Source organism: Rattus norvegicus, chromosome 4 (assembly GCF_021556685.1).
Source record: "Rattus norvegicus strain SHRSP/BbbUtx chromosome 4, alternate assembly SHRSP_T2T, whole genome shotgun sequence".
NCBI classification, from domain to species: domain Eukaryota; kingdom Metazoa; phylum Chordata; class Mammalia; order Rodentia; family Muridae; genus Rattus; species Rattus norvegicus.
This window is the reverse complement of record NC_141537.1, coordinates 150,784,367-151,066,706: the sequence shown is the minus strand read 5'-3', so window position 1 is coordinate 151,066,706 and position 282,340 is coordinate 150,784,367. Positions and strand designations below refer to the sequence as shown.

The 282,340-nt window shown below is 49.5% G+C and overlaps 9 protein-coding genes, 3 long non-coding RNA genes, 2 other non-coding genes and 1 pseudogene across 31 annotated transcripts; 9 read left to right on the top strand and 6 right to left on the bottom strand.

Annotated features, from left to right (window-relative positions):
- The first annotated feature begins 9,905 nt into the window (after positions 1–9,905).
- Positions 9,906–49,866, top strand: Plxnd1 (plexin D1). 2 transcript variants are annotated; one of them, XR_015685585.1, is made up of 36 exons: positions 9,906–11,379; positions 23,889–24,065; positions 26,118–26,249; positions 26,438–26,538; positions 26,622–26,751; positions 27,915–28,092; positions 28,184–28,292; positions 28,604–28,706; positions 32,132–32,236; positions 34,456–34,545; positions 34,744–34,837; positions 35,278–35,432; positions 35,943–36,094; positions 36,665–36,764; positions 36,846–36,985; positions 37,253–37,420; positions 37,502–37,592; positions 37,769–38,026; positions 38,100–38,269; positions 38,811–38,925; positions 40,563–40,670; positions 40,747–40,859; positions 41,429–41,533; positions 41,925–42,055; positions 42,263–42,461; positions 43,972–44,118; positions 44,246–44,402; positions 44,807–44,910; positions 44,987–45,050; positions 45,478–45,512; positions 45,730–45,834; positions 46,037–46,200; positions 47,057–47,204; positions 47,960–48,100; positions 48,593–48,667; positions 48,820–49,866. XR_015685585.1 is itself a non-coding variant. In NM_001395052.2 (36 exon segments), coding segments are annotated over 36 exon segments (5,778 nt in total). In that variant the 5' UTR covers positions 10,030–10,062; the 3' UTR covers positions 48,937–49,866.
- Positions 49,867–54,426: 4,560 nt separating this feature from the next.
- On the bottom strand, positions 54,427–59,532 carry H1f8 (H1.8 linker histone). Its single transcript, NM_001109351.1, is given in 5 exon segments — positions 54,427–54,787; positions 54,936–54,997; positions 55,776–56,100; positions 56,790–57,049; positions 59,392–59,532. Coding segments are annotated over 5 exon segments (999 nt in total). The 5' UTR covers positions 59,495–59,532; the 3' UTR covers positions 54,427–54,538.
- Positions 59,533–66,898: 7,366 nt separating this feature from the next.
- On the bottom strand, positions 66,899–71,991 carry Rho (rhodopsin). Its single transcript, NM_033441.1, has 5 exons — positions 71,548–71,991; positions 69,916–70,084; positions 68,662–68,827; positions 68,323–68,562; positions 66,899–67,372 (listed from the first exon to the last, which is right to left on the bottom strand). Exons 1-5 carry the CDS (start codon positions 71,906–71,908, stop codon positions 67,262–67,264), a joined length of 1,047 nt encoding a protein of 348 aa, NP_254276.1. The 5' UTR covers positions 71,909–71,991; the 3' UTR covers positions 66,899–67,261.
- Positions 71,992–77,141: 5,150 nt separating this feature from the next.
- On the bottom strand, positions 77,142–147,375 carry Ift122 (intraflagellar transport 122). 5 transcript variants are annotated; one of them, XM_087657605.1, is made up of 30 exons: positions 147,227–147,375; positions 137,385–137,451; positions 135,705–135,789; positions 128,717–128,795; positions 126,431–126,507; positions 123,085–123,151; positions 122,199–122,345; positions 120,975–121,151; positions 119,077–119,152; positions 115,655–115,846; positions 115,367–115,505; positions 113,844–114,046; positions 112,410–112,547; positions 110,729–110,893; positions 108,409–108,606; positions 102,845–102,985; positions 99,532–99,585; positions 96,436–96,597; positions 92,084–92,250; positions 89,920–90,091; positions 88,519–88,621; positions 86,456–86,596; positions 85,400–85,497; positions 82,411–82,511; positions 80,527–80,692; positions 79,975–80,086; positions 79,453–79,578; positions 78,404–78,483; positions 77,937–78,101; positions 77,146–77,600 (listed from the first exon to the last, which is right to left on the bottom strand). In XM_087657605.1, exons 1-30 carry the CDS (start codon positions 147,265–147,267, stop codon positions 77,511–77,513), a joined length of 3,729 nt encoding a protein of 1,242 aa, XP_087513731.1. In that variant the 5' UTR covers positions 147,268–147,375; the 3' UTR covers positions 77,146–77,510.
- On the top strand, positions 119,300–123,638 carry LOC147995029 (uncharacterized). Of its 3 annotated transcripts, none has more exons than XR_015686957.1 (3): positions 119,300–119,414; positions 121,137–121,265; positions 122,168–122,323. It is a non-coding gene; the product is annotated as an uncharacterized LOC147995029 (long non-coding RNA). The 3 variants fall into 3 exon arrangements; XR_015686958.1 differs by having other exon boundaries at positions 119,325–119,414; positions 122,077–123,638; XR_015686956.1 differs by having other exon boundaries at positions 119,333–119,414; positions 122,074–123,638.
- Positions 147,376–147,566: 191 nt separating the features above from the next.
- Positions 147,567–159,342, top strand: Mbd4 (methyl-CpG binding domain 4 DNA glycosylase). Of its 4 annotated transcripts, XM_087659212.1 has the most exons (9): positions 147,630–147,809; positions 148,157–148,256; positions 150,374–150,599; positions 151,255–152,102; positions 154,999–155,073; positions 155,152–155,286; positions 156,031–156,180; positions 156,575–156,678; positions 157,755–159,342. In XM_087659212.1, the coding sequence occupies exons 2-9, from the start codon at positions 148,247–148,249 to the stop codon at positions 157,830–157,832; spliced, it is 1,626 nt and encodes a 541-aa protein (XP_087515338.1). In that variant the 5' UTR covers positions 147,630–147,809; positions 148,157–148,246; the 3' UTR covers positions 157,833–159,342.
- A 2,468-nt stretch (positions 159,343–161,810) lies between these two features.
- Positions 161,811–182,976, top strand: Efcab12 (EF-hand calcium binding domain 12). Of its 3 annotated transcripts, none has more exons than NM_001431880.1 (9): positions 161,811–162,247; positions 170,122–170,576; positions 171,755–171,940; positions 173,769–173,925; positions 176,951–177,147; positions 177,981–178,194; positions 179,502–179,652; positions 181,463–181,519; positions 182,486–182,976. In NM_001431880.1, the coding sequence occupies exons 1-9, from the start codon at positions 161,896–161,898 to the stop codon at positions 182,742–182,744; spliced, it is 2,028 nt and encodes a 675-aa protein (NP_001418809.1). In that variant the 5' UTR covers positions 161,811–161,895; the 3' UTR covers positions 182,745–182,976. The 3 variants fall into 3 exon arrangements, with proteins under 3 accessions (NP_001418809.1, NP_001418810.1, XP_087515336.1); NM_001431881.1 differs by having other exon boundaries at positions 170,122–170,659; XM_087659210.1 differs by lacking the exons at positions 161,811–162,247; positions 170,122–170,576; positions 171,755–171,940; positions 173,769–173,925 and adding an exon at positions 176,559–176,673.
- LOC147995028 (uncharacterized) lies at positions 177,703–178,936 on the bottom strand. Its single transcript, XR_015686955.1, has 2 exons — positions 178,787–178,936; positions 177,703–178,029 (listed from the first exon to the last, which is right to left on the bottom strand). It is a non-coding gene; the product is annotated as an uncharacterized LOC147995028 (long non-coding RNA).
- An 866-nt stretch (positions 182,977–183,842) lies between the features above and the next one.
- On the bottom strand, positions 183,843–184,674 carry LOC147995027 (uncharacterized). The gene is made up of 2 exons (XR_015686954.1): positions 184,259–184,674; positions 183,843–184,099 (listed from the first exon to the last, which is right to left on the bottom strand). It is a non-coding gene; the product is annotated as an uncharacterized LOC147995027 (long non-coding RNA).
- Positions 184,675–184,743: 69 nt separating this feature from the next.
- On the top strand, positions 184,744–188,312 carry Rpl32 (ribosomal protein L32). Its single transcript, NM_013226.3, has 4 exons — positions 184,744–184,789; positions 185,610–185,710; positions 186,514–186,695; positions 188,136–188,312. The coding sequence occupies exons 2-4, from the start codon at positions 185,615–185,617 to the stop codon at positions 188,263–188,265; spliced, it is 408 nt and encodes a 135-aa protein (NP_037358.1). The 5' UTR covers positions 184,744–184,789; positions 185,610–185,614; the 3' UTR covers positions 188,266–188,312.
- On the top strand, positions 185,387–185,526 carry Snora7b (small nucleolar RNA, H/ACA box 7B). Its single transcript, XR_015687334.1, has one exon. It is a non-coding gene; the product is annotated as a small nucleolar RNA SNORA7 (small nucleolar RNA).
- On the bottom strand, positions 185,618–217,335 carry Cand2 (cullin-associated and neddylation-dissociated 2 (putative)). 2 transcript variants are annotated; one of them, XM_087655817.1, is made up of 17 exons: positions 217,213–217,317; positions 216,179–216,258; positions 214,730–214,763; positions 211,603–211,746; positions 210,895–211,049; positions 209,674–209,797; positions 207,146–207,411; positions 206,185–206,290; positions 205,943–206,082; positions 203,610–203,902; positions 202,252–202,393; positions 200,418–201,920; positions 197,986–198,081; positions 195,443–195,612; positions 193,297–193,461; positions 191,459–191,566; positions 185,618–189,989 (listed from the first exon to the last, which is right to left on the bottom strand). In XM_087655817.1, exons 1-17 carry the CDS (start codon positions 217,278–217,280, stop codon positions 189,762–189,764), a joined length of 3,822 nt encoding a protein of 1,273 aa, XP_087511943.1. In that variant the 5' UTR covers positions 217,281–217,317; the 3' UTR covers positions 185,618–189,761.
- Positions 209,503–265,094, top strand: Tmem40 (transmembrane protein 40). Of its 5 annotated transcripts, none has more exons than XM_087659209.1 (13): positions 209,503–209,820; positions 213,776–213,871; positions 228,389–228,556; positions 247,671–247,751; positions 252,905–252,979; positions 255,976–256,029; positions 257,572–257,607; positions 258,150–258,182; positions 258,468–258,515; positions 262,938–263,009; positions 263,108–263,182; positions 263,686–263,748; positions 264,538–265,094. In XM_087659209.1, exons 4-13 carry the CDS (start codon positions 247,679–247,681, stop codon positions 264,555–264,557), a joined length of 549 nt encoding a protein of 182 aa, XP_087515335.1. In that variant the 5' UTR covers positions 209,503–209,820; positions 213,776–213,871; positions 228,389–228,556; positions 247,671–247,678; the 3' UTR covers positions 264,558–265,094.
- On the top strand, positions 210,372–210,452 carry Trnaa-agc (transfer RNA alanine (anticodon AGC)). Its single transcript has one exon. It is a non-coding gene; the product is annotated as a tRNA-Ala (tRNA).
- Positions 265,095–269,097: 4,003 nt separating the features above from the next.
- Positions 269,098–269,202, top strand: LOC120102730 (small nucleolar RNA SNORA17; annotated as a pseudogene).
- The last annotated feature ends 13,138 nt before the right edge of the window (positions 269,203–282,340 follow it).

The following is a 282,340-nucleotide window of genomic DNA, read 5'->3' as shown; positions in this document are numbered from 1 at the left end:
AAAGTCATTCTGTCATTCTTAGGCTGCCACAGCTGACGCACACTGCCCACCATCTGGGCTGCGGGCCGTTAGCAACTCCCTTTACACCCAGCAAGATCTACCCTGGGTGTCCCAGGCTCGTACAGGAAGACAAGGTGGTCTTGACCTCCAAAGGCCACTATGTGTGGAGAGCAGGGGTGGGGAGGAAGGGGCTTTGCAGCTACAGCTCTCTGGACTTGGTCACAGACAAGGCAGCTAAGGCTTGAGAGGGAAGGGAGAAACTGAGGCTTGGCAGGGGAGCATTTGACTGGCTGTTTCCAGATGGTAGATGAGAGCTGAAGCAAAAACAGCCCTTGCCTGGCCCCACACCTTGCAGTGGCCCCTGGGGCCTGGAGGATGCGACCGCTCAGAGGATGCAGCTGCTTGGAGGATGCAGCTGTTTGTCCATGTCGCGTCGCAGGGACAAGTCTCCTCTTAGGTCTCTAACGCAGGGCCAGCAACGCATGCTGCAGTAAACCCAGCCTGCAGCAATTCCGGACACAGTGAATTGGGTTGGAGGAAGAGGCTGGCAATCACCCTTGTCCTCCCCATGGGCCCCAGGTGTGGGCAGATGTTAGAGCCAGTGTCACCTCTGGGGCCTGCGGGCCTCCTGTTTTGCTGGGGAGAGGGCCTCCTTCCTGTCTTCTGGATGGTGGCTGCCCTTCCGTCAAGGCACATCCATTGCACCTGGGGTGCCGGGCCTGCCGGCCTGCTCTGACTATGACTTATTTCCTGCTTCTGAGGGCTGAAAATAGCTCTTGTGCCGGGGAAATAGCCAGGCCCTGCCAGGGACTCCACATGGAACAGACACCCTACGTGTGTTCTAATACAGCCACTGCCCACTTCCAGACACTGGAACCCTCACAGCATCCCAGGTCTCGGGGTCTCTGCCCTATGATATCACCAATGGAATGATCCCCTAATCACATGCAGAAGTTTGTGGTCAGCAGCTAGCAGGTAGCACCCATGGGAGACCATCCTGTGGACTGGGCACCAGGGAGGCACTGGAAGGCGAGGTCCACAGCCAAGCCCAGAGTCAACTCCATGTCTGAAGTGGCACAAGAGCCTCTCCTCACACAACTGTTGGTGAGAGACCTGGACCCAGCTTCTCCCTAAACGCTTTCACAGGCCTCGAAGTTGAAGAAAAATAACAGGAACAGATCTGCAGATTGATCCCTCAAGAAGAGGGATGGGGTGGGGTGGGGGGTTGACAGTGATGGGCGGAGCCTGGGGAGGGTTTGAACAGTTGTTCTAGGGCGGGAGGTGGCAGACTGATAGGACTGACAAGAAGAGGACATTTGGGAGACATTCCAGAAGTCACGGGGGGGGGGGGGGATCCGGTGCCTCCCAGTTCTGCTTTGGGCAGCAGGATAGGTGGTGGGTGGTGAACGAGGCAGCTGGGAGTGGACCCTGATGTCAGGTCAGGACACCAGAGTTTAAGCTTCTGGCCTGGCCATGCTCACATCTCCCCGGGGGACACAGAACACAGAGCAGGAAGTGGTCAGGGGATCAGAGACAGTAAACCCCAGCGCACAGGTGGTACAGCACCCTGCCTCAGAAATAAAAAAAAAAAAGTGTTTAGGGACGACAGATCCAGGGAGTCTCCAGGGAGACTGATGCTCCAAACAGCCACTGCCACCAAGGCACGAAGACTGGGAGTTGCCCCTTACAGCCCTCCCGCCTACTGCTCCTCCCTCAGGGTTTTCCTGCTCCCACTTCTCTGCTCAGTGCCTCCCACAGCTCCTACCTCACTGTCCCAGTGATCATGAGGTCCTGAGAGATCTGCCTCTGCTACCCCTCAGGTCCCACCACCTCCCAACCACGTCTGGGCAGATGCCGAGTCCAGTGCCTCACAGATTTTGTATGTGCTGCTCCCAGGCTGAGACACTCTCCCCCATGTCAAGCTGGATCTCTCCTGCTTTCTGTCTTCTCACCTGCAGCCACATCCTTTTCCTCCCTCGCACAGCCCCACCCTCGAGGCTCCCAGTATATTCTATCTTCTGACTCCAAGAGTAGTGCGAGTGAGCCCCTTGGGATGGAGGTTTCTTTCGTTCTCTGCCGTATCCAGCTCCCTGGCTCTCAGTAGGAACTCAGTAAGTGCATCTGACTCCTGACAATGGAGGGTGAGGGAGTACAGGGTGGCACCAGGCAGGTGGGTACTAGACCTGCTCTCTTACCCATGCCCCCTGAACCCCATCTGTCCCAAGAGGGGGAAAGGGGTGACTGGCTCCCCTGAGTCCTAGAAGGGCAGCTTCACCCATGTGCAGCTGGGGAACTGGAGCCTTGGAGAGATGATCTTCCTTGGTTCCCATGACAGAGCTGAGCCCCGTGCCTCTGGCCTACACAGCTATGTCCCCATGGCCTTCAGTGCGTTCAGGAGCGACTGCCACATTGCCAATTCCTGCCTCGAGGATTGAACAGGAGGTGGGGCCAGTAGAGAAGGCTGAGGAGAGGGTCTAGGCTGCTTCCCCGAGTTAACCTTCCCTGGGGGCTCCCAGCAGCTGACCAGAGAACACACTTCTATCTTTTATTCCCTGTAAGCCTGCTGACGTCCAGCTTCATCCTGGTGTGAGGAACATGGGTATGCTTCGAAAGACCTTGTTCTTTAAATGCCTCAGGGTGGCAGAACGGCCAGCGACAGGCAGACACCTCTGATGAGGTGTGGAAGAAAAGGGCCACCCAGCTTAGGGGTCTAAGTACAGGGGACCCAAAGAACCAGGGGACGTGATGGGGACAGTTCAGAGCAAAGAGGACTAACAAACCCTTGGGATTGACATTTGGGGAAGGGATGGAAAAGTCTTGGGGGGAAGTACAAGTAAAAAAAAGATGTCTCATCCTGAGACAGCTAGCTGTGGTCAGACTTCTCTCAGTGAGAAGGGATGGTGTCATCCAAAAGTCCCTGAAGGCCTTCGGAGTTCCTTTGTAGAGGTGACTGGCATTCAAGGAACATGAAGGCTGAATTGCTTCAGCTTAAGTGCTGGGCCACTCAAGGTCCAACGCTAGACCACTCAAGACCAGTGGTTGGACTACATAAGATCAGAGACTATAGCAACTGAGGTCAGAGGCTGGCACATCCAAAGCCATGCTGAGCTCTGTAAAACAGAATTAACAAGCATGACTTGTCACAGGAACCCCTCCTTCCACCTCAGGGACAAGCAAGACCTGGGGTAATACAGTCTCCACAGACAAGGGTTCCATGTCCTCCAACTTCTCTCAGCAGCAGACACTGGGCCCCTTGCTGCCAAAGGTTCCCCTTCCCTCCTGCTAACCTGTTACACATACCTTTTTCCGGTTCCCCTGGAACTTCTGGGAAGTTCTTTCTCCAGCCCCTAACTTTGCAGAGCTTAGTTTAAGGGTGATGGATCAAACCCACTAATGAAAACCATTCAGAATCACCTAGCCCCTCCACCGTCCGCCCTCCACCCTGCCCCGGGTGCAGTAAGTAAGATGAAGACCAGCCAGTACTTATGGGTACTGTGACGGCTCAGAGCCTGGTATTCAAGTCTTGATCAGATGGGGCGAGGTGGGGGCCTGGCTCTGTCCTGGGCCCTGCCTGAGGTTTTGCTTAGGTATGGAGGTGAGTTAGGACAGGACACTTTGACAGGACCCTCCAGCAATCAGCCACGGAGGCCAGGGCTCCCAGGTTGAAGCAGACAGAGCAGGAGGCCTGCTATGTTTCGATAGTGTGACAATGGGCTGTCTGAGGGACACATGAAAAAAATGGAGTCAGGAGACATCTAGGCAGGGCTCCCACATGTGTCTCCCTGGGGACACATCCTGACCTACTGTGGAGCCGCATCCTTCTGTAACGTTAGCAGTCTTTGGCAGATGTTTGAAGAGGGTGGAAGTGGTCCTAACATTGCTCTAGGACACTAGAAACATCTCAGAAGGGTCATGTAGAGAAGACCCCGAGGGATGTCTAGGAGTTCACAAGGACTTTCCAGAGGATGTAACATTTTGGCTAGTTCCTAAAGGATAAAGTTCACCAAGAAAGAGAGGAAATATCTTTTCTTGGAACTGGGATTTCCTTAGGGACTCATGCAGGCCACCAGATAGAGATCAAGGCATTAGCCTGGGCCCGTGTCTTTCCTCTGCAGTGTAGGGTTAGGGGAGCACATACCTCAACTGTTGTCCTGACAGGGTGACTACAGCCCCGGTTGTATGAGCCATGAGATCTTGGTATCTGGCTGTTGAGTCTGACTCTGTGCCTTGCTGGAGGTTCCTTCTGAAGAGTCCCTGGTAAGCACCCCCATGATGCCTCTCCCCCTAGCTGGCAGCCCTTCTCTTGGCAGACTCAGCAGTTTCTGAAGATGTGGGGACCTACAGGTCCCCAATAGCTGCGACCAGGTGGTTGAAGTTTGGAGGCAGCTGGAAGCTGAGGATCCAATGACAAACAGCTGCTCACCTGCCTGGCCTATTGTCACAACCATGATGCTCCCAGGGACCGGTGGCAGTGCCCACCCTCCCCCACCCCTGTGGGAACATTATGGGGTACTAATGGATTTCAAACCAGGTGTGTGACTGAGGTTAGGAGAAGTCTCCGGGGCCTCAGGCGTGGGGGCCTTGGATATTCATGTTCATTAAGAACCGGGTTCCCCTAACCAGGCAGTGGTGGGGCATATGTTTAATCCAAACACTCAGAGGCAGGAGGATCTCTGTGAGTTCAAGGTCAGCCTAGTGTATAGAGTAAGTTTCAGGACAGCCAGGGCTACAAAGAAGAACTGTGGCAGGAGAGAGAGAGAGAGAGAGAGAGAGAGAGAGAGAGAGAGAGAGAGAGAGAGAGAGAGAGAGAGAGAAACAAGATTCCCCACATACCAGCTGGAGGACTCCCCCATACATACACACCAACTTCTCCACCCACAAATGGGCATAATGTCACCTTCTTTGTGCTCCCTCAAACCACTGAGATCACAGAGTATGCACCACCGTGTCTGGCTTGACTTATCATTTAAGTTTTTGAGACAGGGTCTCACTAGCTATGTAGCCCAGGCTGCCCAGGAACTTGAAGTGATCTGCTTGCCTCAGTAGCCCCGTGGCTGGCATGCCATGCTGTAGGGAGGCCGAGGCTCTGCCCTTGCAGAGTAAGGACACAGAACCCTGAGGAGTTAAGAGGAGTGGCTCCTTAGGGCCACATTTCAAGGTCAGCTGGGCAGGCCACCCACTGAGGATATACTAATGTCACTGAATGGTGTGTTTCCTCCCCAGTTCAGAGGCTAACTGTGCACTCTGTAACTTATTCTGTTCCCACAGCCCAGGAATGGGGGACTCTAACGCCCATTTCACAAGTGTGCCAACTGTGGCCAGGAGTAGTGGGGAATTCTGAGCTATACACACAGGAAGCTTGGGGTGATGGTCCTATGGTCTGATGGGAATTCATCCCCCAATCCCATCACCCTGGAAAAGGATTCATGATAGTTATGTGAGGTTCCAGCTCCACCTGGGACAGTCACATTGCCCCAGGCCGTGGCCACCTCCCCTTTGTACCTCAGTCTCCCCTTCTGTAAACAGGCTTCCTACCCCTGCCTGATGAGGGTAAAGTTCTGGCCCGGACTCCCCCAGTGAACTAGGCCCGGGAACCCTGTCCTGGGAGGCCTGCCTGAGGGCTCCCATTGGCTCAGCTGCCTGTCACCAACTGCTAAGCCTGCCCTCAGGGCGTGGTCACCACAGTGTCTCTGGTGTCCTTGTAGCAGTCCTGGAGCAAGCATAGTCAGACAGACCAGCCCCTCACCTGAGCCTTAGTTTACATAGAGACTATGATTGTCTAGGAGCCATCAGGCACACAGTGACTGTTTAACCTGCTGCTGTCTTGAGCTTGCCTGCCAGTCCAGCCTAGGCAACAGACACTTGGTAGTGGCCTCAAATGTGGGTGGGGACCCCCGGGGCAGCCCTGCCCTCATGGCTGCCACTGGACAGAGGCCTCAGTGTAAGCAGTCCGGGGCCTTTCACAAGCCCAGACCCATGACGGGGTGTCTGAGAATGCTGCCATTATCCGATTCATAGAACACAAAGGGGCCACGTGGGGGCTCATACAAGCCAGGCGCCTGCCATGAGCCCATAAGGGCTCGAGGTCTTCACCCTGCCTTGTAAGTCCCCTGACCACAGAGGTCAAGGACATGCCCAGAGTTAGAAGAGGGCACTGACACACAGGAACGAGAATCATTTCCTCCAACCCCACCGGACAACAAAGAAAGAATAGGCCTCAATCCGATCCCTAGGGAGTAGGGTGCCCAGGTAGTGGGGACGGGGTGACAAACCTGTAGGACACCAGGAGCAACTGTGAGGTATGCTTCCTGACAGCTTTATCACTCAGTCCCTTCTGGGAACCCTACGGGGTACAGTGGCAGTTGTGCTGTGAGACATCAGGTGGCCATCAGAGCCCTCTTGAGCCTTGGCGTCCATGAATGGTGACTGACATCGGGCCCTGGATGGCATCTGGCTCATATGTCTGCTGGGCCTAGAGGCTCCCCTGAGGGACCCAGAGGAGAAGGGAGAGATATCCCAGTTCCAGAGGTAGGCAGACACCAGGCTCACAGTAGGCCAGGTGCTCCAACACGTGGCTCTTTTTATTCCTCACAGCCATCCCGTGGTTTGGATTCCTCTTCAGATTTGAAACTAAAACTCCTGCCCCTGTGGCCAGGAAGTTAAGGGTAAGGCTGAGGCAGGAACTTAGGTGTATGAACTCCAAGGTGAGCGGCAGAGGACACGGTGGCTAAGAGCTGAGTTGAGACTCTGAGCAGGCTGTGCAGCTTTAGGCATATGACTGCACCTCTCTGACCCTTTGTGCCCCTACTCAGGCTCACTAGGAGGAATGACTGGAAGGGCAGAGTCCCAGATGGCCGCAGGGCCCATCCGGTACTTTCCCTCTATTCTGCCCCCAGCATTTTCCTGCCCTCCACTTGTGGTATGTTAGAAGCACTTCCTGCAGGGGGAACTGTTCCAGTCCCCAGGCAGAGCCAGGGCCCCCAGTGTTATTGTTTCCAATTGAAGAAGAAAAACATTTCCTCCCCTCTATCTCCCCTTCCCTCCGCTCCCCCTCTGCCCTGCATCGACAGAGATTTGCAGGAGGAGGGTGAGGGAGCTCTGACCTGGGGGAGGGGGCCCATGAGTCCCCAGCAGCCAGGGAAAGCACCCCCTTCCCGAACTCCAGCTTCTGCACAGCTAGGCAATGCCTAGGGGCCACTTTTCAAGGCCTTCCACAGGTGTTGACAGGGACAACTCCACACACCATCCTGGAAACCAGCTCCACAAGCTGGAAGCAGGCAGGAACCTAAATGCAAAGAATGGATGGAGAAAATTCAAGAAAGCGTGAACTCATGGTGTTGGCCAAGCTTGAAACCCTCTTTCTATTAGACAGGGACAGTGACAAATGCTAGATGCTAGAGAGTCATTAAAGACGCGTTAGCCCCAGACCGAGACTTCTCCTTGATGGAATCAGGAGCCAGAAGCAGGAGGGGAAGGGCCCAGTCATCAGTTGCTGGCAGCCAAATGGCTGTCTGTGGGTATAACTACCTCCGTCAGTGTGCTGGATGTCATCTGTCTGTCTCACAGTAGATCCTCAAACTTATCCTGGATGGACCCCCAGAATCTCAGCAATGACTTCCCTCCTCCATCTCTACCCACGTCTATGTCCTCCCAAGAGTGACCTTGGGAGTTCCAGTCCTACTGCTGATGCCTCAGTTTCCCCGTCTGTGAAATGGGCTCAGTGACCCCTGTTTTGTCTTCTGGTGCAAGAAAGGTGTGAGATGGCAGTGGCAGAAGTGTGTGTAGTGTTTACCCCCAAATAACCCATTAACTACTATGGGATGCAAGACATAAAACAGGTCAGGACCTCGATCTATTGCCTCCTCCTGCCCCTCCTCCCAGCTTTAGCCAGGGCTGTCGGGCCATGACTCAACCTTGCAGTACTGTGCTATTATATGGTCCACACCAGGAAACAGGCTCAGAGAGGGCCAGCAGCTTGCTGGAGGCCACACTATGCTTCCTACCTCAGTTTACGTGAACATATCCAAACCCTGGCGTTCAGGTGCCAAATGCTGAAGGTGGGGTGACTGCAGAGTTCTCCCAGCTTAGCAGGAAGTTTGTCCACAATACCCCAAAACAATCCATCTGGCCAGCTAAACCAAGATGCCATAAAGCATTATCCTCGAGGCTCAGTGGGGGGAGCTGCAGGATGCAGCAAGAAAGGGACAGGAAGGAAGCAAGGAGGGGGAGGGGAGAGGACGGACTGGGAGAGTGAGACAGAGACCAGAGATACTGGGAGGGGAGAGAGAGGGGACAAGAGACAGAGAGGGAGGGCAGAGGAAGACAAGGGATAGACAGGAGACTGAGGAAGACAAGCCCATGAACTGTGCTGGGGCTGTCCAGTGGAGCGGACATGTCCATAGCGTGATGTGGGCTTTCCCCAAACAGCGGTGGAGGCAGGTCCCCTGGGTGCTCAGCTGGGGGTGGAGGCGGACATAAGTCTCCAATTTCCTCACTCCTGACCATCAAAGTCAAGGCCATGAATGGGCTGGAACATGGCAGGCAGACAGGCGGGCAGGCAGGCAGGCAGGTGAGGAGAGACAGGAAGGCTGGGGTGGGGGCCAGGGAACTGGGGATGGCTGTATTCTGAGCCCTTGCTGCTGACCCTTCAGACGCAGGGAAAGCCCCTCCTCACCCCATTGGTGAGGAGCAAGGTCACCCTCTGAGAAAGGGCTATCAGGCCTCAAGTTGACAGCTGTAGCTGGTAGGGGCCCCTGACTGAGAACTGGGACTGTGGCTTCAAACACTGGATCTGTGTCTCACCTTCCCCATTAGCTTTACTTCTAGGGCCTCAGTTTCCATGTATGTAAAATGGGTTGAATATTTCTAAGGAAGCTGGCTTTTGGTGTGATCCCATGTGGGCACCCCCATGTTGTGGAGATGACCGCATGCATGGGTGTCTGTGACCTTAGGAAGAGGACTACTTGCCTTTATCCCAGTGCCTACCAGTTCCTTTGAAGTTGACATCAAAGGAGTCTGGTGCCCACTGCCAGCTCATATGTGGAAGGACTTTAGGTTTTCTCAGAACCTTGGACTAAGGGGCAAGGTCCTGGAGGGCCACAGGGTTTGCCTCTTTCCAGAAACCAAGGCCCTGTGGTGTCCTTGCTCAGCCCAGCCCGCCCTTCCAAGAGGGATATACTTTCTCTCAACAATTTTCTACTTGTCTTAGCTTGTCCTGGATGCCTGCTGCTTGTGAACTCCCTTTACAGGGCAGTTTTGGGAACAGACCATGGGGTCCCAGGGGCCTGATGTCCCAGGTCTGGCTGGCCTTTAAAAGGAGGCTTGGAGAACATGTGGAGGGGAGGAGGAGCAGAGGGGGAGGAGGGCGGGGGTGGGGGGTGGGTGCTGTGGCCAGAAGGGGTAGGTGGGCTGAGGGGAAATGGAGGTCTTTAGGGGCAAGGAGAGGAAAAGATAGAGAGGGAGAGCTGCGGGAACAGAAAGGAAAAAAAGAGAGAGAAACACAGATGAGGGAGAGGGTGTGACGCGGGAGAGGCACGGGGCGGAGTTGACTGGATCAGAGTAGAGGAGTCGGAGAGATTGAGAGAGCGAAACTCTGAGCTGCGGTGGAAGGCAAACCGGAGCCCAGAAACAGAAGAGGAAAAGGACTAGAACGAGGAGAAAGAGGAAGGATAACAAACAAGCGTGAGGAAGACATTCCATGTGGTGGCCAGGAACCAGGGAAGTGGCAGGCAACTTGGGACTGCCGGAGTAACGGCCAGCAGCGACCCCGGACCGCGGGGCGGGGCCCGGGGCGTGGCCCGGGGGCGTGGCCCAGGGCTAAAGGGCGTGGACCAAGCGGCTGGGACAGGGATGGACTGTGGGCGTGGCCTCCACGGAGCCGCCCCCGGGCTGAGCGCCGCGCCAGAGTCGGGCCGGGGCGCCGGGGCCGGGGGCGGCAGGCGCGGGCAGGAAGCGCCTCGCGGCCCGGGCCCGCCCCCCGCCTCTCGCCGCCTCCGAGCTCCCGGCTCCCGGCCGCGCCGCGCCCCATGCACTCGCCGCGCCGCGCAGCCCGCGCTCGCCTGGATGGCTCCTCGCGCCGCGGGCGGCGCACCCCCTAGCGCCCGGGCCGCTGCGGCGGTCCCCTTGCCTCCGCGCTCTCACTCGCGGTGCCCCGGTCTGCTGCCGCTGCCTCTGCTGCTGCTGCTTGGGGCGGCACGGGCGGGCGCCCTAGAGATACAGCGCCGCTTCCCCTCGCCCACGCCCACCAACAACTTCGCCCTGGACGGCACGGCGGGCACCGTATACCTGGCGGCGGTGAACCGCCTGTACCAGCTGTCCGGTGCCAACTTGAGCCTGGAGGCCGAGGCGACCGTGGGTCCGGTGCCGGACAGCCCGCTGTGTCACGCCCCGCAGCTCCCGCAGGCCTCGTGCGAGCACCCGCGGCGCCTCACGGACAACTACAACAAAATCTTGCAGTTGGACCCGGGCCAGGGTCTGGTGGTCGCGTGCGGCTCCATCTACCAGGGTCTGTGCCAACTGAGGCGCCGGGGCAACATCTCAGCCCTGGCTGTGAGCTTTCCGCCTGCCGCGCCGACCGCAGAACCGGTCACCGTGTTCCCCAGCATGCTCAACGTGGCCGCCAACCACCCCAACGCGTCCACCGTGGGACTAGTGCTGCCGCCGGCCTCCGGCACCGGGGGCAGCCGTCTGCTCGTGGGCGCCACGTACACCGGCTACGGAAGCGCTTTCTTCCCGCGCAACCGTAGCCTAGAAGACCACCGCTTCGAGAACACGCCCGAGATCTCTATCCGCTCCCTGGACGCGCGTGGAGACTTGGCTAAGCTCTTCACCTTCGACCTCAACCCGTCGGACGACAACATACTGAAGATCAAACAGGGAGCCAAGGAGCAGCACAAGCTGGGCTTCGTGCGTGCCTTCTTGCACCCGGCGGTGCCACCGCACAGCGCGCATCCCTACGCGTACCTGGCGCTCAACAGCGAGGCGCGTGCGGGCGATAAAGACAGCCAGGCGCGCAGCCTGCTGGCGCGCATCTGCCTGCCCCGCGGCGCGGGTGGCGACGCCAAGAAGCTCACCGAGTCCTACATCCAACTGGGCTTGCAGTGCGCGGGCGGCGCGGGCCGGGGTGACCTCTACAGCCGCCTCGTGTCGGTCTTCCCCGCGCGCGAGCAGTTCTTCGCTGTCTTCGAGCGGCCCCAGGGCACCCCAGGTGCCCGCAACGCCCCGGCCGCGCTCTGCGCCTTCCGCTTCGCCGACGTGCAGGCCGCCATTCGTGCAGCGCGCACCGCCTGCTTTGTGGAGCCGGCGCCGGACGTGGTGGCGGTGCTGGACAGCGTGGTTCAGGGCACCGGACCGGCCTGCGAGAGCAAACGCAACATACAGGTAAGCCATGGACCCGAAGAGTGAGTTGGGATACAGTATGCACGCAGATGTCCCAGAGGATTGATGCTGGCCCGGGAGCGTACTGGGTCACAGGTGCACACACCTAAGTGGGGAGGTCTAGGTTGTCAAGATACCCAGGTGTTCCCCCAAGACAGCGCACCTACAAATCAGCTCTGCAGGGGGCGGGGGCACAGGTGCGTGCTGAACCGAGAGAGGGAGTGACACCAAGAGTGTGTTTAGGGAGACTGCGGGTACCCTTAGGACATACCTCTGCACCCTGGCAGATGTGTGATGGGTGTGGCACCTGGTCCTGAAGATAAAGAGAGGGTGGGATGGAAGGGCTGAGTATGTGACAGGGACACTCATCGGAGACCCCAAGAGTGTAGACATGCAGGGATGTAGACTCCTGGTGGGAGTCTGTGCCAGGGGACTCTGGTATTTGGGAAGTGTGATTGGTTCCCTGGAGAGGCCACCTGGTTGGCAAACAGGTGTGTGCTCGAGGCCACTCAACACATAGCAGCTGAGCATCTAGCAGGTGGCATGGCAGACCTGTGAATACAAATGTTGTGGACCTAAGCCAACCATTCTCAACATGTGGGTTGTGACCTCTGTGGAGTCAAGCAACCCTTTCACAGGGGTTGCATTGTCCTGCATATCATCGTGATTCATAACGGTAGCAAAATTACAGTTATGAAGTAGTAGCAACGAAATAATTTTATAGTCGGAGATCACCACAACTGCATTAGAGGGTCACAGCGTTAGGAAGATTGAGAACCATAGACCAGTGTGTCATGTGTCAGATGTCTTCAACAAATGCCTGTCCTCGTCCCTTTGTACATACAGATGAAGAAATGGGTGTTAAGTTTTAGGGGATGCTCAGAGTCCAACAGTTGAAAAGTAGCAGAGGTGGGACTTGAACACAAGCTGTCCGGTCCCAGCGTGTGTCCATGGTGCTGGGGCTTTGCTGCCTTACAGATGTGGAGTGGGGGGCGTCCAGGCAGCCCAGGACAAATGGAGCCACTGAAGATGGAAAGGAGTCTTTGGCAGGGGTCTTTGGCGGAGAACTATAGGGCTGAGAGTGAGGTGGGGTCTCAGGATGGGCAAGAGAGCCAGGTTAGGGGATCACCAAGTGAATTGGCCTTGGGTACAGCCAGTCCCCTCAAATCATTTCACAGCAGAACTCTCTTTCCATTCCCCCAAAGATACTGAGTTTACAAAGGGCTAAGCCCAGCCTTCTGTGCTCACTGAGGCTCCCTGCCTTGTCTCTTTCTCTGTGGTCCTCAGGGGCAGCAAGACGATCCCGTGGGCGTGCCCAACACTGGGGCTTTGAGCAAGCCCAGATTCCTTCTCTTGGCAAAGACTCCCTCAGCCGCCTACCACCCTGCCGATTGACCCCTTACAAGAAAGGTCATAGCGGGTGAGAGGCAGACGGACTATCTGAAGCGTGTAGCTTGTAGCCCTACCACCCGGCGGGGTCAGACCCTGTGCAGACTGCAGGGTGAGGGCAGCCACCCTTCTTCTCTATGGAGCCACAACCTTGCCATGGCTGTGTCTGACTGGATCTGAGGACTGGGAGTGTAGGAAAAGGGAAGCTCTGTGGGCAAGGGAGGCAGCCCTTTGTGGGCCCCTAGCCGATGAAGGGTTCTGCGGGATTCCTCAGGCTGCTCTCCCCTCCCCCTCCAGTTAGTTGTGTCCTGATTCCCACGGTCCTTGGTGCCCCCCTGGGCCGGCACAGTGACTCACCCAGCTGAAGGCAGCTGGATTGTCAGTCTCCCTATGGGGGCAGGGCCTCTACAGGGAAAATAGCCCCAGGGCAATGTATTTAAGGTCTGCTCCTCACCCCAAGGACACAGTCTCTCTTCTAGGGCCCTTCTAGATTAGGCTGTTCCCTTCTCCCCACCAATTCCCAGCTGTGGACACAGGCTAGGCCTACCAGAAGGATCTGCAGCAGGACAGGGTGCTGCCAAGCTGTTGCCCTCTCCCCTGCGCTGGCTTGAAGTCCCTCAGTGCCTGGCTGTGTGGCCTTGATGGGGCAACAACAGAACCTTCTGACGCCTCAGTTTGCTCCCTAATGTTAGGGCAATGCACAGTCTTCCCACAGAGGCATTAGGACCATGAACACCATCTTCCCACAGAGGACCAAATGAGCAAGTTAACCGCAAAGTCAAGCACTTAGTGCCTAGCCCACAGCAGTCATTGGTCGGTTCTGCTGTTCTCACCCCTGGGGATGTAGTTAGCTCTCAGCTGGGTCCCAGGCTGTCCTGAGGAAATGTCCTAGTCAGGTCTGTTCTGTAGCTATGACTATCTACACCCGCAGCCCTGTGTAGGTCCCTGAACATTTACCAAACCCCCAATGTTACGAGACCCCTGTTTTCCTGTCCTAAGTGGAGTCATCGCCAGAGCACCTCAGGTCAATGTGGGCACTGGCACACACACACTACCCATTGCCAAGCACAGGAGTTGGTAATTGCGTGATCTAGAAAGCCCACGATGGCTGGCAGGGAGGAGGGACACAGAAGGAACAGCAGTCAAGATGCTCAGGGTAAGATACTCTCTGAAGTTTGCCCTGAGCTGGCCCTTCATCCTTTGCTCTCTACACAGGGCAACAGGCTGGACCTGTGCCTCCGCCATGGCCAGCCAGGACCCTGAAGGCTGGACGTGTCCAGCACCGGGTGGAAGGATAGAAGGTAGTTAGGTGCGATTTTCTTCCTCACACCACAGTGTGCTTGGAGGGAAAGCATGTTGGGCAGTTGTAGGCTATGGTAGAGACAGAGGCGGGGAATGACAAGGTGAAGTTGGCGGGGTACGACTCCCTTCTCTGAATCTGTTGCCTGTAAATGACCATGACATGTACTTAAGTTGCAGGACAGCACAGCAAATGCCAGGTCTGTTCCCCCCCTCCCCCCGCCATGGTGTCTTTTTATAGTAATAGCAGAGGAAAAAAAAGAAAACCCAGGCAGTTTTTAAAGCAGGCGTACAGTGGGTGGCACAGGCACGGCTCAGGAAGGTATTTTCTACACCAATTTCAGGGCTGAGATGGCAGGTGGTGGCGAAGGGAGAGAGCTTCTGAGACAGGCTTTAGGTTTGGGAAAGGGTTTGAAGTCAGCACCCTGGGTCAAGGAGGCAAGCAGAGACCCTTGTGGGATTTAGGAGAGGGCCTGGCTGTGATCACCACCCTGGAAAGACAGGTGGAGCATCTAAGAATGTCTGGCTCCCATGTACCTAGGGACAAAGTTGACAGAGCTTTGCCCTACCCTGCCCTTACGCTGTGTAATCCAGGGCCAGTCAGTTACCCTCTCTGTGCCTCATGCTTCCTCGTTCTAATGGAAAGTCTGTGTCTCCTTTCAAAGATGTGGGTCAAAAAAAAAAATTCCCATATGCTGCACCCAGGAAATGGCAGGTGCAGGTACCAGGGGGAGAAAATACATCTGAGCACAGAACGCTGGTGTGTGGAACAGACAGCAGGTGCTCAGGAGAGGGTGGGCTAGGCTCTTGCAGCTGATGAGCTCACACCAGGCTCTGAGGGAGCCAGGATAAAGCAGAGAACTATGGTGAGAGTGTAGGCAGGCCCTATCCCCAGAGGAGCTCAGTGGGGTGTGCAGACTGAAAGCTAGCCAGGCCAATGCCTGCTGTGCACCAACTCAGGAGGGTGGGGCAACCAAGGAAGCTGAGGCCTCTGTTGGTTGGTTGGTTGGTTTGTTTGTTTTGTGGGGTGTGTTGGGCAGACCCAAAACCTGATGCCTGCTAATGGGGAAAGTAGTCACTGCTTGTCACTGCCTCATTCTCACTACCCACACTCAGTCCCCACAGTGAGGTTTACAGTGGGGGAAACTGAGAGAAACCCAGAGAGGGCAAGGGACTTGCCCAAGGTCATGCAGCCTTCATTGAAGGATGGCTGGTCAGCTGAGAGCCCTGGGCTCAGGCTGCTTGGGTTCTCCCATGGCTGGAATGAGGTCATTTGGGCAAGTCCCTGGTGGGGGCTGGATACCACAGCTCCTGAGAGATAGATGGGTGGGGTGAAACCATTGAGCATGTGCAGAAGGGCACAGGCAGGGCACAGAGGAGGCCTGAGAGGAGCTGGCTGTACTTTTCTCTGAAAATGCAGCATCTTAGCCAGGTGCCACCTCAACACTTGGGAGGCCGGGAACAGGAGGGTTGTAAGTTAGACGCCAGCTTGAACTGTTGTAAGGACACCTTGTCCCAAACCAAAACCAAAACTAAAACCAAAAGTGAAGGAACAGGAACAGTGCCCCTTCTCTGGAAAGGGATGAGAGCCCCAGCCCCTGGGAGTGTGTAAATGTGTTTATAGACTGTAGGAACGCAGACTAGGCAAGTTCCTTTTGGTTTTTCCAGTGGGGTCCTGAGTCACTTGTGTTGGGGACAGACTGCAGAGACTACTCAGGGAAGTGTAGGTGGATCTCATGACCCAGGACACAGTCATGGCAGAGACCATCTCTACTTTGCAGTCTGGGTATCCTTGTTCATGAGTCTAGGGAGCTAGTGTGTGGCTCAAGTTCTGATGCTGCTGCAGGATCTGAGCTAGACCATGTCTTGACAGAGTCCCTCACTCAGCCACCAAAAATGCAAATGTCTCTTTGTAATTAGTGAGTTTGTCCTGTGCCAGGCATTTGCAAAGCACCTTAAAACCCAACTCTCCCTGCCTGAGGCAATAAGATGGCATTTATGTATGTCTACATTGATACACACGATGAAGAAGCCACAGGTCAGTGTCCTGCGTCTGCCTCTGTCACTCTAAGACAGGGTCTCTCATGGAACTAGGGGCGTATTTGCCTAGACTGCTGACTGAGCTCCGAGTGTTCTCCTGCCTCAGCTTCCCAGGGCTGAGATCATAGGTGCAAGTAGCCGTACCTACTGTTCATGTGGCGCAGGAGATCTGCACACAGAGCCTTGTTCTTATGCATTGAGCACTTTAAAAAAGGAAGACATTTTAAAGGTGGGAAATAGGAACCTAAGAATGACCTAAGGTGGCAGTGAGCACTCCCAGGAGGGCTGCAGAATTGCCCCAGTCTAGAGTCAGAACCTTTCAGCCACTCCCAGATGTGGGGCTTCTGCCCCTCCCTTGGGCTGCCATCTTTGGTGGCTTGTCACGTCCCAAATCTTAATTCCTAGAGGCATCCTTTAGGGAAGGCACTATGCTTGTTTCGTGGCCCAAAAAGAGGAGGCATAGACCCTATCCTGGTGTCCCAGAATCCCAGAAAACTCAGAACCACACTACCCTGTACTGAGCCTCATCCAAGAATAGGAGCGCTCCCTGGAGGTGGCAGCTCTGGACGGCACTTGGAGGATGGCTCGACAGGAAAGGAAGGAATCATGGCAGGGACAAGGTGGTGGTGTGGTGGCTGACTTAGCCAGCAGGGCTGAGACTGAGAACATAGGGTCTTGTCTGTGGACCAAGTTCTTAGATACCATTCTGCTGGCCCTGCAGAGCCTGTGGCTTTAGAGGGTGAGGACACATGGTTCACTTGGCTCTGGAAAGGTCCTAGCTGCTACCAGGTGCTGGCCCGTTTCCCCTGTGATGGCTGCCCCAGGTGATTCCCAGGGCCTTTCCAGCTCCTGACAATGGTGTGATCATTGCCATGGAAACCAGCTGTCCCTAAGTGGGGACAACCTCAAGAGTATCTCTGAGAGACAAAACAGGGACCAAGCTACTCCAGAACAGAGCTTCCTCTTGTTAAAATCCACATTGGGGCCACCCAGGTGGGCATCTGGTAGCCCCACTGAAGTGGCTTCTTCTGGTGCTGACGCGTGATGTCCCCAAGATCCCAGGCAGCCAGGCTTTTGCTCTCCCAATGCACTATCCTCAGCCCAAAACCCTATAAATCACATAAGATGGAGGATGGAGGAAGGAAGCCTGCCTGCGGCTCTAGTCCAAGGTCTAGGCAGCCCCAGAGGGCCGATCACAGAGGCACTTTAGGCCCAATCAGTAAATAACAGAGCTGCAGGTAGTAACCTTGAGTGGAGGCCTCAGGCTGGAGCCGTGCTGGGCGCTGGCTAACTGCCTGAATGGGTCATCTCAGCCTTGTTTGCAAGCCATGCTGCAGTGCCGTGGGCCTCAGTTTCTCCAGCTGGCACTCAAGGGCTTTCTAGCTCCAAGTAGCTGTGATGGCAGCAGCTGTGGGGAGCTGACCTGCCTGGAGCCGAGGAACCCCCCAAGTGTGTCAGTACCCAAGGGACAGCTATGGAAGGCCAGAGAGGAGGGAGGCTGTGCTGTAGAGGAGGTGTGAGACTCAGTCTGTTCCCTCAAGGGACCAGTAGTGCCCGGCCCAGGAGACACAGCTGGACCCCTGCAGTGAGGAGAAGCAGAAAGCCATCTAGCTGGAGGAGGCCTGCTTACTGGAGCTAGCTGGGGGCAGGGCATTGGGCTGGGGAGAGACACAGTGCTGCTTAGACCACACCACACTGTGTTCCTTGGGGACAAGTTGGAGGGGGGTTGCTGGGGACTGGGCCAGGCTAGGGAATGAGAAACAGCCTGGAGAAGGGGGGAGCTGGGTGACTGGCTGGCTGTGGTCACCATCTGAATAAGCCATGCAGGGTTCAGGCAGCAGCCACTCAGGCTTCCGAACCTGGACTGTGCAGGATGCTAGCCCAAGAACCCATGCAGACTTCTGACTGCTGTAGGTGCCCAGTGGTCATCGGCAGGGCTTCCCCATTCTTGGGCACCCCAACCCTATTGTTGCCCCCAAAGCCACCTGGGAACATTTACTGAGCAGCTGCGAGTAGCACTTCTAGTAGTCCTGTGTGGCAGGTGCTGTTACTGTCCCAGTTGAGGAAGCCAGCCAATGACTGGGCTGTATGTCTTAAGGAAGTCCCTGCCCACCTCTGTGCTGGGTATCTCTGGCAGCTGCTGGAGTATCTTGATGGCCTTGGGAGGTGCATGGGCTTCTGGACCAGAACAGTTTCCTCTAAGAGAACCTTCCAGAACAGTCTGTCATCTCCTCCCCTGGCCAGAGCTGATACATAGTAGGTTTAAGGAATCTTTGTGCCTCAGTTTGCCCTCAAGTGAAGCACTGCTTATGTGGATCCACCATCTTCCGAAGGACAGCATGGGCTGAAGCTGGGCAGGGGGGTGGGGTGGGGCTTAAGGGTGGATTTCTTGGAGGTGAAGTCTGCTTCTGATATCCGTGCAAGCTCCAGATAATTTCTTTTATTCCTGAGACAAATATTAACGCCAAGGGCAGAGGGTCCCAACTGCCTGGGCTCTGCAGGAAGCCGCTGCCTGCTGAGGTTGCCTTTCCTCCTGGGTCTGCCACCCCCACATCCCCATGAGAACCCTGCCCCATCCAGCCTGGATCCCTGTCCTTATCCTTCTACTGAGTTCACAGCTTGGGAGTCTAGGAGGTGTGGCCCCACATGGGGCAGAACACAGATCTCAGACCAGCCACAGGTCAGGGTCACTTTAGCAAGCCCTTGATGGTTTATGTTTATACTGACTGGAGGCTGTTGAACAGCAGAGAGGTCACGGCCTACTCTGCAGCTGTGTGTGTGTGTGTGTGTGTGTGTGTGTGTGTGTGTGTGTGTGTGTGTGTGTTTTAATAAGCATCATATTTGAACTAATTTTCAATTTAAAGGACTTAAGTTGTGAAGGCAGGAAGGGCAGCCCTCCCCCATGTCCCTCTCCCCTTTGCTGGCATCCCGCACTACCACAATACACACAGTATTGGGCCCCCTCTGACTCTCAGCTAAGCTGCAGAAGCTCCCAGTGGGATGGGGTGTGGCTCTCACAGATCCCCTGTCTTACAGACTCCACCCCAGAACAGCAGAGAAGAAACTCTCTCATTGGCTGCTGTCAGGGTGGTTGAGAGGGGAGCTCAGTAGCCTTTGTCACCCCACAGTCAGCTATGTGACACTTCTGAACAATTGCAAACCTTCCATTCTGGGCCTCAGATAGGAAGGTGTCCCTAGGCCAGGGCCAACTGCACAGTAGGAACCCAGTGACCATGGTTGCCGTGTCTCATCCTCCTCTGAGTGCCTACTGTGGAGGTGTGGAGGTCTGGCAGGGTCTGTGGGCAGGATATGACAGGCATACTGTAAGCCCTCCTGTAGCCGGCTTCCTGGGAGAGAAGAGCTGTATTCAGCTGCAATTACTGAAGGAGTGAAATCAATAGGGCAGCCCTTTAATGGAGAGTGGGCAGCACTGAGCTGGGCCCCAGGAGGCAGCTGGCTCGATAGGGAGGGGCTGTGTGCTCTCAAGGAAGAGCTAAAATCAGTGGCCATTACCTACCCCATTTCAGGGAGTGATAAACTGAGGCTCTTACAGGAAACAGAGCTAGCTGCTAGCTTTTGTCTTGCCCCAAACACCTGCCTGCCCTGTGCTACCCACACAATAGGTAGACCTTGAACTGTATTCTTTTCTTGCTCTTCCAGCACCCCTGTATTGCTGTGTTGCTGAATATTGCTTTCCATCGCTCTGCTTAGAAAAGAAGCAGCTGAATATAATCTTTACACCTTAGTCAAAATTAATTTCCCTTCTTTAGTAAGTATTCACCCATGAGCATTCCAAAGGGACCCATCATGCATATGATACACCCAAATAAATAGAAGTGCTGGCCGTGACAGTATTGTCTCTCTCTCTCTCTCTCTCTCTCTCTCTCTCTCTCTCTCTCTCTCTCTCTCTCTCTCTCTCTCACACACACACACACACACACACACACACACACACACACACACACACACAGAGACAGACAGAGAGACCGGGGGTGGGGAAGTGCATAGGGTATGTACACCTGCATGTGGCCAGAGGACAACCTTGGGTGTCTTCCTCACAGGCTTCTCAAAGTAGGCCAGGCTCGCTGGCCAGTGAAGTGCAAGGACCCCCAGGCCACAGCCACCTCCAGGAGTCCAAGCCAGTGCCACCAAACTCACTGGTTTTTGTTTGCTCTAATCATGGTTTCGGGGATTAACCTCAGGTCTTCATACCTTCAGAGCAAGCACTTGTCCAATGGAGCCATCTTCTCGTCCCTGGACTTATTTTTTTAAGAGTTGCATATTAATTGACCAGAGCCTTGAGAGCTGGGTTACCAGGAGAGGAAGCATAGTGGAGTTGTGGCCTGAGGGGCCAGGTGCTGGCTGCTAAGGGTAGGACCAAGAGAGTGGTGTGGGACATGGGTGGGATGTTTCAAGAACTGCAGAGAAACCGTGTGGTTGGCCTAAAGTAGGGGTAGCAGGCAGAATGGAGGGGACCTGAGCATTGGGCAGGGTGAAATCCCTCTGCACACAGGACAGTACAGCCGTGTCTCGGGATCGGGACAGTGGTGTGCTGTGTCCCAGTGAGCTAGGAATAGGCTGGGGCTGTGTGGGCCACTTCAGTGAATGAGGTGCTAGGGGAGAAATTCCAGGCTGTGGGGCCCATGCCCCTGATCACTAAATTCTGCAAGGCCACCCTCAGGGCCTCTGTGGGTGTCCCAGCCCTGCTCCTGCTTGAGCCACTTGTAGTCTGAGGGCTCCCAGCCCAGGCAGGCAGCCTCCCTTCCCTCCACATAGATCATTCCAGCCCCTGTTGCTCACTTCTCCTTTAAAAGAAAAAAAAAAAGCTTTTTTTTTTAGATTTTATTTTTAGGATAAGAGAAAAAAAAGGTTGGGGGAAAGGCTTTTTCGAAAATTCCTTCAGCACAGAATTAATGGCTTGTGAACGTCAGGGCGGGCTGCGGGAGTCAGTTCCCGGCCTTTCCATAGCCTCCCCTCTCATCGTGGCCCACAAATCACCCAGCCTACCACTGGCTTTGCCTTTCCCAGGACCCGCACGCTGACTGGACAGCCAGGCAGGGCTCAGCAGAGAACCCAGAGCCAACCCCAGGGGGTCTCCCAGAGCTCACATCCCACAGCAGGGGCTTACAATTTTAATTTAAAAACCAACTTATTTAATGATGCAACAAAGTAATCTGTATTCAGTGAAAGTTATGTAAGTGGTGGAAGACCAGGGTCTCAGTGGGATGGGACAGCTGTAGCCCTTGTATCCCAGGACAGCTGGGGAGGAGCCCAGCCTGGGGTCAGCTCAGAACCCACGGCTAAGGTCACCTCAGCTCACATCCAGGACAAAGCTCAGGTCAGGAATCAGAGTGTACAGTGACTCTGTTTGCACAGTCTCGCATACTCTCTCTCGGTCAGCCAAGGTCTAAGAATATTAAATGGAAAATTCCAGAAATAAACAATTCGTAATCTTGAAACGGCCTGCTGTGCTGAGTACCACGATGAAGTCTTGTGGCGTCCATCCCTACCCTGCATCTGAGTCTGGGCTCCGTCCACCGTTTCCACCCTGCCTAAGTTACCCACCTGGTAGCTGCCCAGTAGTCATGGTTACTGATCTCCTGTCCCCAAATGCCAGGGTTTTGTTTGCACGGCCCTTATTTTTCTTAAATTGCAAATACATGGTGGTGGCAATGTAATATATCACAAAAAGTCATGATGCGCCTACTTTGGGAGAAAGAGTGGAAATTCTTGACTTGAAGCTGCCAGGGTCTGTGGTCAGTGAGATTGTGAAGCAGAGCCCACACTTACTGCGCTCCGTTGTGGTATCTTGCGATTGTTCCATTACTGCGTCTCCTACAGAGACGACTGATAAACTTATAGGGAGATACATACCAAACTGTGTATATAGGAGTTGGTCCCTGTGTTTTCTGACATCCCCCAGAGGACTTGGGATATGTTCTGGTCAGGCACTGCTGTGCCACAACCTGATAGACAGCGACCGGAGCAGAGATGCTGGCCCTGAGACAGGACCAGCTTGTGAGGTAGATACACGTTAGATGGCTAGAATGGAAACCTAAGGGAGCTGAGAGCTGCCGTCAGAGAAGCCCCACTGAGGTGACCGAGGCCACAAGCTTAGGAGTAGGCAGCTTCTGTGTGTGGGGCAAATGTTCTGCCATTAACTCCATCACAGTACCTCAGACTCCACCCATGTAGGAGCATTGTGTCTGGAGGTCAGAGGACAACTTTCAGGAGACCATTCTCACCTTCCACTTGAGGCAGTGACTCTTTGCTTGCTTATGTGAAGTTGGGATGAGTCTCCTGTCTCTGCCTACCATCGCTCCAGAAGAGTGCTGGGGTCACAGATGTGCACTGGCCTTTTTGGAGTCCACAGACACACTCAGGTCATTAGTCCCCAGCACCCCCATCCCCATTTACCTTTCTTTTTATTTTAATTCATTTTTTAGTTTTTACTTTTAGTTTTTATTTACATTAATGCCATACAAAATATTTTGATCATACTCTTTCCCTTCCCCAATTCCTCCCAGATCTTCCCAATCTCTCTACCCACCCAGGTCTTCTCTCTCCTACTAGCTTGGAACTGACCAAGCAGCCATGATGGCTGGCTCGTAGTTCCCTGGGAACCCACCCGTCTGCCCCTGCTGCACCGGGATCCCGCCAGTGCAGCACTGTATCTGGCTTTCTAACTCTGGTCATCATGCTTGTATGACAAGTACTTTACCGACTGAGCCTTCAAATCCATTCTGTTACTGGATTAGCACCAGTCATAGCTGAGACCCGGTAGTGTCTGCTAAGTCTGTCCCAGCACCAGCTGAAGACCTTGACCTCTGCAAACTCAGTCTACCACTGAGCTTGTCTCAACTCACCAAGGAGAAGTATGTGCATATGTCCATTTTACAGCTAAGTAAACAGACTCAGAAAAGCAAAGTGACGTGCCGGGGTCACCCACAGCAATCCTCTAGGACACAATCTGCCCATTGGTTTTAGCTCAGGGCACCTCAGCTCCAACCTGTATCTGGGTGGGAGGTTTGCCCTACTCCAAAATGGTCCCAAGAAACTAGGGGACAGGAACAGATGCTAGAACTGGTGGGGAAACACAGTAGAGGTAGGTGGGACACCTCTTGGGTGTCACTTCAGTAGTGAACTAAGACAAGAATGACCTCAGTGACCAAATATGGGCTCTTCTGGCCTCTCTGCTGTGTCTGGCCAGGAGGAATGATGTGACCAGGTATGTGTCTGTGCTGTATTGCTCAGGCTGGGTTGAAATTCCCAGGGTCAGGTGACTCTCCTGTCTCAGCTTCCTCAGTGTCTGGGCCTAAAAGTGTGTACCCCTGTACGTTTAGTCTCTTAAAAGCCAAACTGGGGGCTGGGGATTTAGCTCAGTGGTAGAGCGCTTACCTAGGAAGCGCAAGGCCCTGGGTTCGATCCCCAGCTCCGAAAAAAAAAAAAAAAGAACCAAAAAAAAAAAAAAAAAAAAAAAAAAGCCAAACTGGCCAGACCCTTGGCCAGCATGTCTTGCCTTCCTTCCTCCCTTCATCCCTTTCTCCCTCCCTCCATCCCCCCCCCACACCCAGTCTTGTCCCCATACATCTTAAACACCAGCCATCTCCTAGGAGTAGCTGTGTCATCCAAGGTCAAGGCTTGACCCGAGTAGCATCTGGAGATCTATTTAGCCGGGCCTCCGCTGGGAGCAGGGGTGTTCAAGCAGGGTCTGAGAGCTGAGATCCGCCTGTGTGGACAGGCAGGGAGCCAGAGAAGGTTCTAGAGCTGCCTTGTCCCCACAGCTGCAGCCGGAGCAGCTGGACTGTGGAGCAGCCCACCTTCAGCACCCACTGACCATCCTGCAGCCACTGAGGGCATCGCCGGTGTTCCGTGCTCCAGGGCTCACGGCCGTGGCTGTGGCCAATGCTAACAACTACACAGCTGTCTTTCTGGGCACTGCCACGGGGAGGCTCCTCAAGGTAAGCATGCGGGACTGGAGCTCCCTGGGGTGGGCCACAGAGGGCCAGAGTCACTCTGCCTTCTTCAGTTTTCCCTCTAGGCCTCCCCAGTGGCTTGTGACGAGGGAAGGAAGTGGCCTGAGTGATGTCTGCCTCTGCTTTCGGCATCTCCCAGCCTGGGGCTCCGCAGACAGCGTCTTCACCTTTGCTGTGTACTTGCTCCCTCAGGGCCTCTGTTTCCCTTCTGGCTGCAGTTGTTGGGGGACTTCAATGAGGGACACAACAGCCCTGCTGGCTATCACCTCAGGGGTCCAGTGTTTGGATTAACCATGAGGTCTATCACCTTGCAAGTCCCAGAGCTAAGGGAGGGCAAGGAGCTTCTCCTCTTACCTCAGAGCAGACTGAACACCCCTGTCCACCACCTCTCCACTTCTCTGTGGGGAAAGTCAGTCTTCCAGCCAGGCCCAGCCTAATTGACTCAAGAGTCCATAATTTAATTCCCTTTGGCAGCTGCCTGGGTCGGGGTGGGGTGGGGCTTGGGCCCCACAGGTCTGGAACTACCTGTGGTGCCTAGGGAGAGCACAGGGCCCCACGCCTGCCTGCCGGTTACTCAGCTTCAGCTCACCAGGGTTCGGCTGTGTGGTCAGATGACTGGTTTCTGCCTTTAAGTGTTACTACTCGACGACGTGTGACCTGAGGACATAGCTTGTCTCCCTGTCCAGTGAGGGAATGAGCAGAGCAGCACTGTGGTCAGAGCCCTCTCCCCTTCTACCCATAAAGTTGCAGCCATTAGGCACCTACTGTTTACACAGTGTCTCAGGGTACTTCACAGGCTTCACCTAGTTCTTTAGCTCTCACATCAAGCCAAGGATTCTATTCCACAGAAGCAGGCCGCCGAGGTCCTCTGTGAGAGGCGACTACCCCCAGAGTGACCAGATAGCTAGAAATGGGGTCGTTGCTTTTCACCTTCAGTTGATTTCTGTGTGCCATGCTTGGGGTCGAATACAGGGCCTTAGCGATGAGCAGGTTGGTGTCTCTCCTGCCAGCCCTCTCTCTATTTGGAACGTCTATCTTAACCCTCAGCTGGGGCCCCAGGACTCAGTGGACACTGAGGAAGTGGATATGACTTGGCATCTGTTTGGCGTCTGGGGTAGGCGGGTGTAGTGTGAGCCCCTGCTAGCATCCCAAGAGGCTTCCTGGCAACATCTCAGAGGGCAAGCCTGAGCCAGGAAGGACTTGGGGAGGGCACAGCGTTGACCTGGTACACCCCAGAATAAAAAGGATAGTGGTACTGTCAGGAAGATGTGTATCAAACGTGAGGCAGGCCTGGATGGGCAAGGCGTGTAATGTATAGACAGTGGGAGTAAAGTGAGAGCGAGGTAGGGGTGTGGCTAGAGGTGTGGCTAGGGGTGTGGCTAGGTAGATCATCAAGGCATCGAATGCCACAGCCAGTTTCTTCTGGTAGGGAACCTCTGCAGGTTTTAGAAACCCAGAGGAAGGTGAGTGGGCGGCCTCAAAGGTGTTTAGACCGCCAACTTTTATCCCCTGATTAACATCTTGGATACTTGGACACCCAGCCTGCGGAGACAGAGGAGAACACAGACCTTGGAGAGCCACGCAGAGGGGCCTGGGCCCTTGCCCAGGACTGCTGCTTGCCATCTCTCTTATCCCCACAGTTCTGCGGGACTATGCTCATCCTGACTCTTATTTACTAGGGAAACTGAGGCTCAGGGTGGGAAACAACTCATTTGGATTGTACATGAGTGCATGTCAGAAACAGAATCCAAGCCTTGCTAGTAGCCATGACAACCAGCAGCCTCCCAGAGAATGAATGGCTTGGCTACAGCCCACACAGATACCTGGGGGAAATGTTGGAGTCAAGCAGGAACGGAGTTCCTGGTGGGGGCGCTGTTGAGTCAGTGAGAATGAGAGTAAGTCCACCTAGGAGCCCCGTTTTCCCTTTCACCCTGGACCATCTGAGCAGGATGGGAGAGGAGACCCCAATCCTGGAGCAGCCTGACCTTGTGGGTGGCAGTCCTGGGCACCAGTAGGTGATGGCCTTTCCTTCTACAGATCAGCCTGAATGAGAGCATGCAGGTAGTAAGCCGGCGGGTGCTGACTGTGGCCTACGGGGAGCCCGTGCACCATGTCATGCAGTTTGACCCCATGGATCCTGGTTACCTGTACCTGATGACATCCCACCAGGTAAGGAACTGTGGCCAGCCATCGTTTGCACATGCTGACCCTCCTTCCCCACCTCCGTCTTTGCTGACTCATGTCTGGGACGTGATGCTTCAAGGCTACGTTTTCCCCACATACCCTCCAGACCTAGCTACCCTAGCCTTACAAGAGAGGGTGGCACCCTTGCTCAGCTGGGCTCCCTCTGCCTGCAGATGGCCCGAGTGAAGGTGGCGGCGTGTGAGGTACACTCCACCTGCGGGGACTGTGTGGGCGCGGCCGATGCCTACTGTGGCTGGTGCACTCTGGAGACCCGGTGAGGCCCTAAGGTGATGGCAGGGCAGGGAGGGCCAGCGGGTAGTGGCCCTGGCCTAGGACCTAACCCCATGGTGCCTGCAGGTGCACATTCAAGCAGGATTGTGCCAACTCCAGCCTGCCACATTTCTGGACCAGTGCCAGTGAGGGCCCCAGCCGCTGCCCTGCCATGACAGTACTGCCGTCTGAGATTGATGTGCACCGGGACTACACGGTGAGTGCAGCCACACCAGCATAAAGCCTGGGGGCCACAGCAGAGGCCAGGCACCATCTCCATGGCTGGGCCACTTCTTCAACATTCTGCCATGGACTCTTGCGGGACTAGTCAACAGTTAGGACCATGCAACCTGAGTACTTAGCAGTGCACAGAGGACTGCTGGCATTTAAGGGGCAGTCTCTGAATGTACTGACTGGAGACACCCAGATAGAGAACACACCCTTCTTGTCTTCCTCCTGGGAGTGTTAGCGGCCATCACTTAGCCCTGATACGGGACAGACAGGGGTGGTGGCTAGTGTCAGGAGAACCATGCCTGCCCGCAGCATGGTGGGTGGCCCAGCAGCCTGGATCCCTCCCAGCTCCCTCCTCACTGACTCCTCTAAGGACAAGGCCCTCCTATGTCACCCCGAGGGGTTCCAGTGGTCCTGCCGGTCTACTCCAGCAGATCACATATCAGTCATGCTCTGGCCTCACCCCTGGGTAGCCTGGGGGTAGGCAGTCATTCATCTCCTTGTCCATTTGCATCGTACTGAGCACTTACTGTGAGCCATGCGTGTGCGTACTCTGGAGACCAACCCTTGGCCTGGGAGGAGCTGACGTGCTCTTGGAGGGGGAGAATAAGACAGGTAAAATGTAGAGGTGGCACTGCACACAGAATAGAGCAGGGCGGGGCACAAGGGTAGGCAGGGAAATGGCGCAGACCGGCCTTGTTCTGGGAGAGGGCATGGAGTGAGAATGAAGGAGAACAGCTTTATAGGAAACTCCAGTCCAAGGGCCCAAGGGTGGAAGGGAGGTCCATGTGTCTGGGGGTGGAGAATGAGGTCATAGCAACCACGTGCTGCAGAGACCTTCTGTTTTTGAGACACCATAACCCAGTCCAGCCTTGAACTTGTGGCAACCCCCCCCCCCCACCAGCTTCCCAAGCGCTGGAATTGCAGACTGTGTCTCAACACCTGGTTTGACAGAGACTTTGTGACCTCTGAGATGAGCTAAAATAGAAAAACTAAAGCCCCAGGGTGTCTTACGAGTAAACAGCCTTGAATTCCCTGAAGACAAACAGCTTTCTCAGAGACACTCAGGCAGGATCGACAGATGCTCTTTTGCAGTGGGATCTGTAAGGGGCCTGATCCGGGCCTCACCTGAGGGCATCTCTCCCCCAGGGTATGATCTTACAGATCTCAGGAAGCCTACCCAGCCTCAGCGGTATGGAGATGGCTTGTGACTACGGAAATGGCGTTCGAACAGTGGCCCGAGTACCCGGCCCTGCCTATGGTCATCAGATTGCCTATTGCAACCTCCTGCCCAGGGCCCAGTTCCCACCCTTTCCTGCTGGCCAGGGTGAGTGTCTGGCTACGGTGCCAGCCCAACGGTGGGACCCCGCCAGTGTCATGTGTAGATGAAGACTCTTGTACCTCTGGTTACTTTCCAGACCACGTGACTGTTGAGATGTCTGTCAGGGTCAAAGGACACAACATTGTCTCAGCCAATTTCACCATCTACGACTGCAGCCGGATTGGACAAGTCTACCCCCATACAGCGTGAGTGGGTGGCGGGAGGGGGAACAGGCCCCAGATTAGAGAACAGCTTCAGACTATGGAACACATAACAGACAGGATCCCACATCCTTCCTTTGCCCATAGCAAGCTTTGACCAGCCAGGCCCTTCAAACTGACACCTGACTGGCAGAGGCAGAGGGAACTAAGAGTTCACCTGTCTGTCCCTTGCATACCTCTCGTTAGTGGGGAGCTCACTACCATCTGTCCCCTTTCTCCAAGGCTCTAGGATCATCTTTCTGGGGCCCAACTAAGGGTGGGCAAGCAGAGATCTGAGGGGCTCCTTTGTCTTCCAGCTGTACCAGCTGCCTGTCGACACAGTGGCCTTGCTCCTGGTGCATCCAGCTGCACTCCTGTGTCTCCAACCAGTCTCGGTGCCAGGACTCACCAAACCCTACGGTAAGCCTTGTCTCGGGCATACCCCCCCACCCACAGCTTTTTTTTTTTTTTTTGGTTCTTTATTTCGGAGCTGGGGACCGAACCCAGGGCCTTGCGCTTCCTAGGCAAGCGCTCTACCACTGAGCTAAATCCCCAGCCCCCCACCCACAGCTTTAATACCCACTTCTCTTGTTTTTAAAGTTACTGTTGTCTCTGGCATTGTACTAACACCCCCCCACCCTCGGGCGGGGGCGGGGCCAGGGTGCTCATCACAGCATGTTCAACCAATCCCCTGTGGCTGGACAAGCGGGTTACCTCCTTCCCTCCCCTGCCTTGGAATCTCTCTGGGTTTCTCTCCAGTTCATGGAGGTGACACTTGAGGGTTACAGCTACTTCCAGAAAGCCTGAGCCAGACTGAGGCTGTGCGGTAGCTGCCTTCACCCACGGTGGATGCTAAGGGTGGAACATGTGTCTTGGACACTTGAGGCCTTTGTTCCGATGGCTTTGAGAGGAGGTGGCTTGTTCAAAGAAAGCCATCTACCTGGGAGGCAGTAGGCTTGGGCCTTGAACCCAAATCCCTCTGCCTTTCTTTGAAAGACAGAGTTGGGTACTAAGACCCCAGCCTCTGTTCCCATGATGTGTCACCTCGACCCTGAAAGGCTCCTCCCTCCCTGAAAGGGCCACACATGAAATTCCCAGACCCTGATAGGTCAGCACCTGAGGGTGCTGACCCTTAAGCCAGCCTGAGACAGCATGCAGAAACCACACCTGGCTTACAGAGTGCCCACAGAACAGGGGTTCTCACTGACAGGCCCAGAAGTGACCTAGGGCCATACTGAGAGAGGCTCTGGCTGTTGGGATATAGTGAGTCTAGGCTCACCATCCCTGTGGCTCAGGGGTTGGGGGTGTCTGGGTTATGTCATGTTCTTATCTACAACCCCAAGCTGCATACTCGGCAGGGACTTGGTGACTGCTGAAATCCAGAAGTGTCCATTGCATCTGCCTTGTACATGCCAACCACAAAGGACCAGGGGCCTCCTTACAGTTCACCAACACTCACCAAGTGCTTGTATACTTGAGTCTGTGCTAAACACTGGGGAAAGGCAGTCAGATGTAGTTCTGTCTTTCCTACCACAGGCCCAAGGTCTTAGCTTTGACCTGTGGCTGTGTGCTCCCAGGCAAGCTACTGTGTCTTTCTGTGTCTTTCTCCCTCTGTAAAGTGAAGCCCACAGCAAGGGCTAGAGTAGAGATCTGGAATTACTCCAGGAGGCACCAACCCTATACTTGGCACATAGATGATTTTAGAAGCTATGGCTACCGTGTATGGGTGACCAGGAGAGACCTCTCTTAAAAAGGATTTTGTGTGGGATCTTGACACCTGCACAGGAGCCCAAAAGCTGGGAGGTGTGTGTGGTGCTGGCTGTCAGCCTGCTCTCCCCAGGTCTGCAGCTCCTCTCCCTTAGGGCAGAAGTGGGCCGGGCCCCAGAGGGGCTGTCGTAGAGCATTACCATAATCTGGCAGGAGAAGAGGCAGCTTCACCAAGGCCTGAGTAAGACTCTGAACCAGTGCTCGACTTGGCATTTAATTAAGTGCCCGTTAGCTGTGGAGGCGCCAGGCCTCCCAGGCAGACGGCAGGCAAAGAGGGTCTGTATGTCCTCCGGGACCCCTGGCTCCTGGATGGGAGGTCCTGAAGGTTGTGCTTGCAGCCACGTGTGTGCGTAAGATCCCAGTGGCTCCCACAGGGAAGCTGCTAGGGCTGGCTTCAGGGTTGGGGTGAGAAGAGGCAGCAAGGTGCCAGGGGTTCCAGGGCCAGTGTTACCTCTGAGAGGAAAGTGTTCCTGGGCCAGCGTGATGTCAAGTTTTGGAAGCAGGATGGGAAGTGGTAACTGGATCAGAGCCTGGTGCGTTCCAAACCACCAGGAGGCACAGTGTTGGAGCCAGTGGCTGAGTGGTTTGATGGGTATTGACAGCCATCATGAACTGTGGGCTGGACCACAGCAAGTGGCAGCAGGCCAGGGGGCCCCGGTCACTGGGTCTATTGATACTTGTTGGCTTGGGGTGCCAGTGCTTGCCCTCTTGAGCTTGGTGACACTGTAGGAGTTCTGGGCACTCCCGAGGCTCCATTTTTTTTGAGAGCCTGTTTGGGTTCTAGCCACCTAGCTTTCTTCCTGGCAGTTCCAGCTAGCCAAGGAGAGGTCTGTGCCACCCATGTGAACTAGAGCAGGCTCTGCACACCTGCGTGATGGTGGCTCCTGACCTCTCCCCCTCCTGTCCACTCATCCCTGTCCTACATGTAACCTTATACACAGTTTCCCAAGCCTGCAGATCAGGTCAGCGAATGGGGAAAACCATGTGAGGCCCAGAAGCTGTCTGATGGCCTGGGTGGGAACAGGAAAGGGAAGCCCACAAGGGAAGAGCCCAGCCTGGCTTCTGGTCTTTGGAGTTAATCAGCTTGTGCTGCTGAACTCACCCTCAGGCTCCACTGGATCCAGGAGTTCAACAGTGGTTCGAGGAGCTTCTCGACAGGCTCTTCACTGGTCTAGCTTGTTTTGGGTCCCCCTTAAGGGGATTGTCCCCTGTGTGATTAGGAGCTAATAGTAATATGAAATGTCCCATGACTACTTATCTGTAATCTCAGCACCAGGGAGGCTGAAGCAGGAAAAGGCGAATTTGTGGCAAGCACATGGTGGGTGGAAGCTAGAGTGACCAATGGCAGTGGTGGTCCACATGTGTGAACCCAGTACTGAAGGCCAGCCTGTCTGAACAACATACTGAGACTGTCTCCAAAGAGAGAGGGCAAGGGGGAGAACAGAGGAAAACCAGTACCCTAGGAGAAGTGTCCTTGTCCCAGAGGGTGACCTCATGTAATACAGGTGTCCCTACCCTAATTCTTTCTTGCCCTGGCAGATGTGACCAGGAGACCCCTGGCTAGAGTGACCTTGGGGTGCATGGCTGCCCCTGGTTCCTGTGACCTCTTGACCCTGTAGGTCAGATATTGAGTCACCAATAGGTAGGACTTCAAAGCTCCAGCACAGATATGGTCCCCAGTGTCCTGCTGAGGAATGTGGAGGAAGCACAGCCACAGCCCTCACTGTCTCCTCACCTTCTCCGCCCCTGCCCCGTGTGGTTTCTTCTGTACAGTACGGTATAGTCTCTGAGAGCTACAGCGGTACTTTTTAGCCCAGATCGGGCTTAGTGTTGTGTCCTGAAAGGCCAAGTCCCAAAGATCCCAGCCATCAAGAGCTTCCCCACCCCACAATACCCAGGCACTCATGTAGCAGGAAAACTCCGCCTAGATGGAACATTTTACCTCTGCTTCCTCACCTAGAAAGTGGGGCCGTAGGCATTGCTATGGAGACTATGGCACCCTGGGGAGGCAGGACTGTCTGTCAGGGATGGTGGCTCTGAAACATCCTATTTGACCCCCTCCTGTGTTTGGTCTGCAGAGCCCCCAGGACTGTCCCCAGATCGTGCCCTCGCCCCTGGCACCTGTGCCCACGGGTGGCTCGCAAGACATCCTGGTGCCTCTGACTAAGGCCGCCTTCTTCCATGTAAGTAGAGACTGAGTGGGGTCTTTGTGAGTTTCAGACTATCCCAGAGTCCATAATGGTGGCCCAGTTTTTTTTTTCTCTGAGCCCCATTCCAGCTGTGTAAGACTTGGAGCAGGAACGCAAGGCTGATGGGGGACAGCAGGCAGCCAACAGCTGCCAAAGGAACCCTGGCCCAGGCCCCAGTCCTCCTGCCCCGGAGGCTCTCTGACATAGTGGCCCAGCCCCCTGCCTAGCCCCGAAGTCCATGGGTAGATGAGGTCCACGTGAGCTCTGCCTGCTCTGCCCAGGCCGAGCGAGACCCTGGGTGCTCCAAGCTCTGTGGAGCACACTGGCCCCAGTTCAAGGTGCCATGTCTTTCCCAGAAATGACCAGAAGAGGCCATGCCCCTAATTCCCATGGTCTAGAGGGGACAGACACTGAGGGAGGAAGTATGACCGGGGAAGGGGATGTGGCCATCCCTGCCACCCCCACCCCAGAGGAGTGTGGCAGAGAGGGGGTTGATGAGTTTTGGAAGGATGCCAGCTTTCCTAATTCCTGGGACATGCCATCTGTCACTGCCACACGGGAGTTGAGGCCCGTGACGGTTGTCACACGTGGGGGCCACGTGCCAGGCATCTGGGATGTGTCAGGGAGCCTCTATGGGGTAGGGGCTCTGGAGAGCCAGGGTGGAGCTGCCTTCCACCAAAAAGTCTATCCTCCAAGGCCTGCTGGGTCACAGGAGCAGGGCGGGGAGGCTGCAGCCCCAATGTGGCTGATTCTCTCCAGCTGTGTGGCACTCCTGGTTCATTCTCTGCTTTACCAGACACAGGACTACCCGCCCTCCATGCTACCCCACCTCCAGTGCTGTCCACCTGCTCACCTCACCCTGACCATGCTTCTAAGTCACCTGGGTCAGGACTGGGGCAGCCCCACTATAGGCTTCTCTGCCATGCGCTCGGGGACGGGACCCACCTCCAACTCTGCTCACTGGAAACAGAACCAGCATTTGGCTCTGTCAGCAGTTCTCTTTCCTGTGTTAGCTTCCGGCTAGGACCCCAGGAAGAAGAGGTTGACCTGCTTTTTTCTCAGGGTGTCACATCTGCCAACAGCAGGGGCATAAACAGGAAGTACTGGCGCATGGCCGCTGGGGCTCAGTTTGACACATGAAACCCAAGTTTATCACTCAGTAACTATTTATTGATATGACTCTTGAGGGAGCAAGATGCGACTGAAGAATTAGGCCTAGCTTAATGTGTTAACATTTATTGAGCACTTCCTGCAAGCACACATTAGACACCTGCGTGTGTAAGCCTCTAAAATAGAGCGTGTTTACTTTGTCCAGAAGACCTAGTCCCATATCCGCATGAGGTCACACAGTGAACAAGTAAAGGTGGGATTTAAAGCTGGCTTATGTGAGGTTGAACCCAAGCTTTCCGCCAACTTCTGCTGGTCTTAGGTATATAAAGGGCCCGCATCAGCTGGGATCTTGACGTGGGCAAAGGGATAGGTGCGAACCGTCTAAGCCAGCAAATAGGACATTTGACCAGCAGCACAGGGCAGGGCAGGACGGGCTTTGGGGGTAGAATAGGTCACTCAGCTCATCCCCTCACCTCTGGGGGCAGGAGCGGGTGTGAGGTATCCTGATCCAAGGAGGTCTTGGGAATCCAGGGGCTCTGCAGCTGGATTTTGGACCCTGTAGTGATTCTCATTGGTGGTAAAAAGGAGACCCACCAAGGCAGAGGCCTGGCACGTGCCACATGGAGATTGATGGGGTGCCTAGGGTTTACCACTGCAGGGCAGAGACCAGGGACTCAGCCCAAGGGTCTGGCAAAGTCTCCTGGAGCTGGGGCATCAGGAACTGGTTTAGGCCACTAGTAGTGGTTGGGAGGCTGTCAGACGCCTCTCAGAGCCATCATTCCAAACACAGAGGTCCTCACAGCCCAGGCACTGGGAACAGTCAGCGCTGCCCATAGCACAGCTATAGACCACAACTGTGGACACAGGACAGCACAGTGAGCCTGAGATGAGGCAACTCCAGGCTCAACATCCATGAGGTTCTTGGCCAGCTCTACCGAGGCTGCTAGGGTTCCTGGTATCTTTTTAGTCCCTGGCATGATGGCCAGGAAAGAGATCCTGGCAGCAAAAGCCTGGTGGAGTCCTAGCCCACCTGTCAGCCTAGAGGCTGCCGTGTTTTGATGGAGGTACGCTGTGAGTAAGGCTCCTCTGCCCTGTGTCTGCAGGGCACCTCCCTCCAGTGCAGCTTTGGGCTGGAAGAGAACTTTGAGGCTGTGTGGGCGAATGACTCGCTGGTCCGCTGCAACCAAGTGGTGGTAAGTGGCATGGCCCAGCAGGGCAGGAGAAACCCACTCGGCCTCCTTTCTCCTCTTCTTTCTCCTTCTCCTCCTCACCTTGTCTGCTTCTGCCTTTTGGTCCCCTCCCTCTGCTCTCATCCATCTTGGTGACACCCTTGCCCCCTCAAAAGACAGACCCCACCTGTCTCTCAGGTGTTGCCCTTCTTCATTTTGCAGCTGCATACAACCCAGAAGAGCCAGGTGTTTCCACTGAGCCTGAAGCTGAAGGGGCCACCTGACCGATTCCTAGATAGTCCTAACCCCATGACAGGTGAGTGTCCCATCTATCCCGTGGCCAGTGGGAGAGGCCCAGCCTTTGGGGGCTCACTGGCAGCCACAGACACTATACCCCATAGGTGGACAGCAATCACTGAGACATTCAGGCCAGCCCCTCTGCTGTGGTCAGCTCACACCAATGACTATTGTAACCTCCACAAGCTTACCTTCCTCTCTGAATCCTGTTGTCCCTGAGTCAAGTGAGGCCACAGGTCTTTACCACAAGATTGATCAGGACTAAGTGAACCTATAAATCATGTCCATAAAATGGGGGAGTCAGTAATTCCTCCACACAGAGTCCCCATGAGGAGAAGGAGTGTTGATGAAGCTGGGGGCTAGACACAGGCCAACATAGGTAGGAGCTGACAAGAACCTTATGGTGCTGACCCCAGAGTTGCCTCGCCTCGGGCTCACCTTGCTGTCCTGTGTCCACAGTTGTGGTCTACAATTGTGCTATGGGCAGCCCCGACTGTTCCCAGTGCCTGGGCCGTGAGGACCTGGGTCACCTCTGTGTTTGGAATGATGGCTGTCGTCTGAGAGGGCCCCTGCAGCCACTCTCTGGCACCTGCCCAGCTCCTGAAATCCGAGCGGTAAGCACACAACATGCCAGGCTCACACAGCATTCTTGGCTCGTAGGTTACCTCCCAGGACTATTGTCTTAATGGGGCACAGACATGTGGAGGTGGAGGTAGAGGAAGAGGAAGCTGGGGCTTCTACCCATTGATATTTCATAGCCACTCAGGAAACCTCTGACCTGGTGACAGTTGAGGATTCCCGCAACTCAGCAGCCTGATTTAGTTAGGGAGAAAAAAAAAAATCTCAGAGAAGGATTTTGATTGGTTTAGCCTGGGCCACACCTTGGCCCAATCAGCTTCTGGCTTAGATGCTGAATTCTGTGGTCAGGCGTGGCCACCAGGAACCACATGACATCATCAGCCTTGGGACCCGTGCAGCCCGGCCACCAGTTGCCCCAGGCCTCTGAACACTCTGAGCCTCCATGTCCAAGCAGAGGGTCTGTGTAACCCCACCTCCTTGGGCACATGTGACAGTGAGAGAGACACCCAGCTTCAGACCTTCACTTGCCTTGGTCCCCCTGGCAGATTGAGCCTCTGAGTGGCCCCTTGAACGGTGGGACCTTGCTGACCATCCGCGGCAAGAACCTGGGCCGTAGGCTCAGTGACGTGGCACATGGCGTGTGGATTGGCAATGTGGCCTGTGAACCCCTGGCTGACAGATACACGGTTTCAGAGGAGTGAGTGTCGTCGGGCATGGCCAACCTAATCCTTCCCCCAAACCCTGTCCCCCCACCCACCAGGCTGTGACTGGGCCTCCCCCAGTCTCTGCCTGGGCCACTCCTTTATCCTGCCAGCTCTCTGTTGCCTCCTCCAGGAAGCCCTCAGGGCTGTGCCTCCTGCCATATAAGCCTAGCTTTGATGAAAATCATTTGCTACTAGTAAAGTCTGGAGTGGGGGGTCGGGGGAGCTGATGTGGTATAAAGGTCAGGGTACAACAGCTGTACCCAAAAGGGGATGTCTGGAAGAAGGTAATTAGCTGGGTTTCCTGTTGGAAGGCTCCGGGCCAGGCTTGCAGATAAGGGCATCAGGTGGCCAGCCAGGCTAGCTGGGCAAACTGCCTGGTGGTCAGAGACCGTCTGATCTGGAGGAAGCAGCAGAGTGGCGTGCCCCTCTTGGCCAAACCCACAGTGACCGTCTACAGAGAACATTGTTGGTTTGGCATCCTGACCCCAGTGGTAATGGGAGGCAGAGGCCATGGGCAGATAGATACAGGCTCACCTTCTGCCCATGTGCCTGCCCGCCCTCAGGATCGTGTGTGCCACAGGGCCCGCCCCAGGGGCTTTCTCAGACGTGGTAACGGTGAATGTCTCCAAGGAAGGCAGGTCTCGGGAACAGTTCTCCTATGTGGTAAGTAGGCCATCACCACTCACCGTCCAGCACAGTCCCCACATGCCTGTAGCCAGAGCCTGATCCTTTCCTTCTCCACAGCTGCCCAGGGTCCACTCACTGGAGCCTTCCATGGGCCCAAAGGCAGGGGGCACAAGAATCACCATTCACGGCAGTGACCTCAACGTGGGCTCCATGCTCCAGGTCCTGGTGAACGACACGGACCCCTGCACGGATCTTACGTAAGCCGACCCCACAGCCTCTCAGCCGTGGAGTGGGTGACACCCCAGAGGTCTCAGCTGAGCATGCCTTGCTCTGTCCCTTCTTGTCTTGGGTGGGTGTGGGAAGGAAGGAGCTGGGCATGACCCAAGCCGGCACGGGGCAATGGGAAGGAGAACCCAAGCCGGCACGGGGCAACGGGAAGGAGAAATTGAACAGAATGGGAGAACACGAGACCAAGGCACCTGCCATGAAGGGTCACACTCATGTCACCTGCTCATCCCGAACAGGCGCACTGCCACCAGCATCACCTGCACTGTGCCAAGGGGTACCCTGCCCTCTCCAGTGCCTGTGTGTGTGCGCTTCGAGAGCCGGGGCTGCGTGCACGGAAACCTCACCTTCTGGTACATGCAGAACCCAGTCATCACAGCCATCAGCCCAGGCCGCAGCCCCGTCAGGTGAGATCCAGAGCCACCCAGGCCCGCTCTGTCTCACTGTCTAGGCTTCAGGGAGCCTGACAGGTTCTGCTGTCCCCTCAGTGGCGGCAGGACCATCACCGTGGCTGGCGAACGTTTCCACATGGTACAGAACGTATCAATGGCCGTACACCACATTGGCCGGGAGCCCACGGTAAGGGGATGGGGTAAGTGGGAGTGAAGAGAGGCTTTGGCGTGAGTGAGGTGGTCCTGTAAAGTCAGAATCCTGAAGTTCCTGTCTACTTCACTTGGCTTCTCCATCTCTCTCTCCTTTACCCTCTCCCTTCAACTTCTCCACTCCCATGGCTTCATCGTACCCGGTCCTTGCAGTTCTGCAAGGTTCTCAACTCCACACTCATCATCTGCCCATCCCCCGGAGCCCTGAGCAATGCTTCAGCACCCGTAGACTTCTTCATCAATGGCCGGGCCTATGCAGACGAAGCAGCTGAGGAGCTGCTGGACCCTGCAGAGGCACAGCGGGGCAGCCGGTTCCGCCTAGACTACCTCCCCAACCCCCAGTTCTCCACAGCCAAGAGGGAGAAGTGGATCAAGCATCACCCAGGAGAGCCGCTCACCCTCGTCATCCATGTGAGCACCTGACTGGGAGGACGGGCAGTGGGAGGAGGGGGCAGCTGACCTGGGAACCCCACCCCCATCCCAGCATCCCACGTACACCCACAGAAGGAGCAAGACAGCCTGGGGCTGGAGAGCCATGAGTATCACATCAAGATTGGCCAGGTGTCCTGTGACATTCAGATCATCTCAGACAGAGTCATCCACTGCTCAGTCAACGAGTCACTGGGCACGGCCGAAGGGCAGCTGCCCATCACAGTGAGTGGGTGGGGCTCCGGGGGGGTGGGCCCAGCACAGAAATCACTGGGTGTTTCGTTATTCACGAACTCTGGCCAACAGAGTAGAGCATTGTAGCCTTGACAGATGGAGTAACTGTGGCCCAAATCATCAGTTAGTGCCAGAAGCTATTAAAGAGTTGGCTCCCGTGTGTTTTGGTGTCACACCTATAGTGTGGCCCACTAGTCATCGTGTGGAATCGTGGAGTTGAGCAGAGACCCAGAGGATAGGGCCTTTCTGTGCTACCTCTGCCTTATACCTCTTGCCGAGTCCCCCCTTACCTGCTCCAGGACAGCATCTCTGAAACCCCTCCTAAACCCCTCCTAGGCTGTCATTATGACAGCCCTGTACTGAGTTGCCCTCTGTGTCAAACTCTGGATCACAGTAGGTCTGGCACTGCCTGTTGACCAGGAGTCACTGTGGTCTTCTGTTGTCCGTGAGGCTCAGAGCACTCACCAGTGAGAAGAGCTGAGGCACAGCTCTTTCAAAGCCTGATGTGCCGCCCCATCCCCACTGTGTGCAGATCCAGGTGGGGAACTTCAACCAGACCATCGCCACCCTGCAACTGGGGGGCAGCGAGACGGCCATCGTGGTTTCCATTGTCATTTGCAGTGTCCTGTTACTGCTGTCTGTGGTTGGTAGGTAGCCTGTGCTCTCTCGGGAGAGTCCCTCTGAGAACAGCAGTGGGTAAGGGGTGGGCACAGTTAGGTACCCTGGGGTAGGGCAGGATAGGGTAGGATCCTCTTGCTTGGGCCGTTGGCTTCGGATGCAAGGCAGAGGAATCTGGGGGCTACTGAGTAAGTTTGTCCAGGGGAAATGATCCGTGTGTTTAATGTAGTCAATGTGGCATAAATAGCAGTGCTCCCCTACAGTACGGGGTGGGGGAGACAAAGGTACACTTGCCTCGGGACATGGCCTGTCAGTTCCTAACAGCCCTTAGGTTAGGTGTAGATGGTCCAGCAAATCTACACCTGGGTATCTACTCAAGAGAAAGAAACGTGTCCACATAAAATCTCGTACACAGAGGTTTGTAGCAATATTACCTACATAGACCAAGAGGTCACGACAGCCCAAAGGCCATCAGATGACAAGTGGGTAATTTAGGGTGAGGTAGAGCCATGCAGTGATGTTTTCAGCCACAGAAAAGAGCGATTGCCAAAACATCCCACAGTCTAGATGGGCTTTGAAAACATGGGAGTGAGAGAGACAGACACGAAAGGCTGCCCACGTGTTTTTATTTGAAGTTTACAGAATAGGCAGAGCCATGGAGACGGGCCAATTAGTGTCTGTCTGGGAGAGGGAGGAGATGGGAGCAACTACCTTCCCAGTAAGGATCTCCCTTGGACAGTAGGAACAGTCTAAAGTTCTGAGATGCTGGCGGTCACGTGGTGTGTGAGTGAACTCAGACACTGGCCTGTAAATGGGTGGATTCCACAGCATGTGCATTTGGAGGCCAGAAGTGTCGTACCTCAGCGCCTGTCATCTGTTTTTTGAGGCAGGATCTCGCACTGGGACCTGGAGGTTGCCAATGTTACCTAGGCTTACGGGCTGCAAGCTCTAGGCGTCCACCTTTCTCTGTCTTCCCAGCACAAAGATCACAGGCTCATGCTGCCACACCCTGCTTCTTATGAGTCCTGGGGATCCAACCCAGGTCCTCACACATGCACAGATGCTGCCCTGCTCCCATGTCTTGTTTGAATTTAAATTACTGTGTTCAATATGAAAAGGCTATGAGAGAAAGCAGGAGGAAGAGGAAAATCCTAAATACAATAGTATTTTTGTTCCTAAAAATACAATTACATATATACCATCACACACACACACACACACACACACACACACACACACACACACACACACACACGGTACATATTATACACACAGACACATAGATACGCACACATCAATGGATACTACATCCCTCACAGGAAAGGCAGGTACTATAAATTGCTTTGAAAAGTTTAACCCAGAAGGTACATCAGGGCAGAAGGAGCAAACTGTCCACAATTCTCCTATCCAGAGAAAGCCTCCGATGAGTACTGTTTGATACATTTCTCTAAGAGACATCAAGGATTGTCCTGCTGGCTGGTCCCCAAGCCCTGTGTTGTCAGGGAGGGACAGACAGCAGAAAGGCTTAAGGACACCTGCTTGCCTCCTGCCCAGAGGCACTGAGGCCAGTGGGTAGAGCCTGTCCCTCCCATAACCTGAGGCAGCAGGCCCTCTAATGCCTTCTCGTGGGTCCTGGGGACCTGAGCCACCCCTCTGCTGCCCACAGCTCTGTTCGTCTTCTGCACCAAGAGCCGCCGTGCTGAGCGCTATTGGCAGAAGACCCTGCTGCAGATGGAAGAAATGGAGTCTCAGATCCGAGAGGAGATCCGCAAAGGTGAGTGCCAGGCCTGGGAGACGCCGCACACGGCTGGGCAGGATGACTCACAGTCTCTGATCTGTCTGTCCCACAGGCTTTGCGGAGCTGCAGACAGATATGACAGATCTCACCAAGGAGCTGAACCGCAGCCAGGGCATCCCCTTCTTGGAGTACAAGCACTTTGTGACTCGTACCTTCTTCCCCAAGGTACGCACCTTCCCACATGTGCTGCTTGCCACGGGGAATTTGGCTCAAAGCACCTTTCTGGAGCCTGCTCTTCTGTCCACAGCCATCCTGGTTCCCTTTCTCCCATTTCTCTCTCTGCTTTACCTGATGCTCAATTTTCTGTATGGAAAGCTCCTGTCATGGCCTCCATGTTGACCCGCCTCTCCCCTCACTGAGGGAGCTGAGCAGAGGGGCAAGGACTCTGCCAGACTTCTTGGTCTCCACATTCCATTTTCCTCTTGGTGGTCCAGGATCTGTGGACTGACTGTCCCCTGTGCAATAGCCAAGGAAACATGGCTCTGCTGTCTTAAGAGCAACCCCCCCCCCTCTAGCTTTTCCCAACCTCAGAACATAGCAGCTTACGTGCCTCAGTCTCCCCTGCCACATGTTCAGGGGCTCTTGTTCACCCGTGAGCATTGGGCCCCTGGCTATGCTACACTATGGTCTGTGCCCCTCTAGGGAATCCTGGGTCCCTGGCCACACTCCTTCATATGTGGCAACTCCAGGGGCCAGGCAGTCTGCAGTGCTAAAGCAGTGGTTTCTCTCTGCAGTGCTCTTCCCTCTATGAAGAGCGGTATGTGCTGCCCTCGAAGACCCTCAACTCCCAAGGTGGCTCCCCTCCACAGGAAACCCACCCACTGCTGGGAGAGTGGAATGTGAGTATCCTGGCCCCGAGGGCCTCTATGCATGCACGCTGTGATCTGAATCATTAGAAGGTAGTTACCTTCCCTTCTAGGAGACATTTACTCAGCTGTTCAGGGTGCTGCCCCCCTCCCCCACAGACCAAGCAGAGAGCACAGGCACATGATCTCATGCCAGCGCTGGTTATAGATAGGAAGTGGTGCAGATGGATGAGGGGTTCCCTGCCGCTGTCCTTGTGGCCTTTTGTCACCCTGCTGCTTCTCCGACTCTCCAACATGAGAGGTTAAGGGGCACACACCCTGGCAGGTAGTGAATGCCCTACCCTAGGAGGCATCTAAGCAGCCAGCCTGGGCACAGGGGCCTCCTGGGACACAAACCATCGGGTGTTGCCTTCCATTTCCACAGATCCCTGAACACTGTCGGCCCAGCATGGAGGAGGGAATCAGCCTGTTCTCCTCGCTGCTCAACAACAAGCACTTCCTTATTGTCTTTGTTCATGCTCTGGAGCAGCAGAAGGACTTCGCTGTGCGTGACAGGTCAGGCTGAGGGACACACAGGGACACAGGGGTCCCCAGCTGTCACCCACTGAAAGTCAAACTGCAGGCCCTGGGACCTCCAGACCTTCTTCATTGCCCCATGCAGGCTCCCAATATAGGCAGTCTTCTGGCCATCTGTAGGAGCTGCCCGGGAAGGCTGCTCTGACCCAGCGGGGGGCTTAGGCCTTACTGACACTGTGCCTACAGGTGCAGCCTGGCATCACTGTTGACCATTGCACTGCATGGCAAGCTGGAGTACTACACGAGCATCATGAAGGAGCTGCTGGTGGATCTCATCGACGCCTCAGCAGCCAAGAACCCCAAGCTCATGTTGCGGCGCACCGAGTCCGTGGTGGAGAAGATGCTTACCAACTGGATGTCCATCTGCATGTATGGCTGCCTGAGGGTGAGGCCCCTCTCTGCCCAGAAGCCCCAACCCTACCGGAGAACCTAATCCCCTTAAGGCCTGTGCTTTAGGGAGGGGTCACATCTTGCCAATGGGAGCGCTGTGGACAGGTGGGGAAACTGAAGCTTGGAGATGTGGCTAGCTGGCTGCAGGGGCGCACAGCACTCCCAGGGCAAACTGGAGGCTGGCAGGGTCTCATCCTATAGCCTTAGTCCTCAAGTCCTCTGGGGAGGGTGGGGGACAGGCAGGGTCTTTGGAGGAGCATCAGGTCCCTGCAGTCCTGAGCCTTCCTCTCATGGGAGGGGCGTAGAAGCAAAACTTCAACAGAGCAGAGCTTGGCCCAGTCTGACTGATGGTTGGTTGGAAAAAGCCAAGGGGTTTCCTGGAGCAGGTGACTCACCCTGAGCCCCCAGGGAGCAGTGGAAAGTAGACAGGGTTCAGGGCCAACAGTGCAGTCCGGATGTAGGGTACATTGTTGGCAAAGATCAGGACGAGGAGACATCACAGAGTTTCAGCAGCTGGGGCCTCTCTCTGGATTAGGCCAGTCAGGACATCATGAAGCACAACTCAAGGGCCTGTCCCCTAATGGCAGAGGGTCCAGCGGTCACCTAGGAATAGGACCCAGAACCAGAGCCTTAACTGTTCTGGACTTGTGACTGGTCTTTGCTGCAACCTGGCTGTGTGGTTCTGGGCAAGTTATTACCCTCTCTGGTCCTTAGTTTCATTTTGTCAAGTGAGGGACAATCAGAGAATAGGAAAGAATGGGGATCCTAGGAGAGAAGCCACGTCCTGAGCTATTGGGGACCACAGGGACCATTGTAGGCTCTGGAACCAGGTTTCTCAGCCACTGTGGGTGACCTCTGCCTGGCCTTCCCCTGCCAGACAATGGGGTGCTGGTGACTTCAGTCCAGAACACTACCGCAGGAAGCAGGGCGGGCAGCTGCCTGGACACTGCTGCCAAGGCAGCCTGATGTTATTACGAACTTGATTTTTCTTCTAAACCTATTCGCCATGGGTCATTCTGTCCCCATCCACAAAACAGCTGGACACTAGTCTAGAGTGTCGGGGAGGGCTCGCTTGGGGCTGCAGTGATCATAGTGGCCATGGCAGGAGGTAGCATGTGAAGCCTGCTTGGGTCAACATCCTAGAGACCTCCATCTTGGGTTTCCCAGAGGCTTCTTCTCACTCCTGCTGCTGCTCAGCTCTATCTGGGCAGACTCCAACTTTGTAGAAAGGCTCTGTCTCAGGCAGAGGAGTACATGGGTCAAGTTCCATTTTACTTGTTCCTTCTGTGCATTGCTGTGCAGGGTGCTTGCCCTCTCTGAGCTTCAGTGACAAGGGCTGGTCCCTGGCTGGGATGCAGTGGAGACACCCTGGAGTGGGTGCGGGTATCAGCATCTGTAGGAGGCAGTGTGCGGGGTGCCAGCAGCCCAGAGCTTGGAGGCTAGAACACAGAGAGGAGAGTGGTGAGATGAGGTCCTGACCCCTGACCCCTGATCCCTGCTCACAGGAAACAGTAGGTGAGCCGTTCTTCCTGCTGTTATGCGCCATCAAGCAGCAGATCAACAAAGGTTCCATCGACGCCATCACAGGCAAAGCCCGATACACACTTAATGAGGAGTGGCTGCTGAGAGAGAACATTGAGGCCAAGCCCCGGGTGAGCCAGGGGCAGGGCACTTGTCCAGGAGTGGGCGGGTGCTCTTAGCTGGGCCATCCTGGCCTCCAGTCTTGACTGAGCCTTGTGATGACTATGGCCCTCAGCTGACACCCCCTCTCTTGCGCAGAACCTGAACGTGTCCTTCCAGGGCTGTGGTATGGATTCACTGAGCGTGCGGGCCATGGACACTGACACGCTGACGCAGGTGAAAGAGAAGATCCTGGAAGCCTTCTGCAAGAATGTACCGTACTCGCAGTGGCCGCGGGCGGAGGACGTGGACCTCGGTGGGCAAGGGCGGGCACCATGCCTGGCAGCTGGCCGCTGCAGCCTCTTTCCCTGTGTTAGTCAAGGCCCCGGGGTTCCCCATGAGGAAGAAACCCTGCTTCTGCAGCTGTGGGCAACAGCAGAAAGCAATCAAGAAAATCGTCTCAAAGAGAGCTTGGTGGTTGGGTTTTGAAGGGTGTGTAGGAGTCCTGGTCAGACCCTGTACCAGAAATTGTTCCTAAAGTTCACTCGGAACCAGCCCTGCTCTGGACTCTGGACAGTTGGGGTGCACAGCCGGGCTCCCAGAGGGCTGTGGCCTGCTTCTGATTCTAGGAGAATGGGAAGTTTCTTTTGCTGTGGCCCAGACTAATGACTGCCCCTAGGGCCACCTCTTCGTAGTCCTGATGCCCCTTTTCTCCTCCAGAATGGTTTGCCTCAAGCACCCAGAGCTACGTCCTCCGGGACCTGGATGACACGTCAGTGGTGGAGGACGGCCGTAAGAAACTGAACACGCTAGCCCACTACAAGGTACCTAAACTGACCCAGCCGCCCTACCACCTCTCCTCTAGCCTCAGACCTCTAACCTCAGCCTCTCCTCTGTCAGATACCTGAGGGTGCCTCCCTAGCCATGAGCCTCACAGACAAGAAGGACAATACCCTGGGCCGAGGTAAGTAGGCTTGTAGCTGGGGAGGTGGTCCAGGCGTGGTGGAGGGCGCTCCCTTCTTGGGCCCTTTCTGAGCTGTGCTGGGGGCAGCTAAGATGTGGAGAGGGGGTCCCCACCTCCATGCTGGAGCAAAGTTGATTGCTTCCAGCAACTACAGCAAGGCCCCAGGAGGGCACATGCCCTTCCAAGAGGCCTGGGCCATGGCCTGATCAGAGCTGGTTGCATGACCCGTGGGCTCCAGGCCACATCCCTGCCTCCAACCCTAGTCCACGTCCTCACAGGCCCTAGGCCCAGATCCATGGGGGTCCCAGGGTCCAGCCTGAAGTAGAAAGCCACATCTTGGCTCTCCCCCTAGTCTTCCCCACCCACCCCAACTCGGGTTACCTTCCCCACCCCCCTCATTTGTTTATCCTGTATTTCCCTTTTGCAGTGAAAGACTTGGACACAGAAAAGTATTTCCATTTGGTGAGTGCCCAGCCTCAGGCCCTGGGGAGCAGGGCTTTGCTGGGCGGGGCTTTGGCTTTCTGCCTCCCTTAGCCTCCAGGAAAATGCTCCTAGGCCCTGGGAAAAGCCAGAGTGGGTGAAGGAACAGGGGTGGGCCTGGTGCGGGGCAGCACAGGGCAGGCTTCCATGGGAGGACTGAGGAGGATGCCCTTGGGTACCAACCTGGCCCACCTTGCAGGTGCTACCTACGGATGAGCTGGTAGAGCCTAAGAAGTCTCACCGGCAGAGCCACCGCAAGAAAGTGTTGCCAGAGATCTACCTGACCCGCCTGCTGTCCACCAAGGTGGGCCCAACCTCCATCTCCACCCCTGGAGGGGCTTAAAGGGGGCCCTGTGCTCCAAGGAGAAGTCTGTATTCTTCCTGCCACCCCACTCCCCAAGTACACCCCCACCCCTCCAAGAAAGCATCATTGGCAAACTCAGTCAAGAATCTTGAGGCTCAAGGATGTTCCGAGGCTGGGCCAGTGACGCACATCTTCCCTGCAGGGCACACTGCAGAAGTTCTTGGATGATTTGTTCAAGGCTATCCTGAGCATCCGAGAGGATAAGCCCCCGCTGGCCGTCAAGTATTTCTTTGACTTCCTAGAGGAACAGGCGGAGAAGAGAGGCATCTCTGACCCTGACACCTTGCACATCTGGAAGACCAACAGGTGGTGACCAGGGGTGGGGTAGGGTGGAGGTGTGGGGGGCACCATGAGGTTAGGGCGCCAGTGGTACGATGGCATCAGGGCAGCCAAGGCACCAGGGCAAATGATGGCCTCACTTAGCTAAGGCAGAGCCTGCCTGGCCTGAATGCTTCTTGTCTTCAATCAGCTCCTACTTGGCCATTTGTCCGGTGAGAGACTTAGCACTCAGTGCTGCAGTTTCCCCTCTGTGAAGCCAGAAGGCATCATATGGGCTTGCCTTTGCTCCCCCTCATGCCACATCATACAGAGGGAAATGAAGGCCTAGAAAGCAGCAGTCATCCGGGTCCAAGGGCACACACTGGGAAGTGGCAGTGCACATCGGCTGGGACTCCCACGCCTACTCTGTAGCTTCCTTTGAGGCCCATCTTATTTCTGGGGTCACACACTACCCCACCAAGAAAGTCCGAAAACTCTTTTAAGTCTGCCCCTCAGAAATGCCTGTGCAAATTCAGTTGCAGATTCTCTTGGCTCTGGGTAGGGGTGGGGGAGCAGGCACCCCAGGCTCTGCAGGGTTGAGCAGGGGGGGTTGTCCCCAACCCTCTCTGGCCTCCTGAGGACAGTCAGCCCTGCCTTCTTCGTGCAAGGCTGAGTGGGGGAGGAGCGTGGATGCAGGCAGCAGGGTGGGGGCTTCTAATGAGAACCAGGAGTCTAGATGCGTGCGTGCGAAGGGGAGGAAGGTTCTCTGGGGTGAGGGTTGGCCTCTAGCTGGCAGGGGAAGAGTGACATACCCAGAGGCTGCAGGGGCCGTGAGGACCAAGCATTGTCTACTTCCCGGCCCCTCCACTGAGCTCCTGCTCCCGCCTTGTTCCTGCCCCCACAGCCTTCCCCTCCGCTTCTGGGTGAACATCTTAAAAAATCCCCAGTTTGTCTTCGACATAGAGAAGACAGACCACATCGATGCCTGCCTGTCTGTCATCGCCCAGGCCTTCATAGATGCCTGCTCCATCTCTGACCTGCAGCTGGGCAAGGTTAGCCATTCCAGCAGCTCCTGAGTGGGAGGGGCGGTGCCTGAATTCAGCAAGAGTCATTCAAGGTGTGCAGAGAGCAGATGGCAGGCCAGAGGGAGCTCCACAGGCAATGGCAGAGGACATGCTGGTTCAGTGGCTAGAAGCCACAAAGGCCTCCTGAGAAGAGAGGTGACCTAGGTAGCCCCGAACTCCGAACTCCAAGGCCATGAGTGCCCATGGGTTCACAGAGCTAGGCAGGATCTGTAGGGTGAGGGCAGGGCTCAGGAGTCTCAGCCCACAAGGGAAATGAAATGTCACCACTTCACACATGCCTCCCGTGACAACAGAGAGCTGCCAGCATACGTCGTAGCACATGGTGCTTTTGGGGTGTTGGAAGTGCAGGGTGGGAACCATTCCCGCAGCCAGGAACCAGCTTCCAACCATCTCAGCCACCAAATCCTATCACCCTAATATGGGAGTAAACAAGACAGGCTGCAGGCTGCGTGCAGCGGGGGACTGCTGGCACCCGGCCTAGGAGCTGTTCCCATCAAATGAAAGTCCCCATGCGGGTCACCGTCCTGAGAGCCCCAGCATCGTGGGCCAGGGCCTCCATGCAAGAGGGAGGGCAGGCCAGAAGAGACAAAGGGACCCTGGTCCAAAGTCTGACTGAACAGAGGTTGTTTAGCCACCGTTGAGGATCCACCAAGGCCCTCTAGGTGGCAGTGGGGACAAGTCCCATCTTTCAGCCACCTAACTGCTGGAGTCTCCCTGCCCAGGACTCACCTACCAACAAGCTTCTGTACGCGAAGGAGATCCCCGAGTACCGGAAGATTGTACAGCGCTATTACAAACAGATCCAGGACATGACGCCACTCAGCGAGCAGGAAATGAACGCACACCTGGCTGAGGAGTCCCGGGTAGGTGGCCTTTGGGGCCTCGGCCCGGAGAGAATAACAGTATCCTTGGCCTTGGGGAGTGGCCCAGACCAGCACCCCTTAGGAGGGGGCAGGAGGACAGTAAAAATTCTGGTGCAGCCTGTTTCCCCCCTTTGCCTGCACCTTCATTGCAGTGTGTTTTCTAAAGTCCAAGGATGGGGTAGATTGTGCTCCTGAAGATGTGTGAGGTTAGAATCCTGGGTCCAGGAAGCCAGTGTGTCCCCATGTTAGAGGGGCCTAAGTGTAATCTTATCAACAGCCCTCATCTGTAGGTCAAACCTCCCCATTTGCTGGGTGGTGGTGGCACGCACCTTTAATCCCAACACTTGGGAGGTAGAAGCACGCAGATCTCTGAGTTTGGGGCCAGCTTGGTCTACAGAGCAAGTTTCAGGACTGCCAGAGCTATGCAGAGAAACCCCACATCAATCAAACAAACAAAGACACCTCCCCTTTCTTCTTGCGTCACTTTTATAGAAATACCAGAATGAGTTCAACACAAATGTGGCCATGGCTGAGATCTATAAATATGCTAAGAGGTATCGCCCACAGGTGAGTTCCCCCTCCCAAGATTTGCCCTCTTTAGCCAATAAAAACGAACCTCTAGATTTATCTGGGGGTGCTGGCACTTTGATGAGGTCTCTGGTGGGTGCCCTCCTAGGATCTCGGGCACGGCACAGCTGACTCACTGTAACTTCCCTCAGATCATGGCTGCCCTGGAGGCCAACCCCACTGCCCGCAGGACCCAGCTGCAGTACAAGTTTGAACAGGTGGTCGCTCTGATGGAAAATAATATCTATGAGTGTTACAGCGAGGCCTGATGCAGAAGAGTGACCCGAGCTGCCGCCAGGGAGACCGCACACAGGCCACTTGGGCCTCCACTTGGTTTCTTCCCCACACCCCTCACTTGGGCTGGGAACTGACAAAGAGGAGCCTGCTGGGCTAGGAGGGGACACTGGCCTCAGTGTCCGGCTGCAGAGCTCTCAGCCTTGTCCCCTCCACCTGCCCAAGACCCGACCGACTCTGGGATGAAGGCCTTGACTATCGATCGCTGCCAGTCCCTGATAAGACTTTCCCTGCCAACCAGGACAGCCCAGCCGTGCCTGCCCGCTCACTCTGTTTCAGGCGGCTTGGCACATGTTGGGAGAGGCGGCCATATCCCAGAACACTACCTCATCCACCTGGCAGAGGGATTTCTGCTTCAGCCACCAAGCAGTTGTCTATGTCCCTCATCCAGAGGGGGCCCTGGCCACCAACAGTTCCAAGCAGGGTCAGCTGTTTGCTGTCCCATCGGCCAGTGGCAGCATGGGCAGTGCCCATTGCCCACAGAATGGTGGAGAGGGGGTCAGGCTGGGAGCTCCTGGTCCCCACGAAAGGAGGAAGGTGAAGGTGCGAGCTGTAGCTGGACTACTTGATCTTCCTGCAAGTGTTTCTAAAGAGCACCACTTTTTTGTTTTTTGTTTGTTTTTTTTTTAAGAAAAAAAATCTTTTATATATTAAAAAAAAACAAAAACAAATCTTATGCACCAACTGTGAATAGCTGCTGCTTGTGCAGATCCCCAGGGGCTCCCGGTGACACACTGGAAATGACTGTTCCAGGGGACAGAAAACACTCATCTGTCCCCAGCACAGGCTCCCCCTTCCCCCCACAGCTACTAGGACTGGCTCACAGCCCAAGGGGGCTGGGCTGGAGGGAAAGGCTGGGATGCTCTGGAACATTCTTTACAATAAAAGCCTGCCGGGAAAACCTACCATGGGCTTCAGCCTTTGTCCTGAGATGGCGGGCGAGGGAAGATAGGGCGGTCTCTTCAGCCCGTTTGTGGCACAGAGGAAGTGCAGAGCCTGACCTCACACTCTGCCTTGGACACAGCCTAAGGGAAGACCTCTCCCTTATGCCTGCCAGGAGTTTGCGGCTGCACCCTGTGGACACACATCCTCAGGGACAGCCCTGACACCTGGGAGGATGTCAGCACCTCGAGTTCTTCCAAGTCAGTGCCCCTCACATTTGTGCTATGCAGGGCATGGGACTGAGAGCCCTGTGCTGTCTTAAGCACACACTCTTCCCTGAGCTGTACCCAGCCCTCACATCCTTGTCTTTATTCAAACCTAAGAGAAGCAGGTTATTTTGTCCTCATTTTGCAGATGTAAAAACAGTGTCAAGGGGACTGAAGGGGTTCAAGAGGTCACACAGCCAAGAAGGGCAAACTGGGTCCCCTTCTCTCAACCCAAGTTCCTCCAGGCAAGTTTCCACCTCCAAATTGGAAGGGGTTCCAAACTGACCATACTCACACCCCCAAATCTTTCATCTAATCTTGGGAAATACACCCCGTATTTCAGACAAAGAAACTCAGTCTCTCCAGGGTCAGCCATGGCCGGCACACTTCTCACAGCAGTCACCCTCAGCTCATCTGACCTGGGTTGATACCACTGTCCCGCCTGGGGCCCCAGTTTCTCAAGGCTGAGTCAGTGAGGTTCTCCCCAGAAGCAGGATGTGGCGGAGACAGCCGGAGTGATGGCCACTTGCATATGTCCCCTCAAGAAGGAAAGTCCCCATCTTGCTCTCCAAAAGTGAGCCGGTTCTAAAATTCCCAACAACAAAGTCCAAGACCCAACCTAGAATTCACCAGCTCAAAAAAAGTGAACAACCTCTCGCTCCAAAAATAGCTTCCTCCTGTGCGGGCTGCGGGCGGAGAAGCCTCTTTATCTCTCAGATTTCTGCTGCCGAGGATTCTTATTAAGGAGCAGATTTGCTAATTTCAATTATTGGCAGATTTGATGGTTTGGATTTTTTTCCCTGATGAGGTGTGACTCCAGAATGAATTCATAAAACCCTGGAAAATACAACTGCAAAAAAAAAAAAAAAAAAAAAAAAAAAAAAAAAAAGCCCGAGAGAATAAAAGTCTCGAGTGCTTATGGGGACATTGGCACAGGCACCGGCCACACACAAGGCCAGGGCACCTTTGCCTTAGGGGAGCCAGGATGAATCAGTCCACTCTCCATTCTAAAACCCGACTTTTCCCTTGCACAACAATATGTCAGGAACATCTTTCTAAGCCATTAAATATTCCCCAGTCTGGCTACACATCTCATTAACATACAGCTCCTCGCTGACATTCAAAAGGGCTCTATGCATAGATCTAGTTTCCAGGGCCACTGGCATTGCCAAATGGGCAACCTCCATGAACTGCAGTCCTTGCCTGGGACCCCAAAGACGTGCCTGGCAGCCATGGGGACCCAGGCAAGGACCCGGATGGAGCATCCTCAAGCCTAAGTGCAAAGTGGAGGAAACAACACAGCTGAGGGCTGACGTCCCAAGTCTCTAAGACAGTGCAAGGTCTATCCCCTCCCTGTCACGGGGCAGGGCTGATGGCTCCCTTGCTCCTGGAGGCAAGAGGCTGCAGACTGTCTTCCCCAGCCTCAGACCTCACCATGCAGGAGCAGAGGCAAAAGCCCAGCCTCTGCTTGAGAAATACCAGCCTGCCATCTGCCGGGTGCCCCTCGGGGCCTGCTGACAGGCACATTATAGACACCCCAGGGAACCAGCAGAACTAGACAGAGCTTTCTACGGGACTCCAGAGAGAAGCCGTGGACAGCATAGAAGCCTGAGCCCCATGCTGGGCACTTGGTTTCCCTGGTGCTGCCTGGTCCTTTCCCAAGCATCCCCCCTTATTGAAGATGCCCCCCAGATGTACCCATTCCTTTGAACCCACCCTCTTGGCTTTGGCAGAGTCCCCACCTCACCAAGCAGACCCAGAACTATGGACATATCTTTGACCCCTTCTGGCTACCACCAAGCCTCACCTACCATATTGAAGGCCACCTCTTCCCTCATCTGTGCTATAACAGGGGTGCTGTGGTGGGCTACATGCTTCTGCCATGCTCCTAGGGCCCCTCCCTCCTCCTGTTCTTTCTTTCCTTACAACCATGACAGTAAACCCACAGAGCCCATCCTTCATGGTGCAGTGCCTGCCAGCAGCCCATCCTGCGAGTCCTGTCACGTCATTCCAACGTTCAGATGCCAAGAGCAGCACCAGCCATTTGCTTAGGCATTTGTCATGGGGACATTGTCCTTTTCTACCAGGTGTCAGTAGGGCGAGTTGGAAGGCCATGCGTGCCTATGGCAGCCATGACCAGAAGCTCAGCAGGACTGAACTGGGTGCCTTGGCTCTCCACAGGTGGTGTGAGCTTCCCTACAGCATGAGGGGTGTCTATGAAAGTACAGGAACCTCCAAAAGTTAAACGTTGTGTGTGTGTGTGTGTGTGTGTGTGTGTGCGTGTGTGTGCGTGTGTGTGCGTGTGTGTGCGTGTGTGTGCACGTGCATGTGTCTGTAGGTACACAACCTGTTTGTCCATGTGTGGAGTTCAGAGGTTGACACAGGTGGCTTCCTCAATCACTTCACCTTGTTTGCATCCCAGTGGCAGTCATGTGGAACATACATGTGCAGGCCCAGGGTTGGTAGGAATCATCAATAACTTCCCCCTTATTCCCCAAGGCAGTCTTAGTCAAATGCAGAGCTTCCTGATAAGCGTAGTCTTTTTAACCAGCCTGCTCTGAGGGTCCCATCTAAGTTAAGGTTTCTATTACTGTGATGAAACACCGTGACTAAAGCAACTTGGGGGAAATGGGTGTGCGTCACCCTTTACACAGCTCACAGGTTACAGCCTATCGCTGAAGGCAGGCACTGAAGCAGAAGCTGCGGCGGAATGCTGCTTATTGCCTTGCTCAGTCATTTTCTTATACAACCAAGGACACCAGCCCACGAGGACTGTCCACAAAGATCGGGGCCCACCCTCCTATAGCAATCATTAATCAAGAAAATTCCCCACAGGCTAATCTGGTAGGGATGTTCTCTCAGTGGAGTTCTTCCCAGATGACTCTAGCTTGAGCTTATGTCAATGTGACCAAAACTAGAAACATAGTCCTACAAGCTAGGACACGGTCTCCACCCGCTGAAGCTGAAATTAATGGCATACACAATAACCACTTGGCACTTATGTGGTTCTGGGGAACAAACTCTGGTCTCATACACAGCAAGTGCTTTGCTGTAACCACTGAGCCACCTCTTCAGCCCTCCACCTTTTTGAGACCTTTGAGTCTTTCACATGTATGTAGCCTGCTGTTTTAGCTTAGGCTATTTGGGTAGTGAGTCCTGGGGATCCTCCTGTCTCTACCATGACACTGGGACACTGGGGTAATGCACATGCACCACTGTACCAGCTTTTTATGTGAGTGGTTGGGATTTGAATTCTAGTCTTCATGCTTATGTAGCCAACACTTTACCCACTGAGCCATCCTGCCTCCTCTGAAGCTGAAGTCTCAGATTTGTCCTGACACTGCCCTCTGATCAAGCAATGCAGAGCAGAGACTCAGGGTGAGGGAACTGACTATCCATGGGAAACGTTTCAGATGTTTTAAAGCATTGCAGACTTTATCCCCTCCACTCATCTCACCCTTTGACCACGTAAGGTGTGCACACATATCCCTGCCCTAGGGTCATTGGTGGATTGCCAACTTGACTAGATTCAGAGTCACCTAGGGACACCCAGAGATGTTTAAGTGGGAAGACCCACTCCACCTTGTGGGCTGGAGTCCCACACAGAAAGGAGGAGGAAAAGTTGAGCCAAGCACCACCACCCATTCATCTCTGTTCCCTGACTAAAGCCAGCACCTCACTTCTGCTGCTGGGCCTTTTCTGCCATGGTGGACTATGTCCCTTGAAGCCATGAGCTAAAATAAACCCTACTATGCTTACCTCTCTTCTGTCTGGTGAATTATAGCAACACGGACAGTAACCAGGACAGGGCCTTTGTGCCCTCCCCTTCTCTTACTAAATCCAGACTTAGGGTCCTGCTCAACTGCCCTCCTCCCATCTAAAACTGCACCAAGGGCAAGCAAGACGTCTTACTGGACAGAGGCACTTGCTACCAAACTCGATAACCCAAATTCCATCAGGACCCACAAAGTGGAAGAAGAGGACGTCTTCAAATTGTTGTCTGACCTCCACATGTACACCATGACATATGTACATGTGTACATACTAAATAAACTACAGTTGCAGCCAGCACTGTGCTCCTCAGCAGACAACATGGTGGACCCCCAAGCCGTAGTCTGCTGCCTCTCTGGGCTGAGGCTTGACAGTCAGGCTCAGGAAGCTTACGATGGTCTTTGGTCCTTCAAATCCTCCATCCCTCCTGAGACAGGAGACTCTTTGTCAAGACATCAGCCACACCACAGCCTGAACTGTCCCCTGGCTCCCAAGTGCTCAAAACCCACCTCTGCCTTCCTGCCCCACAGTCCAGTGTCCAGTGTCCCAGCGTGTGAATACAAAGAGAAGTCTTTATTGATAAATAAATTATGATTAGACATTATGACAGTTTGTTAGAGAATAAAAGCTTCGGAGTGCCATCTCCCCAACCCTGGCCCTAGCTACTAGCCTCAGCCTTCTTGCTGGGAGCCTTGGATGAGGTCTTGGGGGATAACTGAGGCCTTTTGGTGTCCTCGGGGGTCTTTGTCTTCCTGACCCTAGTTGTGGGCTGTGCCTTGTGTCTGACGTCCTGGGAAGGAGTGGGCGCTTTGGTCTTCTGCACCGTCTTAGCCCCCTGAACAACTGTCTCCGTGTGGGCTATGGCTGCCATCTCCTTTTTGATGAGGGAAGCAACACTATTCTGGACCTGTAAGAAAGCAAGCCCAGTGGTGGGGAGATGGCTCAGCCAGCAGGGAACCCAGCTCACAAGCACAGAGGCCCAAGCTTACTTCCCAGAGCCCACACATACGCCTGGAAGGACTTGAGACGCACCAGGCCAACAGGAACCTACCTACCTTGCTAGCCGAGGCCTTTGATTTCTCACACACATCTTTGGTCTTCCCATGGGCATCTGCTTCTGGAAGACCGGGGTGCGGGGAGGAATAGTGAGGAGCGAAGGTCATGTGACCTGGGCCAGCTGTCCCCGAGTCTCAGGCCCCAATTTGCAAATTGCTTTCCTTACAACAACATGGGAACATCAGCTTTGTTGCCTACCTACCAATGGTGGTACTTCGATGTCTATTTTATATGTATGTATGTATGTATGTATCTGTATGTATATATGTACATATATATATGTATATATATGCATGCATGTGTGTGTGTATATATATATATATATATATATATATATATTTGTTTTGTTTTGTTTTGTTTCAGGAGGGTACGGTTGTTTGAGACAGTCCCATGTGACCCAGGCTGACTTTAAGCTCCATACAAAGGTGAAGTTGCAGCCTCTCATGCCCAAATGCTTAAGATGATGGGTGTGCACCAGCTTCCTTGACGGTCTTAAAACTGTCACTTACAACTCCCTGCCAGAACGCTGTCATGGCTGCTCACTGCCCTAGGGTGAACCTAGACTCTGCAAAACCCCCTTGGATTTCTTCTGATGCACCCCCCCTTCCAGTGCAGACAGACACACCCACTGGCAGCTGTTCAACCTCTTTGCACAGAAGTATCTGAGATGCCTCCTCCAAGAGGCCTTCCCTGACCCCGACTCAAGGCTGCTACAGGCTCTCCACTCCTTTACCCAGGTCTAATACTCACCGCCCACTTCCTAGGGAGGGAAGCCCCTCCCACCCCACTGCGGGGGCTGCTGGGGACCCCCTATCCCTGCCACTCATTCACACACCTACCTTGCCCGGTCCCACTGTGTTTGACCTTCTGGCCTATGTTGGCAGTGAGAGGGGCCCCTGCAGCTTTGTCTCGTTTTAGGGGGGCCTCTCGGACCTCTCTTGGCACCGCCTTGGCATTCTTAGGCGCCTTCTCCAACGTGGCTGCTGAACAGGGATAAGCCTTCCGCTTCCGCCCTGGGTTTGGAGCCGCTTTCTCCGTCTTGGCCTTGCCAACTTGGTCTTTCTTCCGCAATCCGGATTCCTTGGAGCCTGTCTCCTTGGTACCTGTAGCTCCCCCACGGGCTTTCGGGGCACAGGTTCTCTTTTTCTTGGGCTTGGGAACTAGCTAAAGACAGATTCTGGGGTTGGGATGGGAACAGACGCTCTGGAGAGCCCTATACCCCGTGTAAGACATCCAAGGGGCCATGCTCCCAACAACGGGGTTAAGAGGAGCGCGGAAACACACCCAGCTCTGTGGCTCTCGCTGCATTTCACCTGGTGTTAGTCTGTGCCTCTCTGCAGTGCACCACTGCTCACTTCTAAGATCTGTGCCTGCCTTCTGCCTATCACCCATTTAGCCTCAAGCCTCACTCTGCCCTGCTCCCTGAAGTCCCACCTCTTAATGTCTCTAGGAATGCAGGCTGAGAGATGACCAACTTCCCAGCTTGCTACAGGTCTGTACGATCGAGCCACCTGCCCCCCCAGACTCCAACTAGGCCCCAGTAGAGCCCTCTAGGTCCCAGCAGAGCTCCCCAGTATTGGGACTTCCTGAAATGGACACTTCAGTAACCACAGGCACCACGTGAGGTTAGTAGAGGCTGCCCCATAGTGCCCCCCCAGAAGGTGGGGGTCAGTGGCTATGTGGTAGGAGCCACACACAGACCATGATACTGTGCGGGCTCCCCACACCGCACAATATGGGTCAGCAGAGGGCTGTGGAGATGTGGGCTGAGGTGAGGAGCAGCACGTGCTAGGTAAAGGTGTGATGTCTAAACCCTGCCCCAAGGCCTCCCTCTCTCCTTTTCTGTAACTCACCTTGAAGCTGCCAGTGGCACCCTTGGCCTTGGAGTTGGCAGGCCTGGTGAGGAGGCCTCGCCGCATGCCAGTTTCCAGGGCCTGCTTCAGCAGGTACTTGAAGCGGGTGGTGCCCACTGTGGGGTACTTATGCTGGATATAGACCTTGATGGCTACAACTGAGGTGCCCTGGCGCTTCTCCCTGGCCTTCAGAGCCTCTAGTACCATACGCAGCATTGTCGGGTTCCGCTGGCCTACTTGGATCCTGCTGCAACTTGGATCTGTGGGATAAACAGAAGGGCATCACCCAGACCACCCTCTGCCCCAGGCAAGGCCTGCTTTGGTGGGGCAGAGCACACACTGAGAACCAACTCCCTGTGAGCATCACTGGCTGTCAGTCTGCGAGCCTTGCACAGACCACTGTCCCTATGCTCATCAAGTCCCCTCCTTTGGAAGAAGACCTCTTGTAGAGGCAATCCTGCGTAGGTGAGCTGCCCAGGGGTATCTAGAACTGTAGCTCTACTGTACTCGCAGAAGTAAATCAGGAAGCTCAGCGAGGCCCATGTTGGCTTCTCTTACACACAGGTCACCTCGAGGAAGGCACCAAAGACCCTGGGGACAAAAACACTGAGAAAGCAACATCTGTCAAAGGCCACGGGGCCCTGTTCAGACTCAGAAGGACTCAAAACAATCACCCTGGAAATCCAGGCATGGTGGGACAAACCTGTTTACCCTGTCACTCCAGACACTGAGGTGGGAAGACTGTTATTACCAGACCAGCCTGGGGCTACAGAATGAGGTGGTACCTCAAAAAGAGGACAAACTCACTCAAAATCCAACTGGACAAAGAAATAAAGCAACCAAATATTGGTAGATGCGGGAGGAAAAGGCAGCACTGAAGGTTTTGTTTCCGTGCCGCTCATGACACAAGCCAAGGTTTTGTGCACCCATGCCAGGTAATTGGTGTCGTCCTGAGCTGCACCCCAGCCCTGACAGCACTTTCTCCAAGGTTCAGATCTTGGGAAATCAACCCTGGATTATTTCTAGCCGAAGTACTGGGCCTGGCATGTGTCTGGGATAAGCCGGTGGGTAAGCAAAACAGACACAGCTGAGGACGGCTGAGGTTGATGGGCACAGTGTCGGAAGTTTTCCTAACAAGATATCAGCATCGTCTGTGGCTCCTAGACTTTGTAGAGGGAAAGTCTGTGTCCACAGCTGGAAAGAAGGTAGAAGTGAAACTCTCTAGGGAGCAAAGAGGTGAGAAGGGGGAGGGGAGGAGGATTTGGAGGGATATGTTCACACTCAAAGCACGTTATATACTTTCTTGGGAAAGGCCTCGGGTGCAGAGTAATAAAAGTAAAAATAAAGGGAGCCTTGCTACATAGCTCTCACTGGCCTGGAGTTCGCTCTGTAGACCAGGTTGGCCTTGAACTCAGAGATCCATCTGTGTGAACTGTGGTGCCTCTCAAGTGTGACACATCATGCCCAGCCCACACAAGTAACATTTTGAAAATGTTTAAAAGAAAACTTATTTTGGGAAGAGGGAAAGTAAAAAACAGTCACAGTGCTAGCAACACGCCCCTCCCCCGACCCAGAAGTGAAAATGCAAGCAGAGGCATATATGAGGGTGCAGGAGCCTGATGTGCTGAGCGTTCGTGAGGCCCTCCCCCTCCCCCACCCCCACCCCCGGCCTGCCACGTGCATGAGCATTCTTCCACCCATGATACGCTCACACAATGGAATACTACTTGGCCATAAAGGACTGAAATGTAAGTGGCTACTACATGGAATGCTTCTAAATGTAAGCGAGCAAAAAGCCAGTCACAAAGCCGTGTGTAAAATGATGGGAGCTCACAGGCGGTGTGAGGCTGGGGAGTGATTGCTAATGGCACAAGTCAGCTTTTCTTCTCAGGAAATGACTCAATTCTGAAACAGACTGTGGCACTGGCCACGCATGATGACATACTTAAAGTTCACTGCACGCTGAACTTGGGGGAGTGGTGCCGTACGGGAATGGGCTGAAAAGCAGCAAGAAAAGGAGAATTTGGGGGAGAGGAATGGGAGAACCTGTCAGCCGCAGGTGAGTGATTTAAACTCCGAGTGATGCTATCAGAATTATTTGCAAAATTCAGGCTCAAAAGTAAGAGAAATTGTTAAGTAGAAAGAAACGGCCATAGGCTGGAGAGATGGCTCAGTGGTTAGGAGCACTGGGTGCTCTTCCAGAGGACTCAGGTTCAGTTCCCATCACCCACATAGCAGTTCACAACTGTCTGAACTCCAGTTCTTTGTAATTCCAGTTCCACTGGGTCCAGCACCCCCACACAGACCTACATGCAGGCAAAACACCAATGTATGTAAAAGAAAAAAGAAAAAGCCACATGAAACTACAAGCCAGGAGCCTGAGGGAGTCCTACAGCAGAACCATAGCATCCTGGACCTGAAGTTTTCATTGAGTCCCAAGCCAGGCAACGGGGTCATTCAGTTTCATCCCTCTCCAGGACTGGGTCTCCTCCTCCAAATGAGTGGTGAGGACCACCCTTTACAGCTGCATGCACTTTCTCAGCTGTTGTCATGGGGTTTCTGGGACCTTGGCCTAAACTCAGAATTCCACTCCCTTGCTTACCTGGACTGACAGCCCCAGGGAGCCCACATGATCCAGGAGGTGATGTGTCGCTGGAGGGAACAGAGGAGGAGGAAGAAACACTGGAGACACTCCCTGGAGCCATGGCACAGGCAGCGGCAGGCCAGGCCAGAGCTCTGTCAGGTGGCAGCCTCCAAAACTCCCGCCTTAAATACCTCCCAATGGTACTCGACCAATGGCCAAACGGGTCTACCACCTGAGCAGCTGGAAGCTGGCAATCAGGCCTGGGAGGGAAGACTCACTCTAAACACAGCTCCTGCCTCAACCCTGGAGACCTGAAGCCATGGGAAAGTAGAGAGGCAGAGTCACTGTGTCCTACCTAGCTAATGGAGTTGGCATGGAATGGGAGACACCTGAGTTGTGGGGGTGCTCAACAAGGGTCCCCTAATCCCACCAAGTGGGCAGGGGTCTGTCTACCCTGTTCCAGACGACTACTAGCCTCAGTTTTCCACAAAGCAGCAATTGTGCCCAAAGAAGGGGGTGTTTGGAGGCAGTGGCCTCTCGTGAGGTAAGATGGCTCTCCTCCTGAGGTAAGATGGCTCTCCGATCTCTTCCTTCTGTGTCATTTTGATGTTTTAGATAATACAGTTTGAGATGCAGGGGGAGGTGTGCCTGGGTTTTTATATGGCCTTGGCTGATGGCCACTGTCTTTAGTGTCCTTGGTGTTCAAACACACACTGGGACAGGTGTCAGTTACCGTTTCCCATCACACTACTCAACACTGGAACCCTGGCCTGGGTGAGAGAACCAGCCAGCTGCCCCGACAGGGCTATGACTTGGGAAGGGATCCCCCCCACCCCATCCCCCCACCCCCGAGCCTGGCCATTCCATCTCTTTCCTAGGAAGGGCTGAGTCATCGAGATGAAAGACAGAAGTGACTTCTCAGTGAAACCACATGGGCCTGAGTCAATTACTCCATTGCTGTAAAACACGCTGTAGTATATACGACAAGATCTGATAAAGGCTTGTGCTTGTTCCAGCACTGGGGAAACTGAGGCAGGAGGCTAGGGTGTTTGAGGCTAGCCTAGACTGCAAACCCCTGACTCAAAAAGAATCAAACCAAACAGAAACAAAACAGGGTGGATTAAAACAAGAGGAATCTCTCTCCTGGCTGAATGTCAATATTTCTCATGAAATATGAGACAAACATTTCTCATAGTTGACTGTCAAGGATGTATGAAAATCACACAAAGGCTGAGAGAGCTGACAGGTCAGCCACCTTAGAGGCAACTCAACATTTTAAGATTTATTTATTTCATTTATATGAGTACACTGTTGATCTCTTCAGACACACCAGAAGAGGGCATCAGATCCCATTACAGATGGTTGTGAGCCACCATGTGGTTGCTGGGAATTGAACTCAGGTCCTCTGAAAGAGCAGCCAGCACACTGAGCCATCTCTCCAGCTCGCAACTCAACATTTTATGGAGCAAAGATGAACTTGCTCCATGGCGTAGCCATCCCTCCCTGGGGAGAAACAGGGGAACAAGTAAACAGGAACTTTGCCCCAGTATCAGCAGAAATTTAAGGCAAACTAAAAACTTGTCAGGTAGAAACAGACTAAGCCAATTGTGGGATAGAACACAGCTGTGAGGCTGAGGAGGCCAGCACTGAAGCTGGTCTACCAGGACTCACACCAGTGTGGGAGCAGCCATTGCTTTGAGAAAGGTGGAGGTTGGGGATACCTGGCTAGACTTATAAGCTTCTCCTCTCTGTGTATCATCCCTTTATTTTCTGGAATTTTTCCAGAGAACTCACCCTCCATCATAGGTCTGGTTTGAGAAAGGCTGTGGCCTTCAAAGTTCTTTGCAGTGAAACAATCTCACTCCATTTCTAGAATCTTCCATGGCTCCCTACTTCCTTTGGGGAAAAGTTTGAGATCTTCCATCGGGTTCACAGTGCTTTCCTGACTCTTAAATCCCACAGTTCAATCACACCGCAGGTAGGACTCAGGTTGTGGTTCAGTGGTCCAATGAGAGCTTAGCATCTCTGAGATTCTGGGCTCAACATTCAATACTAGAATTTTACAAAGTCACACCGTGTGGCCTTCGAATGAACTCTAGCTAATACTAGGATGTCACATTTTGTGCTTCTATGTCAAATTAGTGCAGACGGTCCAGAGTTCCCATCTCTGCCCATAGCTATGTGCAGATATCAGTGAGGCTTTGTTGATCTCAGTCTTAGATCTGTGGTAGCCTTGGGCTGTGAGCTACCGAGGGTATGGTGCTTTCGTGATCCCATTGCCATGGGAGCAAGCCCTGCTAGTCTGTTGGATGCTGAAACCCATGGTCCAGTCACTTGTTACCCAGCCAACATCCAGGCAATCTACTGGTCATCAGCTAGTCCTTTACTTGACCATGGATGCTTGAAGCAGCCCAGCAGAGATGGTCCAAGCTGAATCCCAGTCAGCAGCAGCACCTAGCTAGTCCCTGGAGCTGGAAGAAATAACATGTGGTTTGTTGTTTTAAACCGTAAATTCTGGGACTATTTGTCACATAGCACAAGGTTGCTACTATACCAGGCCTAGAAAGCCTTCTATTCCCACCTACTTTCTCTGGAATATGTCTTCCTTTCTCATGTAGGTTAGGTTTGCTCAGGAATGCCACGGCACTGTCTCACAGGTCCCTGACTCTTGAGTTCTGTGGTGGATCAGGGTTGTCTCTGGCACCCAGCCCAACACTAGCACACAGTAGGCCCTCCAGACTTGTTGTGGCGCTATGGCTCCAAGGAGTGAACAGAGACCTGCAAATGCCCAGTGCTAGACGGGGAAGGAGCAATGAGAGGCAAAGAGGCAAACGGGAGCTGGCACGCATGGGGGCTGCAATTTTGATCCATTTGTGGGGCGTTTCCAAGAACTGAGAAATGCAGAGACTCTGTAGTGTAAACATTCCCACGAGCTTTGCTGAAACCCTGCTCCCAGGCTGTGCCAGGATCGAGTTTTGTGTTGGGAAGGGAGTTTGGGAAAAACTCAGAGATCTAAAAATTCTCAGAGGGGTTTGCCACTTGACAGGGAGATAACAGCAAGTTAGGGAGACTGCTGGCAGAAGTGTGCCCTCTGCCAGCCTCCTGACTTCTCTGCGGGGCCAGGCTGGGTGTGTGTGTGTGTGTGTGTGTGTGTGTGTGTGTGTGTGTGTGTGTGTGTGTGCTGACTTCCTTCTGGAACCTTCTCCTCCCGCCTTAGGACATGCTCCATTTTCAGAGACACATGTCCTAAACTCTGAGATGATGAGAGGGCCTCTGCTTTGTACCATGCCAGCTCCTGTGCCACCAGGACACTGAGACATTAATTTCTTAATCAGTGCATCAGGGTGGAGTGAAATTGCAGCCACTGGCAGTGCCTGCACAAACTATATAATTGATATTATACAGTTGTATAAATTGGCATCTTCATCATCTTACACATGAAGAGGCTGAAGTCCAGAAGTGTGGCTCACTGCACACTCAGACCCTAGGCTGCATCGTGGAAGCCCTCTACAAAGCCCATACAAAGATCAAGAAGTAATCCAAGAGGAGGCAAGATGGCTGATCTGGAAAGACATTTGCTGGCAAACTGGATGACCCAAGTTCCATCCCTGGGATCTATGTGGCAGAAGGGAGCTGACTTCCAAAAGCTGTCTTCTGATGTCCACACTCACAATGTGTCATGTATGTGTTCCCGCTCCTCTGATAGGTACAATAAACAAAATGTAATACATTTTTTTTACATTAATTCAAAGTCAAACAATGAACCTGAGGTGTTTTTGGGCAGTGCGCATGGTGTTGGATCATGTGACTTCACAAAGCCTTGGTTCTGTATGGACTTGGACACTTTGGACTGCACATGCTTTTGTACCACACAGTGCCAACAAACTGCCTGAATGGCAGCTCAGATTCCAGACTATTGGATGTTGTGAACTGTAGTGTTTGGTTTGGTTGGTTTTGTTGTACCAATACAAAGTTTTCTGTGTTATTGGAACAATAAGAGTTGAATTGTGGAAAACAAAGACTTACAATATTTTCTTACCATCACTCCTTAGCATGTAAGAATTAAATTAGTATATTTTGGGGTTGCATTGTGTTAGAATGTTTGATCTTTAACAAAATTGCTGTTTGAATGGCTGACTTGAGTTTCATATGTAAATCACTGGCTTGGGAGCTAGGGTGACATCTTAATTAGAAACACTTGCTGTGCAAGGATGGGGCCTAAGTCTGGAACCCCAGCACCTGTGGAAAAGCTGGGTGTGACCCCAACTGTAACCTCAGTTTCTCCACTTTCATATACACAGATGATAGCACCTCCACATGGACACACAGACATATGGGCATATGCATGCATACACACATACCACACACACTGCTCAGTGAATTTTAGATTACGATAATGAAACAATTTCTAACAATTTCTGAAATGGCCTAGACACACTTCTTCATGTTGTACTATGTATTTATGCGAAGAGGCATTCTTGGCATCGAGGATTATAAAACCAAAATATCAATCAACTCTAAAAAACGTTGTATATGCCGTGTCCTACATCATTAAGTATTCAGCTGAGATCTATTCCTTGTGAAAAAGCAAGCAGATCCATCTCATTAGTATGCAAATTTATTTTAATCTTTAATCAATCGTAAAATTGCATATATATCAAAGATTTATTTTACATTAGGTTTCTTTATGATTATCAGTAGGTGTTTGACTTGTGCTCCTATTTAATTCCCTATATATCTGGGGTCACACTCAATGTTCTCAAAGGTAAAGCGACCATGGGTGGAAACAATTTCAGAAATAAGCCCTCCACCAGCTAAGATGTCTCTCACTTTCAGCTAAGAGCCATGGCCTGTGTAGTTTAGGGACTTACCCTGGGACTGGCACTGCATTTCTCTGGAGCATCTCAGGCTACTTGGTACCCCAGGTGTCTCTTTATTGGGGTGACAGCCCTGTCTGACCTGTGATTGGATGAGTGTATTGTATGCTCCACAAATGATGCTTGCTTGGAGCCTAGCAGATGGCCCTGTGGGGACTCCAGAGCTCCATCTACTCTCATAGTGACTGCCAAGGGGAGGCTGACCAGAACATTCTGGTTCTAAAGGGGTATTTTTTCCGAATAGGAGAAGGCAGGAGTAAAGGGGACACTCCTCAGAACAAGTGAACTGGGCATGGAGGAGTGAGGTAGGACAAGGCCAGGCAGCTAAAGTAGCCTACCAACAGCCACTCCTGGCCCATAAAGCATGAGAAACAACCAGAGGTGTGGTAGCCATGGAGTCCCCTTCATCTATGACACCCAGGAGCCTTGACTAGCACATCTTAGTCCCCACCCCTCTGGGCTTGTCCTGATCCTGTTCCCCTGGTTTCTTTTGGGGAATATATCCTACAGACTCCTTAACTATGTGGAGTCAACTTTATCTTGTAGTATCAGAACACATGACAAATGAGGGAGCCCTATATCAGACAATCAGACATAGTTGTTGGCTTAGAGGTGATCAGGTGACCCAGGTCTAGCTAATCAGAAAAAGAATCTCCATCTCAGGCATGGTGATTGTCTTAGAGGTAATCAAGTGACTCAGCTCTGGCCAATCAAATGAATCTCTATCTTAGACATGATTGACTTAAGGATAATCAGGTGACCTAGATCTGCCCAATAAGAACCTAACCTGTTACCACAATTATAAAGGGAAGGAAAGCCCCTTTCTGGAGGGATTTCTGCCACCTCTGAGGATAGGCCTTTGAGTAAAGTCAACACAGAAGAGAGACACAAAGGGTCACAGGTCTGAGCTTCTACATCTAGCCGGCCTGAAGTGGAGGGAAGCGGGGTTTCATGTCTATAAGCCAATAGACAGTCTCTGTTTCAGCAATTGGGGTGAATTTCTTGTCACTTGTGACCAAATGAAACCTTATCACTTATGAAGCAAGCAAGCAAATAACCCCTTGCTGTCACCTGCCCTTGTCCAACATGGCATGAAGAGACTTTCATTCCAGGTCCTGGCACCCTTTCCTCCTTGGAAGATGGTATTATTCCACATCTGAGGCTCCAACCCATTCCTTTGATAAGTGGAGGTGTACTGGTAAGGACAGCTCTGAGCCAAGGTCTAGAATACAGAGTATGCCAATGTCTTCAGCATGCCAGGAAGTAGGCTGGCCACGTAAGCTCTTAAATCTCATACAATCCCCTCAAGGGCAGGTCTAAGCTCCTCTTTACAGATACAGAGGCTTAGAGAGGTCACCATGTCTCTATACTGCTCAAGCTGGGTTTCTAAAATTGATGGAGCTGCTCTATAACATTCCCCAGAGACTCTGGACTGCTTATCCCCACACAGTCTAGTCCTCCCTAGCCAGGGACCAGGGAAGCTTCCCAGTTTCCATCCATTTTGAAAGGGCTTGAGAGCAACAGACTACCACTGCCACCAAATGTAGGAGCTGAGCTTTTAATGCCTCTGTTTGTCTTTGTCCCCATGCAGAGCTGGGCCTGCTGAGGACCCGGCTGTGGTTCTATAGAGGAGGGATGCAGACTGAGGCTGCTCAATTCTGGCACCCCAGAGCTCCTGTTGGCCTCAAACCAAAACTCTGTGGGATAAAGAAAAGATCAAAGGCCAAGGAATACAGCACATCCAGCAAGGTAGCTGGGAACTAGATCCATGAGCATCCTAAGAATGAGGCCTGGTCAGGTCTTGCATTGTGTTTCTGAGCTCTTCAGAAAAGGGTGGCATCAAGGACTCAGCTTCTCCCTGAAGGTGGACATATTTGGCATGGCTTCCAAAACTCCATACTGGCCTGGAACTGTTGCCACTTGGTTGCTGATGTAGATGAGCAAATGTATCTGAAAGCCAAGAGGAAGGGCTGGGTCTCCACAGGACAAGTAGGTTGAGAGACAAGAGCCAAGGTTTTCATACTGAAGGGAGGACCTAGGCCTTGCCTGAGACTCCTGGTCTCAATGCTTTCTTAGTCCTAATGACTGCAGCCCACACTGCTGTCACTGTCATTCATCTCTGTGATCCAGCTCCATTTCTACACAGGCCTGAAGGTCTGGTTCATTTGTAAAAGCCTACTGAGGCTGGGGGAAATACCTTATCTGAGTGCTTAGGCCCTGCCCAACTCCCAAGCAGTCACTAATAAGCAGAGACCATTAAGATGGCTAATTAATTATATTAGTTGGTGTTACCTGTAACACAACTACCAGTTTTGCTCTTTATATACAAAGTGTTTGCACACACACATACACACACACTCACACACTCACACAATTTTCTCTGTGTGTCTCCCTTCCTTCCTCCTTCTTTCTCCTTCCCTTCATCTGTCTTTGAAGCAGCCACATTCTGTCAGGGCCCCGGATTTGGGAGATCCCATCTGGGGTGGGGGTGGGGTGCAGAGAAAACCAGGGCAGGTATGTAAAACAGTGTACAGATTCCAGTCAAACATGACTAGGTCTGCCAGGTTGGGCACCTGAGGACATCCATGTTCCCGTCTGTTAATCCCTTCACTCATATATCCACTCATTCAGTCACTCATTCCTCCCTTCATCCAGGTAGCATTTATTAATCAGCTACTATGTGTTCCATTCTGTCCTAGACACTTAGCCGTAAGCCGGGACACTTGTCATGTTCCTGAGACACAAGCTGAGGGGAGGGGTACAGATCCCGCTGGCCCCCGGGAATTGGGGACTCCAGGCTGGGGGTCTTGGTGGATGGATGTCCTTTGTCAGGCTGTCCCTGTTGAGTGGGGAGCCTCATTTTGCTTTCATGAATTCATTAAAAACAAAGAAAAGAACACTGAGGGAGCCTGCATGACCTCATTCCAACGGGTGCTGCTCCTGGTGGGGGCTGTGGCTGGGGTGAGTGGGGACAGGAGACTCCTACAGTCAGCCACAGTCTCTGGCCAGGCTTAGGCTGGAGCCACCTGGCTGGTCTCCGTCTTGGAGGCAGTGGCAGAGGCCTCATCATCTCCCAGTGGATTCTTGCCGCAGCAGAGCGTGGTGAGCATGCAGTTCCGGAACTGGAAGACAAGAGGCACCAGTCAGGACAGGGCCCTACCACTCCACTCCCTCAACCCCACCTCCAGCAAGTCCCCTCCCTAAGCCTGGCTCCCTGGGGGAGCGTGCTAAATGTATGTTGCCCTTCAACCAGAGATGCCAGGAACACAGCACGAGGGGGTTGTCAAATGACATCCCATGTGTCCTGTGGATGAGTAGGACCTTGTGATCTTATCTAATTTGAGAATTTGTGATTTGTGATTTATTTCCTATAAATAAACAGGGAAACTGAAGCCCAGATCTGACTTACCCAAGGTCACACAGCCTGCATGTGGCAAAACTAGAACTGGAACCCAGAGTCTAGGTCTAGAGACCACATCCTTTTCTGCAGGGAAACTGTGACTTTTAACAGCGGCTTAATCCCGTTCTTCCCAGAACTAGCAATTTCTACAGCTTTACAGTGAGACCATTCTATTCCCAGCCTTGGAACTACCTGACATTTCCTGGTTACTTCTTAAGACAGACTGTCATGTAGCCCAGGTTGGCCCCCAAATCACTGTATTGCCAAAGATAGCTTTGAATTTCTAATCTGCCCACTTCAGCATCCTGAGCACGGAGATACAGCAGTATGCTCACAGCCTGCTTTGGGCGAGGGGGACACACATCCACTATCTAGCCCAGGCTGACCTGGAGCTCAAGATCCTACTGCCTCAGGATTAAGATTACAAACATGGGCGATTGCACCTGGCTTCTAGCTGACTTCTAAAGCTGACTTCCAGAACCATCTGGTCAGGTGTATCTCACAGGACAGGATGGCAGGTCACCCAGAGGACTTACTCCATGAGACGGGGGGATCACCAGCCTGAGAGATCATGGCCTGACAGCAGTCTGAGTGGACCGCCTTCCCTGCCCTCCCCTCCCCTTCCATTCTCTCCCTCCCTCTCCACAAGCCCTGCCTCGACCCAGGCAGCACCTGCTTGTTCATCATGATGTAGATGATTGGGTTGTAGATGGAGGCGGTCTTAGCAAAGAAAGCGGGAAGGGTCATGAAGATGGGGCCGAAGTTGGAGCCCTGGTGGGTAAAGATGTACATGGCCACACTGGCATAGGGAAGCCAGCAGATCAGGAAGAAGATGACCATGATGATGACCATGCGCGTGACTTCCTTCTCTGCCTTCTGAGTGGTAGCCGACTCCTGTTGCTGGGCGGCGGCCTGCAGGGGGACAGACCTGTGTCTAGCCCGAGGGGTCCATGCAAACCCTGGCACCCACCCGGCTCTGGCCACCCAGCCCCAGGGTGGCCCCACTCATGCCTCCTTGACGGTGAAGACCAGCTGCCCGTAGCAGAAGAAGATGACGATCATGGGGATGGTGAAGTGGACCACGAACATGTAGATGACGAAGGACTCATTGTTGACCTCAGGCTTGAGTGTATAGTAGTCAATCCCACATGAACACTGCATGCCCTCGGGGATGTACCTAAGGGTGATAAAGCAGGGAGAAAACACATGCCCAGCCGGACATAAGTGTGGGGTTCCTGGAGGCTACAGTTTCTGTGGGCCTAGGGAAGCATGGTTATTACCTGCTGGCCCCATCGCCAGGTGAGACTTAGCTTCTCTGCCCTCAGACAACTCTCAAGCTCCCTGTCACTTAGTCACACAGCTCTCCTCTCCAGCCTGCTGCCCTTTGGTGGTTACATGAGTAGGCAGAGGATGCTGGGGAGGGGAGCTGAGGCCTTCCCTGTGAATGGGGCAGTGTGACGTGCGGGTCTCCTAGTAACAGCAATAATTTCTACAGTAAGGGTAGGCCTGCTGCGATTATCAGAACCTTGTGCAGCGTCTAGAAACGAGGATGTCGTGATGATATCTGAGGACAGAGACACTGGGCTGCACTCAGAAACCTGAGTGTCCATTGAGTGTGTCTGTAGAGGCCTGCCAAGCCAAGTGAGTGAAGGTAGGGGAAGAGGCCAGTGAGAGGTGAACGGTGAGGGGCTCTGACTCAATCAGGGCCACTGGGTGAGCTCCTGGGATGGGGAGGAGATGTGAGCAGAGAATGGAGATTCTCTGAGGCTTTGTGCATCACATAGCCTGTCCAAGTGCCCAAACCACGGACCCCACCCTCTCTTGTCTCATTTAGATATGGTGGCCTGGAAGCTAGATGAGAACCAGTTTCTGGGGCTACAATGTCACCAGGCATATTGGAAAGGTTCAGCTTCTCCAGGGGCCAAGGTCCAAGGTCAGAGAGAGAGAGAGCTGCCCATACCCAAACTCAACCAAAGAGGATTGTACTTCGGCCTTGGCTTAGCTGAGGATTAGGGACTTGGCCAAGGTGAAGGGTTGGGATGTTCAGCGTTCTCCCTGCTATGGGGCTCAGAAATAGAATCAAACTCATTGGCCTACTACAGTCCCTCTCTTCTCCCTGCCTTAGATCATAGCCTGGGAGAGTGACCAGAGTGATTTTAGGGGGCAAGACCATGTTACATTTTGCCTGGAACCAATTCGAGGGCTCTGTGTTCTAAATGGAAACCCCACAAAGACCTTGCTAGACCCAATACTCAGTGCTATTACCTGGACCAGCCAACCAGTGGGGGAGCAGCACAGGCCAACGCCATGACCCAGGTGAAGGCCACACCCATAATGGCATGATTCTCCCCAAAGCGGAAGTTGCTCATGGGCTTGCAGACCACCACGTAGCGCTCAATGGCCAGGACTACCAGGGACCACAGGCCGATTTCACCTGTAAGGCAGTTAGAAGCTATTAGTCCTCCAGCTCTGACCTCAAGCCAGAGAACAAACACCACAGAGAGGACAGGGGGGCATGGGTGCTTCTGGTTTGAGACTTGTACCAGGCCTTAGGGATTGCAATGAGTTTGGGCTGGCCAAGAGGGAGGGAGGGAGTGAAGAACCTGTGTGCCAGAGGAAGTGAGCAAAGGAACAGAACCAGAAGCTCTTCTGTTTGTTAGAATTTTAGGCTCATGAGAGAGACCACCGTAGAGTGACTGGAGCTGTGGCTTAGGGCCACACCCTGGCTAGCGTTTTGGCAGAGGAAGAAGAGGGTGAAGAGGGAGCTCCAGATACTAGTCCACATGTCACCCTCAGAAGCCCAGTGTGAGGAAGGACCACATAACAAACTTCTGAATAATGGGAATGCTACCGACAAGAATCCGGATGGCAGATTCGGCCTGGGCCTGACCCCACAGAGACAAGCTCACCAGCACAGCACCCCAGCTTCTGTCCAGAGGCTGGGGGACTGTGATCACAGAAGGTAACAGAGATGTCCAACAGTGTTACCAAGGCAGTACCCTGGGCACCTGGGACTCATGCAAGCTAGACCCACTGGTCACTCTGGCTTTGGGCTTTGTTACACCCACTTCTCCTGTTTCCTCCTACATCCTCTGGAAACATCTCTAAGTCCTAGCCAGGAGACCCTGGCTCTGGTCCTGGCCCTTCAGTATCTCTAACCATGACTTTTGCCTGCTCCCTACCTCAGGTCCCTCAGCTAAACAGGCCCCAGAGCTCCCCGAGATAGCCTCATGATTCTCCAGTTGAGTGAGAGGAAATGTTTAGAAACACCTGGCGTAACATAGTGGTCCGAGACTAGGATCACAACACTTGAGAAGCTGAGGCAGGAGGATCACAAGTTCAAGTACATCCTCAGCTGCATAATTTAAGGCCAGTCTGGACTGGACTGCGTGAGACTGTGCCCCACTCCAAGATAGAAAAAGGAAAGAAACAGATGAATCACTTGAGGTTCCGGGTGTATGGAGCATGCACTCTGGCAGAAGCTGACAGGGCTGGCCAGGCAGTTAGATGTGTGATTCTTTCCCAGACCAGGGACAGTCCTGAAGGATCTAGACCTATGTGTCTTCTCTAGCTCACTTCTGGTGCTCAGTCTGTGTCTGCTCCAGCTCAGCTGCCTCAGAGGACACCCCCACACAGGACTCCTCAGTGAGACCTTGGCCTATCTGAACCCACGTTTCTTGTATTACTCAAGAACAAGATAGATGAACGAACGTTCAGTGCCTGCTTTCAACAACAGCCGAGCTTGGGGTCACAGTGTTTGTCAATGAACAAGCTAAGCCTTTAGATGATACCGATTACAGGGACCCATTAAGCTGCTGCTTCCAAGCTGCAGAACCTCCCCAGGTCCTTTCACACCCCCTTGGCTCCTATGCTATACCCCAGTCCCTCTGCTCATACCTCCAAGGGTGGCAAAGAAGCCCTCAAGGTTGCAGCCTGTGGGCCCAAAGACAAAGTAGCCATGCAGTGAGGTGTAGAGGGTGGTGGTGAATCCTCCGAAGACCATGAAGAGGTCAGCCACAGCCAAGTTGAGCAGGATGTAGTTGAGTGGTGTGCGCAGCTTCTTGTGCTGTACGGTGACGTAGAGCGTGAGGAAGTTGATGGGGAAGCCCAGCACGATGAGCAGGAACATGTAGGCTGCCAGCATGGAGAACTGCCATGGCTCCGCCAGGTAGTACTGCGGCTGCTCAAAGGGGCTGCGCACCACGCCCGTGATGTTGGAGAAGGGCACATAAAAATTGGGGCCCTCTGTGCCGTTCATGGCTGCGGCCCTTGAGGCTGCCCCACGGGCTGTTCGTAGACAGAGACCAAGGCTGCCTGGCGAGCTCAGCTACCTACGGCTCCCACAGCACAACTCCAGGCACTGACCCCCCCCAGACCCTTATAAAGTGACCTTCTCTCTCTAAGCCAGAGGCTGATTCAGCATCCGGGAGATATCACACTAATACTAATCCCACTGCTGCCACTGGGGCCTAATTAGCTTGCAGAGGGGCCAAGGTGACATCAGGTGGAAGCCCTTAGGTAAAGAAAGGGTGTCTCATCTTGTTTGCCCTGGAGTCCCCCAGGAATTTCTCCCCATGTCACTCTGGTGGCCTCAGGCTGTGACTGGAGTCTTTGGGCCCTAAGTTCATTTCTCCACATTGCTCCAGTTGACAATGTCTCCTCCTGAACTCACCTATGCCATCTCTTCCCAGGATACCCCGGACTTAACCAGTCCCCTGGCCCTGACACCAGCTCACTTGACGGATCTGAGCCTTGTGTACTGTCAGCTCCGCTCCATCACCTCCAGTCTCACCCTACCCCAGCCCAGCGGCTCGATAACTATTTGTTACATTCAATTGGAATTTGCTCACTCACTTGTTCATTAAACATTCATGAGCCAGCCACTTGGGAGACCAAGGAGGCGCCCCTGGCCCTGCTCAGAGTGCTTCTAGCTTGAGCAAGACTCAGCCAGGGGAGGAAGCACATTCCAGTCCAGGGAGGGATGACCAAGGGCTATGGAGATGGGAGTGGCCAGCTAGGTACCATCCCTGCACGAGGGAGCAGGCTGCCAGGTTATTCAGGCGAGCATGTGGAGCCTGGAGGCCATGGTGAGGGGCATCAGTTCTGCCTTGCCTAGAAGGCAGTGGGTTTACAGCCCAGTGAATCTCAGGGGCAGAGAGGATCAGAGACCTGGGGCTCTGAGGCTTCAGAACTCTATGTAGGCTGAGAGATGGTCCTACTGGCCTGCTGGGGATGCCAACCTGGGGAGGAGGTCCTGGACTAGGCCTGGTGTCTGGGGATGTCTCTGCCATGTAGCTGTGAAGCCCAGAGGACCCCTGTGAAGGATGCTCCAGGATGACTGTCAGGCCGATACACGAGTGGAGCATCCACTGAGTCCCAGAGGAAGGATTTGATTCTGGGGGCCCGAGAGAGACAAGAAAGCACTGGATGCAAGAAGCCAGCACCTATGAGAAAGATGTTCTGAGTAGTAGTTATCAGGATAGACAGGGAACAAAAGAAAAGTTCCCACTGTGTAGTTACACTGCACAGCCTTTCTAAGAAGGTAAGGTTGAGCTAAGAACTGATAGTGGGAGAAAATGCCTTGCCCCTTGCCACATGGGCATTCAGGCAGTACAAAGACCTGGGAGCCTGGGCCCAGGCTGACCAGGGAAGTATTCCTCTCTGAGCCTTGAGGCTCTTCAGCACTCCCTTGCTTAAGTCTCTCCACACTGTGCCTGGGATTCCTAGATGTTTAGAAAGGCAACCCCATTCCATGCAGGTGTCCTGCTTGAGAAAAGGAACACAGGTCAGGTGTGTGTGTCAGGGGCTGGAAGTTGGCCTCCAGCAGTTTAAAGGAGCTTGGCTTGGTGATTAAGACCAGCGTTAATGAGGTCAAGGTGGAGGTTCTGATTCTGACATGACCCTGGTGGTCACCCCCAGATCTACCCTGCCCCCTCCCCAGCTCAGCAGTGCCTCTGCAGTCAGCTTGTGCTTGAGAAACATCATTATGGTCTCCTCGGGGACTTTGCCCATCTCCTAGGCTCTAACTCGAGCCTGCACGGTGGACACCTGCTGACCCAGTGAGAGAGTGGGCAAGCAAGGTCACCTCTCAGAGCACTGCCCCTAACTTGGGTAACAGAGGCAGCACCACAGGTTGAAAGCTGTCACTGAGCTGAGGGGACACTGGAAGACGTCTGTACAGGGTGTTGGTTCAGTGAGACACGTTCTCAGTGAGTTAAGAGTTGTTAGAAGCCATCAGCTGATTGGTGCCGTGTATCTGCACTTGTAGAGACTGAGGCCTAGAGGCTGCAGTGGTTACCAAGGTCATATAATTAGCCAGTAACAGCTGGGGTTATAACCACTTAGTCTACAGAATTCTGTTGCCATCCCCCACATCCCTCATCAAAACAGTTCTTAGGAGAGGGCTGACTGTCTGCCTCATCAAAGCAAGAGTCACCAGAGGACAGGGCCTGGACTGAGTCACTTGGACTGCCAGTGAGCACCCAAGGCAGATTCTAGCCTGTGTCTTTGAGTCACTCCAATACCCTGCACTCCCCACTCTGGGTCTCTCTTGCTGGGTCTGGGGAGTCTGAGGCATCATAACCTGTCCCTGCCAATGCAATTAAGGCGCCATGGCTCCCTTGTAAGACTTGATGTCCCACTCAGGCCCTGGACCAGTGCAGTGGCACCCCTTCCTACACTGGATCTTAACCAAAAGGCTGAGAAGCGATGGCACCCCTTCCTGAACACTGTCTTTGCCTGCTGGGAAAACTCATAACCTCAGTCCCTCTGCTCCCCCTTTGGGTCTCCAAGAACCAGCCCCACTGTGCACATTGTTTACTATGTTGACACTACCTAGACCATTTTGTTGCCCTTCTGATCCACACTCATTAGTGTATCCAGAATGCTGGTCAGCTGAGCATCTTTCTCTGTCTTCAGCTCTTGGTCCGTAGTGGTGGGTATCCAAGACACACTGTCCCTGCAGGCTAGGGACCCTCAGCAGAGGTGAAGTTTGCACAGTCTAGATGACCTGCAGTTTGAGTTCTCTTCGAGTCAGGGGTATTGAAAAGAGCAGTGCTACACAGGAGTGTTGTCAGTGAAGAACTATGAGGTGCTTGGATGCTGGGGCCCTGAGAAGCTGTATCTGAGGCTAGCTGCAGCCATGTTGGCCCTTCAGAAGCAGGGGCAGTCACAGGGCATTGAACGGAGGATTAGGGACTTAAGTCACCTACACTAATAGCTCTTAAGCCTCAGATGGAAAAAGTGCTGCTGGGTCAGCAGACTCCTCCTTTTCTCCTCACCTGTGGCTTAGTCCTCTTGGTTGTGTCACCATAGCCTTGCTGAGGATGTCAAGGGACGCCACTCCTTTCCTTCCTTACAGGCCTAATGCTTGCTATACATACTCTTATTATTTTAAGTGCTATGGCGTCTCAGGGCAGCAGACAAATGAACTAGAGAGAAGCAGCAGTTAGCTCCTAGCTGCACCTGCCCTGCTCAGCCTTGCCTTCAATGTGGAAGCGGAGCTAGCAAAGAGGCATAGCTGAGGAACACTAACTCTGAGGCAGAGCTTGAGGGCTCAGGCCTCAGCAGCCTTTCAGGAAGAATCTATGGAAATAAATGTAAGTTTCACAGGAGCATTAAGTGGCCAGGGGAGGACCTGCAGACCTCAGACAGGTAGCCCCAGGGCCTTGTGGGCTGGCTGGCTCTCATTGAGGAGCCACTGTGTGTTCCAGATGGGAGGAGCAAGGTTGCACCTGTGCTCTAGGCAGGTGCTTGAAGTCTGGGTGAAGGATGGGGGGAGCAGATGGATTAGAGCCTTGCCAGGTGGTGGCCTCAGTGTCCCATCACTTCAGCCATTGCTATGTGAACCCCGGGCCAGGGAAGAGGCATAAGAGGGGTTTTAAACCTCTGAGGCAGAGCACAGGGTCACAGGGCTCCTAGCTTCAGCAGCTGGAGAGGGAAAGGTTAGGAAACAGATCCACAAGGACACTTCACTCACTGGCCTGCCAGTCATCTCCCATCTTCCTCCTCCTTACCGTGGACATGACATGCAGCATTGGACGCAGGCCCTGACTAGTCTTACCAAACTGTGTACTCCAGCAGTCACCATCTCTGAGTGACTTCTCCTCAATCTTTTCCTGTCAAACTTCAGGTCCCTGTCCTAACTTCCTCCAGTCAGGGTCATTCATAGGTGATGGCTATAGCTGAAAATGCTGTATTCAGGCTGAAGAAGGGCCTTGTGTAGAGAGTGTACTGGGCTGAGTACAGGCAGGGAAGAGAGTAGATCATGGCACATGGTGGTCCAACTTTGGTTCCGCAGGTACATTTGTTCAACAACGCAGTTACTGAGCCTCAGTTTCAATATCTGTAAAAGGGGTACCTCTAGAGGCTGCTCAGACCACACATGAGGATTCATCAGCAGATACTGGAGCTGTGGCCAGGCTCGGCCTCAGGGCCTTAGCTCCCAGCAGGAACCACCTGATTTTTTGTGATATGGGCTGAGAGGATGCATGCCGGCATCTCAGACAGCCCCCCTGCCTCCAGTCAGAGACCATCTGATCTGTCACTGTGATTGACGCCTGTTGGGTAGCTGGCACTGTTTCCTCCCTCACCCCACTTTTTTCCCAGCCATATGCAAATGATTTCAGTTCAAGGCACGCGCTAATGGAAATCCTAACACATTAATAAATGTTTAGTGGGAGAGAGAGCATGCATGATCATAAGCAATTAGACACTCGACGGAGGAGTTGTGTTGGCACAACTGTCTGGCTCCCTCCTTCATTCCCCCATCATCTCCACAGAGGCAGAGGGGGTGGGGAGAGCCTGGACCTTGCCTAGCTCACTCTTTCATCTCCACAGAGGCAGAGGAAGCCTGGAAGGGCCTGGATCTTGCCTGGCCTCTGCCACTCACTCTGCCCTCATCTCCTCATCCCAGCAATGGGCACAATACCACCAGTCTCACACAGGGGTCCTCAGCATGGCTCCCGGCTGCTCTATCTCCCTGCTTCTGACTGTTAAGGTAATGAGGGGGGGTGCTATGCTCTCTGTCCTTGGGCAGGCATCATGCAAGAAAACTCTGGGGATTACAACTCTAGGTGCCCCTCATGACTCTTCTTTTATTCATAACCAACACAGGGTTATGGCTGAACAGTTTCTCAGTGAGTGTGAGTTCTTCCAGATTCTGCCTGATAGCCACAGCATTCTGTGGATCCCAACTGGAGCTCCCATGCTTCTAGCCCCTGAGAAAGGAAAGGGGCTGAAAGGCTGAGTACCCCGGGGAAATGCTCCAGGGGCTCCAAGGACAAGACTGTCAAGATGGATCCCCATTAAACCAAAATAAACAACAACAAAAACACCCATGCCCCTGCCCCTTCCCATGGTGCTGTTTGATTAGATTACACTTTAAGAGCACGCAGAAGCAATGTTCCTTTCAGATCAAATTAGAAACAGGTGCACTTTTGCATAAGGAAATTAAGTTGCAGACAATATGAGGATTTGCTAAAACGCAGACGCTGATGAAAACGAGTAGCCCTTTTATTTGTCGTTATTGAGGCAATCTGTTGGCAAAGTGTGCACGGTAACGGTCTGACGGATCTATGGACTACAGCAGGCTGCTATGAACACATGAGCCCTTCTAAAAGTAACACATTTTTTTTTCTTAGAAAAATATATGTGCATTCTCTTCCCCATCTCCTGATGCTATTTACAAGGAATGAAATGCCATAAATAGGAACTCTGTGGTTACACAGGCAAGGCCCCTCCCCAACATACAAACTTCATCTGGGCAGGAGACGTGTTCTGAGGGTTTAATTCTTTCTCTCCAACAGTCTGGGAACAGCAAGGAGACCATGGGAGCAGGAGGCCCCAGAGGCCATCACTGCTCACGGGCCAGTGTCGTCGATGCGCCGTCGGCAGTAAGGGCAACAGGCATGCTGGAGCACCAGCAGCTCATAGTCCTCCGAATGGAACATCTGAGGAGACACAGCCCAGGACACAGGGAGGTGGAGTCAGGTGCCCCTCAAGCCCTGAGCCTGGGCTAGGAGTGCTGCCCTGAGGGGAAGCAGCTAAGCAGTGAGCTGCAGTAGCAGCTACAGACCTGCAGTGTGTTGACCTGAGGACTGGGAACTCTTTGTCAGAATGAGGGTCACAGGTCCCACATCCCTCATTCAGGGGTGTGCAGAGCAGGAACCTGCTGGGCAGTGAGAGGGGCAGTCTCCGGACAGCTCATGATCTCCCCCATCCCCACAGCTTCCCAAGGGAGATACGGAGAATGGAGGAGCAGGAGGGGCCAGCTGTGGGCTGGGTACCTGGAAGCAGGAGGGGCACATGGTGATGGAGGCATCAGGCAACAGTGAGCGGAAATACTGCCATTGCAGCGGTGGGGGCCAGCGCTTGATGAGAACATCCCTTCGGCTCATGGAGCGTAGGACTGACCGGCTCACCACCACAGGCACAAACTCGGAGCCACCTTGCTGTGAGGGTGGGGCGTACATGGGTGTTATACCCTTGGCCTGATCCCAGGATCCTTGGTGTGCAAAGGGACACTACCACATCTTAACTCCAGGCATCTGTAACTGTGACACGCTCCATGCCAGCACTGAAGTGGGCTCAGAACCACCCAGTCATTACAGAAAGCTATCTAGTTCTCTTTCTCCCTACCATGTCTGAGGCAGTAGCTATCTGCCACACTGAGGGTCACTGTGTGCCTGGGGAAAGCACTGGCTGCACTCCACCAGGCCTGTCGGCACACTTCCACTCTTGAGGAACATCTCACCTCAAAGCTCAACTTGGCTGTAAATGGGTCATCTTCTCCTATGGAGTCCATGGTCTCATCCAGCCTCAATGTCTGGGAATCTGGAGGATTCTGGTTAAGGATGGACTGGAAGTCTAGTAGAGCACAGGTACCAACAACCCTCTAGCCCACACATTCACTCCCAGGAGCTGAGCTATGTGTTGCCCTCACAGACTTGGGAAGAGTGGTACGGTGTCTGGGAGAGGCCTGCAGGTTGAAAAAGGAAAAGAGGGAGAAGTGGCCCTGTCCTCCAGTCACACCATGGCTCACAGCAAGTGTCCATCCAAGGGTCCTGAGTGGGTGGAGACCACAGGCCTAGAGCCGCCACTTGAGAAACTCAGCAGTCACAGCCATGGAGTGAAGGACGAGAACCCTTACAGAACCCTGTCCTGTCAGCCTTCTCCCCTCTGCCCAGTGGTGATGGAGTTGGCTGAAGCATAGGTGGGAGGGCCTCGTGTAGGGATTAGGGGAGTGTGGCCAAGTGTTCCATCGAGGACCACAGCTGTTGAAATACCTACTGGGGGCCAGCTGTCCTAGAGCCTCAGCCATATTACTGGTATCCAACTCTATAACTGCTATGGAGGTGGGATGAACTACCCAAGGAACGCAGAACCAAGGGGATGTAGAGGCCTCCAGGAGAGTGGGATGGATACCTGGGAGCTTCACACTCTATTTTCCTCAGCCTGAGAACTGACTGCTGCCACTGCATGAAGAGCTACCTGAGGAGAAAGCTAGGGATTGCCCAAGTATATACAAGTATGTACTACAGCTCCCGCTTAGCTGTGGACCAGAAGCATGATCAGTGTCTTCAGAAGCAGGGTAGGGAGTCCTCACAGGAAGACGAAGGTGCCACTCTCCTTATCCTGCAAGCTCTGACCAGCTCTCTGCCCGCTTCTGATGTTGGTCCTCACTGTGTGGGGACCTCCCCAGCCTTTCTTGATCTTATCCTTTTGTCCCTCCTGCCACAGCCCATGCTGCCTCCTCTCCCAGCCCCTGGCCCTGGCCTGGCTGGAGCCAAGAGCATAGGATACTGTTGCTTGAGGTCTCCTGCCATTTGCCCTCCCTCTTGTGTCTTGGTGCCTCCAGATCAATGAGGGCAACAGCTTCTTCGTCAGTGATGCCCTCTTCCAGGTAGAATTCCACCAGGTGCAGCACCTCTGGGGGGACAGGGAGGGGCTGGGGATGGCTTCAGGAGAGCTTTGGGACTGTCACTCACACCAGGCAGTGTGTGAGCAAATAGAACAGCCAGAGCATGTCCCCTTTCCCAAGCAGCCTCTCTGCAGGCAAGGGGCACAGTGCATGTGAGAGGACCAGGTCCCCAGCAGCCCCTCTCCCCCACAGTGGCTGTTTTGAAAGAGGTAGGCCAGGACTGCTCCCTCAGCCTCTCAGACTGAACAATGGACCCAGCTTGTCATTATAATGAGAGTGGGACTTCTGGTTGGGACATGTTGGGCCTTGCCTCTGTGGATTCTGACAGCAATTCTGTATCTACGGCATGGTGGCATCACCTTCTGCACAATGCCCCATGTCTGTAAAGCAGTGGGAGGGCTCACCGTAGGAAGAGGCGGAGAAGATGAAGGGCTGGCGGCAGTTGATGCAGACATTGCCAAGGTTGTTCAACAGTGGGTTGTTGGTAGAACAGCGGTAGCACAAGGGAACCAGCTCCTATAAAACAAGAACACGTCTGCCCAGGCTGAAGTGGAAGTGTGCAGACCTCCCCTCCTCCCAGGGCCAAAGACTGCATGCTGTGGGGAGGCTGGCCAACTGAAGACTCCACCCAAGGCTCACTGCCCAGACACCTCCTCCTAGGCGGGCCTCAGCAGGATGCTGTCTTGACAGGAACAACTCTGTCCACTGTCAATTCCTGCCCCTCACCAGGTTCTAGGCACTGTGTTGGGTGCATCGTTTATGCTGCACTAGTACCTCCTACCACCTGTGGGGAAGGGTTTATACACACACCTGGTAGAGCAGGAAACTGAGGCACAGCTAGGAAGCATAGACCTGGGGTCTGAACCCAGTCTATCCCAGTACACTGGTAGGGGAGCCAAGAGCACAGCAGTCATCTTCCAACAGAACACAGACCAGGTTCAAAGACATGCCCTTACCTCACTGTCATGGAAGGGCTTGGAGCGGATGGTCAGGGTGCCCAGCTCAATGGACTTCTGGATCCTGGCAGGGATCTGCAGCCCCCGCAGCTTGTCATAGGCATGCCGGGCCAGCTTGTAAGCACCCAGAGCCTTGCTCTGCTTGGCCAATGTGAAGAGTGTATTCCTGCCATTGATAAGGTTAAGGACAAAAGGGGTGTGAACTGGAGCCCACACTATCCATCCCTGGGCTAGAAAGTATCTTGTGTAGGTAGTCACTTCTGTGTTTCTATTGGACAACACCAGGGGAGGCTCAGCACCCAACTTAACCAACCTGTAAATCAACACAACTTTTGGGACAAATTAGACTCAGGTACCAAGATAGCAGGGCTGAACCTGACCTGTCAGTGGAAGGGTTATCACAGTGAAGGCCATTTGTTTGGCCCTGAAGAGTAAATAATGAGTCTGGACCATTCAGGAAATGAGTTCTTAATGGTGAGTTGGGGTGCTTTTCTGGGACGGGTTCCTACATGAGGCAGGCAGGTGAGCCAGATGAGAAGAGGGAAATGAAATTACTTTCAAGCTTGTGAAATGTTGGGCTATTTCTCTTCTGTGCTTCTGATCCTTCTGTAGCTCTCGTTGGCAGAGGAGAAGTAGACTCCCAGGACTTGAAGTACCCCACATAGGAGCTGGGCTTGTCTACATCCACCTCATGAAGCCTCTATACACCCACCCTATCTATGGTCTTCTCTGCTGCCTTAGTCTGGAGCATGGAGTCCCCTCCTTTGGATAGCTGTCCCTGACTAGGCCCAGCCTTACCTTAGTGGAGTGTGGAGTCCCCTCCTTTGGATAGCTGTCCCTGACTAGGCCCAGCCTTACCTTAGTGGAGTGTGGAGTCCCCTCCTTTGGATAGCTGTCCCTGACTAGGCCCAGCCTTACCTTAGTGGAGTGTGGAGTCCCCTCCTTTGGATAGCTGTCCCTGACTAGGCCCAGCCTTACCTTAGTGGAGCGTGGAGTCCCCTCCTTTGGATAGCTGTCCCTGACTAGGCCCAGCCTTACCTTAGTGGAGCGTGGAGTCCCCTCCTTTGGATAGCTGTCCCTGACTAGGCCCAGCCTTACCTTAGTGGAGTGTGGAGTCCCCTCCTTTGGACAGCTGTCCCTGACTAGGCCCAGCCTTACCTTAGTGGAGTGTGGAGTCCCCTCCTTTGGACAGCTGTCCCTGACTAGGCCCAGCCTTACCTTAGTGGAGTGTGGAGTCCCCTCCTTTGGACAGCTGTCCCTGACTAGGCCCAGCCTTACCTTAGTGGAGTGTGGAGTCCCCTCCTTTGGACAGCTGTCCCTGACTAGGCCCAGCCTTACCTTAGTGGAGTGTGGAGTCCCCTCCTTTGGATAGCTGTCCCTGACTAGGCCCAGCCTTACCTTAGTGGAGTGTGGAGTCCCCTCCTTTGGATAGCTGTCCCTGACTAGGCCCAGCCTTACCTTAGTGGAGTGTGGAGTCCCCTCCTTTGGACAGCTGTCCCTGACTAGGCCCAGCCTTACCTCCATCTTACTCTTGGGCACAGGGGACATATCTCTGATCAGGTCGTGCCTCTTGTCACCCCTACTAGATGACAGCTTTGTCACTTTTTTGACATGGTCGCAGATCCAGAGAACTTCCTAGTCTCAGTCCCACCCTCCCTTGTGAGTTCTGGGAGGCCTGGGACAAGGTGCTGGCCAGAATCGCAGACCAGGTGCAGCTAGACAGCCCTAAAAGCAAAGCTCCCCTTGGCACTGGCTGCTCAGCTGCCCAGCTGAGCCTCTCCCCACTCCCCAGTGGCTGCTGAGAGAGGGAGCTTCTGCCAGTAAAGTGCTCTGTGGAGAACTGGGGCCATTAGACAGGGCAGGGAGGGTGGGTGGGGAGGATACACTTTGGAGATGCCCAAGGGGGTGGCCTTGGTCAGGCTGTGCAGCAAGAACTTGGAGATGTTGAAGAGGGTTTCGGGGAGATCAAAGCTGAATGGCTCCTCCTGCAGCAAAAGAACAGGTATAACACTGAGTACCTACTGTGTGCTAGCCATAACTGCTGCCCCCACTGGCTTTTAACACAGGCTTGCTAGCAGTGACTTTCAGTCACACTGTACCAGAGAGGAATGTGATGCCATGGTAAAGGACAGCCCATGATACCCAGAGAATAGGGCAGAGTGGAGATTCAGACCCAGAGCTGATCCCTCAACCCTAAAGAATGTGCTTCTCTCAGCTACAGTGTCCCTGAGGATGCTCTGACCTGAGCTCAAGACCTTTATAGGAATGAGGACAATACTTAGTGGGGAGCTTAACTCCTTCCTGCAGGACACAGCAAGTCTCTTCTTTATTCCTCAGCAGCTACCGAAGCAAAATGTGCCACCAAATGCACACAATGCTCAGGCTGGCCCCAGCTCTAACAGGTCTCCATGGCTACTGGTGGAGTGCACAGACCTGTGCTCGGGCTACCAGCAGTACAGCCTAACCCACCAGGGAAGGCTTGTGCATGGTGAAGACTTGCTTTGAGGGAGTCTGACACTACAATCCAGCTACAAGAGCAAACTACACTTCAGATGTGGACAGGCCAGCCAGCTCCCCTCCCACCAGAAGCTCTCCCTTAAGGTCTTAAGGTTTAGTCAGGACATCCATAGCAGCCACCAGGACAGGCCCTTGTGAGGCCTAAAGCTGTGAGAAGTGACTTTCTACTTTGGTTCAGAGCCAAATTCCTGAATTCCTAATTACACTTCTTTCTGTCCCCTCCCAACACCCCCTTTTTCTCCTTTTTGTTTTTGTTTTTGAGAAAAGGTCTTTACTTAGGTTGGTCTTAATCTCCTTAGGTAACCAGGATGATCCTCCTGCCTCCACTTGTGGAGTGCTGGGATTCAGGTGTGTGCTACCGTGCTGGTTTGCTCATTTACATCTCTACAGCTTCTGCTGGCTCCAGGAAATGAGAGAAACCTGAGAGTCAGGCTCTCCTGGGTGTGAGTGAAGACTCCAGGCCCAGGTAAGCCACTGTCCAGATCACCAGCACTTCTTAGGAAAGAAGCCCCACGCCTCAGGAAGAACCTGTGCTTCTTTCTGCCTTTTTGGGATCAGCTCCCACTTGGCCCCAATGCTAAATCCTCAACTATGCTGGCCACCCAGACCTTTGCCAGACCACAGCTAGCCTGCCACCAATCCTTTCCCCTCCCCTTCTTCACTTGTGCTCCTCTTTGGTGGAGGGATCACCTCCTCTCAAAGAAGCCACCTCCCATGAGGGGCTGCCCTGCTTACTATAGGTTCTTTATGGCAGGGACTTGCTTACCACTGTGTCCCAGGCCTTGTCACAGGGACTGTCACACACAGACACTGATTAGGGGAATAGCCCAAGAAAGCAGCTTTGGCCTGGATGCCAGCCTGGGACCCACAGGGGGCCCCTAGCTCAGTACTGTGTGTATCAGGGACAGAGCTCAGCTGTTGGGTGAGGAGACCCTGCAGAGACACAGTGAGCAGAAGCAGGAAAGTTGGGAATCAGGAGCCCAGTGCTAGGCACCCAAGGCAGCTCAGTACATCCAGTGTAGGTTGGACTGCTTCCAGTAATATCAGCTCCTATCTCCATAGCGCCTCAGCTGTTTGAGACAAGGGGCCTAAATGAAAGATGGGTCTGCTTGAGCCCACAGATGCTGCTAGCAAAAAGACAGGCCCAAGTGGGACCTGACTTTCCCAGACTTGGACAGTGCAGAGAGAATACAGACAAAGAGCAGAACACTCAAAGAAAGCTGGGCCTCTGAGAGCCACAGTTGACACTGGACTGGGGTAAGTAGCCTCCTATAGAAGCTGCTATGAAACCTCTACCTGAGGTATAATGGGGACCAGAGCCACATTTCCAAAGTGAACGCACACGGAGCCCTCAGGGACACCAGCTACCATCCATCTCCATTCCACAGAGATGGAGACTAAGTACAGAGGTGGGGGATCTCCCAAGTCACACATCACAGTGGGACAAGAGGCATCCAGAGATGGCCTGTGAACCCACATCCTAGAGCTGAGAGCACAGACTGCAGTCAGTAGACCCAAGCCCAGGCTCTGCTTGCTGCTTACTGACGGGCCCCATGGGCCAGTGGCACACCATGGCTCTTCTCTGTGGCACCTGGGCTTCCTCATTGCAGACATACTTATCTCAGTGTGGCTGAAGGATGAAATCAGTCTATACGACAGAGCCTACGCTGTCCAACATATAGAGGAACTTGCGAATGGGGAGCAGGGGTCACTGGTGTAGCCCAGCTTGTTGCTACAGGGTAAGTCCACAGTGTGGGTTAATCAAGACTGTGGAGGGCTGAGGAGACATGGGATGAGGTAGATGGTAACTCATTTAACAAGGCCTTATCAAAAGAATCATGGAACGGGGCTCGGTGGTAGTGGCACGAACCTTTAATCTTAGCACTAGGGAGGCAGAGGCAGACAGATCTCTGTGAGTTTGAGGCCAGCCTGGTCTATAGAGCAAGTTCTAGGACAGCCAGGTTGTTATACAGAAAAACACTGTATCAAAACAAGTATCAGGGAATGATCTTAACTCATTGTGTGTCTTTGGAGAACGGGACAACCTCTTGTTTTATAGAGGAGACTGAGGGCCAGAGAGAGAACTTGAGCCTTTACTGATCTAGAGAGGCATCAAATACTGAACTTGAAACTGGAAAGGCCTATCCCAGCCCTGTACTGTAATTCTGAGCCCCAAGGTTTGCTTCATGTCAAAAAAAAAAAAAAAAAAAAAAAGTGGCAGGTGAGGAGAAGCACCTCCCTCCCTTCCCGAGGAGGGGCAGGGTTTCTGGGTAGTTCATCACGTATCACATCTCTCTGAGGCCCTCGCTGAGTATGGGACACCAAAGGTGCCTCATCAGTCTCCCTGTCACCTTACCGTGTATCGGTGAATGGTTTGGTAGCCATGGTACAGCTCAGCCAGGTGCTGGAAATGGTGAAACTTGTCAAGCATCACATCCTTCTGGGCGGGATCTACTGGAGGAAGGGGCCCGGGGGAGGGCAGAAGGGAAGGGTTAAGCATGTGTCAGATGGTATCTTTTCTTCCTATGCTGCAGAGGGCCCAGAGGGCAGCGATGGACAAGTGCCCTGCTCAGTAGTAGTCCATCCTGGATGAGAAGTCTTAGCTAGGCAGAGCTCCTGGCCAGGAAACACCGAAGGACAGATCCCTGCCAGCTCTGTCCACCAATGGAGGAGACCTACTGGCCCAGACACACCAAGGGAGCCTGGTGGGTTGGGCAGATGGCATCTTCACTGGCTCTCTGTGCTCACCCTGCACCTCAGCTTGTCAGGTATTTATCTGAGATGACATCAATGGCCAGGACAGAAACCCACCTGGCACCTGGGCCTGATGGTTCTGACTGGGAACTGACAGCTGTGGCTCAGGGCAGAGCAGCAGCTCAAGAACACACTGTCACCCTGCACACTTGGCAGCCAGTGCTCTTCCCACTGCTGCACACAGCTTTGAGTACAGCTACCTCCTTTCCTTCGTCTTCAGAACTCCTCAGGGGATCATGGGAAGCCACATGAATGAAAGCAAGTCTGAAACTGTCCTCCTGCCTGGGATGAGGGAGATTCTGGAGTGAGTTATTGTAAGGTGATCTCTTCATCTTTTCATTTAATTAAAAAAAATTTTTTTTAAAGCCAGGGCTCACTTGGGCCCAGCTCCAGGCTCCCAGGTAGCAAGAGAAGGAGATGCTCTGAATTAGCGATGCAGGGTGGGACCTCCTACCCAGAAGACAGACTGCCAGCAAGTCCTACTTGCAGGCAAAGTTGAAAGAGATGACAGGCCAGATTGTGCCTTTGCAAGATAGGCTCAGGGGCAAAACACTCAATAAACAAGCCCAGTGCTTTAATGAAACGTCCCTGCTCTTCTGATTTTATCTGATGCCAAAGAGGGGCCAGGGAAGAGGCCAGCCGGCTGTCACTCACTCACCTTGAGCCATGTCGAGGCACTGCATGGACAGCATCCAGTAATAATAGGCAGCATCGTTGAATCTGCTCTCCACCACAGCGTTGTGGGTGAGCTGCTCCAGCACCCGCACTGCTTCTCCCTGCCTCCCGGCCTTGTGGAAGGCTAAGGGCCATGAAAGCAAATGCATGTCATAGAGAACCAGCATGGATGGAGCAGGGAGATTGTGCAGGGCTTATATGAGGCTGCTCGAGAGGCAGGCCACTCCTGGGAGGGAGCATCTGTGATACCTCGGTGCTGAGATGTGCCTCTCAGGCCGCAGGCTATAAATAACCAAGGCTGCATCCTGAAATAAGCACAGGGAGATGCACTCCTTTTGGCTGGGAAATGGCAACCTACTTTAGCAAGGCACAGCAGAGAGAAAACCCAAGGCTCCAAAGCCTGGCACTGCCCACAGGGAACTTGACTCCACTCCACTCCAGACTGAGACTTTATGACTCCTGGGAAGCACTAGCAGGTCCCATGATGTAGTAGAGCTTAGTGGTTCACAATACCTTCACTATTAATTACACATTGAATCCTCAGAACAAAATTCTAAAGATGGGAGAACCAGCCCTGCCCCCATTAAGTGAGAATGATGGGCTTTGCCAGGTAGGAACTAAACATTATACCAAGGTCAAAGAACAGAAGCCAGCCCAGCACTGAACCCATCTCAAGCTGAGTGCTTGAAAGATCTGGCTCGGCTTGCAAAACTAGACATTTATAAAAACATGCAAAGAATTTCTCAATCATGCCTATGTCTAACCAAAATTTCCTGGGCCCCTCACTACCACATGGCCAACTTCTGGGGACCCCAGGGCTGCCAGAAGACTCAGAGCTCTGACACCTGACCATGTGTGAGCATCCAAATGACCCACATCTTCAACCTGCAGAGAAGGAAAGGTCTGGCCTTGGTTCATTCTCATCTTCTGTCTCTTGTCTGAGTACCAAGTTACTATGGCGATGGATTCTTGGAAGGGGACACAGACAGATGGATAGGTTGATGTGTTTTGCCCAAACATGCAGACACTTCAGCAACTGGGTGCTCTGTAAATGCTGAGGCAGTAGAGGATGTGCGGTCCTTCACAGGGGCTTTTAACCAAGGAGCTCCAAGAGGGGACATTTGTTCTGCAGTGTGTCAGGAGGTGGTAACTGCTACCATATACAAGTGTAAATGAGATGCTATGGAATACGACCCACCCACTCCAATTAAGAGACTTTCTAAACAGGCATGAGAATTAGGCTCCCAGTTGGACAGATCTGACTCAATTCCGGCTCTGCCGCGCGCTCGAGCTCGCTCGCTTCACACAGCACGTGTAGCCTCAGCATCTCTGCAGGGCTGTTGGCAAGAGTCAAGGTTATGCAGGTTAAGTGCCCAGCCAGCACCTGCCACAGCAAAGGCGGTCACATGGCTAACTGATGATGAACATTATCAGTTAATGTGCCATACTTGCCTTGGCTTCTGTTTCAGATGCCGTCACACCCTGTGTATGGCTCATTTCACCAACAGAAGCACCAAAGGGCAGAGAGGCTGCTTGGCTTGCCCGAGTCAGAAACAAAGCCCATTTCTTTCTCAGTAGAAGAAAATGAAGGTGAGACTATGCTAGACACCAAGGGCTGCTCTCTCACTTTGTCCTGACAATGTATGCCTTGGCTCCAGTAATGTCTCTGCAGCTTCCCCACTGGTGGACTACGGGCAAATTCCTTTATCTCCTTCAACATCAGTTTCCTCATTAGCAAAACATAAATAACTATGGTGCCCATGCCAGAGGGCATCCTGAGGATTAAAGGGAAGGCACACTGGAGTGCAGTGCTTTGCAAGGTTAACAGGGAGCTGCTAACCAGCAAGGGCCTGTCTGGGTCCCAGAACAGGTGGAGCAATGGGGCCAGGAGGCATGGCTTCAATGTCCATGTCTGTTCTAAACTCTTTCACCAGCAAACACATCCTGAGCCAGGGTACAGTCCTGGGACCTGCCGAGGAAGGGGCCTGGCAGCCTCTGTACCATGTCTCAGTAGCCCTCCCCACCCCCTTTATATGTGTGGCCTACCTTTCTGGGCTTCCTCAAAGCGGTCATTCTCTGCTAGCCACTGCGCATAGGGCACGTAGATGTCATCCTTGAACTCAGGGTGCTTCTCACCTAAAGCAAAGGCCTAGAAGGAGGAGTCAAGGCATTCTTAATGAAGTGGCCCCCTGTGTCCCCCGAAAATGTGGCGCTTGGCTGAATCTGTTAGAGATGTCATATTTTGCCAGCCTGACAACTCAGAGGGGGAGAGTGTCTCCCCCTCTCCAAACCCCCAGCAACACAAAAACAAACCAGCTCTTTGAAAACAAAAGGCAATTAGCGGCAATATGCAACCGACTGGATTCAATAACAACACAGTCTGTTTCTGGACCACAGAGGCAGCACAGAATCGGAAACATTTTATTTTGAGGGTTTGCGTGGGCTCCTGTAGCATGGCAAACAGATTTCTTTTAATTGTAGGCAACACCTAAGGAAACAGGATTGACAGTATCGTCATCACTGCTTACTAGCTGTCAGAGAGGACTGAGGACAGTGTGGCATGGGACTCAGTGACTGCTTCATTAAAGCCATAAACCACCTGCCCCACTAGGAGAGTGGTAGACAACGCATGGGAGGGTCCGTGACATGCTAACTGCCACTGCCGGATAACCAGCCTCCATCCTAGCCTGTTTTTCTTGTCAGTGACCTGTCACCTCAGGAAGTGGAGCTACCTGGGGGGCAGACAGGAGTCAGGCTGCTTTTTACTTTAGGTAGTGCCTTGCTAGGCTCTGTAAGACTGTCATGGCGGCGGACTTCACTAATTCTTTTCAGGTAATGCTCTCTCCAAGGCACAGGAACAGGCACAGAGAGGCTCTGCCCTGGCTGCCTAGCCAGCCTTGGCCCCAGCACAGCTGTGTGTCTGGCTTGCTTGGCTGACTCTTCTTTCTGGTCTTTTCACACAGCAGAGGACCAGGGCAGGGAGCAGCTGCCCTAAAAGGAGCTCTGGTAGTTTGTATATGAAAAATATGGTTGACTTTTCTGCCAAAATGCCACACATTAAAATGGCTTTTAATGCCATACTGGTGTGTCCCCTCTTCAGAAGTGAGCCTGAGGCTGTGGTGCTGGCCAGAGGTGGCTCAGACCAGCAGCAGGTGCTGGAGTTGTCAGGCAGACACATCCCTAGTGCCTGTCAAGGGGCTGGCCTAGAGCGAGTAGCCCATATCAGTTTCTTTGAATGAAGGAAGGAACAAATTGGAAGTTTGGTGAAAAGGCCCTCTAAGATACTCTGGCTCAGAGACTTTTGAGTCAAAATCTGCTTGCTAGCAATGACCCTCTGTCGTGAGGGCAGCTTCTCTCCAGCTTAGCTCCCATCTGCTCAGCACCCATTTGCCTGTGGCCAGGGGCTCAGGCAGAGTCCCAACCAAGCAAGTGAACTCTCTCTCTCACCTCATCCCAGCGCTTGGTGTCCACATACAGCTGCACCAGAGACTTCAGGTCCCCAATCTTCAGGTAGGTCTCAGCAGCGTAGCCAGGACTATCCAGCTTCTTAAAGTAGCGAGCACACATGAGCAGGGGCTCCCGCTCAGCCTTGTCCAACTTTCGAGCAATATCTATCAACCTGGAGAGGCAGGGAGCACGCCTGTGAGGCCTCTGACACTCTCCAGGGCAGGCTCCATGCCAGTCCATTCCACTCTGCCCTGTGCTAACAATATGCTATGGCCCGTGGAGGGGTTCCACAGGCAGTTATGGAAGGAATGAATGCACTGTCCAAAACCAATGGCAGGGCCAAAAGTGACTGCAACTGGACACTGCCCATGCCGCACACCTCTTACACCAGTTATAAAGTTAAGACCTGGGATCTGCTCTAGATACTGAGGTGGACTTATGAGATTTCCCATAGCATCTTTCTCACCCTCCCACAATCCCAAAAGGTGAGATGACTTGAGTTTGAGTCTATGTAAGGGTGGCCCAATACTCCATGGCAGGAAGTGGCAGAGTGCTTGTCCTGCACTGTCAGGAATTTCCACAGGAAAGTAGAGGCTAGGGCATGAGGCTGCCTCAGCGACTGACAGTATGGAAGAAGTGACAAATGTGAAACCTGTCCTGGGCCGGAAGGCAGGCCACAAGCCCCAGCAGTGTCCTCACTCCAGGAAAGGTTCCTGAGGCCCAGTCACTCAGATCTTCCCAGTAGTGACCACCTTCCTACTGCCCATCTGCACACGGCTGGATTCACTGTGGGTCTAGCCAGCCCAGGATTTGGAGTAAGCAGCCATCTTCAGGGTGAGAACTCTACCCAGCCCGCTTTGTGTGAGAACAGAAGAGGCTGTAACAGATCCGAATCTCAGACAGGCAGGCTCAGGGAGGCCTGTCAGTCTGTGCTTAGAATAATAATGGCACCTAAAAATAACACTGCTTAGCAGAAAAAGGACGTGTTTTTAGGGAAAGGTAGTACAGGCAGCCCTCCAGAGCCTGAGTCCTACTGTACCTATAACAGCCAGAAGAGGGACAGAAAAGACTTAATGTCTCTTTCTTGAACTTGTTAAGTGTCCCCCAGGGGAACTTAATACATAGCACTTGCAAATGAAAGTGACATAAAAAATAGTGGGGAAAGTGGGGAAAGTAGAGACCATGAGCCTGCCTGGCTCCCTTAGCACCGCCCCTTTTTGTAGAGACTTCTTGGGGCACGATCTAAGATCTAAGCATGTATCTTTCTGATACTATTCCTAGGTAAGGGAAGGCTGGGGGTGGGTTACCCACAGGTCCCTTGGTGAGATGAGGGGCCCACATACCTGCCTCTTCTCTTCCCCAGGGCCTGACTACACCACTGGCTTCCACACTGTTGCTTCCTAAAGAACCAGTGGCCTTTAATGTAAGGCTCCTTCTCCTCAGCTGCCCCTTGTCAGTCTCACCTGGAGGATGGGTGCCAAGTCCTAAGATGGAACCATCATGTGGCCTGTCCCCCCTCCATTCTCTTGTATCTAGCTCCTCCATACTCCCTTGGAACGCAAGCCATCAGTGCCCTGCTGGCCTACTCTATCTTCTGCCTATACTCTTTCCTTCTCTAATTGTCTCTACCTGAAGGTTTGGCAAGGCCACTTCATGGAAGGACTCACGAGAAGATGCCATGGTTCCTCTTGGGAGGGTCAGCTTCCCCGATGGACTGAGGGCTCTTCTTGTGGTCCTTTGGTACTCACTCTCTTGCTGAATTAGGGGCACTGAAACCACCCATGCCAGTCTAAAGCTTGGCCCTACAACTCCCCAGACGCTTGGTCCTTGAGGACACATCAGTCCCCGTGAAGCTTGATTTCCTCATTTGCCAGATGAATGAAGGGATACTGATCTGGAGGCACAAGGGATAGTCAGGGACCTGTAAGGTCAACACAGCCTGAGGGGCATCTGTGTGTGTTCCCTAGGTCCCTACTCATACTCCCCTTCTCATACTCCTCAAAGGCACTGCTTGCTACCTAGCTCAAGTTCTTCATCTCTCAGAGAACCTAGTCATTTTCATGTTTGGTGCATATATTTAGAGAAACAATTTTTCTTGTCAGTCAAAACCTCAAGAGTTAACACACTGCCTCCACACTGTTGTCAAGCAAGGGCTGAGACATACATGTCAACCCAGCCATGGCTGCCGCTGATCTCTATGGCCTTGGCATGCTCCCCTGCCGAGATGTACATCTCCACCGCGGCTTTGGGCTCATTGATGTTTCTGGCCCAGTCGGCCTGCTTGGTGATGAGCATCTTTGTTTCTTTAGGGTCTCCAGATCCAAGGAAATCCTGAGGAAGCACAACAAACAAAACCATTCCGGATTAGGACTTCCTGTGCCAGCATTATGTCAGCTCCCGAAAGCAGAGTAGAGAAGCAGGATGCACGAGAGCCCAGCTCTGTGTGACTGTGTGGGTCGGTCCCAGGTGTCCAGGAAGGGAGAGTGCGTGGGCTGTCCACAGTACTTGTGGAACCCAGGAACATGTCAAGGACTGTGCCCTCCACGTCTCAGTCCCTTCGCACTTGTTCTAAACACCTCATAGACTCTGCAGAGAAAGGGGCTGGGATGACCTCCACACAGTTGGATAGAAACATGACTAGCTGTGAAATTACAAATACTAATCCTATAACACTAGTCACACACTGAGATGACACCAGATGCCCTAGACTGGTGCTGAGCACGTGGTCTTCTAAAATTAAGTGCACACAGTGATACAGAGTTCTGGACTTGGTCCCTTGTGGCCTTCTTCACTGCCACACTGAAGTGCTTTTCTCATCCCTTTTTCTCAGATGTTCTAGGCTCATTCTGTTGGCTCTGCCCCTAAGATGTCTATGACAGACAGCTGGTAAAACACTCCTTGGCTCACCCCCACTCCCACCCCATTATTTGAAGCAGGGTCTCACTATACTGCTCTGGCTGGCCTGGAACTCAGATCTGCCTGCCTCTGCCTCCCAGTGCTGCCCGGTGGTTCATTTCCTAACTGAGTAGCATAAGATCTTGTCTTGAGGTCAAAACTGCAGAAGTAGGACTATGACCCATGAAGGGATGGCAGGAGCCACAGATGAAGGAAATAGTACTTTCTGGGGGTTCAGAGACTGGGCAGGGCCTGAGGTCCTTTTACCCCAATGAAGGGGGTGTTGCTGAAGTCATGCTAGCCTCTCTAAATTAACCACCAAAGTGCACCAGAAACAGCCTCAGAATGTTACCTCTTTTCAGGACAGAGCTGCCACTTTTGAAGCTGCCTCAGTGCTGACACTTTTCAAGGTGGGGCCTTTCAAACTGGAGAACTGAGAGGCATAAGGCACAGCTCTGCATTGATAGTGACAAGTGGTTTGTCTTAGGAGACTGTACCCTTCAGAGAGTGCTCTGTATCAACCTCACTAAGTATAAAAAAGCACTCCTTTCCTCGGGATTAACACTCATTTGTCAGGAAAGTGCAGTCAATGCATGCAGAAACCCACTTGAACAATTAGCTCATTTCTTTTTCCATTTGCTTTCAGGGTAATTATGTAGCCCCTAAAACCATATATTAGGTTGGCCTAAGACAACCAAATAATTCAGGAAGGGGGTGAGGGCATCTTTTACCTGTTACAGAACAAATAAAGACAGGGTCAGCCGGCCTCTGCCTCCCCTCAGGGCACACAGAGAAGGGTCTGGTGAGCAGCCACTGAGGATACCTAGCTTGGGCCATTACAGCACACTTCCCTCTTGGCAGTTATGATGACATCAACTCTTCATGCACACAAAGCTCTCCTGCTCACATAGCTGCATGAGGTTAGCAACAGAGACAGGCATTATAAAAGTAAAGAAATGCCCTACAAAGGGATGTTGGCAAATGAGTGCTGAGTGAGAGTACAGAGGGAAAAGGCCAAAAGCTACGAGAGGGCACAATGTGAGGCATCTCCCCAAGGGTACCATGTGGCCACACAGCTCACTGGCTTGCAGGAACTGTCCCGACAGGAGGGACACCTCCTCCACCCCAGCAGCCAATGCAGAGGCTGTGATTTAACTCAAGCGGAGTCTAAACAGTTCCTTCAAAGCTCAACCAAGTGGGCTTTCAAAGGTTTTTTGGTTCTGTGAAGCCAATTTACACGTTATCTGGGGACCACAGCAAAGACTCTGTCCTGGAGTGGACAGAAAGAGGCTGTGCTGAGTGATGAATGAGACTGAACAGGGTTCTCATGCTCTGTGCTCCTGATAAGAACACACTATACAAGAGTTAAGAGCATTAGAATCCCTTTATCACCACATAAACATGTCACTTGTCCGGAAAGCATACAATTTATTTGTACGTGGGAATGTAATTTAAAAATTTTCCAAAAACCAGATTGAATCTTGAGAAGCAATTTCAAGTAAACAAAAACATGCCATGTTAATAAGCACTGTATCTCTCACCCCAACATAATGTGTGTGTGTGTGTGTGTGCACACATTTCCCAAATGCAGACTACCAAGCCAGGGTGTGTGTGTGTGTGTGTGTGTGTGTGTGTGTGTGTGTGTGTGTGTGTGTGTGTGTGAGAGAGAGAGAGAGAGAGAGAGAGAGAACAGGCTTGAGACAGAACCAACAAACTGGTGATTGTGATCAAAAATTAAAATCAAAACAAGCCCAGAGCATTTACCTTCATGGAGAGCCACACCAGATGGAGTGTATGAACGGGCTGCACTGCTGGGTGCAGGAAGTGCAAGTGAACCACGAAAAGGAGCCAAAGGGGCCATGGGGTGGCCAGAGAGAGGTCTAAAGGCATCCACCCTGGAGCTATACCTGGCCCTCTCATTTTCCTAACATTTTTATTTATTTGTGTGTGTGTGTGTGTGTGTGTGTGTGTGTGTGTGTACTGGGATTGAACCCAAGGTACCAGTTCTAATACTGAGGCACATCCCTGGATATGGACTTATAATTTAATTCAGGCACACTCCTCATCTTTTTTCCTTTTATAATTTAATTTAATTTGGCAGGGTCTCTCTATTGCCCTGACTGTCCTGAAACTTACAGAGTAGACAAGGCTGGCCATGAACTCACAGAGATCTGCCTGCCTCTGCCTCCTGAGTGCTGAGATTGAAGGTGTGCACCATCACGCCTGGCTACTCATTTTTCCACAGCATGGCATGTTAGGGTTTTATATATTGATCTCTATAATTCTCAGAACTACACTGAGCTACAGTTCTGCTATGCTCTGAGGAAGAGGCTTTGCAATGTGAGTCTTCACCCATATGTGGGTTCCATAATCACACTTGACTCTGGATGCCGAGCGGGCATTTTCAGCTGCACCACACCATAGTGGCAGAAGCTCTTAGGATCAGTCTCAAAGAACAACCAGGACTGGCTGGCTGCAGTGCCTAAATTCTACCCCTAGGATCTGTCCCTTTTAAGTGGAAAGAGCATTTCATGTAATGCTGAATGTATGGTAGGAGCATGGCAGAGGCTAAGAAAGATGAGAGGCAGAGGAAGCCTGAAGCCCATATCTGAGGTGTGAAGGGGAGGGACCGGAAGCAGCCCAGGGGTTCATCCTGTATGAAGGAGCCACAGCACCTAACAGATGGGTAGGAAAAGAACCCAGCTGTGGTTAAGCACAGCACAGACAAGAAGGAGGAAGCTGTCCTACTTGGGACTTGTGAACTAAGTGACTAGCAGTAACAGCCATTGAATGGCTATGGCTAGGACTTGAGGACTCCACAGGATTTTGAGGGCCTCAAAGCCCCTTTTTATGGAAGAACCTCACTATTTCACACCTAGGTTTTAAGCCTTGCTGGAGGCTAAGCTGTTGTCACCCAGAGAACTCTGGCTCTTTAGTGGGTCTCATGTGTCTAGTAAGCTCCTTCAAAAGTCTAGAGTACCTAGGGACTAAACTTGAGGTGCCACCTTTAGGCGCACAAGGGGACCTTCCTGATCACCCATCATAGGGAGCCACTCCACTTGCCAGGCTCAGTAAGGCACTCTGCACTCAAGCTGCTCAGAGCAGGCTCTCTGGGGAGTGCTGGCTTCAGGGATTCACAGCATCCTGCCTTGTTGTAGGATCAGCTTGTCACTTAGGACACTAAACCTTGGTGGCTCCTGACCCAGGTCTGAGGGAATCTGTGGAGACTTCCCTAATCCCTAAGTACCAGGTGACAGCACCATGCAGGCATGCTCATAGCCTACACAGCTGTTGCTGACAGGTACTCGGAATGTGCTGTCCCTCTAACATCCACCTTCAGAGTCAGCTTCAGGTCCTGTTTATTAATCTGCCTACCCTTTTCCTGAGGTCATCTCCATTTTATTTTATTTTTATTAATTAATTTATTTATTATTTACTTTTGGGTTTTTTAAACGGGGTTTCTCGTGTATTCCTAGCTGTTCTGGAACTCACTACCACCACCGCCCAGACTCATCCCCATTTTCTGTTTCTATCATTTCTTGGATACATGACTTAAGCCACTGCAGGTCAGAGCCTTGGAAACTCCTGTTGGCAGGCTGGGCCCAAGACATGGTGGAGTACCTTGGCATACTCAAACATGCAGAGGTCAGTATACATGTTGAGGGCGAGGTTTTCATGCCCACTCCTCTTGTACAGTTTGGCGGCTTCATGGAACTTCCCCTGGTATGAAAACACGTCTGCCAGAAACAGGTCATTGTTGCTCTCTCCCCTCTTCTTCCTCTCCTGGAAAAATTAGAAGCACAGGAAATAGTCTCCACAGCCACGGCAGGAAGTAGCCTGTACAAAGGCTAGCTGCTGCTATTTCTGGTCTTCCTACTGGAGCCTACACTTGGCTCCTGGGCTGCTATGTCTCTCACCTATGTCTCTATTGGGAAGGTTCAACAACAAAAGCAGATTTTTTTTTCAGACCACTTAAGATCAAACAAGAAGCGAACCTTTGTTTGCTCAGTGGAAATTCCACAGGACTCTTTTCCTGTATGTCTGCCCAAAGCAGCCACGGGATAACTTGAACAGTGTGCACTGTCAGAGTCGGGGACAGCCCCTGCATTCTCAAGATCTCCCAAAGCCCCAGACACCTGGGTGGCAGATCTGTGACCCATTGTAATGACAAACAAGGACAAAGTCTGGGATTTTCAACCAAGATGGAAGCCATAACACAGGATCACAAATGTGACTACGCTCCTGTCTCTAAGGGATGAGGAGACATTATCTGTGCTGGCTGATTTTATGTCAACTTGACACAAGCTTGGCAATTGAGAAAATGACCCCACCAGTTTGGCCTGTGGGTAAGCCTGTGGTGTGCTTTCTTGATTGATGTGGGGAAGTCCAGCTCACTGTGGGTGGTGCTACCCCAGGGCTGGTACTCCTGGGTGCTATAAGAGAGCAAGCCTAAGGAGCAAGCCAGTGAGTAACACTCCTTCACGGTCTTTGTTTCAGCTCCTATCTCCAGGTTCCTGACCCAACTTTCTTCATTGATGGGCTGTGATGTGGAAATTTAAGCTGAAGTAAACCCTTTCCTTTCTACGTTGCTTTTGGTTAGGGTGTTTTATCACAGCAACAGAAACTCTAAGACACTATGTATGCTAATGTCTACTTCGAACAGGAGACTTCTACTGCTCTCAGTGACCCCAGCACCACCAAGCATTGCAGAGAAGGAAGGTAAGATGCAGAACAGGTACAGCCAAGGTCATACAAAGCTCACTCTTCATAACCCATGATTCCACCTTCTGAAGCATGGTTCCTAACACATACGTGGTATGCACATATATGTGTAAATGCAAGGGCACGCACACTGAAGCACCCACACACCTTCCTCCTGTGTTAGTCTAAAGCTCAGTATTTGTAAACACTGGCCAGCACTCAGCCCTCAGCCCCAGCATTGCCCTGTGCTTGTTTTCTATCAAGCACATCACATTGGAAGAGGAGGAGACCTGGAACCAAACTTCCCGACAAGCTGGTACAAGTTTCAGCAGCTGGAGACAGCATGCCTCACCAACGACAAGAAAGAATTTTTGAACCTTCACATAGTGCGGGCTAATCAACCAATGAGCTGACATCTAAAACATAAGAGTGAATCTTGTAATCTCTTGTAGTGAGGTAAGTGTCAGTTGGTGTAGAATGTGGCCACAGAAGGACATGATTGTGAAGGACTGTCCACATGGACAGATTATTCTGCCACCTCTATGCTATCATCCCAGGTACTCAACAGGAAACCACTAAGGCACACAGTTCCCTGGTTAGCACTGGCTAGCATCCAGCCAGAATCCAGAAGCTGAGGCCTCAGGACAGTCACAAGAAATCAATTGAGTGCTCTCTGCTTTTCCCCAGAAATAGTTCCTTAAGCACAATTCTCAGTTCACAGACCATAAACAAAGGTAGACCATTTGAACTAAGACATGACAAGTGGTAAGAGTCAGCTCCCTCCCTGGCCAGTTACTTTTGTGCAAAGAAAAGTGATGTTCTGTAGCCTTGGATAAAGACTCCAAGGGCCCCACTGGCTACCACCAAGCATCATCCCTGAGAGCCAGCAGCATGAGATAATGGCATTCAACTAGCCCTTGCCCACCTGTGTGGGAGGAGACTGACAACCAGTGATCTGCTGGGTAGAGGGCCAGGGAGGGCTCACAAGGCAAAAGTGGCAACACTTGGGGAAAAGCAAGGGAACAGTGTGGGTCTCCCCTGAGGTTCTGAACATGGGCATGTGCCCTGTCCTCTCCTAACTTTCCTTTCTCCTCCACTGAGCAGGGCCAACATCAAGCCAAGGACTTTGTACACATCCCTCATAACTCTGGTTGCATAGGAACAGACTCAGTGAACAACAGCTACTGGACTGTAGTCTCCCTGTCTCAGCTCTGCTGGCCCCTGCCCTCGCCACCCCACACAAGGCTGAGGCCCATGATAGATAAGTGTTTACTTTGCTCAACTGAGTTGGAGGGGCAAGACATTTGCAATTTCTTCACTGCTTCCTTCTGGGAGCTCCAATGTGTCTCACATTCCCTTAGCCTCACAATAAATCTGTTCAGGAGAAAGAAATGTGTATGCCTTTTTTACAGACAGACAGCACTGAGATACACAGAAATTAAAAATAGTGTCTTCCATCACCCATAAATGGTGCAGTCAGACCAGATTCTTTAGCCTACCACAGGCCTTCTGGGCAGGAGGATGCCTTAGTAGGCCATGTTGGAAACATTTGGGAAATGCTTTATTCACTGGCAGATTACTTACATCCAGGAGAATGGCAATAGCTACTCATTCCAGAGTGGTATACCAGGTTCTAAGAGCCTAACTCTGCCTTACAGCAGTACCAGAGAAGGACTGACCCCCATCTTGGATTTTTGCAACAGGGTTTCTCTGTGTAGCCCTAGTTGTCCTGAAACTCACTCTGTAGACCAGGCTGGCCTTCAACTGAGAGATCCACCTGTCTCTGCCTTATGTACTGGAATTAAAGGTGAGCACCACCGTATAGATCCCATCTTAGGAACAACGAACCAAAGCTTAGAGAGACCCATACCTTCTGTCTTATTCAACTTCTAAGTGACTAATCAGGGTTGCTTCTATGTGGCCCCTCCATCCCCCAGAGCAGACTCCAGGGCATCCCCATGTCTTCAGGATTACTAGCCACTGCATCCTGTGACAGAAGATGCTTTCAACAGTTACCTCAATAGTGCTGATCAGTTCTAGGTATCGAAGATCTTGGACTCTGGTGAAGGCCTATGGGAAAGCAATAAGAAAGAGTCAGCTGCCTACTTGTTCTCCACAGGCTGATGGGGGTAGGACACATCAAGCTCTAAAAAGAGAGCCAGCAAGCGGGGAAGGGAAACTCGATTCATCATTGTGTGCTTGGGAGGTGTGCCACCCAGCGAGGCTCAGCCTGTCTTCATCTCAAGGATTAGTCCTTACAAAGAACTGTAAAGAAGTTCTGGGAGCATCAATCATTTTGGGATTAGGTAAAACAGAACTATGATCCTGTAGTCTACAGTAGAACCCCTTGCCAGACAGACATTGCTCATAATGGAAAGGCAAGCCAGGCTGATTCCAGTCAATGGCATCTGCAGAGTAGGCAAGACACACAGACAAGAGCCTGCATGCTTCTCCCTTTGATTTGGATGGGCAGCAGTAGACAGCTCTGCTAACTCAACGGTGCCACACACACAGAGCACATAGGGAGAGGAGGGAAAAGCTCAGGAAAGCAGTTCTGAAGGAGGAGGCAGAGAATAATCGCCTGGTCTCTACAAAGTAAACTTGCATGTTAATCCTGAATATGTATCCTCTGCTTGGACTCCCGAAGGGGTAGAGACTTCTGATGCATGGATTTCTAGGTTGTGAGGGTCAGACAGATTGGTGCCAGTGAAGTGCCTTTTGCTGCTTTTGGGTACCACAAGGAACTTAGGGGAACTGAACCTCTGTGTATTTTGCTGGCAACATCTCTGCCAAGCTGTGCTTTCTGTGTTGTTCATGTGAAATGCACTGACACATGCCCAGAGCAGCAGCTTCTGAGCCATTATGGTTTAGAATGCACAACAGCCTTTGGCCACTGCTAAGCACCCTCTATGCTACAAGAACGGGGAGTTTCCGGCTGCCTCACAGATGGCCACAGGGTGATTTCATCCTTCTACCCTACAGGGCCGGGATCTATTCAAAAGCTAGGGACACAGGAATTTCTCTTGGCCCTGGTCCCCTTCCCTAGTCCAGGGGTTCACAGTGGAAAGGGGAGGTTTGGCAGCTAAATCTCCCTTAGCCAAGAGCTACCCAAGTCTGAGGCAGATACCCTAGGGAGGACACTTCCTGTCTAAGCATGAGCAGTGGCAGACAGCAGGATTAGGCAAAGCACTGCCCGAGAGGGACCTGGCAAGGGGCTTTCTTTCTGAAACAAGACTTACTATGTTGCCTAGGCTGACCTTGAACATCGTCACTCAAGGGCTCTTCCTGCTGCAGCCTGCAAAAAGCTGGGGGCCTAGGGGTGTGTGTTACAGGCACATTGCAGTGCCCAGTACTTGGCTTTGCTTGAGGAACTGGTAAAAGGGTCAGTCAGCTAGTGTGAACAAAGTAAAAACTGCCTTCCTGATTTGTGTCTTGAAACACATAAAGAAGTAGGTCCCTGGTAATGGGCAGAGTAGGAAAAAGACTCAGGTCTCAACCCAACAGGACCTTGAGCTATTTCCTTCCTATGAATGGGCTTCAGCAACCTTCTTTGTGGTCAGGCAAGCAAGTGATGCCTTTCCAAGGGTCTTTCCGGTTCTGAGCACTGGACTCTTGAGTTTGATACATCTGTCACTGACATCCTTCAGCCCTGATACACTGCAGAATCAGGGTGCTATTCGGAGTGGTCAGTCACAAGACTGTGAATAACTTCCACAGTGGGAAGTGGGGAGCAGGAAACAGATGCAGCTGGCAGTGCTAAGTAGCTCTCCTGTGCCATCTAGTGGGGGTACCCTTCTAGGCCAGGCCCCTCCATCCACAAGTCTGAGTCCTGAATGACTGGCATCCAGGGGAGAGGAAAGCCAAGGATTAAGACATCAGTTAAAGTCCAAAGCTCTATGACTTTCCTAAATATGCTGCCCACAAGAAATATACACATAATTTTCATTTGTCAAGTAAAATGACTAAAGAAATACCATCTAACAAAGAACCCAGTGCTTTGATATGATCGTGTCTATTCTCAAGTGTTCTGGGATGCAAGGTGGGGTATGAAATGAATAGAAGGTTATAGCACAGTTTCAGTTCCCTTTATCTGAACATGTGCTCAACGACTCACAAAGGCCATGTGCTGAGTGGTACAGGCCACTCTTAGGCTCTAGGTGTGAAGGGTAACTATCTAGAGGGAAGGTAACTTTATTTCTAGCTACACACAAGGAAGATATCCTGAAAACCTGTTGGTATTCCTTACAGGCTTGCATTTCTAGGTAGGGCAGGAGAAGGAAGTTCCTCCAGGAGAAGGAACTCTCTCCTGAATTCCCAAAGCCCTAATCTAATACTTCCCAATGCTTATCTGATCTAAAAACATGTAGGTAATTATTGGTAGCTTTACTTTTCTTCATGTGCTGTGTATTGAAACAGAGCCATGTGCATACTAGCCAGTGCTCTACTGAGCTGTGACACCTCCAACTCTGCATGATATGGATGGCATTTGTATAGCCACTCCAAACTCCTCTTTACCAGGCCTGGGGAGGCCTCAAGAGTGAGTACAAAATAGAGGAAGAACGCTATGCATTCTAGAAGCAGGGGTACAGAAGTCAGGCTGAGAGAAAAGGCTGGGGAAAAGCCTAGGTCTGAAGTGTGCTCTGGGTCAATGGTATCACAAATGTCTGCAGGTGCTTCAGGATCAGTAGCCTGGGCTAAAGGAGACTCTCCACTTGGCTACAAGAGAGAAAACAGGGAAAGACGAGAGAAGAGACTGGAAGCCATTCCTTCTTCTCCCCTAATCTATTAGATGAGCACTCAGAAGTCCAGGAAAGGTTAAATGTTTTTCACCATTCCTGTAGCTTTTATTGGCTAAACTAGAAGTAACACTCTGAATCATGCCAAGAGGGTGTGGGACGCTACCACACTGCCGTGGGAGTGCGAGAGCCTGAGCATCTCTTCTGCACTAGGCCAGTTCTCAGAACAATGGTGGTGTATAGATGGTTGGTCACACCCAGCCTGGGACCCCTGATTAATAAATGGCTACCATGGACAGGCTTCACCTAGGTCTTTACATAAATGACTGCTTCCAAGATTGACAGCCAGCGTCAGCCAGGTGTTTTACTGGCATTGCCAGCTTAGATCTTCCCAACTTCCTGAGAACAGGGCCTAGTCTGCCAGAATCCTCCAGAGAAACAACCCTGGGAAGGTTGTTACCACCATTGTGAAAGGAGTGACTGAGGAGACAGCCCATGATCATTGGTTTCTGCCCCTTTGGTGTTACCTGGACCCTTCGCCTCAAGGGACCCTTCCAAGGACCAAGTTCTGGTGCACACTACTAAATGCATACCTTCTTTGCAGTCTCAAACTCTAGTCCTTCTAGAGCTTCCATGGCAAGTTCACGCCAATCAGTGTCTGTCACTCCCAAGCAAGCGATCTGGTATGCTTCTTTGAACATTTTCCTATCAAGGTACTGGTACATCGGAGCTGACTGTAGGGTTTCAGGGAGAAAGAGAATAGTCTGTTCAGAGTAGTGGGAAGAGTCAGATTTCACAGTGACATCGCCAGAAACTCCTGCCTTGATCAGCCACCGATCAGCACCTTTACAACCTTACCCTGGCCCACTTGGGTACCTTCTCTTCTGCCACCCCTCCTGCTGAGCTACAGTGCTCCCATCACACGCTTTTGGTTGTCACCTACCTTCCCCTTCCCTAGGTCAACCTAACCCTAATATGTCACCTTCTCTGGGAAGGATCTGCCCTGCCCACCTTCCCACTCCCCATGGAAAATGCCTACTTGGCTTTTTAAAGCTCAGTTAACAGGTCCCTCCTGGAAGCTCTTCCCTGCTTTCTCCTCATGCCCCAAGAGAAGGAGTCTAAGCTGTTCTTGGCCTCTGTGTGGATAAATTGTGTGCTGCACTCTAATTCCTTGTGTGTCTCTGGAGTGAAGCCCTGGCCAGCCTGTGACTGCAGCAGGGCTCTAGTCACTCCCAGCAGTCCCTGCACCCAGGCCAGAGGAACAAGTTAATCAACCAGAAGGGAGAGATCTGGGATGGTCTCTTCTAAAAGAGACTATGTCTGAGAAGGGCACAGGTATGGCGTTTGCTCCAGACAGCCCAGAAGGCTCTGAGGACAAGTCTCTGAGGTCTCTGGTGCTGAAGACCAACTCTCTCCTCAAGGCCAAGCTGCCTAGCTGAGCATATCTACCAGTATTCCCTGACAACTTCTTTTTTTTTTTTTTTTTTTATCGTGTCAAGCCAGGAGAGGAAGAGAGGAAGAGAGAGAGAGAGAGAGAGAGAGAGAGAGAGAGAGAGGAGGGAAGAGTGAGAGTGAGGAAGAAGAGTGAGAGTGAGGAAGAAGAGTGAGAGTGAGGAAGAGTGAGAGTGAGGAAGAACCCTGACAACTTCTTTTTTTGAGGCTATAAAGACTGTTGCAATTGTCCAAACAGTCCTGTGTAAGGAGGTGTTATGACCTTTGATAATACCTCAGGAGACTCCTGGAGGAGACCTGACTTGCCTGAGGACACAGACCTAACAAATTAAAAACCTGAGGCTAGCACGAGAGGTGACCTGATATTCTTGGTCTTGTGCTCTTTCTTTCTGTGTTCGTTCTCTCTCTCTCTCTCTCTCTCTCTCTCTCTCTCTCTCTCTCTCTCTCTGTGTGTGTGTGTGTGTGTGTGTGTGTGTGTATGTGTGTCCATCTGTCTGTCTGTCTGCAAATTGCGAATGCATGCATACACATCAGGCTTAAAGCTGAGCTGGGCCTGTCATCCTTAGCAATAAGGAATTTGGCTTGATTTGAGGCCAGTCAATATGCTTCAGGGACCCTTGTCTCCCTTGTGGATTCCTGGGCAGTAAAGATCAATCAGCCAGTACCTCTGTACTAATGGTTCCCAAATGTCAAACTGGAAGTGCTGTTTTCTCCTTTTGGGGCCTTTATCTTTGAAATTTCCGGTCCTTCCCCCCCCCCCCTTCAGAATTAAAAGAAATCTTTTTCCTTTCAAAGCTGATGTGCCCTCTGACAGCACGACAGCTGTACCCAGGGGCTTGTTTTCCTGTGGTAATACACCATCCATTTCCCTCCTGCTGTAGGGAGCAGCTGGCCACAGACTGGGAGCAGCTGAGCTAGCACCCAGGCCTGGCTCAGCCATATCCTATCCAGGGGATCTGTTCAGAGACTCTGCCGAGCTCAGGCTTCTGCAGGCCAAAGCAGCCATCTTCCTGGCCATAAGTCTCATTATCTTCTGAGCTCTCCCAAACCCCACCCACTCTGCCCTCACAAAGAGCTCTCTTCTCTGGACTCCTCTGCTCCACTTGAGTTCATTTTGTGGCTTTTGGTATTTCATGACTGTCTATAATAAGGAGGAATAATAACAGGAATCAGGACAGGCAAACCTGGAAATGGGTGTAATTAACCCCGTTTCACAGTGGCAAAGCCTGGAGTTTCGGCTGCTCTGGGGAGGATCCCTTTAGCCCTGGAGTTCAAGACTAGAGTGGGCAACATGGCAAGTGCCTGTCCCAAACAAAACAAAACAAAACAAAACAAAACAAAACCAAAACCCAATGATCCTCTTACGCAGAAAAGAACCGAGGCCTCAAAGAGGGAGATACGTTTTTCAGGATGGAGTTGGATCCAGTTATAGAAACAGAATCCAAAACTAGGGCTCCTTTTCCCAAGCTGCACAACTTCCTGTGACAACTGACACACACAACCCCCCCCCACACACACACACACAAGATCCACACAAGATGAGCTGATGTACAGCAGAGAGGTACAACCTGAATGAGGATCTGAAAACCGTACTAAAGAACCAGTCCCCTGTGAGCAACGCCTTATCTGGCTGCTGCATTCCAAGCATGACATCATGGAGCACAAGTCAGGTTTACTGCCCTACTTGGCAGCTCGGACACACCAGTTCTTGCACAAGATGATACAAATTTCGAAAGGAAACCAAAAATCCCAAGAGCAAAAATGGGGCTTTTGCCTGGTCTGGAGGCCCAAACCACAAGAAGACTGGAGGCGAGGCGGCAGATAAACAGCCTCTGTCTCCAGATCGCCTTTCCCAGTGCTTGGCAGCTCTGGCCTGCTGCATCAGCAGGAAGACTGGCTACAACCAACAGAGACCTTGGCTACTGACTCTTGAGGCTCTGGCAGGAGGAGCCCCGGCAGCCCCTCCGGCTCCTCTTGGCTGGCCAGAATCAGGAGCAGCAACTGCATTTATTTTTGAGGTTAGGATGGCAGTCTGGGGAGAAAACCTTTTAATAAGCGAAGCCTGTTTGGCATGGATAAGGAAGAGTGGGCTCCTAGCAAACGTGGTGCTTGGGTTTAGGGTACTGCTGTACTGCTGGGGAGCAGATAAGGACAGCAAAGAGTCAAGCAGGCAGGGCTGTCCTCAGCTGCCACCACACACCACCCTGTCGCCATCTCTCTGCTCTGTCTTCTCTACTGTTCATTCACATCAGAATGCACTGCCATTGCTTGAACACTCAGAATGGATCAGGAGCTGGTGTGGACAGTGCTGCAGTAAACCCCTGCAGCAACAAGTAGCAAGGGCTTCCATGGCTCCAGGGAGGAAGGACTCTGTAGGCCAGGTGTATGTAAGCAGGCAGACTAACAGCGTTCTAGAGGAAAGGCAATCTAGAATTATGAACATCTTTCAATGTACAAGGCCTCTGGCCCAGCAATTTCAGTTCTTGGAATTTATACTAAGTCAGGACATACGCAAGGAAGACACCCACTATTTACAAGAGCAAAAAGCAATGGGCAGCCAGGGTAGTGACTCACGCCTTTAATCCCAGCACTCTGAGGCAAAGACAGGAAGATCACTGTGGATTTGAGACCAGCCTGATCCACACAGAGAATTCCAGGGTTGCCTGGACCAATCATAAGAAGGAAATAAAAGGTTGTGGGTAATATAAACGTAGGTGCCAGGGAGTAAGCTATGGACGATCCAAGTGCTAGATAGAAGAGCTGTGTTCATTCCAAACACAGCTGGGTACACAGCAGGGAGGGCATGGGAGCTAGAGGCAGGACAGTACTCCACCCTCCACGGTGGAGCAAAGGAACAACTGCATTACAATCTTGTACAGTACTACCTAAGGGGAACTGAGCAACATACACAAGGAATCACTTGTCATTTCTTACACATAGATGTGAGCCTACAATTGTCTTACTGTTTGAAAATTCTGGTACAGTATTTCCACTGACATGGCACAACATTTCCAGTAGATTGCTGAGCAAAAGCCAGATTAGTAAGTGGGGTGTTTGGTTTTGGCAATTGTTTTTGTTGTTAGTGGGGTTTGTTTTGGTTTTTGTTTTAAGAAAAAGTATTGTGATGTATCCTAGGCTGCCTTTAAACTTGAAATCCTCTTGCCCCAACCTCAAAGTGTTTAAATTATAGGTATGAGCCGCACTGCTAGGTCAGTAATTCGTCAGAGATGGGCCTAGACTAGCTAGCTAAATGTCATGTTAAAAGAAGATGGCATAGGAGCTGGCAAGATGGCTGAAAAGGTTTAAGTACTTTGCTGTACAAGTGTGACAGCCTGAGTCCAACCTTCAGAACTAACAGTGGGAGAAACAACTGCCAAAAGTTGTCCTGGGACCTTCAGAGTCACTGGCACTCATACACAATTAACACATTTTAAGACAGAAGATGGTACACAGTGATTAAAAGCCCCATTCTCTTGCTTTTGGTCCATACTCAGTACAGTCAGTACAGTAACCTGTCTGGGGTCTGGAGCGATGGCATTCTCAGCACCCATGTAAGGTGGATCACAACACCCTGAAACCCCAGTTCCAGGAAATCTGATGCCCTCTTCTGTCCTCCATGTGCACCACACATCTGTTTACACACACACACACACACACACACACACACACACACACACACACACACACACACATTTTAAAAAAAATTCTCTTGAAGACAGGACACTGTGGTTCAAGTTTCTCCTTGGTATTTGCCTTGGTTTTATGACAGTTCTATAGGGAATGTCTCTCACTTAGGGACAAGCAGACAGGCAGCTAAGGCAGCTATAACTAGGTCAGCTACCAGGGGTGCTGTCTGGGTTCTCCGGTCTGCTTTTCCCTTCCTATCCTGTGGTTTCTAGCTGGCCTCCTCTATCTTCAGGAGACTCTGCAGGGTCCCGTGTGCTATCTCTGGGTCACATTCTTAATGCCCATTCTACTTACTGTCCACTCACACACTTATGCACCCACCTGGTGGACTTGCCACTAACACAGTACTGAATACTGCTAACAATGCAGCAGGAAGAGGGCCAGGAAGGAAAGAAGGCCAATGGATGGCTTTGCTGTCTAGATTTATGTCAACTTGGCACAAAACTAGAGTCACCTGAGAGGAAGAAACCTCCACTGAAAAAGATGCCTCTATAAAATCAGGCTGAGGGTCAACCTGTACAGCATTTTCTTAATTAACAATTGATGGGGGAGGGCCTAGCCCATTGTGGGTGGAGCCACTGCTAGGCTGGTGGTCCTGGGCAATGTAAGGAATCAGGCAAGTCATGGGAGCTAGCCTATAAGAAGCACCCCTCCACATCCTTGGCATCAGCTCCTACCTCCAGGTTCCTGACTAGTTTGAGTTCTTCTCCTAACTCCCTTCAGTGATGGACTACAATGTGGAACTATAAGCTGAACAAACCCCCTCCTCCCCAGCTTGCTTTTTGGGTCATGCTTTTCCATCACAGCAACAGAAACCCTAACTAAGACAATGGGGCTGACCTTCTTGTCCAGAAACACATGGCTACACACAAACACCCAAGTCCATGCACCCTGAGACACCACAGATTCCCCACTTCCCTCCTCCCCCTCTTTGCTGCTCTTAGCACCAGTTTGAAGGCCTAACCATTCTATTTTGTGTGTCCTACAGCTGCAGAGGAGTGACAGGCACCAGGGTTACCTGTGGCACCTCCACAGCAGACATAGAGAAGACATGAAGGCAGAAGATCTTGGAGCCATTGTAGCCGACGACGAAGCCCTGCAGCTTCTGCTGGTGCACTGGGAAGGTGCTGGCCTTGATGTTGAGGTAACCTCCTCCGGAGAAGCAAAGCATGTCCTCACACTGGGTGTTCCAGGCCACACTATTGGCATTTGGTTCCTGAGGGACAGAGGCTTGTGAGGCTCTGACACCACTCCCACTTTTCACTCCCACCCATTCTTAAAGCCTGGTGTCCCTGGAGTACAGACGGCAGGATGGAGAGAGAGGAGGAGAGGGGCCAGAGAAGAAGGGACGAGGTAAACTCCTCTGTGTACTGGTGATGATGGACGTTTTAGATATGTGCTACTTTTAAAATACATTATTATCCCCTCCATATTTTAATCACTCCACAGTAAGTGGAAATTTAGCAAGGTAGGATTCCATTTCTGTTAAAGGAAGCAGGTTGGTACTGCTCTGTGGTAGCTGACTGGCATGTATAAGAGCCCGGGTTCCATTTCCAGCATGAGAGCAGGAGTGTACACACTTCCATACATCGCTACCTACCCAGGAAGGAGGTGGAAAATGGTCACCCTGAGGATTAACAGTAACGGCTTTTGGGTAAGTGGAATTGTGGGGGGGATTTCCATTTTCTTTGCCTTTTTTGTTTTTGTTTTTGTTTGTTTGTTGATTGTCTGGTTTCTTTGGTCATGAACTTCCATTGTTTTCTATAATAAGCAACAGAATGGGGAGTTTTTTTCAAAATTAGAAAATACATTGTCTCTACATGTGTAATTTTACACTAAAAACACAGTCACACCAGGAGGTACCCACTCTACCAATATTCTGCTCAACTCTAGAGGCCTGGGGCCAACAGAGACTCACTCCTCTCTTGAGTCTTCTATCCTCAGCATGGACCACTTTTAAATGAAAAATATTGGTACTTTCCATTTGAAGGGGCAAATCCAGTGGATGACAGACTAGGAAGGTTGTGTCTCCTGGCAAGACCTGAGAACCACCTTTGCTACTTCTCCAGAGAAGCTGCAATAAGGGCCATGCACCTTTTCAACCTCCACGCAGGACACAATGGGGGGCTCTAGGTCCAGGCAGTGGGTACTGAGGCTGGGGAGAAGGGCAACATTCAGGGTTGTTTGCTCCTGGGCTGTTCCTGTGACAGTTCTGTGAGAATGTAACGTCTAGTTTCACGTTAGTATGATGAAGGAATGCAGTCTAGTTAGCATACAAAAGGTCCTAGGTTTGATCTCAGCAGAATACATCATCTCTAGCCCCAGTACTTAGGAAGTGGAGGTAAGGAATCATCCTAAAGTTCATCCTCACCTGGAGACTAGCCTGAGCTATGGAGAGATCCTGCCTCATAAAAAAAAAAAAAAGGTAGTTTCATGATAGCCTGAAATTGAGACTCACAGAGGTCCATGAATGCAGATGAGTCTGAAAACAATGGGTATATTTTCTTTCCCCTAAACCCTCTTCTTCCTCTGTGACATGATATAACTGAAGTCCTTTTGGGCTACTAGTAGCCATGTAGCTGTCTAATGGACTGAGGAAAGCCAAGCACTTCTACCCTGCTGGGTCTGTTGCCAAGGACAAGGAGAGTCTTGGAAGAGGACCCATGTCTATCTATGACATTGGGAAACTGTGCAGGACAAACCAGAGAGCAGAGGCTCCAGTCTCAGGGGCTCCTCATTCCATATGAATTAACTCTGACTGCTCGCAATGCCCCAAAGAGGCCAAGAACAGCCCTCATGTGGCAGAAAGGCAGGCAGGTGATGGGTACAGTCTTTGGACTGCTCAGTGACACACTCCTTTCAATCACAGGACCAAATGCTGTGGGAACAATGCCCATTCCCAGTGACCCATGCAGCCGTTGTGCCATAGTCATCTGTGGAACAAGCTAGGATGAGCTTCTTCGTGTCCCTCCTTCCTGGTGTGCCTTAGGCCACTGCTAACAACTGCCAGTCCTGGGTCCGGGGTAAGGGACTCACAGACTTCATCAAAAGAGTCACCACCGCACACTGACTTGGTCACCAGACTTGTCACTGTCCACTCAAGTACTGCTTATGGCTATGTGAAACAGGGGTTGCTTGTCCATCTCTCTGACAAGAAAACCCGTACTCAAGAGGCTGGCCCAGCTCCCCTCCTTCCTGGGGCTTTACAGATTCTACACCTGTGCTGGGTCCCAGGCCCCTGTGGTTCCTCCCAGACAGGGCTGGGTGCCTCGCTGCACAACTGGGAAGTACAGTGCAGGTCCCTGTTCCAAGGACTGTGTCTCCATCTAGGACTTCACCTGGAAAAGCAGCTCCTTTGTGTGGATGTCATACACCAGGCACGTGTCATTTTCATCCACCACAGCCAGCTTGTTCCGGGAGGCACTCATGTCCAAGCAGCGCACGGCTGTGGCCTGCTTCAGCAGGACAATAGCAAAGAGATTGTCCACAAAGATCTTCAGAATCTGGCGAAATTTCAGAGAAATAAGTGTGAGTTTCCACAGCAACCAGACCCTGGACCACTGCCAGACTCTTGGCATCCCATGTGTTCTACAAGAACAACACCCACTAACTCCTCCAGAAGCTGTGTGCAGAGAAAAGACTCATTAAATAAAGCAGGGGATGGGGTGGGGGAGGTGGGTACCATCCTTAAGAGTCCAAAAGCATGGTTCATAGGAGGTCACTGAAGCAACAACAGGCCTGAGAAATGCCAAACTCACTCTAATGTCTATGCGAACTGCGGTCATTTTTAATGATACTGCTTAAACTGCAGGGTAGAGGAGTCATACACTAACACAGGAAGGGCTATTGTAAACACAGGGGCGACATCTGGTATAAAGTAATAATGATGGTGCTGATGGTGACAGCTGCCATTCACTGACATCCCTGTTTCTGACAGCCCTGTGAAGAAACAGTATTGTCCTTATTTGGACAACTTGAGCCTCAGAGAGGCAAACTCATCTGCCCAGGGCCATACAGCTAGTGGGAAGGAATGTGTTCCCAGGTTAGCCTGACCCCAAAGTCATGCTCTCAGCCTCCCATGAGACCTGACAGCTGACTGAGGAAGTTGCAGATTCCCCACCACTTGGGTACTGCTGCCTGACAGCTCCTACTGATCTCATGCTCCGCAACTTCCGTCCCCAGCAAAGACCTGACAAGCTTCAGCCATAGCCATCTGCTACACAGCTTGGCTCTCAGGCTAATGCAGTTATATTTTCACTTTCAAATTTCTATGTAGCCCACATAGAACTTTCTTATTTTAAGCAAAGAATGTAGATGAACACACAGAGAATCTGTTCAACTTCATGCAGCCTAGATTTCCTAATCGATTTGTCCAAACAGTCCATTTTTCTTTTAGGTTCTAGTAACACCCTAAGGACTAGCACCATCTAGGCCCCAGACAGGAACACTGACTAATCCAGGCACTGCCTAATAAGGCTCTGACCTCGTGAACAATCTCTGCCTGCCTCTCTAGCAATCCACTAAAGCCGTGTCTCCAACAAATCCCACCTTTGGGGTGACCTTAAGCACACTGATCCCTGCTACGTGCAGCTTCAAAGCCATGGCACCAGCTCTGACAGGTGTAAGCACACTGTGAGTCTGAGAACCACGGCATTTTGGCCTGAAGCTGTCTTTATGAAAGTAAACTCCAGGGCTGGAGAGATGGCTCAGTGGTTAAGAGCACTGACTGTTCTTTCAGAGGTCCTGAGTTCAATTTCCAGCAACCACATGGTGGCTCACAACCATCTGTAATGAGATCTAATGCCCTCTTCTAGTGTATCTGAAGACAGCTACAATGTACTTATATATAATAAATAAACAAATCTTAAAAAAAGAAAAGAAAGAAGGAAAGAAGAGAAAAGAAAAAAAAGAAAAGAAAAGTAAAACTCCAGGCTGTCTACAACCCATCGCATGTCATCCCAGTCAGGAAACCTGTGTCTGCCTGGCCAGCAAGCTCCATGGTAGCACAGGAAGACTCACCTGGCCGTTCTTCAGGCCTACCAACAGACCTTCTCTTCCAGCGGGGCCACCAATCACCTTGATGTAGCGAATGAGAGATTCCATCTGCCATTCCCTTTCCCTCACTCCACTGAAGGACAGGCACTGTAGCCGTTTCTCCTAGGAAGCAACCAAAGCTCAGCATGGAGGTTCAGAGAAAGCGTGCGTGCAGCCCTCTTGGGGGAACCCGTCCTTTACCATCAGTGGTAATCTAACCCTGGCTCCTCCCCGATCCTGCCATCACTAATCCACCACAGGCTTCCTTAGGCGCCATCTTTAACATGGACCTCCAGAGCCAACAGCAACAGGCCACTGACTTGCTGCAATTAGTCTCTAACTTGGGGTAGCCCTAAGTGGTAAGGGGCTTGAGACCCTCACATAGGTTTTACATGAGAATGGCTCCTAAACAATTTCTTCCTTTTTAACAGGTCTGGGCAAGATCAGGTCCACCCACAGTAGGCTTTTTTTCAAAGTCTTTCCAAAACTCCTCTTGACACTAACCTAAAGACTTTTAGAGACCTATGACTGGGGATAAAATTTCTTTTGGATAAAACCCCTCTTAGAGTACTGATTCTCAACGTGTGGGTCATGACCCCTTTGAGGGCTATATATCCTGCATACCAGATTACCAGATATTTACATTATGATTCATATCAGTAGTAAAATTACAGTTATGAATTAGCATAGAAATAATTTCTTGGGTAGGGTCACAACGTGAGAAATGGTCTCAGAGGGTTACAGCATTAGGAAAGTTGAGAACCACTGCCTTAGAGACTTTTTTTTTGGTGGTACAGATCTATAGTTCCAAGTCCTCTGGAGGCTGGGGCAGGAGCATTGCAAGTTCAAGGTTTGCCTGGGATCAGAGTGAGTTCAAGAACAGCCTGGGAAAATTAGTAAAACCTTGTCTCAAAAATTAATAAAAAAGTGGTGGGAGAGAAGACTGGGGATATGGTTCCATTGCAGAGGACTTTCCTATTGTAGGCAAGGCCCTGGGTTCAATTCCTAATGCCTCAAGAGGAAAAGGAAAAAATGGAATTCTCTTAGGAGGTAAAATTCTACTTATAAAAATCTATCCTAGATGGGTGTGGCACATGCCTTCAACTCGGCACTCGGAGGTAAATTGGAGATCATGAGCTTGAGGCCAGCTTGATCAACTTAGGAAAACACTATCTAAAAAAAACAAAACAAACAAACAAACAAAAAAAACCCAAACCAGAGCTGCACTGTAAGACATTTACAGTATATCCAATCCCAGTGTATCAACGTGCTCCACTGTCCACAACCAGCACAGCCATAGACTGACTTCATCTCCCTAACAAGACTCATCTAGATGCCAAGGGCCAGCCACGGAGTGATGAGCATCTCTTTTCCCTGAGGAAGACCCCTGCCCTGGGGGAGGAAGGATGAGCTGCCCACCTGGCACAGGATGATGTGGTCAGCACACACCACCAGCAGGTTGCACTCAAACTTCTTGACAATTTTCTCCTTTACCCGGTAGTGCATGTCTGCCGAGTCATCAGAGTACAACTCATAGATGAGGATCTTCTCTGGCAGCTGGATAGCTAATCGATTCTTGTAGATGGCAATTTTCTTGACAAGCTCTCTGCATTTAATCCGAACTGTCAACGGAGGGAAAGAGACTCTAGCAAAAGGTTGTTAAGTAAGGTGAAAGGCAGAGAAATTAAAAGCCATCATTTATTTATTTAATGCTCCTGGCAATTAAAGTGACACACTCTCATTACAAAAATCTTTAACGGGGCTGGAGAGACAGGCAGCTCAGTGGTTAAGAGCACTGCTGCTCTCTGAAGACTTGGGTTTGATTCCCAGTATCCACATGGTGGCTCACAACCACCTTAACTCCAGTTCCTGGGGATCTGTTACCCTCTTCTGGCCTCTCAGGCACTGCACACACATGGCACACAGACACACATGTAAAGTAAAGCTGGATCAATCTGTTAAAAGCTCTCCCAGAGCACCTGCCACGTGCAGGCGGCTGTGTTGAGTGGGGAGCAGAGCTACACATGCTACCATTTCAGGGAGAAACAGAGCGATCCGGCAGTCAGTGCTACTGCCTACATGTCTGAGGACACCTACACTCCTTACTCTGCATAGCAAGCAAGGCCCCTAGTGATCAAGAGCCCACCACAATGACAAATTTCATAGCTGGCCACACCCCTGCAACCTTCCTGACCACAGGGACTTCCATACAGTAGGCTCTGCCTCTCTACAGACCAAGTGGGGTAAACAACGCAAAGAGGACTTGCTGAGCTGTCCCCATGGCTACATTCCCACCACCTAGATGGAACAGAGATCTACCCTGGCAGGGACAAAAGAAGCCACCCTGAATCTACAGGATGGTCCATATGTGGGACCCCTATGCAAGACACCTGCCATATCTGGTCAGCAGCATCCAGACAGCATGTGTGCTCAGCACATCTGGATATGGACACAGCTCGGTGGAGCCTGACCTCCTTAACCAGCAGAGCTACTACATGAACAGAAGGGAACTGTCAGAGCTCAGACTGTGAGAGCACAGATCCCTGATCCTCTGACCAAGCCTGAGCCTATCTACTGCCCCTACTTGTCCAGTAGAAAGACCACCAAGAAGTGAGTAGAGGCTGAGGGAAAAGTATTCCAAAGTGGCTCTGACCAGAGATGGTAAATGTCCACAAAGCCCCATGCACTTCAGTCATTACAGCTCTGACTTATCAGCCCCATGGAATTATTGTAAAATGTAATGAGTTGGTGCTTTTTAAAAACAAAACAAAACAGGTTTTATTGCTTTGGCTAGGTCCTCAAAGAGATCTGCATCCTCCTTCTACCGCCAAAAGCTAAAGCAAGGCCAGGGAGACATTTACCATTATTTTGCATTGCACTGTCACCAGCCCAAGCCCAGACCCTTTGCTGGTGTCTATAAGCAAGGGCAAGCTCCCTCTTACCTTTCTGCTCTGTGATCAGGTGTTGCACAATGACATCTGTCATGCTGTCCCTGTAGGCATACCGATCCTTGTAAAGTCCGTGAACTGTGCTAAAGATAAGCTGGTAGAAGGAAATGGTGCCATCCTGGCAGCCTACCACCTGTGGAGAAGGGCGCTGTCAATCTAGGCTGAGGGGAGAAGCAGTCTCCCTTCCACCTGTTAGGAGCAATGGCTGAGAATCTGAGTGGCTGACCTGGTGCTCAGGGCCTCCTCTAGCAATGCTCTGCAGGATGAACTTCCTCTACTCACCACGTAATTGGAGTCAGGTTTCACTCTACAGGTCCACACCCAGGAGTTCTGCTCCCCAACGGTCCCCAGCCGCACTCCATCCTTGGTGAAAAGAGATACCTGCTTGTCTGAACCCCCTACCAAAATGTACTCTCCTTTAGTGAAGTAGCTGATGCAACAGGGGTCAAAGTTCAGTGGCCGATCCTTCCCGATCTGAGGAAAGAGAACACACACCGAGTGAAAGACCAATCCACAACCACAACAGTAAGGGTCCCCCCACCAACATTAGTCGGATAGAGGGAATGTTAGGAAGGCAAGGGGGCTGCCCAGTCTTATCTCCTGAGCTACTCCATTTCCTACACAGGCCTCTCCACCTCTGGAACCCACTGTTCCCCTCAACCCAGCCAAACCCTTGGCCCCTAAAGTCTGCCATGCCTGACCTAAATGTTGGGAAGTTAGCCAGACTTCCTCAACCAACCTGGAGACCAGGGAGTCTTTCCCTCAATCGCCCACCTCACACATGGTCAGCAACTCACCTCAGCTTCTTTTCTGTTTATTTTCTGAGCGTATTCACTTGAAAAGAATGCCCTGTATTCTTTATTCAAGAAAGATAACCCTAAAAACCTAGTTTTTGCTTTAAGGTTTAGGGTCAACTTCCAAGTGTTTTCCTATTTATAAATCTGGTAAAGTGAGCAGTCGGTCGATGCTGACAGTTTAATGAGTGCAATTTTGAACACATAAAACCACTGAAACAGTCAGCTCCAATTTCAACTTAGTTAATTCCCTTCAACTAATTTAAACTACAATTATAAATTTAGTTTGTTCACTTTTCTTTCCTTTTTAGGAATTCGAAATGCCTAACAACCAAAAGCTTCCCTCCTACCTCCCAATGCTACAAAGTCTAATAAGAAAACTCCGGCACCTGTCATGACATTGAGGGCTGAAGCTGCCGCTGAGACTTAGGGCTCCTCTTCCAAGTCACAACTAACTAAGTCAGGATAACTACAAGGACCAACTGAAGGCAGAAGCAAGTGACCAGAGCAGGCAGAAACTGAGCAAGGGGAACAGCTTCAGGCAAGAGTCTCTCAACACTGGCCCTTTCAGCTCCTTTTTGGATGGGCATGGAGTTTGAGGTGGGATACTGTAGAAAGGAAGGCCAGAAGGAAGCCCATTCTGTACACGAGCTCTGCTCACCATCTGGAAACCTTTAGCTACCTACCCACATGACTCACAGGTGAAGCCAAAACCTGTACTAGGATCTCAGCTGCTGCCCACAGAAAATACAGAGCAGAGCACAGCAGCACCAACTACCGGATCTCCCTCCCTCCTACCCTCCCTCTATTCCTTTCTCCTTTCCCTACCCTCCCACACTTGCCTTCAGAGGAACTTGAGAGAAATTAGTTTCTATGGTGTACAATTTATAATTCTCCGAATATAATTGAAAATTTCAAAAAGCAGGATAATATGGGGTTGGAGGGAAGGCTCAGAGTTTAAGAGCACTGGTTTGCGCTAACAGAGGACCTGGCAACTACATGGTAGTTTACTGGAATCTGTAACTCCTATTCCAGGATCTAACGCCCTCTGTTGGCTGCTGTGGGCACTGCACACAGGAGGCACATAGATGTGTACAGGCAAAGCATCCAAACATATTAAACTATTTTTTAAAGTAGAAAAATGTGAATCTTATTTGAGAAAAGACAATCAGCAAGGCCAGACCCATGGTGGTTCAGATGCTGGAACAAGCAGATGAAAACTTTGAACCACCAGGGATAACATGGTTCACAATACTAAGGAAGGGGGGGTTGGGGATTTAGCTCAGTGAGTAGAGTGCTTGTCTAGCAAGCGCAAGGCCCTGGGTTCGGTCCCCAGCTCCGAAAAAAAAAGAAAAGAAAAAAAAATACTAAGGAAGGGGCTGGAGATGGCTCAGTGGTTAGGAGCACGGACTGCTCCTGCAGCCGGCTTGAACTGGGCTCCCACATGGAACTGGAAGATGACGTGACTAAAATAAGTCACTTTAACAGACAGAGAGATTATGAAGAGTCAAGTAAGTGACTGGAATCTGAAGGAATAGAAAGAATGAAGAAAATGTATCTGAAGAGATGAAGGCCAGAGTTTTATCACCTTTTAATTTTTTCCCTTCCCTTCATCATGCTTTTTTAAAAGAATAAATATATAGGGGTTTTTTGTTTGGTTGTTTGTTTGGTTGTTTTTTTTTTTAAGCCTGGTGAATCCCAAGCAGGGAAATACAATGAGTCTCTTTAAAGTCTAATATTTTCAGTCCCCAGCTCCAAAAAAAAGAAAAAAGAAAAAAAGGAAAAAAAAAAAAGAAAAAAAGTCTAATATTACTTTTCATTGAAAATCATTTGTATAAAAATCAGAGCTTTTGTTTGTTCATTTGTTTTTGTTTTGTTTTGTGGTTTTTGGAGACAGGGTTTCTTTGTGTAGCTTTGGCTGTCCTGGAACTCAAGAGATTTGCCTCCCTCTGCTTCCTGAGTGCTGGGATTAAACCACCTGGCTAAAAGTCAGTTTTTAATTCAACTATATCTTATAAATAGTCATCACTAGACTACTTTGACAGACTTCTAGCGTCTGTCTGGTCAGGTTCCAAACTAGCTGTGGTCACAGACTAAACCATGTTCTTGAGGCCAATGGCCTCTCAAGACCTCAATTTTCTTACAGGTACAGCAATGGTGGTAGCAGTTCCTCCAGAGTAACTTGAGGACTAAAAGAGCTAGTCCTGTAAACAGCACAACAGTATCTGCACCAAGGAACACCAGCTGTGGCTACTAAGCCACAGCCTGGTCAAACACTACAAATGTCTGAAAGGCCAAAATTACACAAATGTTACCTAATTCTGACAAGAATGTTGGCTTTGTTTTAGCAAACCTTATCCTGTATTTAATCTCCAAATCACCCCAGAGTTGAAAAGATACTTCAAAACCAAGAAATAACTTCACTGTCCCAAACAAGTTACCATCTGTACCACGGTTTGGACTTTAAATGACTCTCAAAAACTCTTGTCTAAGGCTCAGTCCCCAGCCAACATTATGGAAAGGAGGATAAAGTTTAAGGGGTGGGACTTGGTTGAAAGAAACATGTCACTGGATATGTCCTCTTAAAAGCATATTGGAAATTCTCAAAGATCTAGTCAAGTAATCCAATCTGGGTTTCAATCCCACGCTCCACCATTTTCCAACTATGTGGTACGTACTGCTCTGGTCTTGGTCTCCCATTTCTAAAAGTGCATAATTAAAGTCACTTTTCACAGTGCTGAACACACTTGTAGAAGAGAAGACAAAGTCCTAGGCTGAGGACCTGAAGTCAAGCTCAATATGCAGATGCTGTCAATGATCGTGCATAGTCACTGGTAACACTCTCAGAAGTGCACTATCAAAGTGTGCTGTAGCTGACATGTGTGAGTAGGTTTGCATGGTGCTACATACCTGTTTCCCACTCAGCTGGTAGAAGGAAAGTTTCTGTCCCCAGTCAGCTACAGCCAGGATGTCATTATGTTCCTCTCTAATCAACAGAAGACAAAAGAGGTTATAAGGGGGCACAGTCTGCTGATGATTGTGGCTAGGGGCTCAACAAACAACAGGAAAAAGAAAGCCCTGGCCAAGCTGTCAGGGAGCCAAGTACTACACAGCCATACTGGGGCCAGCATACAATCAGGCCAACCATAAATCAGCCCAGAGACAGGTTTGGCCCTCCTGGGATCTGCTATTGCCCTGACTCCTAGCCGTGAATGGTCTGGGCTAGGACATGGCTACGGCAGCAGAAGGTAAGCCCCTTGTTTCAGACTTTCTGGGGAGCAACTTGAAGGATGAGCATGGTGGCACACCCAAGGGTACCTTCTCCTGTGTACTGTTAAATGTGAGGAGTAGCCATGAGACATAGCTCATAGTGAGGAGGCTAGACTGTTCTAGTAGATGGAATTTCCTCAGTATTCCTGAAGAAGATTAACACCCACACCCAAGTTCCCTTACAGCCAGGGTTCTTGAAAAGATAAAATGGCATCTGAATAAATCTCATTTGAAGATCAACAACTGCCATTGGAAACAGGCCTATAGATCTGTGTCATGGAACGGGACTTCAGGACTAGAACCTAGGAGAAAGGCCTCCACTCAGATGGGAAGACAACCACTTAGAATGCAGAGAGGTTTCTCAGCCTGAAGGCTGGAACAAAATCCTCCCCAAGTGGCTGAACCTCTATTAACGCCTGCTTCCCTAAGCCCAGGGTCTGACAGTCACCTGGCAGCACCAGTAGCCACATAAGCATGCTTTGTGTAGCATGGTCTGGAAACCCCAGCCAGGATGGCAGTGAGGAAAATGCCATAGACATTAATTCAAAATTCAGAAAAGGGGGAAAGATAAGGAAGATGCTAGCAGAAGGCTTACAGATGAACTATGCTTACTGACACTGAAGTCCAAACCCTAGCCACCAGCAAAACCCCTGTGGAGAGGCTGCATGTGGCACTACGTTAGGCTAAACTGCTAGACACTACACCAGGAGTGTCCAATCAAGCCCATAATGGTGGGCAGTGGGCTTTACCAAAACACCATGTTGATAATAAAATAGGCCTGAAGCTCAGATGGGAACCTGAGGGGCCATCCTTATTCCTTTCTGTGCGTCCACTTCCCACCCCACAAACCTGGATTCCTCTAAGGAGGTCTTAGATGTCAGGGGTACAGTGAGGAGGGTCCCAAGCTAGAATGTGATTGTCCAATCACAACACCCTGGCTGCCTCAGCTTTTCCCACTCTACCACAAGGATTTCCCTTACAGATCATATCAACTGAGAGAAGAGAGATTGCCCAACAGCCAGGACTATGGGTGTAAGGGGGTGAGAGTTAAGGGCTTCCCCTTTATGTATGTCCTAGCCAATGCAAGGTAAAATAGAGTGGGATAGGCCAAGGAAATATATCCAGTAACAAAAAGCATCAAATGAATGGTGGTCCTACCAAGGCACTGTAAATCAAGCTTCTCGGAGAATGTCTAATGTTGCTGGAAGGGGCTCGCTCAGACATTAACTTGAGAAGTAGGCATGGAAGTCAGAAGGGACAAACAGAGGTACCAGGGGCCTATTCAGAGACGGCAGTTTACAAAGGTGTATCCTCCTCTGTGCTACCCAGTTTCTCCTCCTTTCTCAGAGGATTGCTCTATCTGCCACCCACACATGCTTCTCAGGGGAGCTTCCCTTTGTGAGTGTGGGGGCACACCAACAATCCCCGGCCCCTGTTCTGCTGCCCTTGGCCAAGGAGTTCCTCAGCAGCATTTGCTTCGGCAGGTCTGTGGGGGCCTGGGCCCTCCCGAGGGTCCTCACTCTGTGGGACACACTCACGAGTTGCCGTCCCTGGGACTGTCGTCCTCTTCCTCTTGCTCTTCCTCCTCTGCCTCACTACCCTGACTACTGTACACTGTTGACTTCAGAATGGAAGGGATTTCCTGAAAATATCTGTTGACAATGACATCCTCAGCATCCTCGTTCTCTCTGCTCATCCAGATATTCTCCCATCGGCTGTAGACAGTAAGGGGATGTTCACAATCACATTGCCTAGGACTACACTGAAGCCATAATTTCAAAACCTGCCAAGGAGCCCCTGGACCCTGCCCGGAAGAGGACAGCCACCAGGTAACTGGGCATCCTGCTTCTCATGAATTAAAAATGGTAGCTTGAAGCCACAAAGTCATCTGTGGCCACAAAATCAAACAGCAGGAACTCTGGGGTAGGCTAATGGCCTTTGAAGGCATGCTCTACACGTGGAGGGCCTCCGCAGGACAGAGTTACTCAGGAAGAAATATAATACCTGTTGTAAGAAAGGCAACGGCATTAAACAGCCTCCTCAATCAAGTGGGCGCCCACCTGTAAAGTAACACTGGGACAGTAAACAATTGAGCCCTTTAATTTACCCGCAGAGAACTCCGTGGGGATAGGTTTAATAATATTATAGAATTACGCAAAGAGCCGAGAGAGCTTTTAGTCCACCCTCAAAGTCACATGGCATAAAAGAAAAGTATGTATGAGGTTTGAGCAGGTAGGTGCCAACTGTCTGCAGACCTTTAGGTTTTAGGGGTACTTGTAGGCTTAATTTTAACTTTTTGGCCAGAGAAATTTAAAAAATAATAATAAAGCACCCAAGAGAGTGCCATTCTGTTAACAGTGTAACAGGAGGGTGGGTGCATGCTTCGGACATGAGGGAAGGGCGGACGAAACAAGAAGAGAAGCACAGGGAGATCGGAACAATTAGTCCATGAAGAAGTCTCTCTCTCTTTCTCTCTCTCTCTCTCTCTCTCTCTCTCTCTCTCTCTCTCTCTCTCTCTCTCTGTCCCTCTCTCTCTCTCTCTGTCTGCTGGCCTAGATAGTTCATCTGTTTAGCTAAATCTCTGGGATTCATTCCAAAATTCAATATAGGCTCTTTTAAAACTTCATTTATGAAAAGCAGGTTCCAAACAGACCAGGCAAGTGGGAAGAGAGGACTTTAAACTACAAAGACGTCAGGAAGAGAAAAAGAGCTCAGAGGCTTCTTCTAACAGTCCCAACCAGGAGAAACACAGCCATGAGTACCTTGAAGGGTTCCAGCAGATGGACCATATTGGGGAGAGGGAGCCCCCAGGGCGCTCGATCTTCACTTTCTCTTCGCCATTTTTGTTCCGGATGCTGATGATACCATTGGACATCCCTAGAGCCAGGTACTGACCATCATTTGTCCAGCTGCACACACAGCCAATGGAGGGCATGGGGGGGGCACACAGAGGGCAGAGCTGTGAGGCAGCAGCAGCCAGGTTGTGGTTTCATCACTCTCACTTATTCCTGACAGACTCAGCTTAGACTGCCACTTACATCTGGAATCAGGGAGACTAAGGCAGGGACATCTATTTTAGATGGCATTTATCCCAACTCTGTGCAGACATCTCCATGGCAGCCTATACTCCAGACTAGGCCCTATTTTCTGCTTTACAGTTCAATTCCCTCCCAATCTAAGGGCTCCCAGTAAACAAACTGTCTCGTGACTTTTTAGCCCTCGAACAGGGCTTCACGTGTCATTCAACAAATCACACGAGTTGAATCACAGAGTACCTTCAGAAGCTGCTCAGTTATAGAGTGCCTAGGCCTACTGGTGCTGTATTGCCGGAAATGGTATTGTTATCACCATTGCTCCATGATTTAGTAACCACCCCAAGGTCACAGGCCTATCAGTGACAGGATGCAGATTCTGGTCTGAGTCTAGCACCAGCGTCAGAGGTTCCTGCCTGAGTTTCCCAGCGGAGACACCCATGTCAGCTCAGCATACAAAGGTTATCAAAGGCACCAGTCTTTCCATCAAGGAGACAAGAGAAGGAAAAGGGAAATACTGAAGCCTATCCCAACTGGCCAACAGCACACTTTCTCTGTGGGGTCTGCTGGGGAGAGAAAGGACACAACGCCTGTAGTTAGAGCCTCCCTCCCTTACCTGCAGCAGGTGATCTTGCTGTTGGATTTGTGCTTGGAGACAGACTTCTGCTCAGGAGACCACAGCCCTTCAGTATCAAGCAACAGAAAAGAGAGCAAGACCACTCAGCAACAAGAGGAGTAAACCATCCGTTCACACAAACTCAAATCTCCAGGGTCTTATGCTGAGTTAAGAAAAAGAAAAAGCCAACTTCCAAAGGCTTGACACCATAAAAGTCCACATATATAACATACTGAATGACAACTACACGCGGAGAACACATCTATGGTACTGGGATTGTGGGTACCTAGTGGCAGAGGGTGGTAGGTAGAAGGCACTGGTATGGGAATGGGATCCTGTACTGCAGTGGTCATACACTGCCAAACGTGATTGAGGGACAGAACTAAAACACACTGTGCCCCTCCTCCCTGGTTTCTGTACTGCCCATTGGGTGCCTCCTGGGTGCCACTAGGAGAACTGGGTGAAAAATACATGGCACTGCTCTGCACTGTCTCTGCAACGCACTGAGACTCTACCACTGTTGTTTAAAAATAAAATAAAAGGTAGATGGTGAAGTTCTAGGCAAGTTTTTCAGATTTATATCCCAAAGAAAAGGACAACTTAGCTGCCCATAGCTGGGGTGTGGCTGCCGGAGAACAACCTGGCATGAAAATAGTTAAGAAAATGGAAAGTGCAGGAGTAAGGCTGTGACGCTTCCCACTGATGACCCAGTCTCAGACAGACAGACACCACGTGTTCTCATGCCTAACTGAGATGACCCAGTCTTAGACAGACACCACATGTTCTCATGCCTAACCTTTAATATTTATAAATAAGGGGTGTGACAGTGGGTTCAGACAATGAAATTAGTAGGAAATTATGAGAGGGAACAAGAGGCTTGGGGGAGGGGAATGGTAACAGACGTGAAAGGGTAAGGAGGGCACCAGGAAGGGAGTGTGGATGAGGCAGAGAGGTGGGGAGAAACAACAAAAAGTCACCATGAAACCTAACTCTGTCAAGCTAATAACAATAAAATAAGTAACAAGGGGCTGGAGAGATGGCTCAGTGGTTAAGAGCACTGGCTGCTCTTCCAGAGGTCCTGAGTTCAACTCCCAGCAACCACATGGTGGCTCACTACCATCTGTAATGGGATCTGGTGCCCTCTTCTGGTGTTTCTGAAGACAGCTACCGTGTACTCACATACATTAAATAAATAAATCTTAAAAAAAAAAAAAAAAAAAAAAAGGTAACGAATAAGCTTTTTGGAGAGTCCACTTTCTAGGCCTCTGTCACCTCAAATGACTGTATGTGAGCTGTGCACATGGCACATTGGTCAGCTTAGGCTTGCTCCCACCAATCCTCAGAGGTGGTCCAGTGTCCTAAACAACAGACAACAAAGCAAACCACCCTGCCTGGGCTGTGAAATACACAGCCAATGCACACACAGAGAGCAGAGAAAGCCGTGGGTGAATGGAGACCTGAGTGAATGTGTGCTATCACATGGCTTCACGTCAAGGACCCCACAGCTTCAGACCCAGAGCAACGGCAAAGTCTCTTCCCCTGGGGTGAGACTAAAGGGGATGGTAGAGCCTTCCCTACTATGTGTGCATACTGGCAATGCATGCAGAAAAGGCCACCACAGCTTTCCTCCCAGATATTTATGGCTTGAAGACTGTGCCCTAGAGAGAACGCTCTGACAAGGTTAGCTCAACCTGCCCCCTCATTTGTAATAACCTGCCTCCGTGACTCAGCTGTAAACAAGAACCCTGCCTCTATGGTCAACTCGATACAATAAACACACTGGGCTTCCGGAGAGTTGTGACCTATTCAATCCCAGTTTTCCCAACTGGGTCTTATCTCTTCTTGTTCCCTACTGTCCCAGTCACATGGGTCCCTAGAGTCCCTGTAGCTAAGCAAGGTTTAAAAGGGAAATGTCTGTGAATGCCTGAGTCTTCCCCTCCCTTCCTTCTAACATTTCCACCCCACCCATGCATTTTGTCTGTGCTCCACTGCAAGTGCAGGAAGCCTTCAGCTGCAGGAACCTTCCTGCCCAGCCTCCCTTAGGAATATCTGCACTCAAACTCTGCACATAGCTGCCCAGCCCGGGTCTCACCCTACTCCTCCAGTGTTGGCTAAGTGACTGCCAGTGGCCCCAGAACCATACTGAGCCCCTGTATTTTCTCCTTCACCAGGAGAATAGGAATGAGTGAAACATAATTTCAGGAGTTGGTACAGAACTCAGAAAAATTTATTTTAAAAGATGTATTCATCTATTATTCACCTATTATATATAAGTACACTGTAGCTGTCTTCAGATACACCAGAAGAGGGCATCAGATCTCATTACAGATGGTTGTGAGCCACCATGTGGTTGCTGGGAATTGAACTCAGGACCTCTGGAAGAACAATCGGGGCTCTTAACCACTGAGCCATCTCTCCAACCCCAGAAAATTTTTTAATGGCTCTCAAACCATAGGAATTCTCTCTTTAAAAAATTCATTGTAAACTATCAGTACAGTGCTACTAAAACACTATAGGTATGGCTGCATGTGTATGCTTGGTGGAGTTGTGTGTGGGGAAGCCTGTCCTGGGAAGTAGAAGCTGATGGTGAGATATCTTCCTCTATCCCTCTCTATTTTTCTGACAGGGTCTCTCATCTTGGCCTGGCTGTCTGTCCAGCAGGCCCTAGGACCTGACTGGAGCCGCAGACAAAGCACCGCAGCTGGCTTCTACATGGGCACTTGACCTTTGATCTAACAAGAGCACTTTACCCACAGAGCCATTTCCCTAGCCTGAGTACTTTTACCCATGCGGTATTTTTGCAAATCCTACCTTCCTCTGCCATAGGCTTGAAAGCAGGGATATTTTATCTCCCCCAGACAGGTACATGGATCAGCACAAGAGGACATGCTACATTGTTCTAGGCAAATGGCAGTGCTTCCAGAGAAAAGCAGTCCCTGCTAGGGTGAGCAAGTCTTCTGTGTGCTCCCATCCTTCACACCGTTCCTCCCCTAGGACCCTACTGCTCGTCTGTCTCAAATGGCTTGCCATCCTCAAGGTCATCACCTCTCACTGTCTCAATGCAGTTTCTTTCTTTTAAAGGTAGGGATTCTCTGTGTAGCTCCAGTTGTCCTGGAACTATGTAGTCCAGGCTGGCCTTGAACTCACAAAGATCTGCCTGCCTCTGCCTCCCAATCTCTAGGATTAAAAGCATGTGGCACCACTGCCCAGCTCTTGCTGCAAACTTAAAGGATCAACCTCCCTTGGCTGCTGGAGGTGAAGAGGTCTCACTCTCTAAGGACAGGCATCGGCTTGTACGAGTGTGTCTCAGCATTCTCCACTAGAGGTGGTGGGAACTGAAACTTACCAAAGTCACTGGAGGAACAAGATGCCAGCTGGTGGGTAACAGGATTGTAGGAGACACACTGTATAGAGTCATTGTGCCTGGAAGTTGAAGAGCTGAAGATTATTCCACAACAAACCACAAATGTCTCAGTAGCTACAACTGGAGATTCAAAGCATGCTTGAAGGAGCTGGAGAGATGGCTCACAAGTTAAGAGCACTTAATACTCTTCCAGAGGACCAGAATTCAATCCCAGTACCCAAAAACAGCTCACAGCTGTCTGTAGCTCCAGTTCTAAAGGATCTGATGCCCTCTTCTAACCTTTTCAGGCAAAAAAAAAAAAAAAAAAAAAAACAAAACAAAACAAAAACCTATACACATAAAATAAAATGAAAAAGTACATTTAAAAACAAAACAAAACTTCGGTCCCCAGCTCCGAAAAAAAGAACCAAAAAACAAAACAAAACAAAACAAAACAAAACAAAACAAACAAACAAAAAAGAGCAACCCTAAGACTGAAGCCTCAGATGACACACTGCAAGCCCTGCTCTAGGGGACCAACAGCACAGGGTCACATTTACAGGACTGCCCTCAAAACCAGTTTCTACCTAGTCAGCATCCCACCCAACTCAAACTCCTCCTCTAGGGCTCTCCTCCTGATACCTCCAGTGTGTGTCTGAGACAAAGACAGAGAACCCAGCCTAGTGCAAGGTGCAGGTGACATGCTATATTTGTGGCTCTAATTGACAAGTTCTCTGGTCCAGAAACACGGGGTGGAGTATGAGGAATACAGTGCAGGCCAGGGTCTGGAAACATGGCAAATGCTGAGGTACACTCTATGGCATCTCAGCCAGATCTAGCTTCTCACTTCGTGGTAACACTGTGAGCATAGTCTCATTCACTGTTCATCTAAACTTGGTGTTCAGAGCAGCATGGATCACAGTAGACAACAGGTAGAAGCACCCCAAATGTTCATCAGCTGATCCATTAGCAATCCGAATGGAATATACACACAATGGTGTATTACTCAGTCATGAGGACATTACATGAAATAAACTGTGGTGGTTTGAATACTCATGGCCCAAGGAGTGGCACTATTAGGAGGTGTGGCCTTGGAGGAAGTGTGTCACTGTGGGGGTGGGCTTAGAGACCCTCCTCCTAGCCACGTGGGAGGTGGGAGCCAGTCTTCTCCGGGCTGCCTTCTGATCAAGATGCAGTAGAGCTCTCAGGTCATCTAGCACCATGACACTAAGTAGACCCTGCCATGCTTCCTGCCATGATGATAATGGACTAAACCTCTGAACCTATAAGCCAGCTTCAAATAAATGTTGTCCTTTATAAGAGCTGCCTTGGTCATGGTCTCTTCACAACAATGGAAACCCTAAGTCAATCACAAAACACCAAATGCTATGTGATTCCACTTGCATGAGGCACCTAGAGGAGCCAAACTCCTCAAAAAGGACAATGACAGTTGCCAAGGCTGAGACAAGACAGAATGGAAGATGTTAAGTACTTAGTTTAAAGTTCAGGAAGATGAAAGGGTCTAAGGACTTTACTTGCCAAAATTTGTCTAGATAATAGTGTTAATGTACCTAACACCTGGTGGCGGATGGCCAGTTTACATTCGGGGTATTTCTCTATAGTTGAAAATAAAAAAAGTACTTTCTATGGACCAGGTATGGTGCTAGGTGCTAGAATTATAAACATGTGAAAACAGGGACAGAGTCTACCTTCCAGAGCCCACAGGCCAATGGGTGACATTAATCAGCCAGCATATGTAAGACCACAGCGTAAGTAATGCTCAGGAGAGGCATTCCTGAGCCTGGTGGTAGGAATGGGTTGGCAGCAGACAGAGACCTAGAGATGGAGAGGGGCTAACTAGTAGAGGGAGATTTGAGCATGGCCCCTAAGGAGCAGGAGCCTTAAAGCACACTGGCCTGTCTAGCTTTTGATACTGGGTAGATGCAAAGCCATTCTCAAAGGCAGAGACACTGAAGGGGACAGGCTGGGTGAGAGGGGAATGAGAGGGATCTGTGGTGCCAGATTAGCTGGCTGAGCTGGTGACCCATCATTCCCAACCAACCCTTCCCCATGCTTAATCCAAGTTCATCTTAGAGAGGAGAGCTTCTTCATACATTCTTCCCATGAGGGTGTGGCTACAGTGAAGAGCCGTCAGAGCAGAGTCATGGGCAGCCCTTGTAAACCTAGCTGCCTGAGGCTGAAGCAGGGAGGTTATAAGCTTGAGGCCTGCCTTATAGAGGAAGACCCTGTCTCAGGCAAACAAGACAGCTGTCACCATGAGTCACTCACGTGTACTTCAGAATGCCTTCCAGTTTTGAGGTCCAGATAATGATGCTCTTGTCAGCAGATCCAGAAGCAAAGCGCTTGCCTAAAGGGTTTTTGAAAAGAAAATCCTCACGTGTATTTTAAACCATAATTTTCCAGATAGAATGTCCAAGAAAACTAATTCTTCAAGGCACATACTCAGCTAGTAATGTAGTTCAGTTGACAAGAGTAGCTGTTTAGTATGTATGAGGCCCAGGTTCAAATCCAGCACTGCACAGAGTAGGGGTGTATTCCCATCACCCATCATGGCAAGAAGATCAGAGGTTCAGAGTCATCCTTGGCTATAGAATGAGTTAGAGGCCAGCTGGACTACAAGAGACCCTGTCTGGAAAATATTTTTAAAGGGGAGTAAGTATCCCTTTATTCTGTAGCACGGTTTGTATGTGGTGTAGGACGGAACCTAGGGCTTACATACCCCACAAAGAAACTGTACCCCAGCTCTTCCACCGCTTCTCAGCAACACTGGCAACGGGGACGGACTGCAGTTTGGACTTTGGGGTTCCACCTGCTCTTCCTGACACTAAGTATGCCCAGACACACTGAGGGTCAGCTACATCTGTGTGCCATGCTCTGCAGTAAGGGCTGAGCAGCGATTCAGATATTTAAGCTTCAGTTCCATGGTGTCTAGTCCAAGAAGCAGACATTAAGCTTATCCAACACAGATACAATATGGGGGGTGGGGAGTGAGTCCTACGAAAGAGAGTAACTGGGGGAGCTAACATTAAAATTTTTACTTTTTTTTACTTTTTTTTTTTCTTTTCTTTTTTTCAGAGCTGGGGACTGAACCCAGGGCCTTGTGCTTGCTAGGCAAGCGCTCTACCACTGAGCTAAATCCCCAACCCCAAATTTTTGCTTTTTTAAAGATTTTACTTATTTTTATTTTGTGGGTATTTGCTTACATGTCTGTGTACCATGCACATGCCTGGTGCCTGAATAGGCCAGAGGATGACAACAGATCCCTGAAACTACAGTTGTAGGTGGTTGTAAGCCACCATGTAGGTGCTGGGAATTGAACCTGGGTCCTCTAGAAGAACACTTGGTGCTTTTGACTGCTGTGGCACTTCTCCAGCCTCCTAATTTTTTTTAAATTTGCAGTTATACAACTGTATACTATTGTATATATTGTATATGTATTGTATATATTGTATATATATACAAATATATACTATTTGTCTACGCATGTGTTTGTGTGGTGTATGTGAGTACACATACATGCGTATTCATAAGAGTGTGGGGTAAGGCTGATGTCAGGTACCTTCCTCTACTGCTCTCCTCTACTGCACTAACCCTGGAGCTCAGACTTCGCTAAGTTAACTGTCCAGAGAGCTCGTCCTGTCTCCACCTCCCTAATGCTGGGCCAGCAGGCACACACACCACTGTGCTAGAGATACAAACTCAGGTCTTCACGCTTTCGCAGCAGGCACTTAACCAACTGAGCCATCTCCTCAGCTCACAAAGTTGTATATATTCATGTATAGTACGGGGTTTTAATATATTTAGTCAAATTAACATATTTATCACCTTAGATACTTACATTTTTAACGTTGAGAACATTAAAGTTTGTTCTTTTAGCAGTTTTGAATATATATTATTGTCAACTGTGATTACCACTCTGTGCAACAGATCTCAAAAACCTACCCATCTTGTCTGACTGAAACTGTGCTCTTAGGTCAGCATCTCCTAGAGCAGTGGTTCTCAACTGGTGGGTTGAGACCACTTTGGGGGTCAAATGACACTTTCACAGAGGTCACCTAAGACTATCAAAAAGCACAGATATTTATATTACAATTCATAACAATTCAACATTACAGTTATGAAGTAGAATGAAAATAATTTTATGGTTGGGGGTAGGGGGTCACCCCAACATGAGAAACTGTACTGATGGGGTGCAACATTAGGAAGGTTGAGAACCACTGCCCTCTAGACTGGATGCAGATGAGATCCTTCAGGGCAGATCTAAAGGATAAGCAGAGCTGACCCAAGTTCAAAGGAAGAGCAAGATGTGTACACAGATGAAAGATACAAAGGCCCTAAGGCAGCAAAGGCTGGCATGGCTGGGAAGCCATGAGAGTCACAGCTTGGAGCAGGTGGCAAAGGATGCAGCAGATGAGAGAAGGCCTCTAGCACCTTTGGGGCCATAGTGCAGATGGCACCTTTACCCCAAGCAGCGAGAGGCAGGCCTGAAGGGAAGAGTGGAGATGAGCTTACATCTCCACACTGCTTGGGGTTTAAGAAAGAACAGGCTAAAGAGGCAACATTAACCAAGTAATTCCTTATTCACTCCATAGATACCAACTTAAAGCAGGTGCAAGAGTGGGGTACTTTGTAGCAAACCCCAGGAGCCTCCACAAAGCAAGCATAGGACAGGATTTGCACACCCAGCTGCAGAGTTTTGTTAGATTTTTATTAATGTGTGAATATATGTATGCAAGAGGCACAAAGAGCCATGGTGCATGCTGGGACCACTTTTGGGAGTTCTCTCCTTCCACCATGTGGGTTCCACTGATCAAACTCAGCTTGTCAGGCTTGGTGGCAAAGTCAAGTGTAATGGCCTGCTGAGCCATCTCGCTAGCCCAACCTGTTGATTTTTAGATTTTAATCTTAGGACAATGGGAAGGTGGTCTTCAGAAGCCACTGCTCCTAGAGCCTCAGTGTTCCCATTTGAAACAGAGAGGGAGCAGAAGTCCTCACTCAGAGGCTATGCAGAGACAACATATGCAAAGAACCTTTTGTAGTAGCTCAAACGGAACAGAGGTTGTAGGTGAGCAACATGGCACTGCAGCAAATGTTAATCAAAGAGAGACTCTACTCTCAGGTGTACCCTCCCTGTTTCCTGACCTAGAGAGCATCAAGGATGACAAGTACAGGCTCCAGGCCCAGAGTCTCTGCATCAGAATCCCTAGTGATGTCACTGAGCAGCTGTGCGACCGGAACTAGCTCCTGGACACCTCCAGGGTTTCATTTCCAAGTGTGAAAATGGACATTGATAGGATTTACTTCATAGTTGATGGGAAGAAAGAGCATGCATGTGCACACATGCACACACACATGTAAAATGTTCAGAACAATGCCTGGAATAGAATTGTGCTAAAAACATAGCTACTGTTGCTCTCTTAATACTGGTTTATGCTGTTTTTGAACAAGGGGACTCTATCTTTCACACCTTTAACTATGGTAGCTCATTAATTACTTAGGAAACTTCGGAAGTCAGAACCAAGCAGGCTTAAAGAGTCAAACCACAATCTGTATGTCTCAATTTTCAGATCTAAGGGTGTAGACAAATTTGGAGGAACTAAGACTACGTAATCATTATGTGTTGCAAAAAGCATGACACACCAGGAAGACCCAGGCACAGTAGTCAGAGGACATCACTTAGGCTCTGTAATTGCTCCAGGCCTGTGTGCCCCTCTGCCAGAGGAAGTAAAAGTGCCTTGCTGCAAGTTTCAGAGGGCTACAAGAAGAGTCACATGAAATGACATGTGTGACAGAGTTCTACAGAATGCTGACAAATGCCACTGCTTACAGGCCTACAGGCCACAGGGCTTCTCTCACACTCAGGATACCCAGCAACCTCTGCACCCATATACAAATAATTCAGCTACCCAGGCAGCCTGCCACTGGTCTCCTTGGACCATTACTCTCTACTTGAACTCAAACTGTCATAGCACAGACACCTGACCACAAAGAAAGAAATGTGTGCCGTCTCACTAACTTGTCCCTGGACTTACCCATTAAGTGTTCTCCCAAAGTGAAATACGAGGCTGTCAGGCCAGAGCTGAAGACGCTGCATATACATGAAGAATGTGCATTTCCCTGCCGAGCAGCTTGCAGCTTTTATCTAATTCTTAGAGAAGTCCTCCATCCAAAGCAATTACAAACCTGGGTCTGAGGCTCATCTACGCTTTGTACCCTTGGTACAGGGGCTCTAACTGCAGTCAGAGCCTCATCTCCAGCCACATATCGACCGAGGAAGTAGCAGAGACAATACTCAGCCCAAAGTCAGGACTCGGGCCAGAGTTTGGCTCAGTAGGTAAAGGCACTTGCCACATGAGTTTCATAACCTGAGCTCAGTCCCCAGAATCCAAGGAAAGGTGGGCAGAGAGAACAGTCTCCATAAAGTTTTCCTCTAACTTCACATATGTGCCATGAAAACAAGCCCTTATGTGCGTGCACGCACAGTAATAATGCATTAGTTTAGATATTTTAATGTCTAGTTTAGATAATATTAACCTAGATATTTTATTTTGTGTGTGAATATGTGTATGTGTGGACTCATGCATGCCACAATATACATTTGAAGGTTAAAGGACAACTTGCAAGAGTAGGTTTCTCTCTTTAGACCATGTTGTGACCAGAGATCATATTCAAATCAGGCTCACTGCACATACCTTACCTTGGTGAGCCATCTGCCCGTTCTAATAAATTAACAAAAGAAAGACAGCTTTTGGGTTGGGCCAAGATTAAAACTTCCACAGCATAGCATTCTGTCCTTCTATCTGTCTTTTAATATACCTACCTACCTATCTACCATCTGTTTTTCTTCACTTTGCTTCAATCTTCACAGTGCTGTTGAAGGAACTCAGGGCCTTGAGCAAGAGAATGCTAGGCAAGTGTTCTACCACTCAGCTATGTCCCCAGTCCACATGAAGTTAAGTCTCCATCTCAGTTTCACACAGCAGTTCTCTGAGCTGCTAGGCTTCCCTAGGCTTCTGAGCTGCTAGCCTCCCCTAGGCTTCCAGGTCCTCCAGTACAGTAATCCCTCAAGTCCGTAAGACCTCACCTCCTGTCCACCACGCCTCTTCCCTTACAGCCCATCTCCACTCATTTCAAGGTCACTGCTTGTGACTATGCATCCTCTCTGCTCAGCGCTCTTTACCTTGCCTGTAAAACTGCTCCCCGGACTAAACCCACATCTCCTCCTCCTACCATGCAGCTCAGAGTGGCTGAAGAAAACAAACCACATAAAATGATGTCACCTTGGCTAGAGAGATGGCTCAGTGGTTAAGAGTGCTGACTGTTGGGGTTGGGGATTTAGCTCAGTGGTAGAGCACTTGCCTAGGAAGCGCAAGGCCCTGGGTTCGGTCCCCAGCTCCGAAAAAAAGAACCAAAAAAAAAAAAAAAAAAAGAGTACTGACTACTCTTCCAGAGGTCCTGAGTTCAAATCCCAGCAACCACATGGTGGCTCGCAACCATCTGTAATGAGATCTGATGCCCTCTTCTGGTGTGTCTGAAGACGGCTACGGTGTACTCGTATATAATAAATAAATCTTAAAAAAAAAAAAAAAAAAAAAGATGTCACCTCTAATTCCTAACCACCAGCTTCAAGTTCATCCTCTGCTCCCTGGAGGTTTACCTATCTTTTTTTTTTTTTTTTTGGTTCTTTTTTTTTTTCGGAGCTGGGGACCGAACCCAGGGCCTTGCGCTTCCTAGGCAAGCGCTCTACCACTGAGCTAAATCCCCAACCCTCCCTGGAGGTCTCACTGAACCCCCCGAATCCATTCATTTTTCCCACTCTCTGAGGCTGCCATTTTTTTGTTTCTTTCTCTTCAACTCTCAAGCACTTCCTTTCCAGTCCTCACTCTCAGTTCCGGTGGTTTCTTGTTACACTAAAACCATGGAAGAACCAGTAAGAAGACCCTTTAGATACCTACTCTCATAGCCAGCCCTCCCTCCCCCTGCCACTGCTCCTTTCTGAAGCAAAGCACTACCTGTGTCCTAGGTCCCACACCCTTGCCACTCAATGCATTCCAGTAATCTTCTGCTTTCTTTCCTACGTCAGCCTTCCACAGTGGAAATGTGCACACCTGAACTTTGGATCTTCCACTGCAATTGCCCCACTGGCAATACCTGCCACATCAGTGGAGGGTAACTCCATCACTCAGTCATTCAGGTCAAAAGCTGTGGGGCTGCCTGCAATGTTCACACCCACATCCAACCTGCCAGGAAACCCAATCTGCTCCATACTCAAAGCATATCCAGAACCTCATCACTTCTTGCCACTTCTATGGCCACTGTCACCCCGTCATAAAAGATACTTGTCACTCAGCTTTCCTGAACCCCCTCATCTTTGATAAGCTGTTTCCAAGGCAAATAGAACATAGAAACCAGATTGGCCCCCTGCTCTGCTCAGACCACCAACAGTGCACTCTTTTCACTGAGGATCAGAACCAGTGTTCTAATGATGTTGACACCATCTGGTCACCCCAGACCTGTTCTTTCTATCCCCTCTCCCACTTCTCCTCAACTCTCTCTGCCCTAGCTCCCAAGAGGTGCATTCCCACCCAAGGGCTTCTACAATGGTTACTCCGTCTTTGAGAAGCTCTCTTCTCCCAAATGTCTGATGCCAAAACCTCTCCATCTCAGGCCAGCAAGTCTTTGTTCAGCTGCCCTATACGAATGGGCCCACCTCATCATCAGATTGGATAATGCACTCCCAATTCTCATATTCTGTCTGTCTTACTGCCTATCAGCCCAGCGCCTGGTTATCTCATTGACTGTGCTCATCCTCCCTCCTTCCTCTCCAGCTTCCCAACAGGCCCTTCTCCTATTTTGTTCTCTGAAATAACCAAGCACTAAAGATAGTGCCTGACACACAGATACCTAAGGACTAGAGTTGTAACTCAGTGGCAGCGCATTTATCTGGTGTGCCCAAGGCCCTGGGCTTAGTCCCCAGCACCACAAGAAACAAACAAACTTGTTTCAGTGAATAGCTAAAGTCTATGCTATTCAATATCCTCTGAACATGCAGGTTATATTTTAAAGATATTCACAGAGTTCTTTTTTTTTTTTTCTTTTTCTTTTTTTCTGGAGCTGGGGACCGAACCCAGGGCCTTGCATTTGCTAGGCAAGCGCTTTACCACTGAGCTAAATCCCCAACCCCCACAGAGTTCTTAAGTAGAAAGCTGAGCAGCTACAGGGCCATCAGAGACCAGAACCCAGAGCAGCCTCTTACCATCCTTTGCATACGCCACACAGTACACAGTGTCTTTGTGTCCCTTCAGGGGCTGAAGTAAGGTGCCATCAGAGGTGTCATAAACCTGTCAAAAGGAGTAAAAATATCGATTATCTGTGTGACATCCATTATTCAGAATTCCTGCAGGGTGCTACTGCTATTTTTGTTTTTATAACACAACAGTTGCTGATTTGCTAAATTAGCATCAAGTAGAGACAGCACCGCATAACAAGAATGACTACATCTTAATGCAGGGCAAGCAGGAAGTGGAGGTCCAGCTTATGTCTGTGTGGCCAGGAGCATACCATCAACCCTGGAGAAACAGCAACTATACTGATTTTCACTCCAGGGGAAGTTCTGTAAGCTTCACCCATTCTCCCCACCTCCTTGCCTCCCCACCCAGGACTGGGAACTAAATCTAAGGCACTAAACAATGCCTGACAAGCCCTTAGCTTCTGAGCTATATTCCCAGCCTTCTCTCTTAGTTTTTAGTTTGGAACAGTGTTTGATTAAGATGCACAGTCTGGCTCTGAACTCTTTCTGCAGCCCAGACTGGCCTTGAGCCTTTGACCATCCTGCCTCTGCCTCTCAAGTAGCTGAGATTATGAGCCTGCGCAACCATGCCCTGGTACATTTCACTCATTCTTACATGGGCTTAGATGAATGATCCATCAAGGCAGGCCCTTGTCAACAAAGCCAGCACCTACAAAGAGCTGGTGGATAACATGGCTAACTGTCAGGGACAACACTGCCACTAGTGTCAGCACACACAGATGCATCATACTTGCTACCACGGCCTGAAAGTCACAGATCTAACAAACGTGGGGTTTGCAAGTGGGAGGGAGTGTTATAAAACCCAGCTGCAATGTGCATTTAGAATAGTTTATAGTTGTGCAACATGGCCAAATATGTGGAGATGTAAAAAACACAGCATCTGGGAAATGAGGACAGAGCTCTCCCACACAGGCATAACACTGGAGAAGGAAACCAGGAAGGGAGTGAAAGGGTCTATGTTGTTTACCCTGGAAAGAAGTCTGCAGAACAACCCAACCACAATTCTAAGTCTATGCAGTTAGGACACAGAACTTGGACATCAGTCAGCCTGTGTATCTGGACACAGCAGAGAGGAGGACAGGGTCTTAGGGGAGGAAGAGCTATCACAGAGGTTTTGGGTCAAACAGAAAGGTGTCTCTGAAGATTACTCTTATGTACTAGGATAGGTTCCAGAGGACGCCTGTGGCTTTTGGAACTATAAACAATAGGACAGCATTCATATGGAATTGTTTAGGGGCAGTGGAGCCCAGAAGTGGAGGTCAAGCTTCCTGGCTTCTCAGGGAAGGATAGCCTTTAGCCTTGTTAATTCACTTTGGTCCAACAAAATACGAACTGACACCCACTCAGTTTCAAAGGCATTTTGATTAATTGTCTGCAACCATTTCATGAGTGTCTCAAAGGAGAAAGACAAATGACTCCAAAGGAGGCATTGTTCATGGGTTCCTATCTGATAGACAGTTTACTTACCTGTTTTAAATAGACCATTTCCTTCCTTATTAAAAAGTAATGACTGGTTTTTCCGCCCTTGCCTTTTTTATCTCAAAAAAAGGGGGTCAAATTTCAGAGTACTTGCAAGAGGGAGGGAGAAAAAAAGCACTCAGAATGGAAATGCAGACAAAATCCTACCAGCAATCTGTTTCCTGCAGCCAGAATCAGTTGAGTTCCATCAGGTTTAAATGCAAGGTCGTAGATACTAACAGGAGACAAGACAAAAAGACAATTAGGAACCAAAATGATGAGGTCTGCTAATGGCCAAGAAAGCAAACTTTATTTCCATTATGAAACACTATGTGTGTGCTGGGGGAAAATAATGGCTAAAAATTGCATCTGGTTGCAAATTCCACTCAACCACCACACCTTGGCAGCCCATTCAATCATGATCTGCTCAGCAGTCAGCTCAGTCCTGGTTTCTCTCATGCAGAAGCCAGAAATGATTCACAGGGTCAACAGCTGAAGGCACAGGCTCTTCCAATCGTGTCATAGAAAGGCAGGACACAACAGCTAGGGTGTGAGGCAGGACAGCTACACAGATATTTACCAATTACCTGTTAGGAGTGAGGCACCAACAGACACGGGGGGAAGGGTGGGGAGGTTGGCAGTCTCTCTCTGCCTCTAGGAATCCCCACGTGAGTGGGAAACTATAAAGCAGACTCCTTGGCCAAGGACTCCCATGGCACCAAGTTTAAGGAATATCCTTTTCACCTTTCAATCTGAGTTTCCAATGTTCTTCTACATGTCAGTGAAGTACGGCTGTGTTTTGTTTGTTTGCTTGCTTTCATACAGATGTGCATGTAATAATAATGTTTTATAATCAAGGATCTCTGAGTGTGGGTGAAATAATGAGGAATACTGTGTGCTGCTTTGCACAGTTCAAGGAAGACCCATATTCTAACCTGGGGAAGAGGAGAAGCTCCATGAAGAACACAGTATCCAAATGAGGGGCCACTCTGAGCCATGCAGAACAGTGGCAAGTACAGCTCTTAGGAAAAGAAATCAAGCAAAGAAGTAGAGACAGCAAGCAGTGTAAATAAAGAAACTAGACTGAACCATCTTATTATGTCCAAGATGGTGGTGGTGGGGCTATCAAACCAGCAAAAACTGAGATTCTCAAATGACCCAGCCAGAAGAGTCACTATTGAAGAGAAGAGTGAAAAGACAGTGAGTGTCCACTGTGAAAATGTGGCTGGAATAAACTACCTGGACTTGTCAGTAGTCTGAAAACACACTCTTTTCAATGACAATACTATCATAGCCCTTAGTTCTTCAAACACAATTTTATTTCATCTTTGCAATAAACCTGTGGGGCAAGGATGATTAAAGTAAACCCACTGTCCAGTAGATTCTTCATCTATCAGTTCAAATAACTGTTGATCAAAATTATTTTTAAAGAATTATTTTATGTATATGAGTACATTGTAGCTGTTTTCAGACATACCAAAAGAGGGTATCAGATTCCATTACAAATGGTTGTGAGCCACCATGTGGTTGCTGGAATTGAACTCAGGACCTCTAGAAGAGCAGTCAGTGCTCTTAACTGCTGGGCCTTCTCCCCAGCCCAGATCCAAAATATTTTTAAATTTTTAAATATTTTTAAAAAATTACAGCACTCAGGAGGCAAAGGCAGATCCAGGAGTTCAAGGCCAACCTGGTCTACATAATGAGTTCCAGGCCAGCCACAGCAACACAATGAGACCCTGTGGGTGTTTATACACACACTCATATTTGTATGTGCACATACATATATGCACATACACAAGCATACACGTGCACACCCTCAAGGAAAAATCATGTCTGTGGTGAGCTCATGCACCTTCCCCATATCATTATTCTGTAAGAGCAGAGTGTAAAGGTGATTTCTGCAGCACTCCCATGCTATCCAGAGGTGATTTACAGCATAGTGGCAGGTCAAGGCTCTCTGCAAGTCTCTATACAGACATTAAGCTGGACTTGAACATCTGTCAGTTTGGTGTCTTTGGGGTTTCTGAAACAACTCTACAATGGTCATGAAAAGACAAAGTGGGCTCTGCTTTATAGATAACGATGTGGTACAGGCTGGGAAGAGCCTCACACACCCAGCAAGTAAAAGGGCCTCTGAAGCCTGGGATCCTAACCATCCTACTGCACTGCCTCTACTCCCCTGGATTATTGCCAGTTATATCAAATGTTTTTCTGAATGCTTTTCCAATGGCTGACATTTATTGAGAGCATTTGTTCTGCCTCCAGGATATAATTTAAATGCTCAGTTGTACAAATTCTCTCAACCTCACAACTCCAAGCCTATCTTGCAGATGAGAAAACTACAAAGTTAAACAACTTCCTGAAAATAAAAATAAACTGCCCCAGAGAAGGGGTGAAGCCAGGATGGTGGTCTAGGGCCTAGCCCTAAAGCCCATGTGTCAACTCTCAGGCCTGGTAGCCCTCATTACTGCTATTGGGGTATATCATGGTTGATGAAGTAATTCATAATGGCTTTCTTGCCCTCTCAGAACCAACCCTCCCATCCCCAAAGTATTATCATTTTTTTTCTTTTTTTCAGAGCTGGGGACTGAACCCAGGACCTTGCGCTTGCTAGGCAAGCGCTCTACCACTGAGCCAAATCCCCCACCCAAGTATTATCATTTGCTCAAGGCATTCCATGAGAATTTGGAAAGTAAATGAAAAATAATAACTGTGTATATTTACAGGGTGTTTATATAAGATATACATGATGTTTATATAATATATAAATATATTGCAGAAAGCTAATTAACATGCTTATTACCTCAAAGACATTGTTTACTGCAATGATATTAAAAAATCTATTCATTAGCCATTTTGAAATATACGATATATAACTGTGGCCCTCATGAGGCTGTTGAAATGCATTCCTTCACTCTAACTGAAACCCAGTGCCCTATGGTCACCACCTCTCTCTCCCCATCCTCTTTTCTGTAGTTATAGTATTATTTGTTTACTTCCTGTGTCTTTGTGTATGGGTCATGTGGAGAGTCAGAGAAGACTCCTAGAAGATTCTTCACACTTGTGAACAGTTGAGAGCTGTGACAGGGAAAGTGTATGCTAGCCCCACATGTATACACATATCACAGCACAATGGAGCAGACGGGGTGGGCCCACTGAGGAAATGAAAGGATACACAGCTGGCTAACAAAGGCTGAGCAAAGGTAAGGCTGTCTGGCTTTCCAGTTCAGCACACTGCATTCTGTGTCGAATCCTGGCCCAGGTTCTGCACTGTCCTTCTTCACTGTTTTGTGATAACAGGCCTGGGCTTCCTTGACATGTGTTACATTCAAAAAAGCAAGCGGTAGGCTAAAAGTACAGGGGAACTGGGGCCAGGAAAGCTGACCTATCTGAACTTCGCCCTTACTATAAAACAAGGTGGAGAGCTGCTTCCTAACACCGGGATCCTGGGCCAGCTTTGTGTAAAATACCTGGCATCTGTGTATCTTCACGCTGAGACATTAGCTTGGAATGGCTTTACACCTTTCATCCAGTCCTTGGTATGGCTCCCTTCCTGCCTGTACACATCTGGACTGTCATGATGACTCTCAGACCTCTTCTCCAAGAATTCAGTGTGGCTGAATTAGTGCTACTTGTATTTGTTTGTTGGGGCAGGGTCTTACCCTGGCTCAGGCTGATCTAGGACTCTTTTATAGCCTAGGCTGGCCTTCAACTTATGCTACTCCTCCCAATTGCTAGAACTACAGATGTAAACCACTTCACCTGGCATTTTTTTAAAAAATTTTAATATTAATTTTTTTTTATGTATGTGAGGGCATCAGGTCCCATTACAGATGGTTGTGAGCCATTATATGATTGCTGGGAACTGAATTCAGGACCACTGGAAGAGCAGTCAGTGCTCTTAACCACTGGGCCACCTCTCCAGCTCCCTCTCCTGGCATTTTTTGTGGTTGCCTTTTACACTCTCATGTGTACAATGGTCTGTTCTGTTCCAGATTCTCCATGTAGTTGATGCAGCTGAGGATGGCCTTGAACTTCTGATCCTCCTGTCTCTACTACTCAAGTGCTGGGATTATAGACATATGCCACCACTCTTGGCTTCAGCTCATTTTTCTTTTACATTTATCTATTTATTTTAGGAGGCAAACGAATGCTGTGGTGCATGTGTGATCAGAGTACAACTAACTGGAGCTGGTTCTCTCTAGGGTTATCGTGTTGGCCAGGGATCAAGCTCAGGTCATCTGACTAGCACTTTTACCTACTAAGCCAGATATCTCCATGTTTGTTGTTTTATTTGGGCTAAGCCTGAACATTTCTCAGATGTGAAAGTTCACTTTCTGGTTGCCCTGAAATATACTTTCTTAAATTACAACAGGCATATCTAATTTGTGATTATTTGTCGTCCAACACAGGTGCCGGGAACCAAACTTGGGGGCACTGAAAGGAAGAGCAGCAAGCACTCTGCTGAGCCATCTCTCCAGCCTGATTTGCTCCAGTTTAACTCCTGCTGTAGTTGGAATCTAAACAGTTCAGTTTCACTCTCAAGCACACAGTCTTCTGTATTTATGTTTCATAACATGCATCCTTAATACACTTGTCTTCAACCCACAGACAATAGCCAAGTTTTACATTTTGTTAGACCAGAGGCTTGACACACTGATCATAACTGGCAACCTACCAAACTTTCATGTTTAAACTCCACCCCCAGGGTTTAATGATATCACATCATCACAGAATCCCCAAATTGGAAAGGACTCAGACTTTTTTTTTCTTTTTTCTTTTTTTCAGAGCTGGGGGCCGAACCCAGGGCCTTGCACTTGCTAGGCAAGCGCTCTACCACTGAGCTAAACCCCCAACCCCGGACTCAGACTTTTATCATGGACTCTACCACCCCACCCAGGGCAAATGCTCCCTCCACACGACCATCTAGCTTCAGCCAGCATACACTAGGGTTGGAGGCTTGCTGTCCTCTGGCAGGCTGTACCACCATGGCGGGCTCTCTCCCAAGTGGTCCTCTTTTATGAAAAAGGTAAACCGTCCAACCTGCATACTCGGATTTCACTGCTGAAGGATGAGAGCTGAGCCCTGCCAACTGTCCTCTGCATACTGAAGTTGCAAGGTGCCCTTCAAACCCACTACAAGCCACACATGCTACTCTGCTTACTCTCTGTCTCCTCCCCTGACAACCCCATGCTTGAAGCCCAAGACTTCCCGCTACTTTTTCTGAGACGAGCTTTCTCCTAGGCTGAAGATCTTAGCCTCCTGAGTAGCAGGGATTTGCAATCTCAGACAAATTAAATCACTTCATTAAATTTTAATGTGGTGCTAAGAATGCTGGACCTCACACATGCTTGGAAAGCTCTCTACCACTGACCCACACCCTTAGTCTCCTCAGTTAGTCACAACCTGTCTCAATGCTAGCTAACCTGCCTGGAATAAGAAGGGCTAGCCTCAAAGTCATTGTGGTTGAGATGAACCTAGAGCAGCATATTTAAGGAAGATAAAAGTTCAGAAAGAAAAAATAAAGAGGGAAAGCATTTAGAGGTCAGAGATAGCTCAATGGGTAAAGTGCTTGCTCTGCAAGCAAGTGTGAGGACCTGAGTTTAGATGCCCAGTATTCCATGTAAAGCCTAGGCACAACACGCCATACCTCTAAACCAGAGTGATTGAGATATGGAAACAGGCAGGTCCCAGGGGCTTGATGGCTAACCAGGCTAGCTTAAATGGTGAATTAAAGGTTGGGATCTGGGGGGCTGGGGATTTAGCTCAGTGGTAGAGCGCTTACCTAGGAAGCGCAAGGCCCTGGGTTCGGTCCCCAGCTCCGAAAAAAAGAACCAAAAAAAAAAAAAAAAGGTTGGGATCTGGAAGGATAGCACAGCATACTCTCTGCTTATAGAGGACATGGGTTCCCAGATCCTACATGGTGGCTCCCAACTGTCTGTAATTCCAGTTTCAGGGGATCTGATGCCCTCTTTTGGCATCTGCTGGTACCAGGCACTCAGGTAGTGCACAGACATACATGCAAGCAGAACACCTATATATGTAACATAAAAAGTAAATTAAAATATGGTGGACAGAAATAGAGGAAGATACCAACCTCTGGCTGTCTCATGCACATGCACATGCACAGTCAAGTTCATCTGTACACACACACATGCACATCAGACAAATAAAGAACAAAAGAGGGGAGGGGAGGAAAGAGGAGAAGAAAAAATTGACAGATCTTTGGGTAGGAAAATGGAGTCTTTGACTAAGCTCCAAAACATAATCTAAATGTTAGCAAGCCTAGAGGCAAGAAGGCCAGGGGACCACCCTGCAAGACATCAAAGGGGTCACTCTGGTTTATGAAGAGAACAGCAGAATCATAGTAACAGGTCCTCAGTGAGTTATTCTGCTGGGTGAAGAACAGACCAGAAGCAAAAGAACAGAGCAGGAGCCTAGGGGAAGTGGGGGGTTAGTCAAGGGCCTCTAGGATTGCTGGATTCTACTATCTAGGTGTGAGTTTTGTTCTGTTTTGTTCCATTTCATCAGCTGGCATATATAGCCATCTTCAGGCTGCCAGCCTACAGAGTCTCTGCACCTCCTACCCTAATAGATTGCTTCAAATCTGTAATATCCCTAAGAGCAGATAGCAGTCCTCACTGGCCATTCATTCCCTCGGCTATTCCTCCATGAACATACACGTCTACTCACTAAATACTAACAGGCTCCAGAAGCCTTTGGAAATAAAACACAGCCATTGCTTTTACAAGGTGTCTGGGATTAACAGATTAAAAAAATAACTCTTACACCCAACAGACTCTTAAGTACCACAAGAGCGGAGTGAACAAAATTCTGTGCCAGGGGTTGAGAACAGAGCAGATCAGGCTGCATTTGACCAGCAAATGTTTTGTTTGGCTCACATGGTGTTTTACTTTGTTTTTTCTAATTAGGTGCCAACATTTAGAAATTAGGACATTTCACACTTAAAACGCAGATTCCTAGCTTCTGGTAAAAATAGGAAGATCTGCAAACACCAGGCCAAATTTCTATCCATGATGATTGGCAGGAGCAGAGAAGCAGCTGCCCCTGTCCTGCAGAATGGGAGCCTTCCAGTTTGCTATAGTCCTTGTTACTCCCTATTGCTCCCTGACGTGGAAACCAGTGCTTGCTTGCCAGTTACTGCTAGCTTGCGCCATGGGTGCTCTAGTTGTTTGTTTGTTTGTTTGTTTGTTTGTTTGGTTGGTTGGTTGGTTGGTTGGTTGGTTAGTTAGTTGGTTGGTTGGTTGATTGATTAGCTGTCTCATTATGTAGTCCTGGCTCTGCTGGAACTCACTATGTAGACCAGGCTGGCCTTAAACTTAGTTATCCAACTCTGCCTCTTGAGTGCTGGGATTAAAGACATTCATGGACCACCACCCCTGGTTGTGGGTAATCTTATACTAGAGTGAAGACAAAAGTAATAAAACTATGTTATTACCTTAGTACTGCTCAGGTTGAGCTAGGAGGACCAGAAGCCCAAGGCCAGCTGGGCTACATGAGACCATGTCTCAAAAAAGTAACATCGAAAACTTTTTTTTTTAACGTTGAACTATTTATTGGGGCATGTGTACCATGGAGCACTTTTGGTGGTCAGAGGACAACCTGGTCCTCTCCTTTCACCGTGTGAGCCCTAGGGCTCGAATTCACTATGCTTGGCAGAAAGCACCTTCGACTGCTGAGCACCCTACTGCTAACCTCCAAAGTCATTTATTAAAATGAAAACGGCTGACAAGGTGAAATGTTTCAAGTAGGATGCAGGAGAACGTCCTGTGAGTAACAGAAATCTCTTCAATTTAATATGCAAGTGAGGACTGCCTTACTGCATTACTCATCTAACTGAAATCAGAGCCCGAGACAACTGGTTTTGCCATAGGACCACCTGAGCCTGCAAGCCAGCTTCACCACACACAGGTAAGTGTACCTATCTCCCCTCTCTGTGTCAGTCTTCTCATCTGTAAAGTAGAGATGATTGTAGTACTTCCCTAGAGCTGCTCTGAAGAGACAATGAGGTAAAGGACACAAGTTCTTAGTGTCTGAATCATGTCAGCATTAGCTGTTATTTGTGCAAGTTCCCCAAAAGCCAGCCTCGAGGGATGTTTAGGATCTCAGTGTTACAAAAGGAAACGCCTCAGGACAGGCAGAGTTGTGTGAAGCACAGCAGACCATCCAGGAGACTCTGAGTCTTACTCTATAAGCCAGAATTTCCTGAAATGTGTTCCTGGCTGGTGGACTTTAATGACAAAATGGACGAGGACATCAAATTACACTGAATTAAGATGGCAGTCATTCTATTGTCATTCTCTCTTTTTAATTTTTTTTTTTACTATATTTCTTTTTGTTGTTTGGAGTTTTTTTTTTTTTGTTTTGTTTTGTTTTTTTTTTTTTTTTTTGGAGTCAGGGCTTGTTTGTGTAGACTTGGCTGTGCTGGAACTACTTTATAGACCAGGCTGGCCTCACACTCAGAGATCTGCCTGATTCTGCTTCTGCCACCAAGCCTGCCCCCCACTCCTTTTTTTAACTATTTATGTGTAACATTGTGTGTGTGTGTGTGTGTGTGTGTGTGTGTGTGTGTGTGTGTGTATACACGATGTGGGAGTACACATGACATGGAACTGGTATGAAGGTCAGAGGAAAACTTTATAGAATTGGTTTTCTTCTTCTACCAGGTTTCATCACTGGGCAGCAAGTGCCTGATAAGGTATTTTCCCAATCCAGTTTCTTTTTTTCTTTTTTTTTTTTGAGGCATGTTCTCACAGAGCCTAGGTTGACCTTGAACTCATTATGTAGCTGAGAACTCCAGATCCTCCTGCTTCCCCGAAGGTGTGGAGGGATTACAGGATGGGCCTAGTTTTCTTTCCATCCTTTTTCAAACTATTTTTATTTGCTTATCTGTAATGTGTATGTGTGTGTATCAGTATAAAATGTGCGTGAATATATGTGTATGTGTGTCAGTATAAAATGTGCATGAATATACATGTGTGTGTACATATGTTCTGCAGAGGTCAGAGGGCATCAGGTGTCTACCTCTCCTCTCTGACTTGTTCCTCTGAGGCAGGGTCCTCCTCCTTACCTTGGACCCCCTCTTTCTGGCTAAGTTGGTGGCTAACAAACCCTATCAGTCATCCTGTCTGAACTCCCCTCTGTACCACTGTTACAGGTTTATGTAGGACCACACCTGGCTTTTATGTAGGTACTGGAATCAGAACTCTAGTCCTTATGCTTGCTTGAAGGGCTCACTCTTAATACTCAGTATTTTAATTAAGTATTAAATTAAGCTCACTCTTAAGTACTAATTATGAAAATATTCTTCAAACTTTCCGATCAGGAGAATGTCTTGATTTGATGTGCGTCTTACATGTTTCTCTGACCTTACATGGAAATGTCCGGCTTCAGACACAGTAGATCTCAGCTCAGGTGGAAACGCTCTCTTTTAACAGCACCTATATGCAAGTTACTCGCACTGTTTGTTCCTGCTTGAAAGTTTTTAACCCCAGCACTGGGGAGGCATAAGTAGATGTACCTCTGTAAGTTCAATGCCAGCTTGGTCAAGATAGTGAATTCCAGACCAGCCAGAGCTTTAAGTGAGACTCTATCTCAAAATAAAAAAATAAATAATAAATAAATAATAAATAATAAATAAATAAACAAAAACAGAAGAAACTTAAAAATGTCAGATAAACAAAAATATGGGCACTTTGACGATGTAGCAAAGGTCAGGAAGCTGAGAAAACACTGAGGTGGGTGAGAGAAGTCCAAGAGGGATTTTGAGAAGAGAGAAGTAAGACTGGATGATGATGACGTATAAACTGCTTCAGCGGACCGCCACCCTCAGGTGATCTCTAACCCCCTCGGGAATCTCGGTTTCTCTTTCCTTTGGGGAGTTGAAGGCACCGAATCAGAGTCTTTGGCCCAGGCCGCAGGCCCGTTGCCATGGCAACGCGCCGGTTCCCGCCGCCTCCCCAACCATCCCCGAGCTTCCCGCTCCTCACCACTGCTCCGCTTTGTCTCTCCACGTCAACACGGCCCTCATCGCCGTTTCCCACACGCCTCGGGCCCCTCCTCCCAGCCTCGGCAGCAACAGGCTTCTCTCCACAAACCACTTCGGCTACCTTTGCTACCCTTAGCAACGCACATGCGCAATGGGTCGCGCGTGAGTTCGCAAGCTCCAAGTGCGCATGTCCAAAAGGGAGCCTAGCTCCTCCTCTGAAGCGCCGAGCGCGCAGGGACGCAGGAGGCGGAAGCGTAAGTATGACAGGAGAGATTGGTCAGGCAAGATGGGTGGGGCAGGGAGCTTTGACGACGGAGGATTTGATTGGCGGGACCCTGGCTGTGGCGTCTGTAACTGAAGCGGTGGCGGGAAGGTTGCTGTGTGGATTGGCTGATTTTCACGTCAGTGTTTGGATTCGGCCCAGTGTTTTGAGTTGTGTTTTACTCCACCTCCCGGCCTGGAGCTGCAGCTGCGCCCCCGCGGACCAAAGCAGCCGGGATGGAGAGCCCAAGCCTTGGGGACAACAATGTCCCCTCCGTCACTGCTGGAAAGAGCCTAGTTTCAGACCCTCCCTGGGACCGCTGGCAAGTTTTTAAACCTCTCTCGGGCCTTAGAGGAGTCTCTCTTGTGTGGGTCTTCCTAACCTTCAACACAAGGTGACGGACACCTAGAGCTGTCGCCCTGTGGGAACAAACTAGGATGTACCCGATTCCTTGTCCTGACTGACTGGAGAAGACAAGGGAGGTTTTGTGATGCAAGCAAGTTAGCCTGGGCCGGAAGGGCCCCTCAGAAATAGCCCTATGAAAAGTCACATAGGAAGTTACTGTTGTGTCCGGGCTAAAATGATGCACTTATTTGCATGTCCCAAAACTTGGCCGCTCAAACGATTTTAAGATCTGGGCATTTAATTAAGTTGGTAATGTTTACACAGTAAACACAAAGCGGTGGGTTTGAGCGTCAGCACCGAATACCCGGGCTTGGGATCGTATATCTGTGGAGGGAGGAGGATCAGAAGTTGAAGATGAGCCTCTGGGCTCAAAGCTAACCTGGGGTGCATAATATCCTGTCTCAAAAGCAAACAAAACTTTTTTTAAAATGTTACTTCCTCTTTAAGGGTGGAGAAAAGAGATTTTGCGGCCAAAGTGACTTTCTCTTTGGAAGCTCAGCTAATTATAAATAGAGCTGGGATTTTGACCCATTTTGTAAACCTAACATTTGTTGTGATTCCCTCAGGTTTCAGTTACTTGGTCTCCTTATAAGATTCTTCTAGCTGATATTTAATTCCAAATTCCATCAGAAGAACGCCATGGTTCTAATTGTGGTTAGTCTCTAGGCCTTGCTTAGTTTCCCTATTTCCCTATTTGTAGAAAGTAGATTGGGTTAGAAGGTCTCTCTAGAGACTCACTTTTATTTATGTATGTGTTTGTGTATGAACATGGGTGTTGGTGGAGACCAGAGGAGGTGTCAGATTCACTGGAGCTGGAGTTGCAGGCTGTTATAAGCTGCCCTGATGTGGGTGCTGGGGTCCTCTGGAATAAGTGCTCTTAACCACTGAACTATCTCTCCCACCCTTCACTCACCTTTTAAAATGTATAGTTTAGTGATTAAAATACACTGTACTCAAAGCTGGAGAGGTCGTTCAATCATTTAAAGCACTTATTGCCCTTCCGTAGGCTCTGGGTTTGGTTCCCAGCACCCACAGTGGAGGCTCATAACCATCTATAACTCAGCTCTAGGAGATCTAATCCCTTCTGGCCTCAGCACCTGCATGGTGCACATAAATAAGGATAAATCCATTGCACTGACAGTTTTGTGAAAATTACCCCTCCCCCAATAATTTTTTAGAGATATCTCTCCTCTCTCTCTCTTGGTGGGGTGGGGTAGGGTGGGGTGGGGGTGTTTTGTCTTGCACACCAGAAGAGAGCATCAAGTCCCCTGTGATTACAGTTAGAAGATTGTGAGCCATTGTATGGGTGCTGGGAATAGAACTCAGGACCTCTGGAAGAGCAGCTAGTGTTCTTAACAACTGAGCCATCTCTTCAGCACCCAATGAGAGTAAATTTTAGCCTCAGAAAGTGGTGAGAATCAGATTTGGAAGTTCTTATCAAAAAATTAAGTACCTTTTAGAGGGCCACACCATTTTATGAAAGTGGTGGTGGTTGTTTCTCAAAAAATGCACACATATGTGAGGTGTTCCCCTTACATGTTTGCAAGAGAGAGGGGTAATTCATTTAAGCAGCTTGGCTGATCTCAGATGAAGAGTTCAGTTACTGGCTCATATCTCAAACTTTGAACAGCTGTTATAGAAACCTTTATAATAGCCCTGTGGTGCGAAATAAAAAGAAGTTTAGCGGGTATCTTCAACTGTTACTGTGTGGAGATTCCTAATATTTAAAAACCTAGGTTGAACTGGGCAGTGGTGGTACATGCCTTTCATCCCAACATCTGGGAGGCAGAGGCAAGCGAAATTCTGTGAATTCGAGGCCAGCCTGGTCTACCGAGCAAGTTCCAGGACAGTCAAGGCTATACAGAGAAACCCTGTCTTGAAAACCAAGGTGGAAGGGGATGCAGGACCAGCTGGGACCTGCCGTGCCAGTGCTGGGTTGCCTTGGCCTGCATGCCCAGAGAGAAATCCTTTGCGGTTTAGCACAGGGACCTGTTTGTCACCAGGACATCTGTGTGTTATATAAATAGACATGGTACTAGGAACATACTCGAGTCAAAAGCTTAATCCTCAGTCAGTTTATATGCATTTGAGCCACATGAAATTGCCAAGCTTAGCCCGAGTTTTGTCAGCCAAGATGACGGTTTTACATGGTTGAATCTAACAGTCATGGAAGTCCTCAGAAGTTTTTGGCATGGTCTTAAGTATGAAGGTTTTGTAATTTGGCCTCCTCTTTCTCAAATAATAAGGCATTTGGTTTATGACAAAAAAAAAAAAAAGAAAGAAAGAAAAGAAAACCAAGGTGGAGGAGAACACAAGTTGAAGGACAAGAAGTTGTCAGAGATGGGACAATACTCATGGCACAAGACTGCTCACTGACATTAATCTGTATTTTATGCAGTCCCATACTGCTGTGGGTAGAAATCGAGGAAGCAGGGTAAAAGACATTTTAAATGAGTTCATCACTTGGGTTTTGTTTTTCCAGCAAGGAAGACGTTGCTGTCGGACTGGGAGGAGTGGGTGAAGATGGAAAGGACCTGGTGATAAGCAGTGAGTGTGGCTCCCTTCTCCAGGAGCCTGCTGCTTCTACTCTGCCTAGTTGTACTACAGTGGCAGAATGCCACAAGCCTGTCCCCTGTGGATGGGAAAGAGTTGTGAAGCAAAGGTTATCTGGGAAAACTGCAGGAAGAGTTGATGTATACTTTATCAGGTAAGCATTTCAGGAGGAAAATAACAATACAGCCTAGTGATTTTTGTCCATGATGGGAAAGGATAGCCAGAATCTGAGGTTTATGGGCTAAGGAAATGCCTCAGGGAATAACGCATTTGTCATTGCAAGCATGAGGACTGGAGTTCAGACCCCCAGAATCCATCTACAGAGCTGAGCGGGTGCAGCAGCTGCCTGTACTCCTGGCTCTCAGGGAAGGCTGGCTTAGCTAGCCTAGCTGGACTTAGTGAGTTCTGAGTCCAGTGAGTAAGGACACCTAGTTTTAACTTGAGGCTTCCACACGCACAGGTACACATGAGAACACTCATATGCACATGCCTATAGCACATACATACATTATAAAAATATATTATGAAATAGTTCTGTTCCTTCAGTGTCACTGGGTGTATCAAGTGATTTGGGGACAGTCACATACGTACAGTGTTGATCCTACTCTCAATGGTAATGAGACATTTGGATTTAAGCTACATTTGTATGTTGCTTTTATACCATCACAGAAGAATCTATTGAAAGGGGCCATTTACAACTTCTTGTTGCTTTAAAATGCCAAATGTCTTTCGTGACATTTAGAAACTATTAATTGGAAATGTCCAGTTCTTTTCTTAAAAGTCACTTTTTTTTTTTTTTTTTTTTGTAGCCCACAAGGATCAAAGTTCAGATCAAAACGTTCACTTGCTAATTATCTTCTCAAAACTGGAGAGACTTGTCTTAAGCCTGAAGATTTTGATTTTACTGTACTGTCTAAAGGGGGCATCAATCCAGGTTATAAACACCAAAGTTTGTCAGCTCCAGCTTCCCAGCAGCCAAATGAAGCTGACATTTCAAAGCTAAACCTCAGGACACGAAGCAAGTGGAAAACAGACGTATTGCCTCTGCCCGGTGGTAATTCAGAGTCTCCAGATAGCAACAGCCTGTCCAACTCTAACTCTGCCCGTTTGCTATTGAAAGAACATAAGGGCATTCAGGATGCTGACTCTGGGAAGAGCAGAAAGCCCAAAATAAAGGTGACTGTTTTGAAAGGAATTGCAAGTCAGAGAACCAAACAAAGGTGCAGGAAGAGTCCCTCAGATTCTACTGGAAGAAACAGAAAAAGACTATGTACAGTTCAGAAAGCAGATACTGATAGCGAGCTAGTTCCACAGGAAAGTCGACTCCACAGAACTGTCTGCCCTGCAGACGCCTGTGCAAGGGCGACTGTCAGCTTGGTTAGGGAAGCAAAGGGCCTGGGAGAAGAAAAATCACCAAGCTCGGATCTTCGTTTCACACAAGTAACTTCTAGCATCACAAACAAATTATATTCAACTGAAGCAGCAGGTGAAGCAACACGTGAAGCAACACGTGAGCAGACCTTTTTAGAATCAGAGGAAATCAGATCGAAGGGAGAAGAGGAGGAGGCACATTTGCATATTGACATTTTACAGAGTGGCTCTGAAACACCCAGCTGCTCACAAGCCAAGAAACACTTGACTTCTGAGACATTTCGAGGTACTCAGTGCATGAAAGTTCTGTTAGCTGTGTGGTGAGCTGTTTACCCGCCCAGATCTTGTCTTTCGTGCCTGGATGTGATTGAGATAGGGAGTATAGTGAAGAAGAGCCATTCGTCAGATCTATCCTCCCAGTTGATCCCAGTGTCTGCCCTCTCTAAGTGATTTTTGAGAACAGGGTTTCATGTATCCCATGGGTCTCACTGTGTAGCTGAAGAAACCTTTGAAATCGTATCCTTGTGACTCTGCTTCCTGAGTGCTGGAATTAAAGGCATGTGCCACTATGCCAGTTTATGTAATGCTGGGCACGGAACCCAGGACTTAATGCGTGGTAAGGCAAGCACTCTATCAACTGAGTCACACCTCCATCCCGTAACTGATCTTTGAGCTTGGTCATCAAGCCCTTAATATGGCAGAGAGGTAATCAGCTGGCTACAGCCAGGATGCTCAGCAAAGGAAGACTGGTGTGTCATGGCTGCTACCACCTCTCCCTGGACAGCAGCTAAGAAGTGGAGCTTTCCACACATGCTATCTTCTTTTTTGGCAACAATCATAAGACTGTAAGGAAAATTCTCTGTGAAGAATGTAGATAAAACTCCTTTTATAAACTGGCCAAGAATAGTCAGCATCTTCCTGTCCCCCCTGTGCTGCTGCAGTGTAACTCCCAATTTAATTTCATCTGTATTATATTCTTTTCTTCTGTTACAGCCTGATGCGTCTCTAAAAGGCCTTGGAGCTTTCAATAATTCAAAAGTATAATCGCTTAGTTCATGTATTATTTGCACTGTGCTCGTCACACAAGAGTCCCGGGCTTGGCAGTATTGCCTATACAATGCCTCAGTGAATAATAGATAAAAAGATCTGAGCGGCTCTGGGTTATTCATTATGCTCTTATGGCATAATGAATAACCCCCTTAAAGAAGAACGGTAATTTTAATTTTACTTAGATTCCTTTGGGAACACAGCCTGCACAGATTGGTAGAACCAGGGTAACACTTGATTTCTGCCTCCAGTCCCATCCATAATTGTACGTGCCTGGGATTGATGTATCTTTAACAGGTGGCCACATATACCTAGGAAATGGATAAGAATTCTTCAATGTATGTCCTTTGAGTTTCTTAAAGCATTAGATTGTATAGATACACTGCAATTATAGTGAATAGATTAAATATTTAAAGCACCTTCTCGTATCTAATATGGAAGTATCCAGCTCATCCTATACTGAAGTCTAGTTCTCAGTGTAAGAGGAAATGATGTTGGCTAATAGGTGCCCAGTGGAATGATCATGGCTTGCCCATAAATTATCAAGCCAAAAGGTAATGAAGGAGGCTGGTTGGTTGGTTAGTTAGTTAGTTAATGTGGGAACCCATGGAAAACATCAAGTACCCATAAGATCAGTTTCCTTTATCCTATTTCCTGCTTTCTTCTAGGCTTTCCCTGCCCAGACTAGAATAGCAAAAGGCACGGGCATCATTATGTGGAGACCTAGATATTTGTTGAGTGTTTAGTCAACCCTGGTATCATTTTCTGGCAACTACTTTAAGCCTTAGTTTCTAAAAATTAAAAGAATACCTCAAATTAGTTCCCTTTTTCACATCAAGACAAAAGGCAGCTAGAGAGATGGCTCAGCAGTTAAGTGCACTTTCTGCTCTTCCAGAAAACTGCAGTTCCCCCACACCCATGTCAGATGATTCCTAACTGCCTGTAACTCCAGCTCCAAGGGATCTAATGCCCTCTGCTGGCCTCCACAGGTATCTACACATGTAACCTGCATAAATTAAAATTAAACAGTTTTACTATAAGGTAGCCGAGTATGGTGTTACAAGTCTATAGTCCCAGCACTTGGGAGTTAGATGTAGAAAGATCGTGAGTTCAAGGCCAAACATGGTTAAGTTTGAGGTGAGCCTGGACTACTAAGACATTGTCTCAAAACAATAACAAAATAATTGTGGGGTAAAAATAAGTGAAAAAAGGTGGTTGTATAATATACAAATGTAAGTAAGATATTAACTGATACTCAGGGTGTAGCTAAAAGGAGTATATGACCATTTCAACTTGAGAGACTGAAACTTGAGAGGTTTGATTGGTTAAGATTTTCATTTTGTACATGTGGGTGACTGTAGGCGTGGATGCCATATATGTGTGGGTACCCATAGAAGGCAGAAAAGGGCAGTAGATTCCCTAAAGGTGGAGTTAAAGGCAGTTGTGAGCCACTCAACATTGTTATTGGGAACTGAACTTAGGCCCTCTGGAAGAGCAGCTAGTACTCTCGGTGCAGAGCAATCTCCAGAAGCTTGTTGGGTAGCCAAGGCTCACAGCTCTTCTCAGCTTCTCCTGTGTGCCTCCTTTTTGGTAAATATATGTAGCTGGAGAACCTTTCAGATGTGTGGGGAAGTTACAGAAGAAAAGAGAAATTACCATTTCTAACAACCACTGTACCACCTTAATTCTATTCTTAGTGTCTCTTTATGTGTATGTGCATACATACACATAAAATTAAGGTCATATGTAGAATTTTGCCTCTTTTTTTCCTTTTTGAGGTAAATGTCAGTAGAAAATATTCATGATAGAGTCTCAGCATTTTAATGGCCACATTGTACAAATATATTAGACTATTCAGACTGTTGCAGTTTTCCATACTGTGAACTGGCAGAGTAAATCATAGGGACCCGTACAGGGCTTTTGAGCTAGCCTGCTTGGATTTCCACTGTAACTCTCCCACTAACTGTGTATCCTGGGACTCATTTAGCTTCTCTGTGCCTCAATGTACTTATGAATAAAGTGGAGATAAAATAATGCCTAACTGATAGGATATTAGTAGAATTAGGGTAACTTATGTAGCCTAGGATAGCCCCAGCATTCCCTAAATCATAGACTAAACTGTTTTTGCTTTTCAGAAGACAGCATCCCACGAACACAGGTAGAAAAAAGGAAAACAAGCCTGTATTTTTCCAGCAAGTACAACAAAGAAGGTACCCACCCTTCCCCAAGCAGAACAGGAGGTCCAAGTCTTTTATGAGAACGACTGTGACAACCCTCTGTTTTTGTAGCTCTTAGCCCCCCAAGACGCAAAGCCTTCAAGAAATGGACCCCTCCTCGGTCACCTTTCAATCTTGTTCAAGAAACACTTTTCCATGATCCATGGAAGCTCCTCATCTCAACTATATTTCTCAATCGGACCTCAGGTTTGTGGGTCACTGTCATCTTGTCCTGGTTAGAAGGAAGAGACCCAAACTGGTTAAGAGGCCCAAGTTCAGGGGTTGGGGATTTGGCTCAGTGGCAGAGCACTTGCCTAGGAAGCGCAAGGCCCTGGGTTCGGTCCCCAGCCCCGAAAAAAAGAACCAAAAAAAAAAAAAGAGGCCCAAGTTCAAGGTACATCTCAAGTTTGTGATATTGGACAAGGCTTTTCCCTTTTAGCCCTCAGAACTTTTTATGTATGCAAACATTAGACTGGATAACAGCCAACATTCTTTTTAATATAAGAGCCAGGTGGTCACTGATTTCCTACTAACAGATTAGCTTTGGTTATCTGTGAAGGAGTAGTTAATATTTTTTCCACCCTCCATCCTGCTCGGAACCCCCCTGTGTTCATTAGATGCTTATAGTGGTTATCTAGTGAGCCGATTATTTGAAAACTGGGCCAATTTCAGCATAATTTGGACTAATAATCCAGTAGATTAACAGTGTTGGTATTTGGTTCTGTAAGTGGCTGCTGGTTCGGGCAGTGACTTGACAGTAGTTAAACATGCAAGACTGGGAACATAGCTCAGTGGTGGAGCCCTTGCCACATGCAAAGTACCCAAATTTCATTCCTAGCATCACAAACAGTAACAAAAATGCCACTGCCTGAAGTTTCTAGATGTAAAACTACCTAAACAAGAAGTTGGCCTTTCCCGAGACATGTGTCTGACATTGTTTATGCTCCCCAGGCAAGATGGCCATCCCCGTGCTGTGGGAGTTTCTAGAGAAGTACCCTTCAGCTGAAGTGGCCCGGACTGCTGACTGGAGGGACGTGTCAGAACTTCTTAAGCCTCTTGGTCTCTATGATCTCCGTGCAAAAACCATCATCAAGTTCTCAGGTATGTTCCCCCAGCCCCAGTGGAAGAAGCAGATTGCGCCCAATGAAGGCAGCCACACCTTAAACTTTAATGCCCCCAGATGCTATATTAATTGAGGTCATTTAGCTCAAGCATGAAAGACGTTTAAAACAGCCCACTTGCCCCATACCAGAGACTCCTACTGACCTGGACCATAAATCTTTGCCCAACACTGAATAACCCTGTGCATAGAAGAGAAGCATTTCCTCTATTTAGCAAAGCACAGAAGAGTGGTGCGGAAGAGGCAGGTGATAAGGGCATTGTGGAATCGAGGGTACCATTGGTGCTCTTCAGAGGGAGGGGTCATCTTGCCCCATTAGGTGTAAGGAAGGTGACTTTCCCAAGGCTGACCACATGTTGGATGTGTATCCCTCAGATGAATATCTGACAAAGCCGTGGAGGTATCCGATTGAGCTTCATGGGATTGGTAAATATGGCAACGACTCCTACCGGATCTTTTGTGTCAATGAGTGGAAGCAGGTAAGCCCACCACTGTATAAGCCAACATATCCAGCATATTTGCCTCTAGGACACCCACCAGTATGCCTGGATCTATGAGAAAGAAGTCCTGTTGTAGTCCCAACCAGATTTGTTCTCTATTCAAAGAGCAGCAGGGGCATAAGGTTATGAATTGTAGTTATGAGCTTATGAGGTGCTGTCCAAGTCCCTATGCTGTGTGCTATGGCCTCTCACTGACTTGAGCTGTCTGTCACTCCTGACCCTGTTACCCATCAATGTTCTGTTTAATACTGACAGGGGGTCTTCCTGTTAAAAGGAGCCCCTAGTGCTGGGAGGAAAGTGGATTGTGAGCCAGGGAGACGGCTTAGGGTATAAAAGTGCTTGCTTGCTGCACAAACCCGGTAACCCAAGTTCCATTCCTGGAACCCACATAAAGGTGGAAGAAAAGAACTGACTCTAAAAAATCTATACTTCATAGACACGACTCTTAAAAATGAACTTCACAGACGTGCCTCAGTATACACACATACACAACTAATAAAATTAAATTTTTTTCTGACTTGGCACATTGCCTTCTCACAGTATGGCCCTATATTAAGACAGTAAGGTCTAGACACCCAGGCTAAAGGGCCACAGGGTGTAAAGGTGTTCTCCCCCTTCACCATCAGAGCCATTGGTTAGCTTCACAGGGTCTGTAATCATCACTGCCTTCTGCTCCAGGTCTGGATTAGTTCTGAACTGGAGAGCACTTTGTAAACTGTAGGATTTCTGTTATATAAGGGGTGATTACTGGGGCTGGAGAGATGGCTCAACGGTTAAGAGCACCCGACTGCTATTCCAGAGGTCCTGAGTTCAATTCCCAGCAACCACATGGTGGTTCATAACCATCTGTAATGGGATCTGATGCCCTCTTCTGGTGTTTCCGAAGACGGTGACTAATACAAATAAAGTAAAATCTTTAAAAAAAAAAGGGGGGGGTGATTATATACAGTCTGGGTTGCTGCTGGGTTCAATGTCCCTGTTTATCTCAGGTGTATTATAATGAACTCCCTCACCAAACTTTAAATGTCTCTATGGCTGTGTTGCATTTCTTCCAGGTGCACCCTGAAGACCACAAGTTAAATAAATACCATGACTGGCTTTGGGAAAATCATGAGAAACTAAGTCTATCTTAAAGCCGCCTGTCTGAAGCTTCCTGTGCATTGCTCTGTGCTTCCACTCCTAAGGGCCCTGTGGTGTACAGGCATGTAGTTTCTTCAGTTCGTTAGAAGCCATGCATGTCTTAAGCCCCTGCCAAAGATAGATCTTTGTCACTAAATGTTGTAGACAAAGAAATTTGGGAGAAAAAAATTGTTGAGTAACGGTCCTAAAAGTGTGCTCTGTTGGTTGGGGATTTAGCTCAGCGGAAGAGCGCTTGCCTAGCGAGCGCAAGGCCCTGGGTTCGGTCCCCAGCTCTGAAAAAAAGAAAAAAAAAAAAAAAAAGTGTGCTCTGTTTAGTTTTTCCAGTGATGAAATTCAACATGCCGATGCTCAAAGCCAGTTACCAGCACTCCTGCTGAGGAAAAGCTGAACATCTTTCTGTACAAAGTGATACTGTCATGTGTGGAAAGACTGCCATTCTTATGGGTATTGGAGTGTTATAGTTTAAATAATGAGGCATATACTCTAAAAAGAGTCACTAAGTAAAAACCAAATTGACCTACACATGGTGGCACACACCTGTAATCCCAGCACTCAAGAGGCTGAGGGAGAAGGGTGGAAAGTTGAGGGCCTACCTATACTGCACCAGAGAGACTGCCTCAAAAGCAAACAGGGCAGGGCCAGGGAAGTGGCCCAGTAACTGAAGTCACTTGCTGCCATGCCTGATGACCTGAACTCCATCCCTGGAACCCACTCCTGAAGGCTGACTCTTACCCTCACTGAACTCACATATACATGTTATAAAACACATAAATTTCAGAAATGATCTGGAGAGGGATGGTTCAGTGGTTTAGTATGTTGTTACTTTTACAGAGGACCTGAATTTGTTTTTTAGCACCCACATCAGGCAGATCATAATTGCTTGTAACAACTCCTCCTGGGGATCTGACACCTTCTTTTGGCTTCATTGGATACCCCAGCACATGTAGCATATATATAATTAAGTCCTAATTACTTAATTGCAGCTTGAAAATTAAATTTCCTCAAGGCAACATCCACTCAAAATGCATAATATTCTATCCCATTTCCCTTAATAAAATATGTTCTGATATATTCACCCATGCCAGTCGCGGTGGTACACTACTATAATCCTAACACTTGGGAGTCTGGAGAGGATCATGATGAAGGCCAGCATGGGCTACATGGTAAGACCCTATATCAAAAACAAAACAAAAGGTCCACTGGAGGCACACACAGACAATGAACAGATGGGTACTGTAATGTGTCTGCATAATCCCTGCACTTGGGATGCTGAGGCAAGAGGACCACTGTGAATTCAAGGCAGCCTGGTTTATGTGAGTGTGAAGGTAGCTTTGGTTACACAGCAAAACTCTGCACTAAAAATACAAGCCAAGCTTGTTGGACTAAATAAGCTATGTCTGGAGAAGTGTCTGTCCTGTATAATGCAATTCTAAAGATCCTAATATACTGTGAAACCTATCATTTTGAATTAGGTACTAATAAAATATTTTTATTAAAAAGGAAGGTCCTTTGTCATCGCATGTTCTTGACCTCTTGCATTGACAATCTTAGGAATTTTAGATTTGGCCGTAATATGCCTGTGAGGGTGTGGCTTATGGCTCCATTGCAACTCTCTTTAACCCTGATCCTTTGTGAAACCTCATCTCTCCCAGTTGAAGAATGGAATCTTTTTATGTTTGGTACCACTTCCACGACAGGTAGTATACTATCATGGCTCCAGTCCCAAGGGTCAATTGTTCTAAGGATTGGTTTGAAAATTAAATCAAATGAAGGCAAAGTAAGCCAACTGTCAGGAAGCGGTCGTAGGATAGGGCATAGGTATAGGCAGATGTGCTGTGATGGCAGGCTCATTGATTTTCCCTCTGGTGAACAAGTGGCAGCTAATAAAGAGGGATGCTGGAACTGGAGAGGTGACTGGTGACAATACTCAGGTTCAGTTCCTAGCATCTCTGAAGAATCACAGCTCCAGGGGATCTGTTGCCCTCCTCTGAGCACACAGGTAGTGTGTACACATACTTGTGAAGTAATAAGTATACATAAGTGTAAAGAGATGCAGCGAAAAGTGATAGGAAAACTGGCCACACCTCCCACTTCACAGCAACCCATCATATTTTCACAGACATCACAGGAACACACGTGCAGAGCACTGCTGAGGAGGCAAAAGGATGAGAAGGCTCTGTGGAAACCTAGAAAGAGAACAGTGCTTACAGTACGGCAGAGAAGAGAAAGAGGATGGGTGGATAGTCAGACACAAGCAGCTCAGAGTCCAGAGAAATCTTTGGAACTCTGGGCCACAGCCAAGGTTAGGTGGTAAAGCAAATTTCCCAAATGCCAGCTATGAGGTAAGACTGCAGGGCAGGGCACTGACAAACCCCCTCTCCCTGGTCACTTTGGAAGGGAGCTCTGCCTAGCCCATTGCTGGGGTTCCAGGGTGCCTCTTCCCTTTTAGAAGGTAAGGTTGCCTGACCTCCATGCCTTCCCTGGCATCTCAGTGAAATCAAGTTGCCTTGTCCTGGTTCTGTAAGTGTTCAAAGGCTATGGCTCAGAAGGGCCAGTGGAAGTGAGGGCCTCATTTGTTATAGGGAGTTAGGAAGATGCTAAATCTGGTGAAGGTGGTCCCCAGCACAGAGAACTTGTTCAAAATAATGATGATCTTTATTTTGCAACATAATTTTAGAATCAGGGTGTAGTTCAACGATTGCATTTGCCTGGCTTGCACAAGGCTTAGGGCTCAGGGCCCACCAGTACAAATAAACAAACAAAACCTTTTTTTTTTTTTTTTTTTTTGAGACAGGATCTTTCTATGTAGACTTCCAATTCACAGAGATTTTTCTGTGTACCACCATACCTGGCCAGAATAAATTTTTAACTGTTCAATTAAATGGTTTTTGTGTTTAACACATTTATAGCCACTGACACTAGCTAACTCTAGGACATTTCCATCACCCAAAAAGGAAACCCCACTCTAGTTAATAGTTAATCCTTTCTCACCATTCATCTCTGGTCACCAGCAGCTGACTGTTGCAGAGTTACCTATTCTGGGCATTTTGTATAATAGAACCTTCCGTGTGAGGCCTGAGTCTGGATTCTTCCATTTACTAGACTCCATGTAGTATGGGTCATGTGCCTTCCATGCACACCCCATGTTTACCTATTAATGAACATTTCAAAGGTTTATTATTAGAACTTACTTCCGGCCTCTGTTTCTGGCTTTGATTTTTAAAGATAGTCTCTCATTGTGTAGCTCTGGCTGGCCTGGGACTTATGTAACACAAGCTGGCCTCAAACTTAACGTCTATCTTCTTGCCCATCTCAGCGCTGGGATACAAGTGGTTGCCACCATAACTGTTGATTCCAAACCATAACACCCAGACATAACACCAAATACCTGTCTTTTATTTGACCTTGACTGACTAGGATTCTTAGAACTCAGCGCAGAGTATGACACTTTTTTTTTTTTTTTTTGAATGAGAAAAGTGAAACCTAAAGATGAGATCTGTGAAGATCCTTCAGCTTACAAGAAAATCGGGAAAAAAAAAAAGTTTTTCTTCAGAATTTGGCCACAGGAAGACTGACATAGGCATGACTTCTAGAAGTAGGCACTAACCAGAGCTAAACAAATCTCTGACGCTCCTGGCTTCCGGATTTTGGGGAGGAAGAAGGAAGAAGGGTTCTTCCGCCTCCTTCCTGCAAGTGGGAGCGCTCAGCCAATCGGTGTAGGGCAACAGAGGCTTACTCTCTCAGCAGGTGGAGTTGCCTTTTGCAAAACCTGAAGCTGATTTGCACCTAATGGCTAAGCCCAGGGCATACTCCTAAACGCCGTCTACAGGAACCCTCTGGCTTCTGGCGGCATAGCCATCGGAGAGTGTCAGGATAGGCTGGAAGCCTCATTGTGCCGTCTACATTCTGAGGTAGGGGTTGCCCGGAGTTCCAGAAGGTAACAAACTTCTGGATTCCTATGCCCGGACGAAATAGAACCAGACTGAGTCACCTGCCTTGGAATCAAAGCCCGGCTCTTGTGCCTGGGAACCTGCATATTTCTCAGTTAGGCAAACAATGAGTCCTATATTGAAGAAGAGACCTAGAGAAGAGACAGTCAGCTGTCTGTCCCCAAACAAGTTCTTGGCAAAAAGCTGCAATTTGAGAGGTGGAGGGCACAAACAGACAAGAAGACCTGGAGACCAGAAGACCCATGCTCTTGGAAAGGCTCCTCCCCACCCATCTGATGCTCCAAAGTGGAATGCTGGTACCCCTGGCCACCCTTCCTCAGCACCCAGTCAGAATTCGGCAGAAACCCTGGCCAAATATAGTTGGAAGCAAAAGAAAGCATCCAGGTTATGGGAGTTTCAGAAAGCAGAGGAGAAAAAAAAGAGTCGTGTGACGTTCAGTTTATCAGTCACAGACCTTGGTAAGTGAGGATGCTTTTCATGGAGTTGGAAGGTGTCTGGAGGACCTGGTTAGGGGAGACTGGGACCAGGGGACACATTTAATCTTAGTCGGTGGACGCCTAAAACCCTGTAAACTCTAGGAGTGAGATGTTTTCAGAACAACTAAAATGCATGACCATACTGGGATGGGGGAACTCAGCATGGAGATGCATGGGAGAAGCAGTCCAGTGTAAAGTGTTGACACTTAGAAGTGACCAGGACAACAGTATGATGGCCAGAAAGGAAGACAGCAGCTGAGATATGAGTCAGAAAAGGAGAACAAGTGTGTTTTCTGAGACAAGTGAGGGCCCTCAGGTAGGTGCTCCTAGGAAACACATGTGGGTCAGTAAATAGAATCTTATCCAGCATTCAAGGCCCACAGTGAAGTTCTCTGTGTTCCTGGAAATGTACAAAGAGAAGCAAAGTCAGCCAGTGACAGCCATTGACATCAGTGAGTGCACCCGACCTGTGCAGGAGTGGAAATTCAGTGCTTTGCCTTCCAATTCCACCATCTCTCCTAATAACAAGATGGCAGCCTCAGCCTGTCACTGCAGTAGACCACCTACTATGCATGTTCATTGTCTTGAAGAGCACTAAAAAGAAGTACCATGAAGAGTGAGCAGGTGGTAAGCAGGCCCCCTGCATGCAAGAGGATGCCTGGGATGACACCTGCAAGGCTGGTCACTGTTGTTTGCTGTGAAGAGAGAGAATGCTTCAAGGCAACACTTAAGAAAGAGAGCATTTAATTGGGGGTCTTGCTTATAGTTTCAGAGGTTTAGTCCATTATCATCATGACAGGGCATATGGTGGCAGTCAGGTATGGAAAAGTAGCTGAAATTTATACCCTGATACACAAGGAGAGAGAGAGATGCTTTCAAAACCTCAAAGCCACTAGGCAGTGGTTGTGTTAGCCTTTAATCCTAGCACTCAAGAGACAGAAGCAAGCAGATCTCTTTGAGTTCAAGGCCAGCCTAGTCTACAGAGTTAGTTCTAGGACAGCCAGGGCCATACAAAGAACCCGTGTCTCAAGAAAAACAAAACTCAAAACCCACCTCCAGTGACACATTTCCTACAACAAGGCCACGCCTCCTCCTCCTCCTCCTCCTCCTCCCCCTCCTCTTCCTCCTCCTCTCTTCCTCCTCTTCATCTTTTCAAACAGTTCTACTTCCTAGTGACTAAGTATTCAAACATTTGAGCTTATGGGAGCCATTCTTATTCACATCACCACACCCTTACTGTGAACCACAGAATGGAAAAGACTGGAAGAGAAGCCTCCAGGAATACCATGCCCTTTGGAGCACACAGCACCTAGGTAAATGGAACCCAAGGGCCAGGTAAGGAACAAGGAAACATGACTGAGCAGAAAGAAGCAAAGAAAAGAGGACAAGGTGGGTGTGAGATCATGGGGGAGAAAAGGAGCAAAGAGCTTTAGGTCATGGCAGGAGGTGTATCAACTCCTTGAGCACCAAGGAGCCAGCTGTCGTAGTCAGGGTTTTACTGCTGTGAACAGACACTATGATCAAGTCATCACTTACAAGGACATTTAATTGGGGCTCACTTATACAGGTTCAGAAATTCAGGCCATTATCATCAAGGTAGGAACATGGTGTAGGAGGAGCTGAGAGTTCTACATCTTCATCTGAAGACCACTAGGAGAAGACTGGCTCCAACATGGTTAGGAGGAGGGTCTTAAAGCCCACACTCACAGTAACACGCTTCCTCCAACAAGGCCACACCTCCAAATAGTGCCACTTCCTGGACCAAGCCTATTTAAACCACCATATCCACTCCCTGGACCACATAGACTTGTTCAAACATATGAGTTACCTAAACATAGCATAATGAAAAAATGCATTTAGTCTAACTTCCGAAGTCTCCATAGTCTATAGTAGTCTCAATAGTGTTAAAAGTACAAAGTCTCTTCTGAGGTTAATCCAATCACTTATCTGTAATCCCTGAAGCTAGACAAGAAAGCAGCTGGGCAAACTTCGAAGTCTGCATCCCATTCTGATGTCACGTGGTCTTCAGACCCACTCCTTTTCCATCTTTGTTGACTGAACAAACTTCTCTCTCCCGGGCTAGTTCCAATCCCTGTCAGCAGCTTTCCTCAGCAGGTATCCCCCAGCTCTGGCATCTTTAACATTTTGGGGTTTCCAAGTCACCTGCAGCTTCACAGCTTCCTATTCCAATGTCTGGGATCCACACTTGATCTTCTGGGCTCCTCCAAAGGGCTGGCATCACTTCTCCAGCTCTGCCCTCTGTAGTACTCTAAGCCCAGGTTGATCCACTCCACTGCTACTGCTGTTCTTGGTGATCATCCCAAGATACTGGCATCTCCAATACAATGGGGTCTTCAACTGCAATGGGGTGATTAGCGAGTAGCCTCTCATAGGTTCTCTTCATGGTGCCAAGCCTCAACTCCTTTGCAAGACCCACCCTTCAGGCCCAGGTGGTCAACTGCCACTGAGCCTGCACCTTCACCAATGGCCTTCCCTGGCTTCTCACAGTGCCAGGCCCCATGCTGCTCTCCATGACCCCTTCATATCTTTTAAAACCAGTACTACCTGGGTGATTCTTACACATTACCAAGCCCAGCTGCTACACGGGATACAACCTTGACTATCTTTGGAACACAGCTTCGGTGTGCTTTTAGAAAACACTAAAGATTTCACCTCAGTGATGCTGGTCTCTTCTTAATCACCACTAATTTCTTAGCTCCAGCTAACCAGCATCAGTTGTCCCAGTAGCCCCTCCTGTTCTTGACTCTAAAGCCAGAGCTACATGCCCAAAGCTGCTTAGTTCTGCTCCTTGCTAGGGCTGGAACATGGACCCCCCTAATTCTGTTCCTAGCTTTCTGTTTTCCAATTGCCTCACTGCCTACGCTTGGCTGTCCTGGAACTTGCTCTGTACATTGATCCAGAACTCAGAGATCTGCAAGGCTGGGATTAAAGGCATGTACCATCACACCTGGACTTAAGCTTTTCTTCACCTAGAACTTGCTCTGTTCCAGGCTAGCCCTTAAACTCAGAAATCTGCTTGGCTTTGTCTCCTGGGATTAAAGTAGTGTACCTAAACTTAGGCGGATGGGATTTTGCCCCAGAGTTCCACTCCCTTAATCTGTTATCTCCTAGAACATTGGATTCAGCTCCATTCTACTTCTGGTTCCCCTTTAATACTTGAACTATATAGTTTGTATTTTCCCTTTCTCAGCTTGCTCCTTTTCATTAAAATGCTCTTTACAAGAGTGAACTTTAGTAACCACACAACAGAATTTATACCAGGCTGTTTTGAGACTTCTGTTTTCAAAGCAATTAATCTAAATATCTTCACCTTAGCCTCCGCCAGACTCTTAGGACAATGGCAAAAAGAAGCCACAGTCTTCACCAAAGTCCCACGAAAACAGTCTGTAGGCCACATACTGGAATTCTTCTCCATTGACACATCCTGGGCAAGGTCTGCACAGTTCAAATCACTCTCAGCTACAAAGTCTTCCATATTTCTACCAAGATAGCCCACTAAGCCCCCACATAAAGGATTCCACTGCTTTCCAAACCAGAGTCCCCAAATCCACATTCTTCCAAATAAAATTTCAATTCTTGCCTAGGCCTATTATAGCAATACCCAACTCCTGGTACCAACTTCTGTCTTTTCTTTTCTTTTTTTTTTTCTTTTTTCTTTTTTTCGGAGCTGGGTACCGAACCCAGGGCCTTGCGCTTGCTAGGCAAGCGCTCTACCACTGAGCTAAACCCCCAACCCCCCAACTTCTGTCTTAGAGGGGTTTTACTTCTGGGAACAGTCACTATGACCAAGGCATCTCTTACAAGGGCAACATTTAATTGGGGTTGAACATGGTGCAGGAGGAGCTGAGAGTTCTACATCTTCATCTGAAGGCCACCAGGAGAAGATTGGCTCCCACATGGTTAGAAGGAGGGTCTTAAAGCCCACACTCACAGTGACACACTTCCTCCAACAAGGTCACACCTCCAAATAGTGCTACTCCCTAGACCAAGCCTATTCAAACCACCACACACCAACCTTGGAGGTAAAAGCCTCTCATCCCATAATTTAGGAAGAAAGGCATCCTGACCTACTTCGTGAGACCCTGTCTCAAACCATGCTATGGTGGGACTAAATGTAGAGGCTGTAGGGAACCCAGAGGGGTGGAAAAGAAGAGCTGAGAAGATTTCAAGGGATGGTGATGCCTGAGCTGGGTCTGAAAAGTGAGTGAGAGATAATTGGATGAAGTAGTAGGAGACAGTACATGTGTGAGGGGGCTGCCTGTGCAGTGTGCCAGGCCAATCTATTGGTACAAATACAGGTGAGGGACTAGTGACATTGCTCTATCCAATCCCCAGCACAGGGATGGGGGAGTTGATTGTGGCACAAACCATTTAGAAATGAAAGTCTTGGGGTTGGGGATTTAGCTCAGCGGTAGAGCGCTTGTCTAGCAAGCACAAGGCCCTGGGTTCAGTTGTCAGCTCCGGGGGGGGGGGAGGAAAAAAAAAGAAATGAAAGTCTTGAGACATGAAGATCAAGTGACAGCTGAGTAACAGCAATTATCTAGGAGCTTGGCTTGGGGCTGGAGAGATGGCTCAGTGGCTAAGGTTGCTGCTCTTGCAGAGGTCCCAGGTTCCATTCCCAGCACCCACATGGAGGCTCACGCCCAGTTATAACTCCAGTTCCATGTAATTCCACACCTTCTGGCCTCTGTGGGCACTGTACACATGTGGTGCACTTACATATATTCATGCAAAACATTCATACATAAATTAAAAAGAAATCCTAAAATAAAAGAACTTGTCTGTGGGACTAATTAAGCTCAGCTGACAATCAACCCAGTGACTTTGGGCCTCTGTGATTCTGAAAAAGGTGCCCAGTCATAACACCAACCCCATGTCTACATCTGTCATTCCTGAATTGTTTGCCGAATTCCTGTTACGTGTAAGCACCATGGTGGAGCCAAGACTCCAGAAGAGAATGACAGTCATAGACAAGGACATGGTACTCGTGGAGCTTTTACTAGAGAAACAACCAAGGCATTGCACCAGGAGTCACAAACAGGGGCAGTTATTAAATGAACTGAATTTAGCTAATAGGAAATGTGAGGAGGTACTGCAAGCTAGAGAGGCCGTGTCCCAGGCTACAGTACCACAACTGGAGACCTTTAAAGTTTCTAACAGTGTGAGAGCTACTAGTGTGCAGCCCAGACTGCATGCCATGGTGTCTCCGTTACTTTTCTTCTGCTGTGAGAAAACACCATGAGCTTACAGCTTGTAGTTTATCCTCCAGGGAAGTCAGGGCGGGAGCTGATGCAAAGGCCATGGAAGGGGTGCTGCTTACTGACTTGCTCCTCGTAGCTTGCTCAGCCTGCTTTATTATATCACCCAGGACAGCCAGCCCAGGAGCGGCATGACCCACAGTGAGCTGGGCCCTTCCGCATCAATTATTAGTCAAGGAAACATACCACAGACTTTCCCACAGGCCAGTCCGGTGGGGACATGTTCTCCATTGAGGTTCTCTCTCCTAAAAGGGCTCTAGCTTGTGTCAGGTTGACTTAAAACTAGTCAGAATAGATGGTGATGGTGGTATGGAGGTGCACATGGGTCAAGGTATGCAGAGTTGCCATGGGGCTCCAACTGTGAGCTGGGGCATGGTCTAAGGCTGGGAAGAGGAGGAAAAGGAGGAGGAGGAAGAGGAGGAAAAGAAGGAGGAGAAGGAGGAGGGGAGGGGTAGAAGATACAGAGAAAAGGGAGCAGCAGGTGGCAAAACCTTAGACAGGATGGGGCTTCTTTCCATCACAGAGGGAACAGAAGGGGCCTAAATGCCACTGGAAGGAGAACTGGATTGGCAGTAAGCCTGTGTATGAGAAGATAAGGGACCTCTTGTCCTGAGGGCTAAAGGGGAAAGGCTTCACGATGAGTAAGTAGATTTTGTCACTGGGTATTCAGGTCTGTAACCTGCTGCCGGAGCACCCCTGTATTCCAAAGCAAGTTAAGAACAATCCAGTAAGAAAAAAATGGGCTTGCACTTGCCTAGCAAGCACAAGGCCCTGGGTTCAGTCCCCAGCTCCGAAAAAAAGAAAAAAAGAAAAAAGAAAAAAATGAGTTTATTTACAAGTTAGCCAAACTGGAAAGAGGAAATACCCAATTCATTCTCTTTCTCTCTCTCTCATTGCCCCCCGCCCGCCCGTGTGTGTGTGTGTGTGTGTGTGTGTGTGTGTGTGTGTGTGTGTTGTGTATGTACAGACTTACAAGTTCTAGAAAAGCATGAGACAAAAGGCAGGTTAATTGTGAGACTGTCCAGCCAGTCCTTTCCTGAGAGGAGAGTGGCTGGCCCCAGGGTGCCTAACTGTCTCCATTAGTAGACAGAGGGTCTGTTAGACCCCTTATGTGGATGGGTGTTTTGCTGCACGTATGTCTGTGAATAATGTGTGTACAGTGCTTTTTGAAGGCAGAGAGAGTGGCAGACCCTGTAACTAGAGTTACAGGTGGTGGTTTATTAATTATGTGGCTGCTTAAAATCGAGCCCACGTCCTCTGAAAGAGGATTCGGCCATCTCTACAACTTCCTTTTTTTTTTAACATTTATTTCAGCAGGTAGAGAAGGGTCTGTGCCATGGTGCAGATATGGTCAAAGAGTGATTTGTGGTAGCCTGTTCTCTCCTTGCACCATGTGGGTTACAAGGATAGAGCACAGGTTGTCTAACTTGGCAGCAAGCACCTTTATCCACAGAGCCTTCTCACCTGCCTACCTGATATGTCTGTCATTACAAGTTGGGGCCTGAGGAACATAGTTCAGTGTCACAGGACTTCTTCAGCAAGCACAAGGCCTTGGGCTCAAGTCTTAGCACCATGAAGAAGAGAACTTAGATGTATTGAATGTAGATGTGTATATGGATGTGTGCATGTGGATACATACATAACAGCACACTGGCTACAAAGAAACTCTAAAAATACCTCCATCACCTGACAAATTAGGTAGCCATTATCCCCTTCTTATGGGAGAAACTGAAACATAGGCTAAGCAGGAAGCAGTGTTGAGGTTTGGTCTTCTGCTATGTGTTGTAATGCCCTATGTAGTGTAATGGAATGGAATGCCAGGGATAAGAGGATCCCAAAGTACAATGTAACCTTACTCCTTAATTTAAAACTGTCAGTTAAATAAAGATGCTGGCAGTCAATAGCTGGACAGAAGAGACACAGGCAGAGCTTGGGATTCTTGGGCATAGTGTCAGAGGAGAATTACAGGGGAGAGAGGAGGAAGCTGACATGGGGTAGGTGAGTCTTAAAAACGTAACCATGAGGGCTAATCAGTTGGAGTTCAGAGCTGCCCAGACAGAGCATGGCAAGTTAGGACTTGAGGTTCCTGAAGGGAAAGTAGACTCTAATAGCATTGAGGGGAGGTCATCCCAGCTCTAGTGCTGACTAAGGCTTTATAAATGTAAAGGTTGTGCTTCTCTTCTCTGGGGACAGAATAATCAAAGGCAGGGTAGAAGCCCCTGATTGAGATTAAATACCTTCTCCAACAGCAGACCAGCACTTAGACCCAAGCTCTCTGAATCAGAGCCTTTGCTCCCACCAGAGGGCGCTGTGGTGCCCAGGATGGTCAGACAGGGTGATCTTTGGAGCGCATGCAGAGGGTAATGGGAATCAGACCTTGGAAAGCCCTTTGCTTCATGTCTTCTGTTGGTGTGTGCAGGGGATGTAGGCTAATACCATTCTCCTTGCCGTTGTGATGCAGCGTCCAGGCAGACCAGGAACCAGGCACTCTGATACACAACCAGTTCTTACAAGTTCCCTGATTCTTCTTAGTTCTCTTCCAAAAAGGAACTCACCTTGTAACCCTTTCCTCCCAAGGGGCCCACCAGTCTTTCACCTCCATAGATGATGACTTCGATGATGCCGCCAGCAAGGCTCCTGTCTTCAAACCTGAGCTAGTCACTGCCCATTGCTTCAGGCGACTGAAGCAGAAAGACTTCCGTCTGCCGCAGAGCCGCCGGCGGATCATCATTGTGTCTGGCACAAAGGACCAGGTGCCAGCCCAGCCCACAACGCCTCCTCAAGCTCCCCTTCCACTCACGCCCAGCTTCAAAGTTCCCGATACTGGAGACACCCAAGAGCTACCAGTGAACATGAAGCTCTGGCTGAGTCAGAGGGCAAAGCTTCGGAAGCAGCTGGAGACATTTGGCGATGTCAAGACGTGGCTGGACAATAAACCCACCATCACGTCCTCAGAATTCAAAGTTCTGTGCATGATTCGCCGGGAGCAAACAGCCCCAAAGCGTACCTTGATTTCAGTCGGGAAACCCAAGGTGAGAAGCCATAATGGTCAGAAGGTGCTGAAGGCTTCAGGACGTGTGTTGTCATTTTGTTTCCTTGCATTAGATGTGACAAGGTAAGATTTGTCCCATTTTACAGAGGAGCAAAACCAAGTCCCCAAAGGAAGGTGTATGAGTGATTGATTGCTGCATAACAAATACTCCAGAAAAAAAAATGTTATCATTCTATACAGCTTTGTCTGTGACTCTGGAATCTAGCTGAGAGGCTTTGTCTCCATATTATGAGACTGCGGTGCAGTACAGAGGACAGCCTCTGACTTGACCAGGGCAGGAAAGCAGACTGCCTTCCAAACTTGTTCAATAGCTGTTGAGCAGAGGCTTCAGTGCCTCCCTCGGGGAGTCAGAGGTTGCATAAGAGTACTCACAACAAGAAGGCTAGCTGCCCACAAAGTCAGCCTTCCAGAATGGAGAGGAAGGAAATCAGTGCTGTTATATCCTTGGCTTTGGTCTTGTTACTGCACCACATCAGATTGAGCCACTGAGTACTGTCCGCACCATGGGAATGGAAAGGAGAGTCCATCTTGGCAAGGGGAAAGACAGAGACCATGTGGATGTGCTTTAAAAGCGCCCCAGCCAGGCACACTAGCAGTCTGTCTTGATGATGGACATCTGTCTGCTGGAGTGGAAAAGCGCTAAACCAGTGCTTGTGGGCAAATTTGAAGATCAAGACTATCAGGGGCCTTGGGGGACTGTGAGGGGTTTGGGGATTTAGCTCAGTGGTAGAGTGCTTGCCTAGCTAGCGCATGTCCCTGGGTTCGATCCTCAGCTCTAGAAAAAAAAAAAAAAAAGACTATCAGGTGAGGGAGAGGAGGGCCACCTTGTGACAGCATTGCCTAACTTGGAACCATGGTTTGTACACTGAGAATCAAAGGTCAGCCACCCACCCTCAATAGCCAATTAAAGCACCCTAATAAATAACAAATAAATAAGCCAATTAAAGCCTAATAATAAAGAACAGAAAAAATGAGATTTATAAGTTACTTATTTATTATTTCTTCAGATTTATTCTCAATGGCCACATTGAGAACAGGGCGAAGATACACAGTGCATCCTGCCCTCCAGACAATCTTTGGGTTTTGAAGTGAGACTGAACTTTAACAAGAGGGCTAGGGATAAGTGGTCCTCATCTGCCCCACTCTTGCCTCTTCTAGGGTAAACCTCTCAAATATATCCGCCAGCCTATACCCCAGCTTCGACTGCCTAAGCCCCCTGTCCTGTCTGACATGTATGCCTTCCTGCGGAGTCGAAAGATCAAGATCCAGGAGGTATTTAGCAAGGCGGATCGGGGTGAGAACCACCGCATCTCCAGGGAGGAATTTCTCATGGCTGTGAAGGCAGTAAGTATGAGCTGCTCAGCGGGCTTGAGGTATGTCCACCCTCCCTCCCCCGGGGCTCTGCAGTCCTGAGGGGCAGACCTGGGATTCCCCACTGACAGACTCATATTTGCAGAGCCACGCTAGGAAACGGCACAAACCACAGTCAGAGCACAGCCTTAACACAACCTCTGCACCAGGCTGACCTGGAGAGATGGCCCAGGGGTTATGAGCCTGGCTGCTCTTGCAGAGGACACAGGTTCAGTCCTGAGCCACCCACATGGCCCCTACCAATCACCTCTGACCCTGTCTTCAGAGGATCTGATGTCCTATTCCGGCTTCCAAGTGTACTGCACACATGTGCAAAGCGCCTATATTCACACCCAGGATAAACTGTGCATACATTCCTAACTGCTGACCCATCTTCCTAGCTCACAGCTGTCTCTCCACCTGGGACTCGAACTCAGGAACTTGCATACATCAGCAAGCTCTCTACTACTGAACTGTATACCCAGACTTACACTTTCAACTAATCAATTTCCAAACGTTTTTATGAAATACAATTATATGAACATCCAAAACATTTTTCAAAAGTAAATGTCCTCAACTACTAAAACAAATTAAAAAATTAGTTTAAATATTAAATCCTGGGCCAGGAGAGGTGGCTTAGCAGTTCAGAGCGCTTACTGTTTTTGCAGAGGACTGAAGTTCGGTTCACAGCACCCAGTGACAGCCCACAATCCCCTGTACTCCCGTTCCAGGGTACCTGTCACCTTTGAACCTCTGTGGATACTAGCATGCTTGCGATGCACTTACACACACACAGCCAAACCTCTCATACCACACGAAATAGAAATTAATCTTTTAAAAATGTTTAAGTACGAAGTTCTTTAGCACCAGGGCAGTTCTAAACTGATTCAAGGCCAGTTAAGCAGTGACTGTTGTCTAAAGAGAATGAAGAGACAATTGTATTCACAATTACATTTCCCTTTTAAACTTTTCTTTATGAACATTTGATGTGTAGGTAAGTACTGCCTGCCTCCAAGGTTGTCTATTGTCCTTTGTATTAGTCAGGGTTCTCTAGAGAAACAGAACTGATAGAAAAATGTATGTATGTATGATGCATGCATGTATGTATGCATGCATGCATGTATGTATGTATGTACAGTATTAAAGCAGATTACAGGTTATGGTCCAACTAGTCCAACAGTGGTTGTATCCTGATGGAAGGTCCAACCAGCCAATAGTTGTTCAGTCTAGATGTCTCGGCTGGTCTTCAGTATACGCTGGAATCCCAGAGAAGAAGTAGACTTTAATGCCAGTGACGGAATGGGTTTGCCAGCGAGAGCAAAGGCAAGCAGGGAAGGAGCAAATGCTTCCTCCTTCCAGTCCTTCATATCCAGCAGAAGGCGTGGCCCAGATTAAAGAAAAGTCTCTCAGCAGGAGTACCCAGCTCCTTGGGATTTAGTCAATTCCAGATGTAGTCAAGTGGACCACCAAGAACAGCCACCATATCCTTTAAAAAAGTGTATGGATTTCTAATAGTGGAGGAAGGCATCCATGTTCCTCGTGTATGGTGGATGTATGACTTTCTTCCTACCTAGTACCTGAAAGAGACTGTGTAGAGATAGAGGCTTGCTGGCGTGAGGTTTTAAGGGGGGATAGGAGTTTTTCAGGCATAGAGAGAGACGTGCCTGTGCAAAAGCCAGTGTGATAAATTCCAGAGTGCATCGGGGCCTGACAAGGGCTCTGCACTACCTAGCAGCAGGGAGTTGAAGAGCTGAGCAGGTTTGCCAAGTCTGCTGGTAAGGGTGAGGTGGGTGGGACTCAGGAACTTCTTATGCCTCCTCAGATTGGAGTTCCTCTGAAGACCCAGGAGCTGGAGGACATCATCATCTACCTTGGCTCTCTTGGGAAGCAGAATGCCATCACCACAGAAGCCCTGGCCAGTACCTACAAGCAGTGGTCACTGGTCCATCAGCAAAGCACCATACCTACCGCCAGGGAGTGTGCGTGCCCCCACCCCCGCCCTGGGAGCCAGTCTGGCTTTCTCCTGCACTCGGCACTACATTCTCAAGCAGCTCCTCCTTCTCTGGCTTGCTATAGGTTTGCCAAGCTCTGGAGTTTCCAGACACAGAAACCAAGGAGGAAGCAGATATTTTTCCAAAGATCCAGCTGCCCTTTCGTCTTTTTAAAGATGAAAGTTTATCCCTGTCCTTAGAGGGTCATAAACTATTGATTTAAAACAAAACTAAGGGCTGGGCATGTAGAGAAGTTGGCAGAGTGTTTGCCTAGCATGTTGGAAGCCCTGGATTCTATTCCCAGCACAGCATAAACTAGGCTTAGTGTTGCACATCTACAATTCTAGCAGTCGGGATGGAGGTGGGACATCCTTGGCTGGGTAGAGAGTTTGGGGTCAGTGTGGGATAGAGGAGAGTTTATTAGAGAGCGAGAGAGTGAGAGAGCAAGAGAGAGAAGAGAGAGAGCAAGAGAGCGGAGAGAGCGAGAAAGCGAGAGTGAGAGCGGAGGGAGGGAGGGAGAGAGAGAGAGAGAGAGAGAGAGAGAGAGAGAGAGAGAGAACTAAAATATTTTGCTCAGAAACTGAACATGCTTGCTTGCAGTTAGCTACTCTGGACTTCCTGTCATCATGGCTGTTCTAAGGGATGCGTGAACAGCTGTGTAGGTTATATACGACCTACATTATGTTTGCCCATATGTGCTTGTGGTGCTACATCTGTCCAAAAGCCTCAAGACTGGGCGAACTAGAAAGGACTCTCTACTATGTGGGCTATGGATTTACTGCACAAGCCTGTATCTTTTGATTGTTTGAGACAGGGCCTCTCTACAAAGCTCTCGCTGTCCTGGAACTCACTGTGTAGACCAGGCCTGCCTCAGGCTCACAGAGCCCCACCTGCCTCTGTCTCCTGAGTGCTGGGATTATAGGTGTATGCTGCATGCCTGGTTTTGGGTAGTGCTGACATTGAACTCTGGGTTCTGTGCATTAAGCGAGCATCCCACCAACTGAGCTACACCCCTCGGCCTTTCTGTCTTTTCTTTTTAAATTTTTTTATTGTTATGGGGAGAAAAACAAACATTTCCCATCCCACCTCCCTTTATTTTTTAAAAATTATTATTTTTAAAGAGTCATTTATTTATTTTATGTATATGAGTGCATTGTTGGCTATCTTCAGACACACCAGAAGAGGGCATTGGATCCCATTACAGATAGTTGAGCCACCATGTGGTTGCTGGGAATTGAACTCAGGACCTCTGGAAGAGCAGTCAGTGCTCTTAACCACTGAGCCATCTCTCCAGCCCCCAGCTCCCTTTAGAGCCACATCATTATTTCTTTAGGTGGAAGGAATGGGTCTTGCTCTACCCCTATCCACCAGGAAATTAACTTCAGACATATTTTAGGGAGGTGTGGGGTTCTCTCTCCTTTGAGATGAAGTAACAGTTGCCAGGAGGCAGTTGGAGGGGTTTCCTTGCAGGGGCGCCAAGTCGAAGCAGGGTTTCTAGAGTCAGGGTGAGCAGGCACAGCAGGAGTGTGTAACATCCTCCCTGATGTGCTGTCTTAGGAACTCCTGCATGGTGTGTAGTCCCCAGCTCTCGATCTCAGACTTCCTGTCTGTGGCTATCCTGCAGACACACTGGCACCCAAGCCCAGCCCACTCCCATTGAGGGTACCTGACACATCAGAAACCCCAGGAAGCCACCCTCATGGTTTTGATGGCCCAGGGTCAGCACCACCTAGATTGCACTTTTCCGCTCTGCTCAGATCTTATGAATGCCCAGAGCTGCTGTGATCTCACAGCTGGCTGGAGTCACGAGAGCACAGCAACAATAGCTACAGACAGCGGATTTTAATACACCCACACCCTGCTTTAAAAACATCCCTCTCATCTTGATTTGAAGTCAGGTAGTAGTTACTTCAGCATCATCAGATGCCACCCTGGAGGATGGCCGTGGATAAGACAGTAGACCTGGGGAGCCTCTCCATTTGTCTAAAAGCATCTGGGGCCCTGGAATCAGGGGAAAGGAGCCCATGTGGACTGGCAGCATTTGCATAACAGTTTGCCCTGCCTGTCTGGAGGTTAGGGTTGCTATTCAAGTTTTCCATGGAAGAAGCAAATGTCCAGAGAGGCTGAGTTTCTTGTCTGGAGTCTCAGGAGGAGGTGAGGCAAGATTTCAGAATCCTGTCATTGGTCCCCATGTGGCGGTGTCTTCCAAATGCTAGGCCCATTTAGAGGAACTGGGAGACTGCAGTGAACTAGCCCAAGCCTGGCCTCCCTCAGCTTGTCCACAGACATGGTTGTCTTGGAGTCAGTTGGCTAGAGTGCCAGGATGGCAGGCAAAGCCCCTGAGCCGACCCTTCATGGACTGACGCACAGCCCGTGTCTGGAAAGGGCACCTGAGGCTGGTGCAACTGCCAAAGACTTTGGGATACAGTAGGTGAGGGTGGCATGGATGAGGGGTGACTAGTGGGATGACAGCTGAAGCAGATTCCCACAGGTGCTTGTGGTCCAGGGAAAGGAGTCTGCTTTTAGTGTGTATTCCCTCGGAAGCCAGGAACTGCCTCGAGTTGATCTTGTTAACGTTTTTTGTTTGTTTGTTTGTTTGTTTGTTGTTTTTGTTTTTCAAGACAGGGTTTCTCTGTGTAACGGTCCTGGCTGTCATGGAACTCACTTTGTAGACCACGCTGGCCCTGAACTCACAGAGATCTGCCTGCCTCTGCCTCCAGAGTGCTAGGATTAAAGGTGTGTGCCACCATGCCCAGCTGCCATTTTCTAATAGCTCTGTTTGCCTCTTGGTGAGAACACGGTAACAGAGGATGGGAAAGGTGGGTGGGGTGTGCAGATGTGGGACTTCACAGCAACGGAGGAGACAAACTCCCAATGCCCTGCAGACGGATGCTGGCTGGACACGTGGGAAAGAGGCAAAAGAGCCTGCTGGCCTCCGCCCAGTGACATCAGGTTGAGTTCCACAGCTTGGGTGTCCTCTTAGTCCCTCCTTCATCTTTTCCTCCCACTCTAGATCACAATTTGTCTACAAGGAGAACTGCCCTGAAATATCCCCCTAACAGGCAGCAGGCTATCTCATCCCTACAGCCTCCCAACATGGACCTGCTAAAGGTGCCTGAGGTTGATACAAAGATGGAGGGGCGGCCCATGTCTGACGAGGACATGGAGGATGTGGGCAGACGGTACCGAGAGAGGCGGAGACAGTACAAGGTACCTCTCTAGCACAGGCTCGGGGGCTGGGCAAGCCAGGAGTTAGGACTTGGCACTGACACCTGCTAGCTGAGGAGCCCTGGGTGTGGTGAAACACCTCTATAATCCCATCACTCAGGGAGTCGAGTTAAAAGGATTATGAGTTCGAGACCAGCCTGGGCTACATAGAAAGACCCTATTCAAAATCCACAAATGAGGTACACACCTTTAATCCCAGTACTTGGGATGCAGGTAGATCTTTGTGAGTTTCAAACCAGCCTGGTCTACATAGTTCCAAACCATTGCTACATGGTGAGAGTCTTGTCTCAAAACAAAACAACCCACATACACAAACAAATCAAACGACAACAAAATAAACCAAAACCAAAAAAAAAAAAAAAAAAAAAAAACCCCTCAGCAGCCAGTGATAACACTGGGTGACACTTCTCAGCCCCTCTGCACTGGCAAAGTGGCTTCTGCTCAGGATTGCAAGCAAATGGCTATCCCTGACTTAAAGTGCCCCTGCAGCCAAAGACTCAAATATTGTTTTTCAAAGGACACCTCTGGGACACTCACTGCTTCTGTGCCCTTTTATAGATATCACACATTGCAGAGTACATGGGCACACCCAGTCAGTGTGCTCTGAGGACTCAGAGCCCCTGAGGGGGTTAACCTTGACCTCAGTGCTTGTTCCTCTAAGCTGCTGGCTTTGGAACCTGAATTGCAGTCCCATTATGCACACATTACTCTTCGTGGGGGCCTCCCTGAGGAGGTAGAGAAGGTGCTATGCTGCCTTCTAGCCAAAACGAATGTCACAAAGACACAAGATGGGGCATCTTCTGTTCTCTCTGCAGCTCTCTCTCCCCTCCATCCAATACCTGGAGAACTGCCGGCTGGTTCGATCTGGAACAAAACAGTTTGATGATCACTGCCTGCCAACCACTATTTCTGGGGAGATTGAGGAACTGCTCAATATGACCCGCAGGGATAACTTCCTAGTCTACCTGCAGTGCTGGGAACTCTGTGAGGCCTACGGTCTCCCGCTGACTGAAGATATCCTCATGAGAGGTAGGGGCTGGCTTTAAGGGAGAGCCTTGGCCTGAGCATTGGCTAATGAGGAGTTGGCCCTGATACTGGCTACCCTATCATGCACCTAGTCAAGTCACTGTGACTTTTGATGGGAACACTGGGAAGGAAGAGTAAGAAAGGCATACAGCCTGACTGCTAGGTGGGCTTCCTAGGACACAGGCTGAGACACATGGGCTCCTTAGGTGAGGTTTGGAAGATCTGGATTCTGGAACTCTACCTTTACACACATGTATCCACCTACCCATATGTCCACCCCACATGCACGTCCCCCTCCACATCTATGAGGCAAATTCAAAACAATGAGAAAACCACCGTCAAAATAGTTGAAGCAAGTCCCGACCTCTTATCAAAGTAGGTCTACGGGTTGGGAGTGGCACTCTGTGGCAAACTCTTGCTTATCAAGTACAATGTCTTGACTTCATACTTGACATGTGTGCACGCACACGCGCGCGCGCGCGCACACACACGCACACACACACACACACACACACACACACACACACACACACACACACACATCCATGCAGGCAAACACTAATTAACCTAGTGAAATCTAATTGAATCTTCCTACCTCCAACCTAAGCTTGATAAGTAGCTCCATTCTGATTTGCTGTTACAGGTCTGTCTCCCTCCCCTGTCCCCTGGTGAGCAGGATCATCCAAGGTCCTTTTTGATATTGAGCAGCAGTTGTATGCCACGTTGCATAGTGAGGAACTGTGGGAGAGTTCAGGGGAACTTTACACCCTATTATATTTTGCAATTTCCAAAGAACCTACTACCATCTAAAAATAAGAATGGCTCAGCAGACAAAGGCTGTTGCTGCCAAGTGTAATAAGCCAAGTTCAATCCCTGGGACTCACGTAGTGGAAAGAGAAAACAGCTCCTCCAAGATGTCCTCTGACCTCCACATGTGTGTGGAAGTGTTTTCTCTCTCTCTCTCTCTCTCTCTCTCTCTCTGACACAAACACACTGAGAGACAATAAACCAACCCACCAACAAATATGATTTACTGACTTTGGGGTAAGATGGTTCAGTGGTTAAAGGCACTTGCCACCAAGCCTGATGACCTAAAGTCAATACCCAGAATCCACATAAATGTAGAGAGGACAGTCTCCACACAGTCATATTCTAGCCCCCACATATGCACTTTGCCACTCTAGCTCTGCCAAGCCATCTTGATAGCTCAAAAAAAAAAATCTTCTAAACAGAAGTGTGAATTTTTTTTTAATAGTTTCCAGTGGGTGACTTTGGCTAACGCACTCTGCTGTCTTCCTTGCTGCCCGCAGCGCTGCTGTATCCGGGAGACAGGATAATTTCTCTGAAAGAAGAAGTTCGCCCAATCCGGCAGCCTGGAGGGTATTACATAGACGACAGGATTGTGCACAGCCTGGCTGGATTCAAGAACCTCCACAAGCATGGGGAAAAGGAGACAGACAAGCTGAGTTTCAAGCCACCCCTCCAGCTGCGGGGTCTGGGACACGGATGTGCATGTAGTGTCATGTTACGCCAGTATCTGTGTCCCTACCAAGTCACTTCTGGCTGGCCAGTCCAAAATGTCTCCGTCAGTGTATATCTTAGGTTCACACAGCTCCCCTCCTGACCACAGGCTTACCCAATCATAAGGCCAGAGGGAAAGAGCCAAGGCAGGTGTTATCTTACCCTGTATCAGAAGTTGAGGAACTCTGCAAAGGACCAGGGGACTAATTCCTTCCCTGTGCTGCCACCCTAAGGCAGGCATATTCATTCTCCAACAAGGGGCAGACTGATAGCCCCTGGGAAAACAAAATCCTGCTTTAACCATTACACTAACCTCCTTTGAAGTGACCCAAAGTCAATTCCCCCTCCATTCCCACCAGATGTGGGCCAGTCAGGAGGCAACTACTGTGAGTAGCCTCAGCTGTGACTGCTGAGGGGAGAATGAGATGGCACCCCTGCAAGGGTATCAGGGTGTGGCAGAATGCCTGAGGCAGGCTGCAGTCCTGCCCAGTGGATGTCGTCTGGTCAAGAGACAAGTTTCTGTACTCTGAACCCCAGCATTTTCATGTATAAAGTGGACACAGCACTCCTAATACACACAGAGAGGGTTTGACAAGGGTCACAGGCTATCCTCAGCACCGCCAGTGTGGCTGTTGCTTTTCCTTGCACATGCTTTTGAGTTCCAGGGGCAGTCCAGGCCCACAGCAGTTGTGGCTTGCAAAGTGCTGAGTAGGACCCAGTTAAGTAGTAACTTAGAGGGCCTCTGAAGTATGCCTTCTAACCTGTGGCTGGCTGGTACCAATTCCCAAACCATGAACCCAGGAAGTGGGTTTGAGGACCACGTTGTCAAACACATAAACCCGTGGGGGTGCACATAAGAGAAGGAGCACACTGGTGAATGGACAGGCAGCTCACTGCTACAGCTCTGGGGTTCACTGCTGGAAAACTGCCCGGAGAGAGATGGACGGGACCCTGTGCATGCCAGGTGCCCAGGCAAGAGATTTGTCCTTGTGTTTGACCAGTCACATCTATTAAAGAGAAAGAGAGGTCCCCTAGGAGTGACATTGGCTCTCTCTCACCTCTAGGGACTAAATTGTAAAAGATCCTGAGGCCAGGTGCTGGGGTAGAGAGTGGACAAGGTCTGCAATTCAATCCTTTGTATTAGAAGAAAAAAAAACTCGAAATACTGAGGCCAGAGACGGACTTTGGAAAGAATTCAGTGGTCAGTTAGGGATGTCTGGTGGGCAGACTGGGGTATAGAAGGTGAGTCTTTATCATGCTTGTCCCTCAGAGCTTGTCCTTTGGTAAGGGAAGTAGAAGTCAGGCCCAGCATCTACCAGTCACCGAATACATCTAACTCTTGTGGAGACCTATGTCCCATGAACAAAGGGAGCCAAGCTCATGGGTTTTCCTCACCCCACCAGCCAGGGCTGTGTCTTGCTGTATGGAGACACAGCTGAGGCCTTCATGAAAGAGAAACATTCAGAGCTCTGCTCTGAGACTCAGAAATACATCTCTTAGTGGACTCCACCTCCTCTAAGCCTACTTTTGCTAATGTTTCTTTTTTATGTTTGTTTCATTTTTCGAGACAGGGTTTCTCTCTGTATATCTGGCTGCCCTGGAACTCACTCTGTAGACCAGGCTGGCCTCCAATTTTCAAGAGATCCACCTGCTTCTGCCTCCCAAGTGCTGGGATTAGAGGTATGTGCCACCACTGCCCAGCTCCTGGAGTGTTTCTTTCCTAACAATGCCTCTCTCTCTTCCCTGGTAGGAAAACATCGAAGAAAATGAAGGAAATGCACTTTCTCGATTTCGAGGAATTTACCGGGTTTGTAGTAGTCCTGTGTGTCTGCTAGGAGGGCAGGGGATAAGGATGGGAAGGCTGGCTATCCTTACCCAGAGGCAGCTCTGGGACCTATGCATGTTGAACGAAATTCTGGTATTGTTGTAGGGCTCCATAGCTGGGGTCTAAGGGGCGGCAGACGAGCGTTCAGAGGGTGCCAGGCATGGCTGCTCTGGAGCCTCCCATGAATGAACTCATCCACATTGTCACCAACAAGCCTGAGTTACTCTAGACATATGGCTTATAGGAGGGGACACTGACACACAGTCCCACATCTGAAGCAGAACCAAGTGAGGCTGCCCGCAGAAGCTAGCTTCCAGACCCAATATCCAAATGCTTCCGGGTGGGGCTGGGCTGAAGCTTAGTGGCTGGATATTAGCCTATCGAATGTGAGGCCCTGGATTCTACCCCAGCACCAAAAAGACCAGGCGAAGTCGGGGGTGGGGGGTAGGAGCAAGTCCTCTGGAGCCGTGGGTCTCAACCTGTGGGGCGTGCATGACCTGGTTGGGAGCTGAACATCCTTTTCACAGGGGTCTCCTAAGATCATTGGAAAATAGATATTTACATGAAATTCATAGCAATAACAAAATGCAGTAGCAAAAACAGTTATGAAATAGGAATACAAATGCTATGGTTGGGGTGTCACTACAACATGAACTGCATTAAAGAGTCAGAGGCTCTTGGCATTAGGAAGGCTGACAGGCATTGCTCTAGAGCTGGGCTGTTACACGTCTAAGTTTGGGTTTAAGAAGCAGTGCTTAGGGTCTGCGCTTAGCCACTCACTCACTGTATGATCTTGATCTCTAGATATCCAGGTCCTCACTGGTGAGGAGACTGGAGGTGTTTAGTGCTTTTCACACTGGACAGTGTGGTCACGGGCTTATGTTCTCTGCTGAGGAGGGCCTGGTCTCTCTGCCATAGCAACCTTCCCTATGTCTTTTCCTTTTCCAGGAAGCTTAAGTCGAAGAGGCTAAGAGGTCCCTCACGCACCCACCCCAATCACTTCTGGCCTGGTCACCTTCTGGACAAGCTGCGGCTCTACCTGCCCACTGTGGCCAGGGACCGGAGCCTGGCGATCTTCAGCTGTATAGAACACAAGCCCCCTGCTTACTCTGCCGTCTACAACTCTAAGGACTGGTGGCCCATGAAAGACCTTAATTACATGACCTATGCCTATTATGATGCAAAGAAGGTATACTTCATCAACTAGAGGCCTGAAGCATGCTGGGTCAGAAGACTGCAGCCAGGAGCCCACAGCTGCAGTCCTGAGATACCAACCGGCTATACAAAGGAAACATTCCCAGGGAAGGTCTGGGGATATGTCTTCTGACGCCACGGTGTCCAGTGGAGTGTGGATGTGTCCGCACGCACACATGCTGTGCTTTCTTCTCTGTCATGACCTCTGTCCTTTTGAAATAAACCAAATTAGAGCTGACCTGTAACCTAGCTCGTGTAATTCCCTGCTTCAGGGTTGGAAAATGTGAAGGTGTGAGAGTGTAGGAGACACCTACAGGACACCTCCCACCTTCCATCCTGTGACGTTAATACCTACAGGGACATAACAGACTGTGAGAGCATCCTCTGTTAATTGAGTTAGCATGTCCTCAGCTGGGGAGACCCTTAGACTGAGACCCCCAACCCTGTGTCTTCAGAAATCAGAGCCATACTCTCTAGTTCACAGGCCTTCTGCATGATTCACCCGCTTGCCTTTCTCTCTGTACTCTGTAAGGTGACATTAGCTACACAGTTCCATGGGCAAGCCACAGACACAGGAAAGCAACAGTCCTGCCCTTCTGCTTCCCAACCAGCCATCTCAGACAAGACACTCCACTTATCTGGGTCTCTACTCCCTCTTTACAGCAAGCATACCCAATTCAGCATTTGTCTCCACTTCCTGAAGCCACTGTCAAGATCACCTGTGGCATCTGTTGTATTTGAGTTCTAGAATCAAAGTTTTAAATTTTTAAAAATTTATTCTGCTGGTCAGTGGTGACACATACCTTTAATCCCAACACTTGGCAGATCTCCAAGTTTGAGGCCAGCCTGGTCTACAGAGTCAATTCCAGGACAGCCAGGGTGACACAGAGAAACCCTGTCTTAAAAAACAAAACAATAACAAAAACAAAAACCAGGGGCAGGAGGGCTAGAGAGATGACTCAGTGGTTTAGAGCACTGATTGCTCTTCCAGAGGTCCCAAGTTCAATTCCTAACCACATAGTGGCTCACAACAATCTGTAATGATATCTAATGCCCTCTAGCGTGTCTGAAGACAGCTGCAGTGTACTCATATACATAAAATAAGTACATCTTTTTTAAAAATGAGACAGATTTATTCTATATGCTTGAGTGTTTTGCATGCATGTATGAGTATGCACCACATGCATGTAGTGCCTACAGAAAAGGACATTCAATCCCTTGGGGTTGGCGTTACAAGGTTTTGAGGCAACACGTGGTTGCTGGGAACTTAATGTCAATCCTCTGCTGGAGCAATGGTGTTCCGTCAAGCCACCTCTCCAGCTCTGGTTTGGTTTTATTTCCTTCTAAAATTAGAGTTTTCCAAATGATCTGAAAAAACAAAAAGTAAGCAAAATATATTAAGCTCGGCCTACCTCTTCTTCCCAAGTACTGTGATTAAAAGTCGTCCACCACGCCCAGCCAACAGACTAATTTTTTTAGCAATATTATCAACCTATCACTTATTAATACATTGCTCTAGGTACATACCATAAGTAGAGAAGATTTAAACATACAGAAGACGCAAGAAGGCTCGGTAGCACTTCACAATGCAGGGGTTTGGGCATCTGGATATTCTGAAGTTTTAGGACATTTGCTTAACCAATCCCATAAGGACCCTACCAAGAAGTCTCTGTTTTGCTACCTCCAAGACACAAGGCGGCGCACTCGGGAACAAACAGTTTAAAAACCGATTGGGCGTCCACTTAGGGCGGAAATAAATGCCCACTTAGCAGGTCTTAGCTCAAAAAGAATTCCAAATTTCTTAAGTAGTTCCAAGAGAAAAACACATTTTAGTTCATTCGAAGATGTTAATGCCTACTACAGAACACTAGCACACTAGGATTTTTTTTTCAGCATTATTTCTCAGGCACGTCTTAGTTTTCTTTAGAGGACCCAGAGCCGGAAGTGCTTCGCTTTTCTCTGCCAGGACCTGAGACTCCGTCCCATCATACCTTGCGCGCCGCCGCCCCTTCCTTCTTCCTCGGCGCTGCCTGCGAGGTGGCTGCCATCTGTTTTGCGGTGAGTCTGCATCGGCGGCCATCCGCTGCTTGCGGGGTCGGCGGGACCCAGGCGCGGGATGGGGAGACCTCGGCGTCGGTCTCCGCGCTGGTGTTGTAGCGGCGAGCGCGCACAGGCCTAGCCACTGGCGCTGCCACGGAGTGCGCCGGGGGCCAGGCATCGGCCAGGGCCGGTTTGCTCCCATGCGGCCCATGGGTTTCAGACGGCGCCCGCCGCTTTCTAATTAGCTTGTTAGCTGCTCTTTACTGTAGCGGGTACGACGTCCTGAGTCAGGAAGCTGCCGCCGCACGCCGATGAGCAGAAATGCTGGCAGAACAGGAGTCCGTTCGATAGTCAGTGCATGCCCAGCAAAGCAGGTCCTCTGTGGAGGGCACAGAGAATGTATCTTTGGTGTTCTGAGGCGGCCCGGGAGGGACAGGCAGTTTGGTGGCATGTTAGATGAACATGGTGGTTGCGTACTTACGGGCACAACACTTCCAGACATAACGAAGCTTTGTGGAGTGGGATTTGCTGCTCCTTCACCGCTAGAAAGTCATGGTTTGGGTTACACAGGTCAGTTGCTGTTCTTTAGGTTCACAGTGGGTGAGGTGACCCACTGACCTCTTGGGATCGCGTCTGGAGAGTGACTAGTATTCTGCCAGCTTCGGAAGCAGGAGGGAGAACAAGTCTAGCAGAGGTACCCATTCCATTCCCAGTTTGCTCAGTAGCTGGTGATTGGAAGACACTCTGCAACATCACTTAAGGCTTGAGACACGCAGCTCCACCTCCCAGGGTTTTTTTTTTATTTTTTTAACTAACGTGGCTCTGACTTTTGTAAAAGGCATCATGGCTGCCCTTCGGCCTCTGGTGAAGCCCAAGATCGTCAAAAAGAGGACCAAGAAGTTCATCAGGCACCAGTCGGACCGATATGTGAAAATTAAGGTATGTCCTGGGATGGGGGTGAGTGCTGGGGTTAAGATCTGAGCACACATTTCTGGTATCACCTATCTCGGCAGTCGGTTGGCTTTTCTTTTTTAAGATGATACTTTCTGCTTTATATGTGTATGTGTGAAGGGCAGGGGACTTTAAGGAGTTGATTCTCTCCTTCCCGTCGTGTGGGGCCAGGTGATCAGACTTAGGCTGTCTAGCAGCAGGCACGGTTAAGCCATCTCTGCAGCCTGACCTAATATTTTAAAGATCTTTGGGTTTTTTACTATGCCTGCACACTAGGCGCATGCATTTGTGGAATTGACCTTTGGACCTCTGGAAGAGCAGCCTTTCAACTGCTAAGACTTCTCACACTAGGCCCAGAGATGACCAGTTGTCTGGATGGGCATGCACAGCCAGCAGTTAACTGACCCCTCCTCCCTGCCCCTTCTTTGAAACTTAATTGAAGTGGAAAATGATGTTGAAATTCCAGTCTCAGGTGCTATGGATGGAGCCCAGGCCCTCGGGAACTAAAAACAGTGAGATACATTATTGTACTGTGTACAGTCCCCTCTAATCCTGACCCATGAAGTCAGTCTGGTCAGGTAGGAAGGAAGGTTTGGTTTTGTTGGGAAATTCTACAGTGAAGCACACTTTCAAGGCCTCTGTTTTTCTTCTGTAATGAAGTGTATAAAAAGCAGGAAGTTAAATTATCCAAGAGTGCCTCCTATATGACAAGACTCTTGAATTCTGCCCCTTCCTGACAAGGAAGAGCTGGTAGTTTGCATGGAGTCTAACTTGCCTGTGTGTGTCTTTAGCGAAACTGGCGGAAACCCAGAGGCATCGACAACAGGGTGCGGAGAAGATTCAAGGGCCAGATCCTGATGCCCAACATTGGTTACGGGAGTAACAAGAAAACCAAGCACATGCTGCCTAGCGGCTTCCGGAAGTTTCTGGTCCACAATGTCAAGGAGCTGGAAGTGCTGCTGATGTGCAACAAGTGAGTTGGGCCCCGCTCGGCCCTGGTTAGGAGTGTGCCTGCCCTGTGAGCCTGGGGCACTGTAGTGGGTGTGCTCAGGGAAGGCATAGTAGGGAGTCAGTGCTCCTTTGGTTGAGACGGGGCATTTACACTCACTCAGAAGGTATGAAGCCCGAGACTGGAGAAGAGGGAGGCCTTCATTTTATACAGTGGTTGTTCAGTGTCCTTTCTGGTCCTTTCTGGAATACTGCTGTAGTGTCATGAGACTGCATGGGGGCTGTGTCTAACCTGGAACATAAGCTGTGCTTGGCTCTGCTCTGAAGGTGGATTTGCAGATCAGCTCAGGTCTGTTGGGGCTGAGGTAGAGAAAAAGGCTCCAGGCACCAGCTATTGAGAGGAGGTTGGGTGTTCTGGGTACTTTGAGCAAGTTACAACCCTTGGTGACCTGAGATGCCTGGTCACCTCCATCAACCAAGGCTTCCCTGGAAATAGTGTGGGCATTGGGTATGAATGAGGATATGGTAAGAACAGTTTATTTTTCCCAGGTAAACTAGGACTGCAGAGGGGGCTGCATGTGTATGTGCTTGGTTATCTGTTTTCTGAGGTGGTTGTAATACAGATGAAGGAGCCAGCATGGGGAGATTATGTGCATTTAACCAAGCCTTGACTGAAGTGCAGGAAGTTCTTTTGGAAGACTGAATGCAGGAATGTGTGTGCAGGAGCAGCAGTCCATGTGGCAGTGTTGTTGGTGCTGCATTTCCAATGATACATCTGCCTCAAGGGAGCTGTTTGGCATTGTCAGACCCTGCAGGTGCACCTGCTCCGAGTTCTGTCTCTGAGCATTTGCCCCTGTATAACTGAGGAGCAGGGAAGTTGAAAGGAAGTTAGAGAAAACCTGTTGGTAGTAGAGTAGCCCCTGAGTGGTAAGAGTCCTGGGGTAGGATGTGGCTACACATGACTTGTGTAGGTGTGCTAGTCACAGTTGAGGATGCATGTGGCCAGGGACCTGGGCTTCAGGTTAGAAAGTGTGATGCAGTCTGTCCCCAGATCTCTCTATAAAGTGAGGGCCTATCTCTATTCTGTATTTGTTGTATCATTTCCTTAGTTCTGTTGCTCTGCTTCTCTGAGGGTTTTTCCTCAGCTCCCATCTATGGCTTATGGCTTCAGGTCCTCTTCATACCATTCATTAGGATGGTTTCTCAACACTTTGGGGGTGTGGGGCCCATAAGCAGTGCTTATCACTCTACTTGAACTGTGCCTTATAGTGGTTGCACTAGAAGCCTTTGGCTCCTGGGGAAGAATTCTGGGTTACTTAGTGTGAGGAAGAAGCTGGACCTGGTGTGGGCCCAGCTCCTTGTTACTACCATAGATCACCGCAGAAGCCTGGTCCTAGGGACTTGAGCGTTTAGTATTTATTAAACCTTTTCCCTGGTGACATTTCCTGGTTTGCTTCTCTTTCAGATCTTACTGTGCTGAGATTGCTCACAATGTGTCCTCTAAGAACCGAAAAGCCATCGTAGAAAGAGCAGCACAGCTGGCCATCAGAGTCACCAATCCCAACGCCAGGCTACGCAGCGAAGAGAATGAATAGATGGCTTGTGTGCCTGTTTTGTGTTCAAATAAAACCACAAAAACTGCCGTCTTGGTATTTTCTCTTTTTGGTAACTGGAGATTGTTCTTTACTTTTTAGTCCCCGGTGGGACCTTCAGCCAGGAGGCAGCAGGGCGCATGAGGCCTTGATTGGCTGCAGGTGGTTTGAGGAAGCGGGAAAGGGCTTTACAATGTAGGTACATAACATTAGGAATCTGGTAGGCAGGCTAGCCTTTGCTGTCATCCTGTCCCAGCTGCTAGCATAGGCTATCCTAAGGCACTTTTCTGAGAAAACTTTTTTTTTCATGAAGCGCCCTGATTGGGCTTCACATTGGGTGAACAGATGGACTGTCCTGTGATTGTCTTTGGAGGATTGAGAACTTAATGAATCTGGTAGCTCTTTCATCTGTGTCACTCACCAGTCTCCGCTTTAGAACAGTACATGAAGTTGAGAAGGTTTGTAGCGGGTGACACTTAAATGACTAGATGGCTAGCTTTTGTTCTCATTGTAGAAGTGAGGTTTTACCTTCTTGCTGTAGTGTGTGTCGGTTACCTTAAAGTGTACACGGTAGTAGGCAAGTGCTCTACAACTGAGCTACTTAAACTTTGGTGTCTTGCCTGCATGTATGTCTGCCCTAAAGGCACTGCATCCTTCTGTACAGGAGGGCTGCAACCCATGAAGAGCAACCTGTCACTGGGCTGTCCTGCCTGAGTATTTAGCCTCAGCCTTCTAAGCAACTAAGTTACCTTAGGTCTATACCATTGGCCTTGATATTTTCAGGACTGAACCTAAGAACAATTGTTTAGCTACTGGGGGTTAAAATCATGTGAGGAGGGCTTTGCATGTGTTCCTCATCAACTTCAGATAACTGGCCGAGGCTGCTTTAATCCCCGGCAGGTGGGTCTGAGTTTGGGTCAGCTGTGGCTATAAAGAGAAATGATGTCTTAAATCGAAACCCTGGACTGTTATTTATACTTAAATTTTCAGTACTAACAACTACACACATGGGAAGAGCACAAACCAACACTGTTACATGCCTGGGCCATGAGAATAGGGATGTTTAAAACAGTGGACAGTCCAATGATCCATACCATCTTCCCTGTAAACAGTTTTTACTCTAATTAGTGAGGCATTCAGTATAAATTGGTTCTCTTGTGCCAAGACCTAGAGCTTGCATGGGTTCTACATACCCTACCCATGGCCAGGCCCAGGGTGCTAATTGACATTTGGAGGCCAGAGCAAGTGAAGTAGGAAGTCAACCCCCTGCTTGTCTTCCGGTCTTATGCACAGGGCAATCAATGCTGGCTTTTAAGTGAGTGGAGGGGTGCAGTGTAAAGGTGGTGGGACATCACCCTCATGAATGTCCTGAGTTAATGGGCCCAGCTTTGACACGGGCTGTGAGCAGGGGACCCTAGCAAAGGCACTGAGGCTGACTAGGAAGGACAGGAGAGGCCAAGGCCAATAGGGATGAGAAGGGAGGCTTGTATTGGGGACAGCTAGCTAAGTTCCATAGAGTCCATGCTGGGGCCAGAGGCTGTGTCCTTTTGGATGCTCTCAAAGAGGGTGGCGAGTTCTGGGTTGGATCGGATCTGGGTAGAAAAGTCAGCCACACTGGGGCTCTTCCGCACCTCAGGGTTAGTCATCAGGGCAGCCACTGCCCGCATTGCTGAGCGCTTCAGCTCATCCTGCTTCTCCAGCTCCTGCTTCACAGAACCAGCTTTGACCTGCAGAGGGAGACAGTGTCCTTGTTGAGCCTATGTTACCCATTTTAAACAGGTTTCTGTTTAATAAGGGCCTAATTTCAGTCTGATTAATATCAGATTTCAATTTTTTTCAACTAACATGCTGCTATTTGAAGATGACAACTTTGGGGCTGAGTACTTGACTCAGTTGATGGTGTTTCACCTGGCACGCAGGAAGTCCTGAGTTAGCCTCACCTGAGCAGGGAAAAGGGACCAGCCCAGCACCACATAAAAGCTGCTGTAGCTCACCGCTGGTAATCCCAAAACTTGGAGGCAGGGGCATCAAGGCCAGAAATTCAAGGCATCTTTAGCTGTATATTGAGTTTAAGGCTAACTTGGGTTATAGGAGTGTCTTTGTGTCTCCTAACCCCCAAAACCCCTACATACAATGAAAATAAAAAATAACATTATGTGCCTCAAGGCACAAACCTGTAGTCCCAGTTACACGAAAGGCAAGATGGGAGAGGAAGGAATTACTTGAGATCAGGAATTTGATGCCAGCCTGAGGAACATTGTTTGTTTGGTTTTTTAAAGGATAACAAAACCACTATTCTGAATCTCTCCTAAAGACAAATTTTTGGTCCTTTTGAGTAAATCTTATCCTTAAAACTCTGATAGGGGGTTAGGGAGATGGTTCAGTAGATGAAGTGCTTGCTGTATAAACCCAAATTCAGATCCCACATAAGAGCTGGACGTGGCAGTTTGTGGGTGCAGACACAGGCAGATCCCTGCGGCTCATGGTCATCCAGCCAAACAGAACTAATGAACCCAGTTCAGCAATAGTGGGGCAATAGTGGGGCACACCTTTAATAGGCAGAGGCAGTCAGGTCTCAGTTCTAGACCAGCCTGGTCTACAAAGTGAGTTCCAGGACATCCAGGGTTACACAGAGAAACCATGTCTGGGAAGAGGGGAGCAGGAGGAAGAATGCAGAGATCAAGGAAGACCACTGATGTCAACCTCTGGCCTCCATAGATACACAACACATGTGCAACAATACAACACACACACACACACACACACACACACACACACACACACACACACAGTTCTTCCATTCAACAGGTCTCCACTAGGACTCCGAGTGTGTTGGGCTGTTTCCAACATTACAACTTTCCATGATGACTTCACCCAGATCTCCCTCAAGACCTTACACTCTGTATAAGTAGTTGCTGTGCTCTGGAGCAGCCAGCTAATCAATCAAAGGGGCCAGGCCCAGCTCCCCAGCTGGGATTTGCATAGACTGCTCAGGGAAGCCAGCGTGTGGAGCATTATACCTGGGTCCCTCTCCCAGGCCAGCACCCAGGAAGTATTTAATGAAGGAATCTCACAGCCTGGGAGGCTGTGTAGACCCAGGCGACAGTCAGCCCACCACTACAGTGCACACAGTACAGTGAGCAGTGAGTGACTAAAGCCAACAGGCACTCCAGGGTCTGGGCAGGGGAGGACTTACCTTGGCAGTACAGGTGGCTCTGAGTGGCTCGATGAGCCGGTCCACCCTCTGCAGGACAGGTGCAGGGCAAAGAGCGGCCAGCCGGGCCAGCATGATGAAGGTCAGCATCTGCCCAAGGAAGCAGATGGAACTCATGGTGAAATAGCACCCAGACAGAGCAGCTGGAACCTCCGGCTTGCACCCCACAAGCTGACAGCCAAGTCCTTCCAGGGCCCTGCTCAAGGCTCCTCCCTCTCTAGGTCTGTTTCCTGTTTTAGATGTACACCATGATACTGAATCTTGTCAGCTACTCCTAGCGGTATGAGGATGGCTGGATAACAAAAGGCATAGGGAGGGGGAGGTCACATGTTCACATGCCTCCGGCGCAGGCCTGAGAAGGACACAGCACTCCCACTGACACTGCCAGGACACGCTGCAGTTGAGATACAATGAGTATCACAAAAGCCAGTGTGCTGGAAGCCTGATCCCCAGTAGAGCAATGCCGAGGGGTGATGGAACCTTCAGCAGGAGGTGGCTGGGTCACTATTGAAGTGGTACTGCTGGGAGGGGTTAATTCAGGTCTCAAAGGACCTCCATTTCCACAAAAGTGAATGATAAAATGAACACTCGGAAGGCAGAGGCAGGCAGATTTCTGTGGTTCAGTTTGAGGCTACCCTGATTTACCAAGCGAGTCCAGGATAGCCAGGGTTCTGTTAATACAGTAAAACCCTGTCTGGAAAAAACACAAACAACCAAAGAACATGCCTCATGCCTGATTCTACCATGTGGACTTCTGCAGGGGCCGGCCACTGTGATGCCACCAGAGCCAAAACAAATGCCAAAACCAGGCTCTGGGCCTCCAGGCAGATCTAAAAGGACTTTCTTAAGGCTACCCAGCCCCCAGCCACCGCTTCTGTTTTGTTTAAATAGCAACAGAAAACAGTTCAGATGTGAGGATACACGCCTTTAGGCTGGAGAGATGGCTCAACAGTTAAGAGGATACACACCTTTAATCCCAGCACGCAGGAGGCCGAGGCAGGTGAATCTCTGTGAGTTCAAGACAAACCTTGTCTACATAGTTCTAGGACATCCAGAGATATATAAAATAGACCTTGTCTTAAAAAACAAAGCAAGGGCTGGAGAGAGATAGCTCAGCGGTTAAGCGCACTGGCTGCTCTTCCAGAGATCCTGAGTTCAAATCCCAGCAATCACATGGTGGCTCACAACCATCTGTTATGGGATCTGATGCCCTCTTCTGGTGTGCAGTGGCAATGTACTCATATGTGGGAATCCCAGATGTGGACATGCCCACAAAATACATACATAAAGTAAATAAAAAACCAAGGAAAACGAAATTATAACGATAGTCAGGAAACGGACTAATATAATAGCAATGTGGGAATTTACCTAGCATTGTGGGTTGTTTTCAAAAGAAATATTTTTCATATAAAATCTCTTTAATTTTTAAATGTTGGTAACATTTAAAACAAATTAATGCAAAGTAAGAATGGCACAAACCATTTCAACTCTACAGTAGACTTGGACCTAGTGTGCCCAGAGTGCAACAGCTAAGACTTAGTTCCTTGCTCTTTTTTTGACACAGGTTTCTCTGTGTAGCCCTGGCTGTCCTGGAACTCACTCTGTAGACCAGGATGACCTACGACTCAGATATCCTCCTGCCTCTGCCTCACAAGTGCCATTAAAGGTGTGTGATGCCACCACCACCTGGCCTTTCCTTATTCTTGACAGAAAGCACAGCTGCTTTCTTGGGGTGCCAGGAGGGGAAAAAAACAGCAGGGGCCTATGCTGCCTGGTTCCTTGCTCTGAGCTGGGCTTGCATATGGCATGGTACTACCTACCCGGATGTCATAATGGTCCTTTAGCCCATCCTCCACGTGGTTCAGAAACTCGCAGATGTCCAGCTGGCCCAGGCAGCTCTCCAGTAGCGAGTACATGCACTCGAAGGCAGCCTTCCTCACATCCAGCCCATCATCTACAGTATGCTTGAAGGGCCCCATCTCCACCTGCAGGGAGGAAGGACAGAGGCTTTTGGAGTATAAAGCCCCTCCCCTAGTTTTTGCAACTCACCCCACCTGATCAGCACTGCATCTTGGCCCCAAGTCACATCTCATGCGCTCAAGCCTCAGGTCTCCACACAGCCTGCAGCATCCTCTCTGGACTGCCACACCCACTAAGCAGGCAGAGTGTCAGGTCCTGTGTGCGTGCGTGCGTGCGTGTGTGTGTGTGTGTGTGTGTGTGTGTGTGTGTGTGACCTCATGCACACTGAGCACATGTTCTATAACTGAGCTATAACTTTTGCCTGGCAGACAACATCTTACTTGAGTACTAAAGACCTTGAGAAGGTTTGCTCATGTGGCTTAGAGGGTAGAGTGCCTGCCTAGCACAGACAAAGACCCAGGTTTGATCTCTGGCACTGAATAAACGTCATGCTGTCACGTGTCTGAAACCCCTCGCTCAGGAGATAGAAGCAAGTCAGAGTCCTTCTTATCCTAGACTACACAAGATTCTGTCTCAAGAAAAAATAAAAGCCTCAGGAATAAGGTGCTTATTTTCAATCCTACTCAACATCCCACTAAGGCTCAGAGAGGTAAACTAACATGCTCAAGGACACACAGCTGGTAAGTCACAGAACCATACTCAAAGAACCAAGTCCTCTGAAGCTTTTAACCACGAGATCTGGCTTCTAACAGTAAAGTTTGAGCCTCAAAACCCAGCTGAAGAGATTGCACAGATTAAAAAGGAGGCCTTGAGGGTAGGCAGAGCTTGATGTGATGGCACCGCCTGCCAGGTAAGGTTGGTGGCCACAGCAAGTGCAAGAGGCAGGACAGTGCCTGTAGATGCCCTGGTTTCAGCGCAGGGCACAGATACAGACTTTTGGCCTCCATAACTATATCTGATACCAAGTACTGTAGCTCACACCTTTGATCCCAGCACTCAAGAGGCAGAGGCAAGAGGATAAATCCCTGAGTTTGAGGGCCAGCCTAGTTTACATAGTGAGTTCCAGGATAGCCAGGACCACACAGAGAAACCCTGTCTCAAAAAGAAAAAACAAAAACAGGGCTGAAGAGATGGCTCAGTGGTTAAGAGCACTGACTTCCAGAGGTCTTGAGTTCAAATCCCAGCAACCACATGGTGGCTCACAGCCATCTGTAATGAGATATGATGCCCTCTTCTGGTGTCTGAAGACAGCTACAGTGTACTCACATACATAAAATAAAAAACTCTTCAAAAAACTTTTCCAACCTCTCTCAGGAACATTGCTTCTTCCTCAGACCTCCATGAGGTGCTGCTGGGTGACTTGGCTGTCAATGTCAACACCCTCTACCCTTTCAGCTCTCTCCAACCTGACTCTCCTAACCACCACTGTTCTGGAGGCCGGGCTGAGCGTCTTGGTGGCAGAAGTCAAGTATGGTGTAGCTGTGAGTCCCAGGATTTGAGACTATGGCTGAGTGACAACAGTTGCTGCTGACATTGTAGTCCAGTATCACATGCCTGAGACCCGAGGTTCAGGAGTTCAGTTTGTTTGGATTGTGGATGCTAGAATGTTTGCATGTACTGAGGAAGGGACCCAAGTCTAAATATAGAGTCCATTTATGTCCAATAAGCATTCTTCATGTGCCTTAAGACAGTTTCAGAGAGTATTTGTAGGGCGCCTGCATTTTAAATAGGACCTGTCTGTCACAGGGGGCATCACATTTAAGGTCTAAGATGCTCATGCTGACCCTGAGCTGCCCCAAGTGCTTAGGGCACATCCCTGTGGTACAGGCATGGCAATTCTCACTTAGCCCCAGGGGGAACTGAAGCTCAGGGGGCACTGGGTTGCCCCGTCTGGGCCACAGCTGGGGAGGGGAGAGGCACGACATGACTAGCACCATGTGGCCCTGGTGCCTGTGTGGGCTTCACTCCTAGTCTTCAATGAGCCTTGCTGGTGAGGCACAGAAGGCTCAACAAGGGCCAGGCCACACTAGCCCTTGTGCCCCATACCTCTCGGATGAGGTCCCGGCGGATCTTGGTCTCCTGGTAGAGGAGGGGTAGGATGTCATCCAACAGGTCCCGGACCAGCGACGGTTTGTTGTGCACAGCTGAGTTGAAGAAGGTGAGTGTGGCCCGGCGCACGTTCAGGTCTGGGTCCTGCAGGCTTTCCATGAACTCTGCTACAGAGTGACAAGACAAAGGACATAGAAGCAGGACACAAAGCCACCTCTACTCTACCTGGTAACCTGGACACTGTGAGTTATGCAGAATGAAGGGCAGACATGTCCTGAACCTTAAGCCAGATACAAAACCCTCACAGTCTACATAAGAACGCCTAGCTTCCCACTAACTTTGGGTTCTGGCAGCCTTGACCTACAGGGCTCTTAGGAGGAAGACGTGACAGCAGCCGTGAAGCACAGGGCTGAGAGCTGGCACAGAGACTGCTGTTCTGAGACAGGTTCTCACTGAACAGCACCAGTCCTGTGATCTTCCTGCCCTCACCTCGTAAGTGCAGGGTAACAAGCGAAGGCCACCACAGGACTAGGTCTGACGCGTCAACCTGACGCAGTTGCTCTGAGTGGGCCTTTTTGAGAGGTTTAATTTGGGAAATTGGAATAGCGCTGAGGATGGGAGCCAGGGCCTCGCACATGCTGAGCACACATGGAGAAAAATAAGACTCCACTGAGACCACATGACCAGAGTGACCATCAGCACCACAGGGTGGCTATTGTCATGTGACACCTAACACCCCCCCCCCACCCCCATGCCCCTGCACTGGAAAGAACTGCAGTCTTCCAGCAGATCAGGACTCAGCAACACTGGGACCCAGGGCCCTTCCCACAGTGCTATGCTGGCTCTTAGAGTCCCGCTTCTATGAGGACACAACCTAAAACTAGGACAAATCTGAACCCTCTCTTGGGACTCAGTTTCCTCATTTGCAAAATGGGCTGGGGCTATTAGAATTAACTGATGACCTTTATCAAAGAGCACCTCATGGTATCCATCTTAGGGAGCTCAAAACTGAGGATCACATGTAAAGGTGGTAGCACATGCCTGTAATCCCAGCACTCAGGAGATAAAGGCAGGGTCAGGAGTTCAAGGCCATCCTCAGCTATATAGAGTGAGTTTGAGTCCAGCCTGGGCCATACAGATTCTGTCTCTAAAAACAAACCAGCCTTGGGAGCTTGGGCTAGCAGTTAAGAACAGTGACTGCTCTGGCGGAGGATCCGAGTTTGGTTCCCAGCTCATAATCATCCAGTTCTAGGGAATCCAATATCCCCCTCTGATCGCTATAGGCACCAAGAAAGCATGGAGTGCACAAACATGTTCAAGTGAAACACTAACACACATAAAACAAATCACACACACACACACACACACACACACACGCGCGCGCGCACGCACACACATACACACAAACATACACACACACAAACATACACACACATACACACACACGTGCATGCACTCATGCGCACACACAAACATACACACACACATACATATACATACATACATACATATACAGACATACATACATATACACACATACATACACACACATACACACACATACATACATATACACACATACATACACACTAGCCCTTACATACATATACACACATACATACACACACACAGTAATAAAAAAAACAAAGAACAAAAAAAAAAAAAAAAACCCACAAGGCAAAACCAAGACTCCACTGCTGGCCCCTGACCTGCAACCACAGCAACTCAGCAAGGCTAGAAATCTGCCTGTGGCCATCCAAGTCAGTCCAGACTGGGACAAGGATACCGTTTCCAACTCAAGAGTGGCCAGGGGTTGGGGATTTAGCTCAGCGGTAGAGCACTTGCCTAGCAAGCGCAAGGCCCTGGGTTCAGTCCCCAGCTCCGAAAAAAAGAAAAAAGAAAAAAAAAAAAAAAAAAAGACTGGCCATGTCCCTGGCTCTTTGGTCTGGCACAGTGCCAGCACCCCATTTTATAGCTGAGACTGAATGGCCTGCCCACTCTTCTAAGTCAGTATTCAAAGCAGAAGGCTGCGGAACTCCGGCCTCCCTCTACATTCCGTAGGGCTGCCTTCTTCCAGGAGGGCTGAGATTCTGGTGTGGCCCCCCGAGAAGATGTTGGCACTGGGCTTTGAAGGCAAAAAGTCTGGTCTTGCAGGAGGCTTCAAGGGAGGGCCTAGCCTACCCCATGAAGGTTCCTCTAACCCAGGCCCCCTCAGACTTGGTCAAGTGGGTGCTTGCCAGCTCCAGCTTGCTTTTCTTCCTCAGAGCCTGTACCTTAAGAGAGCATTTGCCACCCTATTAGCTGTTTCCAAGAAAACCTTTTCCAGAAAAGTCTCATAACCATTTGACAGACAAGGGGCACGTGAAGCCCACCAGAGCCCTGGTGGTGACATGGGGTTGAAGGCATATATATCTCCTCACTCAAGAGTCTGACTCTGCTGCCCATCACAGAGTTGCTCTTGAGTCTGACTCCCTTGATTGATTTGTAAGATGTCCTAGCCACGCTCCAGACCCAGGGTGAGAGGCACTAGGTACACCCACCAATGAAGCTCTTCAGGAGAGGGTCGATGGAGTGTGGCTGGTCTGAGATGAGGAACTTGACTGCAGTGATCACTGTGCTCCGCGTGTATGGCTGACCTGCAAGACGAGAGGTGATAGTGTGGGGCAGGGGACAACCTGTAGACCCAGCAAAACACAGCACACCCTCTCCCTACTTGAGAACAAACCCCTCCCAGGAAGTCCATGTGACTATTCCCCAATGGCAGCCTTGAATCTGTCTAGTTCTTCCTCCGGCTGCTAGGAGAGTAAGTGGCTGGGTCTGGGCAGGTTGAAACAGAACACTAGAACCCCAGAGAAAGTCCTGCCCTTATCCTGAGACTACACTGCATTTTCAGATATCCTCTCCATCCAAACTCACATAACAACAAAATGCTAATTAAAATAACGAAGCTGGTGTGGTAGTGCAAACCTGTCGTACCAAGGACCAGGAGTATCTTCAGGAGTTTGAAGTCAGCCTGGGCTACAAAGTGAGTACGTGTCTCAAAAACAAACAAAACTATGAAGGACTATTGGTCTGTGTTTTATACAGGAAAGAAGTACTAGAAAGGCCAAGCTCACGTTTAAGGCCACAGAGACGAGGCCAGGGGAGCTTTTGGCAGGCTGGAGGCCGATGGGATTCCTCTAGAACAATATCATGAAGGACTTACTTCGTTTCACCATGTCACTGACATCAGGGTAGCTGGAGAGGAGGGCTCACCAGATCCCTAAGGATGGAGGGGTCGTGTCAGGACATGGTCCTCACCTGGACACTGCTTGTGAATCTTTGGGACCAGGCCCAGCAGACAGAAGCAGGCTGCGGAAGGTGAGCCTTGATGGCTACGTTTGCTTTTGATTCCAGCCTAAGATGTGAACTAGCCACTCGGCAGGTTCCTGCTGCACCACTGCTCACAGTGGGCCTTCCCTCTATGACTGATGCCCCCTCTAAGCGGGTTCCTCTCTAAAGCTACTCAGGTATTTTGTCACAACAGCGAGAAAAATAACTGCTACAGATCATGGCCACAGCAGATTATGAAAATGACATCATATGGTTTTACTTCTATGACATTTTTAAAAGCAGGGATTCTCTGTCACCTTGGAACTCAATATGTAGCCCAGGCTGGTGTGTATTTCAGAGACCCTCCTGAGTGCTGAGATTAAGGTGTAAGCTACCATGCCCAGCTCTAGTTCACCTCTTATTTGTGAGGTGGTAGGAATGGAACCCAGGGCCTCATGTGTCATTCTACCACCAAGCCACAGCTATAGCCCCACCCTCCTCCCTCTCTACCTCCCTCCTCCCTTCCTTCCTTTCTTTCTGGTTAGAGTCTCACTAAACAACACAGGAAGGCCTTCAATACTTGTAAGCAGGTAGACCTTGAAGTAATCCTGCCTCGGCCTCCCAAGTAGCTAGAATAGTTATAGTCATATATTTCTAATCCTGTATGCCTAATGCCGTCATGAAACTTTAAATTGTATTTTTACCCTAGTATCTTCAGAGGACAGAATCCAGGATCTCTTTGGATACTAAGCCCAAGATCTCCAAGCCCCTTCCACAAAACAGCATGATGCTTACACAGAACCTATTCATATATTTCAATCTTCATGTTATTTACATCAAACATGTCAACAGTAGTTAAATCTATACTGTTTAGGGAAAAAAGCTTGCAAGATGATTCTTGCTATAAAAGTAGTTATTACCAAGCTCAGTGACCTTGGGATCCACATGACAGGAGAGAACTGACACCTATAAGCTGTCTTATGACCTCTATATGCATGCCATGGTAAACACACACACACACACACACACACACACACACACACACGTAATTTTAAAAAAGGAAATAAAGACCAGAAAAGTTCTCACATGTGAAGCACAGACACAATTTTTTCCTGGGTTATTTTTGATTCAAGTGTGTTGAACTTATGATGTAGTCCCTGTCAGTGGGAGCTCTGATTGAAATAGGGGCATATCAAAAACCCTGTCCCCTTGGACTGGAGAGATGGCTAAGCAATTAAAAGCATTGGTCACTCTTGCAGAGGACCTGGGCTTGTTTGTGAGTGCCCATATGGCAGCTCACAGCTATCTGTAACCCAGTTCCAGGGCATCTGGTGTCTTTTTCTGGCTGCCGAGGGCACCGCCTGTATATACTGTGCATACACATTACAGGTAACACACCTACCCATATACATAAAATAAAATAAAATAAAATTTGAAGAACCACTCCCCCCAAAAAAACCCAAAAGACCTTGTCCCTCTACCCCAGAGACCACCAGAAGGAAGCCTGTACATTTGGGGGAGCCCCATTTGCTTGCCTGGCTTCTTTTCCTTGATTAACAGACATGTGATTCTCACCTCAATGATTTGTGTGAGTTGTGTGGATGCTTGGGGACCAAGTGCCCACCTCGTGCTGTCCAACCTGGGCCACTGTACTTCTTACCTGCAGCAAGCTGCTTCCGGAATCGGGGCAGGAGGAAGGGAGGGTTCACAAACACTAGCTTTCCGATGCATTCAGCCACCACACACCGAGTGCCTTCCTCAGGGCTCTCACAGCGCTGGAAGAGCAGTGCCCACACATCCTCAACATAGGGCTTCAGGTTGTCAGGCTGGGCAGCCCCCAGGGCCTCCCTGAGTGCATGTAGCAGCAGGTACTGTCGTCGGGGTTGGGCCTCGATTTGTGCCAGCAGGAAGGGCAGGAAGTCAGGCAGGTTGCCAGCACCCACACGGCCCAGGGCATATGCAGCTGCAGCCCTCACGTCCTCACTGGGAGACCCCAGGGCTTCCAGAAGCACTGTCTTCAGCTCCCTCTGGGGGCCTGGCCCAGCCACCTGGCCCACCTCAGCCAGTGATAGGAATGCCAAGACTTTGACCCCTGTGCTTGAGTGGGGTGACCTGGCATCACACACCAGGCGGCTGGCAGTGCCTGCTGCCTCCTGGGGACAGGCAGCTGAGAGGGCAGCCACACACCGAGCCAATGAGTGGAACACCTGCTTGTGCAGGCCGGGTCCTCCATCCCCAACCTGGTTATAAACAGGCGCAGTGAGCAGGCTAATGAGCTCTGAGTACTCCACACATGGAGGGCGGGTCCCCACCAGCGCCTGCAGGAAGCCTTCAGTGGCTGCCAGCACCCCAGCAGGCAGCAAGGGTGAGTGCAGCAGCTGCAGCAGCTCCTCCAGAACAGGCCCACTGACTTCAACCAGAGAGGCCGGCTGGGTCTGCGTCACCGTGGTGAGGAAGTCAACAGCCAGCTGGGCCACATGCATGTCATTCTCACTGACCAGAGCAGGCAGCTCAGCTAGCACACTCCGAACAGCAGGCGGGGGCAGGCCGAGGCCCTGACTCTGAGCCAGAGCATCCAGGGCGGCCAGTGTGGCCAGCCGCAGGGCCCGTTGATTCTTGCGCAGAAATGAAGCGAGGATGGGCAGTGCCTCGGCCAGGATGGGCTGCAGATCAAGTCGCAATGGGGACACCGCCACCAGTGTCAGTGCCTTGACAGCAGGCAACCGGGTTATCTCATTCCGTAGGCGATCAAGGAGAAGCAGAAGTGTGGGCTCTAGGTCATCCCCAAGCCGGTCGCCAAGGTGACCCACAAGGTGGCCCACACAAGAGATGGCCCGTTCCTTCACCTCCTGGTCCAGGTCAGTGGCTCGGAGTCGTGCCAGGGTAGCTGTGGACATCTCTCCCACGTACGGCTCAGGGTCCAGCAGCCGAGGCCTATCCAGTGGCCACAGGGTCCGCACCAGCTCCTGGAGCACCAATAAGGCCTCAGCTGCCACCTTGTAGAAAGGGTCAGCCACACAGGCCATCACAGGCGGTAGGAGGGTCGGCAAGTGTGGGTGGAAGGCCTCAGCTGGCTCTGTACCCAGAAGGCCCTGTAGGAAGGCCAGGGCATCCATCCGTATGGTGGAGGAGCTGGAGTAGTCAGCCAGTGAAAAGACAATGCCTGCAGGAGGGAATCAATGTTAGGGCACCTCAGCCTGGCTCAGCCTGGAGTGTAGTGACCAATGTGTCTGCGGAACCGAGCATCCAAAGCTCCCAGAAGCCACCAGAGCTGAGGGAAACAAGGCCAGAACTTACCTGAAGCTTAGAAGCAGCCTTGGTTTCCTTGTAGTAGGGGGTTGGGGGAGCACAACACACAACCACCATGGGCCATCATCACACAGGGCAAGCCCAGGAATATTGATGGGCTCTCGGGAATTGAGGGCTCAGTATAGGGTAGGGGTCTCTTTGGGAAGAGGCCCAAAGAGAGGAGAGCCAGCTGTAGCCCAGCCTACCTGACACCAAGACAGTCATGTGCTCTGCCAGGCAGCCAGGGAGGACGCCTGCCAGCTCGGTAAAGAGGTTGAAGCACCCCTGGCGGGTCCGAACATTCCGGTCTTTAAGTTGTCGCTGCAGGGCCTTCATCACTAGGGGCACCTGTGAGCAGGCAGGGAGATCAGGAACCGGCTAGGAAGCCACCCAGGGAGGACTCCAACACAGACAGGCCACCTCAGTGCCCACCAGTCTCCACCAGTCACCTGGTTCAGACTCTGCAGAGTGACAGCTGCCTCCAGCTTATAATGTGCACAAGGAACTGCTCAAGGTGTCTCAGCAGCCTGGCTGTCACCTGTCTCCATGAAGGGAAAGCAGAGCTTGGCTGTCTTCCGCACATGGCCCCTTCTTTCTTCAAAGGCACTAGGACCACTCCGATCTGAACCTCTGATCCCGCTTGCACGCTTCCTGCCTACCTAAGTGGCTCAGCCTAGGCATCTACATAAAGTGTGTGTCCCACAGGACTCATGTATTGGTCCCCAGTGTGGTGGTGGTACTCAGAAGAGGAGGGACCTTTAAAAGGTAGCATTATCAGGAAGTCACTATAAAGGATGAAACAGTTCCATTGGACAGGTTTATTATAAAATGGGGGCTTAGCCCTCACCATTCTGGCTCCCTGTCTTATCTTGGGCTCTCTCTTTTGTATATTCATGCTACCTGCAAAGATGTCACACAGCTAGGGCAAGCCACACCATGGCACGGGCCATGATTTTTGGACTCTGTTTTCAAAGCTGAGCTGCTAATTAAGCCTATTAGGAGGGACCCAACACCCCCCTTCTATTATACTACAGAAAATTCACTATTTAAAGCCAATGAGGACTTCAACCATAAATGTACAAAGATGTCCCCTCCTCCTCAGTGTCCCTTAAGGCAGGAAGCCAAGAAGTCAACTGATACCTGCCTATCCCAGATACAAGCAACCTATTACCCAGCAAGATCCAGCAGTCAATCCACCCACTTCTCAGGCTTGAACGACCATTCCTTCCAATTCAATCCTTCTGAGTCAAAGGCACCATATCTTGTCACCTGACACAGTTACAACGTCCTCCTGTTGGTCCCCAGCCATGACCCTTGTCCTGTCACAATCCATTCCCCACCCAGTAGCCAGAAGAAGTGATTTTAAGTGAAGCAAACGAAGGTCTTCTCACTCCTGCAAACCCTACTTATGTTGCTGCCTGCACCACGCAGGCCAAGGATGAGGCAGGGCTCCATCTGAACCCAGGCTGGGCACAGAGATGCTCACACACATCCCTCAGCAAGTGAAGAGATGGGGCAGGAAGGAAGGACAGAAAGAGGGAGAGTGGGTAAGGACACAGCCTACCTGCGCTCGTAGCATATTGAGGTTTCTGCCCGTCTGGGTGGGCTCCTCCACAGCCTCCAGCCACCCTTTAGGGGGCCGTGTATGTCGCAGCAACATGATGTAAGCCCCAAAGATGTCTGCCTTGACGTTCTCCTCCCGCTCCTTGAAGCAGCGGATAAGCGCAGGTGCCAGCGTGCAGTGGAAGTCGGGTAAGAGGTCGGGCCGAGAGCTGATCAGGGCTGCCATGCACTTGGCCGCAGCTCGGCGGACCTTCCAGCTCATGTCGTCATCGTCACTGTACTCGTCCTCACTCTCTGGGGCAAGAGGAAGACACACAGAGCTGTGTCCTCTCAGCTCAGGGAAGAAGACAGTGGAAGCCCTGCCATTCTTCATATTCAGCCTCCTGGGAATGCCTCTACCCTCAGAATGCTACCCAAGGCTTTGATCCACAATCTCTCCTGTGGGCAAGGGTCATTCCCCATCGCAGAGACGAAAACTGGGACCAAGAGACAGGAAGTGGCTTCATCCACTGTACAATTGTCTGCACTTCAGACAGCCTTTCCTGCCTCCATTTGTCTGACTACATCAAGGAAGAAGTGGGCTGGTATGCTGACACAGGCCTGTAAATCCTAGCACTGGAGAAGTGGGACGGGAAGTCATGAATTCAAAGTCAGCCTGGAATACTTCTTATTTATCATATACAAGTACACTGTCACTGTCTTCAGACACACCAGAAGGGGGCATCAGATCTCATTACAGATGGTTGTAAGCCACCACGTGGTTGCTGGGATTTGAACTCAGGATCTCTGGAAGAGTAGTCAGTGCTCTTAACCACTGAACCAGCTCTCCAGCCCAGTCTAGGGGACTTAGTAAGATACTGCCCTCCTCCAAAAAAGAATGACATGGCATCCAAATTTGTAGTGGAGACAGGGAGAAGCTTTCTGGGGCTCAGGCCCATCCTCTGGTTCAGGTCTAGCCCTTTCTCTTTTCCAAAGTGAAGGCAAACCCAGTTCCAGTCAGATCTCAAAAGTGTTCAGGGAGACAAACACCAAAGAAAGAATAGGTTTGTGAGGCCCTCTGCTAATAGGCCTGAGAGTCAGCAGATAAACAACTCCACTAGAACAAAGGGACTACTGGCCCACTGTACAGATGTCAAGGCCAAGCAAGGTTCAGTGAGGGTGAGAGACCTACCTCCTCAGGGAACATAGGAAAATGCAGGGTGAGATTCAATCCATCAGACATAACAAAGAGCAGCTGTGCATCCTGTTCCTGAGACCAGGAGTTCCTATTGTACCACTCTGTTGACAACTAAGCCTTGCATGGCAAAGAAATCTGGACCAGCTACAATGGGCTGTGGCCACTGGTCAGCTCGGTACACATCTCCTTTAATGGACTTTGTGCCACCCCTCAGGAATATCCCTAGCCCTCTATAACTGACAAGAAAATGACCAACTCTTAGCTTAGGATGACTGATTTTGTTTCAAGTCCCTAGTCTCCATGTGCACCCCCCTTGTAGGAAATCTGAGTGATGGAAAGAACCTCAAGCCATGAGGGAAGAAGCCACTGAGCCCCCATCTGGACTTGTCTTCTCCAAGAGCCCACCATTCTACCGCTAGCTTTGGTGCAGGGCTAAAAGCATTATCTTGAAAACCATTTATAAAACGGTGGCTTAAGGGCTGGAGAGATGACTCAGTGGTTAAGAGCACTGACTGCTCTTCCAGAGGTCCAGAGTTCAAATCCCAGCAACCACATGATGGCTCACAACCATCTGTAATGGGATCTGATGCCTTCTTCTGATGTGTCTGAAAACACCAATAGTATACTCATATACATAAAATAAATAAATCTTTAAAAAAAAAAAAAAGGTAGCTTAAATGTTCAAAGTCTGCCAGGGCTCCCCAGTCCTAACCAGGTCACTTCTGTCTGAAATAGAGTATGATCCTCCTAGATTTTAGGGTTACTACGAGGACTCCTAGGTTTTGGGGTTACTACGAGGAATATGAGGGAAAAGCTTAGAATACCAGTGGATACTCAAGACGTGACGATTAGAGTTGTCCCTTGGGACCTGTTTGAGCCTGGATGCCAGCATCTGAGGGTAGTCACATACACCCTACACACCCCCCTCCCAGCCGTAAGTCACCACTAACTATTTATAACATAAACACCCTAACACCAGTTGTCACGTCACTGTCTATGTGTTGAGTAACTTCTTTCCCAGGTATTTTTGGCCCGGGCTGTTTAACAGGGCAGGCAGGAGGAAGACTGCATTGCCTTCCTTACAGCTAGAGAAGGCCTGCTGTACCCCTGCTTTGGTCACTGTGCCCTGCTCTCCCTCAGACAGGCTGTGCACCTACCTTGCTCACTGAATTCACTGTCCTCGGTCTCCATTTGCTCTTCTTCGTCACTGTCATGGTTGTAGTTGGGGTCGTGCTTCATGTACTGCAGGCAAAGGCTGGTCACATTGGGTACATGAGGGTCCATCTCCTTGGGGCACCTGGGGGACAAGGAGGGGAGGTCTCAGAGAGCTGTCTCCCCATCCCTGCCAACTTCCCACGGAGCTCCCCTGCCTGTGGGCTGGCGCAGCTGCCACACTTACTTTCTTAGGAAGGCCTCGAAGGCCTGGAGGCAGGACTCTCTCAGCTCATCGTCATCCAGGTTGCAGAACTCCTCCACCAAGGGCATCAGGCGGTCCAGGTGGGCCCCTGCAGAGCCAAAGAGTCATTGAAGTGGCCAGCCCTTCCCTCAGTCACCAGCTTGCAGCCTCAGCCCAACCTTGCCTTTGTAGGGCAGATTTAACTTAGAAGCTTTGGAGGCAGCTGACTGGGGTAGCCAAGGAGTCAAAGCCCACTGGCTCACCAGGACTTAGGAGGGCTGATTTATGCTACCACAACTCACACTCACCGTCTTATTCTAATTTGCAACACCTACCTAACAGAGGACCTCATGGGGCCTGAAGTGGTGACCTGAGGAGAGGCAGAGATGGAAATGGGAGGATGGTGGGAATGCTGAGTGGGTTTCTTTTCCTTTCTGTTTTTCTTTTTGATTTTATGTCCATTGGTGCTTTGCCTGCATGTCTGTCTGTGTGAGGGTGTCAGATCCTCTGGAACTGGAGTTACAGACCGCTGCAAGCTGTTATGTGGTTGCTGAAAATTGAACCTGGGTCCTCTGGAAGAACAGCCAGTGCTCCCAACCACTTAGCCATCTCTTCAGCCTAAAGGTGAGTGTTTTGACTGTGATGTGAGCTCACAGTTGTATGCTAGTGCACATTTTAAGGAGTGTGGCTTCTGTAGACCTATTAGTCTCAACAAAAGCTGAAAGATTCCAAACCTGGCTCACAGGTTAAGGTGTGCCTGTCAAAGCAGAAGGCTGGAACACATTCTGAACAAGGGTTTGATACCGAGACTTACAAGGACTATTCCTAAGCCTCCAGGCCACAGAAGTCAGTCCCAGAAGACCACACAAGAGGCATAAGACTCAGAAAAGGAAAGTCCGTTTATGCTCCTGCTGGGAGATATCCCCTACCCCCACCCACCAGCACTTTAGCCCTGCCCCCTCACCCAGGCGATGGCCTGCCTGCCGGCCCACGCTGCCCAAGCACTGGATCAGGGTTCGAATGGCTGCAGGGCTGGCAGGTGCCCGTGGCCCAGGCAGCCGGTCCACCAGATGGTCAGCAAGCTCCACGAAGAGGTCCGTGCTGCAGGCGGCTGCCAGATGACCGAGTGCGACAACGGTGCGCTTGCGCACAGCCAGGCGCGGGCTGCTCAGCTGAGGCAATAGGCAGTGTAGCAGGCTTGCATGGAAGGTGCCCAATGGGGCACCTAGCCTGGGGACAGGATGAGAGCAATGTCAGGCCAGGCACCACACTCAGGCAGTTAGGATCCACATCCCCATCTTCTCTGTACCTCCTACTCACGATATCCAAAGACCATTGGAAAGTGAGAAGGTACCTCTCACGATGGGGAGTGACTGCTTATTACTGGGCAGTCAGTGGGGTGAGACTGCCTTCTGAAGGCTTTGAAGTCAACAGTGTGAGTCTATGACCTGAACCCAGGTGTCCAATTCTCAGCTCAGGGAGAAGTGCAGTGGGTATGGGGGCTCCGGTGAGGATGTTCCAAACTCTTGGAAGCCTGAGGTTTGCCTTTATACCCATCCCTGCAAGTCTATTCTCCTTTCTGAGACTCGAGTGAAATAACACCTAACAGACTTGATCACTGCTCTGCTTAATCCTGCGGTGGCTCCCCAGTGTCCTCGGGATAAGCTGAGCTCTGAACTCAAGACAAGTGGCAGTCCTCATATAGTCTCTCCCTGGCTCTCGGTGGCCCCAGCTCCTCCCCCAGTCAAACAGCCCTGGGTGACTTTGACCCCCGTGTCCCAAGGTCGTTCTCTTCTTGCTCTGCTGCCCCCCATGACCTCACTCTCCTGTGTCTAGCCCAGGTCACTCTGCTGCAGCCTGACTACTTACTCATCTACTTTGTCACAGGCTCTATGCTGGAAGTCAGATCATAAAGACAGACTCTGGCCCTTGAAGCTCTTGATTGAGGGATGCCTTCCGAGCACCACAAACTCAACATGCCCAAATGGAACACATCACCTCCTACTGTACCCCTCTGCTCCCGGAGCACCCCACCTCAATCCTCTCATTTCCTGGTTCCTAAAACAGACTTGTAGGGTCATCCTCTAGTCTCACCACTCCAGACCCTGTGGAGTCCACCTCTTCAGACAACCTATGGAAGCCAAGCCAGGCTTAGGGGCACAGGCCTATAGTCTCACCTGCTAGGAAAGCTGAGGCAGAAGGGTTACAGGTTTAAGGCCAGTCTGGATCACAGAGTGAGTTCAAGGCCTGCCTGAGCAACTCTGAGAGATGGAGTCTCAAAAGTAAAACATGCGAGGGTTAGAGACAAAGCTCAGTGGTAGAGTGCTTCCCCAGCATGACTGAAACCTTGGGCCCAATCCCACCACAAACATAAAAACAAAGGCACTTCTATCCAGCCCTGCTTGTCCAGACTACAGAAGGAGGGAGAAAAGGAGGATGGGGGTGTGTCCTGGGGGCTCCTGCCCAGCCCTCCAGCCTCATTGCTGCATACCAATCAGCTCACCACGCACAAGCCCGGGGCTCAAATCTGTTAGGACCCAGAGCAGAGACTGCTTAGGTCACGAACACATGCTGCTAACACTGTATATAGGTCCCAGACTAACACAGTATGATGCATACATATTCATCAATGGGCCCCTCTTCCCACACCCTGGAAGTTACGCCTTCCTCTAAGTACAAGAATCCTTGCTCCACCCCTGCCATCCTGAATCAGAGATGTCCTGATTACAAGCACCAATTGAAAGACAGGTATCACCCATATACTGTGGAACCTCTCAATCCTTTGAAACCTTTAAGGAACCCCACTCTGCCAGAGGCCTAACCTCTTCTTAGAGCCCAACATGTTGGATCTCCCCTTTCCCCACAAGATAGGGTTTCTCTGTGTAACAGCCCCGTCAGTTCTAGAACTTGCTTTGTAGTCTAGGCTGGCCTTGAACTCATAGAGATCTGCCTGCCTCTGCCTCTGGAGTACTGAGATTAAAGGTATGCACCACCACACCTGGCCCTTCTACTCTTTGAATCAAAAGGACAATCTGCATCAGTGTCCCCTTGAGCCCTAAACCTGAACCCTTTCACAATCCTCTCCTGCCACTGCCCTCTGTGATGCCCAGGGCCCACAGAGACTCAGCTCCAGTAGATGCCCTTGTCCGGCTGCTGGGCCGGGGCCTTTCGAGCTTGGGCCCTGTACTTGACTTAATCACTCTACTATTGTATTTAGTTGGCTACCTGCCTGTGACTCCTCCCCAGGAACAACGCAGACCAACATGCTAGCACCTAATCTTACTGCCTCCAGAACAAACGCACAGTCACCAGAGGTTCACTGCGTGACTGGGAGCTGATGACCTCGGGAGCCTGTTCCATGGTGTGGCACTGCTGCTCTCTTTGCAAAGCTGCTGGGTGACTAAGGCGTCCTGAGCACAGGACCTGCCTTGCAGGCCACTCATCTCGGTCTTGCCTGTCCCCGTCGTTCTGGCTTCAAGTGGCCTCGCTCACCTGCTCAGCATGTCGGAGAGGATGTCCAGGGCTTCCAGCTGCACAGCCACATCCTCCTGCTGGGCGATGGCACTGGTGAGCTGGCCGGTGATCTTGCGGCACACACTGATAGCCAGCCCTGAGCCTATGCAGGGCACAAGTGGAAGGGTAAGGCCCTGGCTCGGGACGGCAGCTGCCAACTCTGGCCTGCCTGTGCTTCTGAACCCATAGTCCCCAGATGTCTGTGATTTAGGAAAGCCTGGGCTTCAGTGGTCCAAGCTTGACCCAAGTCTTAAGGAACAACTGCAGGAATCAGCTCTAAGGAAAGGGTCAAACCAATGGCTAAGCTGCTGGCTGGCCCACACACCAGGAAGGGAGACAAGTTAAACTTTTCCCAGTCCCCTGCTACTAGCAATGGCCAGTGGCCCAGCTCTGGCCAGTGCGATAGAATCCGTTGGGAAATGTCTTTTCTTACAAAGGGGGGAGAACATGGATGAAGAATGTGAGTCTGCCAGACTGAGTTACAGAGCTGCAACAAGAATGGGAGTGGCTGGGCCTAGTGCATCTAAGTCACTGCACTGATCTCCAGCAGAAAAGAAGGAAAGAGGGGAGGAGGGGAGAAGGGGAGCAGGGGAGGAGGGGGAAGAGGGGAGGAGAAAGCTCGGCAGCAACAGTCATCCCTCCAGAGAGATCACAGAAGGTCTTTAAGCTGCTATGACTTCGGGGTTGGGGATTTAGCTCAGTGGTAGAGCGCTCGCCTAGCAAGCGCGAGGCCCTGGGTTCGGTCCCCAGCTCCGAAAAAAAGAAAAAAAAAAAAAAAAAAAAGCTGCTATGACTTTGAGCTCTTGTGGCTGGAAGCATTCCTGACAAACAGGCAGCCATAAATTTAAACTGATCTGTGTCTGAATTCTTGACTACTGAGGGACCCAAGTAGGTCTTTTTACTTCTGAGTCCTCTCTCTTTTTAAATTTGAGACAAGGTCTCACTATTTGGCTCTGGCTGTCCTAGATCTATGTAGATCAGGCTGACCTCAAACTCATACTGACCTACCACCTCTATGTACAGAATGCCAGGATTAAAGGCATGTGCCACTACTTAATAAAGACACTTAACATAGGCGTAAACACTGGGTGAGGGGAAACAGAGACACACAGAAGGCACACTGTGGACTTCCCAGAGAGGAGTCACTGCCCTTAGAACTGAGACATAGCTGGGCTGAGAAGCAAGAGCAGGCCTGGGTACCTGTGGCAGCTGGAGGCAGCTCTGAAAGCACGGTCTTCAGGCCAATGCCAGCGATGTCGCGCAGCTGCTCCTTGTCTGACCGCATGTTGGCACAAAGGGTATCCACAATGTTCTCCACTTGGTACTCCTTCACCTTGCCCACCAGGGGACCCAGGCTGAGACAGAGGGAGGAAGGGAAAAGGGTCCAGCCAGGCTGTCTGCTTGGTTCTTCTCAATCTTTTGGGGACATACATACTGAGGAAAGACCTTAGCACAACAGAAAACCCTTTCTTGCTAGGAAAGTAGTTTAACCCAATCCTGTGATTTGTACTTATCCTGGGGTCCTACGGTACCCCAAAGCAAGGGTCCTCACACCTGAGCTGGTGCCACATCTCCCAGAGGGTCTAGGTGGGGCCTTCCGATGCATGTCTAACTGGTCTCCACTCTGATGCTGGTCAGCAACCTGAGATCTGGGGCCTCACTTCTCAAAGCCTGGCCCAGATCATTACCTGGGGACCTCTCAGGGCTACAGAACCCCCCCCCCCCATCTCTTCTTCCCTATTTCCCTTCCTATTTCCTGGATCATCTTCCACAGAACTTAGATTTGAACTCTTGGCATAGGGTCAACCTCTGAGGAATGCTGGCCAAGCCACCATCTGACCCTATATGGACCTACAGTTGCATCCTAGGGATAGTGGCCCTCCCCCAAGTCACCCCCACTCCACTCACCACTTGACAGCCAGGTTCTGCACCTCACCACTCCTGTCCTCCAGGAGCCGCAGGAGCGTCCTCACCACCTTACGCTCGCTGTCCTCATCCAGCTGGATGGAGTCTTTCTGCAACTCTGACATCAGGTCACTGGTAGCCATGAACCTGGTGTAGGGCAGGAGAAAGAGTGCTGTCCAGCAGCTTTAAGACCCTGATAATTAGGTGTACTATCTCAGAGTTCGCCAGAAGTAAACCTTGGTGAAGGGTTCAAAGGCAGGTGGGTAATCAGGACTGTGGGCTGAGCCACTTCAACTAGACCAGCTGCCATGAGGTTGTGGTGACCCCCAGCCATAAAACCATTTCATTGCTACTTCAGAGCTGTAATGTTGCTATGGTTAGGAATAATAATGTAAATATCTGATATGCAGGATATCTGATAGTGACCCCCAAAGGGATCACGACCCACCTGCCACTGGGCTGGAAGCCCATGGTCTGGGGACTGGGGACTCCTGTCACTACTACTCCAAAAACTGAAATTCATGTGAGTCACTTGCCCTCCCTAATCTTTGGTTTACCTGTTTGAAAAATGGGAATGAGGGGCTGGCTCAGTGTTTGAGAGCACTTGCCGGCTAGGCAGTGGTGGTGCATACCTTTAATCCCAGCACTTGGGAGGCAGAAGCAGGCAGATCTGCAGGTTCAAGGGCAGCCTGATATACACATTGAGTTCCAGGACAGCCAGGGCTCCACAGAGAAACCCTGTCTCAAAAGCCAAAAGCCAAAAGCAAACAAACAAAACCCACCAACACATAATGCCCTTGCAGAGGACCTGGGTTTGGTGCCCAGCCCCTGCATCAGGTGACTCACAGCCACCTGTAACTCTAGTGCCAGGGTCCTGGCCTTCTAGTCTGGCCTCCAGGAACACTGGACGTGTGGAATAAACACTACCACACAGAAAATAAAAATAAATAAATCTTTTAAAGCTATCTTTTTAAATCGAGGGGGGAAATGTGAATTAGTCTCGGGCTCTGATTACAGGGTTGTGGGGTCCATGACACACACCCAGTAACTGTCATCTCACAGTAGCAGGTGGCTCGAGAACACCTGCCTATGAGACAGACAACCTCGTGGCAGAGTCAGGTGTGGAGCAGGAGCACCTGTAGATGCAGAGCTACATCCTGTCTAGACACCTGCCCTTAGCAAGCATCTGAGTCTGTGCCCTCATCCAAGGGGCTTGTTCATCACGGGTAGGCCCAGCCCAGCTTCTCAGAGCACAGGGAGAGGCTCTAACCTAAAAACACACATTTCCAAGCTCTTAGGTGGAGTTCAGAGACACAAGCCTGGCTATTATTTTTTCGGATTTTTGTTTGTTTTGTTTTTGTTGAGACAGGTTTTACTATGTAGCCCTGGCTGGCCTGCAATTCACTCTGTAAGCCAGGGTAGACTCAAACTCATAGAAATCCCCTTGCCTCTGCCTCCCAAGGGCTAGAATTAAAGTCCGGCTGGTCATGAACACTTTAAAAAACATGCATATTTTGGAGACCAGAGCTAACAGTTGACTGATACTTTCCTAGCTATAGGACCAGGCTTCACTCACCCCCAGGCAGGTGAGTCCTTGAGGCCTTCTTAAAAAGGCCTGCTGCTGTCCTGAGCATCTAGTTTACACTAGGAGTTCAAGTCAGAAGGCAACAGAGAATGGGAATGAAGGGGCCTCATGAGACATCATTCTTGATAAAATGAAGAGGGCAGAGCAGAGGACCTAGCTGGCTGCCCTCAGCTGTGTGCGGCCTACAAGTGTGTTTTCCCCGGGTAAATTACTCATTAATAGAACACCATTAATGTGACTTCCAGCTCCCGGGAACAGCAGATCTATATATGGCTGGGTCTCTACCTAGTGCACTAACTGCGGGAGACTTCTCCAGTGCACCCATTCCCAGAGGCCACCAAGCTTGCTAGCTCCTGCTAGCAATGAATGGGGACTTGAGTGGAAAATGAGCCAGAGCGGGAGAGCTGCTTTAAAGACAAATCCAGAGAAAGCCTGCTTCCTGCCCCAGCCTCCTGGGGTAAAATCTGTCACCATTAGAGTGGGGTCCCAGCCCTCACATAGCAGGCCCAGGCCTGTTGTTTGATATCATGGCAGCCCACAGAACCTGGAGGGAGCCTGGGCATACCAACCACTATTTCTTAATTTTAACAGCTGGATCAGCCTGAAGCTGCTGGGACAATGCAGGAAGCTGAGCTGAAGGAGAGGAGGGTACTGTTGCTGTCCCATCTGCCACCCAGGCACTTTAAGGTAAAGGATGTTTGCTTTTAGACCTTCCTGAACTTCTGCTGCCTGGGCTCCGATGGGCCTGCTAAACTCCTATTCACACACTGTCTCAGTTACGGTTTCTATTGCTATGATAAAGACCATGACCAAAGCAACGTAGAGAGAAAGGGGTTCATCTCAGCTTACACTTCCACATCACGGTCCACCACTGAAAGCCTGACAGCAGGAACTGAGACAGGGGCCATGGAGGTTTAAAAGTATGTGGCACTATGCCTGGAGAGGCCATAGAGGAACGCTGCTTACTGACTTATAGCCAGGACTCTTCCAACTTGCTTCTTACAGACCCCACGACCATCTGCCCATGGTTGGCATCACTCGCAATGGGCTGTGCCCTCCCTGATCAATCACTAATTTAAAACATGTACCAGTCTATCTGAGGGCCAATCTCATGGAGGCATCTTCTCAGTTATGGTCCCCTCTTCCCAGGTGACTTTAGCTTGTGCTGACCTGACAGAAGCCAACCAGAATGTCTGCATCAAGAGTCTGACGCAAATGTGTCTGTTTCAGGGATGATCCTGAACACCGTGATTGACACACATCTAAACATTACAGTTTCCCTAGACAGGTCACGTCAGGACTTTGCACCCCTCCCTGACAGCACTCCTCTCCTGTGCAGCAATGAATATATGAGAACACTTCATCTGACTTCGACACTCTCTGTCTCTCTCTTTCTCTCTAACTCTCTCTCTCTCTCTCTCTCTCTCTCTCTCTCTCTCTCTCACACACACACACACACACACAAAATACTCCCCACATACACACACACATATAAGACCCCACACACAGGGGGCTGGGGATTTAGCTCAGCGGTAGAGCGCTTACCTAGGAAGCGCAAGGTCCTGGGTTCGGTCCCCAGCTCCGAAAAAAAGAAAAAAAAAAAAAAAAAGAATAAGACCCCACACACCATGTACATACAAAGAGACACACATATATGAATGCATATACTTCCACACATACATACATATACACACATATACCTTGCACACAAATAAACACATGTGCATGTACACATACCCTTGCTCAGCAAGTTCACATCTGACACTCCAAGCTCAGCAAGGAACAGGTCTGACAAGGGAGCAGGGTAAGGGCAGGAGAGTTTGTGCTCGACAGACCCCTTTGGGGGAGGGGCTGCCTATCAGATATCCTGCATCAAATATTTACGTTACAATTCATAACAGTTGCAAGATTACTGTTAGGAAGTAGCAACCAAATAGTTTCATGGTTGGGGGGCACCACAACATGAACTGTATTTAAAGGGCACGGTGTTAGGAAGCTGAGAACCACTGGCTTAGAGCCAAACAGCCCCAACCCAGAAATCAACATTCACAAATAAACCTCAGGCCTGCAGACAGCACTCTCAGAGGGGACAGCGTGGTGCTGGGGTGGAAGTGATAATAATTTGACAGGCTAGAGCGCTAAAACAGATCGAGACTTTAAGTAAACACACTTGTCTTGCCTTATCAGTGAGGTAACATTTGGCCAGTCTCGGTTTTTCCATGAATAAAATGGAAATCTTTGCCCCTCTCCCACAGCATCCTTGAGGGTTTTAATAGGTCAGTCTGAGACGAGTAGGCTCAGAGAGGTCACGAAGCACCAGAGACCAGTGTGAGGTAGGTCACCTGAATCCTCAAACAGCATTAGTGTCTCTGAAAAAGGGTTTGGAAATCCCTGCCAGATCTCTCAAGTTCCTGGTTTCCCTTGTCAAGAGTCTGATCCCCAAAGAAAACTGGGAGCCAAGGCTTGCTGTCCCTTGCCTGGAACCCGTCAGCCATTCCCCTCTGGGAACCATAAGCCATGGTCTCTTGTTATCTGAGAGGCAGCACCAAAGGACACTGGGACACATGGTGCCTGGACAGCTGGTGGGGGGGGGGGTGGGGGTGGGGAGACTCAGGCTCCTAGTATTCAGACTTTTAAAAATAGATACCATCCTCATATTCTCAGGGTGGTTTTAGGTGTCCTGGAGGCCAGTGGCAGGGACAGATAGAAAGGGCTTCTCAGGCCCTGGATGGCAGAGTCAACTCTCTGATAGGCGCAGGAGTCATTCCCTGTGCTCTGGCAAGCCATGTGACTTTGAGTGAGCCAATGCCCCCTCCAGACTTCTGGAGAACAGGAAGAACTCGGGCCCAAAGAACACTCTACTGGACCTACCCTGCTTCCCCGAACAGAGTCAGGGCAATCAGTCACAAAGCAGTAACTGTGAATTTACTGTTACCTAAAGCACAAGCAGCAGCTAAGGTTCTGAGTAGGTAGAGTACTTTACCCATCACTTACAGATCCAGTCAGTGATGGCTGCCAAGATCTGAAGCCAGGGCAAAGGATCCAAAACCCTACTACCACCAAGGGACTTGGGGCTGCAGAGAGATTAATGAATTTACAGGACACAGTAAGGGTCTGACTACACAAACAGGCTTCTCGTCCCTCCTGACTAGCTAGATTCGGAACCCCACTAACATCTCCATCCCTGCTTGGTCCTACCTTCAGTATTATACCCAGGCCCTTCATGTCTCTGAACCTCAGTTTCCCTGTTTGTAAAAGGAGGGGTAAGTAATGTGACAGAAGGCTCAGAGTGGGTGCAGTGTCCTGTCAGCTTGAGAGTACAGAACTGGCTATAGGTTCCTGGGCCAACCCCTTTTTGTCACTGAACCTCGGTTTCCCCGGCAAGGTGAAGGGCTGTACCAGATATTCCCATCCTTCTTGGCAGCTCTGTTCCTGTGTTTCTGTGGTGTTTGGAAAGAAGGGTAGGAGAAAGAGAATGGGGGAGAGAGGTAGCCCTCACTCCAACCTTTGCTTCCTGTTCTAAACCATGCTTAACCTAACATCTTGGGAGAGGAGGATGGAGTGGTAATGAGGGGATGGGAAGAAGAGAACAGGAAGGAGGGAAAGAGATGAAAGAACGTAAAGTCATCCAGGGTTAGGAGACCCGGCAGGGGTACAGGGTGTGGGGGATGGGGTAACCTAGAGTCCGGGAAGAAGTATGGGTCTCGGAAGATAGCCTTGGATGGAGGGTTGTGCAAGGAAGGGGCCTGTCTCAATGAGGGTCAGAGGAGGATTGCACTGGGTTCCAAGGAGAGGCCGACGGGGACTTCATTGGAGGGCTTGGGGGGCTCCCAGTGTGGGGGACTTGAGATCCCAGCGCAGCAAAGGCGGGAAGAGGCTGGGGGCGGAGCTGTTGTGCCGGGCAGCAGGCCCAGCCAGGCCCAGGCGAAGAGGCCGGGGGCTCCCACAGGGGTCTGCAAGGGGGCAGGGGGACGGCTGGGACAGGCTGAGACCCCTGAAAACGAGTCCCGAGCCGCCGCAGGGCGCACCTGAAGTCTTTGTCGCTGGACGTCATCTTCTCCAGCAGGCTGGAGATGTAGAAGGCACCGGTACTCATGCTGGCTGCGCCGCGGGTTGCGGGTCGAATCGAATATGGCGGCGCGACCTCCCCTCCCCCCTCAACCACGCCCCCTCCCCCATCGGCCACGCCCCTTCGCTCTCCCTCACCCCTGCTGTCCCGAGAAGGACTGAAGTAAAGGGCCTGGCCCCCCCTCCCGGCGAGCTCTGCTCAGGGTGGAGACCAGCAGCTCACCACCGAGCACTGACCACACCCTCTCCTGGTAGTGCCTTGAGGACCCCTTGACCTTGCTCAATGGAAACTCATGCATACATGGACATGGGATGGCAGTTCCAGATTCTACCAGGTTCTACACAGTCAAAGAACCTGAGATGAATAAGAATTGACCTCAGGGGGTTGGGGATTTAGCTCAGTGGTAGAGCGCTTGCCTAGCAAGTGCAAGGCCCTGGGTTCGGTCCCCAGCTCTGAAAAAAAAAAAAGAATTGACCTCAGGTTCCTAAAGCTAGGGACAACAGCTCTTCCCTGAAGTTGATCACACTTTTTCCCAGTTAGAAAGAAGCGCGCGCGCTCGCGTGCGTGTGTCTGCACACGCTCGAGCGTGTCTTTTTTTTTTTTTTTTTTTCTTTTTTTCGGAGCTGGGGACCGAACCCAGGGCCTTGCGCTTGCTAGGCAAGCGCTCTACCACTGAGCTAAATCCCCAACCCCCTCGAGCGTGTCTTTAGGAGGACTTTTTAAACTGGACAGGAAGTGTGGTTTCAAATCTCTGCTACCTGGCTTGGTGGCCTTGGGAAAGTCACACAACCTCTCTTGGCTAATTTTAGTTACTCAAAGGAATAAAAGAAACATACATTTATTTATTTATCTATCTATCTATTTATTTATTTATTTATTTATTGCTTTGTTTTGGTTTTTTGAGACAGGGTTTCTCTGTTTAGCCCTTGCTGTCCTGAAACTCAACTTTGTAGACCAGGCTCTAGCCTCAAACTCAGAGATTCTCTTGCCTCTCTCTCCTAGGTGTGGAGTTTAAAGGCATGTACCACCACACCTGGTTAAGAAAGTTTTATCTTAAATGTATTAACATTTCTGTTTTAGTACTTCTCTACCACAGAGCCAAACCCTCAGGTTGGTAAGAGGAAATTGGGGGGTTGGGGTGGCTCATGCCTGTAATTCCAGAACTTGGCAGGTGAAGGCAGGAAGGCAGGAGGATCAAAATTTCAACCTCGGCTACATAGATCCTGTCTTTAAAAGGATTTCAATGAGACATCCACTACATCTTTGATTTCTAGCTCCTAATACAACCTCTACTCTCTAAATGACTGAACAGTGGTACACAGTCCCAAGCCTTGGGGGCTTAGGGACCTCTACATTTCTCCTAATGTTCTTGGTCCTGTCTCACTCAGGATCCCTTCTCATCCCAGAAGGTCATTCTTCTCATGAGTGGGAAGGGCAGACTGTGAATTCTCTCGGGGAGGAATCATCCGGCACCTTAGTTATTCAGTAAATGACAGTGGAGCCAAAACTGGATCTTTTTTACATTTTATTGTTATTATTTATTTGTATTTTGTATGTAGGAGTGTATTGCCTACACACATATGTATGTATCTATATATGTCTATGTAAAAATATATGCATACATATATTCTATACCATATGTTGCAATACTCATGGAGGACAGAAGAGGGCGATAGAACCCAAGACACTGGAGTTAACAACTGTGAGCTGTCACATGCTGGGAACGGAGACCCAGGACCTGTGCAAGAGCACTAAGTGGTTTTAACTACTGAGCCATCTCTCCAGCCCTCTTTTCCATTTTTTATAACATTGGACTGATTTGGGGTTAAAGGTTGCTATTTCACTTCTCTGGTAAACCCTGTTTACAGTTCAGAGCTTCAGATCCTTCAGCTCTGGGTGGGATGCTGGAAGCCTGCATGTATTGGACGAACACAGGTGTTTTCTAACCGGGGACTGCATTATCTTACTGTGTTTCAATCACACTTTTTAAAGTCACTTACAGATTTGTTTTGTTTTATGTATATGAATGTTTTGCTTATATGTATGTGTGTATACCATGTGCTTGCAGTGCCCGAAGAGTTTAGAAGAGGGCATCAGATCTCCTGGAACTGGAGTTACAGATGGTTGTGAACCACCATCTGGGTTCTGAGAATCGAACCCAGGTCCTCTGCAAGAATAACAAATGCTCTAAATCACTGAGCCATTCTTTTTCCCAGCCTTGTTTAAAAAATAAAAATCAAGATTTAGTCTTTAGTACTTAATTAATTGACTAATTAATTTTGCTTTCTCAAGACAGGGTTTCTCTATGTAGCTTTGGCTGTCTTGTACTCACTCTGTAGACTAGGTTGGATTGGAATTCACAGAAATCTGCCTGCCTCTGCCTCTGCCTCTGCCCCTGCCTCCTGAGTGCTGGGCTTAAAGGTGTGCACCACCACTGTCCAACAGTAAAATCTATTCATTTAATGTAAGTGTTAGAAAAAATTAAATTTCCATCATCCTTCTTCCTTTGAGACAGTTTTTAATGGCGCTTTGGGTGTTTAAAAGCCATGCTTAAAGGCTGAAATTAATACTATTCAGCTCCTGCCACCCAAAGTCAGTTAGGTCTCAAGGACGAGAGAGGGTATGACACCTCACAAAGGTTTCTAAAGGACTGGACAGATGGCTCAGTGGTTAGGAGCACTGACTGCTCTTCCAGAGGTCCTGAGTTCAAATCCCAGCAGCTACATGGTGGCTCACAACCATCTGTAATAAAATAAGATGCCCTCTTCTGGTGTGTCTGAAGACAGTGTACTTATATATAATATTTAAATAAATAAATAATTTTTTAAAAGGGTTCTAAAACACCACTAAGTGTGGTGCTTTGGTGAAAAATGTCCCCCTATGGCCTCAGGCACTTGAACACTTGGTCCCCAGTTGGTACCCTGCTTGGGGAAGCTTAAGAGGTGCAGCCTTGATGGAGACTATGTCCAGGGGGGTGGACTTACTTTAACAGAGCATAGTCTCATCCTACGTTCAGTTTTCTCTGAAAGATTGATTTGCTGAACTTCCTGCTCCCCTTGCTATACCCGCCACTCACTGCCACTTTCTGGTCAGGATGAACTCTTGTTCCTCTGGACCCGTAAACCTGAATAAACTCTTACTTCCATTAGTTGCCAAGGTCACGGTGACCTAATTAAGACCAAGGTCACAGGGCTGGAGTGGAAGGAGCATGTACTCAGTTACATGGAGCAGGCAGGGATGTGGAGAGGTGAGAAACAGAGGTCATTTCTGCCAAACCTCCAGCTAGGTTTAGACTCTAGGGACCAAACTGTGTCCAATAGCAGGTGGTTGCATTTGACCTGTGGGAAAATGTAACTAGGTTTCATTCTTTGTTGCCTTTGTGGAAATACCACGAGTTCTGTAGAATTTGAAGGTGAACAGGTCTGATGTTTCAACCCCACGGATTTCATACTTCCTATTGGTGAAGGGCACATGTGGAGCCTAGAGTTTTGAAACACAAGAAGGAGCTATTGAAAAGATCTGCTAGCCCAAGGACTAGGGGGCTCTGGAATCTGACCATGGTCCTCAGCCTGCTTCTGGCTTGGGCTTAGCCATTGAGGAATGCACTCCAGAATGGTTATAGTCCATCGTGCCAGCAGGAGCCTGAGGTCGGCCTGTCAGTCAGGAAGCAAAGAGACTTCATCTGCACAAGAAGCAGAGAGCTCTCCTCCTTTTCAATAACTGAGGTTCTGTGGTGCCTTGCATGTAATTACAACCTGAAAAAGTAAGGCCAGGAGCCACTAGGGTGCCACCAGGGATTCAGGACACGCCTTTTACGGTAGAAGAGGTTTCCACTGTGATTCCTACAAACCTGTAGATTTATGAAAGGCCTCCTTTGGGGGCATAAGGGACACTTTGAGGTGGGTTGTCCTCTTGATTAATAAGTTTATTTATGCTATGGGCAGGTAGGTAGGCAGGCAGGCAGACAGACAGACAGCATGGCAGACTTGTGGCCCAGGAGGCCAAGTGTGTGATTCTCGTAGGTCTCAGAGAAAGAGGCCAGATTTCAAAGGCTCTTCCTAAATCCTAAGTAGCAAGGGAAGGAAGGAGCTACTAGGAGGATATGTGGGAGGAGGGGCACACCTAGGTGAGGTGCTAGCCTCACAGAGATGGTGATGTGCCAGGCCAGGGATGTGCAGTAGCTCTCTGATACCTCCAAGTCTGGCAACTTGAGGTCTGTGCTTACACTTCCTTGAGGAAATGCAGTTGGCACCTGTCATCCTCCTGGAATCTGAGCAGCTGTGGAGTCTGTTTACAGACTCGCAGACAGGATCTTGGAACAGGCCTTACCATTTCCTTTATATTAGCTACAAGGAAGAGGCTGCTGCAAGTGGGCATGGTCTGATAAGGCCCTAGCCTCAGTCAGTGTAGGCCCATAGGATGGCTCCTCTGGTAAAAGTACTCGCTGTGCAAGCCAGCAAGTCAGCAAACCAGCAAGGCAGCAACCCAAGTCCAACCCAGAAGCCCATGTGTGGTTGTTTGAATGAGAAATTTGCCCCCATAGGCTCATGTATTGAAACACTTAGTCTCCTGTTGGCGGTCCTGTGTGGGGAGGTTGTGGATATTTTTTAAGATTTTATTTTATTTTATTTTATTTTATTTTATGTGCTTGAGTGTTGTACCTATACGTGTACTATCTGAATGCCTGGTGTCCAAGATCAGAAGAAGGTACCAGGTCCTTGGTAACTAGAGTTATATGGATAGTTCTGAGACACCATATGGTTGCTGGCAACTGAACCTGGGCCCCTGAAAGAACAGCACATGCTCTTAACTGCTGAGCTATCCCTCTGGGCTGGGTTATGGACCTTTTAGGATCTGGAGCTTGGCTGGAGGAAGTGTGTCAACGGGGTCAGGCTTTGAGAGTTTATAGTCTTGTGTTATTTCAGATCCACTCTCTTTGCCTTCTTTGTACTACCTGGATGTGGTCTGTCAGCTTCCTGCTCTGCACACTTGCCGCCATGACTTCCCAGTCATTGTGATATATATGTGGAGGTCAAAGGGCAACTTGCAGGCAGCAGTTCTCTTTTTTCTACAGTGCTTATCCTCGGGATTGAACTCCAGTGATCAGCTCGGGGAGCAAGTGCACCAATCAGAATTCTATGTGTCTGTTTGTTATTTACTTATCTTGAGACAGGATCTCATCTTGTAGCCCTAGTTGTCCTGGAACTTACTCTATAGACCAGGCTAGCCTCAAACTTATAAAGATCTGCCTTCCTCTGCCCCCAAATGCTGGGATCCACGCTCAGTGTCTTACTTACTTTCTATTCCTGTTAAGAGACACCATAGCCAAGGCAATTTATAAAGGCCTACTAGTTCCATGATCATCACAGTGGGGATCACGGCAGCAGGCAGGCAGGCAGGCAGGCAGGCAGGCAGGCAGGCAGGCAGGCAGGCAGGCAGGCAGGCATGAGGCTGGAATAGTACCTTAGAGTTTGCATCCTGACCCACAGACCTGAGTCAGAGAGTGCTAACTGGGCCAGACCTAGGCTTTTGGAATCTCAAAGGCCACCCTCAGTGATATACTTCATCCACAAGGCCATACTTCTGCATCTTTTCCAAATAGTCCCTCCAACAAGGACTGAGCATTCAAACACAAGCGCCTATGGGAGCATTCTCGCCCGATCCACCATGCCCAGTTTTATTTTATCTTTTAGAATTACATTTACTTTAGGCTGGAGAGGTGTTCAGAAGTTAAGAATAGTATTGCTCGGGGTTGGGGATTTAGCTCAGTGGTAGAGCGCTTGCCTAGGCAGCGCAAGGCCCTGGGTTTGGTCCCCAGCTCCGAAAAAAAAGAACCAAAAAAAAAAAAAAAAAAAAAGAATAGTATTGCTCTTGCAGAAGACCAGGGTTCAGTTCCCAGCACCATATGGTGGCTCACAACTCCAGTTCCAGGAGATCGAACTCCTTCTTCTGAACTTTGCAGACTTCTGCAAAGCATATAAGTAAGCAGGCATGCGCATGTATGCACACACAATTTTAAGACATTTTAATGCGGGGTTGGGGATTTAGCTCAGTGGTAGAGCACTTGCCTAGCAAGCACAAGGCCCTGGGTTCGGTCCCCAGCTCTGAAAAAAAGAAAAAAAAGACATTTTAATGCAATTAACTTATTTATTTTGTGTGTTCTGGGGGTGCATGTGGGTGCATATGTGCAAAGGCACAGCAGTAGAGGTCAGAGGACCACCTCCAGGGATCACTTCTCTCTCCACCATAGAGATCCTAAGGATGGAATTATGTCATCGGGTTTGGTGGCAGGTCCTCTTACCTGCTGAGCCATCTCACCAACCCCTCTCTATTATTTTTTAAGACAAGGTCTCTCACTGAACTTAAAGTTCAACGATTGACTAAACTAGCTGGCTTGTGAGCCCCAAGCAACTTTCCGTCTTAGCCTTACTCTTAAGCTTGTCCTCGCCTGCTTTTGTTTTGAGACAAACTCTCCCTATGTATCCCTGACTGTCTTAGAACTCTCTATGAAGACCAGACGGGCCTTGAACTCACTTGACATTCTCCTACCACTGACTCTCCGAGTGCTGGGCTTCGAGGTGTATAGCGTTATACCGGACTCTGGCTTATTTTTGAGGCAAATATTAGGGATCCAAACTTAAGTCCTCATGTTTGGGAGCAAGTGCTTCACCCCATCCCACCCCACCCATGTCTGCAGCTTACACCTTTCTGTGCTTATTGTAGAATGCTCTCTCTTCTAGTATCTTGAAATCAGAGAAGCTTTCACTATTCTCACAAGATCAGCGCTGATAACATAGGAAAGATATGGAATATTAAACTCACTTGAGATTCCAGCCCCTCCCTCCCTCATGGTGCTCCAGCTGCAGTGTGGTCTGGGGAGGCACTGGACTGGACTGAAGGTAGGAGGTTAACTGAGGAGAGAACTCAATCTAGGCAGCTTCAGGGAGGTAGTCACCCTGTCTGGAGTGGGTGTTGGTGGTAATGCAGCTGTCTGGGGGTGATTCTTTATTTTTTATTATTATTATTTTTTTTGGTTCTTTTTTTTCGGAGCTGGGGACCGAACGCAGGGCCTTGCGCTTCCTAGGCAAGCGCTCTACCACTGAGCTAAATCCCCAACCCCTGGGGGTGATTCTTTAGATAAGCCCATAAACTCTTTGGTTCTTTCGACTGGAGCTGGGTGGAATCTTCAGTTTGTCATAAGTGTCCCTCCTATTGTGGGGTGAGTTGATGTATGGTCCATGTCTTCCCAGGAAAAGTCACACAGCCATTTACCTTTATGATCTATTGGCTCTTTTCTGTGGAAAGCAGTGATTCGAGTCAGAACAAGGCAGTGGGAGGAGGACATGTGCTTGGGAGAAGGATTACACAGGCTTATACCTCAAACCCTCCCTGGTTCACACACCATGGGAAGGTGTAGGCTGCCTGCCCTGGCTTGAGCTGAGCTGAGACACTGCTTCTAACAGTCACTTCCGGAGTTAGGGGAAGGATCCCAGGGTCAGAAGCAGATCTGGCTATGGAGATGACCTCAGTCCACATACCTAGTGGTAAAATATTCTTAAGGAATTTTTTCATGGCTGGTGGGATGGCCCAGCCAGTGCTTGCAGTCAAACTTGACGACCTGAGTTTGATCCCTGGAAACCACATGGTAAAAGGGAGAACTGACTCCTTTAAGTTGTCTTCCGACCTCCACATGGGCATCGTGGCCCCTCCCCAATAAATGAATGCAATGAAACTTGTAAGAATGTTCTTTTGATTTTCCTTCCTCCCTCCCTGCTTCCTTCCTTCTGTTCTAACTTTTTTTCTTCCTTCTCTCAATTGGAAATTTAAAAAAGCATTAATATATGTATATGCATGTATGTCATTTGTGTCCTTGGCAGTCAGAAGATGGTGCTGGATCCCCTGGAGGTGGAGTCACCCTACCCGGGTGGTAGGCACTGAACTGGAGTCCTCTGGAAGATCTTGTAGGAATTCATAACCATTGAGCTCTCTCTCAGTCCATCCCCCCTCTTTCTACTTGTCAGGAAAGGACCACCTCCATTATAGATGGAACTGAAGCTCCCTTAAATTCTAGGCTCAGGCTCTGCCACTAAGCCCCAGCCCACTCCCAGCCTGTTCTTTTTTTTTTTTTTTTATGCTTATCAATCTATTTAATTGTTCAAACTGTACTAGAGAATACATATTTTGCAATGCAGATTTCATTAGATTCAGCTGAGTCCCCTAAGAATTTCAGACAATAATCTCACTGTCAAAAAATTTTTCAAGAAAATCTAATGTCAATTCTATGTATTCTATCAACATTCATTTTTCCATTTGTGCACCAAATTATATGACTTTCAGCAAATGACTTTCATAAACATCAGTAGATAGTTCCAAATTATGACCCTTATAACGTCTCGTGAAGATGTATACCTGCCCTATGTTTATGTGATGTTTTCTCTGCACAGTGAGAAAGACTAGGATAGAGTACAGAAGCTCCAGCTCTCCACAGCAAAGGAAGGAAGGAAGGAAGGAAGGAAGGAAGGAAGGAAGGAAGGAAGGAAGGGGATTGAATTGAATTATGCCTTTTGATTTTTACCCTTGGAATTTTACTTTCTCCCCTTGCTTACAATTTTAAACACCAGAAAATGAACTCTTAAATACACCTCCTTGGCCAGGCATGGGGGGTTACTACTACTACTAATGACAACAATGCTGATATTCTAACTGTTGAAAAGGAACATTAGTTTTATATCACAAGAAAACAAAGCACTTGTTTCAAATTCACTAGCAGTGAGTTTAGCTTCCGGGTGCAATGGAGAGCCTCTGAAGACAGAGTGCTGCATGGCGAGTGACTCAAACTAGTCAGGGTAGCAAGAATCAGGGGTCAGGGCCGCTTGCACCATTTTGGTCTCACCATGATACCTAAGTGGGACCATAGCTGTATAGCACTTGTTTCTGTCATACATGTAGCAGGTCTCAGGAACACCGCTGTCTTCATTGCAGATATTGCTCTGGGTGTCTCAGCCTGTTCTTTATTCCCAGTGATTGTCAGACATTTCCTAGAGAGCAGCACTGTCCCAGCAGATTCCCCCTCCCCTAGCCTCTTTGTTTTACTTCACTTCCTTCCTGTACTGGGGAGAGGGGGGAGTACAGAGCTCCTTTAATTTGCTGGCTCCAGGCAGGCTCTGGCTGATGGACATGATGGACTCAATGCCACTGGGCTCTGACTTTCATTGACACCTTGTCCCAGTTTGCTTCTAGGAGCCACTGTGAGGGCTGCTGAGACAAGAGTCCCTCTTGTGCTAGTCCCCTCTGTAAAGCCCAGCCCTGTAACAGGCCCAGTGAGCTCACAGTAGACCTGTGAGAGCAAACCAGCGCTGGTGAGTGGGATCATCCCTAGTACTGCTTTTCTGTCTCTTGGGAGATGATGTGCAGTGACCCTGCAGAACTGTAGGGCTCGGAAGAGCCCAAATACACCTCCACATTGGGAGTGTAAGGGTTTCTATTGGCACCTAGTACCTAGACAAATGCACCTTAACGATGTCATAGGAAGTTTCTTCATTTCTTCATGCCAATTTTTACAGGGTCTCATGCAGCCCTTAAGGTTGGCCTTAAACTTGCTGTGTAGCAGAGGAACCCTCCAATCTGGAGCTCCTGAATAGTGGGATTGCAAGCCTACAGCATTATGGCTGGCCTTCTGCTCCATCTCTTACCTACAAGTTGAAATCTTAAAGACCTGAAGGCCTATAGCATGGCTACAGTTCCTGACCACTCCCTCCCCATTTTAAAATAAAATTAAAATGTATGACTTGGGGATAGGGGTGGTGCCATGGTGCATGTATGGAGAATAGGGAACAACTTTGTGGAGTTAGTTCTCTTCTTCTGTCTTCACATGGGTTCTGAGAATTGAACTAAGGTCTCTAGACATTCCTGGCAAGTGCCTTCACCTGTTGAGCCATATCAATAGGCTTCCCTGCCTCTTTCTGGTCCCAGAAAGAGGACCTCTGCATGGCTGTCCCAACTGAGTTGGCTTTAAGGAAAGTCTTCCCCCTTACCTAAAACCCAAACATGGGTCCCTCCAGGACCTATTGGATACATTTGACTGATCTCTGATTTTGGCTCCTCCAGGACCTATCCATCAGGTACATTTGATTCTCTGTTTTCCTTCCTCTATAGAAAGCCAGTGATGGTACCTGATGGAGGGAGCCACACTAAGTTTGGTTAACTGAAACCTCCAATATTTTCTTTTGTTGTTATTTGGATTAAGACAAGGTATTGGTATATTATCCAGGCTAGGGTTCAAAGTCACAGTCCTCCTGACACAACCTTCTCTGTGGCAAGTTTGCACATGTTTCTGAACCTCTGAAACTTAGCAGTAATGACTGTGTGACCTCAAACAAATTACTTAATCTCGGGCTTCAGGGTCTCCCTAAAGTTCACTTACTCAGGGGCCTACCCTTCCCTCTTCTGGAGGAAGGTGTTTCTTTCTTCAAATGGGTCCTTTTGGAGATTGGCCCCTCCCTGCTCCAGTGGTCTTTTGCCTTCTCTTGCTTTGGCGATATGGGCTAGAGAAGGAACAGTGCACACCTATCTGAGGTGAGACAGAAAAGCAAGAAAAGTGTCTCCTTCACAGAGAACCCATGAGGTCTTGCCTGAAGGGCAGAGGATTTAGCTCATGGACCCATCTTTGCCCTCAAAGTCCTTGGTATCCACAGGACAGGCAATTCCCTTCCATCTGTAGGCCTAGGCTTTCTCATTTATAAAATGAGCGTAAGGATGACTGTTCAAGGGTCAGTCATGGTGACCCACAACCCACACCTTTAATCCCAGCACTTGAGAGGCAGAGACAGGGGAATCTGTCAGTTTGAGACTAGCATAGGTATTTAAAATACCTTCATTCACCCATAGCTACATAGTGAGACTCCATTTTGAAAAAGAATGACTATTCAGGAGCTGGAGACTTGACTCACCCCTAGAGCTCTTACGGGGCACCCACCGTGTGGTGCTGCACTCAGGGCGTGGCTCAGCAGTACCCTTACCTGGCATGCAGGAGACCTACATTCTAGTCACAGCACTGGGGGGTGCAGTGGGGATGGGGGAAAATCCAAACCACTAAAAAAAACTGTTCATTCTGTCTGCTCCGCTGCTGTGAATAGACAAGGGAATGGCTATTCAGCACTTTCAGAGGGTAGCCTGTGGACACAGAAAATATCTGCCCACCACAAGCTGACAAAGGATCCAGATCTCCTATTAACCCAGCAGCAAAGTCAAGAGCAAGCAGAAAGCAGGCCGGAGGCACGGACGGACATCTCACCAAGAGAGAGGTAAGCAAGTGTGTGGGGTGATGGCCAGCATGGTTAGCCATCACGGGAAGGCTCAGATCAATGTCTGGAGGCATGGTTCACTGATGAAGGCTTGCCTTTGCTTCTCAGAAAGGAGGAAGAGAAAGAACAGGAGGAGGGGGGCTGGGGATTTAGCTCAGTGGTAGAGCGCTTACCTAGGAAGCACAAGGCCCTGGGTTCGGTCCCCAGCTCCGAAAAAAAAAGAACCAAAAAAAAAAAAAAAAAAAAAAAAAGAACAGGAGGAGGGAGAGATGGAGGGGGAAGAGGAAGAAGAAGAAGCTCAGGTCTCCGTTGCAGATTTGAATGTCTAAACTGGAGCTGTGTAAGCCTCTGGATTAATTTAGAGTTTCACCATGGAGGGGTGGGAAGGGTTGGGGTTTCAAGCCAAGGAGACCTTGGTGCCAATCTCAGCCCAGCCTTGTGATCTTGAGAAAAATAATTTCATCTTACTTTCCACATCCACAAAATGGACACAATACTCTTTGATTTGGAATTGTCTGTTTGTGTTTAGTTTAATGAAACTAATTAATTAATTTTTTAAGATAAAGTCTATGTAGACAAGGCTGGTCTCAAATCCACAGAAATCCTCCTGCTTCAGCATCTTGAGTACTGGGAGTACAAGTGTGAGCCATTAGCCCTGGCCTTGGAGAATTCATTTTACAGGCAATTTCAGATAGGAAAAAATAGGTTCTGTCCTCCCAGACTTTCTTTCTTTATTTCTTCATTTCTTACTTTCTTTCATACACGAACACATCAGAAGAAGGCATCTGATTTCATTACAGATGGCTGTGAGCCACCATGTGGTTGCTGGGAATTGAACTCAGGACCTCTGGAAGAGTAGTCAGTGCTCTTAACCACTGAGCCATCTCTCCAGCCCCCTCTCCCCCCAGACATACTTCTAGGAAGAGTGTAAACAGACAGACCCCTGGGGCTCACAGCAAGGGAGATTTCTTTTCCTTCTACATCTACAGGGTTTATGTGTCAGGTCTAACAAGTCACTGAGGGCTTCTTCAAGAATCCCATGGTCTTATCTCAAGAACAGTAAGACATAGCAAAGGCTGGGTATCATTGGCAGGCAGCATAAGCACCTTTGTCATGGGAAGGGAGCTGCTGCCTCATCATTTTAACAAATGGGGAAACCGAGGCTGGGTTGTCTGACTGCTGTCTATAGGGTACACATGCCTGCTGACTCAGGGGCCTGGGCAGCAGTTCTGGAATGCAAGAAAGCTGTAAGTCAAGCTCAGCTGCTGTGCTGACTCCCCGGGGGCTGTCAGCTGTGCTCCAGCATGGTGGGAGGCTGTGCGGTGAATCACCCACACTCTGGGCACTGATGTCACCGGGGTGGAGCTAATCTTGGGCGGGGCCTCCTTGACACCCCAGACAGGTCTACCCTGACTATGACTTCTGCCCGAGTGGAGGTACCTCTGTGAGGCTCCAGGTAAACACCCAAGCAGGTGCTACAGGAGAGGCAGAGAGGGAAACTGAGGCGCAGGGAGGCAAGTGCCTCGTGACAAAATTAGAAGAGAAACCAAAGGTAGAGGATTCCTTTGCGGAGGCACTTCCTGTGTGCCAGGCATTTAAGCCTTCAGATGGCAGAAAACATTCAGACTGCTGGGTCTCTGACACGAGCCGGTGTCAGCACGGATGTGATAGGGTAGTGTGGGGATTCCACATCTTCTGACAGAGTGTGGCTGGGAAGGGGCCCCGGGCTTAGCAGTTTCTAAGAGGTTTCCGAGTGATTCTGTCTCTTGCTCATCTAGTGAAGTGAGTTCATTATGAGAATCACTAAGTTTTTTTGTTGTTGTCTTCCCCGCTACCCTGCCTTTGGAGACAGACACTTTCTATGAAGAGCCCAGGCTAGATCAGATCATCTTGCTCCAGTGCCAGAATTATAAAGAGAACACTGCTGGGTGGTGGTATATGCCTTTTAATTCCAGCACTCAGAAGGAAGAGGCAGGTGGACTTCTGTGAGTTCAAGACCAGCCTGAACTACAAAGAAAGTTCTAGACAGACAAATGGGGAAACCCTGTCTCTAAAAAACAAAATAAAAGAAAAAAAAGTTCCCAATTTAGTTCACCCTCCTCATACCAGCTTGACAGGGGCCTTGAAGTTTCTTCTTAGACACAGCCTTCAGGAGGAGCTCTCATGGCCTTTCTTACCAACCTATTTCATTTATAGCAAGTTTTCATTTAGAAGATGGGGCTTTTCGGGTGTGCTTGTGTCCAGTTGAAAGCTGTCCATCCAGGCTCTCCCCTGCGGCTTCTGAAATACACAGTCTCATTGGAAAGGATTTACTGGAGAAGGGAGGGAGTTAAAGTCAGTCTGAGGGTCTCCCTCAACCCTACAACCTTACCCCCACACTGCAGCGACCTGTTGGCTATACTCTCAGCCCCATCAGACACTGTGCTACTAAAACCTTTCAGTGGCTATGTTAAAAACAATTAAAGTTGTAATAACATACTTTATTAACCAAGCCTACTTAACAATAGCCCATTTTGATATCAAACCAAACAACAGAGGAAAATGAGCAGGGTGTGGGGTACATGCAGTGGTACATGCTTTTTTTTTTTTTTTTTTTTTTTTTTTGGTTCTTTTTTTTTTTCGGAGCTGGGGACCGAACCCAGGGCCTTGTGCTTCCTAGGTAAGCGCTCTACCACTGAGCTAAATCCCCAGCCCCGGTACATGCTTTTAATATAGCACTTGGGAGCCACAGACAGGTGGATCTCTGGCGGAGTTCCAGGCCAGTTATGCAGTGAGTCTCTCTCTCTCTCTCTCTCTCTCTCTCTCTCTCTCTCTCTCTCTCTCTCGATTAATTTATTTATTCTATATAAGTACACTGAAGCTGTCTTCAGACACACCAGAAGAGGACATCAGATCCCATTACAGATGGTTGTGAGCCACCATGTGGTTGCTGGGATTCAAACTCAGGACTTCTGGAAGAGCAGTCAGCGCTCTTAACCACTGAGCCATCTCTCCATCCCCTGAGACCCTGTCTCAAAAAGAATGACTCTCTATTTCCCATTGAGCATGCACTTTACCTGCCCTGCACATCTCAGTTCACCAGCCACAGATCCCAGGTCCTGTCGCATCTGTGACTGGCAGGCACTGTCCTCAACATACCCAGAACTTCCCAGGACCCTGCCCCTAGTCCCCTGACTCCCTATTCCAGAAGACATCCTTTCAGTCCATACCATAGCTTCCAGGGCTGTTTGCTGAGCAGACCTGACCACATGGTTCCCACTGTCCTCGGATCCCCATTCATCTGCTTGGTATGGCTTCAGAGCTCCTGCCTATCTGGATTCCTCTTTTGTGTCTTTTTAGCCCCAAGGACCCCACTCATACCATGTGAAGTGATCTATGAAGTGTGCCCTCCACCCTCCCCACTGCCACACATACATCAGGCTAACCTTTCCGATCTCTTACTCATTCAGTAAAATTGACTGAATGTCTTCTACACATCGGTCCCTGTCCCAGATCCTAGAGTAAATACTTAATGAGAAAAATCTGCACCAGAAAAGAACATGTGGAGTGTGGAACCACTGTGAGGTGGGCTGAGGCAGGCTGAGGAGGAGGTAGCGCTGGGGCTCCTGCTCATCATGGCAGACCCCTTGGGAAGGTAACATTAGAATAGAGATCTAAGTCATGAAGGAAGAAGCCTTTCCAGGAGAGAGTTCTGAAGAGGACAGCCAGTGCAAAGGTCCCGAGGTAGATGCCATCTGGGATAGCACTGGCTGAGGGAGAGAGGCTGTCATAGAGTCAAGCTCAGAACAAGAGGCATGGGGAAGATGGACTTGATGAGAATGGACTGCGTCCTGAGAACTGACGGTTACACATAGTGGGCATGGAGCTGAACTGGCTGTCCAGTCGGACAGCAATGGGGGCAGGGCAGAAACAGCGGTGGTGGTGTAAGACTCTCATGGTGACTGTGGAAGTAAGTTGGGGGTGGGGGTAGAAACTGGGGACAAATCAGAGGCAGGTCTGTAGGACTTGTCATGGGTCAGGCCTGAGCTTAGGATGAGGGTGGCTGCTTTTCCAGGAAACTCCTGGCCCTGCCTTTTATCCCTGCTGGCCGGTACTCCCCTGCGCAGTGGGAGCAAACATTTCCTGTCCTGCTGAGCAAGGTGACTAATGAGTGAGCACAAAGCAGAGGTGGCAGCTGTGTGAGGTAACCCTGGGTTTCCTGCCTCTTGAGGACTGAGCTCCCTGGTCCTGGATGGGCGGCTGCTCTCCTGACCTGCCTCCTTGCTTTGGCCCAGTTCCCTTCCCGAGAGAAGCACTGGACTGACTTTCAGCCCCTCTCCATGGTCCCTGAGCTCTCTCGTCCTCTACCTATCCCACTCCAGCCTTGGTTTCCAGGAGCAGGGAGCATGACAGCATCTTGGAACTTGCAGGGCAGGTCGGGACACATGGCTGGGGCCTGAGTCAACCGCCTGAGCCAGGAGGGGACACAAGACAAACTCTCAACTCCTCCCTCCTGGAGCTCGTCACAGCCTGGGGAGGCCCAACATGGTTGACACTTGGGGCTTGAGGTTACAGCATGATCCTGGGGTCTGCAGGGGTGTTTGCCACCACTGCCCCTCCTAGGATGCTGGGGGAAGAGGAAAGTTGGACAGGAAGGCCTGGAGGCTGATAGCACCACAGGAAGGAACGCCACAGCACCCGGGTGAGCCAGTGGGGCCCAGGGGCAACGTCATTGTTGCCCCGCCCTCTGCTGTCACGGTGCCATGGCCTCTCCTTCCCCAGCCTGGCCACAATCACAATCAACACACAGCTCGCATTGCTGCTCACATGAGCCCAGGGACTCCAGGTAATAGGACATGGGACATGGGACTGGTCAAGCAGGGGTGGGGAGTGGGGGGTGTACGTGGGGTGGTTTCAGGAGGATTGGGAGAAATGGTTGATCCTTAGGCTTGGCTCTGTGGGCTTCCATGGTGGATCTGGGATGGAAGTCCAGCTCTGCACCTTCCTGGCTTGCTGAGGCCCCCTAGTCTCTGTTAGGGATGAAATTGGGGCAGAATGAACCATTTGCCCCTTGTAGTCGTTTTGACATTTCTATCAGCTTAGAGAGTCCATGACCAGCTCTGACTCTTATCACTGGCTTTCTGTGGATTTTTAGAAACCTCTGACCTCACTGAACCTCAGTTTCCTTGTTCGGAAGTAAAGGGTTTGACAAAGTATCTAGGGGCTTTTCTCAGCCTGCTGTGGTAGAATGTAGAAGCTTAGGGATGCAAAGGGTCTCAGCCTTTGCCTCTGCCTCTAGCTTAGATTAGGTAAAGCCACCACCCTCCCTCACCATGTTGGGAGACTTGGGAGAACGCTATGCTGAAGGGCACCTGTAGAGTGAAATGGTAAAGACAGTGGGTGTGTGGAGGGGACAGGTGCTGCCACTAGGCATAGCTTCTCATCACAGGGAATGGCACCAGGGAAGAGGGTGCTAGCAGACCCCAGGGAGCCCCACTCAGACCTCTTGGGGTTACTTGTCCCCATGCCAGCCATCCTTACCCAGTGGCCTCTGCTCAGAGTCTCCTGGTCCTCAAGCCTCCCACAGGTCTTTTAAAGGGGACAGAAAGGTTATCCAACAGTGCTTATGGTTTCCTCCTGTTCTGTTTAAAACTGCCCCAGATAATCCAGGGCCCTACCTATGGGTTGGGAGCATGTGTTAAGGGAGGCATGTGTGGTGAAAAATAGTGTGTGTGTGTGTGTGTGTGTGTGTGTGTGTGTGTGTGTGTGTGTGTGTTTCTGTCTCCGTCTTTCCCTCTGTTTTTCTGTCTCTGTCTCTGTTCTCTCTCTATCTGAAACAGCTTTGTTGAACCAGACATGACAACATATACCTATAACCCTAGCACTTGAGAGATGGGGTCAGGAGAATCAGGAGTTCAAAGTCACCCTCAGCTATACAATAAATTCAAGGCCAGCCTGGGCTACATGAGACCCTGTCTCACCTGTCCCCTGCCAAGCAAAATACTTTATTGACAGATGGAATTTACTTGCCATTATCTTTCCCTCTTTACGAGGTACAATTCAGAGGTTTCCCATATACTCACTGAGTTATACAACCTTGGACTGTCAAATTTACAACACTTCTCATCCCGGGAGAGAGCTGGTCCCACATAATGGGCACTTTGACCACAGAACTAATTGCTTTGACCCCATGGATGTAGCTAGGCATCTCAGAGTCTGTAAAAATGTGTTATTGATTGATTGATTGATTGGATGTGTATGGAATGCATGTGTGTGCATGCTATGACACAAATGTGGAGGTCAGAGGACATCTTTTGAGAGTAAGTACTCCCCTTCTGCTATGTGAGTCACGGAAAACTGAACTCAGGATGTCAGGTTTGGTGTCAAGTGACTTTACCCACCGAGCCACCGAGCCAGCCCCGGCTGGGCAATTCGCACGCAAGCAGTATTTGGTCCCTTCTGACTTGGATGCTCATCCTCATGGTACTGCCTTCCCCTGAGTGGCTGGAGAGCTGTTTATCCATTTTCTGTGCATCCATTTACCAGTTGACAGAGACTTCGTTTTTACCACTTTTTAATGATGCTGCCACAATTGCTCAGGCACTGGTCTCTCTATATATCTCTATATCTATATCTATATATATACATATGTATATATATAGATATAGATATAGAGAGATAGATAGGTATAGATATAGATAGATACATAGATATATAGATACATAGATACATAGATATATATATATATATAGTTTTCACTTCTTTTAAAAATTTCTTTTTAAATTATTTAGTGTGGGGGTGGGTATGTTTGTGTGCATGTGCACATACCATGGTGTGTGTAGAGGTCAGAGTACAATTTGCTGGAGTTGATTCTCTCCTATTGTCAAGTCCTGGGGATTGAACTCAGGTTGTCAGGCTTGGTGGCAAACACCCTTACCCACTTGATAGCCCAGAATTCAATTCTTTTGAGTATACACTTAGGAGTAAGATCCTAGATCAGCTGGTAACCATGATTAGCATTTTGAGGAACTGCAAACCTGTTCTCCCGGGCAGGCTACACAATCTCACCTTGTTTCACAACTCTGAGGGTGCTCTCTGGTGTCTTCTCATTCTTGTCAACACTTGTTCCTGCCTGTCTCATTTTAACCATGCCAGTGGGAGTGAAGTGGAATCTCATTGTGGTTTTGATTTGTGTTTCTCTAATGAATGATGGTGTGGAGATCTACTGGCCACGTGTACAAGAAACTTCTATTCCTATCCTTGGCCCGCTTTTTAACTGGACTAGAGGTCATTTTATTGTTTTATTATAACACACACAACACACACACACACACACACACACACACACACACACACCAGCAATAACACAAACCAGCCTTTGCTCTTCAGGCATCCAGAGCAAGTGCTAGTCCAGTCCTGAAGACAGAACAGCCATCACCAGATCAGCCACTCAATGAAGACCCAGCACTCAATGTGCCGTGCCGATGAGCTGCTGGTTAGGCACAAATGCCTTTTCAATTTACTTTTGACTTACAGCGTGTTACCAGGGACTGATCCCACTGTAAGCTGGTAACCATCAGGATCTATACATTCAGTGCTGTGCGCTGGTGTCCTTAAGCCTGGTATCCATGGGAGGTGAAGTTGACCACAGGAGAGGGGGAAAGCCACTCTTTTTCTTTTTAGCATTCTTGTTATTGATCCAATAACCGATCTGGCACAGGTGAGAGCTGCCTAGCCTCAATGGGAATGAGGCTGTCAGAGGACTCGGGAGAGCAGCACTGGGCAGGCTGCACTTTTCCTGTTTGTGTGCTTCCCTGATTAGTGCTATCTCCATTCGTGGTTTCTTTCTGGGGATGCTGGAGCCACTTGTTCACCCTTGGGGCTGACTCGGTGACAGCCATGCTGTCTGAGCCTCCTGTCTACCCAGCGAGGTTCCTGCACACTGCTTGCCCCTCAGCCTGTACTGTGGGGCTCTCCTGTGGCTTTGGGGGCACTGCACACAGACACTGTGCTATGCCTGACACTGGCAAGGGTGCACACACTGTGCCGTGTGCTATTAGCTGTTTTTCATTAAGAAGTACAGCAGGAAAAGGACCCTGTGTGGGGACATGCACTTTTAATCCCAGTACTCAGGAGTCAAGTTTGAAGCCAGCCTGTTTCACAGTGAGGTCCAGGGCAGCCAGGGCTACATGGTAAGACCCTGTCTCAAAAAAAAAATAGTAGAAAAAGACAAGCAGATCTTCTGTTTCTGCTCTGGAGGAGATGATTCTGGGCTTCGATGTGGTCACTAGCCATCACTAGCCATTACTGCTGACAGATGTGCTTAGGGTCACCCTAAAGCAGTTGTTTTGAGAAAATGACTTCATGTACTGAGCAGGATAGTTTCACAGTCCTATGGGTCCTTCCCAGGGGTGACCCTGCACTGACCTTGGGTAGCAGCCTGGGCCTTTTCAGATTGTGTTCAACCCCAGACTGAGTTCTTGCTCCTCTAGGGTTTCTAATGGATGGAGTCTCAGGACCCCACGCTCTCTGGGTTCTGTTGGTCTTTCTAGATTCTGTGCAGAGCATAGCCCCAAGGATGAAGGCTGGGGAGATGTGGATCGCCCTCCGCATCGTAGACTCTGCTTCTGTTAATGTGACCTATGGCTCTGTGCTCTTGCCCGTCCGCCTAAACCGCCACTTGAGCATGCAGTGGTTGCCCACCTACTATGTGCTGCACACAGGTGGCCTATGGCCACTTGAGCATACAGTGGTTAGCTACCTACTATGTGCGGCACACCATGCTAGATGCTTACCTCTCGAGTTATAGTTTAACAGTCTTTTCAGGAGTTCAAGGTCAGACAGCTACATGGAACCCATTCTCAAACAAGCTCTAATCCTGGTGTAGTTGTACAGCTCTGTCATCCCCAACCCTGGAAGGCTGAGCTAGGAAGGTTATAAATTGGAAGCCAGCCTGGGCTACACGCGGAGACCTTGTCTCAGAAGAAAACAAGAACATTCCTGAGATGTTTGATCCGATTGTTAACTTGACAGGATTTAGAGTCACCATGGAAACACCCAAGGATGTTTCCAGAAAGGTTTAACTGAGAGAAAACCCACCCTGAATGTGGGGTCTTAAAAAAAATATCAATCTGAGCACCAAGTGTTCATCTCTCTCTGCTTCCTGACTCACGGACAGTGTGAGCAGAAGCCTCAGGCTCCTGCCTCCACGCCTTCCCCATGGGGATGGGCTCGATCCAACCATGGTCTCTTTCATTGTCTCTGTTCAGCCTTGGTGCCGTTCTCAGATCCCCTGTAGCTCCCAGGTCCTGGCAGCCTCCTTGGTTTATTCACAGCCCCAGGTCCATCTGGGAAGTTGGTTAGACTGTGTAGTTTGTCTCCCCCATTCAACCCCCAGCACATGGGACAAAGCAGTAGAGGAAGTAGAAATTGCAAGGTCTTCCTTCTTTCCCTCTGAGCATTCTGTACCAGTCAGCTTTCTGGACCAAAACACCTGAGCTAATCTACTCACACAGAGAAGGTTTGCCAGGCATGTTGTGGAAGCTCATCATCCCAGCACTGAGAAGACTGAGGCAGGAGGTGGCCAGCCTGTACTGCACAGCAAGACCTCATCTCAAAAACAAAACAATAACAACAAAACCAGGCTGGGACTGGGGCTCAGGGTATTTGCCTTGTGCACATGTGGACTGAGTTTGGTCTCCAGCACTGCAAAAGACATGCCTGGGGAAGCCGCTGATCCCAGCACTGGAGAGGTGGAAGCAGATGATCAGAAGTTCAAGGTCGTTTTTCATATGTATAAAAACATTGAACCAGCAATGGAAACAGTATAAGTGCTGTGGACTGAGAGAAGCCCCTGAGCAACTCGATTTGGGCCTGTGATCCAAAGCTACCACAGGGCAGGAGCAAGGTGCGTGCGGGAGAGTGAGGCTGAGAGACCAGGGTTCCACAGTCTCCTTCAGGGCCTGCCTCCCAGTCTTCCCACTAGGCTCCTCCAGTAGGAAGCTAAAGAATATTGCAGGCCTGCTTTTTTATTACATTTATTTGTGTGTGTGTGTGTGTGTGTGTGTGTGTGTGTGTGTGTGTGTGCGCTCACAAGTATTTGGAGGCATGTATGTGGAGGGTGGAGGTCAACTTGTGGGAGCTTGTCGAGTCCCAAGGTCGTCAGGCTTCGAGGCATGTCCCATTACCCACTGAGACCCCTCGTCAACTAAACTTTCTTTCCTTTTCTTTTCAGTTCTGTGCACATTCTGTTCCACATGTGCACATAGGCTTCTGTGCATGTGGAAGCCAGAGGACAAGCTCAGGTCTTTCTCCTTGGAATCTTGTATGTTTTTAACTTCTCGTTTTTGCTCTCTTATGCACATGGGTGTTCTGCCTGCATGGGAGTGCCTAGTGCCCTCAGTGGCCAGAAGCGGGCATTGGATCCCCTGGGACTAGATTTTCAGATGCTCGGATGCTTCTGTCTAGATACTGGGATTCGAACCCAGGTCCTCTGGAAGAACAGAGGCTGCTCTTAACTACTGAGCCATGATTCCAGCTATCTACCTACCTTGTTGTTTGAGACAGGCTCTTTTGCTGGTACTGGGGCTTGAAGATTAGGTGAGGCTGGCTGGCCATCGGCCTGAGGGATTTGATTGTCTCTGGAGGCCTCTCCTGTCTTGAGATGGCAAGTGTGTGTAGTAGGCCTGGCTATTTGCATAGATTCTAGGCGTTGGCATCATGTCCTCATGCTTGCAAGGTGAGCACTTTGCAGACTGAGCCATCAGCTCTGAAATTCAGAACTGTTTTCTATGAAGTACTTTCTATGTGTGGGAAACACATGGTTCCCACTCCCAGGAGCTCGGTGACCTTAGCTCAGCCAGCATAGCAGTCCTAGCAACGTAATAGCATCAACCATCTCACCCAGTGGGGGAGGGGCTTGCAAAGGTGAGGTGACAGAGGAGGAGTGAAATGGGGACTCATTTGGGCTTTATGTGCCCTGCCCCCACCAGAGTGGCCTAATCCAGACCCTGTCTGCCTGGACCTCTAAAGGTAGGCTGAGCTCTAAAGTCCAGTGGTGATGTTTGTTCCAGTTTGTATAGGAGGAGAGGGACACAGAGGCAAGTGACATGTCCACTAGCTCAGAGGAGATGGTGGTAACCTCCGGATAGTCCAGGGCCAGACTCTTGGGCTGCTGACTCAGCTTCCTCTGCAGCTCTTACCCAGCTCCTGCAGGCTCTGAAGGTCACACTTCGGGTCCTGATGCTGATGAAATGCCTCTGTGGTCTGTGTCCTGAGGCCACACTGGTCATGTTGATTCTGTGTACCCCAGCAGTTCTGACTGATAGGTCTAAGAGATAGGCACTGTCCACAGTGGGCAGTGTCAGTGCTCAGGTTTGGATTCTAAGGAAACCAGGGTTGCATGGAAAGCACTGGACCACATCCTGGGGACAAGGACTGGGAGAGAGACCAGATGGAATCAAAAGAAGGAGCGTTCTCTCTTGTAGCTCTCAGAGCCTTTTAATATTCATATTGCACAAGCCTCAAGATCCACCCAAGTACAAGCTCACTGTTAAAGAACTGCCGTCTTTACAAGATTATTAAAGGCCGTTCTAGTTTCTCTGACAGGTCTCATCATGCCTGAGTCCCATGGTTCTTGTGATAGAACAGGTTAACCCTCAAGGCTTTATCTAGAAGTCGGTGCTCATGTAGAATGCCACAGCTGAGAGGGTATTGCAGAGATGGAGAAACTGGTCCAAAGCAATCTACAATGTTTGGAGAGGGGAGGCTGGAAGCAGACCAGACATATGGTTCTGGTAGTGGGCTAAGTCTGTCTACAAGTGAAGAACAATTAGATAACCACATTCTCACCTAATTTTGCTCCTGACCTTGGATCCCTGACTTAAAAACCTCCAGAAAGTCTCAGGAATTCCTGGTCACCATGCTCCCATGAAACCAGATCATTAGTTAATTTGGAAGACATTGTGTCTAGAAGGGAGGGGCCATAGTGTATCTTGAAGGTGTTTTATGTGCAATATTTTAGCTTTATTATTTCATTCCCGTAGTGTTCTGAACAACAGAGATTAGCATCCCATTGTAGAGGTGGGGAAACTGAGGTTAGCATAGTCTGGAACTCAGCAATGAACAGTTCTGAAGCTTGTTCTTCCCCTAGGGCTTTGTGGGAAGGTATGGTGGACCAGGACTTCTGGGGCCTTCTCAGACTTTGGGTGGCTAGTGAGGAGGGAAGTACTTTTGATTTTCCTGATCTTGGAATTTGGGTTTCCCCCTCTGTGAAATAGAATCCTGTGACACCTGCCTCCTGAGTGGCATGACAGTGGTGTGGAAGGAACAAGCTGTGAGGCTGAGAGGACATGTTAGTGCCCCCAGTGGGCACTAGTGGACCTGTGACAGCTGGAGCTGGAAGGGGAATCCAGTCCTGAGCCCAGATGCCCTGGTGACAGATGAGCACACTGAAAGAGATAGGGCTGGGGCTGGAGAGATGGCTCAGACGCCAACAGCACTGTTGCTCTTGCAGAAGACCTGAGTTTGGTTCCCAGCACACACATGGTGGTTCACAATGAATCCTGGAACTAGTTCCAAGAGACCAGATGCTGTCCCACCTCTTCAATGGTTCCATATGTATCCTCCTGATAGGACAGGTGCTCCAAACGCTCCAGGGAAGTCTGTGCATCTGCATTCCTCTCAGGAAGGATGCCTTTAGCTCAGGGGTAAGGCCAGCCTGGGAAACTCAGCAAGACATTGTCTTTGAGAGCAAATGAAAATGAAGATGCTCTGGGCATTTTGGAAATAAGTTCCCAAGAGTAAGACGCACCATGTCCTTTAGGGTCAGCCTCAGAGGAGAGGTCACCTCAGGAGCTGGAGCCTCTAACCAGGACAGGAGGAGACTGGAAGTGGGTTTCTCTGTAGAGAGGGAGTGGGCCCAAGTATGGATTGGAGACCTTGGACAGGCTATTCCATCTACTTGAGCTTCAGTTCCCTCCTGCTCAAAATAAGACTTATACGATGATTGAAGAAACTAAGCATGGTGCATGATTGTAATCCTGGCACTCAGGAGTGAGAGGCAGGAGAATTATCATTTTTAGGCTACTCTGAGCTACATAGTCAGACCTTAACTGAACAAACAGCAGCAGCAGCAGAGGTGGTATGGGGTGCACATCTTTGCTCCCAGCACTTAAGCTGGGGCAGACAGAGCTTCAAGTTCTTGGCTAGCCTGGTCTACATAGTGAGTTCCAGACCAGCCAGGGCTATATAGTAAGACTCAAAACTATACTAAACCAAACAAACAGGAAAAGAGGGTGCAAGTAGGGCCTTGTGTGTCGCTCAGTAGTAGAGAGCCTACTTAGCATGTCCTGGGTTTGAGCTTCAGCACAGCAAATCAAAACATAACACATCTCAGCTCAGCCCTGCAGGTACATAAATGCTGTGTTCTCTTTCCTCCCCTCCTCCTCCTCCTCACTTCTCTTTTTCTCAGCTCCCACTGTCCGTTTCAGCTCAGAGGAAATCACACATTACATGGTTTGGTTTCTGTGGTGCTGGCGAGGAACCCAGGGTCTTGCCCACTCTACCACTGCGCCACACTTTTGCCCAGGTTATGGTCTCTGAGCCTGAGACTTGAGGGGCATCTCCCAGCAAGCTCTGTGTGGTCGTGCCTGCCTCTTGGTGAACGCAAATCCCTGCATGTTGGGCAGAGCCCTGAAGATAAAATCTTGGCTGTGGAAATTTAAAAACTATGTATGCTTTCTTTTAGTTGAAAAGTATATAGGGGAAGAATGGGACAAGGATATTAAAAGAGGAAGGGCGCTCATCTCTCCTCTGCTCTCTTGCTCTTCCCCTCTTCCCCTTTGTCCCTTCTCTCCTCATTCCCCTCCTCACTTCCCTCCACGTTCTCATGGCTGGCCTTTCCTCCTTTCCTCCTCTACTCTTCTTCTCTCATTAAACCTTTCAATCTGGAAAAAAAAAGAGGAAGGGCTATCTCAGGCTCTACTTCTGAGATGTTTCCATCTGTCCTTCCTGACAGGGCAGTACCATATTGCCCAAGAAGGCTGGGTTTGGTCTGTGCACCTGCAACCTCAGCTACTGAGAGGAGAGGATTACTTGAGCTCGGCAGTGTAAGTGTAGCAGTTAATAATTAATCTGCTTTGAGCTCCCTCCCAGCAGTGATCATGCTTCTAGCCACCCTCCAGAGTTCTCTGGATTGACGAATGAAAGGCACACACACACACACACACACACACACACACACACACACACACACACACACACAGAGGGGGGGGAGAGAGAGAGAGATTGAGAGAGAGAGAGAGAGAGAGAGAGAGAGAGAGAGAGAGAGAGAGAGAAGATTTTTAGTATGCCTTACTAGCTCAATGGCTGGGCTAGCACACACACTCTGGTATTCCTGAGTTAACATTTTCTAAATCTATATTTTATCTTTGCTGCCCTGTTTCCTTCCAGGCAGCCCTCCCATGGGGCTGCTTTGTACCTACATTTTGGCCATCTCACCCTCCTCTCCTTCACAGCATGGCCAGTCCTACACCCCTTTCATGGCGAAATCTCTCTTTCTTTCCCACCTCTTTCACCCTCCCCAGCCATTAACCATTAGGTCTTTATTAATCAACCAAAAACTAACGGGGACAGGGACCCTCAGAGTCTGGACATGCAGATTCCCATGTCATTTGGGGAGCTGAATTAAAACAAAGCATTAGAACCAATCCCCCACATGTAAGGCTAGTCTAGGTAAGACTTGCAAGTCCCCATCTCTGAAAAAAAAATGAAAGCATGCCCTCAGAAAACATGGCCTTGGGAGGTCGTGAGAACTTTCATTCCAGTGTCCCGAGTGGCTAAATCTAAGCCAGGTCAATGGAATGTCATAATGCTTCTAGTGACTGTTGATGGCTTGCTTCTTTCCTGATGCTAATTGACAGGCTTGGAGGATGTGCCAGATGTGCTCCAATCTCCCAGCCTGGACAGAACAGCAGCCCTTGTTCAGTCCCCTTCAAACTATGTGTGCCTGGCAAGTTCCTCACCTCAGTGCTTTGCCATTCTTACCTATAAAATGGGTATAATCACAATGAGCCCTGAGTGGATAGTAGCGGCTGTTAGAACATTGCCCAGCAGGTGGCGAGCTCTGAGAGTTGTCCCATTATCTCCATAGTCCTTGTCATCCTCATCATCTTTTGCTCTGTGCCTCACCTTATATATGTAGGGAATGGGAATCAGATACACGAAGCAGCCTGAGTCTCTGCCTTATCTTGGTTCATGATCTTGTGGGGATGTAAAGCCCTCAGAGGAGCCCTACCTGAGATATGAAGTATAGGTGTGTGGAAGTTATGTGCTTCATGAGAGTAACACTTATGTGCATGCACACTCACACCACACACACACACACACACACACACTCATGCAACACACACACTCATGCAACACATACCATACACACAGTACATACATACTCATGCAACACATACAAGTACTTACACATGCAACACACACACATATACCACACACACACATACACACACACAACATACACACAACACACCACACACCACACACCACACACACATACACTACACGTACCACATATACACCACACACACCATACATACACTCATATCACACACTCACACAACACAACACACACACATACACCATATACACACCACACACTCACACCATACACTCACACTACACCACACACACACACACATATACACACACACACTGCACACACACCACACAGAAACACACACCCACACACACCATACTGCACTACAAACACAGACATCATACATATACGTCACACACACACACACACACACACACACACACACACACACACACACACACACACACAGAGTTGCATTTCTCCTTCATCCACAACCATTAAACATTTCCTAGCAGGCTACTACATCTGTTCCTGTCCACTAGCAATGGAACACATGGTTATACCCAACTTCAAGGAATTCTGGGAAATGTAGTCTCCAGATGATAGTTACCTGACCATCTAAAATCAGTCATATGTATCATATCTTCCCCATACCCCCCAAATCTGCTCTCCTAGCCATTGGTATTTTCTGAGTCCCCCCACCTGCAGGCACACCTGGTGACCCCTAGTGACTTCTCAGAAGCTCAGGAAAGCAGAGCATACTGTTCCAAAGGGACTCAGCTCTGAACTCTTGGCCTGATCTTCACCAGCTTCACCCATAAACATTCTGAACTACCTCCATGGTGGCCCTTGAGCTAGTTTGTGTCCTTGGTCACTGTTTTCAGGTATGACAGACAGAATTTGAGCTCCGGAGTCCCAGTGAGACCATCATCTCCGTGAACCAACTATCCCTTGTATAGATAGATAGGTACAAAGCTGACCCTGCAGGATTATCGTAAGAGTCAGCGTGCCTTTCAAAAGATCTTTTATTGTCTGGAAATGAAGGTTCATAGGTGAGGGCTGATCATGGCGGGTGTGTCACTGGTGCGCTGGGACCCATGGACACATGCCGCTGTAAAATGATTGACACAAAACATACACTAGATGGCATTTAAAAACGATTTATTTGTTGTATTTGTTTAGGTGTTTTGTCTGCATGTACGTCTGTGCACGATGTGTTTCTTAGGAATTCTACTGCTGTGAAGAGATACCACTACCAAGGCAACTCTTATAAAGAAAAATATTTAATTGGGTCTGGCTTACAGTTCAGATGTTTAGTCCATTATCATCATGGCAGGAAACAGGGTAGTGTCCAGGCAGACGTGGTGCTGGAGAAGGAGATGAGAGTTCTACATCAGGATCAGCAGACAGCAGGAAAAGAACTGTGACACACTTGCTCCAACAAAGCCACACCTACTCCAGCAAGGCCACACCTCCTAATAGTGCCACTCCCTGTGGGCCAGTGAATGCCATTTTCTTTCAAACAACCAACAACGTGCCTGCAGTGCCCTCCAAGGCTACAGTAGGATCCCATGGAGCTGGAGGTTCTGGGAATGGAACCCAGGTTGTCTGCAAGAATAGCCAGTGCTCTTTGCCCATTTGGTTTTTTTTCTTTCTTTCTTTCTTTCTTTTTTTCTTTTTTTCGGAGCTGGGGACCGAACCCAGGGCCTTGTGCTTGCTAGGCAAGCGCTCTACCACTGAGCTAAATCCCCAACCCCGCCCATTTGGTTTTCTGTTTTGTTTCTTTGCTTTTTTGGGACAGGGGTTCACTGTGTAGCTGGCCCAGAATTCCCTATGTAGACCAGGCCAGCCAAAGGCAAAGATCTCCTGGCCTCTGCCTCCCAACTACTGGGTACCACCATGCCCAGCTGTAACAAGTGCTCATAACTGCCAACTCATCTTTACAACTCCAGTTGTTTTTCTATCTTTACATAAGTAAATCTTATGGGTTTTTTTTTCCTATTCTTTTTTTTGGAGCTGGGGACCGAACCCAGGGCCTTGCACTTGCTAGGCAAGCGCTCTACCACTGAGCTAAATCCCCAACCCCGAATCTTATGTTTTTTAAAGTAAAAAGTAGAGATGTAAGAAGGATCAGAAGGCTAAAGCAGGGGACTTACCATTAGTTTGAGGCTAACCTGGACTATGTAGCAAACAAACAAACAGGCTGGTCAGATACTTTTTTTTTTTAATTTTTTTTATTTATTCATTTATTATATATAAGTACACTGTAGCTGTCTTCAGATACACCAGAAGAGGGCATCAGATCTCTTTACAGATGGTTGTGAGCCACCATGTGGTTGCTGGGAACTGAACTCAGGACCTCTGGAAGAGCAGTCGGGTGCTCTTAACCGCTGAGCCATCTCTCCAGCCCTCTGGTCAGATACTTGATGCCAAGCCTAAGCATCTGAGTTCGATTCCCAGGATCAGCATGGTGCAAGAGTGAATCAGTTCTTGAAAGCTGACCTCTGACCTCTGACCTCTACTCCCACATACCCACATACACTCCCATAAGTAAAGTGTTAAAAGCAACAGTGCAAACAACAACAACAAAACCCTGCTGGTATGTGGCCTTAAATCCCAGCACTCAGGAGGCAGACACAAGCAGTTCTATATGAATTGTAGGACAACCTGGTCTACACAGCAAGATCTTACCTTTAAAAAACAAAATAAAACGAAACTCTAATACTAACATAAACACCACACCTTTAGAAAGGATTTGTCGCTGTGGCTTTTGAGAGTCTTATACTCTGTTTCATAGGCTGATGTCAAACTCCTAACCTCAAACAGTGCTCCTGCCCTTAGCTTTCCAGAAAGTGGGAACTGTGGGCCTTTGCCACTATGTCCAACTCAGAAAAGCTCTGCGTGTTCACCGGCACATGTGTGGAATGGGAGGTCAGAAGATAGCCTTTCCTGTTGACCTTGCTTTCTGTCTTGTTTGAGACAGCTGTCTCTGCTGTCCACTGCTGAGTGTGCTGTGCTAGCCAGGCTACAATTCAGCAGTTCTCCTGACTCCTCCCACCTTCCTACCAGAGGGGCACACTAGCATTACAGAGATTCCAACTGCTCTTACACGGACTCTGAGATCTGAGCTCAGGCTGTCAGGCTTAAGAAGCTAGCTAGTCATCTATCCAGCCTCTGAATGCTATCAAAAAAGGATCAGTGTTCAAATTCTCCTAATGTGTATTTGTTTTTGTTTCATTTATTTGAGGCAACACATCGAAATGTGTTTCTGGTGTACTCTTTTTTCTAAATTGTTTTCCTGGAGCTGGTGAGGTGGCTTAGTGGATAAGGGCATCTGCTGTCAATCGTGATGATCCTTGAGAGGAAGATGAGGAAAAGGAAGAGAAATGATTCTACAAGTTGTCCTCTGGCCTCCATACATGCTATGCATTTGAAGGCAACATACTAAACAAACCAACAAATAAATATGTTTTAAAAATAAAAAATGGTTCTGGGAATGGTGGCATATGCCTTTAGTCCTTGTACTCTGGGGCAGAGGCAGGCAGATCTCTATGAGTTCAAGGCTAGCCTGGTCTACACAGCATATTCCAGGCCAGCCAGAGCTACATGGAGAGACTCTGCCTAAAAGAAAAAAATTCCTTATAACATCAAATGTTGGATGTTTCCTTTCTTATTTTTCATTTGCTGAGCTGTTTACATATGAAGAAAATTAACCAAAGTGAAATTAACAATGCATTGTTCTTCCTCTAGGGAAAGAGATGGAGGCTTCAGGATCTTCTTCTCAGTCTCCAAACAGCAGTGCGGTCCACAGAGAAACAGAAGATCTAAACCGTACGTTTGCCTCCTCAGACCCTGAGCACAGCCTCCTAGGGGAGACTCCAGCGTGGGCGGGGCCGTCATTAAAGACCCTGCTAGGTCACGTGGCATTATGGCCACGTCAAAGCTGTAGCAGAGAAGAGATTTTCCATACACGGAAAATCTTGCTCCCACCTGTTCCCCACACTTCCTCAGCCGCTCCCCAGACTTCGAGAAGTTTCTGGGCACCTTGCGTTAGAAGTGGGAAGAGTCTCTAAAGGGTGGGAAGGGTCTCATGCCCCTGCTGTTGAAGGAAGGGATAGTTTAGGGCTTGATCATAGACTGCCCTCTGTGGGACTTGGAGATCCCTGAATCGGAACCTGCTCTGAGTCTGGGTATCTCCAGGTGGGGTAGGATGCAGGGCAAAGCAAGCCTCTAGAGTCTATGCAGAGGAATGTTTGCCTTAGGCTGTCATTTACTCCCTGACCCCTACCCAAGGGTCTCTAAACACCTTGATCTTATTACCTCCCATCAGCCTTGGATTCTCAGGAGAGTAATCCTCCCTCTCGGCTTGATGAGTGCTCCCTGAAGAGGCTATACTAGTGCCAGGGATGGGGCAAGGGGCAAGGAAAACTCATCATCTTGCCTGTGTGCCTCCAGACCCAGAGACAGAGTTCCACAAGCAACATGGGAAGGCCCGGGAACGCTATGAGAGAGACAAGTCTTCCTCCTCATCCTCCTCCTCCTCTTCCTCCTCTTCCTCCTCATCTTCTTCCTCCTCCTCAGGTATAGCAAACATTCTTAGGACTGGAATGTGACTTAATGGTACAGTGCTTGTCTTGTCTATAAAGAGCCCTGTGTTTCTTTAATCCCAGCATTTAGGAGGCAGAGACCGGCAGATCTCTGAGTTCAAGGCCAGTCTGGGATACAGAGCAAGCTCTACGACAACCAGAAACTCTGTCTTGAAAAGACAAAAAGTAGAAAATAAAAATAAAAATAAATAAATTTAGAAAACACATAGGACTGAGTTTATAACAACATCGAGACTATCATTCAAAGAGTGCGTATGTAAACCAGACACTCTTCCAATTCCTTTGTGTGTAAGAACTCAACCAATTGTCACAGGACCCCACTGAAGAAAATGTAGTACTACTGTTAGTCTCATGTTACAGGTGAGGCACAGGGAGGCTATGTTGCCCGCATTGAGAAGGAAGGCTCGGTAACAAACCTGAGAGTCCTTGAAGGTCTTTCTGGGACTGGAGAACGTACAGGAGCGGCCGCTCTGCCTGTTCAGCTGGAGCTTCAGCACCGCGGTCTAGTTCACATGATGGGCCTGAGCTTACTATTTAATTTGCTGAAAGATTCCTCAGATTGAGCTGAGGTTGTAGCTCTGCTGGTACTTGTTTAGCAGAGCCCTGGGTTACATGCACGGCACAGCACAGCACAGCTCAGCACAGCACAGCACAGCACAGCACAGCACAGCACAGCACAGCACAGCACAGCACAGCACAGCACAGCTCAGCTCAGCACAGCACAGCACAGCACAGCTCAGCTCAGCACAGCACAGCACAGCTCAGCTCAGCTCAGCACAGCTCAGCACAGCACAGCACAGCACAGCTCAGCACAGCACAGCACAGCACAGCTCAGCTCAGCTCAGCTCAGCACAGCACAGCACAGCACAGCTCAGCACAGCACAGCACAGCACAGCTCAGCACAGCACAGCACAGCTCAGCACAGCTCAGCACAGCACAGCACAGCACAGCTCAGCACAGCACAGCTCAGCACAGCACAGCTCAGCACACATAACACATCACAGCACAGCACAGCACAGCACAGCACAGCTCAGCTCAGCTCAGCACAGCACAGCACAGCACAGCACAGCACAGCTCAGCTCAGCACAGCACAGCACAGCACAGCACAGCACAGCTCAGCTCAGCTCAGCACAGCACAGCACAGCACAGCACAGCACAGCACAGCACAGCTCAGCTCAGCTCAGCACAGCACAGCACAGCACAGCACAGCACAGCTCAGCTCAGCACAGCACAGCACAGCACAGCACAGCTCAGCTCAGCTCAGCTCAGCACAGCACAGCACAGCACAGCTCAGCTCAGCTCAGCTCAGCACAGCACAGCACAGCTCAGCTCAGCTCAGCTCAGCACAGCACAGCACAGCACAGCACAGCACAGCACAGCACAGCACAGCTCAGCACAGCACAGCACAGCACAGCTCAGCTCAGCACAGCACAGCACAGCTCAGCTCAGCTCAGCACAGCTCAGCACAGCACAGCACAGCACAGCTCAGCACAGCACAGCACAGCACAGCTCAGCTCAGCTCAGCTCAGCACAGCACAGCACAGCACAGCTCAGCACAGCACAGCACAGCACAGCTCAGCACAGCACAGCACAGCTCAGCACAGCTCAGCACAGCACAGCACAGCACAGCTCAGCACAGCACAGCTCAGCACAGCACAGCTCAGCACACATAACACATCACAGCACAGCACAGCACAGCACAGCTCAGCTCAGCTCAGCACAGCACAGCACAGCACAGCACAGCACAGCTCAGCTCAGCACAGCACAGCACAGCACAGCACAGCACAGCTCAGCTCAGCACAGCACAGCACAGCACAGCACAGCACAGCACAGCTCAGCTCAGCTCAGCTCAGCACAGCACAGCACAGCACAGCTCAGCTCAGCACAGCACAGCACAGCACAGCACAGCACAGCTCAGCTCAGCTCAGCTCAGCACAGCACAGCACAGCACAGCTCAGCTCAGCTCAGCTCAGCACAGCACAGCACAGCTCAGCTCAGCTCAGCTCAGCACAGCACAGCACAGCACAGCACAGCACAGCACAGCACAGCACAGCACAGCACAGCTCAGCACAGCACAGCACAGCACAGCTCAGCTCAGCACAGCACAGCACAGCTCAGCTCAGCTCAGCACAGCTCAGCACAGCACAGCACAGCACAGCTCAGCACAGCACAGCTCAGCACAGCTCAGCTCAGCTCAGCTCAGCACAGCACAGCACAGCACAGCTCAGCACAGCACAGCACAGCACAGCTCAGCACAGCACAGCACAGCACAGCACAGCTCAGCACAGCTCAGCACAGCACAGCACAGCACAGCACAGCACAGCTCAGCACAGCTCAGCACAGCACAGCTCAGCACACATAACACATCACAGCACAGCACAGCACAGCACAGCACAGCACAGCTCAGCTCAGCTCAGCTCAGCACAGCACAGCACAGCACAGCACAGCACAGCACAGCACAGCTCAGCTCAGCTCAGCACAGCACAGCACAGCACAGCACAGCACAGCTCAGCTCAGCACAGCACAGCACAGCACAGCACAGCTCAGCTCAGCTCAGCTCAGCACAGCACAGCACAGCTCAGCTCAGCTCAGCTCAGCACAGCACAGCACAGCACAGCACAGCTCAGCTCAGCTCAGCACAGCACAGCACAGCTCAGCTCAGCACAGCACAGCACAGCACAGCACAGCACAGCACAGCACAGCACAGCACAGCACAGATCAGCTCAGCTCAGCTCAGCTCAGCTCAGCTCAGCTCAGCACAAACCTGGTATGGTGACACGCATGTATAATCCTACCACCCGGAAGTAGAGGCATGAGGAGCAGAAGTGCCTGGTCATCCTTAGCCAGCCTGGGCTACAGAATAAACAACTACTAAATAAAGCCAAAGATGGTGGCATACACTTAAATACACTTATATTTACCCATGGAAGGCAGAGACAGAGAGATGAACGGGCTTTTCCAGACTAGCCTGGACTACATAGGAAACCTGCCCAAAGCATGCAGAAATAAAACAAACAAACCATCTAGAACCCAAATTTATGTTACGAATAAATCCTGGGCAAAGCTAAAATAATGCCAGTTACTTGTTGATGGAGCAAGTTTTGTTTTATTTTTAGTTTCTATATTGTTTGATATTTTGCAGTGAAGATACTTTTTCTCTCTTACTGATGTGTATGTGTAAAACATAGAAAAAAGGGAAATAGTTGGGCCTGGAGACACATGCCTGTGATTCCAGCACTCAGAGGAGACAGACAGTCACAAATCCAAGGCCATTCTGGTCTACACAGTGAGTTCCAGACAAGCCAGGACTATATTATATAGTGAGGCCCTGTTCCAAAAGTAAAAAGGGATGGGAATAAAGTCACTCAAAAATTTATTCATTAAGATAAACATACTTTTGAACATGCTTCCCACACACATAATAAATATTTTTAAAATTAAGAAAAATTACAAAGAGGACATGTACAGTTTCTACGCAAACACCACGTCGTTGTGTGTACAGGACTGCTATGGCCATGGGTTTTGGTGTGTGTGGCATGTCTTAGAACCTTCTCCCCATGGATACCAAGGGACACCTTGACTGCCAGACAGATCTTCCTCTGTGTCAGGTGAAATTACATGAACACTGACTTGGAAGCACAGCTAACTTGATCTTCTGGAATTTTTTAATGAATACACAATTGACCAGGAAGTCCCCAAGCATAGGGAGGGAACTCATCTAGGGCCATCTCGGAATTCCTGGGAGAAAGCCCTGTAGCCAGAAACTTCTGGCTCTGAATTCTTAGTCCACTGACTAGTCTCAGGAATTCACACCTCAGCCATGCTTTCCTGCCCTCCAGGCTCCTTCCTGTTCCAGGTGAGGCAGCCTGAGGTAGTGGATGATGTAGGCTGTGATCTTCAGGAGCTTAGGTGGTTGGATGGGCAGACATCGTCCAGCCATCACGGTGACTGACTCAAGTCAGTGAGGGCCTAAGCAGCATGAACAGGGTTTCTCTAGAATGTGTGACATCAGCTTAGCTTCACATCAAGGAGACAAGTCGGAAAGACATTCCAGGCCAGTAGAACACATGACAGACACCCAGGGTCATAGGATGTCATGAGGACAGGGACGGTACAGCCTTGCGCTTGGTGGACTCCATAGGATGGCGTGTCATGGAACTTGGTTGCCTCCTCAGAAAAGCTTCTCTAGGCAGCAGCAGAGGTAGGCCTCAGACACAAAACACGGAGAGGACAGAAAGTTAGAGGCCACTGTCCTAACCTGCAGATAGGCAGAGCTCCTTCCTCCACAGAGTGGGAGCACTGAAAATGTCCACCAGAGCCATCGTGGTTGTGGTTCCTCCCGGCTGAGGCCCTACAGCTTGTGTTTGCCCCTCACAGACAGCAGCGATGAGGACAAGCACTCCAGAGGTCCGAGGAAACACAGAAGGAAGTCGCACAGAGACAGCTCTCCTGGTAAGCAGCAGGCTTCCCGTCTTTCCTTTGTTTTCTGCCTCAACTGCTGAGCTTCTCAGTGGGGCCCTGTGAAGAGGTGCTTCACAGAGTTGGTCTACGGGATGAAAGGAAAATAGCCTACGTAACACCCTACAATAGCCACAACCACTAGACAGAAGCAGAAGCTGGGTCTGTCTTGGGGACAGTCATGGTTGTTATTTTTTGTTTGTTTGAGGCAGGGTTTCACTGTGTGACCTTGGCGATCCTAGGACTCTCTATGGAGGCCAGGAAAGCATGCGCCATCATACCCTTCTTTGTTTCTGATGAGCACTTCTCCGGCTCTGAGGTGATAGGCGCCAAGTCACAGAACTCAACTGGTCTCATATGTATTTGCAGCAAAGTCATACAGCGGGCTAGAGAGATGGCTTAGTGGTTAAGAGCACTGACTGCTCTTCCAAAGGTCCTGAGTTCAATTCCCAGCAACCACATAGTGTCCCACAACCATCTGTAATGTGATCTGATGCCCTCTTCTGGTGTGTCTGAAGACAGCTATGGTGTACTCATATACATAAAATAAATAAGTAAATCTTTTTTAAAAAGTCACATAGAGAACAGGAAGAAGAGATAGCTCAGTGGGTTAAAGGCATCTGCCGCCAAGTTTGATGCCTGGGACCTCATAAAAGGAAATTAACCCCCAAAACTCCCTGTCCTCTGACCTCCACATGCGCACTGTGGTGTGAGCTCCATGCCCCCATTCAAACAAGTAAATATTAAAAAAAGAATAGTTTACAAAACTGAAAAACATGAAAATATTAATAGTAATTATGGTAGTGAAGTTGTGAGATGTGCGTGTGTTTGTTTGCTTGTTTGTTTGTTTGTTTGTGTCATACTGGTGTGGTACTCAGGGCTTGTTCTCCCACTGAGCTACAATGGGCTACAACCTCAATACCACCCCCTTTAAGAGCCGTATCACTTACGTGTGTGTGTCTTGCCTGCACGTATGTGTACCCTGTGCTTGTGTGGTGCCCATGAAGGCCATACAAGGTATCTGATCCCCTGGAACTGGAGTCATAGATTGTTCTGAGACAAGGAATGGAATCTAGGTACTCTGCAAGAGTAGCCAGTGCTCTTAAGGTTCGAGCCATCTGTCCAGTCCTGGGAAATCACTTTTGCCTAAACAGATAAACAAATTTTGTGAGAACATCATGGAGAGAATGGGAATTAACGAATGAATGTTTAGTGCAGAGCCTGGTATATACAAAGTGCTTAATAAATGCTGCCTGTGATGCTGGAGTTGAGCCTGGGTTTTACTTTTAGAGATACAACTAGCTGGGGGTCTGGGGTGTAGCTCAATGTGTGAAGTCTGTGCTTAGCATGCAGAAGTCCTGCGTTCAAAGTCTAGTACCAAAGGTGGTGGTGCTGGTGCTGGTAGTGGAGGTTGTGGTGGTGGAGGTGGTGTTGTTGTTGGTGGTGGTGGAGGTGGTGGTGGTGGAGGTTGTGGTGGTGGAGGTGGTGGTGGTTGTGGTAGTGGAGGTTGTGGTGGTGGAGGTGGTGGTGGTGGAGGTTGTGGTGGTGGAGGTGGTGGTGGTTGTGGTAGTGGAGGTGGTGGTGGTGGAGGTGGTGGTGGTGGAGGTTGTGGTGGTGGAGGTGGTGGTGGTTGTGGTGGTGGAGGTGGTGGTGGTGGAGGTTTGGTGGTGGAGGTGGAGGTGGTGGTGGTGGTGGTGGTGGTGGTGGAGGTTGTGGTGGTGGAGGTGGTGTTGTTGTTGGTGGTGGTGGAGGTGGTGGTGGTGGAGGTTGTGGTGGTGGAGGTGGTGGTGGTTGTGGTAGTGGAGGTTGTGGTGGTGGAGGTGGTGTTGGTGGTGGTGGTGGAGGTGGTGGTGGTGGAGGTTTGGTGGTGGAGGTGGTGTTGTTGCTGGTGGTGGTGGAGGTGGTGGTGGTGGAGGTTGTGGTGGTGGAGGTGGTGGTGGTGGTGGTGGTGGTGGTGGTGGAGGTTGTGGTGGTGGAGGTGGTGTTGTTGCTGGTGGTGGTGGAGGTGGTGGTGGTGGAGGTTGTGGTGGTGGAGGTGGTGGTGGTGGTGGTGGTGGTGGTGGAGGTTGTGGTGGTGGAGGTGGTGGTGGTTGTGGTAGTGGAGGTTGTGGTGGTGGAGGTGGTGTTGTTGTTGGTGGTGGAGGTGGTGGTGGTGGAGGTTGTGGTGGTGGAGGTGGAAGTGGTGGAGGTGGTGGAGGTTGTGGCGGCAGCGGCAGCAGCGGTGGTGGTGGTGGTGGTGATAAATAAATGAACAAAATAAGACAACAACTACAAATAAAAAAGCAGCAGTGCGGGTTTCATGAGAGACCTGTAGAGTCACTCCTTACTATGTAAGTTTGGTGGAGTTATTTTAGTTTTTTTCTCCTATCACTCACATCCCCATGCTGGGATCAGACCAGTCCAGGCTGGATAAGCTCTCTCCCACTAAGCTGTTCCCTGAGCTCTCTAACTGAACTTTTGAGCCCCAACTGCCTTGCCTTCATAACAGATAGGCATGCACTGGTGTCTTCTCCCTGCTCTTTCTATGAGAACCACACAGAAACACCCACTATACATTACCCAGTACAGCGCTGACGCACCTTAGTGACTGGAAACTACTCTTTATATGAAAACGTAAAGGCTTGTTTACGTGTATGGGTGTTTTGCCTACCTGTACATGTGTGTGCCATATACATGCCTGTGCCCACAGAGGCCAGAAGAAGGTGTAAGGTCAACTGAAACTGACAGTTGTTTGCTGCCATGTCGGGGCTGGGAACTGAGCCTGGGTCCTCTACAAGCGTAGCCAGTGCTCTCAGCCTCTGAGCCATCTCTCCAGCACGCGGTAACGACTCTTGACTGAGACTTATGTCCTGTCAGATGTCTGTGTCCTCTCTAAGGGAACTGAGGGTAAGCATGAGGAACACTGTCTTGCCTTTTGGAGACCAGATGTAGAGAGATGGAGGTGGTCCTCAGACACTGGAGGGACTTAACCAAGGTTTGTCTCTACCCAGGTGCTGACCATGGGGAACTGGAGGTGCTGAAGGACGAGCTTCAGCTCTATGGAGGTAACCGCTTGTCTCCTGACCTTGGAGAAGAGAATCGTGAGGGCTGAGAGCCCAGTGGGCACACAGGGGGCAGAGACTCGTGGTCTGAAGACTCCCAGGCAGATATAGATGAGATAGTGAGGCTGCAGCCATCCAGGTGGGACTGGGGTCCCCTCTATCATGATTACAATGGATCAGGAGTAATTACCCTTCCCTGCTGACTGAAACCCTGACTTTCAGCATGATCTTGACTGGCCACTCAACACAACTGGCCCTCAGTTTCACTAGCAGAAAGATGGGTTGTGATCCATTCCACTATCTTGAAACATGTACTGTTTAAGAAGGGCTCAGATACCTGGTCCACCTTTAGGAACTGTTTCCAAGAGCCATGTATGTGAGGAGACGTAGAGAACACAGAGATGAAGTGTCACTGACAGAGTACTTCAGTCAGTAGCATACAACAAAGAAGGAGAGTCCACAGATTGTCCTAGTTCATCAAAGAGCTCGGCAGGTGCACATGATCCAGCGGGAGTCGGGACCCCCGATATTCACCCACTCCCCCTGGTAATGACCCAGGGAAACAGCAAGAACACAGACACACTCAGAGCAAGAAGACTGTACAGCACACATGGCTGCCTCTGGGCATTGGCATTGTGGGTGATCTTGATATTGTTTCTTTCATTTGCTTATCTGAATTTAGTTATTCATTTATTTTAGTACTAGGGATTGAGCTACAGGCTGGTTTCTTTTTTTTTATTTATTCATTTATTATATATAAGTACACTGTAGCTGTCATCAGATACACCAGAAGAGGACATTGGATCTCTTTACAGATGGTTGTGAGCCACCATGTGGTTGCTGGGAATTGAACTCAGGACCTCTGGAAGAGCAGTCGGGTGCTCTTAACCGCTGAGCCATCTCTCCAGCCCTACAGGCTGGTTTCTTTGCTATTATTTTATTTTGTTTTGTTTTTGATATTGTTGGTTTTACTTTAATCGTTTTAAAGATGTGTTTATTTTATGTGTACGAGTGCTTTGCCTACATGTGTGCCTGTGTACTATGTGCGTGCCTGTAAAGGCTAAAAGAGGGGGTTGACTCTCCTAGACTTAGAGTTACAAACAGATGTGAGCTGGCATGAGGGTAGAGACCAATCCAGGTCCTCTGAAAGAGGAACTGGAGGAGCTGTTTCTCCTGCCCCCTAATTTTATAAGTGTGTGTCTAAGTGTGGGTTTATGCGTGAGTGCAGTGCCAGGAGAGGCCAGAAGAGGGCATCAGATTCTCCCAAAGCCGGAGCTATAGAAGCTTGTGAGCATCTAGTACTACTCAGCCATCTCTCCAGTCCATTTTATTTTGTTTTAAATAAAAAGTACTGGTTTCCCATGGTTTGTGGTGGGGATTGATTTCCCAGTAGATGGAGCAGGAACCGTACAGCCTGCTGCAGTCCCCGCCCAGCCTACACCCAATCAGTACAAGTTTCTAGGTAGGCCCCGCCCTCCTTCTCTAGTGCCCCTTCTCAGGAGAACACCAATCATGCGTGGGCTCACTGATTCTCCCTCCACGCAGGCGCTGCTGGGGAAATGGTGCTTGCTGGGGAGTCAGGTGAGTACCCAGGAAGGGGAAGGAGTCAAGGATTCTGGAGTTCAGTGGGATCTGGGCATTGTCCTAACGGAACACTCTCAGGGTCACAGCCATGAGATGTGGCAACTCCAGGCTCACTTAGGGACCTGACTGCATAATCAGGCAGGAGAGGGGTTGTGGAACAGGGAAATGGAGGTCCAAGCAAGAGAAAGCAGATATCTACCAGCTGGGAAAGGTCCTTTGGCTCCAATGGCTAGAATATTGTCTAGAGGAGTGGTTCTCAACCTGTGGGTCTCATGCCTTTCGGAGTCACATATCAGATGTCCTGTATATCAGATATTTACATTATGGTTCATAGCAATATCAACATTACACTTCTGAAGTAGCAATGAAATACTTGGTTAGGGGCGGTCACCACAACACAAGGAACTATATTAAAGGGTCGAAGCATGAGGAAGGTTGAAAACCACCTGTCTTAGAGCCTCTTCTTAGTCACCTCAGGCCTCTCCTCAGGGTGAAAGCACCTGGCAAGGAGGCACTAATACTGAGTTTCTCATTTCCAGGACTCCGAAGGAGAGGTTCCGGCTCAGCGGAGGGTAAATATATAAGGTCCAAGGACAGCAGGAGGCTGTCTAAAGTCCAGGGGCCAGAGGGACCTGAGGGAGTGGCCAGTTCTGGCAGGGGTGTCAACACATGCATGATTCTGAACGTCTCCATCACAGGAGAGATGGAAGGAAGATCAGGCCTAGGCCTATGGAGGGATGAGGAAGTCAGGGAGGATCCCAGGGACTCTCTGACCCACAGACAAACACCCAGTGATCAAGTCTCTAAGTGGGGTGTGGCAATCTTCAAAACACATCTTTCTGTCTTTCGTTCTTAAGGAGAAGTGGAGGCCTCTCAGTTAAACAGACTGAACATAAAGAAGGATGGTAAGTTGGTGTTCAAGGGCTGACCTCACCTGCCTGGTCCCAATTTCTGTGGGTGCAAGATGGCTGGCAGTTAGAATAATAGTAACCCTAGCTGCCTCTGTTAGGTGTCCCACAGTCAACAGAGTCCTCAGCTATAACCACCTTGGTGGAGGGACAAGCTGTGATATCTATCTTTCCATGTAGCCCGGGGTTAGGGACCTTAGAACTACTGAGGCGCGTGGCCTGGGTTTGGCATGGCCTGGGTTTGGCACCCGACCTACGCTCCTTTCAATGCACGTGAAAGGGCAGGAAGATAGATGTTTCTCAAGCCCTGTGGCAGGACAGAGTTAGGGTGAGGGACTTAGGAAGTTGCCCTGGAGCAGTGATGAGAGCTTCTAGGGCTTCCTCTGCTCCAAGCCTGAAATCCACAAGACTTCTGGGACTGTGGGGTTCTGTTCGTTTATTTAGGATTTTGAGTCATGGCTTCGTTGTGTGGCCCTGGCTCTCATGGAACTATCTCTCTCCACCAAGCTGCCCTCAAACTTAGGGTCCTTTTTCCTAAGCATCCCCAGTACTGGGATTGCAGGAGTGCCCTCCAGACTTCCCTTAAACTCTCTTTTGTACTCCCCGAGACTGAGACAGAAGGAAGATCTTGCTGCCCATCTTAGTGACATCCCTTTTAAAAAGCACCTGGCGGTCCAGCCTCCCAAGCCTGTTAGCCTCAGAGCTTGGCACCTTTGCACATTTTTTTTTCTTTTTTTTTTTTTTTTAATTTTTTTTTTTTTTTTATTAACTTGAGTATTTCTTATATACATTTCGAGTGTTATTCCCTTTCCCGGTTTCCGGGCAAACATCCCCCTCCCCCCTCCCCTTCCTTATGGGTGTTCCCCTCCCAACCCTCCCCCCATTGCCGCCCTCCCCCCATAGACTAGTTCACTGTGGGTTCAGTCTTAGCAGTCTGCAATCCCACCAACAATGGAGGAGTGTTCCTCTTTCTCCACATCCTCGCCAGCATCTGCTGTCACCTGAGTTTTTGATCTTAGCCAATCGCACTGGTGTGAGGTGAAATCTCAGGGTTGTTTTGATTTGCATTTCCCTTATGACTAAAGATGTTGAACATTTCTTTAGGTGTTTCTCAGCCATTCGGCATTCCTCAGCTGTGAATTCTTTGTTTAGCTCTGAACCCCATTTTTTAATAGGGTTATTTGTTTCCCTGCGGTCTAACTTCTTGAGTTCTTTGTATATTTTGGAAATAAGGCCTCTATCTGTTGTAGGATTGGTAAAGATCTTTTCCCAATCTGTTGGTTGCTGTTTTGTCCTAACCACAGTGTCCTTTGCCTTACAGAAGCTTTGCAGTTTTATGAGATCCCATTTGTCGATTCTTGATCTTAGAGCATAAGCCATTGGTGTTTTGTTCAGGAAATTTTTTCCAGTGCCCATGTGTTCCAGATGCTTCCCTAGTTTTTCTTCTATTAGTTTGAGTGTGTCTGGTTTGATGTGGAGGTCCTTGATCCACTTGGACTTAAGCTTTGTACAGGGTGATAAGGATGGATCGATCTGCATTCTTCTACATGTTGCCCTCCAGTTGAACCAGCACCATTTGCTGAAAATACTATCTTTTTTCCATTGGATGGTTTTGGCTCCTTTGTCAAAAATCAAGTGACCATAGGTGTGTGGGTTCATTTCTGGGTCTTCAATTCTATTCCATTGGTCTATCTGTCTGTCTCTGTACCAATACCATGCAGTTTTTATCACTATTGCTCTGTAATACTGCTTGAGTTCAGGGATAGTGATTCCCCCTGAAGTCCTTTTATTGTTGAGGATAGCTTTAGCTATCCTGGGTTTTTTGTTATTCCAGATGAATTTGCAAATTGTTCTGTCTAACTCTTTGAAGAATTGGATTGGTATTTTGATGGGGATTGCATTGAATCTGTAGATTGCTTTTGGTAAAATGGCCATTTTTACCATATTAATCCTGCCAATCCATGAGCATGGGAGATCTTTCCATCTTCTGAGGTCTTCTTCAATTTCTTTCCTCAGTGTCTTGAAGTTCTTATTATACAGATCTTTTACTTGCTTGGTTAAAGTCACACCGAGGTACTTTATATTATTTGGGTCTATTATGAAGGGTGTCGTTTCCCTAATTTCTTTCTCGGCTTGTTTCTCTTTTGTATAGAGGAAGGCAACTGATTTATTTGAGTTAATTTTATACCCAGCCACTTTGCTGAAGTTGTTTATCAGCTTTAGTAGTTCTCTGGTGGAACTTTTGGGATCACTTAAATATACTATCATGTCATCTGCAAATAGTGATATTTTGACCTCTTCTTTTCCGATCTGTATCCCTTTGATCTCCTTTTGTTGTCTGATTGCTCTGGCTAGAACTTCAAGAACTATATTGAATAAGTAGGGAGAGAGTGGGCAGCCTTGTCTAGTCCCTGATTTTAGTGGGATTGCTTCAAGTTTCTCTCCATTTAGTTTAATGTTAGCAACTGGTTTGCTGTATATGGCTTTTACTATGTTTAGGTATGGGCCTTGAATTCCTATTCTTTCCAGGACTTTTATCATGAAGGGGTGTTGAATTTTGTCAAATGCTTTCTCAGCATCTAATGAAATGATCATGTGGTTCTGTTCTTTCAGTTTGTTTATATAATGGATCACGTTGATGGTTTTCCGTATATTAAACCATCCCTGCATGCCTGGGATGAAGCCTACTTGATCATGGTGGATGATTGTTTTGATGTGCTCTTGAATTCGGTTTGCCAGAATTTTATTGAGTATTTTTGCGTCGATATTCATAAGGGAAATTGGTCTGAAGTTCTCTTTCTTTGTTGTGTCTTTGTGTGGTTTAGGTATAAGAGTAATTGTGGCTTCGTAGAAGGAATTCGGTAGGGCTCCATCTGTTTCAATTTTGTGGAATAGTTTGGATAATATTGGTATGAGGTCTTCTATGAAGGTTTGATAGAATTCTGCACTAAACCCGTCTGGACCTGGGCTCTTTTTGGTTGGGAGACCTTTAATGACTGCTTCTATTTCCTTAGGAGTTATGGGGTTGTTTAACTGGTTTATCTGTTCCTGATTTAACTTCGATACCTGGTATCTGTCTAGGAAATTGCACATTTTAATGCTCATGAGACAGATTGATTTCTGAGCACACCTGTGGGGCTGCTTTGTCTGCTCGGTCTCCTCTGGGCAGAGCTGACTGGGATTCTCTAAGACACAGAACCAGGAAGGAGGGAACCGATAAGCACAGAAATAAAAATACTTTCCAAAAATAAGGAGGAAAGATGGGGCTGGAAAGGGGGCTCCTGGGTGACCACTGTCTGGTCAGGAGCAGGAGCCCTGTCATTTATAAAACAAGAAGGGGCTGGACTGATGCTTTAGCGTTAAGTGTGCTTCCCCTTCCTTTGTCAGAGGACTGGAGTTTGGATCACAGAACCTGTATCAGGTGTCCCCCAAATGCCTGTAACTCCAGCTCCAAGGGATCTAATATCCCCTTCAGGCTTCTGTGGGTACTTACTTGATATATACATATGCAATCATATGCTCATGTGTGCACGCGTGCACACACACCCCACAAAATAAGAAATAGAGTAGTTGGGCATGGTGGTGCACACCTTTGATCTCAGTACTATGCTGGTAGAGGCAGATGGATCACCAGCCAACATTATATAGTGAAACCCTGTCTCAGATAGATAGATAGATAGATAGATAGATAGATAGATAGATAGATAGATAGACGGACGGACAGACAGACAGCTGGGAATGGTAGCACATGCTTTTAATCCCAGTACTCTGGAGGCAGAGGCAGGTGGATATCAAGGTGAAATCAAGGCTAGCTTGATCTACAGAGTTTCAAGTCACCCAGACTACATGGTCTCTCTCTCTCACACACACACACACACACACACACACACACACACACACACACACACGAGAAACCAGGTGTGCCAGGCACACACCACAGTACCATGGCTCTAGTGCTCTGAAGCTTGAGGCAGAAGAATCCTAATTTGAAGGTCGCCCTGGGCTGCACAGAGACACTGCCTGGAAAAACACAGCAAAAAATAAAAGCGAGAGGGTTGTGGTGATGGCCTGAGTTGAGAGAGAGAGAGACAGAGAGAGACAGAGAGACAGAGAGACAGAGAGACAGAGAGAGACAGAGATGGACAGAGACAGAGAGACAAAGAGACACACACAGAGAGACAGACATACACAGAGACAGAGACAGAGAGAGGGAGAGAGACAGACAGAGAGACAGAGAGACAGACAGACAGAGACAGAGAGAAGGAGAGACAGACAGACAGAGAGGGACAGAGACAAAGAGACAGAGAGACACACACAGAGAGACAGACACATACACAGAGACAGAGAGAGCGAGAGCGAGCGAGCGAGCGAGAGAGAGAGAGAGAGAGAGAGAGAGCCATCCACCATCGTTTCTTGCAGATGAGTTTTTCCATTTTGTCCTTCTCTGCTTCGCCATTGGAGCCTTGCTGGTGTGCTACCACTACTATTCAGGTGAGTCTGCTGGGGACCTGGGGAGGGGCTGTGTGGGAGATCAGGAGTCAACCTACAGCCCTACCATGGCTGACATTGTCTCCTTGCTACCCTCACAGACTGGTTCATGTCTCTTGGGGTTGGTCTGCTCACCTTCGCTTCTCTGGAGACCATCGGCATCTACTTCGGGCTGGGTGAGTAGTCCTGTCAGAAAGCTACACAGACCGGAAGGCTCCTTGGGGGAGGGGGGAGCAGCAGCTGGACTGGCTGTCACACTCTAAATTGGCTAAGAGTCACTATCTAAACTTTTCTTTTAAAGTAAATTCCTTATGTTTGTATTTTCTTCCTGACCACATATGAAGTCAATGAGAGGTCACTGGCAAAACCTTGTAGAAAAGGGGGTTAGTTCCACAAAAACAGTTTAAAGTGGCAAACACGCATAGCCCCTCAGACACTGAAAACAAGCGAGTAGAGCCAGGCAGCGAGGTCGCTGGGTTTCCTGCCCCTGTTATTACTGCCTGTGACTTGTCTTCCCTGTAATAACCACAGCACTGTTATTGACGTTAGCCTGAAATTGCATGTTACGGCTCTGTTTGCGTGGGGTGCGCTTTGGCTCTGGGGCATTGGCAGTGAGCCTGACCCTGGGGCCCTTGAGGGGCTACCGTCCTTACCAACATTTCCCCTTGTTTCTGAACAGTGTACCGGATCCACAGCGTACTTCAGGGCTTCATCCCCCTCCTTCAGAAGTTCAGGCTGCCAGGTAATGGTGCAGCACATTTCCCGGGCAAAACCCTCTCCCCATTGAGGCTTTCTTCTTGGAAAAAGATCTGTCATCCATGGAAAGTCCTAGAGTCAGGAGGCTTGGGTTCAAGTTCTGCCTCTGTTCTGTGAACCCCAGACAGCCTTTTTTTCTGGGCTGAGAATGGATCTGGAGACCTGCAGCGTACTGGGCAAGCCACAGTCCAGCCGTCTGTAGCTTCTTTGAGCCTCAGGCTTCTCAGCTGGAAAACTGGTGTATTTCTTACTGCTCAGACAGTCCACAAGTGAGGAAACACGCAGAGGGGTGTCAGCACTGAAGAAAAGCAAGGCACTCTGTACTCCCCAAACACCACCTGTTCCCTGACTGTATTAAGTAACTTTGTAGTTGCCTTTGAGATAGCCTGGGCTAAAGTAGAGTCTCTATGAATGTGTGTGTGTGTGTGTGTGTGTGTGTGTGTGTGTGTGTGTTGCTAGGATAGAACTCAAGGCTTCACACATACTAAGAAATTGCTCTACTGCAGAGCCATACCCCCACACTGGACCAGCAGTCCAGTAGCTTTTTAACTTCATGATATTGTACCTCAGAGCCTAGAAGCCAGGGATGGTGTGTTTCTGTGCCAGAGGTAGGAGTGGTAATGTCTCCACAACTGTGAACCATGGGGACCCACAGTGCCTTCAGGCAGGGTCATTTGAGGTCATCCCTGTGATGTTTGGGCATTTGAGGTGGTGGTTAGAGCAAGACTTGGCTGTCTGCAGAATCCTATGTCATTCTTCTGGCTTTGCCTTCCAGGGTTCAGGAGAACCAACTGAGATCACTGCCCGACAGCAGCTGAGCCAGTCCCCAATGTGACCACTGTAACCACTGCCAAACCTGAGCCCAGAATACAGAGTGACATGCTGGAAGACACTAGGAGGCCACACAACAAAGAGCTCTTTCCTTCCGTGTGATCTGAGTGTCAGCTGATCTGAGTGGGCAAGCTCTTGTTCTGCAGATTAGCACACAGTCTCCATGGGGAAGAGAGAAGGCACAGCATCTGGGTCAGCAAGAAAGAGCTGGGATGCCATTGCTCTCAGGGGTAGCATGAGTCTTGGGCCTTGCAGGCTGGCATCTTCGGGCTTGGGTATCTCTGGTGTCCTCAGGCCATGCTCATGAACTTACAGTTCCAGCAGAGCCATCTTGGGACAGCTATCCTGAGGCAGGGAGCTACCAGGCTGGGTCCCCAGGGGAACCTGCAGATAAGATACTGGGGACCAAAGCTGTAGACCATCACCCAGTGACCAACCCTGTTGCCCTTGGACTTCTAAAACCCAAATAAATATTCTATTCCCTGTGCTAAAAAGAGTCAACTCAATATCCTTTAGGTTTTTTTTCTTTCTTCTCCTCGCCTCTCTTTCTTCTTTTCTTTTCTTTTTTTTTTTTAAGGACTTTTTAAATACAGGCTCTCATAGCCCATGTTGGCCTCAAACTCTCTATGTAATCGAGACTAATGTTGAATTCCTGATCCTCCTGCCTCTATCTCCTGAATGCTGGGATCATAGGTGTGCCTTGAACCCTGTGCCTCATGCCTGGTAAGTGAACGTGTTACTAGCTGAGCTATATCCTTAACATTCCTTTAGGTCTCTTGAGCATGAGAACACCTTTGGGGGCTTCTTTGAATCCACCTAGGATTCAATTGCATAGAATATAAACAGGAATAGGGGCTCGCAGAAAATTCAGACTTTGTTTGCACAAGTGACAATGCAAAGAAGAGAGTATTGAACATTCTTGTAAAAAAAAGTGTGTGTGTGTGTATGTGTGTGTGTGTGTGTGTGTGTGTGTGTGTACACACTAGAGGTCTGGTTTAATTAGAACACTTGCCTTGCGTTCACAAAGCTCTGGATTTCCCAGCACCAAGCAAACTGAGCATGGTTTGGCATACTGGTAATCCTAACACTTTGGAAGTGGAGGCAGAAAAGGCTCAGGAGTTTAAGGTCAGCCTCAGCTACATAGGGAGTTCAAGAACTCTCTAAGTTAATAAGATCCTATGTTAAAAAAATAACTTGGATGGGGAATTTAGTATTTTCAGCTCAAGGAGAATACAGCCCCCTGCCTGGCCAGGATCTTACTATGTAGACCAGGCTGGCCTGGAACTCGCAGAGATCCATCTGCCTCTGTGTCTTGAGTGCTGGGATGGAGGGGGGTCAACCTCAGGTAGGTAAGCCTGGCCCTAATTTCTTTTAATCTTTATTAAAAAATCTAAAAAGAAATAAAGTAAGAATTTAAGATAGGATTACCATATGGCCCAGAAGCTTCACTTCTGGGAATATATGCAAACACTACTTTAAGAGCTATTTGGATACCTGCATTCACAACAGGAATGTTCGTAAGAGGCCAGTTGTGGGAACAGGCCTGTAGTCAGCACTCAGGAGGATGAGGGAGGAAGTCACTAGCTTGAGGCTAACCTGGGCTATACAGTAAGAACCTATTTCAAAATGCCAAAATTATAAAAACAATCAAATAAAAACACAAATAAATAAACTTCAGAGTCTGAGGAGGTAGCCTAGTCAGTAAAGTGCTTGCCAGGTAACCATGAGGATCCAGAATTTGGGGCTGGGGAATAAAAAACAGGGACTTACTGGTCAGTTAGGTAACCGGCCAGTCCCAGTCTTAGTAAGAGACTCTGTCCCTAAAATAAAGTGATTTACTTCAGATCATTATGTATAACTGTGCACACACACGAACATACTCACAAGCCCATACAAAAGCCAAAACTTTTAAAATTTAAGAAGAAAAAATGGGGGGGGGGCACAAGGTATGAGAGAAACCTATAATCTTAGCACTTAGTGGGCAGAGGCAGGCACAGCTCTGTGAGTTCTGGGCCAGCCAGGGCTATAGAGCAAGACCCTACCTCAACAAAGCAAAACAAAGTGTTTTAGGGGGTTAAAAGTACAGCTTAGTAGTTGACCAGTATGCAAGAGATCCTGGGTTCAAATGCCCAGTTCTCAAAACGAGATTAAAAAGGTAAAATCTATATAATTTTACTTTGTATTTTTTTTAATCTCAAATTCTTGGGGGCCATAAAAGCTGGACATGGCCTACAGGTTGACGACCTCTGGGCCTGGGAATGTCACAGGTAAAGCTGGAGCTGGGAGTGGAAGGGAGCCCAGAGTTGGAGAGAGCCAGAGTAAGACCAGGGACACAGTCATTTTGGTCCTTGGCAGCCTGGTCGTGTCTGAGGGAGACAAGGTCAACCCTTTTTGCCCCCAGGTCTCCCAGCTCTGCTGAGGGTCTGTGTGCTGTGCTGCCTCCCAGCCCAGCCCAGCATTGGCCTTGATGGCTCTCGGCTCCTGTGTCCCACCAGAGCTGCACTCTGTTTCCATCTCAGGCTGTGGATTCCAGGAGCTCCAGTCCAAAGTGGGGTCTAAAAATAAAGCTTGGAACCCTGATCTGGGTAGACAACCTGAAAATGAGGGACTTGGGTCCTTGGCAGTCCTGGACCCTGGTCGTCAAACTTCTGCTATCATGTGCACACAAGCCAAAGGCACTGAGTGCACTCTGAGACCATGCAAGTCAGCTGGCACTGGGAGAAAGGTCAAGCCCAGGAGAACAATGGCTGCTGTTTGCCCCAGTTCCTGAAAGGACCCAGTTCAGATGTTGCTGTTCCCCAAGGCTGAGTGTTGAATGCTTGGTCCCCTTGGTCGTACCACTGGAAAGTGGTGAAATCGTGAGACAGTGTAGCCTACAGAGTTTATCAGTGGGTAGAGAGAGGACGGCATACCAAGATGGCCTTAGAAAGATCTCTCTAGCCACCCTTTTCAGGCTATGGGAAGAAGATGTTAGACTTGAAGACAGATCTCCAAGATCAGGATCATAATTGAACAAAGCCACACTCAGCCTTGGCCGCACTGGCACAAGAGGGATCCTGAGGCAGACCCATGCCTGGAGACACAGACACCTCTGACACTCACCTTTAACTCACAGTTTCCCTAACACGGCAGACAGCCACACGCACCTTAGGTGGCAAGCGTTGACATCTCCCACTTTCTCCCTCCCAACTCTCCCCACCTGAGGACAAAACAAACAAACAAAAAACCCCCACAAAACCCAAAATGTGGGTAATCCTGGCACTTAGAGGTGTGGGCCTGAGGATAGATTTGAGAACTCTCTTTCCTATCTCCCCTTACCACAGCATAAGCTGTCCCAGGCACTCTGAGCACATGCTGTTCGGGGCTTGGCTATGGGTTTCCCAGCATTCCCGCTTGCTGTCAGTCACATGCTATAGCAATCTCCTGGCCATAGCTATGACAATGAAAAATGTCTCCAGATGTTAGTAAATGTTCCTTGGAGTTGAGGTGGATAACCTCTTCCCCTCCCTCTACATCGCTAAGTTCGGTCTGTTTTCACTGAATGGTGGGTCTAGTCTAGAGCATAGCAAGCAGCCAGTCAGTATTAGCCTGCTTCTGTCTCAGAACTGAGCACTGCAGAGCCTGGGGAATAAAGGTTTGATGGATGAATAATCGACAGATGGAATGTCTGCTACTACCAGGGAGTTGGAGTAGCTAAAAATTGTCCAGTTTATCCTCCCTGCCTCTTAAGAAGATTATAGCAGAGAGAAGTCTTTAGGCCACTTCAAAGGTCAGCCAAGGATTCTCTGGGACACCCTCAGGGTGAATGGTTTGAAAGAGCATGCTACTCTCCATCTCCATGTCTTCTATCTGGTCCTCTGTCTGTCTCCACCTGTATCCAGTCCACAGTGTCACTCAAACAGCTTGAGATTGTGACACCGGATCCCTTCTGTTTGCGAGACAAAGCCTCTTTTCAAAAATCTATGTATTCTTACCATGGAGACGAGGCAGGGGAACACTGTAAGCTCAAGGCTAGCCTGGGCTTCATAGTGAGACTCTGTCATAGAAGAAGATGATCATGGTGGCTCCTGAGGCAAGAGAGTTGATGTTCGTTCAAGGCCAACTGGGGCTACGTAGTGACTTCCAAGGCATCCTAGACTACAGAATAAGACTCAGTCTAAAATCCAAAATCAAGGGCTACAGAGAAGGCTCAATCTGTAAGTAAAGAACTACACACACACACACACACACACACACACACACACACACACACACACACAGGGATTTGATCCTAGAACCCACATTAAGAGGCTGGAGAGATGGCTCAGCAGTTATGTTATACTTATTGCTCTTGCAGAAGACCTGGTTTTAATTCCTAGCACCCACATGGTGGCTTACAAACACCTGCAACTCTGCTTCTGAGGGTCTGACACCCTCTGGCCTTCCCATGCACCTGCATACATGTGGTGCATGTAAACTCAGGCGGGAACACACATACACATAAGTTAAAAATAACTCAGGGGCGACTGCTGTGTCACATGCGTGTCGTCAGTAGGTGGCAGAGAGGAGAGGCTATATCTATGCTCAGTGTTCTGACTTATGAACATCCGAATGTCTGAAAAAAATCAAACCTGAGACAACCACCAGTCTGGTCCCAGGCAGGCCCAGATGGGCTCCCAGGACAGGGAGCAAGCCAGAGACTAGAAGAACCCTGCCTGAGACTGTGGGCCCCTGGTGGGAATGGGCCCTAGACAGACAACCTTCAAAAGGGGACACTGAGGCAAGTGGGGCAAGGAGTGATCTTTTTTTTTTTTCAACAACCATACCTTGTGTTTATTTATAATAAAAAATAAAACAAATGATGTTATTTGACACCCACCCAGCTGGCCAAATAAAATCTTACCATGTCAAAAAAGAATGTTGCATGGTTATGATTTCTCTTCACAGTAATTACTCCTTCATAAGATACCGGATTACATCTCTTTTTTTTTCTCCATCTTTATTAAATTGGGTATTTCTTATTTACATTTCAATTGTTATTCCCTTTCCTGGTTTCCAGGCCAACATCCCCCTAACTCCTTCCCCTCCCCTTCTAAATGGGTGTTCCCCTCCCCATCCTCCCCCCATTACCGCCCTCCCCTGAACAATCCCGTTCACTCAGGGTTCAGTCTTGGCAGGACCAAGGGCTTCCCCTTCCACTGGTGCCCTTACTAGGAGTGATCTTAAAATGACTACCAGATCAGTGCCAGGGGGTCCAGTCAGGGAGCTAGCCTGAGGTAACCATCAGTTCAGAACCACACCAGCCTGGGTTTGGGCAGACCATGCCTGAGGGAACCCCTGCCTACCATAACACACATAGCACTCCTGAGACCACTCACTCCTGAGATGACCCCAGACACTCAGAGACCCTAAGTACTTCTAAGAAGAGCGAGCACGTGTGGAGAGATGGAGGAGAAAGAGAAAGAGAAGGGCGTGGACACAGTGAAGAGGCAGAACTGGAGACTGAAGGATACTGAGGAGCAGCCTCATGTGAGCATTCGGTGATGCAGCTGGGACCACAGTGGGGTCCTGGCCTGTGCTGCCACCAGGGGTATGTTTGGGTCTGTCAACCTGCAGGGATCTGTAATCGCTGAAGGTCAAGCAGTCTAGTCTAGTCTCATCTAGACTAGTCTAGTCTAGTTTAGTCTAGTCTCCTCTCGTCTCGTCTAGGCTGTTACTAGGGACATGTTGATGTCTCAGAGCTGTGCAGGACTGACCATATCCTTCACTTGAGCATTGTGGGAGAGCTGGCTCAGGGGATATGAGAGCAGGGGAACTCTTCCTACCCCTAGCTAGCTGCAGTACTTGGGAGAGTGGGCGCCACACATTCAGGAGTTTCGGGTAAACCAGCCCAAGGTGAGCATGGAAGAGCTGGCCTTACCACTTGTCTCCCATGTGCTGGAGTAGATGAGGGAGAGGTACCCTCCTCCCCCCTAGTGTTCACCACCTATGGCAGGCAAGAGACCTAGTCCTGGGCTTATGAGAGCTGGAGAGCAGTCCTTGGCCCTCAGCAGTTGCAGCACTTGAGAGAGTGGGCCCTGCACCTCCTCTGGGCAGCCAGGTGACTCTGGTGGCAGGGACGGGGATGAGGTAGCCCTGAGGGTGTGGGAGCAGGAGAGCCAGAGAGTTTCTCAGATACTGCCCTGGCCCGGATCCAGGGCTTTGTATTGGCCCATTCCAACATCTACCCCATTGATGAACTGCTGGGGTGCGTGAAGGAGCTGATCCTACAGAGCCAAAGCTACAGGATCTCCATGACACAGAGTAACAACAGGACATCTGAGAGGAGTCCCGGTAAGGGTCCAGTATTGCTAGAGTAGCAGAAGCCAGAGGCCTCATACCAGACCCATGAATCATTGCAGTGAACATTTGCAATCAGTGTGGACAGAAGGGTTTGCTGTGTGACACATTGTGACACACTTCAACTTCCACAATGAGGAGTCTTTTCTTTTTCTCTGTTGGTGGGGAGGCTGCAAGAGTGGAAAGCAGGTATGAGGGGAGGAGGAGATGAGTGGGCTTGGGGTGCACACTGTGAAATTCACAAAGAACTAAAAATAAGTTAAAGGAAGGAAGGAGGGAGGGAGGGAAGGAAGAAAGGAAGAAAGAAAAAAGGAAGAAAGAAAGAGAAAGAAAGGAAGGAAAAAGGAAGGAGGGAGGGAGGGAAGGAAGAAAGAAAGAAAGAAAAAAGAAAGAAAGAAAGAGAAAGAAAGGAAGGAAGGAAGGAGGGAGGGAGGGAGAGAGGGAGGGAAGGAAGGAAAGAAGGGAGAAAGAACTTTTTTTTTTAAAGATAGGGTCTCTCAGATATGTAGCTCTGGCTGTTCTGGAACTCAATATAGACCACACTGCCTCTGGCTCCTGAGCGCTCCAGTTAAAGGTGTTCACCACCACAACACACAGTGTGCTGGTTGGTTATGTCTTGTTTTGTTCAAGACAGGGTTTCTCTGTGTAGTCCTTGCCATCCTGAAACTCTTTCTGAAGACCAGGCTGGCCTTGAACTCAGAGATTAGCCTGCCTCTGCCTATTGAGTTCTAAGATTAAAGGTGTGCACCACCACCACCCAGCTAGTTTTAAGTCAACTTAACACAAGTTAGTTATCTGAATGGAGGAAACCTCAGTTGAGAAAATGCCTCCATAAGATCCAGCTGTAGGACATTTTCTTATAGAGGGTTCAACTCACTGTAAGTGGTACTATTCCTGTACTGGTCATCCTAGGTTCTATAAGAAAGCAGGCTGAGCAAGCCATAGAGAGCAAGCCAGTAAGCAGCATCCTTCCATGGCCTCTGCATCAGATCCTGTCCCCGGGTTCCTGTCCTGACTTCCTTCCACGATGAGCAGTGATGTGGAACTGTAAGCTAAAATAAATCCTTTCCTCCCCAACTTGCTTTTTGGTCATGGCGTGTTGTCACAGGATTAGAAACCCTAAGACACCCAGCAAATAAAAAATTTAAAACTAAACAAAGCTGGCATGGCAGTGTGGGCCATGATTTCTGTGAAGGTAGGGGCAGGCAGATCTCTGTGAGTTCTGGGGCTATCCAGAGAGACCCTGTCAGAGACAAATTGAAAAGGTAGAAAGTAAGAGAGGAGGACGCCCAGCCTTTAGCCCCCAAATGCAGCACACACAGACACCACCACATAAGCACACATGTGTAAACCAAACCAACCAAACGTCAATAAGCAAAACCCCACAAAGAAGAACAATGAAAATTAATAAGCACGTTTTTTAAGACCAAGTCTCACTCTGTAGGCCAGGCTGGCCTCTAACTCACAGAGGTATGCCTGTCTCTGCTTCCAGAGTGTGGGATTACCACACTTGGCAAATTAACTTTTATGCACTTAAACAGTATTGCTTGATTCATTTTTTTGTTTTTTGTTTTTTTGTTTTTTGATTGTTTGTTTGTTTGTGGTTTTGAGTGCAAATTTGCTTTTTCTTTTCAGAGCTGGTGACTGAATCCAGGACCTATCCAATTGCTAGGCAATTACTCTGTCACTGAGCTAAACTTCCAACTCTTGATAGACATTTCAGTTCTTGATAGACTTTCAGATGAAAGTCATGCAACTGATAAACACACGAAGGCATGCTATGGTGATTTGAATAGGTTTGGCCCTATAGACTCATGTTTAATGCTTGGTCATAGTGAGTAGCACTATCAGGAGGTGTGACCTTGTTGGAGGAAGTAGGTCACTGTGGGGGTGGAGTTTTTGAGATATATGCTCAAGCCCCGCCCAGTGTAGAAGACAGTCCTTTTGCTGCCTTCAGACCAAGATGTAGAGTGCTCAGCTCCTCCAGCACGTCTGCCTGCACACTGCCATGCTTCCTACTATGGCGATAGACTACACCTCTGAGACTGTAGGCTGGCCCCAATTGCCTTTGTCATGGTGTCTCTTCACAACAGTAGAAGCCTAAGACACATACTTAATATACTGTATTATAAAGAACCATTAAAACGACAATGGGCCACACACCCTCAAGACAGGTGACAGTCTGTCTAGTGATACAAAATGTTGCCGGATGGAGCAGTGGGAATGAGCAGTCTGCTGGGCAGGAAGGAGCATCCGGACATTTGTTCAGCCACTTTGGAAAACTCTCTGACGTTATCTAATACAGTCAGAGATACACTGTCACATAGATATCTGAGAGAAAGGTCCGGCTTCATGCAACACGGCATGGGGACAGTTAGAACGTTCGAAGCAGTGCTGTGCCAGACAGCTCCGATCTGAAAGCCGTCCAAATGTCCATGAGTAGACAGAAGGAGAAATCACTGTGTAGTTATATACTGAAATATTATTGCAGCAATACAAAAATAATCAGTACCAGCGAGAAGACTTAGGAGGTAAGAGAGCTTAACACCCAAGCCTAGCAAACCGAATTTCACCCCGAGGAACCACGTGATGAAAGGAGAGAACCAACTCCATAGATAGCATGGTCCTCTGACCTCCATGTCTATGCTGTGGCATCTACAGCTGAACCCCCACATGATACACTCAAACACTAATAATTAATTTTGAAAGAAAGCGAGAAAGCACATTTTCACGCAGTAGCACTGAGGAACCTCACAAACATGGTTCGATAGATCATTTTAACTTGTTAAAATTACGAGTGTGTATCTGCATGTGAGTCTATGCACATGTGTGCCTGGTACCTTCAGAAGCCAGAAAAGGGTGTCCGATCCCCTGGGGCAGGAGTTACTGGCAGTAGTGAGCCAGCCACCCAGTGGATGCTGGGGATTGAACTCTGGGCCTCTGCAAGATCAGTAATCACTCTCAATGGCTGAGCCTTCTCTCCAGTGCCCACAAGCATGATACTGAGTGAAAGTGTGTGACTTTATTTATATAAACTTCCCATTTTGTTTGAAGATTTGTGTTCTGATAATTAAACATAAAGCAAAAGGACACCGGCACACCCCTGCGTTACAGGAGATGTTTGATTGCCTGGGCAGTCAATGTCTGATTGAATAAGGGAATGGCTAAGACCTACTTCTTTGTTTTTTGTTTGTTTGTTTGTTTGTTTGTTTGTTTAGATTTTTCCAAGACAAGGTTTCTCTGTGTAACAAAGCCCTGCCAGTTCTGGACTCGTTTTGTAGACTGGGCTGCCCTTGAACTCACAGAGACTCACCTGCCTCTGCCTCCCAAGGGCCACCCCACCCAGCTTATTTCTTTGGTTTTTAAGATACAGTATTTACAGGTTGCACAGGTTGTCCTCAGACTCAAATTCTCTTGTCTCCAAAACTTGAGTGCTGGGATTAAAGGCATGTGCCATGCCAGATTTCTGGGTACTTTTCTATGAATGCCATGATAAAAATTAAGGGCTGGAAGGAGAGAGATGGGTTAGTGATTAAGAGTACATATTGCTCTTCCAGGGAACCCAGGTTCTGCTCCCCACACCCACATTGGGCAGCTCACAATGACCTGTAACTCCCGCTCCAGGGAGATTCAACATGTCTGGTCTCTGAAGCTACCTTTATCCATGTACACACAGAACAACACAGAGATACACACATACACACAGTTAAAAATAGGACCTTTAAAAAAGTGAGGGCAGAGGATGTTGTCTAGTGTACATAGATCCTGGGTTGGATTCCCAGCACCAAACCCAGAAATATTACACTGTGCATTAAAATTTTAAATCTCTCTCTCTCTCTCTCTCTCTCTCTCTCTCTCTCTCTCTCTCTCTCTCTTTCCTTCCCTATTCTCTCTCACCTCCTTCTCTCTGTCTTTCTCCCTCTCTGACTTTCCCTCTCCTGTCTGTGTGTGTCTCTCATACACACACACACAGAGAGAGAGAGAGAGAGAGAGAGAGAGAGAGAGAGAGAGAGAGAGGAGGGAAGTCAGGGAAGGAAGTTTGAGTCCATGAATTTTGCTCATCTGAACACAAGAGGGGGTGACCAGCTAAGGAAACCACGTTTCCTAGCAACAGAGAAAAACACTGGGCAGGAAGTTTCTTATATTTTTGGTTGTGAGCCTAGCCTTTAACGGCTGAGCCATCTCTCCAGCCCGGGCAGGAAGTTTCTAAGACTCAGTTGATGGATTTCAGCTCTGCACCTGCTTGGGGCAGGGCTCCAGCCACCTGTCCTGGCACCTGGAGCCTTCTGCTGAGTCTTGAGAGTCCTTGACCTTTTGTGGGAAAGTGTCGTACTCCTGAATGGGAAGTCAGATCTGCAGGGTGCTGAACCCTGGGTCTCCTTTCTTCCCTGTGTTTTCTGTAGTACTCCAAACCCCCTGGTGTTTCCCTCAAATGCAGAGGCAATTAAAGTGCAGAAAAGAGGGAAGTTGCCTGGAGCATTCTGAGAAAGATTTGGGTTACAATGGCCATTCTCCGGTTTGCTATTTTAACAGGTAAGTATTTAGGTAAGTATTAGGTGAATTCTGTGGAGTAGTAATAACACAGGAAGAATCCACTGTAAAGGGTCTGGGCTGGGGCTCCTTGGTTTAATGTGCTGGCATTGCTGCCCAGATCTTGGCTGGCCCTGTGGCACTAACAGAAGGTGCTGGGACCTTTAAGAGGCAGGGCCTAGGCGTTAGATCATTGGGTGCATGTCCTTGAAGGGACTAGTTGGACCAGTCCTTGTGTGTGGCAGACTTTTCCCGGGAAGACCCAACACACATTTATTCTCTCAGAAAGGGAACTCCATGACAGAACCAAGAAACAACCACACCAAGGTCCAACTTAGTTAAACTAACGAGCTTTTATTGGTTTGCTAACAGGAGTGTGGGTGAGGGATTACCAGGTGTGGCTCAAAAAACAGCTGCATCACCAAAAAGACCCAACAGGGTGATGACTCACAAAAGCTGCAACCCTGGAGCTCTCTGCACAACATGCAGGCAGCTGACAGATCCAAGAGCTCTCCTCTCTGCAGCTGGGCTGCTCAGAGTCTCCTCCATCAGCTGTTTGTTTCTTCTGGAAAGCTGGGGAAAGGCAAGTTTCCACGTTCCCAGAATGTGGAACCTTCGTTTACCTCCGTGGTCTCCTGAGGGCCCCGACCCTAGAAGGAAAGTTTGGATTCTGAGGAATCTGCTACCCAACCCTAGACCTTTCCTGCTTCTCTTGCACCCACTCTGCAACCAGCCTCCTTTGTCTGACTCCTGCTTCAGTGTTTGTCCTTAACACAAAGCCACATGAGCCAGAAGGAAGCTTTCCTCTTTTTCATTTGATTCTCTATAGAATTGACAAAGTAGCAGAAATATGGCTAACAAATAGAGAAAGAAATTGAGACTTGGGACTGGAGGAAGGTTCACAGTTAAACTCCAGCACAGGACTGCTGGTGAATTCCTAAAACATGCACTGTACCGTTCACGGTGGCCTGTAACTCCAGCTTCAGAGATCCAAAGCCCCTTTCTGGCCTCTGAGGACACTGCATGGATGCCCACCACATGCATGTCATGCATACTCCCGTCCCCTCCCCTACATGTTGGGCTACATGTAATTAAAAACAAAATAAGTCTTAAAGAGAGAGACAGAGAGAGACCTGAGACTTAGAGAGATTAAACAGGATGTCATCCAGATTTCTTCCCCAATCCAATTAATAAAAGAAATACTTAAAAAACATATTTTAATTTATTTTATGTTTTGAGACAGGGTCTTACTTTGTAGCTCTGACTGGCCTGGAACATACTGCGTAGACCGAACTGGTCTTGAACTCACTGTGATCCGCTTGCTTCTGTCTCCTGAGTGCTGGAATTAAGTGTGCCTAGCCTATCATTCTTTTTCTTATTTTAAAAGCTTATTTTTAAAGGAGTAAAGCTGCTTATTGTCTCTAATACCCAGATAAATTAATGTTAAAACATTGGGTAGTATTTTCTTTAACCAGTGAAGAAAACCACTTGAAGTAAGAGCGTTTGCCCTAGGGAGGAACTTGCAGTTGTGGTAAGAGCCTCACTTCGAGAAAGCAGCCTGGCTACTACTAGCAGGAGCCATACTAGGTCCCCCCTAGACAGTGTGGTGGTGTGCGCCTGCGACCCCAGCACTTGGTAGGTGAAGACAAGAGGCAGAAGTTCAAGGCTACCTCAGCATCAAATCACATTTGAAGTCTCTGGACTTCTAGGAGACCCAGTGTCCCAACATTCTTCTCTGAGCCAGCAACTGTGCCTCTGGGAACCAAGACTGCAGGCAGAATTTGAAATTTGGCAAAAGGTACACATGGCAATATTGGTGCCAGTTTTATTTATGATGTTCCCTGATGAGAGAGAGAGAGAGAGAGAGAGAGAGAGAGAGAGAGAGAGAGAGAGAGAAAGAGAGAGGTGGTAAGGGAAGTAGTTCATTGGGTAACATTAATGTCTCCATTAAGGAATGACCTTAGGGAGGAGCAACATCTCAGGGGTTAAGAGTCCCTGATGTTTGTCTGTGGGTCTGCAGGACCCCATACATTTGTAGCAGACATGCAGCTAGGTCTTCAAGTGGATCCCCTAACAATTAGAAAGGAGACTGTCTCTGACTGTTGCCTGCCACTGGATCCCCTCCCTGTTACTGGACTGCCTGATTAGGCCTCCTGGGACTGGATATTCCATGGTGGGTGGGGTGGTACCCAATGGAGGCTTCCCCTTCTCTGAGGAGACGGGTAGTGGGGGAAGGGATTGGCAGTTCTTGCAGAACCTGAGTTCAGTTCCCAGAAGCCACATTGGACAGTCTCATGAGTTCCTATAACTCCAACTCTGGGAGTTCCAACAAACCTCTGTGTGTACCTGCATACACACGGCACACACAGAGGCATATAAATAAAAGTCCATCTTTACAAATCCGATCAATCTTTTAAGCTATCTTGGGGCCTGAGGATGTAGTTTGTGGGCAAAGGGCTTGCCTAGCATTCACGAAGCTCTGGGTTTAATTCCCAGTACCATGTGGGGCAGCTCAGGGGAGCTCTCCAGTCTCAGGGGATCTGAATTCTCTTCTGACCTCTACGAGCACCAAGAATTTACATGGGTTTTTATTAGGGTTTTATTGCTGTGAACAGGCAACGTGTCTAAGGCAACTCTTATAAGGACAACATTTAATTGGGGCTGGCTTACAGGTTCAGAGGTTCTGTCCATTATCACCAAGGTGGGAACATGGCAGCATCCAGGCAGACCTGGTGCAGGAGGAGCTGAGAGTTCTACATCTTCATCTGAAGGCTGCCAGCAGAATACTGGCTTCCAGGCAGCTAGGACAAGGGTCTTAAAGCCCACACCCACAGTGACATGCCTACTCCAACAAGGCCACATCTTCTAATAGTGCCACTCCTTGGGCCAAGCATATACAAACCGTCACAACATGGCACAGGTAAAACATTCATACAGATAAAAAAATCTTTTAGGGCTGGAGAGATGGCTCAGTGGTTAAGAGCACTGACTGCTCTTCCAGAGGCCTGCGTTCAAATCCCAGCAACGACATGGTGTCTCACAACCATCTATAATGAGATCTGATGCCCTCTTCTGGTGTGTCTGAAGAGCTAAAGTGTATTCATATATAATAAATAAATCTTAGAAATTAAAAAAAAATTAAATATTTTTAAAAATCATCTTACTAGCTGGTTGTGGTGGGAGTCTAGGCTATGCCTATGGAAGCCTGGCAAAGTGGCTTTTAGCCCCAGCACTGGAGAGGCAGGGCAAGCTGGATCTGTAAGATGAAGCCTAGCAAACTCCAGGGCTATGGAGGGAGACTCTGCCTCAACCGCTTCCCCAAGGACTAATACAAACAAACAGATAACAAAGTCAGCTCCCTCTGCTGAGCAAGACCCAAAATCGAGGGTTCCATCATCTTTTTAAACTAAACCAAAACAAATGACTGTGGGCTTTTACCTGTGTTTTTTATTGGGGTGCACATGTGGAAGTCGGAGGACATCTTGAAGGAGCGTCCTGGGATCTCACTCAGGTCTTCAGGCTTAGCAGCAAACACCTTTACCCACTGAGCACCTCACTGGTCAGTTTAATTTCTAGACAATCTTGCTGCATTGCCTAGACTGCCTCAAATTTCCAACCCATCTGCCTCCACCACTGAGTGCTGGGATTACAGGCATAACCACCACTAGTCTGTTGGGCATTTTCTGTGTTGGTTGGTAAAGCATTCTTGTGCCAAGAAAGTCAGGCCTTTAATCTCAGCAGTGGAAAACAGCGGCAGGCAGATCTCTGTACTGTGAGTTCAGGGGTAGCCTGGTCTACAGAGTGAGTTCCAGGAAAACCAGAGCTGCATAGAGAAACCCTGTCTCAAAAACAAAAACAAAACAAAAAACATTAAAGATATCCTTATTTTCTTTGATAAGGAGGCACCCTAGAAACACCTTAGGGCTTTGTGTTCTTTGAACTTGGACCCAATCACAATCACCTCATTAAAAGAAAACATATACAAACCATTTATTTATTTATATATGTGTTTCTGATTTGTGTTTGTATGTGAGTGTATACTTGCCAAACACAGCTCAGTAGTCAGAGGATAACTTCCTTGTCCTAAAAGCAAGTCTTAACCTGGGAATGGTGTCTTACGTCTAGTATCTAACCACATCAGAGGGCTGAGATCCCATTCCAGTCTGGGCTAAATAGTGAGGCCCTCTCTCAAAAGAAACAAAGACAGATTAAGGGGGATAAGAGACGGCTCAGTCAGTAATGTGTTTGCCAGGCTAACGCCAAGGCCTACCTCGACATCCCCAGCCTTCAGGTATGGCCATGGGGTTGACATCTGTGACCACAGCACTGAGGATGCAGAAACAGGAGGATGACTCACTGGCTACCCAGCCTACAGGAACCAACAAGTTCCAGGCTCAGTGAGAGTCCACCATCTCAAAGACTGAAGTCCAAGGAGAAGACCTGACACTAGTTTCTGGCCTCCACACAAAGCAATGCGTTCATGAGCATGTGCGTGCACATATAGTAAACACAAAAATATTTTTTAAAAATTGAACAATTGGGGTTGGGGATTTAGCTCAGTGGTAGAGTGCTTGCCTAGCAAGCACAAGGCCCTGGGTTCAGTCCCCAGCTCCGAAAAAAAGAAAAAAGAAAAAAAAATTGAACAATTTACTTCTTCCCCTGCACTCGGGAGATGGAGGTCAGAGGATCAGCAGTTTAGGGTCATCCTCAGCCACATATGATTGGAGGTCAGCCTGGGCTACATAAGGCGTCTTTACACCCCCCTCCCAATATGTGTGTCTTTCTGTGTACTACACACAGAGACTCCTCACCCTCAAGAGATAGGCACTTGTCTTTCCAGTGCCACCCTTACGTCAAAATTGTTGGTGTGTCCTTAATTACCGATCACCTGAATAAGATTATCATAATTGTTCATTTATTCCTTAATTACCTACTTTATTACTATTGTTTTCAATTCTCCAAGTAGAGCTGTTGAGTCAGGAGACAGGCATGAGCTGGGTGTGGTGGCACATGTTGTGAGCCCTGCACTAGAGAGGCTGGGGTAGGAGGATTACTGCCAATTTGAGGCCAGCCTGGGCTACACAGTGAGTTCCAAAGCCAGCCTGGGTTTATAAGTGAGATCTTGTTGGGATGGGAGAGATAGGAATGTTTTTCAGGCCCTAGAGTATGATTCCCCATACAGTGGGGGCTGTATGTGTCATCTTGTTTAATACTCAAAAGCCACTAATTAATTAATGCAGTCTGTGCTTGTCAAATGATACATTGTATCAAGTATTTTGGAGTTTCAGGGTTGAGCAAGATGTAGGGGTTAGGTACTATTATTATGCCCATTGTACAGATGAGGAAACTGAGACCTGGGAGGTGACTTGCCTGAGAATTGCTAGTGACTGCTCCCTCACTGGTACATTTGTGTATCTCTGAACTGAAGGTGGTGATGCTTGCATATAATACCAGCAGAGGATTACAGCCAGGAGAGGCTAAGTCAGGAGGATTTGGAGTTCAAGTCTAGCCTGGGCTAGAAAGTGACTTCTAGGCTTGCCTGGGCTATGTACACACAGGGAGAACCTGTCTGCATGAGGGAAGATGTTATTTATATAAGCCTCTAGAAGCCTCAGATTGCTCTGGTTTTGGGGGCAGTAGGTGTTTTCATTTGGGGTACAACTTATTTTCTGTCCCTTTGATGACTTCCTCTTTTTCTCTCTATTTTTTTTTTTTTTTGGTTCTTTTTTCAGAGCTGGGGACCAAACCCAGGGCCTTGTGCTTCCTAGGTAAGCGCTCTACCACTGAGCTAAATCCCCAGTCCCCTCTTTTTCTCTTTTCCAGGACAATCCTGGAAACAAATCAAATGATGAAATGTACTGCAGTATGGCTTGGGAGAGAGAGCCTGTCCAAACACTACCAGGGCTAAAAGCTAACACGTCCTACATTGACTTTGATTTCCTACTTTTACAGAATATTTGTTAAATTGTATTTATGTGTATTTGTCTATGTGGCAGGTGTTCACGAAGGCCAAAAGAGGGTGCCAGACCCCCTGAGATGGACTACAGGGGTTGAAAGCTGCCACACAAGGTGAGTGCTAGGAACCAAACCTGGATCTTCTGGATGTGTGTGCTCTTAACTGATGAGCCTTCTCTCCACTCCTGAGTAACTGCATTCACTAATTAGGCTGAAGGTGCTGGAGAGATATTTTAGCAGTGAAGACCACTGGCTGCTCTTCTAGGGGACCCAAGTTCAAGTCCCAGCACCCACAGGGTGGCTCATAACCTCCTGTAACTCCAGTTCCAGGGAGATCTGATGCCCCCTTCTGGCCTCTACAGGCACTGCATGCACAAAAAATTAGCTTTTTCCCCCTAAGATTTATTTTATTTATTTCATGTATGTGAATACACTGTCACTGCCTTCAGACACATCAGAAAGGGACATCGGATCCCATTACAGATGGTTGTGACTCACCATATGGTTGCTGGGAATTGAACTCAGGACCTCTAGAAGAGCAGTCAGTGCTCTTAACCGCTGAGCCATCTCTCCAGCACCCCCCCCCTTTTAAAGTACAAGCCAGGTATAGTGGCTCACATCCCACTAGAAGGCAGAGGCAGGTGAAACTCAAGGAGTTCAAGGCCAGCCTGGTTTACAGAGAGTTCCAAGACAGCCAGAGCTACATAGAGAGAACCTGTCTCAAAATATGAGTAAATAATTAAATTAAACTAAAAAGAACAACAGATGTATATGGACATGAGCAGACAGGGTGTTCTCACTGACCGATTGGGCCAGTGACCACTCCCATGCCTCCCTTGGAAGGAAGCATAACACCCATGGGCATCTTCAGGGTCCAGAGTCAGCACACTTTGTTCTCAGGAATTCAGCCAATCTTTTGTATCGTGAGCTCCACATTCCTGAAT

Bases quoted from the DNA above. Each gene is read 5' to 3' on its own strand.
- Rho (NM_033441.1), bottom strand. From the start codon at position 71,908: ATGAACGGCACAGAGGGCCCCAATTTTTATGTGCCCTTCTCCAACATC. The intron at 70,085-71,547 runs GTATGAGCAGAG...ACTGCCTTACAG, and splicing joins CTTCTTTGCCACCCTTGGAG to GTGAAATCGGCCTGTGGTCC. The intron at 68,828-69,915 runs GTAATAGCACTG...TATCACCCTTAG, and splicing joins CCACTGGTTGGCTGGTCCAG to GTACATCCCCGAGGGCATGC.
- Efcab12 (NM_001431880.1), top strand. From the start codon at position 161,896: ATGAGTCCTATATTGAAGAAGAGACCTAGAGAAGAGACAGTCAGCTGT. The intron at 170,577-171,754 runs GTGAGAAGCCAT...TGCCTCTTCTAG, and splicing joins TTTCAGTCGGGAAACCCAAG to GGTAAACCTCTCAAATATAT. The intron at 171,941-173,768 runs GTAAGTATGAGC...ATGCCTCCTCAG, and splicing joins TTCTCATGGCTGTGAAGGCA to ATTGGAGTTCCTCTGAAGAC.
- Rpl32 (NM_013226.3), top strand. From the start codon at position 185,615: ATGGCTGCCCTTCGGCCTCTGGTGAAGCCCAAGATCGTCAAAAAGAGG. The intron at 185,711-186,513 runs GTATGTCCTGGG...GTGTGTCTTTAG, and splicing joins ACCGATATGTGAAAATTAAG to CGAAACTGGCGGAAACCCAG. The intron at 186,696-188,135 runs GTGAGTTGGGCC...CTTCTCTTTCAG, and splicing joins GTGCTGCTGATGTGCAACAA to ATCTTACTGTGCTGAGATTG.
- Mbd4 (XM_087659212.1), top strand. The intron at 150,600-151,254 runs GTAAGCATTTCA...TTTTTTTTGTAG, and splicing joins GTTGATGTATACTTTATCAG to CCCACAAGGATCAAAGTTCA. The intron at 155,074-155,151 runs GTACCCACCCTT...CTGTTTTTGTAG, and splicing joins CAGCAAGTACAACAAAGAAG to CTCTTAGCCCCCCAAGACGC.
- Cand2 (XM_087655817.1), bottom strand. From the start codon at position 217,280: ATGAGTACCGGTGCCTTCTACATCTCCAGCCTGCTGGAGAAGATGACG. The intron at 209,798-210,894 runs GTACCCAGGCCT...TGCCCTGCATAG, and splicing joins GCTGCCTCCAGCTGCCACAG to GCTCAGGGCTGGCTATCAGT. The intron at 202,394-203,609 runs GTAGGCTGTGTC...GCCTGCTCACAG, and splicing joins TCAATATGCTACGAGCGCAG to GTGCCCCTAGTGATGAAGGC.
- Ift122 (XM_087657605.1), bottom strand. From the start codon at position 147,267: ATGAGGGCCGTGTTGACGTGGAGAGACAAAGCGGAGCAGTG. The intron at 110,894-112,409 runs GTGAGTCTTCCT...AAATTTCGCCAG, and splicing joins TAGGCCTGAAGAACGGCCAG to ATTCTGAAGATCTTTGTGGA. The intron at 102,986-108,408 runs GTAACCCTGGTG...GAAACCCTACAG, and splicing joins CTGCTGTGGAGGTGCCACAG to TCAGCTCCGATGTACCAGTA.
- Tmem40 (XM_087659208.1), top strand. From the start codon at position 247,679: ATGGAGGCTTCAGGATCTTCTTCTCAGTCTCCAAACAGCAGTGCGGTC. The intron at 256,030-257,571 runs GTAACCGCTTGT...CCCTCCACGCAG, and splicing joins CGAGCTTCAGCTCTATGGAG to GCGCTGCTGGGGAAATGGTG. The intron at 257,608-258,149 runs GTGAGTACCCAG...TCTCATTTCCAG, and splicing joins GGTGCTTGCTGGGGAGTCAG to GACTCCGAAGGAGAGGTTCC.